The sequence below is a fragment of the Macrosteles quadrilineatus genome, unplaced genomic scaffold (assembly GCF_028750875.1).
Source record: "Macrosteles quadrilineatus isolate MER2022 unplaced genomic scaffold, UCM_ALF_1.0 Scaffold_8__2_contigs__length_117827958, whole genome shotgun sequence".
NCBI classification, from domain to species: Eukaryota; Metazoa; Arthropoda; class Insecta; order Hemiptera; family Cicadellidae; genus Macrosteles; species Macrosteles quadrilineatus.
This window is the reverse complement of record NW_026542601.1, coordinates 92,829,771-93,083,004: the sequence shown is the minus strand read 5'-3', so window position 1 is coordinate 93,083,004 and position 253,234 is coordinate 92,829,771. Positions and strand designations below refer to the sequence as shown.

Genomic DNA, 253,234 nt, shown 5'->3' with positions numbered 1-253,234 from the left:
AATATTTTAAAGTCATCAGAAATTATGGATGTTATTCGTTTTAAAACTATTAGTACGCTTATTCTGCGCGTAACGGGATGAGTGAACATGAGCGCAATAATGAAAGAGTCCACCCACACCTAGCCTACTTACCGGTGTCACTGGTGAACACAATAATGTTATTTGTATGGACAAATCAACCAAATCTCAGTCAACAACAATCCTAACTTTCGTTATAAAATAACGCCTGTAATACTTAGCAATTGCTAGAATTCGAGCAACAGGGACACTAGTAAAGAATATAAAATAGTGGCACACATACCCTACTGTATGTGAAACGTATAATGAAATTAAGGAACATTTCATTGTACATTATATGCAGTAAGAATAAAATATCATGTAACTATTAGGTTATAATATTATTGACGTATTTAAATCCAAACAGTTATAGAAGATGGTTGTAGTATAAGTGAGATAACTAGGATATTTTCGTCATTTACTAAGATTATGGTAGTTAATTTTTCAAGCTCAATATTAAATTTGTCTTTAAATTAAAACACCTAGAGAATATAAGTACTTGGTTCCTTATTGGTGCATTTAAGCAATTTGTATTCTGTATATTTGTACTGTCTTATAATATTTGCAGCATAAAAAAGTCACAAAATTGTTGGTTGTTTGCAATAAACTCGTGAAAAATATTAACAATACAAAACCCGTACCACCCGATTCACACATGAAACGACACATAACAAGTGGTGTCCCTGCCCGAGGGAGCCACATAGCTATTTTATGCCCGATATGCCGCATAACACTGGACCCGCGTCGATATGAGCGTCGGGGACTCAGATTTTTATACCCCAGTTTCTGTTCCTTACGACTTGTTTTTCATTTTTTCACGCCGTCCCCAAGGACGGGGGTGTGCCAGTTTCAATACAACGTATAAATAGCCTATACATCAACGTGGTCTTGCCTCTGAGTTTGCATCAGAGTGGCTTTTAGAGTGTGTCAGTGTGTAAAAGATTCCTGTGAGGAAGTTTATAAGAGATATTTCATAGGGAGACTTGTGGTTTGAGGAGGGAAGAGATAAAATATCGGGAGGTGTTTATATACTTTAGCTCGATACTTCGGTTTTTATGTTTTAATGATGACGATATTTTTAATTATTTATACTAACAAATATTGTTATTCATTGTTATATCTTTTTAGACAACAAGGTACCACCTGAGAGTGTTTTTTAAGTTGAATATGATTTTAAGGTGAAGGCAGGCTTGAGTGAAAGGAAACGTGTAGCTTTGTTACTAGACGATTCAATGATTTTTTCTTCTTTTTTTCAGCAAAGCAATAGGCTATGTCATATTTCAAAACAAAATCAATGTTAAATAGTCCATATTTACTCACAAATACATGCTTGATAAATAGACTAGAGTATACTAAGATCATATGGTTCGTGATCATTTAGACCGACTTATCAAGAAGAGCTGAGACAGGTTTTAAACTGTCAAAAAGTTACTGGTATTTTCAGCATTGAACCAGCGACCTCTAGCGGTTACCAGACCAGTACCAACCACCCAGTTCTACCCATTAAAACCATCTTATATTGATCACAATCACCCTTGATGTATAAACACTTAGAAAAACTGCACCACACAATCGACACTTAAACACTTCACAGTTCAAAATAAAAGTCATAAAATCGATGGTCCCAGGCGAGAGGCCATTACAAAGATGAAGCCGCGACAAAAGGGCATTTGTCACGAATTCCGGCCACGGATGCGCTACCGCGGTTCAAAGGGCATCTCCTAAATAAAGGTTGGGGCTAGGTTAGACAATGCTGGATTTATTTCCGGGAGCGCCGCCGAGAATAGGCGCGTAATTGGAGGATAAGCTCTAGATTTGTACACAAAAGACGTCTTCTTTTGTCATTTCTGGCTCAAATGTGACCACCTTATTTAGCGTGGAATGCACCGCTGTCGATCATTTAATGAGCTTCTCGTGGTAAATGTCTTGGTTACGGAGCCTTTGAACTTTTAATTTTCTCCCTGTAAATGGTGTGAGACTTGTTCGGTTCACAAGAATTTATTGGTGTGAAAAGGGGTGAAATAAGTGAATGTCACTTTGGGTTAAAACTCTAAAAAAGATAGAAAAAGCCCTTATATTTGTTGTAGTTTCTTCAGAAGAGTTGAATAGTTGTGTATTTATGGTGATCGCCTGTTAATTATAAACTTGTTTTTATAAAATTTGAAACGAAATAATGAAACGAGGTGAAATATCTTGGGTTAATAAGCCAGATTTTATGGTTTGAGATCGGAATTACCAAAGCTACCTTTTTCAGATGACAACAGATCAGGAATCTATGGTTGCCACCGACGGAAAATTCTAAAAAATGTATTTATTTTAAAACCTTTATTTCAAAGATGATATAAAATATCATATTTGATCAAAACAACTTGAACTTAAAGTAATCTTTTCGTTACATTCCCATAAAGTACAAAGATAAGTATAAATCATTTAATTAGGATACCAGATACCAAATTTGTATAACCAACTCCAAAATTTTTTCCAAAGATAACTTACTTGAATGTGCTACTCACGCAGACTTTTAGCATTGAAATAGATTTCCTCTTATTTTATAGCTCTAATAGTTGGTGTATACATAAACTATTTTTTAATCTATAATTAGTTGCAATTGGGTTTAAAATTATTAAAACGTCAGCGTTCAAGAAAAAAGTATGACTAACATTAAAAAATTACAGAATCACATTCTACCAGCGATTCCTTTTTAGTTCGAAAACCAAACAAGATGTTTATTGCACATTAAATCAAAGGAATAACTGATTAACGTTACGCTTCAGTATTAAATCTACCCCATGACAGCCCATCCCTACAGAAATTGCGATATCAATAAAATCAACACGAAAGCAGAAAGTCAAACAAGGGCTTTAATTGCGTTAGAGTTGAATTTATCTTGGAAATGGGAGTGAAAAGTTGCCAAGTCTCATAACAGAGGATTATCGTATTCACTCTAATGATTCGCGTTCGCAATTAAGATGGATTCAACTCTCGCTTAACTCGAGAGTGATTTTCATATTAACCCTTTCCCTTGACTTCCGGCAGATTTAGTTGTCAGTTCGGCCTCAAACTCAGCCCTTAACCCTTGAATATCCCCCCAAATTATGGAGGGGGCACCCACCCCCCTGCTGTGCCGCGCGTGGCTAGGAGGGGATTATAATGCCTACGTAATTGGTCTTAATAACCGTGTAATATGGCTCGAATAGAACAACTGTTGCCGGGCGGGAAATCTGAATTATGTAATTACTGGATAAAAATCCAGCCCGGACAGATTAAGTGGTGATAATATTAGGGGTGTGACAGTGTGGTGTGTTGAGGGGTAGAGTGTTTAAAATATATATCTTGTAAAGGAGTTATCAAATGTGATATTTAATTTCTCTTGGGATAGTTTATAGTTTAAGGGTGCATCTAAAAAGTCAAACTAAATATACATTTGTTATAATTATAATAAGATCTTAAATCTTCCTGTAAATTGTTCTTAGTGGTTGGTTTTGTTTTCATACTTAAAAAGAATGTATTAATAGGAGGCATAAAAAAATATGAGATTTTATTATTCTAGGATATTTTTGTAGTTGAAGGGTGCATCCAAAAAGTATTTCAAGTTGATGATATGCATTTAATATAATAAGATTTTCCCATAGATTGTGTGTGGTTGGCGAAGGTGTTACTTTAATATGTTTATACATACTATAAAGGGTTCTCAAAGATCTAATATCAATAGTCAAATATTTAAAGTGCTTAATCTTTATTTAGGTGGTAGAAAGTTGATGCAAGAATTGAAGTTTGTGAATGGCAATGAAACACCCTATTCGCATGTGTGTACTAAATAGTGTGTATAATCTAACTATATAGTTTTATTAATTGAAGATTTTTTTAAGTGGTTGGAATTGAACTCTCTGCATATACAAAACATAAACATAGCTTAACATTGTCTACAACTATCAGGCGTAAAAATCTGTAAAGAATATACTATCGTCAAACTAAACCATTAAATTTTCAACTCTATTTATATTTATCATTTCACAACTATTATTTTTTGCCATACAGCACACACCAAGTAACAACTTCAATCTAATGAAGTAGAAAAGTAAAACAGTTATTGACGATCCAGTAAAATAAAAAAGGTTAACAACACAAGGGATGATTGCTATTGGAGAATTTCATCCAATCCCGTTACAGAATAGCTCATATGGGATGATTGTTATCGAATGAAACGCGTAGCAATCTCAGCAATAGAAGCCACAACTGTAACAATAACCTGTGTAACAATAGTCAAATCATGTTGCCAACCTTACAACAGAATATTTCCCCGCGCCCGGTCGATACATACTGTAATGAAATGTGGTGATTGGTTGATTCCGGGGTCGTGAATCGCATTAGATTTAGCTATTTGGCTTTATAAGTTTGATTATGTTGATTTTGTACTGAAAGGAGATTAATAAACATTTGAAATTTAAAACGAATTTTTACATGGACAATACATTAATTTTATGGTATTTAAATCTTTACAGACGGCACACTCGGTGGGTCAAATATTAAAATCCATGTGTATGAATTATTAGATTTTTATCAATACAGTAGAAAATATTGAATAGAACATATATTACAACAATACCGAAATACGAAATATCTATTTACTCAACAAAAATAGTTATTTAGAAGTTTTTTAAAGCTTAGTTATGTACAAACAACTATAACCCTGAAGCAATAGTGTACTTGGAGCCTATTTACACATTATGACCAAAACTATACAGGAACCGATTATTTTCGTATTGTGTTGTTTATACCAAATCCTGTCAAAACTATAAAATTGTTAAATATCTGGTACTAACGTGTGGTTCCTTTTGCTCTTCTACCAGAATCGGTTATGATTAATAATTCAAATTACAAATTGTGTATGTACAATTATAATTCGAACGAATTATATTTCGAATTATAACATTTATATGTTGTATTAAATTATTATTTACGATGTTATTTGTTGGTTAATGATATCTTTGGCTTGGAGTATACATCCTATCTCTACATGAAAAATGTAGCCATATAAAAAATGCTTGTATTGTATCAAACTCTACTTATACTAGACTTAACACTATTAAAAAGACTTGGTCAACTATGTGCTGTTTGAGTAAAAATCTAAATAGCTATATTTGGTCTATAGACATGTAATGTCTAATTCAGTATCAAAGTCAATAATTGAACTAACCCCTTTATTATGGAATTGTCAACCACTTTTCGACGACAGTCTATTTCACGGTAGTATTATACCCATAGTCATATTTATAAATTTCCATTTCATCTTCACACCACAGCTACCATATTTTCCATTCATGTATACACCAGACCCATAGACCGGTCAGGGCTCCCACACCCAGTAGCTAAGGAGGCGGTGGTGATTTGAATGAAAATGCGAATATCTCCAACACTCGCTAAGTCTTTATTAGAGAGACATTCCGGGTGAAGCGTTACTCAAAAACACTTTCTGCCAGTTTCTCGTTAAAATTCCCACCTTCTCGTGTCCGGCGAGATTTATAACCCGATGATTCTGCCAACGAATATACATTCAAATTTATATCGGAACGTCACCTGTGTTATCGCGATGTCTCCAAGGCCACCTGGCACACCTGGCAGTGGACACCCGGGCCACAATCACACGGTATATTGTAACATAGGTGGGTGACGTGGAAGTGAAAATGACGTCATGGGAGCGTGGGAGGTGTGAAATGTGGTATGATTGAGTGTAGTTTAATTTGAGATTTGTCAAAACATTTGTTTTCGTAGTTTTGCCAATCTAGTTTATTGATTTTAGGAGGAGAGTGTAAAGTAAAAAAAGTTAGAAAATATTTATTTTACTTTTTAATAGTTATTTGTATATCTATTATATTCCTCTATACGGAGATTCTTTAGATATTGCCGTTGAAAGTTTTATGTAATATTTCAAAAACATTTCGAAAATGTGTTTTTTTTCATATCACCCTATATACATACGTGTTAAAAAATAGAAATATGCTGCAAATGATGTTTGATGTAAACCCGAATTTCGGAATAAGAAAAAAACATATCCGCTATTGAAGTTAACTAAACTTAAATAGGAAAAAAAACTCGGAGCCAGTAACTGATACCTAGCCTTCATTAATCAATAATTAAATTAACACATTTCATCGTAGAAATAGAGATACAGCCACTCTTGTTAAGTCAGAATTTAAATACAATTTTCTGAAAATTCAAAACCTACTTCACTACCCTAAAATTAATGTACAACTTTGTAAAAGTCTACAACATTTTAGGATCATACAATGAATTTCTGATTTATTAAATAGTTTATATTAAAAATTAAAAACTGTGAAAATCGATTATGAGTTAGGATTACGCTTTTAAATTAAATACATTTTTATTTCAGTGGTGAGCGCAATTGGTCTTCAGTTTAGTGTAACGTATTCAATCGTTAACACCAGGGTTCAAATATCACCAATCTGGAACTATTGCTTCTGAGCTAATGCTAAAAAAGGGTCTATTCTGTAGGTATGGTTTAGGGACAAAAACAGAATGTCTCATGCATGAACTGTTTCCTCTCAAACCTTTACTAAAAGTCATACTGTAAAACTTCCCAAGTAGAACTCTTTCCTCAGCGGACGTCAAGCAACAGCAGACGACGCGGTTGTTTTCCCGCCAGTTTTTACCGCCTTTAGTGACACCGAAATTGAAATGTATGTGTGCGTTCCCGCGGGCCTCATTCATCTGCTCCGGTCACTGTTATTGGTCCAGGATATATCTCTATCTCACTCGGTGTCATCTGGAGTAAAATGTTTCCAACTCTCAAGTAAGACCATTTCAGCAATAATCTCTTGTGTTGTTGTAGTTTAGAAGTTGCCGTCATACTTTGTAGTAAATTTAAATATCTAGTTGAGTTATATTTGGATGTTTTTAAATATTTGTGGTGGTTGTGACCAATCAATTTAAATTTAATATAATTGATTTTATTTTTGTCAAACGTTTCTGACTTTTAGACCTCTCTGCTGGGTCATAGGATTTAAAATGTCACCACTATGATAAAAATCGGTTAAGTAAGACAGCTTGAAAAAGGATGTAACAAAGAAAATCCTTGTGGTATTGAGTATATACATACAAAATACATAAACACTGTTTACAAAACTAACAACACCGGTGCATTACACCACAAAGATCTGTTACAATACCAATACACTATTCCTACAATACACCACACTACGCCTAAAGCAGTATACACTGGTGTATTGGATTCACTGTAATTTTGAATAGTAGCAAATGGGTTCACAGGGTAATTCATGGGATACGTTCCATGCGGTATATAGCCTCTATTCTATCATTCATGTCACAATCACATGGTTAGATAGGAACCATGCAGCCCATGTATCATTGATGAGCTAATGTAGCATAGAACACTGATTTACACTTGGGCTTCATGTGATGAGTTTGGATTCAACTGTTATTGTTGAGTTCATTCACTTTTGTAAAAGATGCTACAGTGTCATGTTTTCATGAATTTGTATTGAGACACAAGACTAGCGATATTGGGTAACTTTTAGTGGTTATAGTGTTTGTCTTGTAATGAGTAGGTCGAAGGTTCGATCCTGAGTAAGTTGGTAGCTTTTCGATAGTTCTAAACTGGAGCTATTATTAATTATTGGGATTTTAGCATGGTTGTTCAATACAACTCATTGCATTGTTACACTATTTGTCCAAGCTTTGAGAAAATCATAAAGAATTGATCAAAATTGGGATATTCCAAGACTATAGATGGATTGCTAGAGAATAAGTTTTACTTTAAATAAAATGTCCTTGATACAGTACTAAATATTTAATTTAACAATTAATATATCTATATATTGATAGGCAAGCATGTTTCTTTAAAACCTTTTTTCTCAGCTCGTGTGCATCGCAGGGAAAATCTCCGCATATTCTTGGAAATATATTTTCCTGTAGATATGCAGAATGCCTTTACAAATTAAAATAGGCTCAAAAATAAACACAGAAAATGAATTCAAAATTTTGAAAAAATTAACATGGATGGTATGGGTTGCCATGCTGGTGACGAAATAACAACAAAATACAAACCGAAATTAAAAACAAACGGAAGAAACTCCAATCACATGTTTTATTCACAGTGTGGTGTGAAAATAGATAAGTCTGTACATTACATATTTTTGGTCGAGCTTCGACCACTGGACGACCTCTAGTTAATATAATAATTGTATTGCATAGTTTTTGTCAAGTCTTTAAACTTCATTCTTGTGTTTTATTTACTTATAGAAAATATTCAATGGATACATTACAAACTAAAATAAAGACATCAAATTCACTATGGAATAACGTACAAAATAGTATGTTAGTATTTCAATCATATTAAATCCAACAAATGAAAGTAAACGTTATATTTTTTACTCAAATAAAACCAATCTGGAAGCGATGCGAGGACGCGGAGAATACATCTGCCAACACGTAAATCAAATGAAAAATATACCGGGTGGTAAAAGGATCGGGAAATATTTTATCGAATCCGCCTCGTCGATTAATCGAATTTGTCATTTCATGTTTAAAAACCGTACGGGCTCGCGGGGATCCAAATTAAAACAGTCTCGTATTGTAAAGTGAATTCGGACTCGGAAATATTAAAGCTTTTCAATCGGAAATGAGGATGATTTGGAAAAGCGTGTCTATAGATTTCCCTTCGCTTCACAATATGGTCGCGTTTTGCCAAGCCCGTGTCATTGTTGGAGCAATCGAAGTGATATGTCCCTTCCCCTTCTCGTTTTGATTTATCGTACATTTTAGCACTCAAATTATTCAGTGGAACGCATCAATGACTGTGATTGCAGCGTTTGTTAGTTCCGAATCATTCGAGTTTTCACGACCGGGTTGCTCTGATTGGTTCATGTCCTCGGGTGGCTTTGACTTTAATTCTTGCATGTTACGAATATTGTGTAACGGATTTGTACTTAAATCGTGATTTGAATTGATTTTGCATGCAGTGACGTAGCCAGGATTTCAAAATAGGGGAGTTCAACCGACCGGGGGGTTACCAGGTAAAAGGGGGGTCAGGGAAAAAAATTAAAAATATAGGCCCTAAAACGGTCTTTTTTAGGTCTCTTGGCATTGAAAATAATCAACCCCAACGTCAATACAGTATGATTATATAATTTTACATTTAATTTAACAAACAAATATTATATTTAAGCCCGGAAAGGGGGGGGGAGTCCGGACTCCCAGGACCCCCCCTGGCTACGTCACTGTTGCATGAGTTAATAAAGAAATATTTGCGAATATTTTGTAAGATAATTTGGGTATTTAATCCATAGATGTATCCACAGGTTTTCAATGGTTTTGGAAATTTTGATTTTAATGGTAATTTTTCCATAAACTCATAAAATAATGGGAATAAGGTTCTACTTACCTAGTGACCTCAGTTTTCCACAAGATGTTTATTTTATTTTAAAGGTTACAATAATTTGACCTTTTACTTTGGCTTGAATAAAGTTGGTGAATACAAGAGAAAACAGTATATGAGAACTCCCTGTCGGGGCGCAATTCAACTAGTACATCTTAGTTCTAAAATCCGGTACACATTTGACTTGGCAATAAAATATCTAGCCATACAGATAGTAATTAGTTCAGTACTATCAACAGTTTATTTAACTAGGACCATTTATAAAAAAAAAAAAACAAAAAAAAAACAATAATTTAAATGCTAAGTCCAGTATCAAACAATCCAAAAAAAAGCAATTTAAAATACTTACATTCACTACTCAGCCATATTTATTCAAACAATATGTCACCTACCATTTCAACTCTTCACCCCCGTATAGCTTTTATAAACCGAATATCAATCGTAAATGGAAACTGAAAGCATCGAAATCGTCGTTGGCACACAATCCATCAAATCTCGACGTCACAGGTTGGATAGATTGAACTGAAGGTCTATAGCATTGTACACAGAGTATAGAGTATAGTACAGTGCATAGTGCATAGAGTAATACTGTATATTTTATAAACCGAATGTCAATCGTACATGGAAACTGAAAGCATCGAAATCGTCGACACACAATCCATCAAATCTCGACGTCACAGGTTGGATAGATTAAACTGAAGGTCTTTATAGCATTGTACACAGAGTATAGAGTACAGCACAGTGCATAGTGCATAGAGTAATACTGTATATTTTATAAACCGAATGTCAATCGTTCATGGAAACTGAAAGCATCGAAATCGTCGACACACAATCCATCAAATCTCGACGTCACAGGTTGGATAGATTGAACTGAAGGTCTTTATAGCATTGTACACAGAGTATAGAGTACAGCACAGTGCATAGTACATAGAGTAATACTGTTTATTTTATAAACCGAATATCAAACGTACATGGATACTGAAAGCATCGAAATCGTCGTTGACACACAATCCATCAAATCTCGACGTCACAGGTTGGATAGATTGAACTGAAGGTCTTTATAGCATTGTACACAGAGTATAGAGTACAGCACAGTGCATAGTACATAGAGTATACTGTATATTTTATAAACCGAATGTCAATCGTACATGGAAACTGAAAGCATCGAAATCGTCGACACACAATCCATCAAATCTCGACGTCACAGGTTGGATAGATTGAACTGAAGGTCTTTATAGCATTGTACGCAGAGTATAGAGTACAGCACAGTGCATAGTACATAGAGTAATACTGTATATTTTATAAACCGAATATCAAACGTACATGGATACTGAAAGCATCGAAATCGTCGTTGACACACAATCCATCAAATCTCGACGTCACAGGTTGGATAGATTGAACTGAAGGTCTTAATAGCATTGTACACAGAGTATAGAGTACAGCACAGTGCATAGTGCATAGAGTAATACTGTATATTTTATAAACCGAATATCAAACGTACATGGAATCTGAAAGCATCGAAATCGTCGACACACAATCCATCAAATCTCGACGTCACAGGTTGGATAGATTGAACTGAAGGTCTTTATAGCATTGTACACAGAGTATAGAGTATAGTACAGTGCATAGTGCATAGAGTAATACTGTATATTTTATAAACCGAATATCAAACGTACATGGAAACTGAAAGCATCGAAATCGTCGTTGGCACACAATCCATCAAATCTCGACATCACAGGTTGGATAGATTGAACTGAAGGTCTTTATAGCATTGTACACAGAGTATAGAGTGTAGTACAGTGCATAGTGCATAGAGTAATACTGTATATTTTATAAACCGAATATCAAACGGACATGGAAACTGAAAGCACCGAAATCGTCGTTGACACACAATCCATCAAATCTCGACGTCACAGGTTGGATAACAGATTGAACTGAAGGTCTTTATAGCATTGTACACAGAGTATAGAGTACAGTACAGTGCATAGTACATAGGGTAATACTGTATATTTTATAAACCGAATATCAAACGTACATGGATACTGAAAGCATCGAAATCGTCGTTGACAACACAATCCATCAAATCTCGACGTCACAGGTTGGATAGATTGAACTGAAGGTCTTTAGCATTGTACACAGAGTATAGAGTATAGTACAGTAGTGCATAGAGTAATACTGTATATTTTATAAACCGAATATCAAACGTACATGGAAACTGAAAGCATCGAAATCGTCGACACACAATCCATCAAATCTCGCCGTCACAGGTTGGATAGATTGAACTGAAGGTCTTTATAGCATTGTACACAGAGTATAGAGTATAGTACAGTGCATAGTGCATAGAGTAATACTGTATAGGCGTACGCAGATTGTCAACAGATCCTGACAAACAATGTTGCCATTTAATTTACTCAACTCCACTGTATTTATGCAGCGTTCATTATTTTATTGTCGCATTCATTACCTCTCTGTTTGTATTTGCAGTTTCGGTTTGAGCTCTCGTTAAAATAAATCTAGTTTGATGTTGTGATTCCGGTTTTTGATATGTGCAAAAAGTGTTTGCCGATTAAAGTGGTGAATTGTGTTTGTTGCAGATTTGGGGTTTAAACTGTTTAGTTTGTAGGATTGATCGTGTGAAGAAACATATTGAGTTTTATTGTCAGTGTAATTGTTTGTATGGTGAAAATAAGTTTGTTTAAATTTATCCGTTGAAACATTTGATTCCTGGGGAGCACACTGGTCTAGTTGTAGAGTGCGGTACTTCTGTCCCCGAGGTCCTAGGTTCAAATCTTACTAATCACTAATGGATTTAATCCTAGTGATAATTAGGCAATTCATAACACCAAATACGAAAAGATAAAAAAGGTTGCTGGAAACAGACTAGCGTACTATGATGGGAAGTTAATTAGAATCTTTTGGTAATAAACCTGCAACGAACAATAGTATGTTAATTACATCACGTTTTAAAGCTACTTAGCTTTTGGGACAATGTACTTTGTTACTTCAATAATTATTCTGATTGGACAAAATGGGCTGTTCAATGGAACAATTATGTAAGTAATGTTTTAAAAGAGGTCGATGACTTCTTTTTACCGTCCCACATGTTTTTATTATGTGCTTATACCTTTTTTATATCAATAGATGCAAGAGGTGAACTAGTTAAGTACAAGAATGAATGGTATGGATACATTAAAAGAGACATCGAACCTCGAACCCACGACGTCACGTCGCCGCCTAGTTGCACAGTCCTTGGCTACCGACTGAGACACCAACTCACGAATATGTAGTCATCTATACACACCAATCCTCATAGTAGGTAGCCGAATGGTAAAGCTCACATTCAAAGATTGAAGTTGTTGGTTAAATCATAAGCAGAATCGATGGGCCCAGATGCTATTTCTTAGCGGCCATTAATTAATAACTAGTGGTCGAAAACTCGACCAAAAACATGTAATGTAATGTGTCTTGTATTGACTATTGGATACTTAAGTAGACATCCCTTCTGTATGGACCAGCTGTCGCAAATTTTCTTTAAACACTAGTTGTGTGAGCCAGTCACCGAATGCGTGTCTTAAATTATATTTCCTACCTCATTTTTTGTTGCTGACAAAGTTGATGGGTCATAACAGTTGCTATAGCTCATAATAAGTTATTCTATAAGTTTGACTTGATAAAAAAAACACCGTGTATTCGACAGAAATAAGTCATTTAGATCAGCGGAATATGTTGGTGGCTCACATCAACTACGACGAATTCAATTTAAAAACTGGTGACAACTTTAACATGGGGATGGAATGTAAAGGTACATGCTTCTCAATTTTCACCCTACGCTGTAAATAAAACATGTGATTATAATTTCTTGCATTTGTTTTGATTTTCTGTTTATATTTTGTTGTTATTTCGTCGCCAACATGGCAACCCATAAAGCCCATGTTAATTTTTTTTAAATTTCAAATCCATTTTTTGTGCTTATCTTTGAGCCTATTTTAATTTTTAAAGGGATTCTGCACTTCTATAGAAAAATATCTTTACGCCACACTACATTATTTTGACGAACTTCCCACGCAAGGATTTAGTCCAGAAAACAGCTGTTTGCCGCCAGCTTATTCAAATGGGGTTTCATTGCGTACTACTGTACTGTAATGAGTTTTACCGGACACCAAGCAGCTGATTATACTGTATTTATGTGGCAATGAATGGTTATAAACAAAAACAAGAGAGGTTATGACTAGTGATTTTTAGTCCTTTAGTTGGTGGAAATATATAAGGATTTGTACAGATTTATTAGTATGGCGTAAACTATCGTACGTAACTCGTCCAAAATGTGTGTACCGGACTCGTATGGTAATCCCGTACTCGACTTCGTCTCGCACGGGAACGACCACACTCGTCCGGTAAACACTTATTTTCAGGACTAGTAACGTAATATACTATTCTATAGGTATGCGTAGATTTTCCCTGCGATGCACACGAGCTGAGAAAAAAGGTTTTAAAGAAACATGCTTGCCTGTTAATAGATAGATAGATAGATTGTACCTAACGAAGTTCATTAGATAGTACCAAAACAAGGCGTTCGTACTAAAACCTTACGAAAATGCCTGTACAAATTGTACAAAATGCCGATAAAGCAAACAAAAAATAAGAAATAGGTACGCTAAAGATGCGTTTTACATACCATGCTTGGTTTAGAAACGTAAATAATGAGCTATTAAGAATCGAAAAATTAGTTCAATAACATAATAGTAATCTGTACACCCAAAAATAAATCCCCTAGACACAATTAAAAATACAATCAATCCCAAATATTCTTCAACGTCCCACAGTCTGAATTCAATCCCCCTTAGATTTATGAGCGTTGACTCAGACCCAGTCTTTGTTTTGTTTTGTTAATAATCAAGTGCCACTTAATTAATCGAGGGATGTATAAGCCCATTATATCGCGGGGAGGGAGAGCGTGTTATTTTATATCAAGCATTAGGGTTATTAATTGCGTTTTCTATTTGTGCGAGTGGTTTAAATGGCTGACGAATGAAATTAGTTTGTCGATTTATCAAGCTGAGTTGGACTTAGTGACGATTGTTGTAAACGTTCTTCATGCTTGATACAATGGGAGGAAAATGTTCGTTAACTGAGCTGAGATGAAGAATTATTAAGTTGTTTTCATGGTCATGACAAACAATATTATCATAGATTAAAAATAATTACTTATATATCTATGTAGAAATGAGTATTTTTAGGTTAGTTCCGTTATCAGGGAAGGGGGTTGTTGATTATACTACTTTCTTGCTATTTAGCAATATAAATTATCTAAATAGCAGGGGAATTTAGTTACAAATGTCTAGATTTACTTAAGATACAGTTTGGATGAGTGCACTAAAATGGGATGAATATTTCTCTCTATTGTAAGGGTAGATTTACATTGTAAGCTTTTCTCTTTGGTTACAATACAAAAAAACAAGAAATATTAAGTTAAGTATTGATTGCTCTGTCTGGTCATAACTTTTATGTATCTAACTTATGCATTGAGTTTCAACTTCTGTAAGAAATTCAGTGTGTTTCAGTTTTCTGTGGTACATTTATGGAATCTCACTTTTCTTTTCTACATCTTCACACTTTGAGAAGCAAAAGATATCACACACATAAACAAATATCAACAGACTTTTAATCTAACTCTCGACCGATTTAAGTTCCGTAATTGATGACGTCAATGTAGATTCCCACAAGCGGCTAGATGACAGTAGTGAACGGATAGCGCAGCCGTTGTCACTGGGCGAACGCGCGGAAGCCGCTATGACAACAGCTGTTCATATTTATCATAACCAGATGTGATTCCTGGGAACACCCATGATGGATTGGAAACATCTTTCTGCTAATCGAGTAAATCAAATAGTTGGAGCTACTGATGTAAACACTAAATAACCTCGTGTGTCCATGAGCTACATGGGTACAATTCTACTTACTATAGCATACCTTACTTCTCTGTGACTATAGCTTCAGGCAAATAAATGCGCAGAATGGCAGTTACATGGATAAAAATAAATGCAGGCATATGTACAAAACTGTATCTCCAAAAAATTGATGTATATAATTGCAGCAAAATAAAAATATATGCTCAACTGCTGCTACGGGACAGTACACGTACAGAATCATAGCTCAGGACTGTATATACACAGAACTGCTTCTAGAGATCAATAGATCCTCAGGCATGCAGCTCTAGGACAATAAATGTACTTGACCGAAGCTACCTGACAATAGTTAAACAGAACTCTAACTTTATAGAGGTAATTTCTACACCGCTATAGATTGGCTATATATGCATAGAGCTATAAATCCACTGAGCAAAAGCTTTTTAATTCTACATAGACATTTCTTAAGTTATTTCCTTAGTCTATAGAGATTTGGGTCACGGGGTACAAACGCTATAAACGCTACGTTTTTACGCTATAAAAACATACAGCGGTGATCTGAAGAACTGCAGCTTTATGATGTAGCTCCTCTGAACTATACTTCCACACAACTGACCTCTAAAGAAAACGTAAAGTAATTCCTTACAAGTAAAATAAAAATGGTAAGCTTTCGCAAAATTAACTCTGAGCTGAAAAGAATCATGGGTTGAAGAAAGAGCAGAATCCTTAAGATCCAACGCGTTAGTGAACTATCGGTATACACCTACTACAGCCCATATTTTGGCGGGACGGCGCGGTGCGGGCACCACGTCACATATTATACAGTCCATTAGATCCAATCAATTGTTAATCAAGTGCAATGGATGCTGATGCTAATACACTTAAACAATGCCGTGCCCGATCCGTCATCTACGCATTAGGCACATTTGCATCATCACTTGTCACTTAACCCCCCACACCCTGCATGTAGCCATATGGCCGCTATATTTGCCATGTACACTATATGTCACACTGCCACTTGTATTGATTTGTCAATAAATCCGCTTTGACAGATGGTTCGGTTCTGATCCCTCTGTATTCATATGGAGGGAATTTCGGCTGTTCAGTTGTGCAGTCATATTTCTGTGATGTTTTGTGTGTAACTTGTATTTGTAGCTATAGGCGTATTATGAAGTATGAAAAATATAAGTGATTATCTAATAAAGACAAATTCATGTTACTGACGATAATGTTTGTCTGAATTGTAGGTAATAGTGTTGGACAATATAACCGTTAATTGGAAAATATGTATACCTTCAGTCCACCAAAACATAAGAAAATGTAGAAACTGGTCCACTAAGATAAATATGTTTCTGTTTTCTAGCATACTCTGACGTTTAATGATATGTAATAACTTATTCCGGTTATTATTCAAGTAACAATTTGAATTGGTATTATTTTGAAGAAAATGTAGAGATCAATCCCCTAAAAGACCGATCTGATATTTGTTTCATACAATTTCGTTATATTTTATTACTTGTTTCTGAGTAATTTGGAAATTAATGTAGAATTTATTTTGCTAAAAGACGTTTTTCTTCATAAATATATGTTGTTTTATATATATCAAACTATATCAACTCTCTCTTATGATGTTAATTGTATAAGCATTAATTTTGAAGAAAACTTAGACTTAAGTTAGCTAAATGACATGAATCTTTGGAATATACTGTCATATATTTTACACCAGCATTAGTATTAACTTTGAAGAAAATGTAGACTTTTTTCCACTCTCATAGGTTTTTTTCATATTATACTCTGATATATCAATTTTACTGGTTTAATATTAGGTCTAATAGGAAACCCCGTAGTTTATACATGAATACTTACTTAATTTAATACTTTTTTATGAAATGGTGACCACACGAATGAAGGTATTTTAAGCCAAGTATGAATGGAGATGAGTATAAATGCAGTGCTGAATATGCTGCTTAGTAGGATGTAATGTGTTTACTACATTGTTATGTCAACTACAATTTCATAAATATATACGTGGATAAAAATATTTATTCGAGTCCACTATACTATGATGACCGAAGCTTACAAACAACCCAACAAAACGTACAAAACTTCTCTTCCCTTATCCCGAAGCAGCGAGGGGTGAGGGGGGGGGGGTACTTTACGAGTGTCCATACAAAGAGCTGAGCAGACTTATGGCAGTTAGCCAACGAACATTTTTAATTGTCAATCGGCATCCAGCGACAAGCAGTAGCGCCGACACAATGCGATATAGGGCTAAATCAAGGGCGCCGGGACAGTTAATTATTTAATTGTCGTTTTAAATATACTCGGCGCGCAGAGGTTTATGGGACGGCCGCGCAGAACATCGCGCATGCGCAGTATTAATGAAGTAGCCGTGAGAACGACGCAGCGCAGCGTGCGGACGGCGCAGAAAACGCAGGGCTGGCGTCACTGGTTGAAATTATTGTTATCAACCCGTGTACATAATAGAGTACATGGTGAAGGCTGGTGCCCAACGAATATTACTGTCACCTAGGGTGATGTAAACATGAAATTACGAATTTGGAGTTGTAGCTCGAAAGTTGGTTTGCTCCAACGAAACTGAAACGTGGGCTTATGTTTTTTGCCAGTTCAACGATACCGTCATATCCTGAAGACCACTCACAACACGCTATTATTCTATTTCAAAGTATCATAGTAAATAATTGCACAAAATGATGTAGAAGACTATAATTTCTTTCTGCTTTAGGTGTTGTCTTGAGATACAAAAAGTGAAGCACAAATACGAGCAAATAATGCTATTATATGAGATTTTATGATGAAAAAGGTTCAAGAATCATGTGAGGAAAAATAGTGTAGGGGTTAGTTTAAAAATTAATTATTTGGAACTGCAAAGAAGCAAAGAAACAATATTTCTCAAACTTGGAAAAGCAAAATATTATGTTTTTGATCAGCTGCTCTGTTATCACTGTCTGTTGGTTAGTGTGCCTCAGGGCTCTGTCCAGCTGGCGGTCAGCTGATAGAATTATAGTATTAGAACCACCCCTAGGTGACTCACAGTTTGACCTTCCCTCAATATGCCAGAAACAGGCACTATTATTATTGTTAAAATGTTTACTATCTAACAAACATGTCAACGTTGAATATAGTTAGACGAGGGTTTGGACCGTCAACCTTCTAGATACACACAGATAATAAACGTATGAACTCATAATTTCATAATTTTATCTACAGTATAATATGGTTCTAAAAATTTTTTGTATCTGATTTAAAAAGTATTTTGAAAAATAAATTATCAAAACACTTTGAATGTAACATTTCGTTTTCTGGGGGGTTTTATTTGCCTCTTAACAGTCGAAACCTTGGTCTTGTTAAGTTAATATCCAACCTCGACGTGTTTATCATGATTAATTGAGAGCCAAATGCGAATTTGCAATCTGGGAATAGAATTGATCCTGCTTGGGATCGAATAAACAACCTCCAGATTTGAAGGCGGACACTAATACCACTAAGTTACCAAGACAACTATCTGATCTACTAAAACATCTATGCTACCTTTCGATCTCCTCGATTTTGGGATTATCCAAATTTACTAAATTATCCAATCTAAAATTATACAACACATATCTAATCAATATTCGAAACAATTTGAACTACACCTTTAAACCTTTTATCCATGAACTGTCCTCCCTTATCTTCCCAATATCCCCAAGACATAACCTTCTCTTCCACCTTTTCTCCCTCGCCCTGTCCACTATCGATCACTTCGCCGATATTTTCAATTCCCGTCCAGAGTGAATTATGATTTCAATGAGCCACGTCGCCGTGATGGATGTAGTCCTAAATAATCGATGCGAGTGGACACGACGCTCGCAAAAAAATAGGAAATCACGGACCTGCATGCTTACAGGGAGAGGCGACGTCCCTAGGGACAGGATGGTTAACAGTCCAGGGACCTCTTGGACATTAGTTAGGCTCGGACAGTCCATAACCTCCCCTCGCACTTGCGACGCTAGATAGCTTTATTGATGTGTTTGCTATGGGATGACGGTCCTGCTTTATTCATTGATTGCAGATTGAACCTTCTATTGACCCCTGGGGTGGACTATTTGCTACTTCCTATTATTTACTCGCTACTTCAGTTCTTATGTTGCATATTCTGACAACGTTTTTATGCTCACTCTGTGAATGTGTGAGATTTTGTATAGTAAAGTGTAGATTGTTGAGGGAGAAAATATTTCAACAGTATTTAAAACTATTGAAATTTTATTGAAGTAGTTTTAAGATACAATAGAGGGTGCAAAAGATTAACAAAGAAACGTTCGTTGTTAGTACACCTTTCCACTTGTTGTCCATAAGTTTTTGACTATCTAAGTGTACAGGTAAATATTTTTCACCACACTAGGGTGTTTTTAGCAGTTTTATAAACGTTAATTGGAGGCTGAAAGCTACGTTTTGCTGTCCAAGACAGCTGTCATCGTCATTTGGGGACCGGGCTGATTTTTACATCCCTAGGGCCGAAAATCAGCTGTACGCTTATATGCATTGCAATAGAATTGTTAAATTGTCACAGCTGTCTAGCAGCTATTTATTATTTTTGATGATTCCTATAAAGTATTTCTTCGCGTAACCTTTAAGTTGTAGTTGTGGGCATTTACTGTATATATTTTCTTAATTTTGTATTGTGTGGTGAAAGATAGCGTTCGTACCACGGACCAAAAGGGGTTTGCAACTCTTGACAGTTTTAAAGATCTCGACTTCGTCTCGAACTTTAAAAAAATGATCTCGAGCCGGCAAAACCTCATTTTCAGCCATAGGTACGAAATATTCTAATTCCTTACCTTTGTTTGGATTTGTTTTGCATCATAGATAGCTAACATGATCTCATTTCCTGTACGCTGTTTCGTCAGTCTTTTAACATAGTGTAACCTCTATCTTGACACACACTAACTTTCCTAGACCACGGCGTATAGGATTGGGCCCGATGATTGGATTGCCTGATCGAAATCGATCACCATTGTTCCGCCATATGTATTTTAATTATAATGTAAACTATCTTGACACCCATGAAATGCATTAGACTATCGTAAACCATCGCATAGTCACAGTGTAAAGCATCTTATAACCTACGAACTGTACTAAACCATAGTGTAAACTCCCTTTCTCCATAGTGTGAACCCTACAAGACCCCTCGACGTTTGTTCCAGAAATTACAGCCTCGTACCGACACCCGGCCCTGGTATACCTCTATGGTGCCTGATGGACGGCTGAGGGGATAATTGAGTGGAAGAAAGTGGCGATCCGTGTTTTGCGCCCAACCTCTAGACAGCGTTAATTAGAGTGATTACGTTTTGATATCTACAAAGGTTGGACAAGCCATTACCTTCCACGGCTGTCAATCACGGGGAACGGTACTCGAATGGGGAAACCTACTCTTGGGAAATACGAGTATACCTCAGCATGGCGTCTTTGTGTTACGTTACGTTGTGTAATAATTAATCTATATGTTACATTCTACACTTCTAAGTAGAAGCACTAGATAGCACTAGGTTATGAGTACTACAGGCACGAGCGTCCCACATATTCGGCCACGTCTAGACTGAAGCTGACCGGATAACGATTTGATCGGATAAACCCACGTGCTAAGGAAGATGCTGAAGGAATAAACAATATTCAAATCTTGAACAGCAAAACCATGTCCGTGGGAAGAGGTGAATATAAGTGTAAGTCATCGAATTTCATTCGGTCTAGAGAAAAATCCTCAGCTTACCTTTCCGGGATATAGCGTAATCTAATTTATTATCGACCCAAAGGTCTACGAAGGTAATGAGTTTCATCGGATATTTTTGAGCTGTCAAAAGCCATACACATTGTCATATATCGATTAGACTAAAATTAAATGATTAATAAACAACCAACAATAATAAGTTGATTTAATTAGCATACTAAAATGGGTAAATAACTCTACCCATGTAACATTCTAAATAATCAGACTTCTTTCCAGTCAAATATTATATTTGATACATATATTGACAAGCTACTAATCAAAGAAGTATAAACTAAGAAGAACAAAATCAAACTGAAATACAGGTGGCACTGGAGAGAAGAATAAATATCATGATTTTCATTATTCACTCAGTTTGTTAGTCAGTGGCACCGTCTAGCTGGTCACCCTGTACAGTTAAGTTTTATCAATTTTTATTTAATTTAAACTATTTTATCAAAATGACAAATTTATATTATTGTTATTGTGACAGTTTTTTAAGAATCTATACATTGACGATGATGTGATTGCTTACAGAATGACCTGATGAATTTCTAAGGAACGAAACTAGTCGTCATACCAACAACTGTGGTTGAATAAGGTAATCATTTTATTTTATCAATAAGTTCGTACCCTACATCCGCAAAAAATACACAAATTTATATTTAAGGTGGTAACATTTGTTTCTAACCTAACCGCACATCCATGTGGTTTAACACTGTTGCTCCATATTTCCCCACCTGAGTGGCAAGCCTGTGTAGAAGTGGATGTTGCTGTTGAAGCCATGTTGAAGCATTGCACCATAATTCTGCTCTGTTTGTTGGTAGCCCTGACAAGTTGATGGTACAGGCCGACACAAACTTTGACCACTCCCCCTACAAATATTTGGCCTGGACACTATAGCGAAATACCCACCGAGCCAAACATGCCTCTTAATAACTGTTGTTTGTTTTACTAAAGTTCTTTGTTTTGTGTTGTTACATTAGCCAGGCAATAAAGTGGCTGTTAAGCGTTACATTTGTATTGAATTGGTTTTTGTTTTTTGGGGGGGGGGGAGGCGTGCAGTGCACGAATATTTTGTATCCTACATTTTATATATGTTTGCAGACTCTTTATAAATATATAAAAATCACCTGAATCAACTCTCAATTGATAATTGATAATTGATCATTGATCTATCTTGAATGCACATCCAGGTCTGCTTGATAACGTCATATACCATGTATATTTCTACATAGACAATTTACAACCTTTTTCTCTCTAGCTAAGTTCAATGCGTTTTGGCGTTAATTAACCCAAACCCTAGCTTTCAAAATACTCTGCTAATATGTACGTTAGTAACTTATAGGTTGGTTAGCAGAAGAGTTTTGAACTCTTTCTGAAATGATGGTTCGAACCCCTTTAATTTTATCAAGGAGATTGTTTTCGGGGATGAAATTTTTAAGTGATAAACTAAACAAGAGATTGTAAACTAAGCGTATTACACAAGTCTTATATTTTAATATTTCATTGTATTCCTCACGGCATTATATCCTTTACGGTGTTTTTGTCAAAAATAGTGAAAGTAAGGGTAACAATCTTTTTTAAAAACATTACATTACTTCACCCACGAAAAATCAAAATAATTATGTTAACCAAGCTACCTTAATTTCCGAGAAAGTGTTTGCGATATTTTGGACATTTTAATGTTTATAACGTATACAGTAAATTCTTTCTGACCATAGAATACACACAAAAGACAACGACTTGTTCTCTATTTTTCAACTTCACATACATTTGTCCAAATGCTATTCTGGTCGCAAACGCATTGTGTTATCGTGATTTGGTGGTGACAATGAATATTTTTGTTCACAAACAGTGATCGTCAAACAAAAACGGTCACTAGTACATGCATCACCCCATATACACCCCCCCCCCCCCCCCCCAAGTAATAACTCCCGAACACATAACCACAACCATAAGTTCCCACGTTGAGAACCATATCAGTCGTCGATCTTCTAATTCAACATCATCAAATATAATGAAACATAACACACAGCCGATTAAAGAGAAGAAACCCGTGTCGTGGCATTCCTTCCAACAGATGTCGCGGCCAGATGGACTCGGCTTGTTTTATTTTATTCCGCGCGTGTGAACCCGAAATATCATCAATCAGTACACCTCTGCCCACTGACGACCACTTTGAGATAAAATAGACCCGCGCGATCGAGAAAAATGCGCGCAACGGATATAATATTGTGGGAGCGCGCGGAGACATTCATACTACAGTGTCAACTGTACGACAGGCTCATTAAGTCTAGTTTGTATCAAGGACTGTATTAGTTGGCAGTGTGTGTACTTTGTAATGTATTTTGACTAGTATCAGCATTATCGTTTACGCTGTACGTTGCCAAAGGTTGATACGTTGTAAGTCGGGTGTGGGAATGTTGTTATGTAAGTTTGTTGTTGGGTGTGGGACAATTTGATTTTAGCAAGACTGTAGTCAGTTGGTTGGTTCTTTGAATTTGATCAAGAGCTTTTACTTATTATTAAATCAAACAGCCTCTGTTAAATGGGCACTTACTGAAACGAGTTTAGTTTAACTTTATAGACGAGCTCGGTAACTGAGTGTAGGTATAGTGTAGAGTTAGTAAAGCATTAGGTCGTTGGTTCAATACTAAAAAATACAGTCACCTTTTGATGATTCGAAACTGGTCCAGCTGTCCTTGGTCACCAGGCTCAAGAAACAGTCAATGGCCGAATATAGATATTATTTAGTTATAAAGCTAAAAATGGTATTTAAGTTCATTCTACACCCATCCTTCACTTGTATTCACGTAAGCATTCTTTTCGTGTCTCTCCTTCATGCTTGCATTTCTATACTAGACGAAATTAAACAGTAGAGTTAAAGACTGAAAGACTGAAAGGTGTACCCAAGTTTCAGCATTGTGCTTTGTATTTATCACCATACCATCTGACATGAAATTGCAATTTAACTTTAAATAGTATATTATTCCTGTGCAAATATCAGAAACCTTACCAAAACAGTTGTAGGTAGTACATTTCGCCCTGAATTTCGTTGTCCTTCCAGAGTCTTACAGTCCCATCAGGATCGTTTACCGTCAGTTCGCCCACCTGGCGGACGTGTCAAATTATTCAAGTCAGCCCCGCCTCCAGTCAACACAGATTATTGTTGATGATGAGTGGCAACTATTTGTCGTACTGCCAGTGTTATAAACTTTTATCAGCTGTTTTCTCTACAAAGTTTAGGGCAAGCTAAAGTTTACATTACTAGGCTTGTCGCCCTTTCTGCACACTGTTATGAGAATGATCAATGCAAGTGAACAATTAACAAGTTATCTACGGGTGCTTGAAGTATTTTACAGCTGTGGATTACATTGATCAAACTACATAAAAAATAATCTATATTCAAGTTCATACTATACTCTTTCTACAAAAATCTTTTGATTGACTACAGGTAAGGTGATTGAGATGTAGACAATTATATAGAAGCAGGGAAGTCTAATTGGGCTCTTAAAACTATATTGTTTCGGGGGAAATAATAGCTTGACCAGCTCAAATAAAACTTTTTTGTCATCTAAGGAATACTAGGAAATTGGTTTTGCGTTTTCTTCTTTTCTCATTTCCACTTGAGTTCAATATTTCAGCAATGATGTATCTTAGGACTTATTTTTAGGTTTTAATTTTGCAATGTATACCTTCTCTGTAAAGTTGGTATAATTCAACATAACATAAAACTACTGTATTCACTTCTTAATTAAGATTGGTTCTCAGTTGTTTCATTAAAACCTCGCACTCAAGGTTTCTTGACCAGAAACACGATGCATTCTACCAAAAAATTCCTACCGTCACTGATAATTCACTCGTCAAAGTAACCCAAAAAGATTCACTGAAAACCTCGCATTCAAACACATTAGAACCTTGCAACCAACAAATTAACAATAGCAACCTTTGCTGTTGGAACATCAACCTAGCCATTTGCCAATAAAATCTTCAACTCCTCAACATACGAACCTTCCACTAAACAAGTCACGAAACACAATGTTTTACCAAATGAGGCATCAACGAGGGCGATCACATAATTGATGACAACATTCGCAGATGTGGAACCATCAATAAAATAATTGACTAAAGTGATTTCAATTTGTCAAAATAATAATGTGAGCGCGGGTCCGGCGCGTGGCGGGGGAGTAGTGAAGTGTTGAGTGGTGATGACGGGCCCCGGGGCCTGGCAGCTGCTACACCCCCAAATTTTGTGTTAATGTGTAAAAACACTATTTGGACAACTCCCCATTCAAGTACTCGACCTTATGTTACGTGGAGACTATTTATGTGTGTGTAATTGTATGCACTCATTGTTAGTAAATATTTTATACTTTATTGATTGGCTAATATTTTTTATAGTCCTACTAATATTATAAATGAGAAAGTTTGGATATATGTATGTTTGTGACAAGTAAACGTGAAAAATACTGGTCGGATTGGGCTAAAAATTTGGCATGATGATAGCTCATATTCCCGATTAACATATAGGCATATTCTTATTTCAAAAATCCTTTCGGGCATTCCTTTGGGGACTCCAGTGGCTCTGCAGTTCCCCATGTTAACCTTATGAGTATTCATATTTAAAGGGAATTAAAGAATTTAGCCAGCTGTTTCAACTAAAAGAGTTGGTTCTATCATAGATAAAACATACTCCCTTAGTAGATTTCTCATCCTTATGGAACAGCTGAAGATAATTTTATTGTTAGTTCATGTACGGTTTATGTAGAGGTCATGTTTTGTTTACAATTTGTTTCCCGTTATTACAGCCATTTAAAACCTCGTTTAACCAAATAATACGATCTAATCATAAACAATAACTTGTCCCCTAGTTATATAACCAAACAGTAAAGCACAAATCAAGAAACTAACCCTAAAATAACGGAAACAAAGTTTCATCGACACTAGCGCCTTTGTGTCACTTACATGAACTAGACACGAAAAACATGCTTCAAAATTTACAATGGGATGAGAAGTCTACTTGTGTTGGTTAGTCTATGGTTCTATGATGCATAAGCATTAAAAAGTTATAAGATTTACCAACAGGGTGCAGCATTATTATTTTTTTTCATTATTTATTAACTTTAAAAGTAGGATTCTTTACAGTTATGTTTATTTTTTAATTCACGAATAAATTGTTATATTTTGTGAATTTTTTATAATCTCTTTCTCTATTGTGTAGGTGAAGTGGTAGAACATTATGGCTATGGTAGATGTGTAATACTATAGCATACCGTAAATTCGAGGAAGCAAATTTTCTCAAACCGTGTCTTCTCACATTGCAAGCGCAAAGATCGAGTATAACTGCAATAAGCATTTTATACTTATATGCCAACCCCGTACGAAGGACGGGTACTCTGCTAGTCTTAAATAATTTTAAAGATAGTAGAGGCACAGACAATTAAATAGAAACGCCTTTTCCATAAATCAACCAGCCTTATAAATTGCCTAGTATTTCTTTTATTTATTTTAAATAAAAAGTGATAGCACAATACAACTTTTATAATTGTTTCCATAAAAGAGGTACTAGATAAAATAAGGGCTTTATAAACATTTTTGTAATTGTTAAGTCACTTGTGTATACATTTTCCCCAAAATATGCTATAATTATTGTCTACTTTGCACATTTTTTTTGCACTTCACTTACTTTTTGACGGCCTTCTTCAGACTGTTTCGGTCAGCCCACCATTGATTATGCACCACTATTAAAAATGTAGCTTAACCTTTTCTTAATAAATGATGTCCACTTTAGGTTATTACAACTATGTTGCATTTTTAATCATGAAGTCTATATATTTAAATAAAAACAGTAGGGTTAGTTCCTTAACAGGAAATAAAACTAGGAAAAATTAAACGTATTTATTGCTAAAAAGTAAAGTTTACATATATGATATTAAATGTTCTGCAAAAGTGGTTGTTATTGAATTGTAAATATCAAACAGATATTGGTTTTATGTGAATATTCTTTTATTTTGACATTTCAAATGTTCAACATTTAAAACTAAAACATTTTCAAGCTCTGATTGTTACATGAACAAACGCAAATTGGGATTTTCATATCAAAACCACATTAAACCTAATCAGCCTCTGGTTCATCAACTCTCGCAATAGTCCAGTAGCTCCCGCTGCACTCCAGGAGACGACTCCCCGCAGCGCCGTGGCCGAGGGTCTTCCACCGCTTGACTCCTGGAGGGTCCTCGGGTGATCATCACACGATGACGTCCGCGGTTAACCTCGAGGGCACTGGAAGATCCATCCGCCACCTGGAACATAATAGAGTGTGATTGGTTTAGCTACAGTCGGATGGTTCTACAGTCAACTGGAGACTAGTTTGATCAAGTGGTTGGGGTGAATCATGCTAGAGCAGAAAAAGTAAATATTTTCAGCCAGTACCCTACACCATTTTGCCTTTATAAAATAATTTGTGATATTAGATATGTGAAGTGTATTATCAATGTTTTTACATCACAAAATTCATACTCGGTTACCCAATGTGATTGCCTTAATGCTGAAATGAGACATCACCACCAAACTCAGCATTAGCTTTGCTTCTGGAATTCACTATTTACCAAAAATCATGACTTTTCAACTACAAGTTCTAATTTTCGATTCCAAAATTCACTATGTTAAGGTATCATTATCAATATTTTAATCAAAAACATCTATACTAAGTTGCCAGAATGACTAAGGGAGACCAGAATATGTTAGGATAAGTCCTTCCGCATTGTCTTTGATTCTAGCCTATGTCACTATGTCGAAGGCATCAACAACATCTTTTTCATCCAAACTCTTTTACTCTGCAAACCAAAAATCCAAAAAATTTCCGTCGTAAAATTTCATTATTTCAAAGTATTTTCATCAATATTTTCATCACAAACAGCTATACTTCGTTGCCCAAGTGCTCTAGATTGACCCAGATGCTAGGATAAGCCATCATTCTGCATTGTCTTTGATTCTAGAGATTCTAGTCACTATGTTGGAGGCATCTACATCTCTGTTTTCACAGCATCCTATATCAGCAACCTAACGCTCTCGATGACCCAGATAGTCCCATGTGACGATGGATGGACGACCTCGCTGCTAGATGAGGCAACCTCAGCACAATACACAGATTGGCGACCCGCCCGGTACATACTGATACACCGGATATCCCCGTATAACCGGAATTCCTGGGCGATCCGCATTATAATTTCAACGAGGCAATCACACGAAGGTTACCTGTAATAACGATATTCATGTTACACGGTCGACCGCCCCGCCCGGACACGGAAGCGGGACAATGCTGCCAACTTAACACTTCAATACGAAATTAAAGTGTACAATTTGTATGACGTTGACCGCGCCTCGCTTTGTGGAGTTTGCTGCGTCATCGTGGGTCTGGGAAACTCGTGCGTGTTAATCTGTGTTGCTGTACATCTTGTGCGCGATATACTATACGAATATGGGAGTTGGAAAAAATACTCCTTGGAAGATTGTAAAGATGAAGTCTACAGGAGAAATACTGACTTGAAACATCCTAAGGCTTTTCATGATTTTAGTGGAACTCAATCAATCAATCATTGAGATGGGGACGCCACCTAGGTGTGTGTATCTTAACCCAAATATGATTGAAGGATAAGTGTAGAATGGTGTGAGACGATCTGTTTAGCTTTGTTACTGACTAAGATGAGTTGTTTCATTAGCCAGGATCATTTATTTAAAGCCAAATGATCATGAACAGCATGGTCCAGTTTCGAACCGTCAATAAGCTACTGGCTGTTCTCAGGATCGAACCGGCGACCTTTTGATTGTTAAGTGAGCAATTTAACCACTCGGCTACCCAGCCAGTCAGTGGGGTGTTAGTGAAGGAGTGGAAGACTTTTGGGTTGAGTTTTTGACCTTGTTTGAGAAGTAGGATATATAAATGGTTGGTTAACTGTATTGTGAAGGGTACTCGGTATGAAATAAATTTTTTCTTGAATTAGAGGGATGTTTTAAGTATGGTGGGACGATATAGTTTGGAAAACTTTAGGCTGGATTAGAATTTCGAAAAGGAAATGTTTTTATAATAACGTGGGATAAAATAGAAGAATTTAGCATAGGGTGGAATTTTGTAGTATGACTTATCAATAGCTTCGGGTGATTGTGAGGTACATGTATATAAAGTGTAATGATGTGGCATAGAGGAAGAGAATAGAGGAATGATGGACTGGGTGTGATTTATTTTTTTCAGCTATTAATGATTTTTACAACAGTGTGGGATGAAAAGTGTTTTTTATAATATTAGCAAATTTGAGTAGAGCAACGTTTTTTAAATGAATGAAATCCCTTGTATACCATTTAACAATTCAGGAAACTCCTAGTGGCCTGGCATCCAATAATCCAACATAGCCACTAATGCGGAAATATATTGTGTGTGGAAATATATTCTTCAATATAAGAAATTTATTGTGTACACTAAACAAGCCTTTAGACTTGGTTTGACAGTTTTTGGACAATCTCGGGAAAATTACCTTATAGGCCTATGTATGTATTAACAACCTGCTTGACGCTATATAACAGCGGATACTTACACTATTCGTCAAATGAGGACTTTTTATACAGTACTAGCTGTAACCCGCGGGCTTTGCCCCGTTTAACTTCTTAATTTTCAAGATGATCTCGTTCGCATGGCTCAATCACGTCCTGGTTGAAGTTCGTTCGCTACGCTCACTCACCTTTTGGTTGCAAATTAGCTGTTGTCATAAATGTAAAAGAAATAATAGTGCTGCACCCTGTTGGTAATCCTTGTAACTTTAATGCTATTGAACATCATAGAACAGAACCAACTTGTTTAATTGAAACAGCTGTTAAGATTCATTAATTCCATTTCTCATAAGGTTAACATGGGAAACTCCAGAGCCACTGGGGCGGAGCCGATTGGACGGATCACGAAATTGATGGTGTATAAACCTATTCAATGATACAAACATCCTCTTTTATACTTATAGATTATCTGTGATTCGGCACGGTTTAATTCTTGAAAGTGACTGATTACGAGGACTCAATGTACGATACCATTCGATAAATGCAGTATCAAATTTTATACTAAGGATAACCCAGACTTTTCCAAATATTTGAATCGCGAATCCTGTTTAAGTTGAACCTGCGCAGTGCAGTTTGCAGCGTAGCTCACCGACATCAGATACGCATGTGGGACGTATGAACGTATGTACGCGTATGACGGATGTATCCGCTGATCATATCTCCGTTGACAGGCCGCTTCAATACGTCACAAGTCAGATCTCATCTCATATTACAATACAATGCGAGTTATGTCAGCTACGAACCATTAACATGCGTCTCGAAGGTCTAGGCTAATGCTGCGTATGGTGGGAACACCGCTACTACAACTTTACACGCTCTGATGTTGTGGATATATCCAGATATATATACAGTATATATACAGATAGAATGTAGTGAGGATAGAGGGTATAGTTGGAATGGTAAAAAATTGATTTACAGCTGAATTTAAGTATGAAATATTGTAAATTTTTTATGGGTAATTGTTGAGAGATTTCATCACGATTAGTAGAAAACAAATTTTCACAAAGTTTTTGGATCTGGAGTCATATCCCGTGCTTAGGCCAGAAATCCTACAAATAACAAAGTCATTCAAAAACCCAATAAAACCTAAAAAAAAAAAAAAACTACGATAGATATACGGCATAGAGAACTGTATGGTAGGAAAAATTAAAAATGAAGCAAGTAAAAGAATAACATTTTACCGAACTAATACACATTCAACGGTCTTTTTTAGAATAGTAGTACAAAACATATTATTAGGCAACGAAAGAGCAAATTCTTTTGCAATACCTCACTATTTTTAAACTTGTAAACAATATTTTATACTGGGTAGGTAAATGGTTAAGGTTCTCGTCTAATAATCTTAAAATAGTCAGTTCCATCTTCAGAAATGTTCGTAGCTTTCTGGATCAAGGTCTTCTTGCATACTGGGCTTTTAAAAAGTTGTCCTGTTTATTGAAATAGCTGAACTCGCTAACAATGGTACAGCAGATCCAACATTCATTTTCAACAATAAATACAATTAATATGTCCCTGTATTAATAAAGCTATTAAGTTATAGGTTGTACTGTAATAATCAAATAACCATGGTTCTACTATATTTGTATAAACATATAATGCTACAAACGTAGTATATACAAACACAAAAAAGACAGATTTTCCACATATTTTAAATTCATAAATTACAGCGGGGCATTTCAAATTGTTGAATCATAAACTAAAGAAACGTTAACGCAGACATTTTTTCCATATGAAACCCTACAAATGGAAAAGTGAAGTGAGCTCGATGGACCACTTACTCCACCACTATCTATGGCCACACTAGTACCACAGTTCACCACAGTACACCACAGGATACCACAGTTCACCACGGTTGAAGCATCGCTGTGGTTTCGGTTCAGCGGTTTTTGCGTTGACGTTTCTCCCGCCACTGTTTAGTTTTCCTATCAAACATTCACAGTTTTTCTTCTATTAGTGGAACTTTTTCACCGTTTGCATTTTTCACTATGTAAGTGACATGGACAGTTTTTCGGTTTTTGCAGGTTGGAAACTACGTAAAAAACTAAAAGCCTATGATTGAATATTTAGGGTTGCCTACTTTGGTTCATATTGATGGTTTTTTTTTATTTAAACGGATGGTGGTTGATGGTTTTTTATATGTTTTTGAAATGGTGGTAGAATAACTGTAAGGCAGTGAAATATTCTTTCAGTAATTGTGTACATGTTCAATCAATGTTTAGCTCTTATTTGATTGTTATAATTTTCCTATAGTTTTTAGACAAATGCAACCCAAACACAATACATTATGATTAATTTTGAAGTAGTACCATAGACAAAAAGAATTAAATATAGACATTCAGCCGTGCTGCGATTATCATTGGTTCTGTCGTCCACTGCTGGGAGCGCCGTGTAGCTACAGCGTACGCCGTATACGGCGTTCCCATCGGTGGACGTCAGAACCTATGCTAATCGCAGCACAACCGCAATCTATGTTTAATTATTTTTTCCTACAGTCACCCGACAAAGTTGGCTTCCCTGTACTGTTTATAGTACAGAAAGCTGATAATTGCTGCATATTTATACTTTGCCGTACGGTTTATACTTTGCCGCACGGTTTATACTTTGCCGCACATCAGGATTCCAACCAAACAACACAAAACAGCGTGGTTTTATTATGCACGTAATCCGTGTACGCTTGGAAATAGGTTGGCAACACTTAAAGATAATAATACTATGAACAGCTGATTGACTATTATAACTACGATTTAACCTGTCATTTCGTGTTTATAGTTTTGGTATTTCTGAACTTTCTGGACTTTTCTTTTAAACGTTTTTAAAACATTCCTACGGTCTTAATAAACAAGAAAATACCTTTAAAGCATTTTTTTTAGGCGCGGAAACCACTTCAAATTACAAAAACATACGGAACTATATTCTCAAAAGACGGAGCACATTTCTTGCCGAGGAAAAATAGCGGAGTGATACGGACCACGGGTACTACTTTCTTCAGGGCACCATTTGTGTAATTGTGTTGCTAGCTGAACCTAAAAACGTGTTGTATAGTGTTTGAAAGACTAATTATTTATGTTTTATAGTGACTGTAGGAAAAATATAATGTGTAACACGAGTGAAAAAGGCCTTTGCTGCACTCGAGATCATTCCGCACTCGCCTGCGGCTCGTGCGTAAACATTGCTCTCGTGTGCAGCAAAGTGCCACTTTCACCACTAGTTACACAAATAACTATTGTCTATGGTAGTACTAAAGGAAGAAAGAAAAACTGACAATAGGTCTACTATCAAAAACAGGTGATTGTGGCCAATGTACACCAATAATCAGTAAAGTTGAAGTTATAATAATTACTTTTTGCAACATACAAATAACACACCTTTGCAAAATTGACAATCTACGTTATAAACAACTTTTCGTCAATCCAACATAACCTATTTTATTAAATAATGTAAATAAGACATGTTTATACAAAGTTATTTTTGTGACTCAATTTCCTTAACTAATTTAAGATTTTCGTAGAACTAAATCCACTCAGGACTTAAGATATTATTATATCTAGCAGTGATTGATACAACATAATAATAAATAACATCAAAGTACAAATATGGAAAAATAGGCTACTTCAATTAAATTAACAGAGGTATGAGTGATATGGTTCTTAATATATTAATTGCATTTATATCGCTTAACTCATAAATATATTGAATAGAAATCTGTATAAATTGTTAGTTTACCTTTTTAATAATTCAAATAATTTAAAGTCAATAAAGGCATATCGATAATAATAATAAAGGAACAAGTTTAATACAAGGTGCATCCCCTTTATCCTCCAAGTTCCTAACTTCATAACTTTTATTTATATAATATTTCAACCCATAAAAACAATCCAACTCTATAATTGTCCGTTAACTCACCACACTAAAACATTTTTGCCATTAATCACTTAAACATTTTCACCCCAAAGTAAATCACTCCATTCTAAATGTTCATTCAATTTATTACCCACTCCCCCATAAAAGTGAAGCGTGTTTTGTTTTATTCATAGAGGCGACCGAAGTTTATCCCGGCTGTAAAATCCATAAAGGTTAATAAACGAGGCAGTTTAATTTGGCGAAGCGTTTAATGGCAGTAATGAAATAATGCCAGTAGATATTATAATTAGGGAGGGTGGCTGGGGTTGGGGGTTGAATCACGGTTTGGCATGTTGTTGGAGGGATGTGTGGATTTGTCGCGCATATGGCGATTTTTGCCTTCCGCTACACCAACGCTATCCCTCGACCATCCAGGGAACTACGAGAGCTCGAGTTTTTATTGAGAGATACAGGATAGTGTTGTTTTCACTTTTTTGAAAGTTTGTCAAATAGGAAAATATGCTAGATAACTTTATTTACAATAATAAATTACTTGAAAGTACAAAACACACGTCAAATAACACTTAATATTAAATGTATAAGTTGTTGTTCCGATGGGAGGCTTATGGCGTTCTAATAAATGATTATTTCCTAATGAAAGTTTATTTAATGGGGAAAAAAATTATCACATTTGCTTAGGAAATTTATAAAAGTTTCACCAAACTTTTGTATTTAACATTACCTTTTGGAAATTTTCCTATCAATCTAATCATATTTACTTAGAGAAATTAATTTAAAATGTTTACATTAGAGGTGAATATTGCGTATTGAACATTTTCTTTTGAATGTATTCCCAATGTTAAAGGGATGCTAGTAGTCGATACATAAGATGAAATGATTTTTTTTTGTAAACTATGTTCTAAACATTTTCTGTTGACAGTTTTAACAATAAAATCAATAAATACTAGAACATAAAAAATAAACAATAAATTCTAGTCTTATTAAGTATCTTAGAGTAATCAGACATACTTGAGAGGGGTAAAATATATACAAAACATTATATTTTGCAATTTTTTCCTAGGAAGAAACATTGCCATACTAATCTTCATCTAATTAATAAAATATATATGGAGAAGTTATGTGTTAATTGAATTACAACTATAAATTGTTTATTATCTCCTTTAAACACACTGAGAACATAAAGTCTAGTATTTTTTCATGTTGGTCCTTTTTGTGAACAATACTCTTTTGGCTGATTCTACTATAAGGTTATTGAGTAAGGTGTACTGTCTATATGGCTACATGGGAAGTAAAATTGGCGTGAAGTAAATACAATAAATAAACTTTTGTATATTTCTTCTTTGGATTATGCGCATTTCGATCTAGGGTCATGGATACAGTCAATTACTCGTAAAATATTATGATTTCATATTCCAGTTTAAAATACATCTATGAAATCAAATATTACAACCCAGTTTACATTTAAAGGAGCTCGTGGCCTTGTGACCACGTTACCATTTTGAGCTCGTGTAAAGTGAAATTCCAAGGTGTCAAAAGCAAAAAGGCGGTTTGTTCAAAGTGCGGCCGGGTGTTTCCAACTATTTGTAAACACAAGCGTTGTGGCCAAATAATATCCCGTGTTTTTAGGCGACATCATGTTAGTCAAATGCTGGACCCTGTGTCATTGTCAGCTGGGCGTTTTTTCATCCGCGCCCAAAATATTGACTGATACGAGACTTGGGCGCGCATTTGTAGTCTTGGAATCTCTCTGGAGACATCTTTATGGGTCGGTCTGTACTTTTGTCTCTTTAGGTGGCTCTCTTAAATATCGTCGAGCTGTCCAAATTCCATTAACCGCATCCACTCTCTCATTAGAAACGACTATATCGGCTCAAATTAATCGTGGTTGACCTTTCTTTATAACTTATCACTATTTGGTTGGGTTTAGCATTTGTGTAGCGCCCAGTTTACATTGAGTTTAATTTCCTTTGTTTCGTCTATGGACGCAGTGCATGCACATTTACTTACTAACAACTTACTCTAGTCTTATGTAAAATTATAACATCTACAGACTAAGCATATCCGGTTTAAAGTATTTACAGATAGAGTTTGATTCATAAAGGAAGGTAAATGCAATAAGGCTATATCAATGATTAAATGATGTCGTCGACGTCTACAATCATTAACCTTAAACCTTTGGTTAAGCAAACTTATTGTCTGTTTGGATGACTAAGTTGTGTGATGAATTCTTTTGTAGCCTTTAGCCTGTAAATCTGATAGCTATTGATTTAATCCCACGAAAGTTCAATTTTAACCCAATTGCCGTTCATTGGACGCGATATTTCGCAACTTCGCACCGACTTTTGTTCAATTAGAATGTTTTATCGCGGTTGCTACCAGACCAGGATAAGCGATGGTAGATTTTTATCTATGTTTTCATCCGTAAAAAGTTGGTGAATATGAATACTTCAAAGCAGTTTAGCTATCATCAAACTTATTCATAGGCTACATATTTCCTAAATTGGCTAGTTTAGTGAAATGTTTCAACATCACGAACAGCAAATATGTAACCGTCTAAATCACACACCGTAGTAACAACAATTGGATTAAACCCGTTTCCTAATGTACAAAACACTGGTCATATTTAAATTACTATTTTTTTCTCAAACTTTTCACTAAAAGATTCTCTCTCATCTCGTCTCTTCTTGGAAATGTACAGACCTAACACCCTTTCACTAAACCCACAAACACTTTAAATGTTTTGCGCAATAAAATTCCACGAAACAAACACATTTGACAAAGCGTACCCGAATAATTCAAATCGGACACGAGCCTTTTAGGTCGTTAATAAACAGAGGGTTTATGGGTATTTTTATCACCCCTATAAACGCGACAATGTGCCGTGAAGATGGGAGGTAGGCGGGTTGTATGAGGCAGGTGTAAATGAGGATCGGTTTATGAGATATGCTGTGAGGCCCTCATAAATAAAGACAACAAGGACCTGACCGACCATCAAAAAGACGTTCTTCCACATCTTCAGCTAAGGAGCATGTGGGTGCTTTGTGAGCAAATGTGTAGGTGATGGCATACATTAAACATACCTCATCCCTTATAGGCATTGAATGGTTGAAGTTGAATGGCCTGCTGGGTAACTGAGTGGTTATAGTGCTCGCCTTGGTAATCAAAAAGGTCACCGATTCAAAACTGAGAAAAGTCAGTAGCTTTTTGATTGTTCAAAACTGAACCCAGCTATCTCTGAACATTGGGCTTTACATAAATAATCCTGGCTAATGAAACAACTACTCTTAGTAACAAAGCTACAAAGATCATCACTCTATTCTACGCTTATCCACTCATATTTGGGTAAAATACGCACCTAGGTGTCGTCTCCATCTCAATTGATAAATAATAAATAAAAACAGATCACGAATATGTTCTTCGATATCTTCAACTAAGAAATGTGTGGGTGCTTTGGAAGAACATGAGAAGTCCTTTTCGGCTACCTTCGGCTCTCTTCAGGTCGTTCACCTAAGTGGTAGTTTTCTAAGTCCTTTTCGTGTCTCCCTTTCGGCTCTCTTCAGGTCCTTCACCTAAGTGGTAGTTTTCTAAGTCCTTTTCGTGTCTCCCTTTTGGCTCTCTTCAGGTCCTTCGCCTAAGTGGTAGTGTCCTAAGTCCTTTTCAGTTTTCGTGTCTCTTTTCGGCTCCCTTCAGGTCCTTCGCCTAAGTGGTAGTTTCCTAAGTCCTCTTCGTGTCTCCCTTTTGGCTCTCTTCACGTCCTTCACCTAAGTTGTAGTTTTCTAAGTCCTTTTCAGTTTTCGTGTCTCTTTTCGGCTCTCTTCAGGTCCTTCATCTAAGTGGTAGTTTTCTAAGTCCTTTTCGTGTCTCCCTTTCGGTTCTTTTCAGGTCCTTCACCTAAGTGGTAGTTTTCTATGTCCTTTTCGTGTCTCCCTTTTGGCTTTCTTCACGTCCTTCACCTAAGTGGTAGTGTTCTAAGTCCTTTTCGTGTCTCCCTTTCGGCTCTCTTCAGGTCCTTCACCTAAGTTGTAGTTTTCTAAGTCCTTTTCTCGTCTCCCTTTCGGCTTTCTTCAGGTCCTTCACCTAAGTGGTTGTTTTCTAAGTCATTTTCATGTCTCCCTTTCGGCTTTCTTCAGGTCCTTCACCTAAGTGGTATTTTTCTAAGTCCTCATCGTATCTCCCTTTCGGCTCTCTTCCGCTCCCCAACCTAAGTAGTATTTTTTCTAAGGCCTCTATTGCTTTCTTCGGGTCCCTCCTAAAGAGTTCACTGGAAGATTAAAACGTTACCAGTTCAATCGTTACAAAGGTCAGTAACGTTTAAAAAGTTTGCGAAATCGATTGCAACCATTCCCTGTTTTGGAAACAATAATAATATCTGAATACAACAAACATTCCATAAACCTACACCCTAAATAGGCCTAATAACAATCTGCAAACAAAAACTACACTCGTGTTGTGTTCCACTCGGACAGAACCACAAACAATTGTCAAAAGACGTCTCAAAATACCATCTCCGAAACGTAGACGGGTGGAGCCAAAAATGACAAATTAGTCTCCAGAGCGTCATGTTAAGGTACATGTGTGGACAGTTGAACAAAGAAGGTTCCTAATCCTCAAAGTTCCGCAGCTCGCTAGGTAGCACCGGCGTTAAGCTATGACAGGTGATAGCCCACAATATCTGTCCTTTGTTGGTAGAAGGCGCCACCACATAGTAGACGATCTGGGCTCACTTCGCAGGAGGAATTAGTGTGGGAAACCGTAGTTATGAGTTAGGTCCTTGTAAGATCCACAATCTCAGGTTGTAACTTCATTTTTAATGTTGACGTTTATTGGTGATTTAGAGTTTTGATTTTGTCACGCTCGCTCGTTATAGAGGGCTGCATTTCGGTTGTCAAAAATTTTATGGAATGGGTTCTCGTGGAATATGGACTGAGACGTGGTTATTTTTAAAACGCCGTTTTACTATGCAATTCATTGCAAAGATTGAATTCAATCTTCTGGGTTTGTTATATGATTTTAAAAGTACATAAATCAGACAAATATTTATAAATACTTGGCAAAACGTAAACATCTTCCAGTACGTTCAGTAAAGGGAAGACACACACATCCTTTTGTCATGGTTTGGTTGGATTAGGTTAGGTTAAGTTTCGTTATGCTGAATTAGGTTATGTTAGGATTAGGTAAAATACTACCTATAATATTACGGATAAAAGTCTGGCGTTCCTTTAAGCGATGGCATTTCTCAGAGTACCATGGAAATACTAAATGCGAAAAGTAGAAGACACGACATACCGTTTACCGCTTGTCCACTGATCGACGCTGACAGGCAATATAGCTAATTAACAAGACAGAGTAGTGTATGACCGACAACCCAGATCGCATCGCTGACGGACATGCAAAGATTGCATCTCCACTCACCGCTTATGATTTCAATTAATTGGACACTATAATTGCCGCAGACAATGGCCAGCCGACGCCGTTCGTCCGTGGACACGAAATAAATAAAATCATTTACATCCTATCGGACTGTCCGATTTTTTCGGTCTCCACTTATTCACCGGCGACAAGATCCCGTCCGACGGCAAGAATTTCGCAGCAAAAAGAGAAATGAAATTTTCAAGATGGGTCGAGATGGTCTCAAGGCCATTTTGTCAATTATTTCGACACTGCCATCTCGATCGGTGGCGCAACGGTGGAGCATATATCTGGTTAATTACTCCAGGCTACTGCAGAAAACTTTGTTTTGTTTTGGTGCGCTTTTCTCGGATTTGCCAACTGATTGGTAATTTATTATGCTCATTATGTATATTATAGCATTGTTGTTGTTGTGAAATGATATTATCTCTTTAAAGAAGGATTCTCAGTCAAAGTATACGTTGGTTTAAGGTCCCCAAGCACATACCGTATTGTTTAATTATGTACTGTTCAATCAAACTTTTATTACAAATGCAGACTTTTCACATAGGTTGATACGTCACACCAATCCATCCTTGGGACAAACTACTATTCAATCCAGAACGAATCGTCAAAAACGAAAACACTTGGCTGCAGTGCAACTCAAAAGCTGTCCAGTATGTTCCCAAAAACCAAGATGCGACGAAAATTCCTCTTTATTGTTGTGAATCCATGACGTCCTATCTTGTAGTTAACCTCCAAAAATAGGTGCAGATCGCACAATTTTTATTTCAATTGGAGTTCCGTCATATAGGGAGAATGGAGTCGTTTGATTGGCTGATTCAAGCGACCTCATGACTTTGGGTACAGTTTCTTAACTGGGCTACCCAAATACTTATTGAAAACTTCGAATCGATTGGTGAACCTTCATTCGATATTTTCATTATCAACAAGCTTGGTAAGTTATTATTTAATCTAGGTTCATTTTATAATTGATATTGTAAAAAATTTCGCATATATGCATCTGGCATCTGTCACTGTTGGATTTCGTTCAACGCTTGGTTTGAACATAACCTAAAATGTAGTATTTGAAGATGAATTACAAGTGGGCCTAACATGTTTAAAAATAATGAAATTAATGAACGTGGTTGTGAATATATGTGTAGACCAGAATAAATAGCAGAAACTGCAAAACATGTTTCATTAAACCTGTAACCTGAATAATCAAGGAAAAAGTATGAACGAGCATACGAACTGTTTTCCTCTTTGGTGCGTAAGTAAGAAAGTTACAATTTTCAGAATATTTTGTATTGGCATATTTTGCAGAAAAAACTACTTTTCTATTCCGTTTATACGTGGTTTATACTGATTATTACTGTTTATACGTGTACTCTTGAAAATAAGTAACACTTAAAGATACTACGACTACAATCAGCTGATGCAGCATTTCCAATTCCGCTCATCGCTTGGGTTTAACCTAACCTAAAAACGTGTAGTATAGTGTTTGAAAGACTAATTATTTATATGCTTTACAGTGACTGTAAGAAAAATATAATGTGTAACACGAGCGCAAATGGCCTTTGCTGCACTCGAAATAAGTTCCGCACGAGCCGCTCTCTCGTGTGCAGCAAAGTGCCAATTTGTTCACTAGTTACACAAATAACTATTTCCTAAATTGTGAAGACTTACAAAATTCTAATTTTACCTTACCCAACTTGTATTAAAAGGACTTTGAGAAACGAAAATAGATTCTAACCAAATCATTATATTCAAGAAAATAAAGTATTATAATTTTCTTTCTTATTCCTGAACAACTTTAAAATCCACTGCCACTCTCCTGACTTCAGCATGCGTTAGACTCTCGTTTATAAAAGAAAGCCCCTTTGGTAGTATTTATAATTTCACCATCACCTCCGTTTCTCAACCTCTCGCCATCTACATTGCCTCAAGTGTTTGACATTCAGTCTGCCGATGCAGTCTGTCGTTGATAACAAATCTTTGGACAGTTTCCACTGCTTTCGTTCGACTTGGTTTTAATATTCTCTCTTCTGTCACTTGGTAAAACCAAGCGCCGCTTGCCTACCAAATGATTCCGTTGCGCATTGGGTTTTCCCTAGTTTCTATTTTATTTTTAGTACTTCTACAATGTATTTAGTTTCTAGAAAAGTTACTGTGATCAAAGTAAAAATACCCACTAAGCATCAGTAATTTCATCGCGCGTGTCATTGTATTATCAGCGGAAATGAAATTATATGAAAAATCTACTCGTATTTTTGAATAAAGCAATGTTTGGGATAGGAATTTCTTCACACTTCTCTCCCTCATTTATTTACTATAGCATTTCAAAATATTTTTTTTTAATTTTTCATCGTTTACGTTTTTTGGTCTGATGAAAGTTTTATATCACTCCTATAGTTCCATCTCCAAACATCGTAATGTGTCCCAACTATCTTGCACTTCTTCATGATTTTCTTATCATAAAATTTGCAACAACAAATACATACAACGACACTATAAGTAGTTAACTTTGTTAAGAAACTCAAGGAGGAACTAATGATTTTCAATTTATATTAATTCCACTGTTGATGTATCTGGGCAATTTTGAGATAAAAATATAGCTATTTTAAACTAAACTTGATCAGATTTTTTAGGAAAGCAAACAATTTTGTTGTCCAAAAAGTTTTCAACACGGTTAAACGTCTTAACATTCTTCAACCGACCTTTCGTAACATCAAAGTTGAAATTAAGTAAATATAGCATAAATCCTTTTCTTTCTGTCCACCAGACAACTAGACTTTGCTAAATAGCCATCACGTAGGCAGAATCCCTCTGTAGTGGACAAGGATGAATAAGGACAGCAACCTGAGGTGCAGAGATAAATCCTGGTCCCGAAGGATCAGCTGATTTTTTATGCGGCGGCGTCACGATCACGTACAAATCGCCAGTCGCTGCCTCGCTACCGCCCTCCTTTTGTTTCGGCGGGACCAGGGGCGTGACGTCACTACCGCGTCGTATTGTGATTCTTGCTGAAACGTTAGTCAGCATTGCATATCTGCTGAATTACAGAATCATATTTCTTGCCGTGAAAAAATTACAAAATACGATAATGGGTTTTATTTGTTGTAATGTTCTATGCGAAGTCATTGGAGTGTATTACCATTTTCTTCATTTGCTCATTGAAATATGGATGCTGCGTATTTTAACTTGAATATGAGTAAAGTTTAGTGTAGAATTGATCTATTGGATAAGTGTGGAATAGATACTTAAGAGGAGCTTCATTCATACAGGACCAGCTGTATTTTTCATCCAGAATCATTCACCAAAAGTCTAAAGATGAAGGGAAGCTACGTCCAGTTTCCAGCTTAGACTACTACTGAGTTTTATCAGGATTGAACCGACAACCCTCTTCTCCACTGTTGTAAACACTCATTTGTCCATATTTCACAAACCACCTACAAGACTTTCGGAAAAAACATAAACGTTCATGTCAATTTTCAACCTTAGCCTTACATGATCCGGGCAGTTTTGTGATATCTCGTATTTAGATTACTTGTACAGTACTCTTCTACTACTAGATCAATAACGTTACAACTCAAGGATGTCCAGTAAAAAGGATTCTTTGCATGCATGTAGTTTTTTTCATCAAAGAATAAGAATTACATTGTGCATTTAACCTAGCAATGTATTTTTGTCCTACTCCGATCTTGAAAATGTGACAGAAATAATTAAACCCATTGAGTAATTTAATAATATTCATAAAAACATGTAATCGAACTTTTAACTAGAAAGAAAACAAAATGTTGAACAAAGGGTTGAAAATGTGACAAAATAATTTCGTTATACTCTCGATGACAAACTTAGACAGAAACAATCGCCGCAAGAGCAGGTTAGAGGTTGAATGAGTCGCAGGTAGGTGGAGTTGGGGGTTGGGTGCAGATAGCTATCTCATCATAGTAACCTCATCTCAATGGGAACCCCGACTTTATTCACTCAGTCCTCTTTTAAAACCCAATAAATAAACCCACCGCGATGACAGTTATACCCCTAACCTCTCCGGAACTTTTAATGTGTTTTCGATGCGACATCTTGATTATAGTGAAGGATAACCCTCGTTTCCCACTCCCTTCATCCTTCGCGCCTTCTTTTTCCTTTTGGCCGGACATCGAAACTCTGTTCGACGCTTGTACGTCGCACCGTATAAATTTATACTTTTTTCGTCACATTCACACGAGGAGGGGCTGGTTTATGGATGGCTTTGTCGATTTATTTCGCGCCTGGCGAGCTACGAAGACGGGTTTTTCAGTATGGAACTGCTAATTTAGCCGCTCAGATTGTTGTTTCCGAGGAAAAGAGACGGTGTGAGTGTTGAAGGAGAATAAAATAAGCATTTTGATGAAAATTGGATTTAGTGTTTTTTATAAATTTGCAATACGATGGGTTACAGAAAACCATTAAGCTGTCTTGAAAGCGTTACATTTATTAGGTGTTTACTATATCGATATTCAACCTATAAGAATGGTCTTTTAACTTGCATTTGTCTATGTATATATTATTTTGATAGGATGTCCGGTGTCAAAATCTTTGAATTTGTTATAGAGAATACTTGTTATTTGTTTGAGTGCCTCCTGTCCTAATTAACAAAGGCTATTTTGTTTTTGTTCGACATACACATCAAGAATGTCTATTTGTCTAGACCAGTAATAGTTGTTTTGACAAATCTGGACAATTTTTCTAAAGACAGGTATAAAATTGCACCTTAAAAATAAAATGTGTAATATGATAAAAACAATTATTCGTCTTCACAGTAAATTTAATAAGATAACTAATTGTGATCTAATGGTAGTTTCAAATGGATGTAGGTGTTTTTAGACGAAAATACAGCCCTCATAATCAACATAATCAAAGAGTTCTGGTTCGTTTTCTTAACCTACCACCCTTACATTAATTTCTAAGTTCTCAGTCCCTTAAATCTGGGAATACTTTGATTAGCAGCTTAATGATAAAAATCCCCTTCAAATACGTTTGAATAGAAGAGAGCTTATGCTTCATGTGCAAACTCAATGTTCTACAATTTAGAGCGATATCTAAATACTAAATAAGTTAAAGATTTTTACCTTGAACAGTTGAGGCCTTTTAACGCCGTCTAGGTAATCTGTATCCGCATTATTTTGCAGTCACGTTGGTCCTTCTTAGGGATCAGTAAGCTACACCCTTTAATCCCTGCAAAAGAATTTCATGTTAGAGAACGGCAGCAAAAACCTCCTATTGGGGCTGTTCAAGGACTTAAGAGTTGTAATTGTTACACATGTTCGCTCAATGGGAGGCCCTTTCAAAATCCAAGATCATTGATATGGGGATATGACGAAAAACATTAGGAACGTAACCGTAACTTTTCACTGATAAACATACTGGAGCTATTCTACGACTTTTCCTCTTCAGCCAAACGCATTTTTGTACAACTGTAAGTTCCATGGGAGTTTCTCCAAGGTCAGTGATGCGATGATATGACGATGTATTGTGAGGTCTGGTATGTTGCCAGTTGGACACCTGTAGGCATCTACCATAACAGTACCAGGTCCACGTTCACATGGGTTCGGTCAGTTGGCATGTTGGCGACGTCCGCGGGAAGGTTGAGGTCGAGGACGTTGCTGGCCATCGGCACACTTCCTGAGACTACTTGCAAATCTAATATAAACCAACAGTGACGTGATCTCTGGGCAAAATGTATTACCTACACAAATAGCTCATGGAATACACTGTACTTGCTTATCATTTAGCAAAACTGGAAGATTCTAATTATATTTTCAAAACTAATCATACCACACCCGATAGAATAAATATATTTCTTTCGATGGATGAAGACTAGACACAAAAAGGATTTGGGTGAATAGGCATTAAGCAGAACTACGCAAGCAAACACCTTATCAGTAAAACTTCGAAAAAAGCAAGAACGGTTCTATATAGTAAACTACCGGTACAGGAAAGAGCGGATTAAAAACTAGATACTACTGTAGATTGACAATCATGGAAGGGTAGACGTGTCTGAAGAAGATTATGTATACAGGAAGAGAAACATGCTACAGTACAGAAAAACACGAACGCCAAAAAAGAAAAAGACAGGAAAGAAGTGGACAGAAGAGATGTTGAAACACAGTGGATAAAAGAGATGAAAGAAGAAAATTATGAACGAGATAAAAAATTTGGGTTGGTTGAGTTTTAGCAATCTGCAACGATAGTAAACGGTCCCGGGGCTAGGTCTCACCATATGACATACGGTAAAAGCTTTTCATTATATGGAACATTTACTAAAACTGGCAAATTACAGACGGAAGTTGTTTATTACCGATTTACACAGAAACATTACAGTGTAAAAGTAATCATTGAATTCGAGATTATATTAACAGTGTTATACTAAGTAGAAGACCACATAGCATTCGAAAGCAATATCGATTTCTGAGCAGTCTCATATATATGTTTTGGGAATTATATACATTTGGATTTCCCTTTCCTAACATCAGCAGACGTTGACAAATTTATCGATCCAATAACAGAAATGGGCTGACGTGGTAACAATAGTAAACAGGGCCTTCTGGTTTGTGTCCTTCTGATCATCTGGCTTTTAACAAATACGTGAAAGCCACCAATGAGAAGCCAGGATGGCATCATAGACGGTACCATGTTGGTTATCGATGGTAATCCATTACTCAATTTTTACATTTTAATTTTTCAGATAGAATTTGAATTAGCTTATAACTTACATATGAAACGCTAAAACCCTAAAACAAACTAAGATGATAAAACGTGGATTCAAACAATAAAACTTCCAAGAGTAATTTTAAGCAATAAAAATATCTATAATCCCACACTCGTCCGGCCCAAAACTGAGGTATTTACAGTTCGGTTTGTGCGAGCGGGCCCCGCTAAGAGCCCATAAAAGGCCAGATTTAACAGCCGTTATAAAGGCATTTTGTTTATGGCCAGATATGCGTATCTGTATGCAGCCCAACAGCTATTATTTATTGAGGTTGTCTTTGGAGTTATGACGGCCGAGTTTGAGTTTTTGTCCCGCAGTTTTTGTGCCGGCCACTAATGGTCCTGGGCTGCAGGATTTGTCGAAAAGACACTTTTTAATCTTCACCGGTGGATACTTCTGGTATATTTGGAGAAATATTTATTTTACTAAGTTATAAAGATTGTATTTTTTTGACTTATGCACGAAACAGCTAAGATAAGTTTCGGTTTTGTGTAAATCAAAATTGAAATGAGGCTGAACAAATCTCATAAGCATATACTGAAATGGTTGCAGGGTGAAACATCTTCTGAGTGGTTTATTTTACAATACTTTTTTGCCCTCGGAGGACAAATATTCATTCAAATGAGATATTAAAATTATATGTAACTTTGGCATAGCACATTGTAAAAACGTTATCTGTGGTTTTGTAAGCTTCAAATACAGTGGAAACATTTTACTTTATTGTATAGAGTAGATTGATTAATAGTTTTTTTTGCTATAAAGGACATAATCACAAATAGGCAGTTTGGTACTAAACAAACGATAAACAAAATGGTTGTTACAAAGAGGTTTAGTTTTAAAATATCGTGATTCGTTGAATTTAGATAACGCGTTCATAGGACGACGATGCACCAGGGTTAAGATTAGTGAATGATGAGTGTTTAAATAATGAATGAGACTAAGATCAGCTGGTTCTTTAGTCAAGACGATAAATTTAAAAACAGATCAAGGTCACTTTGGTCCAGTTTCGAAACATCGAAAAAAATTTCAGACCACTACAAGAAAGGTTACTATGTTTTCATCTACCCAGCAAGTTTGTTGTAAGCCTAACTGAAACCACAGAGAAATCGCCTTCTCTACGTAGTAACAATTTCGCGAATCGTTTCAAAATTATTAAAGAAAAACTGATCCCTAACGACCAATTAGCCTCATATTTACGGTCCGAAGTAAGCACCGCCATTACGCCATATCGAAGAAATGTGGTAAATGATACATGTGCGAGCGACCAAGTAAAACATCGGCTCGAGCATTCCCGGACTGGGTCTATTAAAAATTATTGTGCGGCCGGAGAAATTAATACTGGACGGGAAATATCATTATTGTCGCAACTCGGGAAAAAAGAGGCCGAACGGATTCCGAGAGATCCGGATGAAAATACCGCCGCATTTCCGACGTATGTATTAGAGAACCACCCACCGTGATCGTATTAATGAGATATATCGACCGCCTTAGATATCGATTTGTAATCGATAATCGCTCGCAGTATAACGCCGGTCATACAAGTTGCTCGGTTTAAGTCTAATGTTTTTGCACTCGGCTAGAACAAAGTATCGACTCTGCTGGCGGTCCTGCTTAGCTTTCGGTTGTAAATAAGTTTCTTTTAGATTTACACTAACTTTATTCAATTTAGTAACTTTTTCTAAGATGCAATGTCTGCTTGTGCCCGTACACGAGTATGGACTAGGATTTACATTATGATGCCATAGTGAGGGACAGCTGCAGAAGGTATAAGAAAGCAATAGAGTTCCTTGCCGAGAGATGTCAGTACGACATCGACAGTTCGTTAGATGGGTAGTCAGTTATCAACAATATAGAGTTAACTTGGTCTAGGTCCAATTGTCGATGAAAATCAGCAAAGAAGTATTTCTTTTTGTTCTCCTGACTAGTTTCTTTTCTGGATTCCCAGTTTTTCTATTACTCTGGAAAGAGACCAAAGAGGTACAGACACAGGTAAAATAATAAAAATATCTAAAATTACCTGTTCTTCAACAACGGATAAAACAATGGACACCTTCTGTTAAACAATGGATAAAAAGTAAAATATGTTTTTGTATAATTAAAATAAGATCAATATGATATGGGCACGGATATGCTTGATTGTTGTTAGCTAACGTTCATGCTTGCTCGAAGTAATGCCCGCTAAAAAAGCCTAACTTTATTCTTTACAGGAAGGGCCAATTATTAATTTAAAATTAATATACAGTAGTCAAACAGGTTTAAATGTAATGTAATCAGTGACAAGTATTCTTACTGGATAAGGCCAGTTGTCTAATATATTATATTAAACATATTATATTTAAAGCCGTAAGATCAAGGGGCAGCTAGGGTTAAGAAATTATTCTATCAAAAACCTACTGACTTTTCTCAGGATCCAACCGGCAACCCTCAAACGGTCCGGTTACCCAGCTATGATTCGCTCTTTACAGATCAGTAGACAACATTTCCCACAACATCGGCATGTCCTGTCTATCCTGTGTGGTCCTTGGTCCTGTATGACTGATCCTCGGAGCCACTGACGCCATCAGAGGCATAACTTCTCCCAAGGCTCCGGTTTTTGCCGTCATATCGCTTACAAATTCAAAGAACCGCAGATTCATTTTGGCCCGGTTTCCAGAAATCGATTCACTCTAAATATTAATTTTGCTCAAAAACCCGTCCGGACAATTCTCAGTAATGTGTTCTTGTTAATAAAACAAAGTATGTACATTGTTACTTGTAAAGTAAGTTATGTGAACAGGGGAATAAGTAGGAGGACTAGATGAAGAAATAAGTAGCTGTTGTTTTTATGGGTTTTGAATATGCATGTAACAGTTGAAATTCAGTATGAATGAAAAGTTCAAACTAAAGTATTGGTTCAGGAGCGGATGAAACAACTTCCAATGAACTTATTGTGAAATAGAGGCTGAAATAACCCCGTGGCTACAGTTCTCGAAAGCACGAAGTTCGCTAGTTCAATCCTTGGAACTACGTAGCTCTTTGATTTTTGGTTGCCACTGATAATTATAAATAATTCTGAAATTATTATTGATAAATAATACTGACTAAATGAGCAGTTGATTTTAGTAGTAATAACGAAGAATTAGGTTAACTTAACATCATTCATTAATTTCTCGAAGCATTTGTTGTCCACTGAAGGATGATTGTCCAATACGGACATCAATACGTAGACAAAAGCCATTGATGTCTTAAACGGTTAGGAAATCACCATTAAATACTTCAATAAACACTACCAACCTAATATATTTACCTAATTTTAACAACGAACTGGTATGATCAGGTTTATGCTTGGGGACAATACATCGCTGCACCTTGGATCACTCGTCCAGGTTGGTAAGAAAGTGGGAACAAGTGTCTCAATTTGATTTGCCCATAAACGTGTGTTGTTGAAAGATTTTGTTGGTATGGTAATCCAATTCAATCAATTATTACATTTGAAAAACAATTTCATTGTTTCACCTCTTGGTAAAAAGCTCAACACATTTTGAATTCGTAAGAAAAACACGCAACTACAACTTCAGCCATTCAATCCACTGGCATCCCATGCGACTCTTCAGCGAGCGCTAATTGAAAATGAAGACACCTCCTCGGATAGGCGGATAGGCTCGCTCGTATCCTTGTTCCCATTGCGATACACATCTTCACGGTACTCGCATTTATCTTGTGATGGAATAGTAACCAGCTGATAACTAAACTTCCGTCGTGGCGCCGCGCCGTGGCGGGAAAGCACGCTATCGAGACACGCGCAAACACTGAGATGACCGGATAAACTATCCGACTACTGTGCAACCGTAGGCATTGTTTGATTGGATTATGTTGGAACTACTTTTGTGGTTTTACTCAATCTAGGCTCAATTCAATGATGGTGAGAACATCAGGCGGGCCTTTTTATTATCAATCGATATAGGACGCCACCACCTATCTGCGTATTTAAATCCAAATGTGAGTGAAGGATGATTGTAGCATAGAATGTGGTGTTTTGTGTAGCATTGTTACCGACTAAGACCAGTCAACCAGTTAGTTGTTGACCAGGCAGTCGTTATTGACCAGGATCATTTATTAAAATCCCAATGATCAAGGACAGCTGGGTCTAGTCTCGAACCCTCAAAAAGCTACTGACTTTTCTCAGGATAGAATGGTCGACCTTTTGATTTCCAGGCGAGCACTGTAAGATAATTTACTATGGAGCTGAATAGCTTAAGTTGAGGAGATGAAGTGTGTTGACTATCGAGGAGTTCCCGGTTCGATCCTGAGAAAAGTCTGTAGCTTTTCGATGATTTTAAATTGACTCCAGACGTCCTTGATCATTGGGAATTATTAAACGGTCCTGGCTAAAGAAACAGATGATCTTGTACAGCAACAAGGCTTCACAATATAACTATTTTCTACACTCACCCTTGAGGTGTATTCAGATAAAAATACGCTCCAAGTCAAAGTTTTTAAGTCCTAAAGACCGATCTCTACCTCAGTTATCATTATCCATCAAACACAATCTGCGACTTACATAACATGCCACAGCATTCTCAGCACAATATTAATCAAACAAAGGTATACAAGTGCTCATTCTCGTCGCAAATCTGCAAATACAAAACAACGATCTAGATGCAACATTACTTCAAGGCCGAGTGTTTTTGCAACACAAGTTTGTGTAAGCGCCAGTTCCATCATTTATGCACCACGACCACTCGGCGCACGCCTGTCGTTTGAATTCCGAAACGTCTGGAGGCAATGGTAAAAAATAAGTAGTAAGAACTTTCAGTTTATTCGTAAAAATAATCATCGTAGCCAATAATCGTTGAAATTCCGACTAACTGTTCATGGAAAAGACTTTCTAAATCGATCTTCGTGGAAATAGTAGTGGCCTTGGCTGTATAAGGGGCGGATTGGTTTTCATCTTCGAGTTTTGCTATTTAGATTGATCGGAATCTTAATGAAGAAGTTGATAGGAGTTGTTAAATCAATCATTGTGTTATAGCAATGGAGTTTATTGATCTGTAAGAATCAGTAGGTTCTTACTTCTTTATTTGATAGGAATAAAAAATTTTAAAATGTGGAAAAATTAAAATTTGTTTATGGATTTTCAGGTAATTGTCAAATTTGATCATACTTGATTTGTTTAGTACAGACTAAACGACAAAATATATTTGTCTTTATTTGGTTAGCGTTTCATAATCATTTTGAAAAGCAACTTTATGTCTCTGTGGATATCAAGAGATAAGCTAGAAATTAAGCTATTATTTCAAAAGAGTCAAACTTATTGGATATGTGTCTACAAAATATAAATGCCTACTTTTTCAGGTTTATTTCCTATTTTACATATTTTTTATATTATCATGTTTGTAAGTAAATAAATAGGTCTCAACTATAAACAAGAACTCAGGCAACTATTAGTTCAAATATTGATTATTATTATTCATCAAACTGAGTCAACACATAATATTAATCAGTTCGTACAGTATTTACAATCTTGTTACTTTCTTGTAGAATTTCAAGGCGCAATAGTAAGGACCATTCTGACTTTTGGAATAATTTTTGCAAAAGATTTATTTATTGGTTTCTACTTTCAGAATTTAATTAGACCTCATAAAATATTAAATTTAGCACACAAAATTGAACTATAAAACGGTTTTACTATTATTTGTCATAAACTGATTGCTTTTCTTAAGTAGTATATACATTATTCATCCAATTTAAATCTATACTACCTTGATATTATAATGAACAAAATATATAAAAACGATTATAAATTGTTGACCACTCACAAATAAAAAATTGTATACATTTTAATACGTTATTCCACTATTTCAATACTTGACTACCAATGTTCGTGCTGTATTGTGCTCTGCGAATGATTGATGTATTTGGTCCAGTTTTTGCCCCCCCCCCTCATCACCCACTCGGAATTTGGAATTAGATGAGCATTCTTGGAGCCGCAGTAATTAAAACATTTCTTCATCGGTTTTTACGCAGCTTTTAATAAATCTCGAAGAGTTCTGATCATTCGACATTAGTCCTGAATCTAAATTCAAATATTCAGACTAATGGGTCAATAAGGATCTGTTTTTGGGCAATTAAGAACACAACGATCTGTTTTTGTTCCGATATTGCGGCGAGTTTGGCATTCTTCAAAGTCATTACACAAATTAAAGTGGCTTCTTAAAATAGTTTATTTACAACATCATCAAAGACGATCGTTGCCTGTTGTGTTTGGTTAGGTTATTGTCATAATTATGATTATTTTATTACTTGCATTGAATTCAAATATATGCGATTGATAATGGAGTTGTATTGATTAATTTCTTTTCTCAATAATTTCATACTCTTCCAATTTTGACCTAAAACAATCTTAATTCATTTTTAAGAGAAAAACGTAAGCTGTCCTCAACCCCTTTAATAAATGTTGGGTTAGATAGATGAATTACATAATTTTAACACCAATATAACTTGTTTTGCACTTTACGCTACTCGCTAAGCTGTTTGGGGCAACTAACGAAGTTTGGCTGTTTTTAAATTTATGTTTGTATTCTAAATATTCACTTGAATATTCTTAAAATTATCGCACGGTGGTAAATTAATTGCAAATTGCACCATCAGTTAAATCATCTAACATACAACGTAACTATACAAAAATCTATTATATTATTAAAGTGATGCAGTCAAATGTGTGGCAATCATTTAAAGGCCTTTACCAAATAAAAATATAGGCATGTGTGCGAACCAAAAGGAAGCTTTAGAGTGTTTAGATTTGCCGAAAACTATTGGTATGAACGACTTCCCGAAGGGCTCTACTCCACAGGCAGAGTTCTAAAGGCCTACGTCTAACATGCTCAAGTAAAATCATTGACTATTGGAGAATTTATTAAATTAATTGGTTAAATTAGTCAGCTGTTCGATGCTATTAAATACTATTAAATGCTATTAAATGTAAATCATCACAAACATATTTTCCAAGTAAACAATCAAACACCCATTAACTGCTATTTTCTTATAATTTACTTGAAAAAATATGTATGTGGATCTTTACTTTTTACTAAATAATCTACTTAAATATAAAGAAATACATTTTACTTCCCTAGGGGGTAAAATTAAGTTTTCATTCTAAAATGAATGGTAGACGTGTGACTATTTTATACAGCAGATCTAAATACCAGCATTATTCTTTTCCACGTTCTTTTCCCATGCAAAAAACTTTATATTAATGGATGATTTTAAACGACATAAACCTGAATTAATCGAGGGCAACGCCCTCACTTGTAAATGTTACGAAACAATGAAGCGGTCGGTTTTGAAACGTCAAATTTATTAAAGCCGCAATATCAGTAAACCATAAGTGAAATATTCGGCAGAAAAACATACAACAAGCCGTCCCTGCGCAGGAGAGAAAAACTGCCATAAACAACGATGGAAAAAATCGTGCTCAATAAACTGTGGACGTTGGTTTTAATTGGATCCGGACCCTGACAGACAGTGTCGCGGACAAGAAAAAGACAGCTGACATAAAAATTGGACATGTTACTTCAATGACGTCTGGGTAAAGAATTAATAAGACAATTGATTGTCATGAACTAGCTAACTAGTTGATTGCATGTTTTCGCGATTGTGCATGCAGTGATATTTAAAGCACACGCCAACGCTTCAATATCTATATTAATAGGTAAACATGTTTCTTGAAATTTTTTTTCTCAGCTCGTGTGCATGGCAGGGAAAATCTACGCGTACTGTCAGAAAGATATTTTCCTTAAGTTGTGCAGAATCCCTTTATAAATAAAAAATAGGCTCAAAAATAAACAGAAAAATGAATTTTAAATTAAAACAAAATTATCGCAGGCCTTATAGGCTACCTGTTGACGAAATAACAACGAAGTATAGCCTAAACGGAAAATTATAACAAATGGGAGAAATTTCAATATCGTGTTTTATTTACAGCTTGGGGTGAAAATAGAGAGGTCTAGTTTTCGACCAATGGACTCAATTATTGATTTATGCTTTACAAAATAGTATGGAAGTATTATTGCGAAATGATATGTTTTCTGGGTCAAAAATGGGAAATCCAAATTTTACTCTATAAATCCCGTAGTTTTACGCTTGTGTTCCGAATATCTTCCAAATAGTTTGATTTTCGCTGGATTTAGTTATATCTCCATAACAGAGTCAATTCTTTTCTTATATTTTTACTCGAAATAATTCCCCACATCTTTGGAGGTTCTCGAATCATTTGTCACATTATTATCACATGGATTAAACACGTTAGTGAATTGAGGAATTTGAATTGGGCTCAGGTTCGTTTCCAGGACAAACCTGGACATGGTAGAAGTTAGTAGTCATTTTGACCAAATAACATTCTGATTTATTTGATTTTAATCAATACAATTTTGTTTAACATTATATACCTAGCTCTTGAAACAAGGAAATCCTAATTATAAAGAAATCTTTCAAACGTGACTGTTACTTATTACGCGGTATTTCATTAAAATACACCCATTTGATCCTAACTCAATCACCATTTTATTAATTTATTCACAACTTAAACTCAACACTCTACAACGCATTTCTACAGATGAACTCACATTTCGGACCACCACACACGGTCGACATTCTCACGTCCAGCGCGCCATTTAGATGAAATCTCATTCACAGAAGAATTTTCTATTAAAGAGTTAGTAGTTACGTGAAACAATAACCTCAATCGATAACTTTCCTAACAAGTACAGCTGTGAAACGCTTCACATAACTTCCCATGACCTACCGCTAGTTATGGTGTTTCTGTGAACGATGCCATAGCGTCTAGCGTCCCATCCTGGGCCGGACGTCCTTACCACAGGAAAGTTGAAGATCCATTTATGCTTCAATTGCTCTCTGGTATTCCAGCTATCGACGTACTATGTTGTGAACGTCTTGTTATGCATGGTAGTTTCTGCCGAGATAAAATATAGAAGGTCTTCTCGTGAATGAAAATATTGTACGGAATAGCTCCTGCCGCCCTGCTAATATTAAATAATCGATTGGGCAGAATAGATAGTAATCGTTTGATATTTCAATTTACTAATGTTTTAAGACTGTTCACAGTATGTTACATCAACGTAGCCTTTGAATAAAAAGTGCCAAAAGTGGTGTAAAAAATTATTAAACCGTGAAAATAATTAATAGATTTAGTTGGATGTATACTGAAATGATTAATTGTGCATTCTCTTAACCCTACCTCACCTCGGTTTTGAACTCATGTCGAAAAGAATCACTCTAAGCCCTACACCGTAGACGAAATGTAATGTTTTTTATCATTACACTAAAAATTTTATTTGGCTATGGTGAACTAGATTTTGCTGAATAAAATTAAAACCATTAAACAATTAATTATAAATCTAAAAGGTTTTCTTTCACATCATAAAACACCGTCTACAGGGTGTCCCGGGACTCTCTACCAATATTTTAGGGCATTGCTCCTGGGTAAGAAACATACCTAAATATCATATTTAAATTGTCCGGAAGTCCTTAGTTACTCACACAGCCGCCATTTTGTTTTTTTTTTCAGTTATAAATTTTTTTCTAAAGAATGGTTAAACATACGAAATGGAAACTTTGCACAAACATTTATGACGTCTAGACAAAGCTACAAAAAAATTATGAAGATTTTTCAAACTCATAAAACAAAATGGCGACCATTTAAAATTTTGTTTCTTAAATAACTCAAAAACCGTTGATTTTATAAAAAATTTTAATGGCCGCCATTTTGTTAAATGAGTTTGAAAAATCGTCATAATTTTTTGGTAGCTTTGTCTAGTTTTCATAAAGGTTTGTGCAAAGTTTCCATTTAGTATATTTAACCATTCTTTAGAAAAAATTAATAACTGAAAAAAAATAAATGGTGGCTGTGTGAGTAACTAAGGACTTCCGGACAATTTAAATATGATATTTAGGCATGTTTCTTACCCAGGAGCAATGCCCTAAAATATTGGTAGAGAGTTCCGGGACACCCTGTATAAAGGTTAACTCTTTAACAATATGGTGAAAACTAATTAAAACCAAAAAGGAATATTTCCATTGTTGTCTTTGCCGTCAAAGACTGCTAAAGAGAATTTTATTGGACGGACTCAAAGGCGTTCGGAGTGAGCTGGCCACTGCGGTCGGGGTTGTATGACAAGAGATGGCACATACACGCATTCTTTGCTTCTTTGCAAACCAAAATCACAAACATCCAATTAATTACAAAGAGTGGTCACCTGGTATTCTAATATCCGTGAAACTCTAGTCTTATTGCGAGTCTTCATAGTGGTTTGTATTTGAAACCCGGCGCCGCGCCGTGGCACCTCCCCACACTAATTATTTACTTCTTTGATGCATTTTTCAAACGCGATATTACGTTTCGAAATCTGTAATGAGTTCTTTTATTCCTTTCCGAGCTTTGTTGAGGATTACACAACGTTTGAAAAGAGATTTTTGTGGGAAGGTTTACGTTTTGGATATTTGTTTGGGGAATGGTTGATTTGGAATGAATGAAATGAGGATTAAATAGGGGACATTCTTTTAGGTGGTGAAATCGAAAATGTTTGAAACAATTATTTAATGAACGAATGCTTTATACAAATTTCAAAGTTTTTCAAAAGCAATAAAAGCTTATTTCTATCATTGGATTTCGTTAACGTTTACGTACTGAACATTTTTCGTATTGCGCTGTATTTTTTAAACCCATGGCATTCGTATGCCCAAAGTAATTTTTAATAACTAAACTTTTTTTACTAGGACACTAGGCACGAGCCTGGGATTGTTTTTCACATTACTTCAGGCTAGTCCTAGGGGTTGCGGCATTATCACTTAGATAAAATCCATTGGTGACTTGGCGGGGATCGAACCTGGGACCTCAGGGACTGAAGTCCCGCACTCTTGCCACTACGCCAGCTCGCTCCCCCTAAACTAATGACATGATATATCCTTCCCAACGAGTCACTACCAGAGGTTGTAACTTTCATGCTGCAGTTTTTATTTATTTGAAAAATCACACTGTTAAAAACTGTATAAAGTATAAATACATTCTAGCGTAGTTAATGAATTGGTGACTCACCGATGGCTTGACTTCGCTTTATGGTGCCTTAACTTTTAATTTATGAATACAGTCATGGATATTCTAGTAAAAGGCCGCGGCGGAACAAAATCGGCAACACCGCAGCTCCGGCATATCTAAAACGCCGTTGCATTAATGTGTAATGGAGTTTCTGCTCAACGTGTATGTTTGGTTTACACGTGTGTTATTACCAGGCTTATTCTGTGTTCGCTTGTGGCGATAGGCAGGCCGGTGCGACGTTGCCAATCACCAACCGCGGTCTTGTAGAGGAGGCTATGGTACAAAGTGGCCTACTGTACCGCTGACCTCTTAGCCTGATAGGTACTACAGATAGGTTATGGTCGGGGAAATACAAGGCCAAGAAATGCTGTCAACCTCTTAAAATCTATGATAAATTACCTTTAGAAAACCTCCAACATTATATCCAACTTTTTTACACTTGAACTTTCCTCCAATTTCGGAAAATATTTTAAGAAATTTAAAATTTTTTACATCCACGTCTATGTAATCCACGTTAACATGTAAGCTCTTCATGGAAAAACAAGTTGTAACGAAATCTAATAATACAGTAAAATGAATGCAAAAGGTTTGTACATACTGTATAAATTACTTATAATAAAGGCAGACTAAGATGACTTGAAGCTTGAGTGACAAGATTCAATTTACCCCCCGGCTCCGGCTTACATGCACTAATCACAGCAACACATTTATTTCCATTTTCACTTGTCTCCAGTAATCATGGCGAATTGACGTCCCCTAATTTGTTTTCAATTATTTGTTGTCTCTGGCAGCTTCTCCTCTGAAGAATAACCTCCCTTCGATCCTCGTTCGTTTAACTGTTTTCGTTAGTTGATTTTGAATATCAATTTGTCTCCCAAATTGTTTCAGGCGTTTCAAAGTTGAAACGCTTTGGCAGCTTACGAGTTTCAACTTGGAAACTGCGATATTAGATTGTGATTGTCAGTAGGTTAACGATTTTTTAACTGGACTCGTTTTGTTTTGTTTTATAAAGTGTATTTGAAGAAAAACATATGTATTTTTATTTGTCACACAAAACTAGTGAATCATTTTATGACTGATGCTAATTTTACTGTTTACTCTCAATAGTGCAACACTACCAGGACTAAAAGTTCATTGAATTACCATCAAATGTTAAAAATTAATTTATATACAAAAAAATTACATGAAATGTCCTAAGGTATAATTTTGGAACATTCATGGTTCGAGTTATATAAGGACCACAAAATACCATAAAATAAGTGCAGTGTGTTAATAGAAAATCATCACAAATTTCAAAATACGCTGGACATAGACTAGATTGTTGCACAGTGTCGGATTAGCGACTGAAGAGTTATGAAGAGTCAGATAATCGAGTGTCAAATGCAGATTTACAAACCAAAACTACTGATTAAGAAGAGTAATTAATTTTTTTATCTAAATATTACATGAACACATAACAAACAAGTACTGTTTATTAAGAGAATTAATTTTCTTATCATACGAACTACTTTTGTTCTTGTTTTGGCCTTCCGGGCTTTACTTAAAAACATCAACTGATTAACAGCTGTATCACATGAAAAATCTATTTGGACTTAAATTTAAACCCCTAATCTTTTCTCTCCAACCACATCACCTTAAGCCGGGTTTTCCTAGGCGCGGAGTCGGCGAGCGAAGAGAGGAACGCGGAGAGCGGACTCCACTTGTCTTAGGCAATTTAATGTTACTGTTTTCCTAGAAGCGGAGCGGAACGCCATGTTAATTTCAATTCCTCTCTCCGCTCTCCGCTTCCGCACCTAGGAAAACCCAGCTTTACGTAATTTGAAGACGTCGAGTCGCTAACAAATACAGTAAATGTCGACGCGCTTCCTCCTGCAGTTCGACTAAGCAGCTTGTTAGATCGCCTATTCTCCGCCTAGAAGGACAAGGAGGGCAATAAGTGAGAAAGTCAGTGGACAGCAATATCACGTGGGACATAGATCCATCATGGCCTGAAGCAACAACATACTAAACAATCCACGGACATTGATAGGAACACATACAAAACAGCTGATTGTCAACACGCCCATTTAAATACGTCACCGGGTGTCGTACAAAAAAGGATATATTTAAATAGCATTCCTCCAGCGGATTCTATTCGCCGCGGCTTTTTGCGGACGACTTTTGCACGATTATTTCAATATTTTTTCTCCTTCGCACCTAAAACGGCACGCCCTATTAGAGGAGCTAGTGACAGGTGGATTTATGCGTTGAATTCACAAAGCTCGGGTCCGTCACCTCGCCTTCACACCTTCCCAATTCGCGCTTATCCAGAATCGCGTCGACACACGCCGTGAGTTACAGTTGGAGGATGGTAATTAGCAACTAGTTGTGTGAGCTGATGTCGATCAGTCGCTGATGGAACGTTTACAGGGACAGTATGTAGCTGTGGACACTCATAGGTGCCGAACTGTGTATGAAGTGAGTCATTAATACACATATAAACCACAGTATCAATATTTTATTTTATTGCTTCTCCACAACATTTTCAATGTTTACTTCCCCTACTGGAATGGTCTCAACCCAAACTAAAATGGTCTTAAGTAATTCAATTTTGAACTTTTACCTTTTTTTATAACATCATTAATTGGTAGCCCATTCTAAAGATTTGAAGTCGAGGATTGCGTTTTACACTTCAAATATCGTCTCGCCGTATATTGTGGGTTATCGACCTAAAAATCCTCCTATAACATAAATATCGTCTACAGCTGATTTATAACGATTAAAACTCACTGAGTGTTTTCTTCCAAATTTTGTTTTACCTTTTATTTCTGGCCAAAACCCTAAAAGATTGTCTTTACCTGATGCGCAAAGGTGATAAATACAATTTGTGTACAATCCACTACGTAATAAGGGAGTATGTTTTATCTATGGTAATGACCTCATTTCGTCAGCAATATACACGTCATTCGCGCAGTTCATATATCTCCAAGTGTCAAGTCCGATGTATTACAAGTAGCCCCAGGTGGAGGGGAGGCAGCTGGCTGTTATGATTTAATAACCATGTCAGCTTATGCAAATGACACAAGTCAATTTGACTGCAGCTGCGCCTTCCTCATACTTCCTCTGCATTCATTCCTCAGCTTTTTATCTGATGATGTGCATCGTCTGCAGCTTCCGCTCTCTAATACTGAGTTGTGGCTCGATTTCGACACAAACATCGATTTCGGTAAAATGCAGTTTTGGGTTTAGCAAAAGTGCGATAAACTGATGGAGTACAGGTGCATCGTTTGTTTACGCAAGTTTGGAAGTGATAGAGTTGGTTTTACAGGGATTATCATAATTTTACGATATTCCAACGGTTTAGGAAAGCTGCAAGAAAATGCAAATTGTTGCAACGGAACATTAAATATCGTGGGTTCTAAACAACATATTTACGTTCAGGTGTACATTTTTATGTTGACAAACCGAACTCCAGAGGTTAGCGTTAATACTATGATAGTAGTGGTGTATGTAGTGTATGTAGTAGTGGTGCATTCATGAAAATAATGCTAATAGATTACGATTTATCTTCTAACAAATAACCTTTACCTTTACCTACTCAGCATCAACTAATGTTATTGAATTAAAATTCATGATGTAGCCCCTGAACTGTTTAATTAGACTAATATGAGGTACATACCTTTACGTCAACAGTTCAATTGTGGTAAGTAGAACTCACAACATGTTTCGCCTATTCAGGCAAGGCCCCACTAGACAAAACAGGCCATGCTAGGAACCATGACGTCACACTAGTGGATAGATTTCATTGATAAATTCCTAGTGGGGCCTTGATTTGGTGGGGCATCGTCAGGTGATATCCTAATTTTATTGTCTGGTTAAATAATTCGTTCCACTTCATACGTTTATTTTATCAAGTCTTAAAACATGTAATCTAACATCTTTCAACCATGCCTAAGAGATAATATTCCTGCTTCAACTATGTCAATTCCAAAGTAACTATGATGGCTGAAACTAGAGCCACCCCAGCTAGCCCTCTCCGTATTCCCCAAATTTCCACTCAACACCTTTTGTCATAATATCTATTCATTCTTCTCCCAATTATATCCATGAACCTACCATAACCTCCACCAACCATTTTTCTAATACGCAATTTTTCTTATTTTTGTCATGTCTCCATTCTAAAACAAAATTGGGAGTGAGACTTCAGATCTGGTTTGCAAACTGTGCGGAGTTCCTCGAGTTATTTGTTTAGGCCCCGTGCTTTCAATTTATGTACGTTTGACCCAGAAGTGTATATTTTTATACAGCAAACTTATACACTGATGACTGCCAACTACACTTGGCATGGCATCAGCAGCAATTGGGCTTATCAATGCTGATTTCCAAATTTGTCAATGACTAGTCATGAATCGCCTTGGATTGAATGTTGACAAGTGAGTTGCCATGCATACATTCTATGAGAGGTGAGGGATTCTATGAGGAGGTGAGAAGAATTATTATATTGAAAGAATTACGCAAATCTGCTATATAAGCCAGCCTTGATGGCAAGGCGTTGCCTGTTTGCAATAATGTCAACACCCTTTGTGTTTTACTTGACAAAGTTCTCTCATTTTCTGACCACATCATTTCTGCAGTTAGAAGCTCATTGGGTAGACTGAGAGGACTTTAAATATCTGCCTCTAGAACATGGCAAAACACAGCTCATGCGGTCCTTGGTCCTACCAGCCTTTACATACTGCTTTCCTGCATATGGGGAAAACATCTCTATAGATATCATGGCAAGAATTCAAAGAGTTCAAAATTCTGCAGTAAGGTTAAGCCGTAAACGCTTTGACCACGTATCATCCTTTCGAGATGCTGCAAAGCTTATCCAAATTATTGATAAGTTATTTAGGAATCTTAGCTGATGTCTGGTCTACAAATTATTCAAGCTCAGAGATCAGTGCTTTATCTTGGAGAGGCCTGGGAGACTTGGGGTTGGAAGAAAGAACTATTCTTATTACGGAATGCAGTTGTATAGTTACCTTTAAAGGCCTTTTTTAGTTATTTATTCCTCCTCAAACCAAATCTTCGCCCACCCACTAGCCACCACTACCAAGGCCATGCGTCTTCTTACGAGAGATTATCTTTGTCATAACCTCTATCCCTCCCTCAACCATATACTATGACCTCCCCTCCACCACAACCATGATCGTGCATCCACTTACCATCTTTACTATAATTTCTATCCCTCATTAAACATAACTACGCTTCGCTCCAAAACAACCAAATCATACCTTCCCCTATTATCTTTGTCATAAACTCTATCCCTCCCAAATCTATGAGCCCCCACCACAACCACGGCCATACCCAGTCAACCACGGTGGTTGTAACCAGAGCTGCTCCGACCCACTGACTCGACCTCCTCTTCCATTCATTACCTTTTTATTCGCTTCACAACTCTGCGAAGTCGCAGAGACAAAAACGCTTCAGTAAATAACATTCCATGAAGCGTTGACGAATTCAAAATTGATTTCACCGCCACGACAAAAAGGACATCAGCCTGCTTCTTCGCTGTCATAGTGGGGAAACTGTTTCCCTTTTGTTTTTTAATTTCACCCACAGGAAACTGTAATGATCGTGATTAGGAGATCCGTCGATAGATAACTGTGACGGCGCAGCTCCGTCACGGGGAGTGGACCACTTTAAATGGGTGACTCGCGAGGTTCATGATTTGCGAAACTGTTTCAAAATTGCGTTTATCGTGTAGGATAACCTTTAAAATGTTCACCTAAGTAAATAACCTAAGTCAGCTACATACGTGCTCTATGTAGATAGTAAACATTATTAATGCACGGTGAGTATTTAGAGTGGGTGATCGGTGTGGCTTTGTTACTAAGTAAGATCAGCTGTTTCTCTAGACAGGAACTTTATTAAATTGCCAATGATGCCTGTTCAGTTATATTCAGTATAATTAACTTTGTTATAATAATGCTTTCTATCAACTAAAAATAAATACAGGTGGCATTGGTTTTTAATTTGTTTTAATGTTTAAAACAACATATGTGATTTAACAATGAAATAATTTATTAGTAATTTTGTTAGATGAAAACAAACACATCAAGACTCAAGATCCCTCTTTCTCTTTTGTAATCTCTCTTTAAAGTTCTGTAAAATCATTGAAAGTTTATTTGTTAATATTAAAACTATTTGTTAATTGTATCTCAGTGTTCTAATTTGAAGAATCAAACTCCGCTTAACTTATAAATACAGTCCACTCCACACGCTACCGAAATTCTACATGGTCCTTCGGCCGCAGATCATCTGAAACTCAGCTCTTTTGGTAACTATAAGTCACAATTAGTTCTACTCCAACTCCAACTTGCAACCTTAAAAATGAACTACTCACTCCTTTCTCATCAGTAAGAAGTAAGAAGACTATCAAGACTACTGTAGATCTAAAAGGTCAATATCTAAAGGACTTTGATTCCTCTATTTTATGCATATTGTTTTTGTTGTAATTTATTAATTGACATTTCAATTTGTATCAAACTGTACAATTTGGTAATTTGTAATGCTCAGAGCCACCATTAATAGCGCTAATGTAACAATGCCATCTGTCATCTGTGTCTCGTATTGCAGATAATGACAATCTCTAATCTCTCTCTCTCATTCTAGTTCCCAAACACTTAAACAATGAAATTCGTCACCCTCTCTAGGCAATTAAACTCAATTGCGAATCGTTTAGCCAAAATCCAAACTAACATCCAAGCGTTGGATTTATTACCTGATTTGTCCCCAGAACAAATAAATAAGATAAAACTTTTAGATTCAGAAACACTTAGAAAATACTCAGAATTTGAAACCTCCGTTGCGAAACTATTCAATAGTGACACGCTTCCCGATGATTATGAAGAAGATACACTCTTTCAATTACAAGATACTATATCTTACTTATATGTAGGAATTCAAACTCTCACGAAGAAACACCTTTCTCAAGATCCTACAAGTCATATGCCTGTTCTAAACACTGACTCAATAACAAATACTCAATCAAGTAGCCTACCCCATAGGCCTAGTAGCTCTTCCTCAAACCAAGATAGCCACTCTCTAAAACTCCCTCCTCTATCTCTCAAAACTTTCAATGGTTCACCGGAACAATGGTTATCTTATGTTAGCCTGTTTCAAGTATCTGTTCATGATAATGAAAACATATCCAAAGTTGAGCGATTTCAATATCTGCTTTCTACTCTACAGGGAGAACCTTTCAATCTTATAAAGAATTTACCAATCACAGCTGAAAACTATGATGTAGCATGGGATCTTCTTCAAAAACGGTATCAAAACAGTAGGAAAATCATAAGCATACACCTCAACAACATAATAGACTTACCTAACCTAAGTGACTCCTCCCTCAAGAACATTCGCTCGTTCATTTCTCAATATAACGAAAATGCCCAAGCACTCATTGCACTCAATCATGACATAGCCAAGGATAATATCTTGCTCTCAGCCATGTTACTAAGGAAATTACACGCAGACATTCGCAAAAAGTTTGAAAGCTTACGTCTAAATTCTCAAGACCTTCCAACCGTAGGTGAAGTAATAACATTTTTAGAAAATGAATGTGCTTACTTAGAAGCTGCTAACCTCTCTAACTCTCAGTTTCCTAGAACTACTTCAAGCAATAGCATAAATGTAGGTTTCCCTCAAAATAGTAAGAGGTCCAGCCCTCACTCCTCTCAGATAGGCCTACATAAGTCTACACCGAACCGCACTACTTTACTAGCTTTCAGAGACTCAAACGCCACATGCACATTTTGTAGTAAAAGTGATCACAATATTTACCAATGCTCAGAGTTTAAAGATTTGTCCGTACAGGAAAGATACAATTTTGTGAGGAAAAACCACCTCTGTTTGAACTGCTTAGGTACCGCTCATTCTGTCAAAGACTGTAAGTCAAATAAAACATGTTTTCACTGTAAACTGAAACATCACTCCCTCTTACATCAAACTAATAATAGGCCTAATGATAAGCTTACCGGTAATCAAAAGCCTAAAGATAATGCTCCGATGCCCAAGGAAATGAATAAAACATTTGATCACCCTGAACCTCCCTTTGTAGCTGTCTCCTCCAACCCTAATACCACTATATTGCTAGCCACTGCATTGGTACACTTGAAAGCTAATAACGGTAACACAGTTGTAGCCCGAGCCGTTATTGACTCCGCATCTATGGTAAGCTGCGTAACAGAAAATATTGCTAACCTGCTTATGCTTAAACGGACATTTTCCAGTAATTCCAAGATAGATGGCCTATCATCAGTAGAAGTTAAATCTAAAGGTGTGTCAAAAGTTAACATATCGTCTCTTAGCGGAGAAATGATTGCTGATAACAACCCAGTCCTTATTCTAGACAGAATAACCTCAAACCTCCCACACTCAGAAGTTCCAGTTAATGTTAAAGAATACTTCAAACATTTGGTCCTGGCTGATCCAACTTTTCATCTGCCTAGTAAGATAGATATGCTCATAGGTGCTGATCTATTCGCTAAAGTGATCACTGGTGAACGCATCATCATTAACAAGGATCTTCCTGCTGCCATGAATTCTGTATTTGGATATCTTATCATAGGATCTGCCCCAACTCTTCCTGCTGTAGTCCCTCACAAAACAGCCCCTCAATGCAAGGGTAATGTTTCTTCTTTATTAAGTACTCAAGATATTGATTTGCACAATTCTCTGCAGAAATTTTGGACTCTAGAAGAACCTCCCATCAAACTTCATGTAACATCTGAACAAGAAATTTGTGAACATCACTTTCTAAACACGGTTTCTAGGGATTCAGATGGACGCTACTTTGTTAGGCTACCCATAAAAGAAAATCATCCCCCTCTTGGTGACTCATCATTTTGCGCTCGCAATAGATTCCTATCACTTGAAAGAAAATTAGAAAGTCAGCATGAAGTTAAAGCAGAGTATAGTAAAGCCATACATGATTTATTGTCATCTAGTCACATGGAACCTGTTAACCCTCCTCCAAACAGTGATAATAAACAATTTTACTTACCTCACCATGCTATTGTCAAAGTAGATTCCTCAACCACCAAGCTTCGTGTAGTATACGATGCAAGCGCACGCAGCTCCTCAGGTGTCAGCCTTAACGATATTCTACATACCGGGCCAAAACTACATAATGATCTTAATGATATTCTGTTAAAGTTTAGACTTTCCCCTATTGTCTTCTCATGTGACATCAAACAAATGTTTCGTCAAATAATGATCCACCCAGATGATAGAAACTATCAAATGTTGTATTGGAGAGATGACAAAGATGACCCCCTTTCAGTTTACCGTTTAACTACGGTTGTGTTTGGATTCAACTGTTCGCCCTACTTGGCAATAAGGACACTTCACCAACTTATCACCGATGAAGGTGCAAACTTCCCTCTGGCAGCTGAGGCTTTAAAGAAACAAGTATATGTAGATGATTTAATTTTAGGTGCCAACAGCATAGAACAAGCTTTGGTACTAAGAAATGAGGTGGAACAACTTCTCTTAAAAGGATGGTTCGAACTGAGGAAATGGACTAGCAACTGCCCTCAAATCATGGAAACTCTTCCCGACTCTTACAAAGAAACTCCTCTATATTTCAACTCCTCAGATCAACCTTATTTTAAGGTACTAGGTATAAAATGGTCACCTAACTCAGACACTTTCTCTTATCAGTTGAATATCCCAGATACACCTCCCACTAAACGAGGTATACTTGGAACAGTTAGCAGAATATTTGATCCAAACGGTTGGTTGACTCCAGTCACTCTTTGGGTAAAAGCGTTGATACAAGTTTTATGGGCACTAGGTTTATCATGGGATGCGCCTGTACCTCCGGATCTAACTGAAAAATGGTCTAAGTTCCTCCAACAACTTCCTTTCTTAAGCGAACTTAGCTTACCTCGATATGTTTCCGTAGCTGATGCTGTTCATATCAGTTTACATGGATTTTGTGATGGGTCTGAAACAGGTTACGGAGCTTGTGTCTACTTGCGATGTGTAAGTTCTTCCGGAGAAATCAACGTACATCTGTTAATTGCCAAAGCTCGAGTAGCTCCTCTTAAGAAGATCTCCATCCCTAGACTAGAATTGTGTGGTGCCCATCTTTTGTCCAAACTCCTGAACTATTGCAACTGTCTACTCTCTCAAGATTATCTTGTCAACGAATTACATGCTTGGTGTGATTCATCTGTAGTCTTGTCATGGATAAAAACTGTACCCTGCCGCTTAAAAGTTTATGTTGCAAATCGAGTCTCAGAAATTCAAGAACTTACTCCTTTTTACATATGGAAACATGTCTCAACTCATTGTAATCCAGCTGACATTGCCAGTAGAGGGACCCTTCCCATTTCTATGAAAGACAACAGTTTATGGTGGAACGGTCCCAATTGGTTATCTCTGGATCAGGAATCATGGCCTATTCCTTGCTTCACCCCTCTCCAAGACGAACAATTGCCAGAACGTAAGACCGAACCTTTACCAATAATGGTTACAACTCAAAAACCAGACTTATTCAATAGGTTTTCATCTTGGTCAACCCTCCAGCAAGTCATCGCTTACATTCTACGCTTCAAAAATAACCTAAAAAACCAGGTTAAAGAATCAGGGGTTTTAAAGCTTGAAGAGCTTGATAAAGCAACAATCACTATCTGTAAAATGATTCAACAAACAGTTTTTTCTGAAGATATTTCTAGATTGAAAGCTGGAAAACCTTGTTCCTCCCGTCTTGCGTCTGTCTCCCCCTTCTTAGATGAAAATGGATTGATTCGTGTTGGAGGCCGCCTTAAGCACGCTCATGTATCCTACGCTGCAAAGCACCCTATTGTCTTGCCCAAAACTAACCATGTCACCAATCTCATCGTTGATCATTACCATTTGAAACACTTGCATGCTGGACCTCAGTTTTTACAAGCCGTTATATCTCAGAAGTTTTGGATCCTATCTGCTCGAAGTGTTATTCGAGGAAGAGTTTACAAGTGCATCCGATGCTTCAAATGCAATCCTAAGACAACAACTCAGAAAATGGGAGATCTTCCTCCCCAACGAGTCCTACCTTCAAGAGTGTTCAACAACTGCGGGACGGACTTTTTAGGTCCATTCTCAGTTAAACCTTCCAAATTAAGGAAGTCCTGTCCAATCAAAGTATACGTTTGTATCTTCATTTGTTTTTCTGTCAAGGCTGTACATTTAGAGGTTGTTACAGATCTCAGTTCCGAAGCTTACCTAGCAGTATTGACAAGATTTGTCTCTCGACGAGGGTTGTGTAGCAACATCTACTCGGACTGCGGAACAAATTATGTAGGTGCCGCTAATGAAGTTCAAAAGATTGTTAAGAATTTTTTCGTCCAGAAAGAAACTCAAGAAGCTCTTAGTAAGTTTTCCATGGAAAACAACATTAAATTTCATTTCTTACCTCCCGCAGCTCCGCACCAAGGTGGCCTTTGGGAGAGAACTGTCCGCAGTGTCAAACACCATCTTCGGAGAGTCATAGGGGAACAGATTCTTACTCTTGAAGAGTTCATCACACTAACAACTCGCATCGAAGCAATTCTAAATTCACGGCCCTTAACCCCACTTTCATCTGACCCCAGCGAAATTAATTGTTTAACTCCAGGTCATTTTCTGATTGGAGGACCTCTTTTATCTCTTCCCGAAGCTGACTGGAATGATGTCTCAACAAACAGATTGTCAAGGTGGAAGTTTGTTCAAGCATTAACCCAAAGTTTTTGGAAAAGATGGCAAAAGGAATACCTCTACACGTTGCAACAACGAGGGAAATGGAGAAGTCCTCAACCTAACATCAAAATTGGAGATCTTGTCCTATTGCATGAACCAAACCAATCTCCCCTTTCATGGAAAATGGGACGTATCATTTCAACCTCCCCAGGGCAAGATGGTCTTGTACGAGTTGTAAGATTAAAAACTTCAACAGGAACACTCTCCAGATCTATAACTAAAGTCTCACCCCTCCCAATCAATGAGTAATAAAAGAAGTTAAGACTGTTAACCAAGAGTTTATTGTAAATAATATGTTCATTTCTAAATACATTTTTTTTCTTCTCAATACTTGATTATTAGGTGAACCCCACTAAGTGGTTCACGGGCGGGGGTATGTTCAGTTATATTCAGTATAATTAACTTTGTTATAATAATGCTTTCTATCAACTAAAAATAAATACAGGTGGCATTGGTTTTTAATTTGTTTTAATGTTTAAAACAACATATGTGATTTAACAATGAAATAATTTATTAGTAATTTTGTTAGATGAAAACAAACACATCAAGACTCAAGATCCCTCTCTCTCTTTTGTAATGTAAATGTAAAGCTCTGTGAAATTGTTGAAAGTTTATTTGTTAATATTAAAACTATTTGTTAATTGTATCTCAGTGTTCTAATTTGAAGAATCAAACTCCGCTTAACTTATAAATACAGTCCACTCCACACGCTACCGAAATTCTACAATGCCAATGAAGGACTGTCGAGTTTAGTTTTGGACCATAAAGTTAAGTTATGGCTTTACTCAGGATCGAACTGTCAACATTCTGATTGAGAGGTAAGCGCTAACCACTCTGGGTTCTAACCTTGAAATGTAAAGGCAATCTTTAGGTTTCATAAAAGATAGTTTTTAACATTGACTTTAAATAATAGTGACAGTAGTTTTCTTACACTATTGTAAAATGCCTGTTTGGAAGTGTATTTCGTAACGTTTGAGAACATAGATGGCAATCAAGTCTTCTTTTCGAGCGGAGCGAGCGAAGCGAGCGAAGCTCTTATACGCCGACTCTTATGCATTTCGTAATACGCAAACTCCTCCTAGACGGCTGAATCAATCGTTTTCAAATTTTGCATGGTGATAAAGACCATATCGGTGAGTGCTAACATCTATATGGCGTTAAAAAAGTCTCTCAGGAATCCGCCCCACTGGGTCTCAAAGTTTCAATGTAATCCTTATGGAAGCAGTAATTGACACATAAACAAAGACATATGATCAGCTGTTGACTTTTGAATGCAGTAGATAAAGAAATAGCTGATAGCATTATTCCACAGATATTAGAACAGAAACGGTATGGATCATAAATATAATCAAATGACGACACTAGCTTGAGGTCCGTGACGTAGAAAGTGGTGAATCTGTTAATGACGATTAGATTTAGGTATCTGCATTCCTAAAACTCTATGGGAAGGGAGGAAATCAGGTCCGCGACGTAGGAAGTGGTGAAGGAAGTAGTCAAGACGAGCAGTCCGGACTGTAGGAACTGTTTGTGACGATTAGATTAAGGTACCATACCTGCAATCCTAAAATGGTATTGGAAGGGAAGGAAACAGGACCGCGACGTAGGAAGTGGTGAAGGAAGTAGTCAAGGCGAGCTGTCCGGAGTGTGGGAACTGTTTGTGACGATTAGATTAAGGTACCTGCAATCCTAAAATGGTATTGGAAGGGAAGGAAACAGGTCCGCGACGTAGGAAGTGGTGAAGGAAGTAGTCAAGGCGAGCTGTCCGGAGTGTGGGAACTGTTTATGACGATTAGATTAAGGTACCTGCAATGCTAAAATGGCATTGGAAGGGAGGGAAACAGGTCCGTGATGTAGGAAGTGGTGAAGGAAGTAGTAAAGGCAAGTTGTTCTGATTGTGGGATCTGTTTATGACCAATAGTTTAAGGTATTTGCAATCCAATAATGCTAAGGGAAGGGAGGTAAACAGGTCCTTGACGTAGGAAATGGTGAAGGAAGTAGTAAATGCGAGCAGTCCGGAGTGTGGGAACTGTTTATGACGATTAGATTAAGGCATCTGTAATCCTAAAATGCTATGGGAAGGGAGGGAAACAGGTCTGAGACGTAGGAAGTTGTGAACAAGTAGTCAAGGCGAGCTGTCCGGAGTGTGGGACTTGTTTATGACGATTAGATTAAGCTAACTACAATCTTAAAATTCTATGGGAAGAGAGGTAAACAGGTCTGTGACGTAAGAAGAGGTGAAGGAAATGGTAAGGTGAGCAGTGTAGAGTGTGGTAACTGGAAACCGTTTGTAGCAGTTAGATTAATGTATCTGCAATGCTGAAATGCTATGAGAAGGGATGGAAACATGCCCACGACATAGAAAATGGCGAATGAAGTAGTAAAGGCTAGCAGTGCGGAGTGTGGGAAATGTTTGTGGCAATTAGATTTACGTATCTAAAATACTAAAATGCTATGGAAAGTGATGAAAACAGGTCCACGATGTAGGAAGTGGCTTAGGAAGTAGTAAAATATGAGCATAGTCACAGAAAACAAACTACGTGGCATAGTGTGAGAATTGTCTGTGGCAGTTACAGTGGCAGTGGACGACTGTTTCACGACAGTTTGTCGTAGTCGTGAGATTATCGTACAGTGGGCGAGCTCTCATAAGATCTAATGGTTCACTGTTGAAATGTTGTCGTTCCGACACAGTGTCGTACGACCGAAATCGTATAGTGGGCGAGGGGCTTTAGATTGATGTATCTTCAATCCTTAAACGCTATGAGCAGGGAATGAAACAGGCCCCACGACGACGTAGGAAGTGGTGAAGGAAGTAGTAAAGGCTGGCAGTGCAGAGTGTGGGAACCGTTTGGGCAGTTAGAAAAATGTATCTAATACTTAAATGCTATGAGAAGGGAAGGAAACAGGTCCACGACGTAGGGGGTGGTGAAGGAAGTAGTAAAGGTGAGCAGTGTTGAGTGTGGGAATGGATTAATGTATCTGCAATGCTAAAATGCTATGGGAAGAGACTGAAGACTGTATGTTAAAATTATTACGAAGCACGAATCGACACATATTTTCGATACATGCAATCGTTTACAATAGAAATTTACAACTGAGTTGACAACAGCAGATTTTCACTCTATAGAGGCTAAAAATAATATTAACTCCCTAAAGAGTAAAAATGCTACTTTAGACCCGCAACGCATGCATTAAAAACGACTGTTTTTACTGCAGTATGACAAAAACAATATGATATGAACCCTTGATGACTCCGCTCAATTTTGTGGATGCATCTGCGAATGCCACCTAGTAGTGTAACTTTTGCAACTATACAAGTGAAAAAGGGTTAATAAAATGAGTATTTATAGCTTACATCAACAATTAATAATTCTAAAATCCAATCGGTTTTAATGGAATAATTGATTATGCAAACATTTTTCACAGAGTCCACACTTATAACCCGTTGGCCAGGACGTGATATGTTCTATAACCCTCAGCTTACACTCATATATGCCACAGCACGCCTCGCCAGGTGTGATAAGGCCCTTAGCACTTAGCCTACTTTATGACATCGTTTGCGCTACTTACTGCCATATTTAAAGGGCTCATCTACTGTATTTGACGGGTCGGCCGTTTGAAAACTGAAACCGTTAAAATTGTTATTCGCTTAGTATTTGAGTGTTAATTCGCTGTCCTCGTGTTAGAGTTGGACACGAATTATACTGAGTTGGTTATTAACCAAGATTACATACTGTGATTTGTTAAAATTTTAAATTTTCGGTATTTTGTTTCCAATACATCCATTCAAAGACAGTTAAAATAACCTATTGAAAAACTATATCGAGGATGTAATCACAAAGTTTCATAATTCTACGTTCAACCAAGGTAGGGTATTAAGAAGTTTTCAAGAATTTTGAATACTGTGTATAATTAATGGTACAAATAATACTACAGCAGTACTGTAACTTGAAATTCCATGAAGATGGACATTTACAATAAGGCCAAAATGTCAGTCTAACATATTAGTGATGGGACACGGATCAAGCTTGAGGTTAAGTTAGTTTTCAGGTTTATCTGATATCATTGACTATTGGCTGATAGTCTATGCTAAAGTCAGAATGTGGAATTGTACAATTATTAGCTACACAAATATCAAATATGCTATCGATATAAAATCTTCCAACAAAAAAAATTCAACCCGTTCTATCAAATAACATAAAATGTAATCAACTGTAAAATGTAATTTTTCATTAAATATGATCACCTTAAAATGTCTCTGAAAACTATAAATATTTTTAGACAATAGATGAAATACAATTTATTTTCATGTTTCACGAAAAAAGGATTTGTAAAATTATTCCTTACAACCCCTAATACCTTACAATAATTATTTTGTCCTATCCTAATGGCAACCCTCCTCTTTGCCCAGTTTGGCTTAAGGCAATCCTCCCTTGTTATTAAAAAACTCGCGCCATATAATCGGATTCGAGTTCGGCGTTAATGCGGAAGCGTAACAAAAAATAATCCTTGTCGTTTGAAAGCGCGTTAAATTAAAAATATAAGACCCACCTATTGGAGGAAGAATTAATGAAAGCTGCAAATGAGGGTGAGAGACTTTTCCTGTCGCTAGTGTTTTGCTACTGTGCTTTTGTGATCAAATGTATTACTTTGCGAATGTTAAAAACAATAGTAATATATTTTTAGAAAGTTCGATAATTTCTCCAATACGAGGACAGTTTTCATAGTCTAAAAGATATGTATTTTGGTTGATATGCAGATTATGGATGGCTTTAAACCATCGTTACAATAAGCTATTATCACTTATCTAAATGACGTCGTTGGAGGGATTTGAACCCGTGTCTTGTAGATAGAAGTACCGAGCTGTAACTATAAGACCAGGTGCACCCCATCCAGACAAATACCTCATGCAACAACCATCATATGCCCTATACAACACGATCCTAAGAGTTTGTCCAACCTCAGGTTTTTGAATGGGTCAAAACGTCATAGCCAACACAAGCTGTCAAATCTTTCCTCAAACAAAAGAGACAAATTTAGTTAAATTTAGTGCACTTAAACGGAACATGCATGCCCTGTTGTATTATAAAACAGTAAAGCATAAACTGTAACATTTACCCCCAATAAAGAAACATATAGTAACCGTCAGCACACTTAAACGTAGGCTTAACCAATTTGAAACAGAACAATAGCAATCCGATTTAAAAAATATCAATGTAAGTCTGCTTGTAAAATTAAACATCAATGGTTCTTTTCTATAGAACAAAACTAAGTTAACACGGCTTACTAAAAACCACGATTACTAGAAAAATACCGGTATGGATCATAAACATAAACAAATGACGTTTTTGGCCCGAAAATAAACATGATTTGACATTGCTTAAATGGAACTGCCAAAACATATGTTCAATGCTATTAGTATAGCTAAAAACTTAACAAATTACACCCAAAGTAATTTCATCCAATCGCTATATATCACATCCCCTTCAAAGGGGTGTAAATCAGTGAATAGTTGGCAAGTTTAAAGTGACTTTGTGGCTCCCCTTCACAACGGCCAAAACCCCAAATCATGGAGGCTACCTCCTACAAACTGTAACATGTTCAATTTGGCAACCAGTGTCAAAGCCCGAAACTGTCCACAGGATGAATATTGGATTCAAGAGCTCAATAACATTGTCCACGCCGGCCCAGGGATGCATAAAATATACCCGGTCAATCAAAAGGGGCGCCAAGTCAATTTTTTAGTGGAAACGCGCCACGGGACCATATGCTCCCCCTCTGATTCACTTAGCCAATAACATACAATATGGTCATTCGGAATGGATCTTCAGTCAATTTATTATTGCATATTGCGTATTGTGTATTACTTCAGCCGAGGGTGCATTAAATCCATGGATTAGGCCGATTGGGTTAGTCAGGCTTGAAATTTTGTTAAGGAGGGTTGCTGGAACGAGAATTGTGATGTAATGTTTCCATTGACTTAAAGTTTGTTAAAGTACAACAATATTGTTACGTTACAAAACAGTACAGTACATTTGTTGAACAAGGACTAGTCTTGTCCAGTTTATGGAACGATAAATTTTCATGAACTTCATTATTTACTATTTCTTTCTTGTTATTTTATTTAACCACCTCTTAAACTAGTTTACTAAATATTGCCATGTATATGTGAACTATAGACTGTCCTCTGGCATTATAACCTAAAAGTAAAGCAAAAGTCCCCAAACATCCCCTTACAACAAGATAGGAACATCTTTTCAACATCAGCGCACCCAAACCTCGCCCATAAGAAACACACATGAAAAAGGCTACATTAGGATGCCTTGACTTAAAGTTAGTGATCAGAGTGTATAGTTAACAACTATACAACTATGCAACTATGTGTTATATGGCTGTACATAGTTTATTACTTGAAAAGGACATAGTGGCATTAGCCTTTTTTAATAAGTGTGCTACTATTTAAGGCCAATCACTTCAATTTTCTCCTCTAGTTTTGGTTTTTACACTATGGTATTGAGGAGAACCTAGTAATTTCGTTGTTTACGAGACGTATGCCTATACGTTTGGCATGACTTAACTGTTAATTTTTAAGAAACTAAACGGTATTGTATAGTACCATAGACTAACCAAGACTACTCATCCTATTGTACATTTTGAAGTTTTATTTCGTGACTACAGTAGTTCATGTCTAGGTGACACTGATCGCTAGTGTTGAGGAAATTTTGTTCCTATTATTATAGGGTTATTTTAATGATTTGCACTCGTACTTTCCTGTTTGGTTATATAACTAACTAAGGGACGAGTTATTGTTTATGATTAGATCGTTTTATTTGGTTAAACGAGATTTTAAATAGCTTAAGAAACACAAACTCTACAGTGCATCGGACAAAACTAACAATAAAATTGTCTTCAGCTGATCCATAAGGACGAGGAATACTAAGGTAGTATGTTTAATCTATGATAGTACCGCGACGCGAACTTATAACGTCGGAGTCTTGATTTTATAGTCTCTCACTCTTAAAACCGACGTCTTTTATGCATTCTAACAGTGTTTTCATTTTGTCCTTTAACAATTTTAGGTTATAGATCTATAACAATATTTTTGTTTCTAAACTCTAAAAACATAATTATAATCAGTCGACTATCCGGGTTGACAGAGTAATAATTGTTTAAATTTCGCCAATATCGATATTTTTCTCAGGAAAATTCCTAGAAACACTACTCCCCAAGATTATACTATATACATATCCAGTTGGCATTTTATCACTGGACTAGCAAAAGGTTGACGTTAAATATCAAACCCAAAATTTCAAAGTTTTTAATTGCTTCTAATCTCTGCTCCAAAATAAAAAAATTGTAAAACCCACCCTCATTCAAAACACCGTAAAACAAACAACAAACACACAATAGAGTCCAAAGACACTTAAAGCGTCCCAGAGCGGAAGTAACTCAAAAATACTAAACGAAAGGATCAAAGGGCGAGAATTGTAAGGCGAAACAATAAAAGTATCTTTGCGAACAGTATTGCAATATTTGCATTGTTGGGGTGCAAAGGTCCTTTGGGAACTGACACATGTCCCCTCATGGCCATATTTCATTACAGCATCGGCGAAGTGGCGGATAATCGTGCCAAAAAATGGAGATTGAATCAGCCGGGTGCATTATGTACTTAGGGGCGCGACCCTTTCATATTAAAACTGCCCGGGGCGTAATCTGTGTGACGGGGACGTGTTAACAGACTAGAGCAACAAGAGGGGGGATGGGGGGGTCATGGTTCATATTTCGACAAGTGTTTGAGTTGACACTCTGTAAGAGCTGACATATGTCCCCCAGTAGGTTTATTTGATCATTTCGCAAGGATTGTTTTTCACTTGTCTCGAGATGTTTTTACTGTTGAATTTATCTTATTGAGTGTCATAATTTTATTTTGCCAGGCAAGAAGTGCTGGGCATTATTTTTTTATTTCTATGAAACAAATTGGGGTAATGTGATGAAAGTGTATTGGAAGAAAATTTATTTGATCTTAGTTACCGACTATACTGCTTTATCCTGGAAGTTCATTGTTGGTATATGTATTATCTTCACGGTAAATATTATTATAAAGGTTATATAAAATATATTTTATATTTTTGTACATAAAATATTTGACAAACAATTTAGAAGATGTTTATGTATCGTATTTTTAGGGTTTACAAACATAGTTGGGGATAGATAATGAAGTACACAATGACTGTATATTAAACCCCAAAAATTTCATTCAAAGAATTTATTTGAGGATTTATGATCAAGATTTTATAAAGTAGGAGTCATTAGTGAATTGGGATTTTTAGGAAATGAAGATATGCTCAAAAAATACCTTTCAAAAGTTGTAAGATTGTTATGTTTAATAAATATTTAATTAATTCAATGTATTTTAATAACCGTAATATTACATGAAAAAATTGCATTTTGTTAAGAAAAGTAAGTGAAAATAACCCCCGTTCTAAAAAATATCTCAAAGCAATAACATCCACTATAACACACAATATTCCCAACTACATCATCCTCAAGTCATATTTCACGACGATAAATGAACAGACGCTTATACAGTTGTCAACCCTTCCCAAGAGACGGGCTTACCCGCCAAATTCATGTACTTATCGCATAGCGTGAAATAAGGGAGGGAATTATTAAACGTAGAGACAGACTAGGGGAGAAGGGTCGTCTCACACCATGATTAAACCTGGGCGCCTCTATTAATAACAGCGTCACAGTATTGACAACTCCCCCCCCCATTTCCCTCCGTATTTCAACCCCCCCCCCCCTTGGCTGTGTGAGGTTGAGCAAACAAAATCTTAATATTTGATTGCGACTCGGCCAACTGCGCAAATAACGGAATAATTCCACCCTAACCCTTTACTTCCCTTCTCGCCTCACCTCTCAACCGCTCCACCAATGGTGGTTTTGTAAGTTGTAACACAGGGATGACTGGGTTCAGGGGGTTTTTGGGGGTATTTTTGTGTTGTGTATTTTTTTTTAATACAGGGTGTCCCGTAACTCTCTGGACACATGTATAGAGCGTTATTCCTTAGGTCAAGACAAACACATTTCACCATAGGAACATGGATCTGTGGTGCCTAGTTTTCTGTCTGTCTTTATTGATGTGTTTTTTTTAATAACTCCTAAACGGTTTGAGATACAGTGTTGATATTTTGCAAAAACGTTAATCTTATTAAAACCTATTATCTTTAAAAATTATACTAAAAAATCATTAACCGTTTTAAAATGGCAGCCATTTAAAATATTTGATACAAAATTTAAAATTGTTAGATACAAAAAAGTTAGTAAATTTTATGTAATTTTTAATGATACCTTATTTGTTAAAAATGGATAAATAATAACAGACAAACGAGTTATTTTCGTAATTTATGACCACTTTTCTCCATTTAAACAATGTAAAAGGAGTATTAGCTCTGTATATTGTGTGGTTAGGTATTATTGTTGGCTGTGGATAGTTCATTGTTCATGTTGGGGCTGCCTGTTGGAGCAAAAACGATTGCTTTAAACGAAACGATTTTTTCTTAAAAAAATCGAATGCTAATTCTTAGAACGATATGGTTATGTCACAATAAGTTTGGTAAGATGATAGTAATGCAGTTTGGATCTGTGATAAGCTACTTGGCTATTTTGAAGTGTTAGTGGGTTAAACAAGAACATTTTCAACTCACCTATTCTCATTTTTCATAAAAAAATATATTACTCGCATTGTTTTTCTCTTTATTTTGTCAAACATCACAATAAATTATTACTTGATTTAAATTGTCGTGTAGGTAATTAGTCAGTTAACCTTAGACATTGGTTGGTTTTGTACTGGTATATACAATTTATAACAGTTGTATACTGCTATAAAATTTAACAGTACAACACTATCAATACCTGTGCCTGGTTAACTGGCTATGTATATTGAACCATAATTTAAGTAATAATTTACTGTGCGATTAATATTTTTTAGATGACAAATAAGACAATTATAGGCAATTAAATTTCTTTCTTATTCATTTTTGTTATTTAATAATAACCTGTTTTTGTTAGAGGATTTAAAATGTATTGTATCCTAATTTCAATTCATTACAAACACTCATTTCAAACATTCAAAAACGCAAATTGTATGTACTCTAAACCCTAAATGGAATTAGGAAACATAAAGAAATATTTGGATTGTTTTGAATATGCTATTTGAATCACCCAAACCCGGTACAAAAAGTATTTTAATATATCTAGTCTTTTGCGATAGTTAAATTATATTTCAATGTTTAATGTATCAAGGAGTCTTTGTAGGCTATAGCTAGATGTTTCTATTTAACCACAGAGTGTGGATTTTTAGCTTTACTGCTTGTTTAAAGAAACAAAAAGAGGACTGTATTTAAATACTTCACATAAACTACGACACATCTCTATTATTTATTAAAGTACAATTTTTTGTCTTGTAGGATTGAAACCATTGCCAGAGAAACGAAAATGATATTTCAAGACCTTTTCCAAGGGAGAAAAACAAAGTTCGAATGTTCGAATATGAAGTGTTGCCCGGTATCGGTTTCACCAACAAAACGTTGATTATGCACCTTTGTGTGTAAGGTCGTCCCTTCAGCGGGAATATAATGTAAATTCATGCGATATCGTCCCTTATAAGCCCGACGCGATTGTCCATTTGGTTTCTCATTAGCTATACATGAAGTGTGAGATGCGCTCGTCCGACATCAAGCGGGGATTAATAAAGACCGAGTTCTGTTTGTATTTTGCATTTAGATGAGGGCGATATGCCTTCTCTTTGGGTATTTAATCTTTTCCTCCCTCATTTCGCTGCTATGTTTCAATACTGTTTAGATTGGGGCTATGGGCATACGCAGCAAAACAAAGGAAAATATACCCCCGCCGCAGCAAACCTGCCGACTAAGCAAATTTCCATTTGGCTGAATTGATTTTCAATTAAACTATTTAAATAACATTAGGTTTAACGAGTACCTAGGTTTGCTGCTACAAGGAAACTAATAAAGTGTGTGTTTTAAGTAAAATAATTATTGCTTAGTATAAAATTAATATATTTGCCAAGTTTGATCAAAAGATATCCATAAACAAGCAAATTACAACATTTTACAATATTCTCAACAGTAGATTAATAAAGTATCCTTTCAAATACAGTATATCCACTATTTACTAATTTCTATGTAATCCGTAACATATTCACAGAACCTATTCAACCATTCAACCCCCAATCGACCACTACGGCCAGATTGCACACTTGAAGACAATATACCCTAGTAATTACAAGCCTAGCTTACGTCGGACTTTACGATGACAAGCAAAGCCTGTCTTATCACCGGTCTTATCACGAGTATTAATATCACCTTATCTCCCACTCCGCCATATTCCTATGCTAATCACATGTCGTCATTTACATACCCCGTCTGAGGGGGTGAACGTTTATCTGCGCAATATTGTTAAGAGCCTTTCAGAATAATATCACCTCCCCTTCGCACCCTCTGTTTATATTAGAGCTGCCGTTTAAGGTGATAAATATCTTAGACCGGTTTATCGTCGGTATGATAGGTTGAGAAAGATCGTTCCGATTTTAGTAGGTGGATGTGAGGGCATTTGTCGGATTAGATTTGTAAATACAGTAGAATCATGTTTATGTGTTACATTCACCTGCGTGATGTAAAAACGCTCTTACTACACTTGTAATGTAAATAGCTATTACGTCATTATTATTTAACAACTTCACTCAGACAGTGGCGTACTTTTGGGTGCGTGTTATGCTATGTCAGATTAATGTATAATGTAGAAGGACCGGGAGAATTTAAAGGCCAACAAGGACAGCCGAGTCCAGTATTGTACTATAAAAATGTGCAAATTTTCTCGAGATCGAATAAAAGACTATGTATACACAAGACAGAAACCTTTCTAAGCTTATCGCGCTAATTTTCCTAACAAGACCTGGCATATACATTATCCCAGGCATATTGTAGTATTTCCCAACGATTAGATGAATCATTTTTGCAATGCATTAAGTACAGTACGTAGATACCAAACAAAAAGCAACTGCCTTGCGTTTATTTTCCTTAAACGTATACTTTTACCATTTTTTCCAAGCCTTCCTTCCTTAAAAAATATTTTATCCCTATTGAAGGTTAAATATCTACTGGTGTTAACGAAAAGGTGCAGTATTGATGTTTAGTTTCAATTTGTTTTACTTACAGGTCAAACATGTTATTAAATACTATCTATATAGACTACTAAATACAATAAGTATTTTCCAACTTGTATTGGTCCCTAAATTGCGACATTAGAGCACGGGCCCCCTCGTACGCACTGCAGAGTATATAACTGTAAGATCATTGTTTCCTACTTTTGCCAACCATTCGTTTCTTAAGACGTTGGTTATAAGCATCCATAACTCAAAGATAAATTGATAAAAAAACAGTCAGTTGTTTGCACCGGCACCACACATACATCTAGCCCCATCCACCAGATAATAAAAGCCATAAATAAAACTGTTGATAGTTGGGAGTTGGGCAAGGGCAGCTGAGTGGAATGGGGCCCACCTGCGCACATATGGCACCCACAAATCACCCATTAATATTTTTAAACATTTACAGAAATGTTCTACTTTTATTTACTCGTTGTTTAACTGCCGGAAACACTGTCGCCGGCGGGTGTCGAGAAGCGCGGGAAATTTGATACCGTGTTCTGATAAGAAGTCATACACCGGAAATGACCTTTCAGTGGTCGTTATGGTTTGTAATATATGTGTGTGGTTTTAATGAGGTGGGCACCCTAGTGCCAAGAGTATGCATTTGATGTTCTGTGAAAGCAAACACTTATTTTGTTTATTTTGATGATTTTTGCATTTGCGATTGGCCTGATTTGAGCCTGAAGCCTCCAGAACAGAAATTCTGCTCAAACACTCCTAAAGCAGCTGTAAAAAAACTCGCAGTTGTAACAAGGGGGCAGGGCTAGTTGTATAGTAGAACCTTGATAACAAGACTCTCATAGGGATTATAAAATAAGACTTGTTATCAAGCTTGACTTCTTATAGTTCAAGCAAATAAGTCAAAATTAGGAAAAATAGAGGAACAAATCTATGTATTCCCAATTTTTTCAAAAAATGTATTGGGGAGGGTCCCCTAATGAATATATGATAGGTGAGAATAAAATCACCCTGCCGCTCTCTGGTGGTGGGAGGTGTAAATGCCCCAATTTGCGGTTTTTTGCTTATAACTTGAAAACGGCGTGTCGTAGCTTAAATTGTTCAGTGTAAAAGTTAAAGCTTATTAAATTTGCTACAACTTTGATCATATACATTATTAGTGAAAGACGCGGAGTTTCTGAGATATCCGCGCTAAAAAAAATATAATGTTCGAAAAAGATTTTCACCTCAAATTTTTTTTTAAAATCTTATTTTTTCTCCTTCCTTGTTATTTTTCAGAAATATTGACGGAAAGAAGGTTGTAGAGAATTAAATTTACTTCAATAATATATACAAATATGTAAATAGATAAGATGTAGGTAAGTTATAAAGTTACAGCGTTTTTAAGATTGAAAGAGAAAATCATGAATTACACAAATAGTCGCCAAGTTTTGATTTTTTTTATTGCACGATTTGTATGGTTTCTGATAATTTTTTAGATCAAATATAAGTATATTTAAAGTAAAAATTGGTAATGGTTATGTAAATAACAATTTGAGAAAATAAAAAGGTTATCTATTTATTACGATGATCCAAGCTAAAACAATTAAAACATACAAAATAAATTCATATTTAATTATTGAATTAATGTTGACTGAGCCTTTGTTCTTGCAAGAACAAAGTCTAAGGTAATATTAGTTCTATAATTGAATATTCTAGTTCTTGCCACTGAGAAATACATCACAAATTCATGTTATGATAAAGATTGATCTCTGTTTCATAGAACAGTATTAACATCCTTTTTCATTGTCTTCTTCCTCATCATCTTCACATAATATAGTCAATGATTGTACAGAGTAGTCTTGTTTTTCTTGTCGGAAAGAAAGTTCTCTTGCTTTATACAACTGCCCCACGGAAAATTTCGTACTTTTTTGCAAATGTACTAAAGATTAGCAGATAGTTAGTCTAACCAAAAATTTGGTGATGGAGATGTCCTCGATAGTGATTATCAGTTCCAGATGACACTAGGTTCAGGGACAGAAGTTGGACCCTCTCGTCCAAAAGGAGCCAGACCATGGACATTATAGTATTAAATCTTTGTTTCGGTAACTGTTGGTATAAATAAAACTGTTGTGATTTGAATTTTGGTTCTAGTTTACAGAATCATTTTCATTATCTGCATTTTCCCTCCTCCCCTTTTAAACAGTAATCAGGTTACAAACCATATTTTTAGGTAACTATTAGACTAATTTTGATTCCCCTAACAGGAGAGGATTACATTTCTTATTGTACCATTTTATATCTTAAATATACTTATGTTTGGCCTAAATAATTATAAGAAACCATACAAATCATGCAATGAAAAAAAAAAAACAAGACTTACAAGTTAACAAGTTAATTATTTATGTAAATCACGATTTACTTTTAAATCTTAAACACGCTGTAACTTTTTCTTTCTATTTACATAGTTGTATATATTATTGAAGTAAATTTAATTCTCTACAACCTTCTTTCCGTCAATATTTCTAAAAAATAACAAGTAAGGAGAAAAAAATAAGATTTTAACGAAAAATGTGAGGTGAAAATCTTTTTTCGAGCATTATATTTTTTTGAGCGTGGATATCTCAGAAACTATGCGACTTTCACTAATAATGTATATGATCAAAGTTGTAGCAAATTTAATAAGCTTCAACCTTTACATTGAACAATGTAAGCTACGACACGCCGTTTTCAAGTTATAAGCAAAAAAACCGCAAATTGGGGCATTTACACCTCCCACCACCAGAGAGCGGCAGGGTGATTTTATTCTCACCTATCATATATTCATTAGGGGACCCTCCCCAACACATTTTTGAAAAAATTGGGAATACATGGATTTGTTCCTATATTTTTCCTAATACTTATCAAGGTTTGCAATAACATGTGATTAGGGGTAAAATAATTTCAAGGGTATTTGAAAATGACCCTCGTTTTCAAGGGAGACTTGTAATCGAGGGTCTTGTTATCAAGGTTCTACTTTATCTGCATCCCACGTCCCTACATTTATGACTGCACTAAAAACTTGTATACATGTATCAGATCAAAGCTTTATTTTCCAATAGACATTACAAATGCATGTGGAATGGTCAATGAAAGTATTATGTTGGTAAACATTTGTCAAGGAAGAGTACAATAGACGTAGAGTACAAAGTAAAATCAAAAGATACATAGAGAACATAAAATGCATGCAGATGATATCTATATATATATATCATCTGCTAACATGTATTAATCCAATTCTCGTTATAAACACCAACTTGTTAATAAAAATCTGGATCCACAACCCTAATATAAACACATTACACACAAAGAGGCCCCCCCGCTTCATTTATCAAGATGTACAAATCCTAACAAAATAACGAGCGCCGGGAGCGAGCGGCGAGTGGCGTGCGGACATCCGAACATCATAACAGAGGGAGGATGTCACTCTAGATAACAGCCAGGATGACACATGTTTAGGGTATTATGGTCCTTATGATTGTCATGATAATCGCCGGCGTGTGTCGAGTGTTAGTTCTGCGCTACGCTTATGATCCTAATGTTGGGGGATCTTCCCTCGCTGTTCAACATATTTTGGACAATTCCGCTGCGTTGTCATTTAGTAATAAAGTAGTTTATGTTTCCTGCTATGTAAGTAATGTTTTAGCATGGATTATACATACTCACTAGTCCCTATATTTATCCATATGGGTTAGCAGCACTGCCTTTAAAAACTGTTTGTAGACTATGTCATTGACAAATGTGATGATACATCTGTAAGCTGGTGGTACGGGTAGTTTGAATGTTAACTAAATATGTTTCGGGGGGTATATTTTACTAGGCATTCTTTTATTTTTGGTTATATTGCCAAAGGAAGAGCTATATAATAAGAAATATTTTCAGTTTTATATTACAGTAGGTTCATACAACACCGACAAACCATGGCGCGTTTTTGACAAAATGAGCGAAAGATGAATGATAAATGTATGATAATAGTTTTGTTAGTTACTAAGATCAGCTGTTTTTTCCATGATCGTTCTTAAAACCCCAATGATCAAGGAGGGCGGTGTCCTGTACCAAACAGTCAAAAAGCTAGACTTTCTCAGGATAACTTATAACCACCTGATTAGTAGGCGACCCCAATATCCACTCAGTTTCCAGCTGATTCAAATTAAAGATTTTCATAAACAGGAACGGTTTTATGATGATTTTAATATGCGCTTTACATGTATACAACAATACAAAAAAATCTACATTTTAAACTGATTGAACCGTTAATAAATACTATTGAAACACATGTTAACATTAGTTACTCAAAGATTGATGGAATGAGGACATCTAGGCCGTAGTTGTTGGTAGATATTTGTTATTCTAATGCAGACTTGTTGCCAGGAGTGTCGGACAAGTAACAACCCTATTGAGTTAGTCCTTGCAAATGTCAACCTGTGACTACTACTTAATGAGTCTGTTAAACAACATGAATAAATTAAAGATTTTATAAACATATTAATTTAATAAACAACTCTGTAGTTGGTTACGGAAACAATTCGTTAAAAATAAACCCCGTTCTAAAGGAAATGGAGAGTCGTGGAAGTGTTTACACTTGTTTACACTATTGTGTGTTTATACACTTTGCTAAACATGATATGTGAAAATGATATGATGAAAAGATAATTCAATACCATGCGAAATGTCAATAATTATTTTCGCAAAACGAAACGGATCAAAGACGCATAATTTAAAACCCAACGAGGTTAATCTCTTTACAACAATAGTGAATGTATGGATATCCTGCTTATCTTAATAATTAGGACAAAGAATATGGCAAATTCTCTAAGACTGGCCACATCGTTAAAAGGACGACTCGTCAAAATTAAGATGCAGAAAAAGTAAGTCATATAGTAATGGAAACTGAAGAAAATGCCTGTTGGAATATTATTATTTTGTTACCTAGTATTTTGTATATAAAAAAAATAAATAGCATGAATACAGCACTAATGACCCTAATGATTCATTAGCTCTTAGTAAATTAGAGTCTTCAGTAGTAATAAACCACAGGTATTCTTTTAGAGGCAAAAATGGTTTGCCATACTTTAAGTTTGGGAAGCAAGGTTTGGCTGGAAGCAAAATTGATCAGGTTGATTACAAGGCTTCGGTCCCCAAGTCCCGGGTTCAAATCCCGCCTAACATCAATAGTTTAATTAAGCTACGTAAAAATGCTACGACCCTCTAGGCCTTGTTTAGGGCAATGTGTAATTCGGTTCCGGAATAGGCCTAGCGTCCGAAGATGTATAAGAAGGACATCAAAAGACATAGATTAACGATTTACTGTCATATACGAGATGGCATGGGGTAGAGAAGGGGAAGATGGTGGTCAGACCGATTATAAATCACCAAGAATGAGTCATACTTTATGTTTACAGTCATATAATGATTCAAATGATTCAAATGATTTATTTTTGGCCATTCAGTACAAACAGACAATAGGCTACGTCAAACAATACAATAGAGCTGAAATAAACACATGCAGGATCTCATTTAATATAAAACATGCAAAGCAATGCATGCAACTAAAAGTGAAAAAAAATAAAAACTACATGCTGCAAGCCATGCAAGGCAGAGAAAATTAATTTACAATTTCGTAATACAGTACCTCTACTGGACTACTGTGGGTTCAACCCAATATACAAAGTGACCAACAACCTGACAGTGTATAGTGTTAGAGAAGGGTAAGATTGTGGTCAGACAAATGAGAAAACACCAAGACTGCGTCATATTTTATGTTTACGTCATGTACAAAGTGACCAACAACCTGACAGTGTGTAGTGGTAGAGAAGGGGAAGATGGTGGTCTTACCAATTAGACATCACCAAGAATGAGTCATACTTTAAGTTTAGAGTCATATACAAAGTGACCAACAACCTGACAGTGTGTAGTGGTAGAGAAGGGGAAGATGGTGGTCAGACAAATGAGAAAACACCAAGACTGCGTCATATTTTATGTTTACGTCATGTACAAAGTGACCAACAACCTGACAGTGTGTAGTGGTAGAGAAGGGGAAGATGGTGGTCTTACCAATTAGACATCACCAAGAATGAGTCATACTTTAAGTTTAGAGTCATATACAAAGTGACCAACAACCTGACAGTGTGTAGTGGTAGAGAAGAGGAAGATGGTTGGCAGACCAATTAGAAATCACCAAGACTGCGTCATATTTTAGGTTTATAGTCATATACAAAGTGACCAACAACCTGACAGTGTGTAGTGGTAGAGAAGGGGAAGATGGTGGTCAGACCAATTAGAAATCACCAAGACTGCGTCATATTTTATGTTTACGTCATATACAAAGTGACCAACAACCTGACAGTGTGTAGTGGTAGTGAAGAGGAAGATGGTTGGCAGACCAATTAGAAATCACCAAGACTGCGTCATACTTTATGTTTACGTCATATACAAAGTGACCAACAACCTGACAGTGTGTAGTGGTAGATAAGGGAAAGATGGTTGGCAGACCAATTAGAAATCACCAAGACTGCGTCATATTTTATGTTTACAGTCATATACAAAGTGACCAACAACCTGACAGTGTATAGTGGTAGAGAAGGGTAAGATTGTGGTCAGACAAATAAGAAAACACCAAGACTGCGTCATATTTTATGTTTACAGTCATATACAAAGGTGACCAACAACCTGACAGTGTGTAGTGGTAGAGAAGGGGAAGATGGTGGTCAGGCCAATTAGAAATCACCAAGACTGCGTCATACTCTGACGGACAGTTTCCTCCGGCCCTATTGTTTCCAACATGCAAACACCGCAATTACGACATTACCGCCGTCCATGGTGAAAGCTTCGCTCTCACAACCTTCTGAACTCTGCAGATTATAACAATTCCAGCACTCTTCTAGTTTACCCAACTGCTATACGTTTAATTCCTCGGTATTTTTGACCTTATATGCCCTTTTTTGTTCGCCGGTTATGTAGTGCTCATTGGTTAGACTATGCTTATAGGATTTCTTTTAACGTTGCCCAACCTAAGTTACGTTAGTAACCTATTCACCTTGGTTAAGGAAGTAATTGCACTTGTTACTGGAAAGAAGGTTATTAAGGATTGTAGATGAATAAGGATATAAAAGTATTGTTTTCCTACTATATCTGCAGCTAACCATAGAAGGCCTATAAATCTAACTTTCTACTATTTCTCTGTCAAATTTGATTGCTGGAACGGTTTAGGTTTGTATTATGTTAGTCTGCATCATAATCCTAGAAGGTGCTCAATGAATTAAATTCGTTATTAATTATCAACTTCAGTGGATCCAAACAACAATTTCCAAAATTATTTTTTTTTACGAGATTTATAAATATTAAACCAAAGAATTGCAGAACCATGGGGTAGGATTTATTGATTTTTTTAGTGATAATATTTATTTATTCGAATTTATGAAATACAATTTTGACTGCAATAGTTTACATAATATACGGAATTAAGTTTTAAATAAATATTTTGAATGGTATAAGCTATGGTATAAAAAATATACCGATGCTAACACTACATCTATTATAATGTATTAGATTCAGCCAGAAAAAGGGTACTTTACGTTGTAAGGCAAGAACTAAACAGACAAAATATACTAAGCAAGGTTTTAAAATGGCAGAATGGAACCACCAGTGAAAATTATTTAGAACAAATTGAAACATCTTGAAATATGTGTTACAGGAATTTTCTGTTTTCGGAAAGAATAATTTTATAGAGTCAACATATGTTTCAAAAACATCAATTTACAAATACAAACTCCGCTACATCTTTTTCAAGTACAAAGGTCAACAAACAAATCTTTTAACCGATACATCCATAAACATAACACGTTTAAAGCGTGGAGACAAAATTAGTACTTTCCGAAGAGGGTGATAAATTGTAAAAGAACAACGTACTTATCACCTCATACGGTTTTAAATCTATTTTAGAATCCATTAAAGACATTGGAAAGCTAGAGAAGTGTTTTGGAGGGAGGCACAGATGTATAGGAATTTTCGAGTCCGGGACGTGTATAAAACTCCTTTGACATTAATGTGGACCTCTTCAAAACCAATTTATTATCAACACCAGTTGTTGTTACATAGTCTATCGGTTTATGCTTAAATGAGGGAGATGTGAGTGTTAACATTACGTTTTTGAAAGGGATCTAATTATGTTGTGAATACACCAATATTTACCTTGCTTTATCACTAATGATTAACAAATAAGGCTTATGATTTTTCAATAAAAAATTTATACATAACTATTTATTATGTTTTGCATTATGTGCCCTAAAGCACTAAAAAACTAGTTTCAAACATTCCAGTTATGTATCAAGTTGCACTAACTATATTAAGTAACGTAACTATACTTAAGTACTAAGTTACTATACTTAAGGTAACCATACTTAAGTACTTAGTTACTATACTTAAGGTAAACATACTTAAGTACTTAGTTACTATACTTAAGGTAACTATACTTAAGTACTTAGTTACTATTCTTAAGGTAACTATACTTAAGTACTTAGTTACTATACTTAAGGTAACCATAATTAAGTACTTAGTTACTATACTTAAGGTAACTAACTATACTTAAGTACTTAGTTACTATACTTAAGTAAGGTACAATATTAAGTAGGGTAGTTGCTTTAAAAACGTTTAATTTCAAGCTTTTTCTTAAGTAGCTTTAAGAAAGCTTTAAGATTATTAAGTAAGGGAATTTCACTCAATGTTAGTTTAAACATTCTTACTTTGCCTATGCTCTATAAAGGAAACGTTTTTGCACTAATCTTTTGTTTAGATTTGTGTAAAAACTATTAGTTTTATCGGTAGGAAAGTTGTGTTTTCATAAACAGCTTGGTCACGTTTACTCATAAATTCCAAATAAAATTGCAATCGATGGCAAACATTCAAGAGTAGTAAAAAACAAATAAACTCTCTCAACTCATTTACATCCAACTTATTTTAAAGAAACCCCATTTACCACGAAATTTAATTAAAACCCATACGAATGTAACACACCTTCCAGAAACCAACCGATAAAAAGCCTCATTTCCAATTGTTAGAAGCATGTACAACATCGATGTAAATGTCCCAAAACCAGTCTGTAGCTAGACGACCTCGTTACGAAAAACTCGGTTCTTCGGTAATCATTTGTTCGATTCGCAGTCCCTGCACGAATCGCAAAGATAATATTAGAGTTGGGAGAGGGACATTAAAATAAAGGCAGATAGCAGATAGAGGTGGAATGCTCCCTTATTAGCAGGGCAGAACGTGTTCAACACCTTATATGTATGACGTTGCCATCCAACTGAACTCTAACGTTAACATCTTCGATTATTGTTATTTGTTAATATAAGCTTACTTGCTTACGTAAACTTGACATTCAGTACACGGATTGTTTATTTACAATATAGGTTTATTGATGTGTATGTAATGTGTAAACTTATTTTATTGACCACAAGTAGTTTTACTTGGAAAATATTTTAAATTGTAGAGGTAAAATGAACGATTTTAATGTCACTAGTGTTTCTTATAGTTATACAATACCCTAAATAAACTGCATTATAGTATTAGGTATGCGGAAACTAAATGGAAGTAGAACCACGCATGTGTTAAATCTTTCCCATCCCTAATATCTAAACTATGTCTAAAACTGAATGAAAAATAATTTCAATGGGAAAGCACCCCTAAGATAATTCCAAACAAAATAACAACTCATCTACTTAAGTAATATTACGAAATATACTTTCAATTCTTCGGTTATTGAAAAAAAAATACCTTGTGGTGTGTGTTTTAGGAAAAAACGTGTTTTAACAATTTCTGTATTCATAAAAGAAAATTAATAATAAAGGTCTTTACTTTAGGTTTGATTGTCTTAACTAAAGTTGTCTTACGCAGTTTTGTTTTTTCTAATTTTGTCATTCTGGGGACGTGACTTGTAGAGGTTAAAAGTGAGGTATTCTTTTTGAAAACCCGGGTTCATAGCTAGCCAATCACGATAACCAACCAGGATGTATATCGCTTGCTGTCTATCGGAGAACGTACCCTTAAACTCATATGATGACTTTTGTTTACTATTACTAACGACTGGCATATACTAAATAATATTTTACCCTCAAAATTGACGGGTTTAAGTGGTAAACTAAAAATATTTGTATGCATATTGAGGTTAATGATGTAAAATTGGATTGATTAAGTCTTAGGGGGCTTTGTGATGAATTAAACCAAAGGGGTTAAATTCTAACTTCAACCTTCCTTTGGTGAAAATGCTGTTGGTGTATGTAGAATATATTTGTGTAGTGTTAAGTCGTTTTATTTTCTGTGCCATAATATACACCTTAACTTAACAACAATTCCAAAGAGAAAAATTATTATCCTATACAGAATTGATTCTTAACTCAATTTTCGCTCACATGTTAGTTACATTTGTCAAAGAGTTTCAAATAGGTTGAGAATTGTACATCGTTTGAGAGGGATACTATCTGAAAATGCCAAGCTAGAAACGATCAAATCAACAGTCTTCCCTATTATTCACTATGCACTTCCATCTTTTGGTGAATGTCTTACTCTTGACAGTAGAGTTCTTCTTACGAGGTTGCAAAACCGAGCCCTAAGGTGTGTCTTCAATCTGAGGAAGTTTGATCATACAGGGTGGGGCAGGGAAGTATCCCTAATTTTGAAGGTACATTTAAAGACAACCAAAAATGTTAGAACCAAACTTTTTATTGAGATTAAAAGGTCACGTCTGGGAGTTTATTTTAATATAACTTAACTTGGTTTTAAATAGCATATCCTGCAAGAGGTGTCCCTAATCTTAAATGCATTGCTGCATTCTGGTTCTGGAGTTCATAATAACTTTGTGAAGCATTTGTTGTGGAATGCGGCAAAATTCAAGGTGAATTGCATCCTTTAAGGCATCGAGGGTCTTCCCTTGAACTACCCTAGACTCAGCATCACTCCAATAGAGCACATTATGCTTATTTACCGCTCCAGAAATATGGAAGTGTGCCTCGTCACTAAACAAAACCCGAGCAGCATGAGGTAGTCCCGCACTTAAGATTTCACATGCCTGCATTCATTGTTGCCAGTCCCGTTGTGTGAGTTCATGAGCAACTACCCTCTTGTATAGATGGAGGTGTAGGTCCCCATGGAGAATAGGAGGCACAGTATGACTAGAAAACGCCAGCGCGGATGCATGCTTACAAGCAGAACTTTGAGGTGACTGCTAAATCGATCTTCTGACAAGGTCAATGTTTTCAGGACCCCGGACGGTTCTTTGAGCTCCAAATATCCTTCGCAATACACCACCAAAAACACGAAAGTAATTCACCCACACCAAATTGTAACAGCTTTGCGACAGGCCACCCGATAACAAGTTTGCAGCCAACGGTAGCTGCACAGCAACAATAGACAGATTTTTGAAAAAATACATCTCGAGTGCAAAAGCACATTGCTCACTCAAACAAGCCAAGTCTACTACTGAAAGTGATATTCTTAGAAATTCCCAAAACAAAAGCTTCATTTGAGCCTAACCCCATTCCTCCAGCACACCCCCACTACTCACAGTGCGATCTTAAAAGTAGGGATAATTCCCTGCCCCACCCTGTATATCTGCCTATCGCAAACAGGCTAAGGTACTCTCTTTGGAAAAACAATGTTTTCTACAAACTGTTTTAATTGTTCACAAGACACTGTCTTCTAATTTGCCTCCCTATTTGAAAAAAGAAACTTATGCCTCGAACATCAGTTAGGGAACGCTGTACTAGGCAGGACGGCTTGCTTGAAATGCCGAGAGTGCGGCGTGAGATTCTTTTTTTATATATATATAAAAAGGGGTTCTCATACTTTGGACCCCAGGCATACAATACCCTCCCAAGAAATATGAAAATCATGTCATGTAATTCATTCAAGGCCAATTTATAGTTTAGTTTCACCTACTGTTTGTAATTATTGTGTTCTTGTAAACTGTGGCTGAAAACCGCTTTAAATAAAGGCATTTTATTATTATTATTATTACAACTTTACCTAAAACCATCCCAAAACCAAAAATTACCACATCGTCACTAAACCACCTAAGCTTCACACCTTCGCGATGCATAATTCAATTCATTTCACGGTCGGCTCACCATGCCTCTAGTGATGACAGATTTGAAAAGGAAACCCGCTCCACGCGATGATAAATAGCAGCAGTTGAAGAAACATATGTAAGATATGAATCTAGCAGGTGAGGGCGCAATTACATAGAAGGGTAACTTCAGTCAACCACCCACACTGGTAATGATAGGATATCCGCCGAGTATTTAATTATTCCCGTAGATTCCTCAGACGATTTGCCTGGGCTTGCGTGCCTTGCGTGTGGATGACGGGGTAAGAGTAGGAATTAACAGTGTGGATATTATAGTCGCTAGAGGCCGTGAGAGTGTAAGCCTCGTTGTGATATGGGTTTGACAATCGCAGGTTATGTGGTTATCTTGTCATTTTACCTGTGATCGACTGATTACAGCCTGAGCTATCACGCGATCTGCGGGAAGGGTTTGGATTGTAATATTCACACATGTACCATGGATTGAGGAAAGGTGCGGTGGAACTATTGTAACTAGAAGTCCAATGGTCGAAAACTTGACCAAAAATATGTAATGTACATCTTTATTTCCACCCCACACTGTAAATAAGACATGTGATTAAAATTTCCATTTGTTTTGGTTTTCTGTATGTTGCGTTGTAATTTCGTCACCAGCATAGCAACCCATAAGGTCCATGTTAACTTTAAATTAATCTTTTGTGCTTATTTTTTAGCCTACTTTAATTTACGAAGGAATTCTGCACATCTACAGGAAAATATCTTTCCAACAGTATGCGTAGATTTTCCCTGCGATACACACGAGCTGAGAAAAAGGGTTTTAAAGAAACATGCTTGCCTATTAATATATAGATATACTCACCATTGGCTTCTCACGCTTTTTAAACGACATGGTTAATAAACATAACAAGCTGTGTCAATTGCACGAAAGTAAACATGATTTTATTAAAATTCAGCCATTTTCTATTTTCAACCTTTAATAAGATCGGAAACTTTCTGCTGCTTTAATAGTTTTGATTGATCTATTTTTTATAATACCCTGAAAAAAGAAGGATTTTCGTTTCAATTGCAAACAAAAATAATTATGGCTATTTTACCTATTACAACTAGAACATTTAATTAAACGCTATATCTCCAATATACTTCCATAGTGATATTTCAAGAATAACCTACTTAATGTGGTCCATCGTTCAAGACGATGTATACACAGATCAACTCACACCAACCTACAATCATTCTTACTCATATTTGGGTTAAAATACACATAAGGCGGCGTCCTGCATCTCAATTGATAATGATGATAATGTGTAGATATAAGGATGGTAGACTTTGACTGAAAAAAAATTAATTTCGTGAGTTCTGGAGTCTAGTACTAAAACGTAAAGATCATTAAATTAAAGTATAAATATTTGCAATGCAACCTTAACCCACATCCCACAAAAAAAACTTAACAATAACCTAAAAATAATACAACACACGACAGCTATATCGCGCCAGTGGCTATGCCATATTTTTTATTTTGTTGTTGTCCACGTCACTACGTCAGTGTCATTTTTAGAGGAGGAGAGAGAGTGTTATCCAAACGCTTTTTGGGAAAATGCATATAATTTGTGAATGTACCGGAAATTGAACCCGTCCCGAAGTCCGAGACGCTAACAGCCAGCAACACTCCCCTGTTCAATAACATATTCCTAGTCACCATCAATACTATCCACTAGTTGCATTAAAATGCATTTACGTATCTCCATACTCACAACTAGTGCTCATAGAACGACAGCGCGGTCGCAAATACGCAATACAGCGGTCGTAAGTTGTCGTAAGTGGGCCAAGTAGCTATTGGAGAGTTACGACAGTTATCGTATAGTACATGGAAGCGGCTCCATGCCTTTATGATTATGGCTCCAATATGGCTGCCGCACTATATACGACTACTACACTACACTCACGATTGTTCACAATAGAGGAAACGTTCTTGAGTTGGCAATATTAATAAACACCAGTGTATAATTTATTCAATACCCGCAGGGTAGGAAACTAATGTAAGAAATGGTAAAATGGTTTTCAATATGGTTTTTTATTGGTTATTTAGTCATAGTGGTATTGAACAATAATTGTCTAAGTATCCGAGTGGTTATAGTGGTCACCTTCAGATCCAAAGGTCTCTGGTTCGTTTCCGAGTGAGATCGTAATTGTACCCAGATGACATTTTTGTCATTGGGCGATCAATTAATGATGTTACATAATGAAAGGTCGATGTTGGATAGTAACAAGAAATGGGTTTGGACCGTTATCTAACAAAAACCACAAAAAAGGCAACATGTGTCGATTATACACAAAATAAGTAATTATTAAATAATTTAAGATAGTCATATGAAGTAGTAGACCCAACAAGCAGAAATGTTTAAATGGATGTAGGATTACTAGAAAAGAGTGGAATTGTGTATTTGATATTATATTCTTTGTAGCTAAGGGCGGGCATTAATTGCGCCCACTGACCTGAGTCAGGCAGTTGGGTATTCCTGAATTGCGCCCACTACTCCAAGGAGCCACTTAATCGTTCATTAACTGCACCAATTACAGTCCAAAGACACCAAAGGTATTACTCTATGGGTAAAATAGGCATTATTTGAAGCGTCAAGCGTTAAACGAAATTCTGATGGTTGATGTTTTTTAGCATCAACTAGTCCATAAACGTTCATAATATGAGTAAAGGCTTTAATAATTTAAAAACAGTATTTTTTATTAAAGTTTTACTTGATCAACATTGATTAAATTCCTTTTTCAAAAATATTTTACCAACACTCAGAAGGGTTTTTTTTACGATAAGTCCCATAAAAATGTAAACATATATAGGAGTAATAATTTTACAACTTTTTTTATGATCATGGTTGTATGAAAAAAATCAAAAAATAAAAACGGTCTCACAGACCGAAGACAAAAGACACCACTCTAGGGTTAAAGGATCAAGCCGGCGGCCTTCAGATTGTTAGGCGAGCTCTAGACTACTCCAGTTTTACATCTTGGAACAAGTAGCTCTTTTTATTGTAAGTACTTCAGGAAACAGCGAAAAGAGAAACCCGCCAGAAGCATATACGGAATAGGCAGTGAAACTGTTTCTGTGAAGGAGTCGTTAGTCTAAACCCGAGCAGTCGTTGACAACTCGCAGTAGTCATAATGGCTACTTCATTCGATCAGTGTTCAAACAACTGGCTCTATTGAGAAAAACTATTATAAAAAATAACCTTGTTTATAATTGTTATGTAACTTCAAACTATTGAATTTTATCCAGATAATCCATTAGCATAAATCCGCCAGTAGCCAGTTTTTGAGATATGGGAATGAGTTACCATGAGTAACTTGATAGTAAGACCGATTTAACCATTATAGTAACAAGGAGCACCAAAGATGATAAATTAATGATTATTTATCCCTCTAGTTTGATATGATCACAGAATTATAGTAAAACTTGTAGTATAGTGTATCATTATTTCTTCCGAGGCATCATTAATTTAGTGAATAAGACAAGAGAAGGGTTGAGAAGAATAAGATAACATTGTCTTATACCAACGCGAACAGCTTCACAATGAATACGAATCGGAATATTTCAAAAATTCATATAATTTAGCATGAACTGCCAATAACACTTACTTCCCTCAGTACCAAATACCAATTACCAATTAGCTTGAGAGGTTGCTAGGAGCACTATTTATTTATTTATTGATTCCCAACGGCAAATAGATACAAGAAATTACAAGAAGTGCATGCAATGTTAAATGAAACCAACAGTATGAAGTTAAATTAACAACAAGTGATAACAATGCGTTGTAGGGTTAAACAAATGCAGCGTTAACAAAACAAGGTACAAGTAACTGTTCTGTTCAAAAATACACAATTTAAAACCGGTGAAAGATCAAGGAAATTTCTTAAAAATACTTGGTTCTCAAGTAGTGTGTAATCTAAATATAGGTACTACACTATTGACATTTTAGATTACCTCACTTATGGATTGGTGGTTAAAATATATCGTACCAAACACTTTGAGTCAATTTTTATATCGATGCGAGGTAAAAATCGACAAAGTAAGACAACGAAGTTCCAGAACACCTCTACATTATTGATAGATATTACAGAAGATTCAACACTGATAAAAATAATCCCGAATAACTATAAAATAAAATTTAAATTACAACTTCCCGATATTTTCCTCATAAACGGGATTCAATAAAACCATTTCGGAAAGATATCGGTTAAATAAACATTAAGAGCTGCGATCGCTGGGCGACTTAAGTTCCTGATTATTATTCAATGGCCCAAGCGCCGTTATGGAGCGTTACATAAATTTCAAAATGGCGGAGTCCTGTGCAATGGGATCACGTAAAAATTAGTTCTGAAGGAAGGCGGGGATGCAGTTTATCACCCCATTCCTCTCTTCGTTTATTGCTTTTCATTTCTTTTTATATTGGAAACATAAAGTCGCACCTTCCCCGCCGATATATATGCAAATATCCTCCCCGAGATGAACTGAGTGTACGTGAGGTGTGTTTTCTTATGTATATAAATTGTTTCCAGTGCAAATTTTACATTTTTCCCGCCGGTTTTATAGCATTCGACGGCGCTGCTGCGAATGGATCGTTTACATTTCCGATCAAGCGAACGTGTTCGTTGATCTACTGTAGTAAATTAAAGAAGGGGATGTTGAAGTATTAATATACTCTGAGAGGGATAGTTTGTTTTATTTAAATTTCATGTTAGTCATTTTTGGAATTGAAACAATAGTTCGTGTTGAACATATGTTTAGTGTACCGAGTCTTTATTGACCGCCCCTCGTATTTTGAATGAAAGTTAAATACATGAGTATTGGTCAAAGCCCGTTAAAAATAGCTACCGTTAAATTACCTAACCCGTTATTAGCTACCCCTAATTCCTTAAAATGCAATTTGTGGCATTTTATTTTTTAGGTAAGTTTAGCAAAGTTATTTTATTTTTATCTGTACGGAATCATAATATGATTCCGTAAAGATAAAAATAGTAGTACCTACGGATAAAAATAGTAGCATATTACTATTTTTATCCGTAGGTACTACGTCCAAAAAAGTTTTTATCCAAACCTAACCTACTCTGACCCAAGTTGTATTTAAATTGGTTGGACAACTAACAGATTTTAGTCTAAGTGTTCTATTTTATTTTATCTAATAATTATAACTCAACAATAAATGTGCCCTTTTCTAAAGTAAACTTTAATAACTTTAATATTGTCCTGATAAAATATAATGTCCCTCCATCATTTACCCCACAAAATTCTATTTCTCCTCACGTCTGAATTATTACCCACCATTTACCCCCCTTTCTCTAGTTTCCCCCGTATAATGTCGACACGGACAATTTCTCCCCCAACGGGCAAAATTTATTCGCCTTTTCGGATAAGAAATACCAGGATATTAGGTGGACGCTGGGCGAAGGGGGTGGGATAAGCCCATTGGTGGACAAGGAAGGGATAATGACATCATTGCCGTCCACTCCCGACTGAATAATTCAATCCCCATAACAAGATACCATTGTTTCCGCATATGGGGATGGAACGGTAGCGCCAACCCTTGTGGATCTCTTCAATATTTGAGTGGACCGATGTAGAAATGCTTCAATTACTCCTACTGTGCAGTTTAATTTGAGTTTTCGTAAAAGATAAGGGTACAATGGTACAATGATAGATAATGGTAATGTAGTACAACATATTTTTTGTCTGGAGGGATGGGATAGTGGATTAACATAAAATCTATTATATTATTAAAGTGATACAATCAAATTTTATGTAAACGGTTAAGGCCATTTCCCAACTAAAACTATAGGCATATGGCACATCAAAATCAAGCTTAAAGTGTGTAGATTTGTCGAAAAGTATTGATACGGACGAATTTCCTAAGGGTTCTGCCCCACAGGCTGATTTCCAAAGGGCTACGCCTGGCATGCTTCCAATGTTTACATGATTTAATTTAATTTAGTTAATGAAACAGCTGGTCAGTACAATGAACTGGTGTTGTAAGGCTTGAATAAAATTGAAGAAAATGGTAAAACACGACATTCATAAAGCATCAATATGAAGCAATAATTGATGCTATTGCTACACTAAGGTATGTCATATTTTAGGGATCTATTAACATCAAAAGTAGGGGTTTGAAAGTAAGTAGGTTTACGCTTTAAAATCCGTTTATATTTTCAAACTAAATCGAGTTGCTGTATTTTAAACACACACATCAGCACCACTTTTATAGCTCTCTAGGTCACATTTTCTTCCCGTTGCAAAGCACGGGTATAGCAGCTTGTATATTGTTAATATGATTAGGTTTGATATTACACATAGGAAGATGTGTAAAATTAGTTAACATTCACTGACAAAATTGTGATGGTGTTGGTTATTGATTAACATTTAATAGTTTACAAAATTTTCTTACTGGTAAAGTTTTACGTACAATTTATGTGAAAAGGTAATTATTTCGAGCCAACTACAACTTAATACATACTATTTCCCACCTCTGTATCATAAAAAAATGTTATAGTAAATTAATTTATTACGAGAGAAAAGAGTTAGAAATTAAAATTCCATGACCTTATGTAATCTTGTAATGGGGATCTAAAATACAGAGATTGATGTAAATTTAATCGTTAACACTTTTTTTATTTGAGAAAGATACAGATGTAATAGCCACACAGAGAATATACAACTGTAAAAATTAAATTTTCCCACAGAGTTCCTTTTGTTCAGCAACTCATGTGAAATAAAAGAAAATATATTTGGTTATATGTTGTAATTTTTGGCTCGTATAGTAAGTCGTTTTTAGGACAGAAATGAGGGATAGGCAGAACACTGTAAGTGCTAATTAAAATACCTTACTGTTCCGTGATAAAACTTGCTACAGCTTACACACAGGAATGGGATGTATACTATTTTTATAGTCTTAGTCATAAAATCAATTCGTAAGTTTATTTGAAGTTTAAAAACAGAATCACGTCCTTAAACGATGAGCCAGCGCTCGTACACAAAACTAAAACACTTTGATAATACTGATGGAATCATTCCTGATCAAACCTAGTCTTGTTATCAATATTCCAACTGATCAAAGACTCGAGGCAGGTGTAACCTATCACCACTATATAAAGCTCTATATACAGGGTGGAGATAAACATGCAGCCACCCTGGTAACCTTACAATGTTTAGTTTAGAACATTTGCTGCATCCTGGTACAGCTTTATGAGGGAATAAAATGAACAAGGGTCACAATTGTCATTAATAAACGTACAAACTGTTTATATTTAGAGTTTGGACTTTTTACTGGTGGAGGTTGAGACTAAACACTGTGGACGTGACATTGTAGGCCTACAAGAAAATGTCAAGAACAAAAAATATATATAATTTCTGAAGATATTTAATGAAGTTTCATGTATTGTTTCTTTTTACGATTATTCTTTTGCCCTCTTCAGTAAGAAACTTATTACTAAATGTGAACAGAAAATGATTGTAGAATGGAGTGAGTTGATCTATGTAACTTTGTTTCCGGCTAAGGTTGTCTGTTTCTTTCTCAGTCAGGACAATCTATCAAAAACTTAAATAAGGACAGCTGGGCCAATTTTTGAACAATCAAATATTTCTATTTCTCATCATCTTCTTGGCAACCTTATGATCTTCAGCTGAGAACGTGACCCTCAGCTACCCAATTATAGGCTCTTGCTATTATTCTCAGTTTAATGTACTACTATTGATGGAACAACAAAGATGATAACAGAGGGTGAGTATAATCTGGGAACGGAGGAATGGGCCAAACATTGTCTGATTAAAACATAACACGTCTCATGATGCGCTGCCGGGTGTAGCACTCAGTCTCATGACAGCTCATCAACAATGCATGCTCATGAGTGACAGCTCATTGATTATTAATGTTAATCGGAAACAGTACCATTATTTTCACAAGATACATAAATACATAACATTATCTAACAACTCTTACACTTTATAACGTTTATTATAAGAAAGTAAAGAAACTATCGTAATTCTAGTTACAAACAAAAATGAAGATTGATTTAGAGCTCAACAATTATTATTTTTTATTTCTATCCGTAAACCTATCTAAGCCTTAAACTTGGGTTTCAGGGAGAGAAATTAATGAATGCTTAACTCACAAATTCAAAGACTATCTTCCTTCTCAACGTTCAATATTTTTCAATATATATCAGTATATTTTTCCGAGAAAGTCAATTTGTTCAAATCAAATGTAACTTCCAAACTTTGCAAACCACCTTTTTCGTGAACCTTCAACTTGATACTGGTTGGTGTGGTTTTATTTTACGTTGTGCAATTAAAACGCCAACTGCAAACTTCTCAATCATATTCTTTTCAGCCTTTAACATCTCGCCTTTTCATGCTGTACCTCCCTCTTCAACATTCAACCTTGTGACTTTCCTTGCTGTAACTTCCTCTTCAACATTCAACCTCGGGACTTTTCGTGCTGTACCTTCCTCTTCAACCTTCAACCTCGGGACTTTTCGTGCTGTACCTTCCTCTTCAACATTCAACCTCGGGACTTTTCGTGCTGTACCTTCCTCTTCAACATTCAACCTTGTGACTTTACTTGCTGTAACTTCCTCTTCAACATTCAACCTCGGGACTTTTCGTGCTGTACCTTCCTCTTCAACATTCAACCTCGGGACCTTTCGTGCTGTACCTTCCTCTTCAACATTCAACCTCGGGACTTTTCGTGCTGTACCTTCCTCTTCAACATTCAACCTTGTGACTTTACTTGCTGTAACTTCCTCTTCAACATTCAACCTCGGGACTTTTCGTGCTGTACCTTCCTCTTCAACATTTAACCTCGGGACTTTTCGTGCTGTACCTTCCTCTTCAACATTCAACCTTGTGACTTTACTTGCTGTAACTTCCTCTTCAACATTCAACCTCGGGACTTTTCGTGCTGTACCTTCCTCTTCAACATTCAACCTTGTGACTTTACTTGCTGTAACTTCCTCTTCAACATTCAACCTCGGGACTTTTCGTGCTGTACCTTCCTCTTCAACATTCAACCTTGTGACTTTCCTTGCTGTACCTTACTCTTTAACATTCAACCTTGTGACTTTCCTTGCTGTAACTTCCTCTTCAACATTCAACCTCGGGACTTTTCGTGCTGTACCTTCCTCTTCAACATTCAACCTCGGGACTTTTTGTGCTGTACCTTCCTCTTCAACATTCAACCTTGTGACTTTCCTTGCTGTAACTTTCTCTTCAACATTCATCCTCGGGACTTTACATACTGTACCCTTCTCTTCAACATACAGCCTTGAGACTTTTCATGCTGCAACTTCCTCTTCAACATTCAAACCTCGGGACTTAACATACTGTACCCTTCTCTTCAACATACAGCCTTGTGACTTTTCATGCTGCACCTTCCTCTTCAACATTTAACTTCGTGGTTTTCCATTTTCATGATGTACCTTCCTCTTTAACATTCAACCTCGAAACTTATCACAAATAAAACATTATCTCCAAGCGTCTTTAGCAATCTTCTTATTCATCCATAAATTTTTAGACTTTATTTAATGTTGTAATGTACAACTCATAAACTATCTCCAAACCTCCAAACCATCTTTCTCTTCAACCATCATCCTCGTCATGTTAGAATGTGATTGCACTAATACAACACTATCTGAAAAATTCTCAAACCACCACCAAACAAACCTTCCTTCACAAACTATTTCCTTCAACCTTCAGCCTCTCATCTCCTGTGTGAGAATGTGGAGGATTTCTGTTTGGACCTGGACCTCCCAAGCGTCAAGTGAAACAAACATAGTTACTCTCCAATTACATGCTTACCCTGTGACCCGTTACTGTTCTGCTTTAGCCTGGTGAGAACTTATAAATTGGCTTCCACAACGGAGTACACGCTAATTAAAAATGTTGCTGCAGTATTGTTTAACTGTTGACTATTTCACCCAGACTCAGATGGGAGTGTGGAATAAGTTGCGTGGTTCATTGCGACTGGGTAAAAAAATATTAATACAAGGATTAACTTTTACTCTATCAACAAATGACTGATTTATTCAAGCAAACTTTATTTTTTGTTCACGGATGTTATCTATAAAACACACCAGATTCATGATTGATTATTTTAACTGAATTAAATCACATTCAATGAAGTTTGACATATAATATGGACTATCTTCGTTATGATGAAAATATTAAACGCTTGGAATTCTGTTAGGATATTTTAGTTCTAGTTTGGATGATCACTGGTTTCGAACTTAAAGAATTATTTTCACGTTTGTGAAGAGGTTGTGTACAATTATAGTGGTTGTCGACCCTTAGGTTAACAACCAGTAGTTGTTTAACGAAAAAGGATCACTTGCCAGGTTTCAAAGTATTTGAACCTTTTATCAATATTAAATTGTTTTAAAATATCACCATGTATTTCAAAATATACTCCATAGTCTCGGTGATAATTTATGCTACTTTTTATATCACTAAATGAAATACCACACCATAAAGTAGCAAAATATAAATAGTATGGACAGATTAAAGAATAATTTCAAACATCGGGTGATTTGATGCTAAACACAAATATACCTAAAATAACTTCTAAAGAACAATGTATGAAGAGGCCGTAATACTGAGAAATAAGCGGTATAAAAATTTACATAATATTTTCAGTGAAAATGCAAATATTTGTTGTTGAAAATCCTAAAGTTCTATGTATTCTTTGTAAGTAAACATAGTCTATGTTAAATACCTTAAATTATTTAATTCATCAATCATTTTAGCCTCTGGATTGCTTATATATTAATAGATATTATAAGGCCTTACCTTAGCAATCCTGTTTTATTTCGGATCAAAAAACATGATTGCTAAGGTAAGGCCTTATAATATCAATTATTTAATTCACTTCCAAATTACCAATAGATAATCCGTTTCTGAAATGACTACATCCTATGATAAAATACTTCAATACAGTGTTAATGCAAATACCTATTTTCCTTTTTCACAATACAGTTTCCCTATTCAAAAACAAACGGGGAAAAATCTAAAGAAACGAGAAAATTCCGACTTTATTAGGAAACTCGCTTAAATTAACAATGGCCAATTAGTCTAGATGGACAGGGGTTCAAGCCATTGTCTTAGGAAATATTGATCCTTGCTCAAAACTCCATTACCTCCCCCAGCCTATATGTGTATAAGAGGCCATTAGTGTTGTGATTGGATGAATCGCTGTAATTATTTGGAACTGCCTTGTAGACCGGCAAGATGTATTTTAATGAGTCGAGTCATTCTCATTGTATCCTACTAGAGGATTCTCACTTCGTTGCCTTGGCTACGGGTTTGAATTGATGTTTTTACAGTTTTTTTTATGAAAATGTATTTGATAAAAGGAGTTTTCGTAAGAGTAATTTTTATGCCAATTGTATTTTTATAAGGGAAGGGTCGCAACCCAGGTCATTTTACTGTAATTCATGACCAATCGGTAGCCCAATAAGAGTGGATTCTGGTCCAAAATTGTCTTAGTTTTGGATCCAACCATTTATCGTCAGATTTGAAGACGAACGGTATAACCACTTGGGTACTCAGACAAATGTCTTTATACGGATCGATGCCGTTAGTAATAATATTTATGAGAAGGGCAAAACTTCAATATAGAAATAGAACAATTTTATTTATACCTGGAATAATGTGGCAGTACTCACACAATTAGAGAACTCTCCAAAGGCAAAGGTTTATTGAATAGAGTTGGATGACCAAGTGTCTTATAATGTACAGTTCAACAGTACGCTAAACGTTGTTGTATAATCGATATAATTAGATCGCACGAGTAGTTGAATAATCAAACCAACAAATATGTAACATTTATTGTAATAGCTGTCCCAACGACGCGACGCTCTGCTCTCGTTAATATATATATAAAATCGTTAGGTCCCAAAAACAAAATATACAAATATTCTAAAATTGTAAATTAATTGAAAAAACTAAATAAATCTTTACCAAAAGATGCAGGGCTACTTAACAGTTTGGAGTTGAGAAGGAACTTTCACTTTGGATGTTGAAGTTAGGCCACTTTGTGGATATTTGCACCGTAATAAAAGGAGTAAACCAGAAGATCCTTTTGGGCAGTTTAAACCAACATTCTTCTTAGTCTTTTTCCAGTATCTAAAGTCTCCGGTACAACTTACACAAGGCTATTTATCCAGAGAAAGTCTTCAGTGTTTTCTGCAAGTCACCGAGGCAGCGGCGCCTATCTTGACAACCGTGACTAAACCCTCACTTCTCTATCATCTCCTCATATGAAATACTAAATTATTACGGTCATTGTGCCTAGGAGAGTGGTTATATTGATAATCGCACGGTGACCGCGCGGTATCTCTACACCTTCCAACTACCCAACTTCACGGCTGATTCCGTCTATAGCAGGTTACGTGAAGGAGATTGTCTTGCGAAAGAGTTGTTGATGTGTCACTCCAATCTGCAAGAGATGGTCAAAGGATTCAGGGAGGAGGCCAAACTATTCCGATCCATACATCGATGTTCCGATCAAGGCAGGAAAATATGTATAGGAGTTGAGTTATAACAAAATTGTTGAGAAAAAAAACCCCGTTAATTAATTGTTTTGCTGAATCATTATCATTTTTAAGTGACAAACATGTTAATAGTAAGTAATCAATTTTAAATCAAATTCCACCAAATATATGAGAAACACGTTTCAAAAACCTAACATCCAATATACCTCGACATTAACTCCTTGTATAATTGTCTTAGTTCAGTTCCAAACATTTGACTAAGGTTAGAGGTGTCGACTTTAACGGTGTATTGATTTATGCTAAATGCCTATTAACAGCTTTGATCTATTAACAGTAGAAGTTTTTTCTCTCATTCCCACGTCCATAGTAGTTAAGAGTAAAGGTAGTTGGGTGGACGTAGTGTTCGCTTGGTAATCAATCAGTATGTTGTCGGTCCAATCATGGGTAAAGCCAAAGGCATGTGGGTAAGGTTTTCGGCAGTTTGTAGACCTAGCTGTCAACTTATATCGATTTATTGTAGATCATTGTGCTTAAAAGAGTACTGGCTAAGAAATCAGCTGATTTCGTAACAACGCGACACAAGTAACTCATGATTTCTCATTGGGTCTCTGCCTCTATGTTATGATAATGATCGTAATTGGAGGGATTTTTCCTCACTCCAAAACTAAATTGCTAGTTTAAATAACCACATTCTTCCAATTGAAATTAGAATTTCGTCTCCAGAACCACTAACGGACAAGATATTCCAGGAATCACAGACTCCGGATCTATATTCCCTCCGCGTGGTTCTCCGCAGGTGTGCATCCTCATCCTCCATACATCCTCTATCCAGCATCCTCTTCGCGCGTCATATACCAGCAGCTACATATACGGTTAGGCGCACTTGTTAAGGGCATCTATGACAGGTGTTTTTGCTTCGAGAATCGCCTTTTCGGGCGAGTGGTCGGGCAAAACGACAGTTCCGTCCTTACAAATAGACCGGTGGTCTAAACAATTAATACCAGTAGTACCAACCGTGGTTTACAATTGGCAACACTGTAGCGATGGCGAATAGGACTGTAAAAATTGTGTGACTCGGCTGCAATGTCTATACGGTGCTAGAGATGTTTTCTAGCCGTAGTTTGTTGGAGGATTGGATATTGTAATAGTTAGTTGATTTTTGTTTTAAACTTTTGACGTATTCTATTGTTAGTTTTCTGAAGTTTATCATTTTAAATAATCTGTGGATTTAATGACAGCATTTTTTACAGAAGCAATAATTCTAACCATATACACCAGTTGCAGCTAATTTTTAAAGACAGCTATTAAAACAAATATATATTCATACTTTTGATTAAATTGTTATGAATGTTTAGATTGTCTTGCTATTGTAGCGTGTGTTGTACTTTGTGGGATAGGGACGCATTCGATTCTGGCATATTACACGAATTAGAAGGCTTTGGATAGTTTTACACATAATCACACAACATTATAAATGGACTGTACGTTAATTGTTGTAATGTACATTGTGTCAAACGGTATCTTCAGGGAATAGGGAAATAGACTAAATAAAAAAGATTCTGAACAAACAGAAACAGAAAATTATTTTACCGTTTCACAAGCTCTAAACCTAAACAAATAGAGCAATTTTACTGTTTTGCTATGTTTTATCACATACAAATTCACAAAAAATACCAGTATCAGAATGAATCATCACAACACCCGGGAACCGGCAACTGATGCATAATAACGATCAATTCGCTCCGAAGAATTCCATTTGCGCGACACAGAAATCAACTCGCCCTATGACACAAGTCTATTATTCAAATCACCGACAACACGGTTCGTAATGCGAGCCGAATGTACGTCATACAGAGCGATTTGTCAATTCAATTGTGAATTACCTCGACTCGGCTATGTGTATGTCACCCGTGAGTTATTGTTGGTGGGGGGGGGAGTTGGAGGGGTGGCTTGGAACAATGTCACCGACAATACCCCTCTAAAACGTAATTAGCTTTACTTTCTACCAATAACACGACTTTCTCATATGTTTGAATTATGGTGTTGAATTGTGGGGTTTAAATTTTAAATGTCTCTTTGGTTCCAAGTTTTGTGTGATAGGAAAAATTAAGCAAGACTTTCTGATGTTTATTGGATTGTTTGAAATGTTGTGTGCTTTAAATTTTTAATGCTATTTTTGTTTTCCGCTGTGATTACCAATATTTAACAGGACTTTCTTATATGCTTGAATCATTGGGTTTCTTTTTTTAATGTAGTATTTAAATGTTAATTGCTCCCACTGTGTTAGGTTTGCTTCGTAATTAAAATTGAACATAGATTTTCATATTATTAAATTATAGCTCATATTTTTTTTAAAGATTTGTTTACTTTAAATTAGATTACTTCCTGACACATAGTGTCCTATGGAACCGCAGAAAGTTTTATTTACGTACGTTAATGTATTTTCTGCATTTATAGGTTTTTATATTAATTTTAAAATTATTGCGACCGAACTGTCTGTTTTACTCTATTACTATAACCAAAGTAAAGCACACATTATATTGATTGTTGTAAGGGTATTGGTTTTATTAATTATATTATGTCTTTCAGTTTATGCTAGTTGAGTGGATTATACTTTTAAATATTAAGGAAAAATCCAGATATGAACATTTTTGTGTTTGATGAAGAATGGTTAATTTACTGGCGTGATCCTGGGTGGTTAGATTAAATCTTATTTTAAGGTACTGTAGCAGTTAATTAAATCATTAAGCGATTTTTGAAAAGTTAATTACAATTACTTAATTACTATAACTATCTAATTACAAATGCCTAAAATTATTAATTGCGAAACTTTGCATATGCGTCAATCACGTCATAAATTAACACAAACCCCAATCAAAACCACAAACTGTTAAATTCTCCAAAGAAAAAGAAAGTAAGAGGGAGAAATTGTTTAAGGAAGCAAACCAGCCGAACAGGTGGTGGGTTAAAGAAGTGCTCCTCTTATTTCAAAGTTTAACTAAAGGCATGTAAATGTTGGGGTGAGATTTGCCACTGGGAGAAAGTGAGGGAAAGACAGGGGGAGGTGGCGTCAAAGGGAAATATCAATTGTGATGGCGGCCCAACCCCCCTCCCTCTGACCATGGTCCACCACCACTTCGATCCGGGTTACCATGGTAACAGTCATTAAGCTATCGTCTTATCATAACCAGCCATCTTTGAATTGTCCTTCGCATCTTCCGGTTGTCTGACGTCACGACCACGTGTCTGAGGTATTGCGTCGTCTGCTGGGGGTTGGAGTAGTCCAGTTGGCATTTCGTTACGTTTAAGCATAGATTAAACATCATAGAACAGTTTTTTATGCGTATGGATTAGGTGACGATAGTTTTAAAGTGTACCTTTGAACTTACAGTATATGAAGGTATTTGGGTGTTTTACTGTTTAGTTACTTAGCCTATCGTAATTTTGTTTAACTTAATTAAACGAAAATGTGTAATCGATCTATTGTCTTTTTTGAAATCATTTAGTAGTTTGTTTCAGTTGGTACTAAAAATAGCTAAATAAATCAAATAAAATAAATAGTGGCCATTATTAAATTTATGTAACGGACGCACCAATATTTCGTTACGCACATAAAAGTCTTGAGTTGTGTGTGCATATTTCAATACCAATCAAGTAATCAATGAATGAAGTTCATCATTCATTTAATATGATGATTCGTATTCGGGAGCGTATTTTAATCTGTAAATAAATACATGATGAGTGTGGAATTAAATAAGATTATTAATTTTTCATTTTAAAATTAAAACTTGTATTGTCATTTGAGCACTATAATTACTTACCTAACCTATATCAGAGTCATCGTACGCTTGAATTTGCAGTAGATCCTCGATAACAAGCCTCTCAAAGGGGTTATCAAATAAGATTTGTTATCAAGGTGGAGTTCTTATCGATTTTTGCAGTTACGTTTGAATACAGATACAATGTAATTCCACATAATTAAAAAAGAAACTGATCAAGAATGACATTGACGGTCTTGTTATTGAGGTTCCACTGTACACTTTTTCATAACTAACACCTCCAGCTACCGAAGACAAATCACTCAACGTGTCTACTTAATAAGTTAATTAATCGAGTCATTTGTCATTTATGAAACGGGAACAACACCGTTGCCGCCCATTAGTCAAAGCCACAATAAATCAGTTAGTTGCTCAGTCCGCCGCCGCGCGACTCGGCGCTAGTGTAGCCAGGTGTCGTACGGACGATTTGTCGTGTTACAAAAATACTCACATTGTTTATGGCGTCGCCTTCGTTAATGGCTGGTTGTAATTAATATCGGAGACAATAGAGGTGGCGACGCCTGCAGGTGTATTTGTGTACGGTACTGTCAATGGGCCTCCGCTGTCTAGCAGCGTCGGGGCGCAGGTGCAGGTGCTACAACAACAATGAATAGTCTGCTCGCTGTTAGGCTTACAACAATGTTTACAGTCAAATTAGTTATTAACACTTTTTCCCAAACGGTAAGATTTTCTGTAACATTAGAAACTTGTACGTTATACAGGGTGTCCCGGAACTCTCTACCAATATTTTAGGGCTTTGATCCTGGGTAAGAAACGTACCTAAATATCATATTTAAATTGTCCGAAAGTCCTTTGTTACTCAAAAACCGACGGCCATTTACAATTTTCTTTCTTAAATAACTCAAAAACCATTGATTTTACAAAAATGGCCGCCATTTTGTTTTTATGAATTTAAATAATCGTGATAATTTTTGATAGCTTTGTCTAGTTGTCATAAATGCTTGTTAAGTTGTTATTTGCTTGCAAAGTTTCCATTTCGTATGTTTAACCATTCTTTAGAAAAGAAATAATAACTGAAAAAACAAAATGGTGGCTGTGTGAGTAACTAAGGACTTCCGGTCAGTTTAAATATGATATTTAGTTATGTTTCTTACCCAGGAGCAATGCCCTAAAATATTGGTAGAGAGTTCCGGGACACCCTGTATAATGCTGTTAGTGTTTGAGTTTGGTTAACTATTCAAATAGTTGGTAATTTATATGTCATATTAATATAGGTAGGTAGCTGAGAAAATACAGGGCTCCCCTGGTAATAATAAGGGAACCATTTCGATCCTGAGAAAAGTCATAATCCTTTTTGATGATTTAAAACTGGACCCGGCTGTCCTTGATCATTGGATTTCCAAATAAACGGTCCTGACTAAAGCAGAAACTGATTATGGTTATTAGCAAAGCTGTCATTTTATCCATTCTTGGTTTATCAACGGGGAATTCAACATAATCTGCTTTACACAAGATTTATGATAGATTGTATTCTAGTCTTGACAACCACTGTTCATCCAATGCAATGGATATATAGTCTACAACCACGTATTCATTATGTAAGCTTGTTTACAGTACAATGACGACGAACCTTCAAAACTAAAATTACTAAAGTAAATTGCATTAGATTTTGGATTCCATGTCACAGAAAAGTAAATGGTTCGATCAAATATGATCTAAAATGTGATGAAATACTATGGAATTTGGCAGCATGGTACCTTCTTAGGAAAAAGGTAAAAGTATTTGAAAAGTGATATTACATAATTTTGTAAGCTGTCCTAACATGTGACTAAAGAACCTGGGACAACAAACACAGACCAATTCAATTTCCAAACAATATCGCAATTATATTGGAGTGGTAAACTTAACAATTATACTTTATTATTTTAACACTTAGAAATAGTTTCCATATATTACCTTTCAACGTAAACAACCAGCGTATCTTTACGCCAGAGAGTGAGTTGAGAGCGGGAGGTTTACCACCCCTCCAAGACGGAAGAGGAATTAAGCTTCGCGCATCCAATTATAACTTTAGAAACGAAATTTCTCATTTCAGAACAATTAAGCGGCATATTATAGTTACTGAGCCGAACACTTATACACAATACCGGCGCCGTCTTTACAAATTGTACTTCAGGGGACATTAATTATGTGGGGTTGTCTTGGAGGTAAACTTCTGTCTTAAATTAATTCCTCCCTCCCTTTTGTCCCTAATCCTCAATATGATTAATGCCCCCATTGATTGCATTATCGGCCTAACCCCCCCCCCCCCTGATAACTAGCTTGCTGGCGACATTTTTACAGATTTTTGGCACTTAGAAGTTGGATACTCTTAATTATTTAGGGTGCTTTCGTGATTGAAAAATAATTGTCATTCCCCTCCTAAAATTACGTTATACTTTTTCAAACTGGAAAGCTTGAAACATGGTAATTATAGCTATTAACCGTTAATATAATGTTTATATTTTATTGTAGTACTAGGTGTACCCACGGGCTTTGCCCCGTTTAACATCTTTAGTATTCGCATGGCTCAATCACGTCCTGGTTGAAGTTCGTTCGCTACGCTCACTCAACTTTAGGTTGGAGCTCGTTCGCTGCGCTCACTTGCCTTCAGGTTAGCTCGTTCGCTACGCTAACTCACCTCCAGGTTTAAGTTCGTTCGCTTCGCTCACTCACCTTTTGGTTGCAAATTAGCTGTTGTCATAAATAAAAAAAATAATAGTGCTGCACCCTGTTGGTAATCCTTGTAACTTTAATGCTATTGAACATCATAGAACAGAACCAACTTGTTTAATTGAAACAGCTGTTAAGAAATTCCTTTTAAATATGAAAAATCATAAGATTAACATGGGAAACTCCAGAGCCACTGGGGCGGAGCCCGAAAGCCCGATCAGAATAAAAACTACTTAGTTTTCCTATTTAATGCCAAAAGAATCGGTGTAGGTACCGAATTTCAGCCTCCTAGGTAAATGGGAAGTGGGAGAATTAGTGATGAGTGAGTGAGTGAGTCAGTCAGTCAGTGAGGGCTTTGCCTTTTATATATTTAGATACTATTAGTCGATACACATAGGTTTAATATTCTGATTATTCGATCAAATCGTAGCGATATTGTTAAACAAAAGCTGAAATAATTTGCATATTTAAACCCACAATATTAAAAATCATCCAGAGGAGAAAGGAGGTTTACATTTTTTTCTCCTTAGATTACTGGACATTCATTCTTACGATACTAAAACACAAAGAAACCTTACAAAATCACTAAACGAGTATTCAGCAAACAAAATGTGCTGATCTTTATTTTTATCTGCAAACAAGATGAATGAAGACGCATGGTCAGGGAGTTTGGTATCAGGTTGTAATTTAGAGTTGTGGAGTTTCAGATATTGCTATGTGGAGTGTTGATTATAAATAATACTGAATCTGACCCTAGGATCAAAGAAGCCGAGTTCTTCATCATCTAAACAATCCTGCATTCTGTTAGGCTGCTTGTTTGCGTTTGATTTATACGTTTCAGAACTTCATACGTTCCTTGATTGGTGTTGATAAGTTGCTACTGGTTGAGTGTTGAAAGATTTGTGTAGAAATACATAAAAAACACATCGATTGGATGATAGAAAAAGCTAAATAACATTTATAGCCTCAATGATTGGAAACCGATGGAAAATACATACTGTATATTTATTCTAGTTATTGGTTTCTTTTCATAATACCTTAGCAGTCAGTATGAAGTTATGAACTGTGCGGCTTCCAATGTCAATGGAGAAACGTTACTGTAGACATCTCATTTACAGGTTTTAAGGTGCAGTATATTTAAGAACAAAAATTAACATAGTTGAAGTGAACCACGGAGATGGTTCTATAAATGACAGATTTTTTTGACGAATTTGATGGAAAAAACTAGGTAAAAGTGCAGATAATTGTAGACTATATCACATTTTATCTTTCAACCATCATGGCAACGTAGAAAGTAGAATGTCAACAGTTGTACTCTATTTAAGAGACCTACTAAACCATGTTATATTTCAGTTTAAAATATTGGATTCAGCTGATCCATATAGATAAGATGTATCGAGATACATTTGTTCAATAGATACTGTGTACAAAATGTGTGCATAGTTTTATATTTTATATTTGTTACGGAAGAATGAACACGTGTAAAAACAACAAAAGAGTCAACTATAAACTCCCTTGCAGGAGTTTATGAGAGCAAACAATGTCAAACAACCCTTGTCCAACAAACTTTCACAAGTTGTTTTATTATTCATATTTCAAACTAACATAATAGAACCGTTGTACAAGATGTAGTACAGAGAAAATGTGTAATCTTTTCTTTTGATCGCGTGGCACGTTTCAATATTAACTGACGCCAAAAGAATTCCAACTACTTGTTATAACGATGCTCGTTTTTTGCAAACAATACTTAATGAATCCGATTTTGGCACCGAGGCTCGAGTCAACGCTCTTCGGCTATTAATATACACAAAACATTTGTACGACAATCTTTTCAACTGTTCGACTCGAACTGAGGTGTTCAGCACACATTCAGAATGTCATCGTTCGTTTCTTGCATATTTAATTCTTTCGTGGCAAAGAACTTAGTTGTATTTGTAAGTATGAAGTTACTGTATTAATTTTTTTCACAAAGGTAACGATTATTGAATACCAATATTATAACAAATATCATTGTCTTCGAGGTTAATATTTACTTTGTAGTTTTAAAATCGAAGGAGATATGTCGTTTTAGAAAAGATTGCTCATTCGCTGACGGGAAATGTTGACAGATTATATGGCAACGCTAACCAATAAATATAACTATTTTGATTTTAACATATCGACGATTATACCATAAATCAACCTTACTCCACACATTGCAAAGGATAATTGTAGTTTTATCTTTTTATCCTTCGTTTGAGACCAACGTTTTGCAATGTGAAATTAGAAATGTAATGCATTTAAAATTGAATATGAACTCTAACCTGCCTTTGAGACCAAATTGTTAAGGCGTAAAATTAAACAAAAACTTCTACCAAGACTTGGACATTTCTAGCATTAATCAGTTACCTACTACACAGGTTAACAATTATAATAGGAGATTCTTCATACCATTGAAAAGTAAAACTCAAGGTTCTGTCCACAATTACATATTGACAATTTTCGCACAAAACAGTTACTCCACACAATTTCAGTTCAATAGATCTTTTATCCCGCCTTTCAGACCGGCTTGTCGCGGGCCGATAATTTTTCTCGTAACAGGCTTACACGACATTCTTGGGTCGCAAACATCGCCATATTTTGACACCGACAGATCAACGTGCTATTCTCCGGGTCGCCAAATAACGAAATGATTGTGCCACAATGCGCGGTGGTTTCCGGGCCAATGCTCTTCTGAAGACACCGCCTCCACCTGCACCCTCCTGCCCTCAACCTCCCCCAGAGCCACAGAGGTGCCCAGGAGGTAACGGAGAGGTGCCCGAACTAGCGGCTCAGCCGTCAAAGAGTTGCGGCCTGTCACCATCATTTTCGCTTCGCCGGACACAATATTTGAACGTAAGCCGCGATTTCGGGTGTTCTGTTACATCTACCTTTGTCATTTCTTGCCACAATATCCCCAAGGATCGTGTTTCTACTGAAATATATTCGGGTGTTGGAGTTGGACAACATGTGTGTTTGAATTTTGAATCAGCAGGCGAATTGGTAGACTACTGAATATGATTGTATGAACTGAGGGGAGCAAAATTACAATTACTATAAAGCAGTTGAGTAGGTACTTAGTTTGCTTATTTCTTGCATACATAAGAAAAGTGTCACACACGTCTGGAGGGTAAACATATTTTAGTTTGTTGTTATTTTATCGAGTTTTTTTATAGAGTTGTCTCAACAATTGGCAATTTCAAAGCTAATCTTAAATCAACTTGATTGCCCAGCTATCACAGTAAACAAAACACATTTCTCTGCCTATGAGAACCTTTTGTGTTTTGAGAACTCCCTTCACTAGAAGCTACACGATAATTCAATCATAAATCTCCCACCTTTTGCTGGTATTTAATATTGATTTATTTCACTTTTACCAGGACGTAAAGGGTGTTACGTACTCTCCTATAGTTCGTTACGTGAGTATTTTTTATTAGTTTTGTACCAACATATTTTGTGTTAATTTTAGGAGACAGGAATGCCAACAAAACCACACACAGTTTCAAGAAAACTATAATCGTAACTCGAACTGCTTTTGAGAAAATCACAATCACTAAATTTTCGACAAATCATTCCTGTTACGAGTTAGGGGATGAGACGGATAACTAGAAATCACATTTGGAGGAGTCAGCTGAGATATTCCCCCGGTGTGACATTTAGGCCAGTTCCCAGCGAGAGATGTGTAATTACTGACAGATCACTGGGGGGTCGTATCTCGCACTGGTCAAGGAACAAGGCAAGACCGTCATCTCATATTGCGTACGGAGGCCAGTGTAATTTTATCATGTTTGTTTTAATATACTTAGCCTATCTATATAATTAATACGCTACATGAAACTTTGTCGGTTGAACTCCTCCGCCATTTTTTTACCGATTTTATCCATTGACGTCTCACTGGAAAGAGCGTGTCGCGTAAATTTTTAAACTGGCCTTACATTTTTTAAATAGTCCCTTGGGCTCTGCCCCAGTGGCTTAGAAAGTTCGCATGTTATCCTTATGGATAACATAATTGTTAACATTTTGATCAGCTGTATAATTTAATTGTTGTTATTTTTAAATTCAATGAAACGCATTGAGTAAATTTATTTATTATTTGAGTTTGTGTAAACATAACCCCCAAGAAGGATCGTGTTAGTATGGTTGTATTTAAAATGTGTGTATTTATCGTTGTTTTGTGTCGCTATGACGGATCGTGTTAGCATGATTGTAACTTAAATTTGTGTATTTATCGTTGTTTTGTGTCACTATGACGGATCGTGTTAGCATGATTGTAACTTAAATTTGTGCATTTATCGTTGTTTTGTGTCGCTATAATTTGTTTATTTGCTGTTACAAATGCGTCCTAACACTGTCCCAAAATGACTTTTCGTTCTCAATTGGCCCTCTAATGACCTGTGTTGCCTGTACAGCGAGGCATTTTGAGGAGAAAACCTGCCGGAATGCTTTAGGTTTATCAATAACGAAGATAAACATGGTCTGAGTTACACACCAGTAATCTTTGAGTTGACTCTTTTAAACTCATTGTAAATATGACTGTTATTCGTTTTGAAATAACTCCTGTAATTCTTGCTCGAATTTGAGCAACATGTACACTAGTTTAGGTTATTGTAAGAGAACTGCCGAATTCACTTGTCTTGTTATCATAACGTATTATAGATCTTTGTTAGTAATATAAACATTGTTTTCATTGTGTGTATATCTACGCCCTTGGAATTTTTATTTGATAAGGGAACTGTTCTAGCCCTGGTCTTGTTACCATCTAACGTCAACCTTTTATTAGATATTAATGAATGATGGACAAATGATAATTTTATCTGAGACAAGAATCGATTTTGCTTGGGATCTAACCAGCAGCCTTTTGATTTGAAGGCGAGCACTTTAACTGCTCGGCTTACTTAAAAAAATTATGGGAACAAACTTTGAAATAAATTGAATATCCGAAAATAAATATTAACAATTCAAGAACATATTTAAATTAACAAGAATTTCTAAATATATGAGTTGCTATATTGTAAAATAATTTTTGTGTACGAGTGAGGTGTCTTATGTACTGTACCTTAAAAACTCACTTAAGGTCAACTATTTTACTACCCAGGATCAATAATCAAATGCTCATAACCAAGGACAGGTGGATTTTGTTCAAACTTCAAAAAGCTTTTAACTTAGGATCAATTATCAATTATCAATCATTGAGATGGGGACGCCACCCAGATGCGTATTTTAACCCAAATATGAGTGAAGGATGAGTGTAGAATGGTGTGAGATGATCTGTGTAGCTTTGTTACTGACTAAGATCAGCTGTTTCATTAGGGTAATTTATTTAAGGCCTAATGATCAGGGACAGCTGGGTCCAGTTTCGAACCATCAAAGAGCTACTGGGTTTTCTCAGGATCGAACCAGCTATCCTCTAATCTTTTAGCGAACCTCTAAGATACTCAAGCACTCCAGTAGTGTCCGCACTATACGCTCTCGGCAGTTCCTACGTTGCCGCGACTTCCGCGGTGGCCGCTGTTGGAAGTCGTGCCAATCCGTCTCCGTGAGCTACGATAATGACGACCACAATGGCGGGTGGGTCGGTAATTAATTCCGTCGGTGATTGGAGCTGAATATGAGACCGGTGGAAGCGTGCGTTGCAGCGGAATTGACTCAGAATCAGGAGCTATTGGATTGTCTCTAGCACTCCAGCGTCCACTGTTGGCTTTCAGTTTACTATTAAGACTATACTGGTGAGCACTACTGAAATGTTCATAATTAGTAAAATCCAAAGAGTTGTTAACGTTTCAGAATATAAAATCTAATCTCTTGGGCAAAATATGCCTTTCACCAAACAAAACGAGTAGGTACACAAACACAGTTAAATGTGCAAAACCACAGGATGAAGCCCATACAGAGAAACGTATCGTAGTCAAAACTAGATAAAAACACATTAGGAAGACAACATTGTAACGTTTTATTAAATTTCTCGCCCGAAGATATGGGATGAAATTAAAGATCACAAATAATTACAATAATCCCATAAATGACACAAGCTTACAATGTAAAAAAAACTTTAAACAAAGCTACAAAAGAACATTGAACATTGTTGTTAAATAATCGTATAATATCATCATCGTTAGTTCTGATATCGACTTTGAAAGGAAGCTTTTCATCGTTTTGTAAAATCTAAAGCCCATATTTTCATGCCATGGTATCTAATAAAGTACCTAATAGCATTTTAACTTTGAATACTGCAAGTAGTCTTTATCAACCCCAAATGCCAAATAGTTAGGTTTAATAATATAAAATTATTGTATGTGTTAGTGATGTTAAATTGTACTAATGTCAATTAAATTCTTCTAAATTCTTCTAAAGTCTTCTATTTTAGAGAATATTTTACGATTTTGGTTTTACACTTTGGTAGTATTACCGGAAGGCAAGCGTTTGCAAATGGATTATGTTAAATTCTCTTATAGTATCCCAAGAATATTTCATCCTTCCAAAGTGCAAAATCCAATAAATTATATCATTGTGAGTATCATGTGGTAAGTCAATGTTTACTACTAAGACTATAGCAGTAAAATTAAACTAAAAATCAAAGGTGTACAGATTGCTGGATACTATATACAAACCCAACCCGTCCAAGCATTACTATTTCTATTATACTTTTTTTGATATTTCTGTTTGAGCAACAATAACATTGCTTTCACCATCACCACCCACAATACACAGTTTTACAATTCAGATATGAAACTTAATTTCTTAAAACCCCGGTGTCGCTTTGATCAAGAAAATCACGTCTTGAAGGACGCAAGGACGCGATCTTGACAAAGACGGGGACACGGGGACGATTATAGCACAAAGACTGGCTATCGACATGTCGGGGGGGGGGGGGGGGGCGCACAAAGGGGGGATTTGACTGACAAAATATGCCGTCGCAGGGGCTGGATCGCAATACCATAGAGCGGAGAGTGGCCAATTCATTTCATAATAGAGGGTCAAGATAGCAAAGATAAGGCGCGTTGCACTCTGGGTAATAGGTCCCACAATGCAACAGTAACATGTGTTGCGTTCGGTCATTTGGTGATTGGATGACTCGAGTGCAGTATCAGATGTTGATGTACCGATGATTATTGATGACTGTTGGGGGAAATATAATAGAGTGTTGGCGTATCAAATGATTCAACGGCGATGAATAAACGTAAAATGGTACACTGATTAAATTAGATTAACACATTTTTATCATTGAAAACTATAAGTTAGTCAATTTCATCATTGCGGTTTTTAGAGACCCCAGTAAATACTCTTAAAATTCAACAAAGTTTAACATGACAGAAGAACAACTTTATATGACCGTCGTGTTGAAGTTTGATTCGTGTTGAGCATAAGACGCCTTTCATGGATTGTTTTAATGGGAATGCAACATAAACTGTAATGTTTAGATTTGCTTTGGTTGTGTTTCTTTCTATCAATCCAACTTTTTAGACGTGTGATTTTAACTCTGCTAAAATTAAGTACCGTAAATGTACGTATCTCCTAGTGATACAAAATGGTTTTGGAATGAAACTACTTCATGCGCTGAAACTGGCGATACTGCTATTTCTAATCAAAAAAAGGCTATAGCTTAAAAGGACTAACGTGTTATTTTCAATGGACACACTTGTTGCAAAGCACAAAGTAAAGTCATTTAAACTATAAGCACAATACAATTAATACAGTCACATATTAAACTATCAATTATCGATTATGGAGACGCCACCTAACTGCGTATTTTAATGCAAATATGAGTAAAGGATGATTGTAGAATGAAGTCATATGATCTGTGTTGTGTAGCGTTGTTACTGCCTAAGATCAGCTGTTTCAATAGCCAATATCATTTTATTTCAACCCAACGATAATGTACAGCTGGGTCCAGATTCTAACCATCAAAAAGCTACTGACCTGTCTCAGGTTCGATCCGGCAACCTTTTGAGGCGAGCACTATAACCACTCAGTTAACCCAGCCAGGATATCCACATTTTTATTCTATTCAAAACAAATTAAACTATAAAGTTCCATAGATAAGCAAAAGCACATTATGTCCTTTGCGATCTCCAAAGATTACCAGAACAGATGTTTACAATCCTCATATTCACCGAATGTCCTTGTTTACTCATTCTCGTGACATGTCTAAAGATTCCACTGTCGCCAGGGGGAGGTAGAGGCATAGGTAGATGTAGAAGTAGAGGTAGAGAAGTATCGATGACATCCATTGTGCCACAAGTGGGTGACAAAGACTCGCCGCAGGCTTTTCGGGTTTCCGTCCTCATGCTGGGCCTAGGGCCGCCCTCGGTTTCCTGTGCAGGATTAGTTGATCGAAGAAGAATTAGGTTTTGTCAATTGTCGCGAGGAGCGGTGGTTTTGTTGTATCAACCCTACATTTTAAGTCTGGTCGGCTTAAAATCTCACAAGAGCGTTACGATTGTTTCATCAGCTGAACATTTTCCCTATAGTCAGTTCAAGAGTACTTTAAGAAGATTCAAGACGAATTAGATTGAATGAATTTTACAAAGGAACAGTGTTTTTTTGTTAGATCTACATATCTGACTGCTTTAGATCAAATCTGACAAGGAACATTTTATGCCCCAAGATTGTTCCATCAAATGAGCTTTTCTCTGGTCAGTTCAAGATGAAAGGCAGGATGAGCTCATTGAAGAAGAATTGCAGAAGAATTGAAGACAGTGAACTGTCGCAGAGTAATTGTGGTTTGTTGTATATAATCTATATTTAACTTTCACTTCTATAAAAAATACACTATATATTTATTAGATCACGTCAAACTAACTTGTTCATACGTGTTGTTGTTTCAGTAAAAGTTCGTGCATCAAAGAAGAATGGTGTTTAGAGAATTTTCGCATGAAGAATCGTTTTATAGTGTTGTAGGTCTACACTTTATGGTAAAATGTATTTTGTTCATTCAAACTGCAAAGTATTCTAAAGGATCTAAGTATAGATAGCATTTAGTAAGAATTTAAACTGACATTAGCATGAAATTATTAGTATTCGATATAGTGGTTTACAAATACAATATATTTTTTATTCTCTCTCAATAGTTTTAAAGTTGTTTGGATAACCAAATATGAAGTAAAAAACGTATAGCACACACCAGAACTCTAAAATCTTCTTCAGATTCACAAGGATGATACATTAAAATAGGATGTTTAATCTAGGCAACCGTTCACTTTAACAACGTACAGACCCATGTTAAAACAGCAACGGACCTAGAACACCTCCTTGTAGCACGCCTTGTTCAACGTCTTGGATAGAGCATTTTGTGTCCGAGCTGCGATTTCTCCCTCGAAATGTAATTGCGCTCAAGTAAGGGATGGATACTAAATGTTTCACCTTGGGACCAATCTAGTGCGCTGACCCTTCCTTAATGTCGTTATAAGAACAGACAATGCTACACTCGCAAGTTTTTATGGTCGCAGGCATTTCTACAGCAATCAACCTTTACGGCGGTCCCAGTTCGGATTTATTGACAATGTTGTACTGTTGATTTATTATTACTTCGGACTCAATGTAGATTTCAAGATACGGTGTTTTATTTTGTGGGCTTGTTGATTTGCTTGAAAGGTTAATGTTTTTGTGAACGATGGGAATGAATATCTTTCGGAGTTTGTTGCACGATTTCGGAATGTGTAAAATGTAATAATTTAGTCACTTAGACATACTACGTATTGGACCTCAGTTTAAGAGGTGTGTGTAAAATGTTGTGAAATTATCTGTGCAATTTTTTAACTATCGAAGATTCGGATTTCAGGTCTGTATTTAAATGCCTAGTGATAAAGAACATATGGGCTCAGTCCAAGATAAAACATTGAAATCTATAGTAGGCCTACTTACCAAGGTTGACATTACCAAGTTGATATAACTGTAGCTAAATTTACCGGTGTACACTCAACTCCTTGATAACAAAGTAGTACAGCATTGGATTCTTAATTAATTTGCTATGTATTTTTTTTTACACAATTGCAACAGAAACCCTTGACCTGCGCAAGTGCGCATTCCCCTGTTTATAATTGGGTACATCTGTTTAAAATGGCAAACCTATATTATATTACTAATAACAACGTACCACTTATTTTTGGTTTTATCTTCTTTGATGATCTTCCCCTAACATTTAGGATTTGATCAAATCCTCAATTATTCCAACGGTTTAAAAACATTAAAAGTATAATACACGGATACTGTTGAAACAACTTGATATTCATTAGTTAGCTCGTTTTCCCTCTTAACACTACACAATTTCAACATATAATATAATATGTTTACCATAACCTATATACATTACCCTCAATACATTCCGTATGACTTCACAATTATTCACTTTGACCAGTCACGTGATCACTGCTCCCCTCACAGCTGTTCCAGGCTGGTTTTTTTGGCGGGATATGATCGGACAACTGGCTAAACACTGTCACAAGGCTGATCCTCATTATTTACAGCAGAGTGGATATATCCGCCGCCATTTTGTAATACATATCATACACCCTAGAACAACAAGCTACCTGGCAGCGACCGTTGGAGGGGAGCGAGGCCTATCTGGCATCTAGACACTCTGTTTGTTTGGGGATGATATTTCATTGTTGGAATTAGGGGAAGATTTAGATATAATGATGACGATAAGTTACGATGATTGTGTATTTGTGTACTTGATTTTAAATTAAGAAAAACTTAAATCGTAATTTTAAATGGTTTTCGAGAATGTTTTTGAAGATGGTAAGATGCAAACATGTTCCATCACAATAAATAAAAATATTTTTACAATGTTTCGAGATCTAGGATCTAATCCCATCATTACATGATGAAATGCCTCAACCTTAATCATACGTCAATTAACAAAACATAAACACGTATTTAAACAAAGCGGTTCTTGTTATTTCATGCTTTTGTTCACCTGAGGACGGGATTAGATACTAGACTCCGAAACGTCGTGAAAAACTTTGTTATTTACTAATCATGATGGAAAATGTTCGAATAACAGTTTGTAAGGGCTTTGTTACCACTTACTTGTAATTGTAGCTTCTTAAAATAGCTCGATTGACAACTAGTAGTGGTTTGATTTAGCTTCAGATGTACCTGTGTTAAACATTTATCCAATTGTGTGGTTATAATTTGATGTTCAACTTAATTGTGCATGCTATATAATACCAAAACAGAGTCAGCAGCTAAGGTTTATTCGAGTTTAGCCTTAAACATAGGCTCACATGATTAAAATTCCTCGTTAAAGTGATGTATTTATATTTAAAACTTTAAACATATTTTATCTAACGATTTCTTTTGCAGAAAACAAAGTATTAGAAATATAATATATTTCTATAATATATATTATAATAATATTAATATTATATAATAATTATAATATTATATATTAACGATTTAAAACATTACTAAGGATGATTTTATTGGAAAAACATTAGTCACCAATATGACAACTAAACAATTTAATTGACTCTACAAATAATAAAGCACATTTCAAATACAAAACAGTGTCACAGACAACCAACAACAAACTAACTCTAAACACAATACTTTACCACTGATGAACAAATAAATATCCACCGATAAACCGAACGTCAAGTCGTTTAAAATCGCTGTAAACTATCGGTCACTTTTATATTCGTGCAAATCGCGACCGTAAAATGTGGATAAACAAATCCACATTACAGCGTTTGTTTACAACCCGAGTTGATTAATGAAAACAATCGGAGTGAAATAACAAAATGATGACTTGGCCAAATGTAAATCGCTACTTTGTGCTCTTTCATTAAACGGGTGCGCTTGTACATTAACATAAACGGGTGGAATTTCACACCCTCCATGCAATATTTGATATGGCAAATCAGTCCATGAGGCTGATAATGAAACTAAGGGTACCAAACCCTCCTCCCTCACTCCACCACTACAATCGGCGTTCGAAATACTCCATCAAAGTCGCGACTTTAAAAATCGCCAATCCCGTTAGGTAAAGTCCAAAGGCCTAATCAGCGGGCGGTTTTGAGCTCTGATTTGCGATAGTTTTCGCTGAAGCTATTCAAATAGCGTAATTAGATTCCGTTTGCTGTTTAGCGTCAACTATTTGTACGGGAAACTAGTAGTTAGGCGATGTTTTCTTTGGAAATCACTGTGTTGTGTGGATATTCGCTGTTTAGATTTTGAAGAGATTTTTTTTATTGGGAAATCTTATATCATAAATAAGTAGTATTCTTTAATATTATATTTAGCTCTAATACGTTACTTACGATTACGGTAGAAATAACAAATAAATGGTTTACAATAGTTTGTCTCACCTCGTGATCCTGTATAGAGTGGATAGTTTTTGATCAAAAAGACCTTTTGAACATTTATTTTGTTTAAGTTTAACGACAATATTTAATCAATGTAAGTTCAACTTTGTTGTGAAATCTCTAACAAAACCTTTTACAATATAAACCCGCATTTTTACTAGCCAATAGTAAAAAAGCCAAACAAACAATAATTTTAACACTTATGGTTTTAATCCTCCGTTTCCACGAATCCTATCCTGCATTGACTTTCTTGCTCTGAAATATTATTTACATCTTGGTTTCATGAAATATTTGAAATTTGACGGACATTGATATGTAACAAAGTAGAGTTTATGAAGTTTTCATCGAATGCTTTCCATGAAAACACTATATCGCAGGAGAGCCCTCGAAGTAGCCATCAGCGACAAAGAAAACACCTCCAAAGACGAACAAACAGAGGAAGGGGATTAGGGGAGGTTTTGTGAGAGATTATTGACCAAGGAGAGAGGTAGTTTGTTGTTTGAGGCATTTTAGTTTTGTTGAAAGACGGATTATTGGCTGGAAATGGATAAAAGGGTTTAGGTATAGAGGTAATAACAGAAAGGCTTAAACAACGAGTTTTAAACTTTATATCACTTATGAAGTGATATTAGTCGATAGATATTTTCAAAACAAACTTATAATAATGCAAATATTAGAAGAATAGTGTTTCCAACAATTTTTATATTTAACCAATTACATGAATTAAATATTTGTTTCATCCTTAACATTACTTAAATACGGATATTTTTGAAATGTTTTTATTTCAATAATCTGCAACAATGTATTTTAAGCTGTTTCTTTGTAGAAACAACGTTATTGTATGGAATAAATAATCACATTTGGTGTTTATTCATTCTATGGTTGTGGTAGTACACCTTTTGACGAACACTATGCAACCCTATACATTAATATTTAGCATTAGCACATTGTTTATAACATAGCTCACCTGCATCTTTGCAAAGATTAAAATAAATGTTGTTCCTCATTGTGTCCTCATATTCCGAATGTATGTGTTTATGATAAATGATTTTTTTATTAAAATGATTAGTTCTACGAGGTTTTAACTGTCAATTTAAAATAGCAAACGAAATACAATAAAATGTAAACTGTAAACAACTTTAAACTTTTATTTAGGCTACACGGTTGCTGACATGTTAAATTTAGAATAGAGTCGATTATTTTATTATTTCCTTAAAAGTTATCCTTTTGTGGAATTTTCTAACAACAAAATAATAAAATAACAAAATAATGTTGTATCAAAATAATAATATATTGATTTGGTATCCACCCACTTAATTTTTACAATCATTATTTTGTTACATCAATACATTACCTTTTTTAGAAAAGTGATTTCGCCAATATTTATATAAGTCATCTAAGCGTGTGTTTATAACATTTGAGCTATTTTCTAAACAAATTCAAACTAACCTATGCACAACTGGACGCCACAGTGCCACTAACACCATCTAGCGGTGAACGCCACAACTACTTGTCTCTTATCCAACCGTTGGTATCTACGATAAACGCTTACTTTACTACCTACGTTTATATCGTTTAGTTTACAACTCCTAGTATTGTTTCGTTTATAGTTTAGGTTTTAGTTTTACTAGGGTCATGTACAATGTAGACACACAGATGTGTTATTGTTAGGTGATAAAGAGTTGCCTTTGTTGCAGATGAGTACAAAGTTTTATTTTATGACATGAAGTTGTCATGAAAGTTCATATGTGTGTGTTTATACAACTAGTAGTAGTTTTAATTGGGATGAATATATTCCTATGAGTGAACGATCCGCATACAGGGTGAATAAATAATTTCGAAACCACTTTTGATATGTCATTGGGGAATACACGCTGAACGATGAAACTCAAGAGTTCGTAGTTAATGTTATTTATATTTTTGGAAATTTTAGTTGTTTTAGTTTGAATGTTTTGATGTTTGGAAATGTCCTATTATTGAGGAAGTATCAACAGTTTTTAATGTAACACTTTAAAGTCTTTCCTAGAGGGAAAGTTTTCCGCAATCCCTATAATTGGTAATGCAACATCTCGAAGTCTAAGTTGTCGAAATTAAGAATCAGAAGTAGGCCTAAGTACTCAATCTTATGAAAAATGAACTCAAGTGAAGGTCGTGAGGAGGGTTACGTCTCCCGTAGACAATAAGCATAATAATCCAGTAATGTTGGTTCTATGAATATCTCCAAAAAAAGACGTCTACAAGGCTAATGTGGGATGAGTACTTTACTCCCCAATGATACTTAACTACTATGACTGTGACTATCAATCTGTGTTACATTGTCCAATTATAACATCATCTTTACCAAGCTTTACCCAAGCTATCCATGACTTTCACTATGGCTATGGAGAATATTCAAGAAGAACCGGTTCTCTTCTACTGTGTGCTGTAGACTTAGGGTATTGTTACTTTACTTGTTGAAAGCTGTGATCTTGTTTTTATTCATCCAGAGCCAAATTAGCATTCAATAACAATTTAATCATTTTTCCAAGCGTGTAGAAAAATGAAAATGTTGTAAATGTTACCTTGATTGTCAGAACTAAACTAAGCTAAACAAATACAAAATCAATTAGGTTCCCAACCAAACATCTGCGGTGAACGCAAAATAGAAAATAGTTCCCTCTTCTTGAAAATGTTACTAATTGAGATGAGGACGCCACCTAGGTGTGTATTTTAACCTAAAGATTAAGGATGACTGTAGAATCAAGGGAGATGTCATATACCTTTGTTGCTAAAACCACCAGTTTCATTCGATTTGGTAATTTATTAAATTCAAATGCTCAAGGAACAAAATGTATCACATTTCACCCAGATATTACCGTCACCAATCCTCACCCCGGATATCTATGACATGACACCACCACGTCCGTAAACACCAGATGTCCCTGTTTGCGCGTTTTACACTCGTGTGCGTCCGAAAGCCACCCTTCCGCCCGGCGCGGGCGTTTATTTCATTTTAAATTAGTTTTGTTTCAGATGTAAATTTATTATACCCTCCGTTCTTGTATTTGCTTTGCATCCTGTGATCATGAAAGGGGAGACGACGGTTGGTAAGGATAATGCCGAGTTGAGGTTTTTGAGGCGACGGTTATGTTGGTGTGCTGTATGAAGTGTTTGGCAGTTTCTTTGGTGAATACATTCATCCCAAATAAGAGATGGAGATGAGTGTGGAATAAAGTGTGATCTATTTGGCTTCCCCACATTTACATCATAGGATGTGATGCTCTGGTCCGGAACCGTGGAGTATCACATAACGCTATCGGTGATAGAAGAGTTGAACCTCGGGGACCGAACACTGATGAAGGACAGCCGTTTAAGGAATCATTTTTTAAAATCCCATCTATTAAGGATAACGGAGTACTCATTCCTTAGTATTAATTCCACCTATTCAGGTGGAAACGCAAAATGACGTATTTCTACCCAAATATAAATCAATGTATAATTAGCCAATATGTCTAAAATCAGCTGCTTCTTCAACCAGAAAAAGTCCAATGATCAAGTAAGGCTGAAATTTTCGAACCATTCAAACTACTATTATTTATGGATCCAACCAATGAACCTTTTGATCTCATGTGATCATTACCCATCTAAGAGAAATATTACTGTAAAAATTTGACCTGGCAGTAAGAAGTGAATTATGAATAATGTAAGGAGATAATTGTATAATACCTTAAAAGTGTAAACGTCTTACCTAAGATGTATCACAGGAAAAAAATTAGGTGTTAATTTGAAAGTGATATTTATTTTTGCTCTGTAATACGAGTACTGAGTGAACAAACATATTTGTGCTACAATAAATGCTGGGACTACTTTAGGCGGGAAGAAAGTCCCGCCAAATCGCATCAAAACCCGCGCCACGTCCTGTGGAAGCAAGTGTCGTGATTATGGATCTGAAAACAAATCGCCGTCGAGTAAACACCACCGGTTTGCGTTTCTTATTAAGCAAAACTCCCTCCGATTCTTTATTTTGGCGGGCCGCGGCGGCCTGGCTGTTTGTCTTGGGGGGATCGATTGCTGACGGCTTTTATTCGGGGGGAGGGGGGCACACGTACCCCCTCTCGGTTTTATTTGTTTCTCAGTGTGTTATATTACACCACCTTAATGAATCATTCCTTCTGCGTCCCCCACTTCCCTTACTCTTTGACGAGTTTTCCGCGGGTTCTCGAGGCTATATTTTGGCACGTGTGGTAATGGGTATGTGGCTTATTTAATTTGGATGTATGGAAACAAATTTCATATATATATAAAGAAGTAAGAGTTTATGCAAGCAAAACATTAATGGTTTGGCATTTTCTTGTTTAGGTATTTAAAGCAACGCCTTCAGGTTGATTTTACGTAAGGAGCACGTAGATGTAGTGGTATAGCAGAAACAGGTTTGCAGGCGCAGAAAGTTACTTTAAAAATACCGGCATCAGTTTGTTGAATATCGTGTATAAGCTAAAGCTACCTGCCGAAATCTGTTACTGTTTCAACGATCAATCGTACCTTAAAAATAAATAGCTTAATTGTTTTGTATATTGAATTTGTTCTTATACGAAATTTGTTGTATACGAAATTTTTCTCAAATGGGAATGTCGGCTCGTATTGATGGTATATGATTACTATTCTTAAAGTTATGAAGGGGAAAGCATGTAATTCTCCTCACTACTACACTAAAATAAAATTTGTTAGTGCAATTCAATCATGAAATTATAAGCAAAAACTCATCACTAAGAAATGAAAAATAAAAAATAAAAAAAACTCATAGAGGGACCAAATATATATATACCGCTCTTCAATTCCCGTGTAGTCAATAAAAGATGGAGAGGCAGCTCGGCCCACGCACTGGAACTCATCTCTACATTGTTTTCCGGTTTATTTGTGATGTTGGCAATCAAAGTCAATGGAAATTCATATGTTGGCAGCCCTGCGTCACAGCACATTGGACTTTGGCATCGCTCCGTTCTAATTATTGTCGGGGATTTATAAAACAAAGGAAGTTGTTTATTTTATGAATATCGCCCGTTTGTTCGAGCAGGTGGATTGCCGATTGTTCCTGACTTATCTGCTGCGATCGAAACGACGTGCTCGGCTGAACGTTCGATTTCGAGCGACAGAGAACTCTTTGAGAGATATTTGTGGACCAATCAATACCGGGGTTATTTTGTACTGTTCTTAAATAGGTTGTGTAGTGTAACTAACGAATCATGCTTGAAATTAGAGCAGCTGACTCACTCAAACACAGTAGTTGACTATACATTTGATATCGTTAAATTAACTGGTGAGACTATTAAAGTTAACAACAAATGTTATCGTTATTGTATTTTAATTTTTTTTTCAATCAGTTTTGTAAGAGTTTTTTACATAATGACATGATAATTTGTCAGGGCACATGGCACAAAAGTATCGAATAACAAATACTAAATAAGGCTAATAGGAAACACATAGTTGGTAACAAATAACTGGCAATAAGTAACAACTAATAGATAACAAATAAGATGAAAAAACAGGTAACAGGCAAAGGAAACTTATAAAAAATAAACTGCATGTATAATAAATAACAATTACTACACATAGTATTTCTATGGTTGTTGATTGCATGTAACATTTTATAAATGGTCCTGGATAACAAATAATGAAAACAGATACCAAGTAACATGGTACACAAGTATACTACGGAAGAAGATTTACGAGACGCAGAAGTATAAAGGTACTTGTAACAGGCGACATAAAGTAAACCAGGTAGGTAAACTGGTTACATAAGAAAATGTCCAGTGATTAATAGTCATTTTTCAACGTCTTTTTGAGCTGTAATGTAAAAGAATTTCAACATCTCGTCTTAACAGCTTAGGCTGCATTGTTTTAGAATAAAATAGAAACATTGCAATCAGATTCAAGAAACTTGAAACGGAATATTAAGATATAATTCATCTCTATTCAAGAACAGTGTCCAGCAAGAAACCATAATCCAATACAAGTTCCGATAGGCTTAAACTGAGCCTAACTCCAGTGACCGCAGCAGAAAACTGTAGGATTTGCACAGGAGTTAGTCCATGTCGGACATCACAGTACTAACATCACAACAAGGCACTGATAGAGTTAACTTGTTCTGCCGTATATTTGGAGGGAATGTTCCCGGGATTACATGTTACCACCTGGTCAACAATCGGAGCAGATTGTGGTGTACATAGAGTAAACCGAGCTCAGACATCGCACACAGAGTAGCGTACATTGTAGTTGACAACACTAATTGCCTCGTGCTTAACAAGACCAGGTGGATACGTGTAAAAGTTTGTCTAGTGGGAATTGTGGGGAGGTTTAGCAACGAATTGGTGAATTATTTGTGACTTCAGTATAGGAATAGAACATTTTTCAGCTGATTCTGATAGGTCTTAACTATTAATAAATTAAGTACGTTTGAAAATTTAGTTTTCAAAGTGATTTGATATGATTTTCAGAAATAAAAGATTGTGAATGTTTAAAAATCCGTCAAACTTTGAAGTTTGTGGAAATATTTTCACTATGGAAATGGTGGTGGTACCAACTCGGGGGGTTCTAGGAAATCACATTGCCACTTATTACTATTGAAAATATCAATGCTAATGCTTACCTTTTCTTGCCTTGATAATTAATTCACCCGAGTAAATTACATTTAATTTTAATTTCACATCATAATGTTAGACGTAGTTGTTTCAATGGTGAAAATGTTGAAATAATAGATTCAAGAGAAATCCGAGATTCACACACTCCTTTGAGCACTTTATGGCGAAATGAGTGAAGGGTGAATGTTGAATGGATATGATAGCATTGTTACCAACTGACATCAGCTGATTCTTTAGCCCGACGAATAAGGAGAGCTGAGTCCAGTCTTTCAAACCGACAAAAGCTTCTGACGTTCCTCAGAATCGAATTGGCGAACCTTCTGATTACTAAGCAAGACTTATCCAGCTCAGCTACCCAACTATTTTATTTAAACCAAACCCATTTTAAATTAATAATTCAAATCAATGTACACGATGGTATCGAAACCAAAGGTTAAATAAATATATCTCTAAAACGAGGTGGTAAAGTATTTCGTAGAAACGACGGGTTTATTCCCAATGTATATCTAAAATTGAACAACAATCGTCACTTTAAATTAATTTTGAAACACCCCTCACTCCTTAGTAGTTCATTTGCGTATGTGAAATCTGTCAATAATATTCTATTCCTCAGTTTAATTTTAAGAACCATATCGCTTATCACCGAGTGTTTCTAACTCATTACATATTTCGTTCAACAATTTCCCATTCAAATAGTAAGTATGTCCAAGCACCTTGGTGTATCACATTCATCATGTAGCGATTTCAATCATCACTAAGCTTGGCTAAGTGTAAATTTACGAAACACAACTTTAACACGACAAACTAGCTACACGAAAGCAACCAGTCGCTTTAAAACATACTGAACCCTCGCCAAAACTCAATGTTACTGATGAACAATATGACAAGCAAACCCAAACAGCTGGTCTTGCCAACGTTGCAAGTAATCGTGACATACACTTCTGTTGCATCGCGGTATTTTGACCGCCCTGTTTATTTTTGGCGGGAGACGCTCCCGATATAACCGAGCAGCAGACGAATCTATCAGTCTCGATAGTTGGTCGCATACCTTGTGTAAAAACCGACTATTTATGCTACGGAATGAAAAGAGAAAGAGGACGGTAAAGATGTGCTAGAAAACTTGCGTTGTCCGAGTGGTTGGATGGAATTAAAAATACAAATAGTGCATTAGTATTTAGTGTTGCAATGTTGTATTCGGGATTTAGATTATATGTTAATTGTATACAATCCTGACACAACATTATGTATTTTGAGGCAAAGATGAGTGAATAAGGGTGGTGAATGAATTAGATTACTGTACAGCTTTGTTACAAAATAAGGATCAGCTCAGCCACGACCACATGTTCAAAGCCCTATGGTCTATATAGTCTGTATGATGGAACCTGACTCTTTAAGCGTCATCTACCTGGGACATTCCCGGGCCTTAGACTATTGGCTAGGTACATTTAGTGTGACCTTGGTTTAGGATTCAGGTTCCATCATACAGACTATAGGACATCCATGTCTACTAACAGGACAAGGTTCTTTTGTGCACAAGAATGTTAACTTGGTATTGTAATGCATCATACTCGGAAGTCATGCTAGATATATAAGTATAGTGATACGTCTATATTTTTTTAGAACGATTTATACACTTTTATTACTTTGATGATTAATAACACGTTTTAAATAACAAAAAGAACAACTAATTAACGAAAGTCGAAAAAGAATGTGCCATGTATCATAAAAAATTCAGTGATGAATTTTTATCCACGAAAAAGTAATGGGCTCTATTAAATTGATGAATACTACGTAAATTTTTGTTACGTACGAAAAACCCAGGTGAAATGATAAAACCCTGTGATTTTTAAGTATTGCGCTGTTTTACAAAACGAGATGAAAACATAATAGAGTTTTTTTTATTTCAGTAGCCTCCCAAATTCAATTGTTAAAGGGTAAGTTTTAAACCGCAACTGGTTGAAATTCTTAAGGTATGAAAATAGTTTTAAAACAAAATCAACCCGGAAGCCAAAGTATTTGACAAAACGTTGTGACTTAGCAAGATAGTTGAATATTGATGAGCTCGCCAACTTTTGCAGCAGTCGGTCTCGTCATTTTGCATACATCATTTCACTCGTTTGCATACTGATCTCTGGGGTGAATAAATAGTTTAGACTATAATTGGAATTACAATTATGAGTATTGTTATAGAGTTTAGTTAAATATAAACGTATACTTTAATTTCAGAAAAATACTGTACTATAACAATGGAATTATTTATCATATGAATATTTTTTAATAATTTATACCTAAAATATTTGAGTATTAACTTTATCTTCAAGCAAACTCGCGTGTAAATGTTAAGATTTATATAAAAAAAAAAAACAATTTAAATTTAATAATATGTTGTATAGGTATTTACAAACCTGTTCTACATGAACTTGATCAAGCATATTCGTAGACAATAGACACATAAAAATAAACTAATATTTTGTTGTTGTTAAAATTACGCGTGAACCGCCTGTTTTCTACTCAACAGCAAAACATCGCTCTGGTCGACTCAAATTATAATAGTATATGGATTAGATATATTCGGTCAAAGCAACTAAATAACGTAAAGTCCGATCGTATTTTGTGATGGGCGGGTGCTTGTCCAATGTACCTGGTTAGTTTAAATCAGCTGGAACATAACTTGTCTGTCGATTCCACCATCAGTTTCGTGGGTTTCCTTCCTCCCAATCGCATATTAAAATCATTCAGATGTTCCTCTGACTATTTTAATATAATTTACTAAAACTTAGTTTTGAATTCTGCACCTTCTAAATGGACACCGATGACAGAGTATTAAGAAAACAATATTTTTAACTATTTTCCATTGATAATTTTCCACATGCTGAAACAATGCTTATTCTTGTATTTTTGTCAGTTTGTGAGTATTAGCATAGATAAAACATACTCCCCCAAGTTGTGTTGTTTAGTCTATGGTATTAGCAAAGTTGAAATTTTTAGTTCTAATAGAAAACTGTCCAAAAACTGGTCTTGTTAAACATTTGTTGTGAAAAACTCAAACTATCTTGCACACTCACAATGCACTTTGCACATAACATCTTTGGAGGATAATATTGTTATTGTTTACAATAATCGTTCTGTGGAAGAATAAGATGCTGGAAACATACAAGTTGCTAAACCCTTAATGCCACACATTAGGAAAAACTAATACAAACTTCGTAGACATTAAATATTTTCGAGAAAAATATTTGTGAGTAATATTTTTCACTAAAAAACTAATTGCTAATAACCAAATTAATTTAGAAGTTTTTTAATGAAATATTATTTTATTATTTCAGCGTGACACACCTCTGGAGTGACTAAATTCCAACAACCCCCTTTGAACCCTTGGAGTGATATCACCCTTGAACCTTGGATACTACCACTGAACCTTGAATACCACCACTGATCCTTGGATACTACTACTACTGAACCTTGCCTCTACTTGGACACGACCACTGAACCTTGGATACCACCACTGATCCTTGGATACTACTACTACTGAACCTTTCATGCCTCTACTTGGACACGACCACTGAACCTTGGATACCACCACTGATCCTTGGATACTACTAATACTGAACCTTTCATGCCTCTACTTGGACACGACCACTGAACCTTGGATACTACTACCACTAAACCTTGCCTCTACTTGGACACGACCACTGAACCTTGGATACCACCACTGATCCTTGGATACTACTACTACTGAACCTTTCATGCCTCTACTTGGACACGACCACTGATCCTTGGATACTACTACCACTAAACCTTGCCTCTACTTGGACACGACCTCTGAACCTTGGATACCACCACTGATCCTTGGATACTACTACTACTGAACCTTTCATGCCTCTACTTGGACACGACCACTGAACCTTGGATACCACCACTGATCCTTGGATACTACTACTGAACCTTTCATGCCTCTACTTGGACACGACCACTGAACCTTGGATACCACTGATCCTTGGATACTACTACTACTACTGAACCTTTCATGCCTCTACTTGGACACGACCACTGAACCTTGGATACCACCACTGATCCTTGGATACTACTACTGAACCTTTCATGCCTCTACTTGGACACGACCACTGAACCTTGGATACCACCACTGATCCTTGGATACTACTACTACTGAACCTTTCATGCCTCTACTTGGACACGACCACTGAACCTTGGATACCACCACTGATCCTTGGATACTATTACTGAACCTTTCATGCCTCTACTTGGACACGACCACTGAACCTTGGATACCACCACTGATCCTTGGATACTACTACTGAACCTTTCATGCCTCTACTTGGACACGACCACTGAACCTTGGATACCACCACTGATCCTTGGATACTACTACTGAACCTTTCATGCCTCTACTTGGACACGACCACTGAACCTTGGATACCACCACTGATCCTTGGATACTACTACTGAACCTTTCATGCCTATACTTGGACACGACCACTGAACCTTGGATACCACCACTGATCCTTGGATACTACTACTACTGAACCTTTCATGCCTCTACTTGGACACGACCACTGAACCTTGGATACCACCACTGATCCTTGGATACTACTACTGAACCTTTCATGCCTCTACTTGGACACGACCACTGAACCTTGGATACCACCACTGATCTTTGGATACTACTACTTCTACTACTACTTACTTACTTACTACTACTGATTCTACTTGGATACGACCACTGAACCATGGATACACCACTGATCCTTGAATACTATTACTGAACCTTTCATGCCTCTACTTGGACACGATCACATAATCTTGGATACCACCACTGATCCTTGGATACTACTACTGAACCTTTCATGCCTCTACTTGGACACGACCACTGAACCTTGGATACCGCCACTGATCCTTGGATACTATTACTGAACCTTTCATGTCTCTACTTGGACACGACCACAGAATCTTGGATACCACCACTGAAATCTGTGACCTTTAAAGACGGTAAGTTTTGGATATAAATTACGATATACCTCCTAAAACTTGTGATACACATTTTAGTAAGCGTACCTTACTTATGTAAATTGATTAACTTTATAAACTTTGAAATATCTAGTAACATTTTTATCCAAAATGAGCTATTTACTTGTCAAACCAATCATGTTTACATGTTGGTTGTGTTTATATTAAAGATAACACTGAATACTTAAAACTAGATATAAACTTGCAATTGCAAGAATTCAACAGACAAGTAGATATCGAAATCGAGGTCGGTTTGGAACAAATTGAAAGCAAAATGAGTCCGTAGCATGATCAGCTTGGCACCAGGAACAGTTTCAATCATAAGTAATGATCTACCGTGAGCTGTGATTGGCTGAAGGCACGCAGATCGCGATATTAGCACCAATCACGACTTGTTATTGATAGCGCGGCATAATACGTGGTAACTGCCGGCGATCACACCACTGTGTTGAATTGAATTGTAAATTGCTTTATTTACCGGTGAAGTTAGATGTTATCTAAATCGTTGAACATTCTAGTAAATGCTAAATGTTTAAGGTCGATGGAACGAATGGAAAACGTTTCTAAAGGGTATGATAAGGGGTGGTATTGTTTGGATGTACATTGAAATATGTGAATTCGTGTACAGTAAATGGTTTATGTGTTATGCACCTAGGTGGCGTCAGCGTCTCAATAACTGATGGGGAGATATTTTTTTAGGCACCGCTGAGCCTTCTTTAAATCAGGAAAAAGGTTTAGTATAAAAAATGTGTATCTTTCCTATTTATTGAGGTGAACTTAGGACCTCGTGGTCCTTTCTTACACTAAAGAACTAATAATATCATTATCAAAAGAGAAAATCGAGTGTGTTATGTAACCAATAGGTCTAGTAACATGACATTAACGTACTAGTATGATATAACGATGGATTAACTTTACTAACCAGACTCTCGGTTTAGGATATCAAGAGGCATTAGAAAGCGGAAAATCATTACATGTTTTCTTTAAATATAGTCATAGTTATTAATTACAGTACTAAACTGAAGTTATTCATTTAAAGAAAACATTATAATGTCAAAACCACAAAGATGAAATACCATTTTAAAGTTTCAAAAGTTAAGTAAGCAGCGGTAAAACAAACAGAAAATAAGTCGATCTGAACAAACTTAAGCTTTCAATCAGCTAACACATTTCCAAATGTTAGGTTGGATCTGATCGCGTTTTTTGACAACATAATATGCTGCGAAGTCTTATTAGTAAAACCTTTTAATTGTTTAGATGAAAGGAATAATCTTAATTTCAACAACAATATTGTTAAGATTGTTAACTTGCTGTATCCCTGCCTGTAAAAACTGCATCTCTGGAAGACATGAACCAAATACAGAAACTTCAGAATTATGCGATTACTTTAAAAATTTGATGGCACCTGTATTGCACTGTTTGCATGATCATGGTGTACATAGGCTCTTCTCCCGAAGGAGGTCGTTCAGAGGAGTACCCGCCATGGAAATCTCTTGCTTCACTTTCAAAAAGTGAGGCTTGAATTGGGAAGCAGAAACTTCTCGTACTTTCCATCAAAGCTGTGGAAGACCTCCTCTCTGTCTAAAAAATATGCTACATAATCTTTAATAAAATCAAAGTATTGTACTCTAATGGATACATTTGTGTTATTGTTTTTATTTAGGCGAAAGTTGTTTTGAAAAAAAACGATAGTGCTGAGAAACACTGGATCAATAAAGGCAATTTTATTTTTTTACTAGCTGTAACCCGCGGTCTTTGCCCCGTTTAACTTCTTAATTTTCAAGATGATCTCGTTCGCATGCCTCAATCACGTCCTGGTTGAAGTTCGTTCGCTACGCTCACTCACCTTCAGGTTGGAGCTCGTTCGCTGGGCTCACTTGCCTTCAGGTTAGCTCGTTCGCTACGCTCACTTGCCTTCAGGTTAGCTCGTTCACTACGCTAACTCGCCTCCAGGTTGAAGTTCGTTCGCTATGCTCACTCACCTTTTGGTTGCAAATTAGCTGTTGTCATAAATGTAAAAGAAATAATAGTGCTGCACCCTGTTGGTAATCCTTGTAACTTTAATGCTATTGAACATCATACAGAACCAACTTGTTTAATTGAAACAGCTGTTAAGATTCATTAATTCCATTTCTCATAAGGTTAACATGGGAAACTCCAGAGCCACTGGGGCGGAGCCGATTGGACGGATCACGAAATTGATGGTGTATAAACCTATTCCATGAAATTCTACACGTATGTACCAAGTTTCGTGGCAATCGGTTCAGCGGTGTCTGAGTTTATCACTGCCAAATATATATACAAACATCCTCTTTTATACTTATAGATTCATGAAATGATTGTACAGTACATAAAATCTGTTTTGATATGTACAGCTCCTCACAGTCAGACATGCAGTGATACCTACTAGTCGAGCGTTGTGCATATTAATGAAGACATTTACCTGAGTTCATCGCCTGTCATGAGTCACTCATTTGCATTCCGTTGTTCAACCCTCCTACTCAATCCAACTTCGCCACAATGTCTCTCTATGGTATGAGGAATAGAGATTAGCACATATATTGCTGGTGGAGTCAACGTTTACCTTTACATTGAGGCTTTATGTATCCAATTTAGAGGGGTTTTTGTATTGTACTTTTTAGCCAATTAGGATTTTAAATTTTTGTAGATTCTCCTATATGAAAACGATCAGCATTCTTCAGTTTAATTCCACGTTTATGTTTTTAAGTGGTGCTAATTAAATAGGTAATATTATTTCCATCGGTAGAGGAGCGAGCTGGTATTGTGGTAGAGCGCGGGACTTCGGTCCCTAAGGTCTCTGGTTCACATCCCACCAATCACCAACGGATTTGATTGCAACTCCGTAGGCCTTGTCTCTTACTTTGTAAAACTGTTCCAGGCTATAGCCTACATCCTAGGATGAAAAGTGGCACTTAAAATAATATACTTTTACCCAATGATCTAAATATTTCAATAGTTTACTACAATTATAATTTGAGTTTCAATTAAATAGTGACGAAACTATTATTCACCCCAGAGATCAGTATGCAAACGAGTGAAATGATGTATGCAAAATGACGAGACCGACTGCTGCAAAAGTTGGCGAGCTCATCAATATTCAACTATCTTGCTAAGTCACAACGTTTTGTCAAATGCTTTGGCTTCCGGGTTGATTTTGTTTTAAAACTATTTTAATGGGTTCATAGGAATTGCACTCGAATGTGGTTTAAATTCACAAACACAGAAACAATCTTCCGTTAAGATAGTGGTTTTGTACCACAATCGTCCATGGTAGAACTCACTACTCGCCGTATACATTAGCATAAAATGAAACATACTTCGACAGGCTGTCAAAAAGAAATCTAATTTTTCCGCCAGGACTTTTGTATTGGACTTTTCTGAAAACAACTATGTGTGGGTGTGTATGTCTGGATGTGTACAGACCACACATGCAGTTCAATTTTGATGAACTTTGGTATGGACTAATTCTTGGTATAATCAGACCGTTTTTTCTTTTCTTTTTGGAATTTTGATTTGTGATGAGTTTTCCATGAAACCACATCAAATAATGAGAAATATGTTTTCATCACTCCTCACCGAAAGTAACTATTTTCGATAACAGCTGACATCAATGAAAGTAGCCGTTTCCCAAGCTCTAATTTAGGGCGAGGGAAAATCCATCAGCTGATTTTCCCTCGCTCTAAATTTACTTTCCCTCGCTCTCAATTAGTTTTCCATTTATTCACTACGCGCGCTAGTGTTTTGTTACGGTTTAATTTAGTGATTCAAATCAGCTGTATGTATTGTTCAAAGTAGTAATCTTTTATTTTGATGTTTGAAGTATTGAGAAATATACGAAGGTTTCCTTTAGAATATTTTATTTTATTTTATGTTTTAAAAATCAAACAAAAATTAACATAGGTTTACTTTTAGAAGATTTTATTTTATTTTTATGTTTAAACAAATTGTTTGATAGATAATTATTGTAATATTACTGATGAGGTCTGCTATTCTGTGTTTGTGTATTTTTGCGTCGTGATGAAAAGTATCGTTCATAACTCGTACCGAAAGTTATTATCCGGCACTTGCTCCATTATTCCCGTCCTCGGCTTCGCCTCGTACGTGAAAATAGCTCTCACGTACTCGGCTTCGCCTCGCACGTGAAATTAGTGTTCCCTGTGTTCGGCTTCGCCTCACACAAAAACTTGAGCGCGCGCCGGAAAATGCCACTTTCGGTCCTAGTAATGAAATATACTATATCAACATTGCTCAGGCGATTTTCAAGAAATAGTATATTTCATTACTAGGACCGAAAGTGGCATTTTCCGGCGCGCGCTCAAGTTTTTGTGTGAGGCGAAGCCGAACACAGGGAACACTAATTTCACGTGCGAGGCGAAGCCGAGTACGTGAGAGCTATTTTCACGTACGAGGCGAAGCCGAGGACGGGAATAATGGAGCAAGTGCCGGATAATAACTTTCGGTACGAGTTATGAATGATACTTTTCATCACGACGCAAAAATACACAAACACAGAATAGCAGACCTCATCAGTAATATTACAATAATTATCTATCAAACAATTTGTTTAAACATAAAAAAAAAAATAAAATCTTCTAAAAGTAAACCTATGTTAATTTTTGTTTGATTTTTAAAACATAAAATAAAATAAAATATTCTAAAGGAAACCTTCGTATATTTCTCAATACTTCAAACATCAAAATAAAAGATTACTACTTTGAACAATACATACAGCTGATTTGAATCATTAAATTAAACCGTAACAAAACACTAGCGCGCGTAGTGAATAAATGGAAAACTAATTGAGAGCGAGGGAAAGTAAATTTAGAGCGAGGGAAAATCAGCTGATGGATTTTCCCTCGCCCTAAATTAGAGCTTGGGAAACGGCTACTTTCATTGATGTCAGTTGTTATCGAAAATAGTTACTTTCGGTGAGGAGTGATGAAAAATATTTTGTATGCTATAGTCTTTTAAAATCTGAACAAAATTGTAGAACTACTATTGTTATATATATTACGGTTCAAAAGTTATTGTAACTTATGTTATTTTTCAATAAAAATTCCCATAAAATAACTGATAAAAAAAGCTTGTGTTGAATTAAAATGGGACCTTAATATTCTAAACAAGATCGTACAACCTCCCATATCTGTACGGTTCAAAAGTTATTGCATCCTTTGCGATTTTCCTTATCATAGTTACTTAATTAAAGTTGTTGACAATCTAATGGGAGAAAGTATGTGTTAGATTGCTAGTACTATATATTTACATTTACATTTGTCTAAATTTAAATTAAGTGGTATTTACCAAAGGGAAATAGACACAATGATAAAAAAATAATAAAGATCCAAACAATAATATCTATCCAATATCTATCCAAACGGAACTATTCTTCGGTAAAATCAGCGAACAAATATTTATGTCAGATTTTTTTCTCTTATCGATAAAACAAACTTTCCTACCACATATTAAAAGCATCCGTTTTTGCCTCAGTATGACGAAACGATTTTCCAACCAGAGTAATAAACAACGAGTAAACTCTGGGAAACTGATGAAGAAACGATCCAGGATAAGGTAACGTCGTTATTTGCGAGGAGCGGATTAAAATGGTTCCTCACCTTATCAAAGCAATATTTCGCCGGCGGGCCACATGCATATTCAGCAGCTGATTGCCAGTTTAATATAAGCGCTAACTGGTGCTGATGAAACTCCCCTGCCATCAGCGCCCCACCTCAGCACCCGCTCCACGGAGTTCTTCATTACAATGTGTGTCTTGGGATAGCTCATTGCTCATTCGACTCAACCCAGGTGTATGGTTGTTTAGATGGTTACTATAATGGATATTGCCAAATCTTACGTGAGTTGCTGACTCATTATTACAGTACTGTCATTATAATTATCACAGAATTGGAGCGTGAGAATGAGCTGGTCTAGTGGTAGAGAGTGGGGCTTTGGTCCCCGAGTTCTCGGTTTCAAATCCCGCCAATCACCGGTGGATTTTATCCATGTGATAATGCCACAACCCTCTAGAAGTAATGTGTAAAACGGCTCCAGACTAGAGACTAGCTTCCTAGGATATGAAGCTGGGACATGAAAAATCGTTATATTGGGACAGGAACAAATTACTTGAGTGAAATATAATACATGTTAATGATGAGTCTATAATGGAAATAGATGAGAAAGGCTGTTTTTTTATCAAATACTAACTATTAAAAGCCAAATGATCCTGGATTCAATAGCTAACATAAACAAGAAGCTAACTAGGTTCCCTATCCTACGTTTGGTGTATGGAAAAATATTCATACAAACGTTAAACAATCAATAATGATCATTTTGACATTTTGAAATCTTTCAATAAGAGCGGTAAGTTTTGAAATATTTCGTCTAAACCTCAGATGTATCTAAACCCGAATTTCCACATCAGATTTACAAAAACAAAATGGTATTTCATATTTATGGTTTGGACATTATAATGGTAGGATAATTTACAGCGGAGTACATGGCTCCCAATAATAATAATATATCGCATAATATAAATACATAGATTTCCAAAACATGCATTACTTTACATTATAACATGACATTTATTAATGTCTTTATTAATTTTCTCCTAAAAAAAAGAAGAAAACACGGTAGAAAAATTACGGCATTGGCTTTTACAGAAGCGTTCATGTGTTAAAAAAAGATAGATAACAATATAGTAAAGTAATTATGTACGCTTACGTCACAATAAAACATTTAATGTATTTGTCTATCCACTCATAAAACACCTAGAACTATAACTGCAGTAGATGATAAAAAATATGCATACAGTGACTTTCTAAACACGGATCAACGATCCAACTCTAACACAATAATTGCGTTATAGATAAAAAAACTCACATTGTATTTTATTAGTGGGGAAAAGGTACAAAATTACATAAAACAAGAACATCTATTTATTAATAGTACTTATTTAATACGCAAGCAGGTTTTTTGTGACAATTACTTCTCCAAAACTACTGAACCGATTGACATGTTGCTTTTGGTGTCATCGGAAAGAGCGTAACGTGAAGTTGTGCAGGAAACTTTCTTTTTAGGGAAATAATTAGAGAGTGAGGCCCTGGGGCCCTTTAAAGTTTCGTATTTCTACATAAGATTAACATGGGAAACAAACATTGTTATGAAACTCCAGCCGTTGTCAGAAATTAAAAGTAAGAAGAAGAACATATGTTAATTGTAAACAGTCAATGAGTTTGCTATTTTAACTGTTTGCTACAAATAATAAAATAGTTACTATTTTAATTTGGGTTGGCATAAATATTACAATGGAAAAAAGCGAGAGAGCCTGGATAAATTGGTATACGAAAAAGAAAACTATGGAACATAGGAAAGTCATAGATCACCATCAAGGAGACGAAATAGAAATAATGTGTTTTTTTTTTTAGAATTTATAATAGTTCTTATGGACAACCTAATGCGGCTATGATGAGTATGGCTATTTGTATAAAACACTAAAAAACAAGATCAGCTTTTGAAAAATAATATGTTGATTATATCGATGTGTTATGTACATCTTGAGTATTTCCATAATCTTTGAGTTAAAGTCATCAGAAATTATGACTGTTATTCGTTTTAAATTACCACCTGTAATACTTAGCAACTGCTCGAATTCGAGCAACCGGTACACTAGTTGTACTTAAATGGATGTAGTGGATCTTAAGACGTCCTTCTTTTATAATGGAAAGACACAGAACAGTAACCAAACCAAACATTATTACGTTATGGTATAAACTGACTAGGAAATCTTTTCATTCGTCTTTCCTCAAGACGGAAAGACATTACTACACCTTACCTACATTACACACTGTAGAGACATTTCACCAGACTTAGTTGCAGCTGGAGCTATTAATAGTCTTCTAAATGAAACACTTGCTATTATGTGCTGACTCCTATATCACTGCACTTCTACATTCTTTCCACATTGTCAGACGGCTAAGATACCCTCCGGTTCAATGGGAATTTCTCTTTGTTCTTGCGATATATTTCTTGACAAATTGAACTTGCAGTTGTACCTTTAAGTGCTCAATGCTTACACCATTCTATTGTAACACATAAAGCCTGTTCTGATATGTTTTCCAGGTTGGTAACGTGTGAGTAACTGAATGTCTTTCATTTTTGTGGATTTTTATGTTCGTGCTTTAGTCTTTTGTGAAATAGCCTAGGCACAGTACAAGAAAAACAGTATGTTAAATTTCATTAAAATAGTTTTAACGATGATTAAATCAAACACAGGCTACGTTAAATTAGTCTTCGGTTGATACATAAAGGTAATAGATACTAGGAGGAGGGTATTGGATGTTTTTAACCTTATAACCCTTAAGCTCATAATGTATAAGAATAATATACTGAAAAGGATTTAAATTGAAATAAGTTGAAATGTTGAACCGAATAAAACTACTGGTAAATAACAATACATATTTTATGGATACCGGTATATACATTTTTCAGTCTTGACATTGAAAAATTCATTAAAGTACCTTCTATTAAAAATTAATTTTCCGCCTGTTAAAATGTTGATATCATTAGTTCGTCTGCTGAAGACTAGAACGTTTTGAAACTAAGGACCTCAAAAAACGTTAATTTAACCTGAATTAACGTTGAGTGGGGGTGAATTACCACACAACTAACATTACATTTTTCCGACATTTGAATCTGACATGACCAGCTAAAAGCTGAGACAAACAATATCTAATAAAGCATTCGTTCCAAATCGATATATCGAAAAGTCTATATATCGATTTTTATCATTCGGATGAGTGTAGGCAAGACGTTATGTAAAGAATAAAAAACGATATCATAAGAGTTGTACATGGTACTCATATTCTTTAGATTCAACCAAAATAAGATAAATGACTACCACTAGATTTTGGACACCTCCACTTAAATTTTTAAAATACAATAAAAGTGAAATTTTGCATAGGTAAAATTTGTTATTATATATATCCACAGAATCTTACAGCTTCATTTGTATAACCAGATTTCTGTCATCTATCTATCTATATATTAATAGGCAAGCATGTTTCTTTAAAACCTTTTTTCTCAGCTCGTGTGCACCATAGGGAAAATCCACGCATACCGTTAGAAAGCTATTTTCCTGTAGGTGTGCAGGATCCCTTTATAAATTAAAATAGGCTCAAAGATAAGCACAAAAATTAAATTTGAAATTGACAAAAAATTAACATGGGCTTTATAGGTTGCCATGCTGGTGACAAAATAACAACGAAATATAAACAGAAAATCAAAATAAATGGAAGAAACCCCAACCACATGTTTTATTTACAGTGTAGGGTAAAAATAGAGGACCTGTGTACATTTTATCCCCATGTTAAAGTTGTCACCAGTTTTTTTTTAATTTGTCGTAGTCGATGTGAGCTACCAACAGATTGCGCTGATCTAAATGACTTATTTCTGACGAATACTCGATTTTTTTACCAATTCAAACTTATGGAATAACATATTATGAGCTAAAGCAACTGGTATGACCATTAACTTTGTCAGCAACAAAAAGTAAGGTAGAAAATAGAATTTAAGACACGCATTCGATAACTGGCTCACACAACTACAGTATCCAATAGTCAATACGTGTACATTACATGTTTCTGGTCGAGTTTTCGACCGCTGGACGACCACTAGTACTTATTTAATACGCAAGCAGGTTTGTTGTAACAATTACTCCTCCGAAACTACTGAACCGATTTACATGTTCTTGGTGTCATTGGAAAGAGCGTAACGTGAAGTTGTGCAGGAAACTTTCTTTTTAAAGAAATAATCAGAGGGTGAGGCCCTGGGGCCCTTTGAAGTTTCGTATTTCTCCATAAGATTAACATGGGAAACAAATATTGTTATGAAACTCCAGCAGTTGTCAGAAATTAAAAGTGAGAAGAAGAGCATATGTTAATTGTAAACAGTCTAATTTTGTCTGTTTGCTAATTTAACAGTTAGTTTGCTACAGACATTTACTTACTTGGTTGAAATGAAATATTTACTATTTGAATTTGGGTTGGCGTAAATATTGCAATGGAAACGAAACTAGAGATCCTGGATAAATCGATATACTAAAAAGAACTGAACTACACTGTGCTGCATTTTTTTGTAATCATTGAAAGAGCCGATTTGCAAACTATGGAAACATAGGAAAGTCATAGAACACCACAAGGAGAAGAAATAGAAATAATGTGTATTTTTGGCGAATTTCCCTATAGGGAAGTAGCTATTACCGTAGGTGGCACGGTAAGACCTAGACCCGGGACCGATTTACTTTTTCATTTTGATGTCCCCAGAGGCCAAAAACACCATTCGTTCAAATTTTTATATATGTATATATATATAGACTTATATATATATATACGTCCGTGAACGCGATAACTTGAGTAATGTTTGTCCGATTTTGATGAAATTTGGTTTAAAGGTGTAAAGCGGGATAAACTTGAATGAGTTCGCGAACCAGCACGATCGGACCATGGGAACGGGGCTTTACGGGGGGTTTTATGGGGTAAAAATTGGTTTTTCTCACTTTTGACCCTCAAAACACAAAATTTCCCGATTTCTCTTTAGACCTTTTTAAAGAGCTTAAAAAAACAAATAATTTAGTATGTAAAAGTATTTTTGTTCGATTATTAGTAACGGAGAAAATTAAAAAAAATTGTAAATTTAAAATTCCCATGTTATTCTTATGGAGAATATTGTCAAATGTTGTAGTTTGCTTGTTTATGGATATATTTTGATCAAACTTGGCAAATTTATTTATTTTGTACTAAGCTATCAATATTTTACTCAAAAACACACTTCATTAGTTTCCTTGTAGCAGCAAACCTAGGTACTCGTTAAACCTAATGTTATAAAATATATTTAACTGAAAATCAATTCAGACAAATGGAAATTCGCTTAGTCGGCAGGTTTGCTGCGGCGGGGGTATTTTTAATTTATAATCGTTATTACGGACAACCTAATGCGGCTATGAGTAAGGCTATTGGTAGAAAACACTAAAAAACAAAAGATTAGCTTTTGACAAATGATAAGATATTTACAAGAAATGTTGATTATATCGATCTGTTATGTACATCTTGAGTATTCCATAATCTTTGAGTCAAATCTGTTAAAGTCATCAAAAATTATGACTGTTATTCGTTTTAAAATAACGCCTGTGATACTTAGCAATTGCTCGATTTCGAGCAACAGGGACACTAGTTTTTATAATTTGACAATTATTATTTGCAATTTTTTACTCAGCCATAAAATCGGAATGCCTTTTTTATTATTTTATACTACACAATTATAACAGTAATTATGGAAACATGTTTTTAAATCATTAACGAAGCCAATGCAAGGGTCAGGCGGATTATTGAAAATATTTGCACAACATTAGTTTCTTATCCCTTTAACTCAAAATGCAAGTAATTTAGAGTTTTTACATGAGTTAGCGATGTCTTAGACAAAATATCAGATTAATGGTACAAAGTCATCTCCACATTGATGGACCACTGCTCTACTGTAAACAACTTAGTCATTTCCATACCACAACTTCAACTTAGGCGACAGTTTGGCAAATTTACATCCAGCTTCAATATGGCGGCTCATTTAAATGCAAGTTTAGTCTTAATTACTCTACATTGATCATGAATATAAATGACTTTTACTTGGTTTACTTGAATAGAAATTTATTGGCTTTCTTGGCTTTATGTTTTCTCTTTTTCTTTTGTATTTTACATTTGCATTTATAATCATTTTATGACATTACGCAAAGACTTGAAACTTGGCAAGGTTTTTTAGTGTTGGGCTGAAACCGCTGGAAATATTCTAAAAAGTTGTATTTTCTAATTTTAACCTTCTCTCCATGAAAAATTGGCTTTTTCTTTAGGTATACTTCCTTGATATATTATTTCTTAGCACGGACTTTTGTTGATTTCTTTGTAAGATTGACATAAAAAAAAATATCGTTTATGACGATATAAAAATTTGTATTAGCATTTTTTACCCAATCTTTAATCTTTCGATAATTTTAACAACTTTTTAGCCAACGTGAATTTGATTAATAAATTATGGTTAGCTTTTACATATTGGCCTAACATGTGTAGCTTTTTGCTATGAGTAGGTTTTTAAAAACTTGTATAGCTCGGGCTTAACCTTTGCTACAATATTAAGCTTTTCATGGTGAAAAATGTTATATTTTAGTTTGCAGCTGTTTGCTATTGAAAAAAACTATGCGAAATTGAAAGGCCTGGTGATAACATGAATTATTTTAGAAAGTTATCCATTCTGACAAGAGATGATTATTACTCCAGGTCCTTATACATGTAGTTAAATATAATAATTGAGAAAAAGCAATTAAGTAGTTTAGATAGTTAATTACCATGCAATGGCAAATAAAATGTATTTAGTGTTTATCCTAGCAGAGCATTGCTGTATAATTTTGTACGTATAATCATAGATAAAACATACTTATGTTTTATCTATGGCATAACCTTGCTCATATATTGCATTTACTCCGATCTTAACCTAGAGACCTTAGGGTTTGATAAATAGTTTCTTCAAATGTTATTTTTTATATATTTTTGTTGTAAGCATATGAACATTTATGATAAGAATGTTAATGATTCTTTGACCCATAGTTAATAATATCAGTGAAATGGTTAATAATTTGTTCTCTTAATTTAGAGTTGCATCGATCACGCCTTTAAAATAAGTTCCAACTTATTTAAAAGATCATAACAATGATCATTATTGATCACTATTATCCTCTTGTGTTATGATCAATATGATCACAGTGGTATGATCCGCCCGCACAGCTGGTCCTGTTTTATTCAGCAGGGAAGCTGGCTGAATATCAAGATGAGTCTCGCAGAAACTTTGCTCATTTCGCAACTTACAGCGGTGGCTTTGGTATGGAAATGACGCATATCTTGTGCGGGGACTGGAGAATCACCGCAAAGTCTATAACAATCACCGCGAATCTGTCTTATAGTCATACAATCACCGTAATTGTTTAGTCAATTTGTTAATTAGTTTGGAAATATTGTGGTCTTAATTCATTCAGAAACCCTTTATAACTGTTTTGAGAAGCATGTCCGCAAACTGGATTTTTGCTGCAACCGAAAAAAGAATCTTGAATGCACCAGCAGCAAACGGGTGTGAAATAGTTTTCAGTATAACAAAGATGTTTTTGGCTCGAATTACATAACACTTTTTTTTAAGTTGTCTCTTGAAACACCATGAAAAATCAATAGGCCTACACTTTCTGACGGTTTGTATAAAAATGAGGAAAAAGTTATGTTCGGGTTTTTGCTTGTATATTAAACGTTACATCCTATTCTATTTCTCGATCATCATCTCCAATTTGAGTCAGTTGATATTCGCCATGACTGGTCAAAGTCTTTACAGTCCACATGTTTCCAGTATAAATGTATGTATATTGAAAAGCGTTGAAGAGGTTTTTTTTTCCTTTTAAACTATACTCATCTAATGGCGAATATACAAGTGGACAACTTTATGCGGCTATGGGTAACTTGGCAAACGTTTGTAAAAAATACTAAAAAACAAAGTCAACTTCTGATTAAAAAATATAAGAAGTATTAATTTTAACGAGCCGACATTAACTGCCTAAGTTTTTCCATTAGTTACATAAAGGTTTATTTGAGTCTTAACGAAACTCTTCGAAAATTATTATGACTGTTATTAGTTAATTAGTTAAAATAACTGCTGTGATACCAGATTTTTTATAACGGATTGGTTTCAAGCAACAGGTACACTAGTTTGATTAAAAACTGGAACAAAATTAAAAGGAAAATTTTAACAACACGAAATATATGTTACACATTTAAATCAGAGGGTGCTCTGTTTTTGTTAATCGTTAGTTGCCCAATTTTTATATAGGTACCCATTTTTTACATCCATATCATCTAAAAACTGTAAGCCCGAATACGCAATCTTTTTTTGAAAATCGTAGGCCTGCGTCGTTGTGTAGCAGCATACCGTTTCGTACAGTCCCTTCACATAAATGTGCAACTCATAGGATTTTATCTTGTGCTCCAATCTGTTTCTGCCTCCCCCGTGCCATACCGCTTTGACATTGTTACTTTATGTTTGGCATTTATCGTGGAGACAAACTTTGGCCTATCTCTGGCAATATTCCTTCTCTCCTGGAAATACGATTGCTGCACATTTCTACAAATTCTCTCAAACTTCCGCGATCTCTTCTGACAAAGGGTGGTGTTCACTCATGCGAAGTTTGTGTGTTTATTCACTCAGTGAATATGTTTGTCATGTAGATCCATTATATAAATTTAAGCACATTTATTGAAAAAAATAAAGTTTGACTCGTAAAGGACAGGACACTAATATGCCATACATTACATAAAAATACTCAGACAATTATACTCTTTGAAACAGATATAGCATGCACAAACCTAGGTATATATTTAAATACAGCCCGACTAAATACTATTATTTCATTCGGCTGGACTCTAAAGCTGGTGCATTAGGAATTTCAACATATTTCAAAATGTTATTCAATTAAAGGACTTGAGGACTTTTAATTGCCTCCACAAAAATGAATCTTGAACATGATCAGTTTCTTTAACTCCAATGGAGGAACGAGTGTCAACGGTTCGATCCTGAGAAAAGTCAATAGCATGTTTATGATTAGAACAAACGGTCATGACTAAACACATGGCTGATCTTAGTAAAACAAATTCTATACAGGTATTTCCTTTCAGTTCTAAACTCTTCCTGCAACTTAAAATACGTAACTAAGTATACATCGCTGTCCTGAAAGTTCCGAAGTTAATATAATTAATTACATGTTCACTAAAATCTTAGTACATAGCCCACTACGATGAAACGATATTAGATTTTATTGATCGACAATATGAAATACAGTGTGATATGTGTTCTATGGAAAACATGTTGGTTGAGCAAGATAAGCTTGGAGAATTGATTATTCTGCTATACTAAATAATATGAAAAATTGAGTCATATCTAGGACCTATAATTATGTAGTACATGATTCATAATGCTAAACATCAATTAAATCGCCCATTGCTACTCAGAGCACCTCAGCATGCACAGACACACAGATAGACTGATGCTGATGTACGTTTAATGCTGATCGCTTCCAGATCGCTGACTCTGAATATTCCTCAGCAAGCATCGCTCTTCAACTTCCAATATATTGTGTTTTGAAACATCCGAGGCTCCAGGGTTTGTCTCTCTTTTGGTTGTATTTTTGGAGTACATTTACTTTGAGGGTAGCTTATAGTGGTTGCTTTAATCATATTTTGCAACGGGGCAAAGATGCTGAATAAAATAATGTGGTTTCTTTCCGCTTGGACATCATTGGAATGTTTTAGGTTAGAACACTGTACAATCCTTGGTCTTTAAATATCTAGTGTTCATATTTCATTCGATGTATTCTTGGATACTTCAATGATAAATGACATTGAGATCGAACTCAACCTTCAGATGTAATGGAGATCACTATAACCACTAGGCTAACCGGCATTTTCAACCAGTTGTTCTTGGATACATACTGTATATCAATTATGTTACATTTTCTGGATACCTGAGTCGTTTAGCGGTTTCCTTCAAATCTGAAGGTCGCTGATTTGATTCCACGCGGGATCATATCTGAACCCAGATTTCATTTGTCATTGGGCAAACAATTAATGAAGTTATCTAAAAAGGTCCCCGTTGACACAATACCAGGGTTTAGCCCGTTCCTTCATAAAAAAAATTAAATGCCAAAAACACCACGAAAGCAAAACAGATTACTTATAGCCTAACGTAGTCACAACCATTATTATACACTTTTAAAAATCTAGCCTTTTCCCAATCATTACCCAAAAAGAGTTTTAACATAGTGTGAATTTTCTGTAAAGATTGATTACTCGTATTTATTAATGACTAGCTGTAACCCGCGGGCTTTGCCCCGTTTAACTTCTTAATTTTCAAGATTATCTCGTTCGCATGGCTAAATCACGTCCTGGCTGAAGTTTGTTCGCCACGCTCACTCACCTTTAGGTTGGAGCTCGTTCGCTGCGCTCACTTGCCTTCAGGATAGCTCGTTCACTACGCTAACTCGCCTCCAGGTTGAAGTTCGTTCGCTACGCTCACTCACCTTTTGATTGCAAATTAGCTGTTGTCATAAATGTAAAAGAAATAATAGTGCTGCACCCGGTTGGTAATCCTTGTAACTTTAATGCTATTGAACATCATAGAACAGAACCAACTTGTTTAATTGAAATAGCTGTTAAGATTCAATAATTCCATTTCTCATAAGGTTAACATGGGAAACTCCAGAGCCACTGGGGCCGAGACCGAAAGGATTTTTTAAATAAGAATATGCCTATATGTTAATCGGGAATGTGAGCTATCATCATGCCAAATTTCAGCCCAATCCGACCAGTATTTTTCGTGTTCACTCGTCACAAACATACATCCATACATAAAACTTTCTCATTTATAATATTAGTAGGACTAGCTGTACCCGCGGGCTTTGTCCCGTTTAACTTCATAAGTATTCCCTTACTCAATCACGTCCTGGTTGAAGTTCGTTCGCTATGCTCACTCACCTTTAGGTTGGAGCTTGTTCGCTGCGCTCACTTGCCTTCAGGTTAGCACGTTCGCTTCGCTAACTCGCCTCCAGGTTGAAGTTCGTTCGCTACGTTCATTCGCCTTTTGGTTGCAAATTAGCTGTTGTCATAAATAAAAAAATAATAATAATAATGCTGCACCCTGTAGGTAATCCTTGTAACTTTAATGCTATTGAACATCATAGAACAGAACCAACTTGTTTAATTGAAACAGCTGTTAAGATTCATTCCTTTTAAATATGAAAAATCATAAGGTTAACATGGGAAACTCCAGAACCACTGGGGTGGAGCCCGAAAGCCCGATCAAAATAAAAACTACTTAGTTTTCCTATTTAATGCCCAAAGAATCGGTGTGCCGAATTTCAGCCTCCTAGGTAAATGGGAAGCGGGAGAATTAGTGATGAGTGAGTGAGTGAGTGAGTGAGTCAGTGAGGGCTTTGCCTTTTATATATTTAGATACCCAAACATTTCTCCACAATCAGGTATTATTTTACTAACCGACTTCCCCACTACCAACAAAAGGAGGAGGTTCTCAATTTGTTTGTGGCGATGTTTTTTTTTTATGTATGTTCACCAATTTCTCTGTGATTCTTTTACCGATCAGTGTGGTTCCACCACCAAAATAACCAGGAGAGTTTCTATTTGGTACCTTATATATTATGTTTAAGTATAATATTTGTTTCGGTGAAAAATTCTGAAAACCTTAAATATTCAACATTTATTTTGTTTACATTTGTGCAGATTGTTTACATTTGTGCAGAGAAGGCAATAAATAATAATAATATTCCTACAGCTGTTAGTTGAAACCATTTAAATGAAGCTACAGACAAAACAGTTGCTTCATATTGATCAATAAACTATTTCTTGCCATGGAGCCTAAATGAATTACATTGAGAAAAATGTTTTGGTTACTATAAAAAATGTATTTTAACGTTTGACCTGATTTGTGTATACAGTAATTCTGTTTTTATTAGTATTGAATATTCTGACTTACAAAAACATATATGTTTCAGTGAATAGCTGTCTGATATTGACAAATAAAGGTGTATTGTGAAAACTAAAGCATTCGTAAATCAGGTCTAAATATAAATTAAATGCAATTATTCCTTACACGACCTAAGAAGTGTGACAGTGCATAATCGTCAATAGTCTTAAAAGTGTTAAATATTTTAATTACTAAACATGCATTTGCAGATATGGAATGTTTATTGATATTCTCTACCCAGTTACTATATCATATCAATACTATTATGCCTGCTTCGGAAAGTCCTAGAGGAAAATGATTTGCAATTTCGACTAGGCTATATCTTGAGCAAACAAAACCCCCTACATGGCTTGCACCACTTTAAGCTGAACCAATCTTTCATATAATATTTTCCAAAGGTACTATACGTGTTAACGACCAATTTTCCACTTTTGAGAGATTTTTTAGTGCTGGTGGCTGAGGAATAACTTTCATATTGTTCCAAAAGGCTTGAGATGTTACTGTATTTCTTTTTATAATGTAGAAGTACACCGACTGCAGGAAACGATGATGTCTGACATTTCAATGTATCTAGAAAAGACAATTAGTTTTTCATTAGGCCTAATGTAATGGACAACTCTTTCTTTCTTAAGGAATATCTAAAAATGTTTATTTTCATACCCATTGATTATGTAACCTGAACAGGTGACTCAAGCAGTTTTAAAATAATGATTGTTCTGTTGTACTTTTGATTGTTTCAAACAGTTTTGCTTATCAAAAAACCTCAAGTAATTAATACATAAAAAATAATACGGTCACTAAAAATCACGAAATAATTTATTTTTGTAAAAAAAATACAACCGACTTCAAACGCTCTAAAAAGAATGAAATAATTTCAATAAAGTAAACTTTTGTATTAGGCAAGCTCACGTATTTCAAGTCGGCGCGGCTCAAACTGCAAATATGATTGTAATTAAATATTGTGTGTGTATTTTGAAAATCAATAAATTGTAGCTGGATAACATAAATATATAAAACACATACTGAACTCTTTTGTTTATATATTAAAAGAAATATTTTCTTGTATTTTATGTTTACTTCAGAATAAATGCATTATGAAAATAACACACACAAGTGTTCTATATGAATAGGAAAATAATTTAGTTTGATATTATGATAGGGAAAAGAAGCTAGTTTAGTATTAAAACGTTAATTTTTCAAGTTAGAAACATTTAAATGCGTTATAATCTTTTCAAAGATACTCGTTAATACCACTATAATGCCGATCTCTGATTACGGTAATAAAATAACACTTAACGCATAACTATGAAAAAGACATGCAGATCAACACCTTTAGTTATAGATAGTCACCTGCAATATGGACACCCTCTTTCAATTTTGTATCAAAAATCATCATAGAGCCGCGCCGACTTAAAATACGTGAGCTAGCCTAATACAAAAGTTTACTTCATTTAAATTATTTCATTCTTTTTAGAGCGTTTGAAGTCGGTTGTATTTTTTTACAAAAATAAATTATGCAACTTACGCTCTACACACGAGATTATGCGTTTCAACAAGCATAAAAGAATAGAAATAACATGAAGCTTTACACATACGGCGTAATGTGTTAATGGCCCTGGGTACAAAAGAGCGAATGATCATTAAGCTTAGATGAGTCTTAGAGAGCGGATGGGCGAGGGGTGGGGAGACAAAGCATACGAGAAGACTAAGATAATATTGCTAAGCCGATGCTTGTTTAAGCTGGCTTGATATTATGCAGATGTAACGTCAGCGTGTATTCTGTCGCGATATGTGCTTTTCCCTCCATAAAGCCCCCTTCTCCCGCCTTTACTGTCATCCGCGTTAAACGTCTTTCTCATTTTACTGTTCGCTGTTTATGATCCGAAACGGTTCGACACGTTTCAGTAAAATACTCGCAAGTGTAATAGAACTTTGATATTTTTCGTTAGTTATTGTGTGAATCCTATTTTGGTTTATAAAACTAGTAGTTGAACTTGTCCTTTGCAATGGGGCGAGGACGTAGAATATAATGTGATTATTTGAATTTACAGCAGAAAACAGTTACACACATGTCATTGAATGAAACAAATTTAATGTGACAGTTTAGTTTTAAGAAATTCTCTTTGGATTCATACAGTCGTCGTAAAGCAGGATAAGTTTGTTGACTTCTATTTTCGGACCTCGGGTCCAAATCCCACCAATCACCATGGCTTTTAGCTATTCGCAGTGGTAGGGAGGCCAATTCGCCTAAATTATAAAAAAAAAGATAGATATCATACCCTCTCCACATTAGAGAACTATCTCTAAAAACGATTTGATAACTTTATTTTAAACAAAAATTGACAAAGAAATCCATAACAACGTTTCTAGGTTATATTTTACGTCTACATTATCCCTATAATATTATTTAGTTAAATACTTGTGAACCTTTATATTTAACGTATAATAGTTAAATATTCTATGAACTAGATAAATAGATCAATAGATGATCAAAGTAGACTTGACAATCTTGCTCTTCATCAGATGACAGTGTCAACATGTGACAATACTGTCCAACACATATATAGGCTACTGACAGAAGTTCGGCCGCTTAGAAAACGACCTGCGCGCTAATGCTAAACCAATGCTGGAGGAGGTCGCTTTCTAAGCGGCCGAACATCAGTATTTTCTCCTGATTAGCGTCAACGTTATTCCCTAAATACCGAGGTACCCTGGAACCGTCCTAAGTTTACTGTTATCGGGTTGTTTGTGTTTATGAAAAAAATGTTGCTTTTATTTAATTGCATATCGATTCAGATTCAAATATTTTGTACATGCTTTGAACTCCTCTTAAACGTTTACTTCGTTTTGATGAGCCTTTCTCGCCTGACAGTTTGTAAGATCGTAGTGAATACGACAGAAGCAGATGTCTTGACGTGATGTGTCAAACTTGAAAACTATGAAAGGTTGACTATGGAAGGACCTTTTAGAGAGTTGTGAATATGGCCCTAAAATTTCAGTTGATGGCCCCTAGTATTTTTTACCAGCAAACAGCAAAGAATGGCTTGTCGTGATTACAGAGGAAACTATTGCAGCAGGATCCGGTTGGCGTAAAAAAACCCGCCTTGAAGGTTGGCTTCGTTACTTTCCACATTAAAATTACAAACACAACCTCCTTAGTACTTAAATGCAAGATATTTAAAGTAAATATACAAGATATTTAAAAGTATAGAAAACATAACTTCTTCAAAGTTATTTAACCACACAAGTGTGATCTGCAACACCGATACAACAGCAGTTGCTTTTCTCACAAGATCCGCGTGTTCCATTCATCCATCAGACAGACGCACGAACAGCTTTTTGCTGCCAATTATTTGTATGTTGCCGTATCTCACAGATAACGTTATAAATGATCTGAACACGACTTGGATCTGACGGAGATCTTCGCGTCGCTAATGTGAAATGGCGGTGAAATCCCGGTGTTCATTTGTTGTGATTTTTAGAATCGAGAGAGATTCTACGCCCCACATCAAGATGTTCAATCCTCGTTCACGCCTGGGTGTAGATGTCAATCACTTGGGAAGATTCGGAAAATTTAGTTGGGAAATTCAGTGTTTTACGAGGAATTTTTAACAATTTTAAAAGGCAGCTGTTTGAACAATATTTCTTGTAATAGAATAATGCATATTAGATAAAAATAATACATTATGAGAAATTAATTCCCAGCAAGCTGGAAAACGTTTTAATACCTTCATTTGGTCCCAAATAAGTGTAATCTCAGTTTGCACCATCCCAGGAGTTGGGCTCATACTATGGCAGCCTAAAATAAATTAAATGTTAACAATCTTTTTCAATTTTTTGCTTGTACCTCAAAAATAGTACACCAAAAAACAACCTCTTAATAATATCAAAAAGGATTAAATTCTGTGTAGAATGAGTATATATATATATATTCAAATTTGGTACAGTAGCATAGCCAATATCTTTGTTAGGAAATGGATCATTTTTCATCTTATAGCAAACTTACATTGTGTGACTTTCCAGAACCACATTTAGCACTCTAAAGTCGACACCCCATCTTACCACTGACCCCCATAAGAAAACAATCTATAGAATGAAAGTAGTAGAGTGTAATATAACATGTTATAAAGGCATTTCAATTGAAATTTTACTCATTTTGAAAGACTTCATTTTGCTTAAACTCAAAATCGGGTTCCATGAACTGTCCTCATGGCTGCACATCCTCCGGGTGGATTGTCGAAGAGACTGTCCTCACCTGTTTCTGCTTCTACGGTGTTCGGTATGTGGGACACATCCTCATCTTCAAACTGCTGAATTTGAGCATGACTGACCATGGCAGCAAAGGCAAATTGTTCAGCATTTCATGACTACTTTACTGTAGCTTTACTTTCCTGTACACCCCTTTGTACATCTACATGACACAATATTGAGGATTTAAGTTGAAGCTGGATTCTTTGTGTTTATAGTTGGGAGTAAACCATGTTCCGTCATCATCCAACCCCAGTTGAGAGGATCCACTGGTCTATCATACCATTACTGTATTCGGTGGTAGACTCGTAGAATGTGTTGGGCGGCGGCTTCATTTTTTGGTGGTAGAGAAGCTATATACTGAAAGTTAACTTTGAAATGGATTTTGAGATTATCTCATAACGGATTTTGTCCAATGAGGCTTTAGATTAATAGGGTTGTCAGAAACGTGATCTGCTCAAATTAGGCACTCAGGATGAGCAACTGCATGGTGGAAAACCTTGACAGCCTTCTGCAACGTGTTCTTCTCGAGGAGTTTTATAAACTTCAACTTCCCTTGGCGATAGAATGCAGAAGTTATATTTCACCCACGGATTGCATATAGGAACAGAAGGTTCTCTTTGACAGGAGAAGTGAAGTTGAAATGCCTGGGAGAGTAGAATATGTCCTGAGAGGTCCCCTTTCAGATTTTCCGAGGTGAAGGTTTGAGGAATTTGGTGCTTTGGTGGTTAATAGGACCAATAGATCTGTGTCCTATCCAATTATTATGACTTCCGCAAAGTTCTCAGCCATTTGAATGGCAATGGGGGTATCAGCATCCCCAAGAACTTGTCTGACTTCAAACCCCTGCTGCACTAATTTCTCACTCAGCTTGGAGATACTGTATAAGCATTTACAATAAATGTTTAGATTTTAAATAATTAAAACATAAAGAGTGATTTTCCTACCTCAAGTAGGCAACAGTTTGTGGTGACGTTTTAAGTACTGTACAAAATGTCAGCTGACATTCTGAATGTTTTAGTTAGATTTGTTTATTTATTCTGTTTGATTGTTATATTCCGTTTTGCTTAATAAAACCTTTTATTTTTTATTATTAAAACGTTTTTATTAGGTCGCTTTCTTGTCCGCTACAAATTTTGCAACCGATTTTATACTAACTTCCCGATGAGCTAGGGACTTGAAATTTGAAACATATCTCACAAATGGAAGACAATGCAATATTATACAATTTAATTTTCATAGTTCCCTTGGGCTACGCCCCATGGGCTTGTTTTTATTAAATCGATTTCTTGCAAATTTTGATACTTCCCGATGAGCTAGAGACTTGAAATTTGAAACATAGCTCACAAATGGATGACATTGCAATATTATATCATTTAATTTTCATATTTCCTTTCGGGCTACGCCCCATGGGCTTGTTTTTATTATTTCGCTTTCCTACAAATTTTGATATCAATTTTAAACGATGTTCCCGATAAGCTAGAGACTTTAAACTTGAAACATAGCTCACAAATGGATGACAATGCAATATTATATAATTTAATTTTCATATTTCCCATGGGCTACGCCCATTTGGCTTCCAAATTTTCCATGTTTACATTTTAAAAGAATGTAGACATATAAATTAATTTAAGTCAGCTGTAAATACTTAAATTTGACAGTTCGAAGAGCAGAGGTTAAGAGATACAGGTTCTGCTTCCGAGATATTCTAAAAATATAAAACAATCATTTCAAAGTAAAGATAAAACATCTGATTACAAATAATAAGGTTTTGGGTTTTGGTTATGCATTAAGAGGGTATATAAAATAGATTTAACATATTTACACATTAAAGACTAAAAAATAGATAATAATTTATAAATAAAAAACCTTTAAACAAAACGTTTTTAAACGCGCTAAAAAGTAAAAAATAATTTACAAATAATTTATAAATATGTTGAGAGAGTATAAATACTTGTACGATTTAAAACGAAAAACGTGGGGTGCATGCAATAGATAGTTTACCTTCACCTACTGAACTAATGTATTATTATCAATTAATTGCACGCACCCAACGTTTTTCGTTTTAAATCGTACAAGTATTTATACTCTCTCAACATATTTATAAATTATTTGTAAATTATTTTCTACTTTTTAGCGCGTTTAAAAACGTTTTGTTTAAAGGTTTTTTATTTATAAATTATTTAAGATTTATTACAATTTACTAAGCAATATTATCATGATTAGTCTGGGAATTCTATCCATATGCTTACTATAAATCATTCTATTCAATCACATAACACTAGGTGCTATGTCGTCATGATCTAGTTTGGGGTTTTTATATTGGTTCCTGTACTCCATGAGCCCGGGTATTGGTTAAAAGAACTAAGTATTAATGTAAAAGGTGCTAGAATGATGTATTGTCGATCTGTTCATCAGATTTCAGCAAATTATAATATTTCTAAAATCCTATTACACGTCAGAAACAATACCACTCAAAAAATACACTACGGGTTTGTCATAGACCAGGATCAGTTGATAACTGAAATTAGTTTTGATAAACAAACATAATCTATTCCATTTAATGGTATTCTACTGAATTCATTTTGCCTCGGAAAAAATGTTGGGCCTTATAAAACTGTCCAATTCGCGCATGAGTCCCCTTACAATAGAATATTGAACAACTACAACTCTTTCAACGACTATTTACACACTTCACAAAACAAACCCCATAACATCCCATTGCGTTCCCACGGCGATTCGACCCGCCTTAATCGGACTTAATTTCGAATATAATTCTGCGTTAAACGCCAGGTCGAAGAACGAGTTCTAATAGAAAATTGAAATAAAAGCATCGTAAAGTTCACGGATGCGCGAACCCATTACACACTTGATCATGAAGCCTAGCATTGCTTGCCTCATCAGTACATTGGCCACGCTGTATAACACTTACCGCTGCCGGGCACTGCTTTATGGTTTTACAGATTATGTCTAAACGTTTTTGTGCAAATTGAAAATATGAGGGAAATGTTAAAGCCTCCTTTAAAGAGAGGATAACGAAGACTATAATCAGAAGTCGATTTATTTACTGTCTTCATGGCTTAGCAACAAGCTGAAATTGAGTGTGGTGTGTGGGTATAGGGACAAATCCATTTGTGCCTGTAATCTTGATTTTGTCCTATGTTTACGTGTACGGTATTTCGTTATGTGCTGAGGGTATAGCAGAGCTTACAGGAGTACATGAGAGTATTTTTCATCTTCTAAAGTAAGTTTTCCTTCAATATCAGTCATACCTGTCGCGATGACAGGTGGAAGTATAAGCGGCTGCCGGGCTTGGCTACTGTGCCGCGGGTACAATACGAGGAACCCGATTCTATTTATTAGCTAAAATCAGGGTGTCCCGCAACAAATATGCGCGATCTCCGACCGAGATATTCGAGACTCCTCCACTCAGAGCACTCACCCTACACTTTCAATGTCAGTCATGTACTTTTGACATACGGAATTGTTATTAAAAACACACAAAACAATATATCGTAGATAAACGTGGAAATGACGTTCTAGAAAAAGAAAAAGTAAAGTTAAAATTGCTATAAAATATAATTGAATATAAAGCTTGTTTACGTAGAGCTTAAAGTTCAAAGTTGCAACAAGCTACAGGGGTAATGTTATAGCCTAACAGTTAACGACCCAAACATAGATGCAAGGATTTAGTTGCTAAAATTAATGAATATTTTAAATAAAAAAGTAATTTTTAAACACATTGGGGAAATATATTGATGACCACATCGAAACAGTATTGGATATTTTTTCGTTATGAAATTCATATATTTGGATAAATAATAATAAAATGTAGATGTGTAACTGGTCTCGTGGTTAGAGCGCAAGATTTTAGTCATGAAGTCTTAGAATAAAGCTCTCAAATCACGTGTGGACAGAGTGGTTCGGTGCCCATCAAAGACCAGATAGGACAGGTGTCAGAAGACCGCATTTTCTGTACTGGAGAACTGTATTCACAGAAATACACATGATAACAGAAAGATCCATGGTATAACCTAGAAAATTACAATGGGAATATATTGAACGTAATCCATGACATTAAAACCAATAGATAGCAAACAGAGATTTGGACTACCCCCTTTCAAAAATAATTAAAACTAGTGTCCCTGTTGCTTGAATTCGAGCAATTGCTAAATATTACAGGCGTTATTCATAAACTAATAACAGTCATAATGTCTGATGACTTTAAAAGATTCGACTCAAAGATTATGGAATTCCTTAAGATTTATATAACAGATCGATATAATCAACATTTCTTGTAAATCTTATGATTATTCAAAAGCTGATCATTTTTGTGTTTTGTACAAATAGCCTTACTCATAGCCGCATTATATCGTCCATAATACTTCTCCTTGGTCGTGTTTTAAGACTTTCCTGTTTCCATAGTTTGCAAATCGGCTCTTTCAATGATTACTAAGAAATGCAGCACAGTAATAATTCAGTTTTCTTTTTTAATGTACAATCACGTTCTGGTTGAAGTTCGTTCGCTACGCTCACTCACCTTTCGGTTGCAAATTAGCAAATTAGCGGTTGCAAATTGTTTCGTTGAACCACCTGTTAAGATTCAATTCCATTTAAATATGAGTACTCATTAGGTTAACATGGGAAACTCCAGAGCCACTGGAGAGGAGCCCTTTTGACGGATCTGCACCAAACTTCACACAAACCATCCTTGAATAATGTTTGATAATGTCTGAAAGTTTCATTACAATCTGTGGAGTGGTTTTGGAGTCCATAGAGGACAAACAGACAAACATACATTGGATTTTATATTTATAGATAAAAATAAAAATTGGCACATGTTCTCATAAATATACACATAATATTTCGGTAGTACATAAGCAATTGAATAGACTAGATGGGGGAAAAGTGGTCCAGATTCAATCTATTTGAAAATTCAAGCTTTGTGCGCGCATTTCGATGTGTGCGATGAAGGAAAACTCACAACTTTTTTTAATTCTCCCAAACTCAATTCTTACTTAAAGTAGTCATCTTACTAATATTATAAATGTGAAAGTTTGTGTGTTTGTTTGTTTATTTGTTTGTTTGTTTGTTTGAAGTTCATTGTTGTTGATTTGGCTGAAATTTGGTATGATGATAGCTCACATTCCCGATTAACATATACACATATTCTTATCTCAAAAATCCTTTCGGGCTCCGCCCCAGTGGCTCTGGAGTTTCCAATGTTAACCTTATGAGTATTCATATTTAAAAGGGATTAAAGGATTTTGTCAGCTGTTTCAATTACACAATTTGTTCTATGATATTCAATATTATTGAAAGTTATAAGGTTCACCGACAGGGTGCAGCACTATTATTTGATTTTTCATTCATGACAACATAGCTAATTTGAACCAAACCGCAACAAAAGGCTATGATGCACAATAAGAACTGTTAAAGTAGGATTGTTTAAAATTAAGTTTATGTTTTTAATATATAAATAATGTTTTCGATATTGTGTGAATATTCAAAAATGTACTTTTTTATTGTTTAGGTGTAGTTGTAGAACATTATTGCTATGGTATATGTGTTATACTATAGCTTCCGTAAATTAAAAGAATCAAATTTTCTCAAACCTTGTCCTCTTCCAATGCAAACAGAAAGTATGAGTATAACTGCAATAAGCATTTAATACTACGCAAACCCCGTACGAAGGACGGGTATTCTGCTTAATTGTTGACGTTAATTTTAACCACGATATTAGTATGGAAACATATTTTGCCATAGGAAGAAACCAAAAACCTATGCTCCTCCACCATACCCCCCCCCCCCAACCCACGCCTTCAACCACATTTACACAGCACAGTAGTTTAAACAGCAACAATGACAGCGTGATTTGATCCTCAGCACAGGTTCCAAATTCGACACCACCGCCGCGTGCCCCAAACATAATCCGGGGCCCAATTTGAGCCCCAATTTGTCAGCTTAAGAGCTTATTGTGGCGCGATATTAGGTCCAGTTATCTGGATCGGGTTTCAAATTAACCCTGGGTCGTCAGTCATCTACAGTCGTAGTATCATTTCCATGACAATACGGGGTTCATCCCGGTTATTTATGCTCTTTTTGCACCCCAGCCTCCCCCCACCCCCTCCGGAGCTTTGGTGGCTGAATTGCCGTTTACATTCACACAACATATTTTAATTTCACCCCGGGAGAGACGATATTTTACAAGGGTACATGAATTACTGGTTTATTTACATGCTGAAGTGATTGGACTAGTGATTTTATATTCTGCAATGCTATTGTAGTCACAATTGATTTAATTGTCTTCAATCAAAAATGATTGAAAAAATGTATAAATACACTACTGACAATTTAGTTTTATAATAGTTGTTTGTGCAACTAGTGAGCAAAGGGCAAATTGACTCACTCGAGAGAAATACTTACTCACGAGCCGTAAGCGAGTGAGGAATGGTTTCTTGAGTGAGGCAATTGCACTTTTCACTCGAGTTGCACATTATATTTTTCCTACAGTTACCATAAAACAAATAAATTGGTAAAGAAACGTGACATATTTTTACACAGATGTGAACTTTTAATCCTATCCTATACTCTAATACGAGCAAAGTTTGCTTGTATGTATGTATGTATGTATGTATGTATGCTTGCACCAAGATCTCGAAAACGGCTCCGACGATTTTCTTCAAATGTTGTATATAGTTTATTTCTGGCCTAAAAACGAGTTTACTGCCGTTAGAACTGCCAACAAAAATCTAATTACGTAGAAAAATGAAACTGAAAATCACATTTTTTTAACATTAGTCTTATGGGTTGCTAGGTAACCATGTTGGCTGAATTAAATAACAAGGAGAAAGTAAACAAAAGACTTGTAATTTGTCTATCCACAGTATACTAGCAAAACAAAATACAGTACAAAAGGAAAAACATCAGTTGTTACTATTGAGCAAAGATTATACTGAAGATTACTCGATTCTATAGTCAAGGGTAGCAGTGTGGAGTGTGGGATCTGTTTATGACGATTAGATTACGGTATCTGCAATCCTTAAATGCTATGGAAAGGGAGGAAAACAGGTCCACGACATAGGAAGTGGTGAAGGAAGTAGTAAAGGCGAGCAGTCTGGAGTGTGGGAACTGTTTATGACGATTAAATTAAGGTATCTGCAATCCTTAAATGTAATAGGAAGGGAGGAAAACAGGTCCATGACGTAGGAAATGGGGAAGGAATTTGTAAGGATAGCAGTGTAGAGTGTGGGAATCGTCTGTGGCATTTATGTAACTGCAATTCTAAAATAGTATAAGGAAGGAGGGCAAACAGGTCTACGACATAGGGAGTGGTGAAGGAAGTAGTAAGGGTGAGCAGTCCGGAGTGAGGGAATTGTTAATAACGATTAGATCAAGTTATCTAACAATCCTAAAATTCTATGGGAAGGGAGGGAATCAGGTCCGCAACGTAGGAAGTAGTGAAGGAAGTAGTAAAGGCGATCAGTCTGGAGTGTGAAAACTGTTTATGACGATTAGATTAAGGAATCTACAATCCTAAAATGCTATGGGAATGGAGGGAAACAGGTCCGCGACGTAGGAAGTGGTGAAAGAAGTAGTAAAGGCGAGCAGTCCGGAGTGTGGAAACTGTTTATGACGATTAGATTAAGGCATCTGCAATCCTAAAATCCTATGGGAAGGGATGGAAACAGGTTCACGACGTAGGAAGTGGTGAAGGAAGTAGTAAAGGTGAGCAGTCCGGAGTGTGGGAACTGTTAATAACGATTAGATCAAGTTATCTACAATCCTAAAATGCTATGGGAACGGAGGGAATCAGGTCCGCGACGTAGGAAGTGGTTAAGGAAGTAGTAAAGGCGAGCAGTCTGGAGTGTGGAAACTGTTTATGACGATTAGATTAAGGAATCTACAATCCTAAAATCCTATGGGAAGTGATGGAAAGAGGTCGGCGACATAGGAAGTGGTGAAGGAAGTAGTAAAGGTGAGCAGTCCGGAGTGCGGGAAATGTTTATGAAGATTAGATTAAGGTATCTACAATCAAAAAATGCTATGGGAATGGAGGTAAACAGGTCTGCGACGTAGGAAGAGGTGAATGAAGTAGTAGAGGCAAGCAGCCCGGAGTGTTGGAACTGTTAATGACGATTAGATTAGGGTATCTGCAATCCTAAAATGCCGTTGGAGGGGAGAGAAACAGGTCCGCGACGTAGGAAGTGGTAAAGGAAGTAGTAAAGGTGAGCAGTCTGGAGTCTGGGAACTGTTTATGGGAATTACATTAAGGTATCTACAATCCTAAAATGGTACGAGAAGGGAGGAAAACAGGTCCATGACGTAGGGAGTGGTGAAGTAAGTAGTGAAGGTGAGCAGTGTGGAGATTGGGAGTGGATTAATGTCTCTGCAATACTTTTCAGAGTAAACTAATAGTTTTCTCCGAGCAAAGCTTGGTCCCCAGGTACTATGACATTAAATGATACAACAATACAACAGCTGACCAGCTGATTTACAGCCAGTACATACGACCTTGTCTGCATGTTACGCGCTCACTATTTCGTGCCTTCACGTTGCAAATCTGGAGTGAGTCAAAGTAATTAGAGTGAGACAATGTTAACAATGTCTCACTGATGAGCGAATTGGCCACTTTGCTTTCTCAAATCAGTGAGAGAACATGTACATTGTTAGGTAACTGTAGGAAAAATATTTAACTGGCAAAGCAAAACAGAGTTTCGTATTGGAATCATTGAAATACCTCAAATCAAATTCATGCAGTCATATTAGTATATTTACAAAAGTCAAAGACGAATATGGCATTTCAAGAAATAAATATCGATTTAAAAGATATATGTAATTTTTTTTTTTTTCTTTGGCCTTCTTTTAAATTAGATGCCCAACTAGAAAATCCCAAGGACTCCAAAGCCTTCAGCTAAAATAAATAAGGTATAACCTAATGTTTATTTCGTTAATTATTCCAGAACTGAATTCACAAAAGGTCAGATTGGCTGTACAACATAGCTTCCCAACAGTATTTTACTTCTGAAGCTTTAATCACTGTTAAAGTGATAATGGGTAGATAAGTAGTTATGTTCCCTACTGTTTTAGTGATCGCTATGCTGCGTATACTTTACTATTTAATTAGACTACGTCAGTGAATAAATTGTCTAAAGCATCTTCAGTTCATCCATGATTATATTTTAGTAAGCTATGATATACTAAATCTATGACCAATCACAATTAAACATTTAAAATCGATAGTTTCACCTACTGTACAAAAATTAAATCCAACGTACTGGTGGACTCAAAATAATATTGCAAGGACAGCCAAAATGTGCAAATGTATTGAATCCCATGAATCACTGCGTGAGGGGCTCATAAATTAGTGTTTGTGTGTGTGTGTGTCGTGGGGAGGTGATATATGTCACTATTGTGACAGTGATATTCAGTGTCCGTAGCTCTGCTTCGCACAAGCCGGATATACGCATCATCAGACACGTAAATATACGGGAATACGTCACATATACGTCATACGTCGTGCCGTGGTCGTGTACAGGGGGAAATCTATGTTCATACTGAGTTGGTTTAGTTTACTGCTTTTATTTATAAATTCAATGTGAATTACACACAGGAACTAACGCATCAGACCTGTGTAGTCATCGACCACATGGAGTTTTCTACCATTTACTCAAGTTTATCGTGTTAATTTATATAAGGTACATAATGAAATCATTAGATTTGAACGAAGGAATCTACGATTATGCAGCCTTATTGCAGTCCTCTGATACTAAGGCTAGCATTATACCCACTCAGCTCTCTAGGTATAGACTTTAACTCTTGCAAATAATACATTAAAATCGAGATGTTTGCTCAAGACGAATTTAAATACGGTACACCGTTATTTCATTAGCTCTCCAGATTAAAATACTCTAAAAAGAATTTAGACTTTTTTCAAATATTTGTAGTATTGCTTTGTAGAACAATATCACTACGCTGAAAAAATCAAATTAACGATTCACATTTATGTACATGCATATACAGACATATACAATACATTTATTGTTTAATGCGTTGCATATGCCAAAAACCCTATTACATTTAATGTATACTTGATAAATTTTTAATAATATATTTATATATTATCAACTATAAGACAAACTGGGACAAACTCTACAGTAAAACTTAATGGTATTTATAAACCTGTTGACACAAATTTAGAAAATATGCATAACGTTTCTCCTTGGTATTTTCAGTATAACTAACTCAAAATTATTAAAATTTTAAATTGGGTTTACAAGTAGTACTTTTACTTTATAAAATTAAAATCCTACTAGGATGCAACACATCTAGTTTTGACCAACCTAAAAAGAAACTTCCTTAAATATAATATATTTTAAATTCTAACTTCCTTCACCAACAATCACCAACAAACTCACACAACACGAAAACAGGAAGGCGGCTTTTGCACGAGACTGTACCACTATAACATGTTATTGGGCCTGACTGTACTCTGGTATATAACGTCGTTATTGTGTTTTATCGTGGTTGTTTCAATTTCCAAATAACTTGTGGCTTTAATAAGATCCCAACGGCAAATGACAAGTCTTGGCGTGACACAAACATTGACATTTGTCTCTCAGAGTAATGAACAAATCCTTATCAACTTTTATTTATTTTAAGCTAGAAAAACTATTAAACTATTAACTTTTTAACAACATTTAGTTTTAAAAAAACTTTTGAAAAAACCTATCTAATTGTATTTAAAAACAAAATGCATTTGAAGTCACTCCGCTTAGGTTTAGAAAGTGGGTTTTTTCTATGACAACTAGCTGATGTCTATGAAGGTGATCGTTTCTCTGGATCCAAATTTAAATTGAGGAAAACAATAATCAGACTTTCTAATAAGTTTCAAAATTGGTTAAACACCAACAAACAATATTACAGTATTAGTAAAAAAGAAAATAGTATATTATTTCATTACAAGTACTGAAGGTGGAACTTTCCAATGCTCGTTCAATTTTCATGTGAGGTAGAGCCACGAATACCGGGAAATAACAGATCTTAGTCAAATTAAAATTACTATAAGAGGTTTACAGTATTTCCATATCTCTGGGGCTTTTATCCTCAAATTTTCAGGAATGTTAGACATATTTGAAGGAGTTTTAAGCAAGCTTATACTAAAAACAGCAAAAACTAGTTTATGCCTATTTCTGTTTATGTTTAGATTGTAAAACAGTAAAATAGCTGATTCAATTTGTTTATGTATTTAACACTATTGCGCGTAGTATAACTGAATGAAAACTAAGAAAAGTAAATTTTGAGCAAAGGAAAATCAGATTAGCGTTAAGAACTTAAGAATCGATTATTTTCTTTTATGTCAACTGTCATAAAAAAGCTACTTTCTGTACCGAGTAATGCAAAATCTGTTTCTTTATACATTTAGTTGTCGACTGTGCTATATATATATATATATTATACATAACTAACTATACTCATCAATGGTTATACGTTTCATTGTCAAATTACTCAGCGTACTTCTGTGACAATACTATGTATAAAATTCAAATTAAAATATATTTATTTAAGATATAACAACAACTTGGCCTCGACAAGTGTTCAATACTTGTAGGCGATATCCATACTAGAAAGTAACAAAAAACTTAACAGTTTTTCTCCTTTCTTTAATACAAAAATTATCTTTAAAAAAATGCTGGTTCTGAGGCGGTTTTTGGCTAGCCCTTAACTTGAAATATACTATTTGGCAGCAGAACTACAAAACTTTAAATGTAATGTATGCAACTCTATGCAATTTTATACAATCAATTTGATTATATTTGCAATTTATTCCACTAATATATAATAATGAATGCAACCATAAACCATCCAGTGCTTTGAAATTGTTCATCGATTCAACCCATTATGTACGTAGTTTTCCTAATATCTTATTCGTAGAAATATTTAAATGCTTTCACAACAGGGTGTTGGTTCACAAAGTAAAGGTATGAATAGAATATCAAAATATCACAATACCAAGGGATTAATAGGTATAATTTTGAAACGATGATGAACTTATCATGATCAATGTGAATCCGACTCTAAATTGAACCTTTGAGTATAATGGGATTTTCATTGATATATTCATGCCTATCCTTTATGTTTGTGCCCATCATCTTAGGGACAATTCAATCAAATTTTTCCAAAGACGTTTTTGACTACCCCAAACATAGTACGGTTGAATGCTACGTAAAATAATAAAATAAAACTTGGTATCAATGTGTGGGATCAGAAGCGTTGATAAACTTATTAGTACGTTGTGTACAGGGCCATATATGGCAAAAAGCTGCACTTTTTGATTGAGATATGGCACTTTCAGTGGTCATAGCTGATACCAAAAGGGAACTTTTCAGATAGGGAGCCACTTCAAATTCCATGTAGGACACCAAAATGGCGGCCATTAAAGATGGCCGCCATATGCCCTCGTACTGTTGCACAATATTTGTTGTATCTCAGCTTCTAATGGTCTGATTTCAATAATTATTTTTTTATATTAAAGCTGTTTTGTAGATGAAACTTTTTTATATTTGACATTTAACTGTAAAACCTAATCGTTCTGCAGAATCTTTATAAAAACTAAAAGAATAATATTTTATGAAAGTTTTGGTCAGTAACATTATAGTTGTGCTAAAAATAATCAGATTTTTATGAAATTTGGTATAAACACGTATACCTACATTTATTCTAAGCAAGTTTTCGAACCAGCATGACCGGACCATAAGAACGGCGAATTATGGGGGTTTTATGGGGTAAAAATCGGTTTTTACCATTGTCGAACCTAAACACATAAAATTTTGCAATTTCTTTCCAAACCATTATTTTGTAGAGCTTAAAAAAAGAAATAATTGAGTATACTGAAGCACTGTTGTATGCCTAACGGTTACAGAGAAAATTAAAACAAGCGTAAATTTAAAAAATCCCATGTTATTCTTATGGAGTAAATTTACACTGTTGTAGTTTACTTGTTTATGCTGATTAAATTGGTAAAATTTAAAACCAATTGATTTGGTAGCATATTTCCTTATGTCACTTGCTGACGAATACCAACGCCTCTCTTATTTTGAACACCTTTCTTGGGACAGGCTTTTGAGTAAGTATGCCATGAAATATGTATTCTATTTACATGGAACCTCTCAGCATAATTGAAAATTATGTTTTTGAATTCCGAACTGCAGTATTCTCCAAAGGTGCGTGATGTTTTTGGTGGAATAGCATGTACTAGTGCTGCTCCATCGAAAATATTTGTATCCCCAAATCCTTCAAATTGTGGTTGGTCAACGGTTTCTTCAAGGATTTTCAATAGCTGAGATTTTTGACATGATCTAAGAACGTCATTTGAAGAAAGCGATGATGGTGCACTGGTATTTTTCGTGTTGAAAAAGTTTTCCAAATCCAACCTTCTGTTATGGCTTACAATAAAAGCCCTAGGAAATTGTTCAACATAATTTTTTATGTCAGTAATATTGGAGTGAGAACTGTTTTTGGTTCAAAATTGGTCCAATTTTTTAATAGGAGCAAATACACTTACATTTGTCAGTTGACTGTTAGAGACACGAAAAAAGCGAAACGCCACAATAATCATAGTTTAAGCAATTTAACTATTGACATTTCTAACAGAATGAAACAAATGGTATGAAATAGAAACACCCCCCTGCAGAAAAACTGCAGAATAAGTGAATTTCAACTTGTCTGATTACATTTTCACTCAAATTTTCCATAAATAAGACATATTTATTCCCAATTTAAAAATAACATTAGATTTAACGAGTGCTTAGGTTTGCTGCTACGGGGAAGGTAAATAGTGTTTTTTGACCAAACTTTAGTAGCATAGGATTAAATAAATAAATTTTACCAATTTAATCAGCATAAACAAGTAAACTACAACAGTGTAAATTTACTCCATAAGAATAACATGGGATTTTTTAAATTTACGCTTGTTTTAATTTTCTCTGTAACCGTTAGGCATACAACAGTGCTTCAGTATACTCAATTATTTCTTTTTTTAAGCTCTACAAAATAATGGTTTGGAAAGAAATTGCAAAATTTTATGTGTTTAGGTTCGACAATGGTAAAAACCGATTTTTACCCCATAAAACCCCCATAATTCGCCGTTCTTATGGTCCGGTCATGCTGGTTCGAAAACTTGCTTAGAATAAATGTAGGTATACGTGTTTATACCAAATTTCATAAAAATCTGATTATTTTTAGCACAACTATAATGTTACTGACCAAAACTTTCATAAAATATTATTCTTTTAGTTTTTATAAAGATTCTGCAGAACGATTAGGTTTTACAGTTAAATGTCAAATATAAAAAAGTTTCATCTACAAAACAGCTTTAGTATAAAAAAATAATTATTGAAATCAGACCATTAGAAGCTGAGATACAACAAATATTGTGCAACAGTACGAGGGCATATGGCGGCCATCTTTAATGGCCGCCATTTTGGTGTCCTACACGGAATTTGAAGTGGCTCCCTATCTGAAAAGTTCCCTTTTGGTATCAGCTATGACCACTGAAAGTGCCATATCTCAATCAAAAAGTGCAGCTTTTTTTTGTGTACACACCGTACTATATCCTGAACAATGCATTCTACCCTGAATGACGTATGCATGTACAATTTCAAGTACATCTTTTTTCCTGCATTTCTGTCTGCATTTGTGCATTTTAGACTGGGGCGGGTGGCGTCGTCCTGTAATCCAACTACTAGGAGGTCACGAATTGTGGATAATTATAGGGATGCACTGTGGATGCGATGCCCCCTGGTGTGGATTAACGTCCGCACTAGTGAGTACTACGACTATCCGCAGTACAATCCTAATAATTAGACCAATTCGTTAATTACGAGGAAAAAATGTGGTTCGGATTCCACATTAAAACTGTAGGTCCCTTAGTTGCCATTAGCTGTATGGGCTATAAATTAGCAGCTGTGTCTAAGGAACATGTCGGCCTTAGTCACTAACAAGACTACAAGATCGCGCCACTCATCCTACACTCATCCTTCACTCATATTTGGGTTAAAACACGAAAATTGATAATTGATAATTGATTGATAAAATTGTTTTGTTGACTTAATTTTTCCACAACATCCCCGATGATGGATGGATGAACCGGATGTGCCGAGGCGATGAAGCGTTCCCAATCAGCGAATGGAAGAGAACCTGATTTTGAGCAATTACCGGAGTGCTAATCCCGGCCGAGTGGCGCACTGCACCACATAACACGGCTCCTTTCTTCCCGAGCCACATTAATCTTATTTATGTGGCAACAAACCGGCGAAATGGCGGCCGGAGGCTACTTCAACTTCACCCCTCTCTCACCCTCGCTGACCGTTCCGCAGTTCCACAGTTTCACGTTCCGTCGTTCCCCTCATTATCATCTATCGATTGCTCGATTGTCTTCCTCTGTCCGGCAATGACTAATGTCTCATCGATCCTGGAGCTGGCCACATGGTCAGATTTACACGCTCCCCTCACGTCCGTCACGCTGTCCGTTTTTGATTCCGTTTCCACCGTTTCATTACACCCCCTCCGCGTTCCGTTCAGTGACCACAGATCAATCACACCACTTCCTCGTTGGATAGTTTTACGGTTGAAGCACATTGGAATAAAAGAATGAATTTATAAAATATGTCAGAAATTTCAGTATAGTTGTAGCTACTTGAGCTTATCAAAACTTAGTACAGTGATGTCCTCTGAATTCTTAGAGCAAATGGTATCACATGAATTATATTTTTTAACGAGTAAGTCTGATGTGAATTATTCGTATTGAACTTTAATTGGGAACAGTTATTGAAATTTTATTCGTTGAACGATTCCACCAATGTTGTCTTTACATGTAACCCCATTTTTATATATTTTATAATCCATAATCTTAAACACTCAGAGAGACACTGACTGAGTAAGAGACTTCAGCAAAGTGGCGAGGTATCAGTAACTAAAGGCTTTACTTAAGTTCCGTTTCAAAAAGATAAGCCAGAGAGCCTTCCAATTGGTCCAGTGATGTACAATGGTCTCTCCAGATACCTGGGTTGGAAAAATTGTCGAAGTTTTAGGTTGGCGGGAATGTTTTAGTTAAATTGATTATACATTGATTGACAGGTAGTAATATGAATGTAACATTGTACGTTTGGTTGTTTATAAGATTATTGCAAAAAATCCCCATTACCTATGAGAAAAACCTTGATAAACTTCTGTTTTAATGAATGGTGATGACAAATGGTCACAATAATCGTCTAAACAACTCTAAAATAACCATTCCCAATGATAACCTTGTATTGTCTGAAAAAAATGTTAAATCGTGATAACACTATTGTAAATAAAGTCTTTGCAATTTAGCTAAACATATAATTCTAAAATGGCCCTTATCGTACATATTGGATACCACATAAAAGCACTTGCCACTAAAAAGGGTCGCAATTGTAGAGGGGAATCGAATCAGGGTCCCTGTGCGTTATAAAGTGTCCCAGCTTCTTACACGATTCTATTCCAATTAGGATTCCTAAATCATTAAATTCCATGCAGGGGTGACCGGGCAAATCAAATCACTGTCTCATGTGCCACCGGTGATGTGTGTGTGTGTGTGTGTGGCTGTGTGTCGTGTACGTGAGGGGGTGGGAGGGGGGGGGGGTAACATCGCGTTAGTCGTGTCTGACCCTCGTTACGTTTACTAAATTGTTTAAAACACCTGAGCAGCCGTCGGGGCTAATAAAGTAACTACCCTCTTGTGCCCAACAGGATAAGGAGTTTACCCTGGTTGGAAGTCTCCTAGAGCTTTATTGGTTTGAAATTTTAATTGTTTACGAAGTACACCTCCTTGACCTTCTGAAGATTCTTATAGGGTGCCTTGTTTTACTGGTTAGCATCATAATCAAATGAAGTCGAATGAAATAAAAGGATGTGTAAGGGGTTGGTGTTGGTGGCTTTGGTTAACCTTGAATTGACTTGTTTACATGGGTTTCAAGACTGTGTGAACCGCATGAACCTGAGGGTGGGCCACTCAGCGCCAGCACAGAACATGGAACTGTACTGAGTACCTGGTGTCGAAGTTGGTAGTTTTACCAACCAAGCCACCGACCTCCAAATTACTTTTATGAAGACAAAAATGGATATTTTTGACATCATAAGATGTGGAATTGCCCCTGAACTGGTTTATAACTAATATAATGGTTTAATTACCTTCAGTCTCCAGTTCAAAGTAAGCCGATTGCGACCTAGGTTTCAGCACGACGTTGTGCTATCATCAGGATTCCAGTCGAAAATGTTCAGTCCATTGGACGTCGTTTAGTAAAAACTATACACAGTTCACAAGACACAAACACATACACATTTACCGATCGGTATTTACAAGGGGAGAACGAGTACATTTTTGTCAAATCACCGTGTCATTATTTTCAACAAAATAATCGAGACCCAAGTGACACTGACGCATCCTATTAGCCAAGGATCAAGACAATACAAAGGACAAAGGTCAGGTAGACCACAAGAGTTATCTAACTAGCATCTAAATATGGCAATTCCTATTGTTTTAAACTCAATCTTGCGAACCGTTGATTTTACCGAAAATTTTATATTATTACAGAATTTTATATTAAGAAGAATAAATTTGTGGCTTGGATGTCACTCGTCGCGGCCGGTGATTTGACAAAAATGTACTCGTTCTCCCCTTGTAAATACCGATCGGTAAATGTGTATGTGTTTGTGTCTTGTGAACTGTATATAGTTTTTACTAAACGACGTCCAATGGACTGAACATTTTCGACTGGAAGCCTGATGATAGCACAACGTCGTGCTGAAACCTAGGTCGCAATAGACTTACTTTGAACTGGAGACTGAAGGTAATTAAACCATTATATTAGTTACAAAAATGGACCTTTTACACAAACTGCATAGCAAAAATAGAGTAAACATTATTTTCGTCAATACTGTCGAGTTTGAGTTTTGGGTCGAAATTTGCTTGTTGCTCCCCCTGGATCCAAATGAGTTGTATTCGTAGAAAGCCCTGTGTATGTAGATGAGGTTAGATCTCAAGACTGCACTTGCGGTTCGATTTCGATTTTGTATATTGCTATTATTAATCCAAAGTATCTCCAAAAGATTTTAAAATCTTGAAATTTTTTATTTTTGTGTGTTGATTTCCCAATATAAGTCCTTAATGACAAATAATGGCTAAACGTACCTCGTCAGACAATCCTTGACATGTAGTATCAAACGTTCTACATAATATGTTTCGGAGGTTATTTAAATAGCTACACGACCGTCAGGCTAACTAAAGAATCCACTTGATGGGTCGTCAGAATAAATAAGTAAAACACATTGACACAAAACATAAAAATGATAATGATATACCTATCAATTACACGCATTACTTATTTGTTCTGACGACACTTCAAGTGGATCCTTTTGTTGGCCTGATGATGTCGGAGCTATTTAAATAACAACCGAAACATTTAGCAACTGCGATACTACACATCAAGGATTGTCTGACGAGGTACGTTTAGCCATTTTTTGTTATTTTAAACGCAATCCTGGGGCTATGAAAATAAATTTTAATAAATCCATAAAGAAACATAAAATCCGATTTTCAGAAAACTAAACCCCAACTAATATTGGCGTACGATAAATTTTATTTATAATATACATTTTAAATATAATCACCCCTACATAATAGATATTTATCCATCCCCCAATCAACCTCCACCATTTTCTTACCCTAGTTGTTAATACACAGAGGGGTGTAAAATAATAATTATTATTATACAATAATTTTTACATAAATGTATGTTAAAACATAAGCTACCTTTTTATTGCATCTATTTAATTTTGTTGTTTGTTGCTATCACGCGTGCTAATTTTTATTGTTTATATTACAAAATAAAACCCCGAGTTTCTAATAAATATTACGTTCGTATGTGCCTAATTGCTTAATCTTCTGTATAACTTTAATATACTGGAATAAAACGGCTATATCTTTACCAATCTAGTATCCGAACGTAATAGAATTGTTTAAATATCACACGTAGAATTCGATCTCTCAGTAAGTTCGTTATATGCGTTATATGGGATAACCAGGTTAGGGAAAACACTGGATGGTCAGATGGAGTAAAAATCGGATTAGAATCGGTGGTCTTTGAGTCAAACCCTTTAGAGGGAATGTTCGATTATGAGAACACCTGTGTCCAGAGAAATGACCGCCATCTTGGCTGTCTGGGAGAAATGTGGAGGGAATCTTGCTGCTGAAGGGGTGATATGTCTTGGAAGTACTAGACAAAGAGGACACATAGGGTGCGATGGAGCAGATCAAGAGAAACACATATTTAATACTTAATTGTTGCATGATAAGGAGGCGGTTTTTAAAGCAGTTTCTAAAGGGTTTTGACGACTAAAGAAGATGAATGATGAATGGCGAGGCAAACCTAAGGTACAAAAAATTTAGTTCACAAATTAGTCTCTTTCTTCGGGTAAAAATTAAGTTTCAACTCTATGTAACCCAAAATATAAAAAGTAAATTAAACTAACCTTTCCCATTGTTTTTTCCACTTCTGTTTTATTTCTCCCCCCTCTTTTACTATAATACTGTTAGTTCGACTTCAGTTCCATGGTTAGTCAAAGTTATCTATACTTACTTATTTAATGCGCAAGCAGATGTTTTGTGACAATTACTCCTCCGAAACTACTGAACCGATTGTCATGTTTTTGGTGTCATTGGAAAGAGCGTAACGTGACGTTGTGCAGGAAACTTTTTTTTGAGAGAAATAATGAGAGAGTGAGGCCCTGGAGCCCTTTAAAGTTTCGTATTTCTCCATAAGATTAACATTGGAAACAAAAATTTTATGAAACTCCAGCTGTTGTCAGAAATCAAAAGTGAGAAGAAGAGCATATGTTAATTCATTATGAGCATATGTTAATTGCATAGTGAGTCGGTGGCTCAGTCGGTAGCGTCGCGGACTTCGGGCCCAAGGCAGCGATGTCGTGGGATCGGATCCTGGTCACTGCCGATAAAATTTTATCAGTACAGTTCACCTTTGTACTGTACCGGCTCACTCCTTGCTTTGCTGTAAACGATCCACGCACGGGCGCTTAGTCTATGTGGACGGGCAAATTCAAGGTTAAAAGAGGCCGCCAACCTCTTAAAAAAAAAAATTGTAAACAGTCAATAAGTTTGCTAATTTAACAGTTGTTTGCTACAAACATTTGCTGACTTGGTTGAAATTCAAATAACGCCTGTAATACTTAGCAATTGCTCGAATTCGAGCAACGGTACTAGTATATAATACTACTACTATAATACTGTATATAATAATGTGTTAGTTCAGGTTATAAACATGGACTAGAATTATTGGTGATCTTATATATTGGCGATTTACAATATATTTTTGAGGTACCGAATAAACGTATTGGAAAAAATACACATGGTCTGAAACAAATCAACAAAATGCTCATACGACCAAATGGCTGTTCACTGAAACAGATTCTGCAGTTAGTTTTTACATCGGCAACAAACATTTCCATCCGAAACACAAAACGATACCGTGTGTAACTTGTAACATAGCCAATGGAGAAGGAAAGGGCAGGAATCTAGTTTCAATAAAATGCTGCTATCGAGGATCGGTCGAGCTCGCAAATTCGGGCGGAAACACGGCTATTTTTTGTTGCGCCGTTTTTATCGAGGCAATATAGAAATGTAGCGATACGGCTCTGTAATCTTCGATGCGAGAAGCCGAACCGATGAACCGTGAGCACCGACATTGTTGATACATGAGCTGGTTGATTGGATAACCCCACACATACACACACATACTTACACGCATACACACACGCATGCATACATACATACTTTCTAACTTGCACAGACATTTTGGTGTGCCATAAGGTTCTGTTTTTTGACCCGTTTTATTTCTTGTCATTGTAAATTAACTGCCGTTTGGTATTCAGTTATAAATAGCTTTTCCTATATCCTATACGGGAAATTTGATGGCGACACAAAAATTTTTTACTGTAAAATAAAGATTTATTTGCAAACTGTAAATAGAATAGTTTGTGAAATTCTGAATCAGGCTGTCACATGGTTTAGAGTCAATTGTTTAGTAAATAAAGAATCAAACACAAAATTCTGTACAACCCATGAAAAAAGCTGGCATATACAAAACATTCACTTAAAATTACTAGGCGTGAATAAAATACTGTAGTTAAAATTTCCAGGTGGCGCTTTATTGATTGAAACTTCACTTGGAAAAACCAACTAGATTAAATGGTCTGTAGTAAATTGACAAATGTATTTTATTCAAAAGTTTGTTAAATACAAAAAGATAATTTATTAATTTAACAAACAATTCCGTGGATAAAACAATAAAAGTCTGTTGGTTGATGCGTACTACCAAATAAAATTTCCCTCCACTTTTACAGCCAAGACGCAAAGGTGTAAATGAGTGCAAGTTTTGCGAGGGAAGGTTAGCTGTTGGGAAGGAGAGGGGTAGATTCTCAACACAAAACAAATCTATAAAGTAGCCCAACTCAGGGGCAATGGATTGCACCATTAGAAAATTAAACAGTTGCTTGATAACTCGATTATTCCAACAAACTTTCTATTTGTCCGATGAATAGAACTTATTTACTAATTGAGGCAAACTTTATAATATAGAGTTGGCCGCGGTGCGAACGCTGTTTTCACTTAATTCGCAATTAAAGGGTTGTGTTTCCAGCGGTAAACGTATTAATCAACTGTTTTCAGGTTGTTTATGGGTTTAGCTTTAAAATAAATACTTGGTTGTTTCAAATATGAATAGTTTTAATTGTTTAGTAAATGGGTGTATAATTAGTTTATTTAAAAACTTATGTAAATTTTATTTTTTTAACTAAGGAGGGGGATAGTTGGTCTTTTGAGGCCTATTTTAGTTTGTACTACGATATTAAATAATGTCTACAATAATAGATAATCTTCTTATCTACAGTTGAGTTTAGCTTACATTATCATTTAAACACGACTTTTTAATGATACTTATACAATATGTTAAATATTTTCAAAGATTCTTCATTGCCAAACAGTTGGCCAAACAATTACTATTCTTATATTCAGGATTAGTGTACATTATTTATGATAAAAAACGAGAAAACGTAACAGTGAAAATTAAATAATAACCCTAACCTACCAAACCAGACACAACTAACATTTTTAAAGGAGTTTAAGGCGGTTAACGTCAGTTTCACTAAAACATAAGCATTATCTAAATAACTGAGAACACTGCTGAAGATAGTTAGACTAATTTGTAATCATATGCACGATCCTCAAAAGAAAATTGCAAATTAACATTCTTTGAATTCCTGTAGGAAAACTTGCATTATCACTAAGATATAGTGTTTTAAAATTAGAAAAATATCCTTTACAATTGCGTCATTCTTTGTTAATTCACCACAGGCCCATACCTATAACCAACTTAGCGTTGATAAAGTTTTAGTGATTAAGTAAGGGAAAAGGACAATTTACAAATTATTTCCTCTACAAATTAGTAACGTATCTATAATTACAGTTTTGATACATCGTTGATTAAGAACCAATTAATTGTGGGAAAACCGATTTAAATTTTACTTACTTGGGCTTTTTGTTTTTCCAAAATCTCAATCGATACAATTTGTTATCGTCTATGGTTTTTTAACCTATTATATCCCAGCCCTAAGCTAACCCAACTAATGCCGTACATCAACACTGTAGTAAAAGGTTTTGTTATTATTAAATCCATCTTCTATATAAAATCCAATAAATGTTTTTTTGTTTGTTTGTCCTTTATGGACTCCGAAACTGCTCGACAGATTGTAATGAAACTTTCAGGCATTATCCTATCCTATACTCTAATATGAGCAAGGTTTACTTGTATAACTGTCAACAAAAATCTGATAAAATATCTGGTTTTACAATACCTTTAAAAGTAACTTTCGTCAACGTGTGTTACATGTTTCGGCGAGCTGCCATTGTCAAACACTTCAATACAGGAAGATGTAGATCCGCTTGAATAGCTTCGTTACAACACATTACACGTCATACAACATGTATACACGACACGTACGACATAAAAATAAATACATGTAGTTCGATAGGCCTATCATGAATATGTAACATTGCCGGTACACGAGCGGGAACAGACTGTCGGTGGAGGGTTCAAGTCAGCGCTATCTGCAAAAATCCCATTACGTAAAAAGATTAAACTGAAAGTCAAATTTTTTTAACATTAGTCTTATGGGTTGCTAAGTAACCAAGTTGGTTGAATTAAATAAGAAGGAAAAAGTAAACAAATTACTTGAAGTTGTAGCATGTGTTCATAATACGCCATCAACCCACAGTATACTAGCAAATTACAAAATACAGTACAAAAGGAAAAACATCACTTGATACTATTGAGCAAAGATAATACTGAAGATTACTCGATACATTGTAGGCCTAGTAAAGTCTAGCAGTGTGGGATCTGTTTATGACGATTATATTAAGGTATATGCAATCCTAAAATGCTATGGGAAGGGAAGGAAACAGGTCCGCGACGTAGGAAGTGGTGAAGGACGTAGTCAAGGCGAGCTGTCTGGAGTGTGGGAACTGTTTATTACGATTAGATTAAGGTATCTACAATCTTTAAATGCAATGGGAAGGGAGAGAAACAGGTTTGCAACGTAGGAAGTGGTGAAGGAAGTAGTAAAGGCGAGCAGTGTGGAGTTTGGGAATGGATTTATGTATCTGCAATACTAAGACTGCTTTCAGAGTAAACTAATTTTTGCAAAGCTCGGTCCCCAGGTACTTAAGCATTATTCAAGGATGATATGTGTGACGTTTAGTGCAGATTCGTCAAAAGAGCTCCGCCCCAGTGGCTTTGGAGTTTCCCATGTTAACCTTATGAGTACTCATATTTAAATGGAATAACAAAATCTTAACAGCTGGTTCAACTAAACAATTTGATTCTGTGATGTTAAATAGCATTAAAAAACAAAAAGTCAATAGATTTACCAACAGGGTGCAGCACTATTATTTTTTTAAATTGATGACAACAGCGAATTTGCAACCAAAATGTGAGTGAGCGTAGCGAACGAACTTTAACCTGGAGGCGAGTTAGCGTAGCGAACGAGCTAAACTTGAAGGCAAGTGCGAACGAACGAATGAACGAACTTGAATAACTTGACGCGAACGAACTTCAACCAGGACGTGATTGAGCCATGCGAACGAGCTCATCTTGAAAATGGACGAGCATTTGACATAAAACCACATTAGGACAGGACGAGGTCTGTCGGGCCAGCTAGTAATAAAATAATACAAAAATACTACAACTCTCACTTACAAATTATTATTTCACGTATAATATCAAATTTCAACTTCAAAACCAAAAAATCTTACAACCAAGCCAAGATTTCAAGGCGTGAACAAATTGTCCACTTATTAGAACTTTGTTTCCCTCACCTTCCCGGAGCAATTCTCTTTTTAGAGCCAAAATGGCGGCCGTTATTGGATATTTAGTGTGCAGCGAGCGCGCCCGCCCGGTCATATATCGAGCCGGCTTCAACATCATATAAATTCCACAAGATAGAGTAGAGCGGAGAGCGTCAATAGAGAGTGGACACGGGTAAGCGCGTGCGCACCCCGCACCCCTACACTGACCACCCACATATCATCCCTTTCTTTCTTTCTCTTAAACTTTTCTCCCCTTCCTTCGCAAAACTCATAACACGTAAGAGCGGCCTATAACCCAGGCACGTCTGCTGACCAGGCTGTGGTTCTCCCCCACATAAATTATGGCCGCTATAACCATGTCTAATTATTAAGACTAATGCACCTCCTCGGACCATCCTTCCTGTTCTCATTAACGGGATTAGTTACATAAACTCACCTTAACACACGCTATTGCTTTCCGCAACTATTTCACCTGATTAATTTTCCAGTTTTGTGGTTTCTATTGTTTTGGGTGGTTTGGGTTGGAAATGATGAATGTTTTTTTGTTATTTCTTGGGAGTTTAATTATTTAAGTGAAGCAGTTTTTTTTATTTGAAACATAACATCGCAGTAAAACATATTTTCAAAGTAGTATAATACGTTTGGAAAATTATTTAGTGGTAATTGGTTTAGCATTTTTGTGTTGGACTTTTTATTGACTTTTTTTTTATTCGTATCTGTTTATTCTACAAAGAATTTTAAAAATTACTGTTGTACAACGGAATCATACAAACTACCAAACATTTGAATATGATGTATCTTCCGTAATTTCAACCCTAACCACACTTGGTATAAACTAAAATAAACTAACCTAAAAATAGTTAACCTAATAGTAACCAAACGCAACTGGATTTAAGTGGACGTAATTTATAAACACAAGTATCGTAAAAGAGATCGAAAATAATACGTTATCGTTGATTGATCATTGAGTTACAAAAGAAAAGAAAACTGGATATTGTCATACTGTTCATAATATTTGTTATTGATACAAACAAATCTAATTGGCCTATAGTTTAGTCTTTGGTCGCCAGCTGCTATATAAATTAACTTGGAGTGACAAATGCCAAAGTGCGTCAGTTATGCCAATCCTACAGAGAAATTAACACCCGGTAAAAGTAAAAGTCTCCCTTAAACTTGCGTAGCCTCGTGGGCCTTGGGCTTTTAGCATATATCGTGTCCAGCAAGTAGCTTAGGATTCAATACAAAACCAGAACTTAACGGTCCTGACATATCTCTCGTATTTTAAGATCAGGAACGGAACCCAAGACATCTTGGTTACTCAGTAAGTTGCCTTACAGAATAAGCCAGATTCAGACTTCGGTCTTGTTGGAAAAATTCCCATTGCATGAACCTGTAACTCCGAAGGCTTTGTGGATGTTTTAAATACAAATCTTGAATCTTGCATCTTGACTCCCCAAAATAAAGCCTTCACGCAAAAGGGTTATAAGTGTGCCTGGTTTAGGTTCTGCAAACCAGCCTATCCTCCTGAGAAAGCTGTAAGACAACCATCATGGTGATAATTTTGTTGTATCTGCTTTAATGCAACAAACTGGTCTGAATCTGGTTGCCTGCTTCAAACATGACTGACGCTCTGAGCCTGAAGAAGGTTTATAAGACTATCTGAGAATCTCACCCCTTGTTTTTAAACTCAAAAAATAACATTCTTTTGGAATGTGACGCGTCTGCCTGGTTTAGGTTCTGCAAACCAGTCTATCATCCTGAGAAAGCTGTAAGACAGCCCTCATGGTGATCATTTTGTTGTATCTGCTCTAATGCAACAGCTTTGCAACCGAATTCTAGTCTAAATCTGGTTACCTGCTTCAAATGTGACTGACGCTCTGAGCCAGAAGAGCGTTTATAAGATCTGAGAATCTCACCCCTTGTTTTTAAGCTCAAATTCTAAATTCTTTCGGAATGTGACGCAAACACTTGATTGCAATACGGCTTAAAAGTGTCATATGTTTATTACTAAACCTATACGGTAATGTTATTTTTAGGCTCAAAAGGGATCACCTAGAGAATATAACTGATAAGTAACCTTTACTAAGAACTTGAACGCTGTTGCGTTCAAGTTGTAATACATTTTAACAATACAAAAACCAAGGAATTTTCGAGTGTACATAATTATTAGTAGCTACAAAATCCAAACAATTTTAGCGAATTTCCCTATAGGGAAGTAGCTATTACCGTAGGTGGCACGGTAAGACCTAGACCCGGGACCGATTTACTTTTTCATTTTGATGTCCCCAGAGGCCAAAAACACCATTCGTTCAAATTTTTATATATGTATATATATATATATATATATATATATAGACATATATATATATATATATACGTCCGTGAACGCGATAACTTGAGTAATTTTTGTCCGATTTTGATGAAATTTGGTTTAAAGGTGTAAAGCGGGATAAACTTGAATGAGTTCGCGAACCAGCACGATCGGACCATGGGAACGGGGCTTTACGGGGGGTTTTATGGGGTAAAAATTGGTTTTTCTCACTTTTGACCCTCAAAACACAAAATTTCCCGATTTCTCTTTAGATCTTTTTAAAGAGCTTAAAAAAACAAATAATTTAGTATATAAAAGTATTTTTGTTCGATTATTAGCAACGGAGAAAATTAAAAAAATTGTAAATTTAAAATTCCCATGTTATTCTTATGGAGAATATTGTCAAATGTTGTAGTTTGCTTGTTTATGGATATATTTTGATCAAACTTGGCAAATTTATTTATTTTGTACTAAGCTATCAATATTTTACTCAAAAACACACTTTATTAGTTTCCTTGTAGCAGCAAACCTAGGTACTCTTTAAACCTAATGTTATAAAATATTTAACTGAAAATCAATTCAGACAAATGGAAATTCGCTTAGTCGGCAGGTTTGCTGCGGCGGGGGTATTTGATTATATACCATTATATTGATTATAACAATATAATATGTTATTAATTATATTGTTATATTAATATATCATATTCATTATTATAACATTGACAAATATCAAAAAAAGTTTTGAAAAAAGAATTTAGTACATTTAAGGAAAAGTAAAAATTCACGCAGTGTCGCAGGGGGAAGCTGCAATTAACTAGATTAATACGGAAATGCAAATACATTTAACGACGTTCCAAAACTCATTTATAAAAGTTGGAATAAAACTGAAGCGAGCTCGGGGGAGCTGTTATGTCACCATTATTAAGATTTCCTCTCCATTCAACATCTGCATAATTCTTCCTCAAAATCTGCATAGCTCTCCCTCAAAAAGAAATAATACAATCTGTATAACAGTTTCTTTCTCTTTGAATATTTTTAGTAGCTGCATAATTCTTTTACATATTCTTTGCCAAAATAAAAATAAACAATCTGCGTAACTCTACATTAAAAAGGAAAAGATTTGTATCACTGTACCTCTTCTGACCGGATTTCAACGTGTGCATAATATTCTTCCTCGTAAAGAAAAAGAAACAATCAGTATAACCTCTGACTATTGATACAGCTCCAGTATCCAATAGTCAATGGTGTAAGTCTGTCTCAGGAAGAAAAATAAACTGTCTGTTTTATGGTTTAATTCTCTTTGGCCAATTGTAAGCATCTGTGCAATTACTCAAACAAATATGCATAACTGTCCTTTCAAAAGAAAATCGCAATATGCATAACACTATTCCTTTCTCCCGCGGTTTTTCAGCATCTGCATTATTCCTCTAAAGTCTGCATAGTTCTGCATAGGCCAAGTTTCTGGTTTTATACATCGCCATAAACTGTTTAATAACATAAAGGGAGAAGATACTCCTGTCTCGGTTTTACCAGCAATGACATTTTCCCTTCCCCTCCATCTTGCTTCCATAACGAACGGACGTTATTATTTCCCGATCAATGGCGGCCGCTTTTCCCGCTGTAAAATGTTTATTACGGCCCGTTTACTGCCCCTGGACCACTGCATTGATCGCGAGTAAAGTTTCGAATTCGAGCGAATCGTCGGAGGGAGGTAAACAGGCGTTGCGTCTTGAAAGGTTCTATACGATTAAGGCAGAAAGTGACATAATTAAGGAAGAATAGTTCTCCTCAAAAATGTTTTTAACAAAAGGTACTACTGTTTTGACTAAAAATTCTACAAAAGGGTAGAAGATGATACACTACAGGATGCCATTACACTACTTTATATTCTATATATGAAAAACAGAACACACTGAGAAAAATTCGAGAACTAATGAAGACGCTTTTTACTTTCATTACTGATCCAATAATTAAAATTTTCGTCAATAATTCTGTCATCAAATTATATAAATCATCAAATTATGTTATCATCAAATCATCAGGTTAATCATCAAATTACCATTAAACTATAAACATTTCTTTCTATAACAACCTTCTTTGGTAACCACGTGGTTTTAACTTGATAAAACTCTAGTTATAAACATATATTAGTATGTAACTGTATCATAAATTGATGAAATGAGACTCCAAAGATGATTCCAGCATGATTATCGCCGTTGACCTTTTTTCAAATAAACTTTTACATCAGGTATCACTCGCACGTAATTTTAAAACATTTTAACTTGTAACTAATTAATTTTAAAACTGTTGATCATGTATATTCCCAAATAATTCCGATTATACGTGTGATGCAAACACACTGTTTAAACTGTTTTATTGAACCCCCCCCCCCCCCAGACGAACTTCTTATGGATTTTACGCAGAAATATCCCCTTTACCCCAAAATTCAAATATACAACTCTTTACATAAACACATGTAAGACGCAGAGTACGTTTATGAGATCCGTAACACGTGCGTTACCCAGAATGCTAAGCAGGTAAAGATGGCGGCAGAATTAATGAAGTCATAAACCGGCGCGGAAACTCCGGCTCTTAATTTAATATTCAATTTCATCGGGAGAGGCAGCGCGTTATAGTAGGGAATATTCCGACAGCGGAGCCCGTTACTTCACCCTTAGTGGTCGTAAAACTGAACTGCCGAGTCAGGGGATGCGAGCAGACTCGCTTACATATTATAACAGCATACTGCGCCAACCACCCTGAGAGAGACATTTGCATGAGTGTTGGCGACAGTGGTGAGATAACATGTTACGTTAGACTTAAGTGTGGGAGTTCGATTCCTGGTACATCCAAAAATATGTGTGTGGTTGAGACCAAAGGTTGCAGGTTCTATCCTAAGAAATGTCGCCTTTTTGATGGTTCGAAACTGGACCCAGCTGTCCCTGATTGGACTCTGACTGATAAAACAGCTGATCTTAGTCAGTAAAAAGCTACACAAATCATCACACACCATTCTACACTCATCCTTCACTCATATTTGGGTTGGAATACGAACCTTGGTTGTATCCCCGTCTTAAATAATAAATAATTGGTGTGTGGGATGTATCCTCTACCTTAATGTCGTTTGTGAAATTTTCAACACGAATTCATTGGGGTATACACTATACACTACGAAAAAAAAGAAATTCCTCAAGATAGTAAAAAGTTTTCTTAATAAAGCAACCCAAAACTTTGTTTTTAACGAATCGGCATTTTCAACTAAATAGCAGTTGGTTTAGTAATTGATTCCGATCACATCTTTTCCTATATATTGTTTAAGTAACCTTGCTTTACATTTTTTAATTGCAAACTATCCGTGTAGTTGGATCGCAGGTTGGAGCAGCACTAAGGGCCCCCGGAGAGTCGTCAGCAGCGAGCTTGAGCAGACTGTGACGCGTTATAATTAGATAGAGACCTCAGCCCGCGTTACGGCCGCACATTTTGTTACAGCTCCAGAAGTAATTCCAGTTGCGATTCCCCAGAAATTGCCAACTATCGTGCTTCCTCCCCTCCACTACTGCAGCAATAACTTTTCTCATGACTCCCTCAAGTTTTGTTAGAAAAACATTCGTGTTACTCTTGAAACTACATTTTTTAGCGATGCGATTTCTCGGATTACGACTTTTTCCACTACCATAATGGATAATGAAGTGGACACCCATCTAGTGAGTGCACCAGTGAAGCCGGTCCATAGGCCTAACTGAAAAGAATGTATAGAGTTTTAATAAAGGGTTCGATTTATTTGACGTTTATAGTGGAGAATGCTTACTTATGTGATATTGAGACCCTAAGACATCACAGTACACGTATTTTAGTTTCCGTGGTTGCAACTGAAAAATCGTGGTCATAAAGTACAACGAACATGTGTTAATTTCCGTTGTTATAGCTGTGATATTAGGATCCTAAAATATAACCAACTTATGTTAGTTTCCATGGTTACAACTGTGGCATCGGACCACTATATATACTAATTAAAAGTTAGTATTTATGGCTACAACTGTGACGTTGAGAATCTAAAATATAACAATGAAATGTTAATATAAGTTGTAATTAACATGACAACTCTAAAACATAACAAACGCATGTTATTTTTTATAGCCATATTAGAGATATTGTGAAAGCTAAGCTAAAATTTATTGTGATCCAGGAGACTTTAAACAAAACAACTCCTCATTTTCTCTCCTTATTCAGAGATTTTTTGTCCTAGGACGCTAGGCACGAGCCTGGGATTGTTTTTCACATTACTTCAGGCTATACCTAAGGGTTGCGGCATTATCACTTAGATAAAATCCTTTAGTTGCGGCATTATCACTTAAATAAAATCCATTGGTGACTTGGCGGGGATCGAACCCGGGACCTAACGGACTGAAGTACCACGCTCTAACCACTACGCCAGCTCGCTCCCCCTCATTCAGAGATTAGAACTCTACAAACAAACACAAGTATTTAAGTTACAATAATTGTTGTATCACAAGTAAACATAACAAACACAAGTCAATGAAACACACATGTGTTCATATTCAAAATTGTGACATCACAAGTCAACTTAACAAACACTAGCGTTCATTAAAAAAAATTGTGACATCACAAGTCAACACAACAAACACTAGCTTTCATTAAAAAAATTGTGATATCACAAGTCAACACAAACACGTGTTCATTTAAAAAAATGTGATATCACAAGTCAACACAACAAACACGTGTGTTCATATTCAAAATTGTGATATCACAAGTCAACACAACAAACACGTGTGTTCATATTCAAAATTGTGACATCACAAGTCAACACAACAAACACGTGTGTTCATATTCAAAATTGTGACATCACAAGTCAAGATAACAAACACGTGTGTTCATATTCAAAATTGTTATATCACAAGTCAACACAACAAACACGTGTGTTCATATTCAAAATTGTGACATCACAAGTCAACACAACAAACACGTGTGTTCATATTCAAAATTGTGACATCACAAGTCAAGATAACAAACAAAAGTGTACATATTCAAACTTGTACAATCAAAAGTCAACACAGTAAGCATGCATATTCAAACTTGTGAAATAGAAGTCATCATAAGAAACATAAGTGTTCATATTATTCAAAATTGTGATATCACGAGCAAGAAACATTCCAGTGAGGGAAGTCTCTGAACTCGCTTTAATCCAAGTTTTGCTTCTCAGGTTAAGCAATCTCAGTTTAATTAAGACAGTGGGATGAGTTGACGAAGCCAAAGTGCCTAAACGCGAATCACGACCGCATATGCGTTCTCTCTCGCTCCCTCCCCTAACAATCTTTGTCTCTTCAATTTCTCTATCTAAAACACGTGGTTTGGGGTATACAAGTGCGGCTTTTTGAACCTTCCCTTAAATTATCTAAAATTGCTAAGATGTATATTTAAATCACCTCTTGCAACAAGACTGGAAAATATAAATAAATGGATAGTATGGCTATAAAACGAGGATTTGTAGTTTGTCACGTTGGCCCAAGATGAAAAGATTAAAATAAAATCAATCTGTATTGTTGTTTTAGGACGTTAGTTAATAACAATAACATCAAACAACGTTATCGATTTGAAGGCGGCTATTTGACTTTTTACACGCAGTCATGTACATTGTCAAATTTATGTCAAAAGGAAATATATAACTACAAACTTCAACAGTAAAACTCTTGTTTCAAACCTCTACTAAGTAAATTAATACCTAACCTACAGTATTTTCTTTCGATTCCATTTACATGAAAGACATTAAGATCCTTAAATAAATAGTGTTTGATAAAAAAATATACCAACTTACAATCGAATAAAATAAGTTTCAAGTTTGCAACGTAAATAAAATAAAACACTTATATTTTGTGTGAATACTGCAAAACTATTCACAACTAAGTCCAAAGCATCTCTTAGATTTGTACATAATTCGTTAATGGTGTTTTACCTAACTTCATAAAATTTTGGTAGTGTATAACAGATAGACACGTGCTTGTTACTTTCAAAAGAGAAATTAATTTTTAAGGAGTTTTCTGAATCAAAATAATTTCTAGATATTGGAATTTCAAATTAAAACCCACTGAATGGTAAGCACTGAAGAAGGGGAAGTTGAAATTGGCAACACTTTTAAAAATGTCGCAGATTAATTCTGCAGTGGAAATGAATCAAAGTAACTTAGAATTCAAACGAACCGCAGAATCTACATGAAAAGTTCTTTTTATTTGAAAGAATATTGAGAGCTCCTTTCAGAATTGCGCAAGTTTTTACAAGACCGTCACTCCGATTTGACTTTTAAATAGGCTGGTGTTTCATTTTCAGCGGTTTTATATCTTCTTACTAAGACGACGGGTTTTATAAACAGTTCTAGTGGTTTTGAGTTATATTCCGTACTTAAATTGCGATACTGTTGAAATTTGTATAAGGTATTCCATAATTCGAGAATTAATGCACCGAATTGGATGTTTCCTTTTTGTTGTGTTCCTTAGTGCCAGTGGCAGGTTTTATGTAAGGAAATTTATAATCCATCCAACAGTTATTTGATTTTTAATATTTAAAACAATTGCCTTTACATTAGCTAACTCATGTCAACCTGGAGGCGAGTGAGCATAGCGAACGAGCTCTAACCAAAAGGTGAGTGAGCGTAGCGAACGAGCTCTAACCAAAAGGTGAGTGAGCATAGCGAACCAACTTCAACCAGGACGTGATTGAGCGATGCGAACGAGCTCATCTTGAAAATGAACGTGCATTTGACATACAACCACATGAGGAAAGGACGACGTATGACGGGCCAGCTAGTTTCAAATCAAAATAAAACAAATTTCAATGAATTCAACCTCGATTTTCTAACAAATAAAAAAATGATAAAACACTTATTTTATCAACAATGAAAATCGATCAAGATACACATTAGGAAATTTGAGCTAATTTAAAGTGAAAATTGTATGACAATGCAAATATATGTAAATACCCCCGTCACAGCAAACCTGCAGACTTAGCGAATTTCCATTTGCCTGATTGGATTTACACTAAAATGTCTCCTTATAAATATCACATTTGTTCCCTATTTAAACAGAATTAGTTTAACGAGTACTTAGGTTTGCTGCAACAGGGAGGGTAAACAAGTTTTTTAAAATGTAAAATGTTAAAAGGTACTGTAGTTTAGTAAGAAATTAATGTATTTTCCAAATTTTATCAAAATATGTTCATAAACAATCAAACTACTTGACTTATTCTCCATAAGAATAACATGGGAATTTTAAAATTAAAATTTTTTTGAATTTTATCCGTAACAATTAGGCGCATAATAAAGCTTCAATATACTAATTTTTTTTGTTATCTCTACAAAATGGTTTAGAAAGAAATTGTGAAATTTTGTGTTTTTAGGGTCAACAATGGGAAAACCCTATATTTACCCCATAAAACCCCATAAACCCCCGTTCCCATAGTCCGATCATGCTGGTTCGCGAACTCATTCAAGTTTATCCCGCCTTACACCTTAAAACCAAATTTTATCAAAATCGGACAAAGATTACTCAAGTTATCGTGCGGATGGACACATATATATATATTTGAACGAATGGTGTTTTTGGCCTCTGGGGACATCAAAATGAAAAAGTAAATCGGTCCCGGGCCTAAGTCTTACCGTGAGACCTACGGTAATAACTACTTCCCTATAGGGAAATTCGCTAATAGACTTGGCATAAATGAATACAAAATGAAAGCTTTGATCATGTTACTGTAAGCCACGTATTTGCATTTCCGCTCTCACAATGTACTGCGGCAACATGAAATATGCAAACCTGTCTACAGCTTTGTTAAACTACACGAATGCTAATGAAATTCTCGCCCGACATAAATGTCATATTTTGTTACGTTTGTCTCTGAAGCGGCACAGATATTGTAACAGAGTGTCATATTGTATATGTGAATATCGTGTTTCATGATGAATACTTGAATATTGTTAGAGTATTAAATGAGTGTGATGTTTGTTGAACATATTTTCTTTTGTTGCTTATGTTTTAACGCTATTAGAATATTTTAAAAGTGTTTTAGTATGCGTTTTTCATTTATTTAACTACTAGCAGAGTACCCGTCCTTCGTACGGGGTTAGAATAAAAGTATAAAATGCTTATTGCAGTTATACTCAAGCTTTGCGTTTGCAATAAGGGAGGACACAGTTTGATAAAATTTGCTTTTTTAATTTTACAGTATTCTATATATTACACATCTACCATAGCCATAATGTTCTACCACTTCACCTAAACAATAGAGAAAAATAAATTATCAACAATTCGCAAAATATCACAAATTATTCATGAAATTAAAAACATAAACATAACTGTAAACAATCCTACTTTGACAGTTCTCATTGCGAATCACAGTTTTTTGTTGCTGCTTAAGCGGCCCACACACTGGGGCGCTTGTGCGCGCACATGTGACGCGCGAACAGCTCTACGCACATGCGCCTCAATGTGTGGGTAAATGTGCCCATGCTCGCGACGCGCATGCGAGGTGCCTGGTGCCTGCCGCCGGACCTTCGAGCATCGTCACAAGTGCGCGAGCTTGTTATGATGCGCGCCAGTCTGTGGGAAACAAAGGCACATGTTCGCAAGCTAGCAGTACTAACCATAGCTGGATATACTGTAAATCGAGAAATACAAGGTCTGCGCCTGAGTGGCACAGTGTAACATTAACTGCCCCACGTGTTGTATTTTATTTGTCCTTGTTTTTAGGTTATAAACTTCTTTGTTTTGCGGTTAAGATGTCCTGTAATGACATAAGAAAGTTTTGGTCTAAGTTTATAGAGCTGTATAGATCACAAACGTGTTATTAGGACGTGAAATGTGTAAACTTTTAGAAACAAAAATGAGAAAAGAAATTAAGAAATTATTAATAACAAAATGCAAGGGGGTGTTTCCTGACAGTGGCGATAAGTTTGTGGAGACTGAAATAAACTCTTTGAGAGCTTCATATCGATGTGAACCAATCAATTAGAACTAATTAAACGAATTAAATCTAAGTCTATAACCCTAACACTCTAAATACGACCCTTATACCCTTATATTAAATAATACAACCCTCATATTCTTTAATACCTTATTTCTCACTCTTTTAGGCCCATAAGCTTATTGTAAACACAAAAACCATAATACAGTACATACAACTAATAACTCGCCCTATCAATTGAAGTATAATCACGTCTGATGTATTTTTTAGGGAAATTTGATTCTTTAGTGACTTTGCTTGCAACTTTAAAAAATTTCCTTTGTTAAAAAAAACCCCAAAATGAAAAACAAATAGTAGGTAATAATTACAAGGGGGCGATGCAAAGGAGTTTATTAGAATGATTTCAATATAACATATAATATATGTTGAATTTGCTGTTATAGCCCCCTATTTGAATCGTCAAAGACGGTGGTTTGCGCGCATGTGTCTTTAGTGTGTGGTTACCAATTGAATCGCACATGTGCCACGAGCCGCTCGCAGTCACCTCACCACGAAGCCACGCAAGGCACATGCGCGCTAGTGTGTGGGCCGCTTTAGTTCAGACTAGTGTACACGTTGCTCGAATTCGAGCAATTGCAAAGTATTACAGGAGTTATTTCAAAACGAATAACAGTTATTTTTACAATGAGTTTAAAAGAGGCAACTCAAAGATTACCGGTGTGTAACTCAGACCATGTGTATCTTCGTTATTGATAAACCTAAAGCATTCCGGCCGGTTTTCTTATTCTCAAAATGCCTCGCTGTACAGGCAACACAGGTCATTGATTGAGGGCCAATTGAGCACGAAAAGTCGTTTTGGAGTTTTAGGGCGCATGTAACCTAATAGTTGAGATTGTCCAGGGTCAGGTGCTGACTGTGATCAGTTAAGCCTATGACTTTACAACAACACAAAACAGAGCAAACAGAGGCAGTTCCAACTACTGGTAGGGGTTGGATATATTATATTTGTTTCTTTTTTCTATTACGTGCCACTGTTCTGTAGCTGCGGTCGTTATCACGATTACGCCTCCTAACTATGTTTCGTTGTCGTCACGTCGGAGGCATTTAAAAGAAAAAAACAACAAATAAACAAATATAAGTACACAAAATAACGATAAATGCACAATTTTAAGTTACAATCATGCTAACACGATCCGTCATAGCGGCACAAAACAACGATAAATACACAAATTTAAGATACAACCACGATCCGTCTTGGGGGTTATGTTTACACAAACTCAAATAGTAAATATCAATGCGTTCCATTGAATTGAAAAATAAATAGAAGCAATTAAATTATACAGCTGATCAAACTGTACAGCTAAACAATTATGTCCTCCTAAGGATAACATGGGAACTTTCAAAGCCACTGGGACAGAGCCCAAGGGACTTTTTCAAAAATGTAAGGCCAGTTTGCAAATCTACGCGACACGCTCTTTCCAATGAGACGTCAATGGATAAAATCGGTTAAGAAATGGCGGAGGAGTTCAACCGACAAAGTTTCATGTAGCGTATTAATTATATAGATTAGCTGTTTTCATAAAATGCAAAAAAAATATAGTGCTGCACCCTGTTGGTAAATCTTATACATTTTTAATGCTTTTCCATATCATAGAACAAACTTTTTTAGTTGAAACAGCTGACTAAGTTCTTCAATTCCCTTTAAATATGAATACTCATAAGGTTAACATGGGGAATTACAGAACCACTGGGGCGGAGCCCGAAAGGATTTTTGAGATAAGAATATGCCTATATGTTAATCGGGAATGTAAGCTATCATCATGCCAAATTTCAGCCCAATCCGTCCAGTGGTTTGTGCGTGATTGAACTTCGAACTCACAAACAAATAAACAAACAAACACACAAACTTTCACATTTATAATATTAGTAAGATTACGTATGTAAATATTTTTGTATGTTTTGTACTGCTGTGGTAAAATTTGAGTCAATTTCGAGGATGAAAGTATATTGTACTTTTTTAGTTTTTATGTTGATGGTAAATATTCTGTAATTTACATGTACTTACGAATTTTTAGGGTAAGATACAAATCCTAGTGTGACCGTTTTGTTAGATAAAAATAATCTAATTGATATTCCAATGAAAATTTTAACTGGACCCAGAATCGTTCCCGCTCGTAAAACTGTTGAAGAATATGAGGACAAATTCAAACTTACGGTCGTAGAAAAAATCGTATTCTTGCCTTGGAAATAAAATAAACTCGTCGCGTACGCCATTGATACAATTAGTATTTAAAGTACAATATTTTTAACATAACACACTAAATTCATTACATATCTCTATCGAATGTAATGTACACGTCAAAAAGTACTCATTCAAGCATGTTAAAAGAGTAAAATATGTTGCAATTACAAAAAATCTTTACATGTTCAATCCGCTGTGAAATGAAATCCGAAACGAATCGGAAGCGAATCTACGTGAAAGGTTTCATTTTTGCAACGTTTTATGTAAAAAAGTATATTGAGAGTGGTTTAAAAGCGGCGAAGTTTTTACAAGCGCAGTTTGGATTTGACTTTTAAATCAACCCGAGGCTTCTCATGTTTCATTTGCACTTCGAATTTTCCTATAATTTCCCCTTTTTAAGCAGCTCTTTGTCTTTTTTGAGTTGAACAATTCATCGTAAAAATAAATTATGTAAAACATGTACAGTAATATTCTTAATTTTTACTATGTGAATCCACAACTAACCATTGTAATTTTGACTTTGAAAATTAATAAAAATATTACAATCAAACCTGTCTTGACAGTTCAAACATTTCGAAATGGTGTTAAAAAATAATTACAGTACGTACATAATTATAAAATTGTATCGTAAATAATACACATAATTTTAATAAAATAGTTTTGTATGATTACTGTTTGTTCCTAACACGGAAAACCTATCTATAACCAAATAGATTGTATTGCATGTACTGCGATTTTGTAACTAAGAGTTTGGAAATATTAACTAGCTTTCACGATTATTAAATCAACCATCAACCATAACATCGTGGGCAAAAACCTCCTTTACCAAAGACACCTCTTCAACTTACCTTACAACTGCTATTCATCCTTAATAAACCATAAAGCCACAATTTTTGCACAAACACGAGGGAAATACTAAAGCAATATTTTGAGATCCGTGAGACTAATATTGCTGGTAAATGAAGCGATGTATTTACTCTACCCCTCCTCTGCTGTTGACAAATGTCAACGAAGTGCCAGGCGATATTAATATGACAGCGGCGACGTGTCAAAATATTATGCCACGGTGATGTCTCATAACAGCTGACTAATGTAGCAGTCAGCTGATTGCATTGTTGTCTGTCACCCAGCGTTGGACCACCCTGAGTTTGTTGTATTGTTTATTGTGTCGATGTCTTGTCCAATTACACGTGTTTTTAGTCTGCAGAATGTTTTACTTCGTCTATGGTTGGAATTCGTAATTTACAAGGTTTTGTTTTAACTTTCTGTTGATGTTTGTTTTGTTGTAAGTGACTTAATTCCTGTAGATAGAAATATTTTCAATAAAATTTGTAAGCGTGATTAATACTACTAAAACCTTTAATTTTCCACCCTCCAAAGAGAAAACAAAACAAATACGAATCAATATGTTTGATATAATTGTGATTCCATGATTTCTTGATGTTAAAAATAAAAGAAAATTTCACATTAAGTATTAGTGTTTTTTCCTTCTTTGTATATCTCTGTTACATTTTTGATTGTTTAAAAAAGTAACAACTAATTATAAGGCTAGTTTGAAATTTATTATCAATCATTTATCAAATATACTCGTGTCAGTTACTAAATGGTTAATTTAGAGTAATGTCATACAAGATCCTAAGTTATCATCTTAATAAGGCCAAACTATTTCAGATAATAATGTATCACTTTACTAACTCATTATTTAAAAGAATATTTGTGATACTTGATAGTGATTTGATCAATTTATTCAATTTTTTCTGAACTCACTGTTAGTCCGGGGATCTCAAATAACATTATTTATGAAACAATTCCCTTAATCTTTAAAAAAATCTTCCTTTTGTAGCCATATTTGTTTTCTCATAACAGTAACTCACCAGTGAAAAGAAATATCATTATTCATACCTTTACGATGACGGTTTCACTGTTTAAATTATAGCAGGGTTTGAAATTGTAAACATGGTTAAGAAGAATGCTTGATTAAGTAAGGCTACCTAATACATTCGAGTTTTACTTATAATATCTATCTAAACACCATGTACGACTGATAGGTTTTGCCTTTGAGGTTTAAATAAATAACATTTGTTTAGTTAGTAATTAAAATTTCGACGATTTTATCCTGACAACAAGATCTTAAAATTTATGAAAAAACATTCGCTGACCGAAAACATAAAATAATCGTATATAAATTTTACTTTTTAGGACAAATTTCCGAATGACTGCGACTAGTTTTTTTTTCTACCATTATTACAAAAAAAATTATTACTCGAATAACTATTATTACATTATAACTAACTCAAATGTCAACCTGTATTTTCCTTACCTAATATAACCCTACACGATAGGTCTCACTCTTATATGCTAAATCATATTACCAACACAAACAGTCAAAACTACTCTCCGCCCACTTTTCATAAAACATAACACAAAACTGCTTCTCACAAATCACCGATGATGATAACACATTCACAACATTCTACAGATCCAATTAGCCAAGGCTGTTTATAACGTGATATTCGCGGCGTCGTTCCATTTTTCAAAACCGCTTGTATGTGTCACATAAATTCCTCCAGAATATGTTTTATTGCCGTTTATTTCCGTTTAATTATGCGGCCGATTTGTCCGTCTGATGTCGTCCTCATTATGCTGGCCGTGTGTCATAGTTGTGTGTCATAGCAGCCAGTTTGTCACAAACGTGTGTCATAGTTCTGTCACAAGCAAAGCCAGTCTGTTTTTGAAACTGTACCATCAGTTCAAATTCCAAATTTAGAAGAATAGTGCTTTAATTTATATATTTCATGTAGTAGTCTCTTTACGGGTTCTTCGCAACGGCATGAGAACGTAGAAGAGAATAACCTGACCAATTGTAATTATAGAACTAGAGTAAACACCTTCTAAATTAGGAGTCTCATCCAAAATCCCTACTAGTTGGGGGTCCAAACTATCCGGATTACTGAAAGTATAAATTGAAGTGGCCAAAGTTATTTGAAGATCTATAGTGATATTTCTGGGTGTTTCCACAGAAATAAAACCTTCAATAGATTATTTTCAAAACAGTATAAAACTAGGCCTACGTAATTTACAGTGGGGAATTTCAACCTTACTTGTCCAATTTGGAACTGATGTTAAAAAACTGACCGGATTAAGGAAACCCCGAATTGATGGGTGTTCAAATTAGTGAGGTTTACGCCTTCATTTTTTTCTATTTATGTACAGTACTAAGTAGTACTAGTAGTTGCTTTATCCAAAGTTCAGAAGAGAACAACTCTGTTGTACTTTAAACTAGCAGTTATTGTACTTGAGAGAAAAGTTACACACCTGCCATTTATCAAAGAAACGAAACTAAATTTGAACATAAAAGTATTCTTTATAAAATGATCATTAGAGTAGAATCAATAGCTTTGTAGGTATGTAAACTTAGTGACTTTCCGAAAGGGGGCTAAGCTCATAAACAGGCCTAAATGTTTGGCGGGTTTAAAAAGCTGTATGACAAATTTCAGCCCATGTGAATTAGTGCTTGCTGTACTCGACCAGAACAATGCACAAATCCTTATCTACTTTACGACTAGATGATAAAGATAAATGTTAAGGGTAGGTCTAGTAGTTCAAATAGAAAGTATGTTAAAGCTACTGTGGAAAGCAGCTTTTGTCATTGATTAGTTACATATTTTCTATAATCAATGGCTTTACTAGTGCTGCGATTTTCCTCATCATCTCCATGGGTTTTCTTTAGTTTTCTATTTTACTCCGTGTATTCACTAGTTAGCTTGAATGGATTAATAACACAATTATGAGCATTTTTTGTTTTAAAAACACTGTACAGATATGATAAAAATGTTTAAAGTTTTTAGCACATAGTTATTACATCGTATTAGAAGCTAGACTTGAAGCGTTTTCATGGGGTCAAAAGTCGGCTGTAAAAGTAGTAAACCAAAGTAGTAAAAGTTACAAGCACTCATGTCTTTGTAGCTCTAGACTCTTTCACATAATAGTTCAGTTACGACAAAAGTTCCGTAACAGTTGTAGCTTTAAACAGACCCGTTGCAACCGGTGAAAAGCTAAACCGTTGTCTGTGTAGTAAGAAATAATGTAAATTCTGCTACATTTTTTTATTAGTACAATGCATATTTGAAATATACTAATACGACTCTTGTAAGGTATGCAATGAAATGTGAAAATAATATATGCACAATTTTTGTATCTAAGAACAATTGTTAAAAAATATATAAATAAGGAAACAAATACGCATGGAAAAAATAAGCTCCTTAGATTTTGATGAACATTTGCTGCACGATATAGTTGAATACGGTTCATTTGACTTTGGGAACTAACGTAGGCATTCCATATTTATATAGGAAGTTCATAGAAATAAAGAACGTCCTTGCAAACACTGATTTGGTATTTCATCTAATGATACGAACAATCAAAATTTACTTCGAACTACCTTACACGCAGTTTTCTCCCCACACGCAGATGTACAGTCTTTGTGGGGATTTTTTCCTTTCTACGTTGCTTTACAGCCACGATTGTAATTTTGTAATTTGTAATTTTGGAATTAAATATATTCTTATTCTTATTCTTACCCTCGTGAAAACTACAGCCTTCAACGAGTCATAGCTCAAGGAAATACAAGGACATAAGTAAATATGTTAACTGGGATAATGGATGTGTAAAACAACAGCCTAGTTGATTCAGTCGCTGTTCAAATTTTTAAGTTAACGAATTGCACATGAAAAATAAGTCGTCGAGTGCTAAAATTGAGTAATCGAAATTCCCCAAGGCGTTCAAAAATACCCAGGATGAGTAATGGGCTATGACCAGCTTGTATAAATAAAATGAATGGCCGAGGTGTCTTCTACATGATTTAACGACCAACGCTAAGTCTGTCATCTTGTCTTCACTCATATGACATACGCATTCGCGTCTGAAAACTTCATTTTACCTGGCCACTAAACTGTTTTTGTAACATTTTTAGCTTTTCTAAAACATTCACGACGGATAGGATAATTTGTCATTTTGAATTTTAACGTAGCTGCTATCTTTATAATTTAAAGAGGTTTCGCTAAACTTAAAAATAGTTTGGGAAACAATTTATTGTTTATGGAACAAAAAATGTATAGTAAATAGTCGTAGCGTCGGTTATGTGTTACATAATTTACAGTGTTCTAAACTATAAATATGTTATTATTTTCTAGAAACCATTAGGATAAAAATTGGATTTTCCCGTATTGTCTAATGGTAGTCAAACCTTAATGAGGCACAAACAAATTATTTATTGCATTTATTAGTTTTAAATGCACATTATTTCCCAATCGTTGTGATTTTAGCGAATTTCCCATATAGGGAATAAGTTATTACCGTAGGTGTCATGTAAGACCAGGGACAGATTATTTTTTCGTTTTGAGGTCCCCATAGGCCAAAATCACCCTCCGTTCAAATTCATATACAAACGTTCATGTACAAACATGTAAACCTACTTTTATTCAAACGAGTTCGCACCAGCATGATTGGACTATAGGAACGGGAGTTTATGGGGGTAAAAATTGGTTTTCCCATTTTTGACAATAAAAACACAAAATTTCACAATTTCTTTTCAAATCATTTTGAAGAGCTAAACAAAAATAATTTTGTATATTGAAGCGTTGTTGTATGCCTAACAGCTACGGAGATAATTAAAAAACAATTGTAAATAATATTATAAATCGCCATGTTATTCTTATGGAGGATAAGAAAACCTGTTGTAGTTTGCTTGTTTATGGACATATTTTAATTAAATTTGGAATTTTTTAAATTTCATTCTAAGCTTTCAACATTTCAATAAAAAAAACACACACATCAATACTTTCCCTGTAGCAGCAAACCTAAGTACTCATTAAAATTAATCTTATTTAAATTGGAAATAAATCTGACAATTTTAGGAGAATATTTTAGTATAAAAGCCCGGTAAATGGAAATTCTCTTAGTCTGCAGGTTTGCTGCGGCTGGGCTATTTAAATATATGATGCCCAGAAGCAAATCTGAACTTAAACGGCTTGGGTGGCTGAGTGGTTATAGTGCTCATCTAGTCAAGGTCACCAGTTCGACCCTGAGTGGAGGCAGTCGCAAAGGCCATGTCACACCGACATCCGCCGCTCCCGCCGCGGGAGTACCGCGCGCGGACGTTTTTCCTCGAGCCATGTCACACAAAAAGTTCGCGTCCGCGGCGGGAGTTTTGAGATTATTTCATTACAATACGTTTTACATAAGAAACACATCTTACCTGTTTTACCTGTTTGGTATGACATGTAAGTTTTCTGGTTTTTTAAGTGTTTAAGAAGCATTGAATGCATTTATTTTTTCGTTAGCGTACATTACAAAGTGATCTGTAATTATTTTTTAAATTTAATTAGAACCTTATGTTGGAAGTTCAACCATTGAGGATAAATTATCTACTTTCAGTGTTTTGAGCGTTATTTTTCGCTACACTACAAAGACTATTTACTTTTTATTTAAAAACAGACGACCATTTTAAAACTAATGTAATTTGTTTGCTAAAACCTTATATTTAAAAATCAAGTTTACGTTGATTGTATAGTTTTGGTTGTTGCAAGTTGAAACAGTTGATGAAACAATAAAAAAATGTTTGTTTACGTCGACAATATTAAAAAATTGATAGGAAACAATAAATTTTTACTGAAAACAATATTTTTGTATGGTAAACAAAAATTATTTTTTCTGGTGATTAACATACTACGAAGATAATACAAAACAACATACATCATCAAACAAAAGAAACATCTAAAAAGTTTTAAGTTACCTGGCTTCGTCACTTGACGAAGCCAGGTAACTTAAAACTTTTTAGCTTAAATTTAGTGATCCAGAGGCTACCTCACCATGAAAAAAAGAAACATGTTAAATTTACTTTCAAACTGTATTAATCTGTATTACTTTTAAACTTTATAGCTTGCCCATTCGAGATGACCCTTTGCGCATGCGCCAGACAAACTCCCGCTGCGGTAGTCTAAAAAAATTCGATTACCCGCAGGCGCGCGGTAGTGCGGTGTGACCTGGCACATTTGATAACATGGTGAGCGATTTTTCTAAATCCGCTCCCGCCGCGGGAGCGAGCTCGGTGTGACTTGGCCTTTAGAGGTTCAAAACCAGATCATTGGTCTGGACTCAATAAATAGATTATCTTAATCAGATAAAAAGCCAAAAGCGTGATCTCACAACATTCTACACTCGCCATGCATTTATATACAACATGATGTACGCACTTAAGAGTTTCGCTATAAAGAATTGATTAGTTGAATGACTAGCGTCATGAATGGAGATGCTATTTTGGTTTACCTTAGATATTTTTAACACATAATTTACATCATTACATTGTACAAAAGGATTCTACAGCCTCAATTATATTTGGAGGCTTGATGGAGAACTCATACTGTATAAATATATTACAATGGCAGATTAAAATTTCATGATTTACAGAAAACAGTTTTCATCTGATGAGGACGTGCACCTAGCTTTCATGACTCCCCCTCCCTTGCTATACCACTGAAGGCAGTTCTCAACCGGCAAGCAGCATTCAGAGCATAACGAAGACAAGAGGAAAGTAGTTTGGCTTGGGTCGTTCCTCCGGATAAATATCGCGGATAAATTCCCCTTTACTTAAGTTAACCGAGAGCGCGAAATCTAATAAACATAAACTCAGCCCGCCTCGCACTGAATCTTTCTTTATATTTCGCTATTTCCTTTCTTCAGAAATCTTTTTATCTCGGGGCTTTAAATTAGAGGTAACGCCCCGTTTGTTTCATAGGGGGATATTTTGGAGGGTAAATTAAGGTGTTTTGGAGGGGGGTGTATCGCACTGTCCGCGGCAGCGACCTGAGGATTTGTCTAAGAACCCTCCCAAGAACCCTAAGGTTCTTGATTACCGTCAGAAAATTTATAACCGAGACATAAATGGAGCTATTAAAAGTGACCTCTCCCCTCTGGCGCTGGCATTGCTGATTGAAAGTCCCTAACGAGAGGGTGGGGTAAGGGGGGGGGGGTGAAGTATGATGCTGTCTTGGTCAGAACCCCCCCCCCCTCCACCAGCCGCTGCAATAACATCATTAAGGACTTGGCTAATCTGTCGATTCGACTAATCGAGCTGTAGGTTGTTCACTGGATCGATAATCCATTTGTAACTGGTACAACGTCTTGGTACAGTAACTTCTAAAATCCATATATCTGTATTAGCATAGCATACAAATAATATTTTGTAGTTGTGTAAGGCTCCTTAAACGTTTCAAAATAAAAATGAATGATACTTATATTTTACTTAGCTTATCTATTTTTATATAGAATAACGTAATCTATTCAATTTCCCCTTTTCATGTAAATCAACGCTTACCGAAATATCGTGCTCAAAACATTGTGTTATAACTTTGTAAAACACAGATCATTTGTGACGTTGATGAGCTACACTGTATTTTATAAGTATGTGCTTACCACTCCATCAACTTCTAGAGTGTACTCATTGTTGTGGTTTGCCCCTGAGCTGGTAAAGATCAATATTCTAGAGTGTGTATAAAACTTACATTATTTACGCTACACTATTATGTTGGTGGCTCTGATTGTCTGTGCTACGGATCTCCAGCAGTAATGACAGTTGACGTATGAATGATCTCAATGAATATTTCAGTAAAGAGTTTGTCTTTTGTGATGATAGCATGGGTTTGCGTTCTGGTAACACCACTAAAATTTAGTACAGTTTCATTATTTTGTTCTCCCATTCCCCCCATATTTTGCTTGATGCGTTCCAAATTTCCTTGGCTGTCGTTTCACGTATAGGAACCCATGTGGACAAGCAAATTCGAGGTTAAGAGGGTGCAATAAAATAAGAAATACATCAGTAATTTTTATGTATCACACACAACCCTACCAATTCACCTAAACATCCCCCTTTGGTTCGATTCCCCACCATAATCTGCTCTAGATATTAATTTCCCGCGGTTCTGTCGCTCCGCTCGACCTCTGTCAAGGTCGTAGGTCTCCACTTGTCTCCAGAACGCTTCATGCAGTATTCATGTGATTATTGCCACCAACTGTCACTAGACCGCCCGATTGCCAATCTAGACCATGTTCTCTATTATGTAGTTACGGACACGCGATTAATAAAACTCCCCCCCCCTACAACCCCCCCCCCCACAACGACCCCCAGACCCAAATTGTCCGACAGCACGCGACGTCAACTTGTATTACGCCAATTTTCAATAATTCCTTTGCCCTGTCGGGCCTTTAATCTTTCCTTGTGGCTATTTCTGGACCTTTATTGAAGCCAGGGAGAAAACACGATCGGTTAAATTGTTGGAATTTAATCAGGTCTTTCGGACAAGGGTTGGATCAAATTCCGAACCGTGTAAAACTTGTTGCTGTGTTTTGTAGTTACTTACAGGTTATATAATTTAGATATATTTTCATATAAATATTATATTCATATATAATGAGTCATCATTTTCAAGACAATGTAAAGGATAGTATAACCTCTCCGAGTATTTAATGTTATATTAGTAATTAACTTTTGCAATACATTAACAGTAAATAACAAACCTGCTACAATAATATTGCATGTTAATTATTGAAAACTATTTTTTCTTTTATCTTTTTTTCATCCAGTGGCACTTAGTAAACTAGAACCCCAACGCTTTTAATTCAGAGAAGTCGGAACCCTCCATTTATTGGGAACATGCCAGGGACTGAACCTGTCACCCTCACACTGAAGACTAGCAGCACACAAATGCTTATCACTCAAATAGTGAATTTTTTTCGCCTCATAAAATATACATTGCAAATAGATGGACATTCATACATAAAAAAATCACAAGATCAAAATTAAAAACGCTGCTATGCTATAAAGCTATGTTTTTAATAAAAATAATTTGTAAAAGTAATAACATTTCAAATGTCAAGTTGAAAGTTTCAACACAATTTGACACAATACCCATTCTTAAATATCTATAAACCCGATTGTGTAACACTTTCAATTCATTTGCCAAACGCAGTTTAAATAAAACGTAAATTCCTAATCCGAAAGGGAAAAAGACACTAAATAAGAAGAGCTGGAGCGATTCTTTAAAGAAGGGAATCTGGACTAAATATGCATGAAAATGTCAAATCAGGGGATGGGTTGTACGCGAGGGGTAGCGATCCATTCCGCCATATCTGGCGCACATAAACATAAATTGCGCCGCGCAACCTGATATTCTGGCGCAATAAAACCCGGTAATCTCTTCGTATCGTCATCGCAGACCTGAGCGCGAACGCCTTAATGGCCGGCAGGAAATTGTGCCGACGATATATCTCGGGAAACAGATTTATGAAAGTGCTTTCTTCTCCAAACTCGGGAAAGCGAGGTATAATATAAAGGGAATGTATACACCCCTCCCTCCCTCGCCGCAATGTTCACCAAACGGCTCTTTTCATTGGTATTTCGCCGGATTTATCAACGTTGTTTCATAAGCAGCCCTCTTGTATTCTGAAGGTGTTCCACCCTCTACAATTGATGAGGACTCAGGTCGCCACTCGGCGTCGAATATATCACGGCAAAAACACAAGTCTTGTCGCCGGACGCTGGACAGTACATTGTACAACGGTGTGACATAAATAAGTGTTGTAAGGCAAGCTGACGTCGCCCTTATCATTCCTGTACAATGGAGTTCGATACATATCGGTAGTGATAGTAACTTCATTATCACAAAGTCGAGTGCCAAAAGAAACTATAGCTTTTGTCAACGTATTTTTTGTGACGCAAAGTGATGAATGATCCATTTGTAAAATAGCAGTGCAGCTATAAAGTATCAAATATGGGTTTACTATGTATTTTAACGAAGTTGGTATTTTTATTTTTTAGGTAACCTCCGTGCAAAACCTGGTCTTTCTCTTATCTTACGTCGGCCTTTTGTGAAACAGCATAATTAATTTAATAGCTCGATGACAATAATGGAATCTGGGCCGAAAATCTACCTTGCTTGGGATAGTACCAAAATGAGTCTAATCAATTAAAGCTACAACAGTGGCAAAATGTATTATCTTTCTTAAATTCATAAAATAAAAAACCAATTAATAGTTTAATTGGATGCAGCAATTAAATTAATTTACATAGAGTACAACGCAAGTGTTAATGTTAGAGAACAGCTTTAGTTTATAATCCACTAATTACCAATTATTGATTTTAGTGATTTGATATTGACGTGAATCAGGTTTGTACCCACACTAAGCCATATTTTCTCATTTATGGAAAAAATAATGCAGTTTCTCCACAAATACAGGGTTCCTCCATCGGATGAGGATAGCTTTCACAGTACTAGAGATCCCCCCCCCCCCTTTAAATGTATTCGATAAAGAACACTCTATATAAGTTAATGACACAGAGCAAGTGTCTTATACACAGTCCTTAAACTTGAGTTGTTATACTTTAATCCGTACCCAACACAGCTCAAAAACTCCCCTGCCCCTGAAACATCTCCTTTTCCATCGTCAAAAAGCTCCATTCGACACACTCCCCACAAGGAACCGGATAAAACAAAACTATTGTACAGCTCAATCACTTTTCGGACAAAACATTTCATCAACGGAGACTCGTGGAGAAAAACGAAGGGATTGTCCAGGATCAATAAGGGAAGGTCTATATAAAGGAGGTGTCCACAATACAATAAGGTTTGATGGCCACGATGTTGACTGTGTTGTAATTGCCATCGATATTGCGACGATTCCTGCTGGTCAGTGGTCGGTGTATTATTGGTTCCTGATCCTTGCTGTGCTGTAACACTATTATTGGTTCCTGATCCTTGCCGTAACACTATTATTTGTTACTGATTCCTTAGCATTGGTTCCTGATCTTCGTTGTGCTGTAACCCTATCATTGGTTCCTGAGCATTACTGTGTTGTAACATTATTATTGTTCCTGATCATTGGTGTGCTGCAACACTATTATTGGTTCCTGATCATTGTTGTTTCGTAACACTATTATTGGTTCCTGATCTATAGTGTGCTGTAACACTATTATTGGTTCCTGATCATTGTTGTTTCGTAACACTATTATTGGTTCCTGATCTATAGTGTGCTGTAACACTATTATTGGTTCCTGATCATTGTTGTTTCGTAACACTATTATTGGTTCCTGATCTATGATGTGCTGTAACACTATTATTGTTTCCTGATCATTGGTGTGCTGCAACACTATTATTCGTTCCTGATTATAGAAGTCCTGTAACATGATGCTGTTCAACATTATGTTACAGCCCCCGACATAATGTTAACATTATGTTATGGTCCCCGATCATCGTTGTGCTGTAACTCTATTATTTGTTCCTGATCATTGCTGTGCTGTGACACTAGTATTGGTTCCTGATTCTTGCTGTGCTGTAACATTATTATGGTTCCTGATCTTTGGTGTGCTGTAACTAACACTATTATTTGTTCCTGATCATTGCTGTGCTGTAACACTATTATTGGTTCCTGATCATTGCTGTGCTGTAACACTACTATTGGTTCCTGATTCTTGCTGTGCTGTAACATTATTATTGGTTCCTGATCTTTGGTGTGTTGTAGGTTGTACCTAACACTATTATTGGTACCTGATAATTGCTGTGCTGTAACACTATTATTGGTTCCTGATCCTTTCTTTGCTGTAATACTATAATCATTTTGTTAATGATCATTGCTGTTTGGTGACACACTCTTGCTTGATCCTGGTTCATGATGTGCTGTAACACTACTCCTGATTCTTGCTGTGCTTTACCACTCTTATTTGTTATTGATCCTTGTTATAATATAGTACTCTTGATGGTTGCTGATACCTTCTGGGCTGAAACACTACTCCTGGTCCATGTGGTTTTAACTAATGTAACGAATCCTTTTGGGGCGATTCAGTATTTTAAGATAGTGATCTTCCAGAGATTTGCGATGTAATCATGTAAAGTATAAGTGTGGTAAAAAGGAGATTATTAAGCAATTTTGTATTTAGTTTATAATGTAATCGTGGGTTTTTGTTTGGTAGATAAAATGTATATAACATTTTATACATTTCAAACATTCCTTTAAAAATGTTAACTATATTGTCTTGGGAAGCAAACACGGGTTAATTACTTTTTGTCGTGAAGTGGCTACTTTTTTTACGGCCAACAAGAAGACTTTAATCGTTAGGATTCTCGTGGTCAAGGAAAATCGGAGATATTGTTAGATCCTTTTAGTCTTGAAAATTGTAATCATCAAACAAGCATATGGTATGAAGTGTTTATGGTGAAGTGTTATGCGATTCATAAGAGTCATAGTTACGATACAATATATGTATTTTCTAAAATTAGTGAAGTATTTTAATTTTTCAAACTGCATCCTTCCACAGATGAGTTTGTGAATGAGAACGGAAATCTCTTATCACCATTAGTGAATTGTAAGAAGCTGTTTCATGTTATATGACGATTCGTAGCAGTGATTACATTTTAGCCTCTTTTTAGCTAATCCTTTCAAGAATGCAATCTAGTATTTTTCCTTAAGGGAAATATTTTTCGTTAGTAAAACATAAATACAATCACACCAGTCCAAAATACCTACCAATCCCTCGTAACCGGGGACATATCCGCGGCCTTTAATAATAAAATACTCGGGCAGCGAAACGCAATTTGTAAAACGTGACAAGTAAAACAAACGACACGGAAGTTTTGAGGGGGAGGGAGGGCGGTCAATATCTACGTAACGCATGACGTATTCATGTAGACATAAACAAGAGGAATCGCTCGACGTCGGTGAATACACTGCAAATCAGGCCGGACTGAAATATTCACCGAGCTGGTCTGTATTTGTCCAGGTTTGAGCCCCCCCCCCCCCCCTCTGCTAGGACCCAGGGGGCTCCACTTCCTTAATGCACTTTGTCGATACTTGTATTGGTTTATTCAATCGTCTCGCTGTCGGGTATATGTCATCCGGGATCATTCTTTACAAGCTCCTTCTTATTGTAACGCCGGTCACTTTGTGCTTTTCTTCCGAGTTTGTAAAGAATCATGGACGTGCGCGATTTTCAGATTTTGTTGATTCTGTCAAAATGTTTTGTGAGATGTCGGGTGTTTCTTGGTGAACTTTGCACCAACAAAAGTACCTGACTACACAAAAATCCCTACAGTTTTCCTATTTTTATTTTATAGAATGATTAATTTGTAATTAATTATAATGTATGGTTATTGATATATACTACAGTTTAATTAATTGTTGTTTTCAAACGTCGTTATTTATTATGTGTTTGTATTGTTGTTTCAATATAAGGTTTTGGTTGTTAGGAAATACGCTTGATTTCCTTTATTCATATTGAGTAGTGGATTTAGCTACATATTTATTTTGGTCTATACTGATTATGAAACTACCTTTAACACTTATCCAATAAAGCTGGTATTACTTTGGTGTGCATTTGTTTTTACTTCGTGTATTTTTTTGCCAGAATCACTTTTACGTATTTTATCATACAAAAATCCAAATCAACGTTAACCTGTTGATAAAGTTGTCTTAACAAGTCCTATTACACATTTCAACTGGGTTCAATCACAGTGTTTTAGGTAACTCCAGCTCTCTTCGGGCATAATAGCGAGCTCTATAATAATTCGGCAACCAAGTCAGGTGAATGTGAAAATCAAATATTTATTTTTCATTTATTTATTATTACTAAAATTTTAACTCTTAACTCTTTAACTTTAAAATTTTAACTCTTTAACAAAACCAATCATTGAAGACAAAGATCACTTATTGTACACCCTTATTACGTATGACTTGTGGGATAGGAATAATGCTTTGCGGTACAGCACTAACCAAAGGCGAGTAACATAAATATGTGACCCTTACGAATCAGCTACCTATTTAGCTTTATTTTAAATTACTTAGAGAGATTACTTAGAGAGATTACTTAGACAGCAACGCACACCTAGGTGCAATTTTAAGTTTCATATGAATGCAGATGGGTATTGAATGGAGCGATTATGATCTGTGTAGCTTTGATTGACTAATGTCAGATGTTTCTTAAGTCGCAGTCAATTATTAAAGGCCCAATCATAAAAGACCAATTAAATAGCTACTTTATTGACTTTTGTCTTTATTGAACCAGCGACCTTTTGCCTGTCAGGTGAGTACTATAGCTACTTAGCTAACCATGTATCTTTATAAACAACGTAGGTAATTTTCCCTCAATTTGTGTGATCGTCGGGGGAGTAGAGACTATATCCAATTAACCTTTAAATTTTCCATGTAATATTCCATTTACCATAATGTATTCCATATTCCTAAACTTACATTTTCATCTAATTATAAGTTTTTCTAGTAAAAAGTCCATGTATACACGTGAACTCAATCATTGTCTGTCTCTCATCTTATAAACCGTAACCATTGCTTACGACAGCACATATCGTCCGTGTGCGTGCGTGCGACGACCGCGGATATCTCCGATGTGCGTGCGTGTGACGACCGCGGATATCTCCGGTGTGCGTGCGTGTGACGACCGCGGATATCTCCGGTGTGCGTGCGTGCGACTACCGCGGATATCTCCGATGTGCGTGCGTGTGACGGCCGCAGATATCTCCGGTGTGCGTGCGTGTGACGACCGCGGATATCTCCGGTGTGCGTGCGTGCGACTACCGCGGATATCTCCGATGTGCGTGCGTGTGACGGCCGCAGATATCTCCGGTGTGCGTGCGTGTGACGACCGCACATATCTCCGGTGTGCGTGAGTGTGTCGGCTCGCGCGTGCGTCACTTATTATCACCAGACGGTCAGATAGGTCCATCTCTTATTCTGTATATTGATCTGCAGGGGTGGGCGGGGAAGGGGCAAGACAACTGACCGCTCGGGGCAAACAAAGGCTTACTCTCCACTTATTTGTTATTTCATGTTATTTGAAGAAATCCTGCAGCGGGTATTGAGGGACGGACTTTGCGAATTACAAGTCACTCTCGTGTCCTCCGGGGCTCCCCCCCCTTACACCCCCTCATGTCTCCCGGGGTGGCGAGACACCGACAACTTACGTTTTATACTCTTTCCAACAATCGAAACTCTCAAAAACTGTTTCCCTCCATTTCTTCCCGGCAAACAAAACGCACCTCTCGAGCCTGCGGCGATCTTCGGACACTTCCCCTTCACCCCTACTTCGCTTCCCCTCGCACTGAGTCCTGAAATTATACGTTTCATTTTGGAACTTATATCGTCGGAGTTTGTGGTTTGTTGAAAGTTATGAATTTACTTTGTAAGGGAATAAACATTATTTACTGACATAGACCAATCGATACAAGTATGTTTTATCTATGTCACTATGTTGTCAAGATTAAAATAGGAAATTGCGTATTTTTGAATTGGAATTATTATAATTTAAAATTTCCAACACTTCCACTGTAGCCTATTAATAGTTACGTGTGGCCATTAATTAGACAGAATATCGCTACTAACTGTATGATGATAAATTGTTGTTAGAGCAGAGAGGTAAAAAGTAAGAACTTTCTTGGTTTTACGAGCTTTAACTTGTGTTTTGAAAAAAATATTGATTATTCAAGCATTTATAGACAATTCTCTAAATACGTTGATTGTTTGTTAATAGACTACATTAGTTGTAGCTATTTAATGTTATTTGGTTTCGTTGCTAAGTCATCATTGGTGCTTCAGCCCTAAAATGATATTGATGTTATTGTTATTTAAATTTATTAATGTTGATTTTGATGTTAATTGATTTAGTTATTTATGCCCATACTTACTTAGCATCTGGGTCAAACAGTAGTATATTTAATTGTGAATATATTTCTTAATCGATTCACTGACAAAGTGCGTTGATTTAAATTAATCACTGTTCTGATTTCTGTCGAATATTTTATTTTAAACTATTTACCACCGGTTCACAAAATTTAGTCAGTTTGAGGGAATGTTCCCCCACTACTGTTTTTCTCAAAATATATATGGCATAGCTAATTGATGTTTTGTTAAACCTCAGCTGTAATTAATAGGCAAGCATAGTTCTTTAAAACCTTTTTTCTCAGCTGGTGTGCATCGTAGTGAAAACCTACTCATACTGTTAGAAAGATATTTTTCTGTAGGTGTGTAAAATCCCTTTATAAATTAAAATAGGCTCAAAATGATCACAAAAATGAACTTAAAATTTGAAAAAATTAACATGGGCCTTATGGGTTGCCATGCTGGTGACGAATTAAAACTAAATATAATAACAGAAAATCAAAACAAATGGAAGAAATTCTAGAGAAAACATGGAATTTAAAAATTCTAATCACATGTTTTATTTACAGCGTGGGGTGAAAATAGAGAAGTCTTTACACTGGATGACCTCTAGTATTATTCAAATGGGAGGTTTAAAAGGGATAGATTTCTTCCCCTAAAGCCGCCTATATTCTATGAAGCCCAACATATGTTACATCACATGTACTATCATCATTATCAGCAAGTAATGGACATAATAGAGTTTTATGCATTCTATAATAGACTAACCAACACAAGTGGGTATGCGGATTGTTCTATGATTATCTATGATTATATTCTTTGAATGGTCCATTCTACTGTGGCTTATGATAATCCGTATGGAAATTGAATAGCAACTCTACTATGTACTAATTTATTTGGTCATTCCGGGGAGCGAGCTGGTCTAGTAGTTAGAGCGCTTAGAGACTTCGGTCCAAGAGGTCCTGGGTTCAAATCCTGTTAAATCACCAATGGATTTTATCTAAGTGATAATGTCGCAAACCCTAGATGTGTGCCCTGAAGTAATGTGAAGAACAATCCCAGGCGCCTAGCGTTCTAGGACAAAAAAAATACTCTAAATTTAAATTCGCAACCTTATAAACTTATAGTTACCTAATCCTGTATTCAACTTGTTCACCGTCCTCACGAATAAGTCAATCTAAATCTCCATCGTCCACAGAGTGGTAATTATAACGTAATTTCCGTATTGATCGAACCCCAAGATCGCCAGTGTGAGGCGAGTCCCAAGGGAAAGGCGTGATTCAGAACCTCTGTTTGCGCTGACCACTCAGGCCGGACCTTTGATACAAAATTGGAGAAAGAGAATCGCCAATGGACTCGGCACGTGAGAAGAAGAAAAATCTCTAAGTATTTTCCTGACGCGAATGCAAGTGGAGGGTTCCAGATTCTTTCGGAAACCCCGTGGGAAATGTTCACCCCGGGGGCTACAGTCGTTTATACACTGTATGGTTCGGTCATACATGGTAAATCTTTCCCTTTGTGATATGAATCTAAGCTGATCGTCACAATACAATAATGATATGTTCTTTGATTCTATGAAAGTGAAGCATAAGAACCGATGTTTTAAGAATTGAGTTTTGTATAATAGAGTTTACGTCTCATCTCCAAAACCCAACTGTAGCCATTTTTTTTTATTTTTTTTTATTACAACGCCAGTGACATTTTATTTGTGAAATTTAAACGCTTTTGATGTCCTTGTGATATGTCGGGATCCGACCCTCACTCGCCGAAGTTCGGGACATTAACTATTAATTTAGAAACACGCCCTGACTCACATTCAAATAGAAGATAGTTGATAGTTGAACTGTTACTGAGTGTCTTCTATCTAAATCCTTTAATGTGTTGATATATACAGGGTTAGTAAAAAGTGTGGAGACCCCCTGTTATTTTTTTAACGGCCCATTCTAGAAAAACTAAACTCGGCACACCATTATGGCATGTTATTAAGTACTTTTTGGGCACAACCGCCACTTGGTGTTCATCCCCAAAATGGGAAATTTTGGGGTAAACTAAAAAATGTCAAATACAAAGACCCATCGAGTGACCCCTCATTTTGAAGGTCCTGGTAAAAGAAAACCAACATCGCAAACTAGAGGTCTCTATCTCAGCTCAGTACAAAATGGCAGCCAATTGAAATTCTCATAAGTTCCCAAACCCAAAATGGGGGATTTTGGGGGAAACTCAAAAATTTTTAATGATAAGCCCCATCGAGTGACCCCTCATTTTGAAGGCCATAATAAAAGAAAACTAACAACGCAAACTATAGGTCTATATCTTAACACAGTAAAATATGGCAGCCAATTGAATATAAAATTGCAAGTTATTTCCAATTTCTAAAGATTTCAATCAGCTTCAATTTTTTACTGGATTGAGATAGAAACCTCTAGTTTGCGTTGTAAGTTTTCTTTTACCAGGACCTTCAAAATGAGGGATCACTTGATGGGGCTTATCATTTAAAACTTTTGAGTTTCCCCCAAAATCCCCCATTTTGGGTTTGGTAAGCAAGTGGCTATTATGCTTAAAAAGTACTTCATAACATGCCAAAAAGGTGTGTAGAGTTCAGTTTTCCTAGTGTGAGCCGCTACAAAATTTACAGGGGGTCTCCAGACTTGGAAAGCTGCAAGTTAAATTCAATTTCTGAGAATTTCAATTGGCTGCCATTTTTTACTGGATTGAGATAAATACCTCTAGTTTGCGTTTTTGGTTTTCTTTTACCAGGACCTTCAAAATGAGGGGTCACTCGGTAGGTCTTTGTATTTGAAATTTTTGAGTTTCCCCCAAAATCCCCCATTTTGGGGATGTACACCAAGTGACGGTTATGCCCAAAAAGTACTTCATAACATGCCATAAAGGTGTGCCAAGTTTAGTTTTTCTAGTATGGGCCGTTAAAAAAATAACAGGGGGTCTCCACACTTTTTACTAATCCTGTATATCTAATGTGCAGCTGATGATTTATAAAAGGTTGTATAGCTTACAGTAAGCTGCTCTTTCAGATTAGGTTGGTTAAAAAGTGTATGCGAAAGAAATCAGTAAATGACAAATATCACTCTGTCGGTGGCTCACGTCCATTTTCACACTACATCTGCTACAACTTTGGGATGTCTACTCTCGTACTTAATCGGATGAAGAATTTTCAAACATAAGCAAATGATGACTACAGTCATAAGATAAATTAGTAAATTAGTAGTGTATTGGAAATGCAGACTGAAGGCTTCGAACCAGCGACTTCTGGTTTGTAAGCTTAAGTTACCACTGAGCTAGATAGTTCGAAAATTTGATGAGTATTGAGATATTGTACGAAATGGTAATACTTTTTTACAACTGGTATGTTTCATAATGTCGTCTTTATAAGATCTGAATGTTCCGAAAGTCAGGTGATATTCGCGGGGTTTGAACTATAACCATTAAGATTGCTTATAAGGAGATCATTGGCTCTAAAGATTGGAAGTATTTTCTCAAGCAAATGGTTTTCTATTGACAGGAATATATTTACTGAAAAAAAACATCGTTGTAAATATATGAAAGGATGCGTGTGTGTTTTTTAATAAACGAATTGATTTATAACATAGACGTTTTTCGTTTTTATCATAGTATTGGGACCATCCACATTTGTTGTATGGTCAACAATGATGTTTAAACTTCGTTTGTTGTCATTGAGAAGAAATGGTAAAGTTAAAAGATTAGGTTTAAATTAAACACAATTAATTAAGTATTTTTGTTGTTTTCTAAATTTTACAGCTCACTCAAATTTAAGACAGTTTTTAGGCTAGACGGGATAAATAATATTACTTGTACGCTAAGAATGTCGATTTAAACTTGCACATTACTCATTATTGTAGGAAGAATATATAATTTTTATTTTAAAACTGGAACTCATATCGGTCTCAATTTCGGAGATAAATAGGTTTAAGTTTGTTTGATATTTTTAAAGCTAAAACTAAACCGTGGTTTCACAGAGAGAGTAAATGATTTACTTCCCTCAGTGTCCGCTGGAGGCAGCACTGCTCGGCGGATCAATCTCCCGCCATAATGAACCACCTGATTGGCAAACTTTGTCGCTTAATTGGCGGGAATGTGATTTCACAAGGCGCCATTTTGAATAAGAAGAACAATATCGCATTAAATGGAAATAGTTGGGAAGCTCATTCAACATACAGTTCCGCAAGTTAGTTAAGTATATTATTTAAAATGAAGGTTTCATACTAAACATAATAATGATTACCTACTATATTGTTATGAGCAAGTTTAACTTAAGGAATAGCAATAGTGAGTTTCAAGTGTTTTGTCAAATCTGTATTTTTTTCATTCGTTAAGGCCTCTGTCAGATTGGCTTACATACAATGTTTCAAAACATAAACAATCCACTAGCCTATCAAACGATGGCTAAAATTGTATATTTTATTGATATGTAGTATTAACACAACAGCGTTTGGCATTATTTGTTTAGCTCAGTAATAATTCAACGATTTTTGTATTAAATAAGACTGCGTGTATACTCAACTAGTCATGCATTTCCTTCTATGAACTTTACTAAATATATTGCATAGCTTATACAAATTTACACTTGAACATGAAATAAAAATTATAACATACTGTATATCTCTAAATGCAAATTATTTTCAAATTCCGATCGACAATAAAATAAATAATAACGTAAAAGGGTTGAAACGAGAATATCCTAAGAAACTTAAATCGTAAAATACCCATACATAAAAAGGTTTATTTTCAAAAAAATCTAAATTAATCTCACCACACTTCACCATACACCCATTATCAAAGCCAAAGCGGCCCTCAAACAAAGGACAAACGAAATGGATTATGGGGGAACAATCCAGCAATCCTGGGCTTGTCACTTTAATTGGCAAAGTTGAGCTGGGCTGATTGACTCGGGGGATGAAATGTTTTTATTCTGGAGGGTTTGTTTCTTTATTTTTCCGTCTTGGGCAGGTAGACCTTTCGTTCAATCTAGAGATGCTTTGTTGACCCCCCCCCCCCCCTTACCACGATTACTTCGACAAATCAACCCCTCAAATTGGCGACCTTTGAAGTCCGGTTCTTGATTTCTTTAACGTTTCTTTAAAACTTAAGCATCCATTCTGGAAACCAATCGTTCTGTGGTCCGAGTAAATTTGATCAACTTCTCTTCAGTCTGTCACGGATTGGATTCTTTGGTCCAGTAAAGCCTCGCTCGGAGCGATACAAAAGACTTTCGGACAGTTTAACGTTCCGAGAAAAATCGGGTTTATCACATGTTGACTTTATATAGTTGACTAAATATTACGATATGGAAAATAAACTAACCAAGTAAGGAAAAAAGATGAAAATATATTGTATTTTTTGGGGGTCACTGCTCCGAGGCAAATAGAATATTTCTGTTGCAAAAAAGGATAATAAGAACTATAAACAAAGAACACTTCATAGCCCACTGCAGGCCTATCTTTCAGCAACTGAACATTCTAACATTTGCTTCAGCCTTGGTTTTGGAATCAGCAGTCCTACTAAGAAGAAAAACAGAATGTTTTATAAGTAACCAACAAATGCATGGATACAACACCAGACAGAAAAAAGATAGCACAACAAAGATTTATAATAAAGTACCAGAAGACATAAAAGGTATTCAAGACTTAAACAGATTCAAGCAACAATTAAAGAAGCATCTGATGGGAAAGAAATATTACAACTTGAAAGAGCATCTGGAAGAATAAGGAGATGTAAACAAAACTATGACAACGGTGGTGCGACTGCACTTCCAACGGGCTTACTTCAAGTATCAAGTAAGTAAGTATAAACCTTTTGTCATCTGTTAAAATTCTTGTTCAGGAAAGCTTTTCAGTAACATTAGACTATAGCAGGTTAAATTTAGCTGTTTCCAACTCACTAGTTAGAGCGCCATATATGTATTAAACTTTAAACTTAAATGAAACATAATTTCTTACTTGCAGTAAACTAATATTTCACAACCCTGCTTTTGACTTTGGACTACAATGAGTATATTTGATTTTTTTTTAGTTTAAAAAGGTTGTGTAATAAAAGAGTGAGTGGAAGTGAATGTTAAATTATGTCGTATTTCGGCTTCCTTTGAAACTAAATTAGCTCATTGACAAAAAAGTATTTTCAACGTAAAAAGTATACCTAAATTCAACAACACATTTTCAGTTTAAATGAACTTGATAAAAATCCAGTTTAGCAGCTCAAAGCGTTCGGATCAATTTCAGGTTGATACGCCTTGGGGATAAACATAACTCACTTTACCGTATAGAGGACTCTTTGATAATGCAGATTTCCCATCTCTGACGGTGACGTCACCCCTGGGGACCGATGACGTAGAGACAGAGATAAACAGCTGGGGACCGATGACGTCACAGAGACAGAGATAAACAGCTTTTGCGATGATTCCGACCAAGAGACTTCCGGTTTTGACAAGCGAATAATTCGATTCCGAGTATACCTGACGGGACTTGCTGGAGGGTTCAGCCTCCTGAAAAACGCTGAAAGTGAAGTGTAGATTCAATTTTAGTTTCTGGCTTTCAATTATATATATGAGAAGGAAATGTTATTTACTTCTTAATTTGAAAAACCTGTCGTTGATTTTGTGTCTTAAGCTCGTATTTATATATTTGAACTGTTTTCTTCTTTTTATAGAGTTCAAAAATTTATTCAGTACTAAAATGTTCAGGCTAAAATAACTATGTGAAGGGTTAAAATATACCATTTAACCAACAGAAGTAAAATAAGTTCAAGTAATTCGAAACATGTTATATTTCTTTTAACACCAATTTTAAAGTCAGGGATTGTTTTCGAAGTAAATGAGTGGTTTAACATACTAGAAAACCATCTACATCTTTTAATTAAAATCGTGTTAAAAAACTTAAGTAATATTTTCCACCCTCCTACGGAAGGGTTTAAATGAATGTGTTATTGTTTAGACGAAAAGTCATTTGCGTATTGGGTCTTGTCAAAATCAATCACCATTTACCACCTTGTGTGGACAGTAACATTTTCAATATGTTTATTAAGTCTTATAAGACTACTTATGTCTGTTTATACTCCGAATAAAAATATGAAAATTAAATAAATGTGACATTTACATTTTATGGTAGCTTGGAGGAAATTAAACAAAAAAAATGACATATCAAGGACCATTAACCATATATTAAATAATATTATCTCTTATTTGGTAGTAGAAATGGAGTTTGTCCATTGATCATCTGCATCGAGTACGCCTTCAGAATAGTGTACGCAAAATGAGTGCTTCGTTCGTTTTGCATACCCTGACGCCTTTATTTGGTCTCATTCTTTAAACATTCATGATTCTCGCTCTTTTCCTTTTTTTGGCTAAAGTAAAGGCAAAATGTGTTCAGTCTTCTCTTTTGTGTTGCACGTAAATTACCTTTTATTAACGTCTGTTTGAATGTATTTATTTACTGATTAGATATTGCACGGTTCAATCCATACACCATCTTATGACATGTAGTTTAATGTTTTCAGGTCAACATGGGACAAACCTATTTATACCACATAACACCCCCATGAAAACCAGTTTCCATGGCTCGATCATGCCGGTTCAAAAACTCGTTCGAATAAGTAGGTTTACAAGTTTTGTACCAATCCAAAAATATCTGGTTTATTCTTTACCATGAGACCTATGGCAATTACTCATTCCCATAGTGGAAAATTCGCTAAACATGTAGTAATTAGTGAATTGTGCAAACCCTATTTTATGTGCATATGTAAATTTATTTCTTATTCAAGCCAAATTATATTGTGTGCATTTATGTAGGGCCTCTCTCTAAAAATACTTGTAAGGTTTTTGTGCAATGTGTATTAATCTTTACTAAAATTATATCATTTTCTTTATTTTAATGAACTATCAATATATTAAACGACACTAAGTGTATTTTCCACAGCATTTGCTTTTGTGCTCTAAGTAAATTTAGCACTTAAAACCTTTTTCAGATGTCTGTGTTTCTTTGTTTTTTGGTAACAAAAAATAAATTTTAATTTAATAAAAATACACAATACTTTACAGTAGTGTACAACTTAATTAAATTTCACCCGAAGAAATTACAGGTGAAAGTGTTTGGGGAAAATGAAACTTTATAATGCAATATGGAGCTTACCCGACCGGGATCGGGAATACGAAAGAACAGCGGGATATTTTCATTAAGTTGTCACTGGGATTATCGCAAGACGGGCGCGAGGCACCTCGGAATGGAAAATGTTGATTTATTTCAAATTAGCCGCGCCTGATATTCCCGCGCCGGGGAGGGGTTGTATATTACCTCATAGGTGCGACGGTGGATCTTCTCAGCCAATGGGGTAGCTTCGTTTTATTAGATCCATAAATTCATCATATCAGAGGGGAGGAGGGTCAAGATGCGATGCCATTGGCGCAGTGCGGCGTCTTGCTCCCACCCTTCTGGATATTAATATCGAATTTTTTGGCGGGAGTTGCGTGAGGGTGTGCGCGCTCGGCGGTCACTCATCCGGCGGAACTGTCATTGCGGAGGACTTTGGTCAATACATCCGCACACGCACGCACACACACACACAGCGGCATCTTCCCCTCAATCAATACGGCACCCCTGGAATTGTTTTCGCATCGGCAATAGAGATTGCATACTTGTGAATATTTCATAAGGGTGACACCCTCCGTGTCGCTCGCCCTACAATAATACATCGGATACATGATCCCTTCACATAAATATCTGGATATTAAAGCTGACTGCGCTCGCTTGCCGCGTAAATGGTTGGGTAAGAAAGACAGCGCGTCAGATAGGGGTTTGTAGATGAATTTATACTTTTGTAAAACCTTACAGTTTGAAATATAAATCCCGTATTAATTTTTATCTAGTTTCATTACTGAACTCATTGAGCGTCCAATAAACAAATAGCTCCGAGTCTAAGTTTAATATGGCCATCGTTTAAATATATGACCATTGGGATTTCCTTCCTCTAGGAGTTCATCTAGGTCCTATACCCCGGAATTGTTTTCCACATTACTTCAGGCTACGTCTAGATTCACTTGGATAAAATACATTGGTGATTTGAATGATTTGAACCCGAGACCTCGGTGAATGAAGACCGTCCTTTGGGAAACAATTATGAGATATGTTTCTGGCCAGTTTATGAAGAGGATTGTCTTGTTATTTATTAAACTGATACAACTCAAATAATTCCCAAAACCAAAAGCGAAGCACAAATTGTGAGCTCTACTCCAGAACAAGAGAGGAACATTCGAATTCAAAATGCTCAAATGTCAGCAACATGAAACTGAGAACAAACTCGAAGTCTTCTATCACTATTCAAAATCAATGTCATAGTTTTTTACTCAATCTTTTGTGTTTTTTTTTTCATCGATATACACAACACAGCCTGAAGTTCAAGTTTCAAACATTTGAATAGAAATGAGCCACCCTGATATTTAAATTAGATTAGGATGTACCAGATGTGGTTATAATTAGTATATCAATCTGAAGGTTGTTGATTCGATCCTGCAAAGCCAGTAGACCTTTTTCTTATTTAGCTGTCCTTGAAGATCCGCCTTTTGATAAAAGGTCATGTCTTTAGAAACATCTGATATTTATCAGTTACAACGCTTCAAGTCACATTACACGTCTAAAACGTTTCTTCTATCCCAGCTTATAATAATGATGGTGATATTGATGTGGTAGAGTCTTAACACTCTTGTTCATCTAAATATGTTTCTATGTGATAAATATACGGTATTTTACCTGATGATCCCGGTCCATAACAATGATTGTCTTGTGTCTTTCAAATACGCTTAGAATTTACTTATGCAACAAGCAAATCACAATCCATTTCAACTTCCAAACCACCCCAGCAAAACATACAAACCTCACTACAGCATAAACTTTCTGCAACTTTTATTGGTTTCCATTCTGAACTGAAATAAATCAGAACACAAAGAAGCAATGGAAGGGGCTTGGATCGATGTTGATAAAATATATAAATTCAATAATGTGGCGTTTAGATGTATAGCGGTAGGGGTGGTAAAAGAGAGAGAGATAGAGCGAGAGGGAGGGGGGGTTATGTACACTGATGTGGTGCATATCAACCCGTGGAGATATTGCCAATAATTTCCACCCCCCGTTCCCCCCCCATTTCCATTCCCAGTACCGCCCTAACATTTGGCTTTCATAATGGCAAACGATGGAACGCCGATACATGCTCCCATTTGGAAACCTGATCCCACACAGATAAATCGTCCGGATCGCTCCGGGAATCACCCACTTGTGATTTCGCTTCGGGGATATTTCGAGCCGCTATGTTGGCAGTGACAGCAATGGCAGGCTGAAATTCCACATGGAGCTTTATGGTTCCAGTATTGACGGTTGGATAGAATTTGACGTTGGGGTTCGGGTGAGATTTTGCAGTGGTAGTTTGGATTCGGGTTAGGGGGTATAACTTGTATTTGGGTTGGTTTAGTTCGGATATAGATCGAATAGAACTAGTATCGTAATCCATATAACAGGAGTCTATTTTATCGCATATGTTGTATAAAAGTATTGTATTAGTTTAAATGTATCAAGGCTTGTTCTATGCAAAAATAAAATACGTTGAATGTGCAGTATACATAGTTGAGTAGCTGAGTGTTCTCCTAAGAAGAGCGCCGATTAAACTTTGAGAAAAGTAAGAAGAACTTTGATCCTTTATATGTACCCAGCGCTCATTAAAAAGAAGTTGTCGGTCTCTTGAAGCCCATGACCTACGACTTGTACTTCGAACGAATCAAGCAAAGCAAAGTCAGAGTCAGTAACAACAATGAACATTGCTGTTAAATATTTTGTGATGTCGCTGGAAAGCAAACCCATGACTTTTTTGCCCATATATTTAAGTTTGTGTAGGTATGCTTGCCTATTTTTCCATTTACACTATTAAGTTGCATTAACGTTAGACTATTATTTCACAGAAATTGTTATAAACGCTACAGATGATAAATCATTTCAAGGGGTTTCTATTACATTAAACCTGGGTTTATGTGGTTAGGTGTGGGTGAGTATGACGTAGGATATAGTTAGTTGTAAAAAGTAGTTAGTTACCTACGTAAAAATTATAACACGTCGAACTTCAATTTTTTTTTATTAGTTTAGTTTCGAAATAAATTAAGTCCTTCTAAAACACCAAATAAATTAATTAACTTTACGATATTTATATTTGTTAGTCAATGCCAAAATACTACAAAAAGCTTCTATAGAATCGCATCATGAGTGAATTATGCTTAAACGTCCAGTTTTATTTTTCGTCAATGCAGCTCTTTTTAACTGATGACCCTGAATAGTGTGATGGTTATGCATTTGAGATATGTACGTAACACACGCGTTTTTATAAGCCTACAAAATAAAAATTCTGATTGTACTTTAACATAAAGCTTATTAGGCCTAGGATTCCATGAAATGAAACCAATGCAATGTAATATATTGTTAAAATTTTCAAAACAATATATCTGGAAACATAATAGTTTAATGATTAAACAATATGCCTACCACAATGAGTGAATGTAAATAGATATAAATTATAACCATCATATAGTAACTGCATTGACTATCATTCAAATTGACTTATTAAGCTGACCTTGTAATCGTTAATACATATTAACTACATATTCTGGCGTTTCATGTAAATACTCTAGCGTTGTATGTTAAAACGTTTAATATCATTTCTAAAGTTAATTAATTCTTAGTTTATTGGAATTTAAACTATGCACGCGTTTTAATTAATAGGGAAAGGTTGAGCTTGATATCGAACAAAATACAGAGAATCTTTATTGTAATTGTGTATTTTTAACTGTATCTCCCTAGTTTTATATTTTTCGTGTAAGATTCCAGACAATGTTATTGTAATAATTATATATAAAGTATTTTATTCAACTTTCTATTGATTTCCCTAAGAATAAGAAGAGTCGTTCTAAAACTATGATTTGAGGTTATGGTATTATGTAATGTACAAAAAACTTTGAATTTATGTATTGTCCACTCCACAAATATAACATAACTTATACTGGTAACGTGTATATTATTCACATTCAATGCTAAATTAGTGTATTATATGAGTAAACTCCATTCCCTTGTCCCTACATTTAACATTCTTGCAAAGAGGTTAGTTTTGAAAATTCCTTCATCTACCAACAAACTACATCTACCTAGAAATATCACCTTAACAAAATCCAAAACGTCAAAATCTCCGTGAAATTCACCACTTTACCAACCAGCGTGGATAAAATAGCGAAACGGGAATAGTTAAGAATTAAAAATGCTGAATGCAAAACTACGCCCTGAGCACTAGCGCTACTGGTGTGAAAATCGTCAACTGCCACCGAGCGAGAACGAATGTTAATTTGAAAGGGTGAATTTTATCTAGGTCAGTAGGTTTTTAATGTAGCTCTTAATGTTTGTGTACTATCAAATACTAAATAATTTAAGGAACTATTCTATACATTTTGTGTTGTGTTGTGGGGTGGGCCTATATAAAATAATGTTTGACTTGACTGATTACTAAATAATTATTTCGTGTCTCCGATCATATCAGAGTACAGTACTTGTAAGTTGTAACAGCCGAACACATTGTTTACCAGATGATCTATCCGACCTACATCTTCAACCCCTAACCCAGGGGTGGGAAGACTTGCGTAAGCCCCACCAACCGGGGAACGGTTATAATTTTCATATCATAACAGGCTTTTGATTGGTGCGCGATGAAAATATGAATCGGGGAGGGGAGGGGACCAATAGCGAGAGGGAGATACATAACGGGCCTTGCGTTATTGGTCGGTGTTTTTTACCCGGGGTGGCCACCAATCAATAACACTAGTTCCCGTCATGGCCGCAGGTGCGCTACTGTTCCGGTTATAGAAATATGTATCGCACTTACCTCTGTTATGCCCCTGCTAGGTCCGCTCGCAGGCTGCTTAGCATATCGGTCGATATCCTTACCCCTCTCTCCGCAACCCTGCCTCCTCTCCGCTCACCCCTTCCATTCACTCTTTGTTTCTCTGCGAGTTGCGCTTTGGATTTTTCTTATGGGTGGTTAGTTATGCGAGTTTTCCGGTTGTGAAATAGAAACTGGAAAAGGAATTTTTGATGGGGTAAAAGTTTTTCTATCATAAACAATCAGTTATGAAATTTCTGGTGTAAGGTTGTGAGTTAGGTGATGGATTTTTTGTTTAAAACTTCTAGCTTATTAACTAATCCATGTAGTGATGATAGTGACGGGACCAAGGTTTGGACAGTTAGCTAAAAAAATTTAATTTTAGGGGAAAAATCACATAATCCTATAATTGAATGATTTAGCAACAACATGTATGCACAATATTTTCTAAGATATTTAATTGATTACCGGGATTTGTCTATGCACTGTACTTAACAAGAGTTGTAGTGTAAACCAGAGTATACTTTGATAATAGTTTGCTCTACGAGTTTGCTCATAATACTGCATAACAATTTCACGTAATAGCAGATTGCAAGAATTTTACACTTGTTTGGAATAAAAGAGCTAAAAGAAGTTTCGTTAACTAAGAAATCTCACGCCTTCACAAATCTGAACGCAATATTAGTGCTGCACTCCTTTTGCCTACTTCGCCTTCCTTAGACGACCCTTATAGAGTTGTAGACTATTCCACAGGATAACAGAACATGACTCTTATTAGTACGTTTTAATTTAAAATGACGAAAATAAAAACACTATTTTTAATAATTTGAAAAGTCAAAATCACAATGAAAACTACCACATAAAATATATTCCTCAGATAATCAAATCCTTATAGTTTAAAACTACCAATTTAATCTAGATTCAAATTGGAAAATATCAATTTGTTTCTCTTTCAAGATCACACCCCTCCATTCGTTCGTAGACAAAATGTTATCAAATACATTTAGATAACGGCTAGAAGGCCTTGGTCCTTGTTCTAAAGCATATCTCTTATGTTACCTCTTTCAGAAATCATTATCAATTATTTAGCTATCGATTTCTTAATCTTACCTTGCCTTTAAAGCCCTCATGCTGCTCCTATACAAAATACTCTACTACTTGTAAAATCTCACCCCTTTGTTCCTTCCCATATCCATCGTAGCTCATTCACATAATATGACCAATCAAATTTAGTTAACATCTTGTTAAGTCTTACTTCAACTTTGCTTCAAGAGCACACTCTTTTTCTACTTCTTTTAATTAACTCAGTGCAAGGACTAGTTAAACCTTGCCTTGGATTTCCTTTAAGAGCACACCTCCTAGGTTGCCCCCTTTCAAAGTTGTATATATCAAATTTTGATAACTACTAGAATTTAATTTTTTTCTCCCTCCTTCATAAAGTATATCTACTGTAAATGTAATCCACGCAACGAATACGTTGCGAACCTTACCTTGTTTCTCTAATCAAAAACAACCTCATTTCTCCTTACATCTAGCAAAGAACAGATTAAATCTTACCTTGATATTTCAGCCAGACTCCATGCTGCTCCTGGAACCTCCACTGCCCAACTGTTGCTGCCCAAGGGTCGCTTAGTCACCTAGCTCCCCTGTTGACCAACGGTCACTAATTTCATAACTACGATCCATATCTGGAGGGTCTCTAGAGAGTATATCTCATAGTGGCCATTGTCATTTGGACATTTCAATAATAATGGCACGTGCTGTTATTGTTACTGTTCAGCGTTCCAAATATATGTTGCCGTTCGAGTGGGAATCGATAAAGGTTGGGGCTCGGTTCATGGTTTAAATGTACATGGGATCTTTAATGATCTTATTTGAAAATTTCTTCTTTTTGGAAACACAAGATGAGAATTCCATACAGAAAATGGAAAAGTGTAGACAAAATTACTTCATTTTTAGAAAATGAAACGCATGATGTGTGCTGCATGCGTTTTGTATAATTTATTTCTAGGGTGCCTACTAAAAACTTTTCAAACATTACGATTATTAGCGCGAATTCTTGAATTAAATCCAGTAATTTGTCTATTATAAAATAATATTTAAAATCAAGATATTGGAAGGTTAAGGATTATTGCTCCAACACCTATGTTAAATGTACCCTGGTAACCACAATATTTTAAACACATCCAAAAAAATGTTTTGAACATATAACTTAAATTGTCAATATCAACGAGCTGTTATACTAATGCTTTGCAACGGGAAGAATGTGACAGCCATACAGTGTATAAGTGGTGCTGATGTGTGCTTAAAAGTACATCATCTCTATGGTTTAATTTGAAAAGATTAACTGATTTAAAAGTGTAAACCAACTTACTTTCAAACCCTACTTTTGATCTCAAAAGATCCAAAATAAATGACAACATACCTTAGTGTAGCATAACATCAATTTTAATTGATATTGATACTTCATGCTTAAGATGTTTAACTATAATTCTTCAATTTTAGTCAAGCCTCTTTAAATGTAGTTTACTATAAATTAAAAATTAAAAGCAATACCAAAAAAACTTGTACAACCTTTCTTTTCTCTAACCAAACATAACCCTGTTTTATTTCCTCAATCTATTAAACCATCACAAACAAACACCAGTTATTTGCATTGACCAGCTGTTTCATTAAATAAATTAAATCATTTAATCTTTGGAAACATGTCAGACGTAGCCCGTTGGAAATTGGCCTGTAGGGCCCCTAAGTTTGTCCATACCAATAATTTTCAGATAATCTACACACTTAATTTAGATGATCCAACATTATTGTAATGTATAGGTTTTTCCGGTTATGTATCGTATGTAATTTCTAACATACTTTACAATAACAGGATAGAGATAATGAAGATTACCCCAGAAACCACGTTCTAAAATTCCTCTCCGTCGCTCAATATTTTAAACATTCATTGAAAGTTCTTGTAGCTGTATTGATTCACTAGTTCACCTAATTGACATGTTATATCCGGTACAATACCATTCAATTTCAAACACATTAATCTGTTTATGATCATGAACCAGTATAGATTAGCTGTGTGAAACGAAACACACCTAAATAGTGGTCGGGTGTGCATTTGTTTCTGTTCAAGCAACTCACCAATTACCAATTAACCAAAGGCATTCAAACCGTACCCACAGTAAAAAGTACAGGATTTTCGAGAGCCTAACTTTTCTACTCCCCCCTACACACACACACACACACTGTCTATTGTTATTGTCCAGCAGCGCAGATGTATCCGCACCTGATGCCAGTTTGTGAGTTCCCCGCCGAGGAAATGGTCAGTTAGACTAACGAACGACACAGGGGAGGATGGGTAGGGGGTGGGGGGTGGGGTGGCTGATGTTATTATAGGAAATATCGTTCCTGCTGGTCATCAATCCACGCACCCTCACTGACCACTGGCCAATGTCCAGAACTGCAATTATATCCGATTCAGCTCAGTTGAAGCGTGAGTCAGACTTGACTGACAACGCCGCAGATCAACCAACACGGTCAGCTGGCGTTACTGTTCACTTGTTGTTTGTAAACTTTACATAGGGTCGTTTAATAATCGGATTTTGTTCATCAACAATGTCATCAATATGCTTAAAAATTAACATCGTGTATACTTTGCAGTAGATTCTAAACTCAAGTTACTAAAAAATTAGTAAGTTATAACAAATTGTGTTATTCACAGAATTCCGTGCTCTATTAAAAATGCATTTAACCTGCAATGTACAGTATTGTAAAATCCTATTAAACCTTAAAACGTATAGTGGGGTGGAAAGCAGCAACGATAGGTAGTAAAAACCTCTACCTTATATAGTAGATTTAATATCAACAACAGTAGTATCAAAATCGCAAATGTATACAAAGAGTAGTGAAGTACAACGTTTAACGTGGAATGAGAACTAGCAAAATAAACAGTTTATCTGACTTATTATCAAAGCTACACAGATCATCCCACTCCATTCCTAAAACATGCATATTCAGATTAAAATATTCGCCTAGGTTAACTGCAGTAATATTTAAATCAGCAATATATAGAAGAATTTTCAGAAATTTTAAGATTTTTATCCAGTCAATGGACCATTTTTACATTATTAGTATTACGTTATTCACGTATTCTGATAACCGTGTTTATAGAATTGTGAATGTACGAAAAGAGCAATGAATATTCATAAAAGTGACATTTATGGTTTTACACTGCAAATTGAGTGTATACTTAATTTTGAATACGGTAATAGTACATTGTTGAATTTTGGTTTACATAATAGTGGAAACTCAGTTTTGATTAGATTCTGCGAGTTAGAAATGTATATAGTAGCTTTTACGTTTTTAGTAACCTTGCAAAATTACAAGTTTGTGGCTAGGCTGGGTTTTAATGTCCTAACAATTTGGTAAGTGAAACACACAGAATCATATTTGGTCCATATTTTTTAAATTGTGTTTTCTTGCTAAGGAACAGATCTCCAAAAGAGGATCAGGGTGAAGGGGAAGTCTGTATAATTAACTAATTAGAGGGTATTTCTGTTGTCAAAATATGTGTTTTTTAATTGATTTTCACGTTTACGTATTGAAAGATTTTGTAGACGTTGTTTTAAAACCTTGAAAATCGCATTTTTGTATTACAAAATCGTATTTTAATACAATATTCCGATATACAAAAGTACCATTAAGTTCGGAAACACCATTTACAACACCATTCAACTTAAAAAACCCACATACAACCAGAATGTTCTAGTTGGGGGTTTGTACCCGTTATAACCAAGGGAAGAACTCATTTTAACCGTGTTGAGTCTTTTCTCTAATTCAATCCGGAAAGTTTCCCGAATCATTCTCAGTTCCGAGGTGTGATAACGTGTGTATCGGCGTCCAAGTTTGTGAACCGGGGAAGTTGTACGTCCCTCACAATGTCTGGGGATGAAATAAGATAAGAAAGGTGCTACAGTGTCCGGCCACGTATAGATCCAATTGTCCAATGTCCATCATCCCCTCTAATCCTATAGCGACCTTCGCCCCTCAAACTCCCCTTGTACTTTTAAATACTTCAAAATCTGAGTTCTCTCCCCTTTACAAGAACCTTTCATCAACTTTATCGCCTTTGTAAAAATGTAGAGGGTGCTCAAGAAGGGATTGTTTGGGTAATGTTTGTGTAAAGTGAATCAGTTTAATGGAGTGTGTGTAAAATAAAATCTTGTTTGAAGTAATATATCCCTCCAAGCTGAAGTTAGTTGAGTAACATTGTCTTCTTAAAACTACGTGAAATTATCTCTAAGATGTTATCCATACGGAGATTTAACCTTTGACTATTAATACTACTTCAGTAGCCAATAGTCAATGATTTAACCAATCCATGTGTCAACTGCTTTTAATTCTCCTTAGTCAATGGTTTTAAGAACGTCGTTATCTGTTAATGTATTAAAAGATCTACTGTAGATGTCGTAATTTACTATCAGTTCCTTGTCAATAGTTTGAGTTACCATATTCACTAAGATACCGTGTGAATCGTAAATATCTTCAAGTTAGTTCAAAACTCTAATCACACTACATCACATTTTCACAAAAACATCCGTCGTCCTCTCGCGCCGAGTCAAAGGAACAGGTGACTCTTTGTAATCAAATTAGCTGACGTCTAAGCGTTTGTGAACGCATCCAGGCATAGCCTCGCGCAGGGCCCGCGGTCACCTAAGATCCAATTACATTTCGCCTTTCACGCTCTACAACACCTTGAGTCGAGGCTAATCTCATCGCAGAGGCTACACAAATATTAGTCGAGGGTCAAAGCAGTGATTGCGCACAGCCTAATATGTTCCATGTTTATGTTAAGACGTTTGAGTTGTCTGTGTATTTGTGTATGGTAAATGTTATTGTTTTGTTAGAAGCTGCTTGAGGTGAGTGTGAAATGTATTTAATTTACTTGATTTACGATTCATATTCACTAAAATGTCCATAATGCTTTAAAGTATGAATAATTGAATAAAATATGAATGAATAAACAAAATTTTCAGGTGTACGTGATAAATATAATCTGATGGAAAACACCCATTAATACATAAGTATAGTTAATTATCTTACTAATCTTACTTAGTATTAACATATTATTAACATTGATTAACATATATGCATATTCTTATCTTAAAAATCCTTTCGGGCTCTGCCCCAGTGGCTCTTTTGTTCCCCATGTTAACCTTATGAGTATTCATATTTAAAGGGAATTAAAGAATTAAGTCAGCTGTTTCAACAAAAAAAGTTGGTTCTATGATATGCAAAAGCATTAAAAGTTATAAGATTTACCAGCAGGGTGCAGCACTATATATTTTTTGCATTTATGAAAACAGCTAATTTTAACTCAGCAGCAACAAAAAAAATGTGACATGCAATGAGAACTGTCAAAGTAGGATTGTTTACAGTTATTTTTATGTTTTTAATTTCATGAATAATTGTATATATTTTGTAAATTTTTATAATTTATTTTTCTCTAATGTTTAGGTGAAGTGGTGGAACATTGCTATGGTGGTATGGCTATGGTAGATGTGTAATATACTATAGTAGTGTAATATACTAATACTATAGTATACCGTAAATTTAAAGAAACAAATTTTATCAAAATGTGTCCTCCCCCATTGCAAACGCAAAGCTTTAGTTTGGTATAACTGCAATAAGCATTTTATACTTATATGCCAACCCGGTACGAAGGACGGGTACTCTGCTAGTATTTACAATAAAATTGATGAAATTCAAAGCAAGCTTTACCACAATTACAACTCAAAGAAATTATTAAGAAATTATTTGAATAACATGTGCAGCAAAAAAACTTAACCATCTCCTTATTTCCATACACAATATTTACAAAAAACCCAAACTAAAGAGTATTTTAACACACACACACTCTTGAACTCGTTTCCCCTACTGCTCAGCAGTGTCAAATTCTCTTAGGGCTTAACCATTGAAGTGATTTTGAAAGTGACTTAAACGCTTTATGATCATCAACTCATGTGCATAATTGAAGGCGATATAAGTAGATTCACACGCACACAGACACTCGCACGCATATACGCACACATACGCAAATCCCCCGGGATGGGGGCGCATATGAGCAGATTATAATCTGAAACACATTTCATGTAAACAACTGAGGAGGGGAGGGGATTAAATGAGGCGTTTTATTTCGACCCCTTTTTAAGCCTGATAAATCTAAAGATATAATTATTTTGAAACCATTCAGGATTTCCAGCCTGAGTAAAGAGGATTGACCTGATAGCGATGATTGAAGTTGAAATTAAATTTTATTTTATTATGTTTTTTTTTACATAATATGGTATGTTAATAGTATCCGAAAGTGTGAGTTCAAAAACACAAACACTCTAAAACAGCGTGAATGTAACTAAACTGGTTACGGTTCTCGCCTTGTAATTGAGGGTTACTAGTTTTAGGTTTAAAACAAAACGTCATGAGGTCATTTAAAGTCCCTAAAGTCACGTTCTGTATTGTATATTATATAAAAAGGGCATAAGGAATGATATGCAGTAGTTCATTTCACAAAAAAAAGTTAAGTTCTGGATAATCATTACGTATATAAAATAGGTCAAAGAGGATTGCAGCATGTGGCAATCTTCGGTTGTTGTAGTGGCAACTAACTTCGGCTCCTAAAGAACATCAATCTTCAGGCCATACAAGTAATATTTATTATGGTTTAGAAATGAACGAATTCGTTTTTGGAATATTAACTAGGTGGCGTTCGCAGAGGCATCCACAAAATTGAGCGGAGTCATCAAGGGTTTATATTATATTGTTTTGGTCATACTGCAGTAATACCAGTCGTTTTAATGCATGCGTTGCGCGTCTAAAGTAGCAATTTTACTCTTTATTAAGTAAAAAAAGTTTTTATCCTCTATGGAGTAAAAATAGTTTTTATTCTCTATGGAGTAAAAATCAGCTGGTGTCAACTCAGTTGTAAATTTATATTAAAAACGATTGCATGTATCGAATAATGTATCGATTCGTGCTTCGAAATAATTTTAACCTACAGTCTACAGTCTCTTCCCATAGCGTTTTAGCATTGCAGATACATTAATCCATTCCCACACTCAACACGCTCACCTTTACTACTTCCTTCACCACCCCCTACGTTGTGGACCTACTTCCCTCTCTTCCCATAACATTTTAGGATTGCAGATATATTAATGTAATTGCCAAAGACAGTTCCCACACTCTGCACTGCAAGCCTTCCCACTTCCTTCACCATTTCCTACGTCATAGACTTGTTTCCTTCCCTTCTCATAGCATTTTTAGAATTAAAGATACATCAATCTAACTGCCACAGACGGTTTTCACACTATGCTCATACTTTACTACTTTCTAAGCCTTTTTCTACATCGTGGACCTGTTTTCATCACTCTCCATAGCAATTTAGTATTTTAGATACGTTAATCTAATTGCCACAAACATTCCCCACACTCCGTACTGCTAGCCTTTACTACTTCTTTCACCATTTTCTATGTCGTGGGGATGCTTCCATCCCTACTCATAACATTTCAGCATTGCAGATACATTAATTTAACTGCTACAAACGGTTTCCAGTTCCCACACTCCACACTGCACACCTTACTAATTCCTTCACAACTTCATACGTCTTGGACCTTTTCTCACCCTTCCCATAGCATTTTATGATTGCAGATACCTTAATATAATTGCCATAAAGAGTTCCTATAGTCCGGACAGCTTGCCTTGCCTACTTCCTTCATCACTTCGTACGTCGCGGACCCGTTATCGTCATGAACAGTTCCTACACGCCGGACTGCTCGCCTTTACTACTTCCTTCACCACTTCCTACGTGACGGACCTGTTTCCCTCCCTTCCCATAGCATCATAGGATTGCAGATACCTTAATCTAATCGTCATAAACAGTTCCCACACTCCGGACAGCTTGCCTTGACTACCTCCTTCACCACTTCCTACATCATGGACCTGTTTTCCTCCCTTCCCACAGCATTTTATGATTGCAGATACCTTAATCTAATTGCCATAATCAGTTCCTATAGTCCGGACAGCTTGCCTTGACTACTTCCTTCATCACTTCGTACGTCGCGGACCCGTTATCCTCCCTTCCCACAGCATTTTATGATTGCAGATACCTTAATCTAATCGTCAAAAACAGTTCCCACACTCCGGACTGCTAGCCTTTACTACTTCCTTCGCCTCTTCCTACGCCAGGGACCTGTTTCTCTCCCTTTCCATAGCATTTTATGATTGCAGATACCTTAATAAAATGGTCATAAACAGTTCCAACACTCCGGACTGCTTGCCTTTACTACTTCCTTCGCCACTTCCTACGCCACGGAACTGTTTCCCTCCCGTTCCATAGAATTTTATGATTGCAGATACCTTAATCTAATTGTCATAAACAGTTCCTACACTCCGGACAGCTTGCCTTGACTACTTCCTTCATCACTTCCTACGTCGTGGACCCGTTATCCTCCCTTCCCATAGCATTTTATGATTGCAGATATCTTCATCTAATCGTCATAAACAGTTCCCACACTCCGGACTGCTCGCCTTTACTACTTTCTTCACCACTTCCTACGTGACGGACATGTTTCCCTCCCTTCCCATAGCATCATAGGATTGCAAATACCTTAATATAATGGTCATAAGCAGTTCCCACACTCCGGACAGCTTGCCTTGACTACTTCCTTCATCACTTCCTACGTCGCGGACCCATTATAAGCCATGTCGCGGACCCGTTTTGCTCCCTTCCCATAGCATTTTATGATTGCAGATACCTTAATCTAATCGTCATAAACAGTTCCAACACTCCGGACTGCTCACCTTACTACTTCCTTCACCACGGACCTGTTTCTCTCCCTTCCATAGCATTTTATGATTGCAGATACCTTAATATAATGGTCATAAGCAGTTCCCACACTCCGGACAGCTTGCCTTGACTACTTCCTTCATCACTTCCTACGTCGCGGACCTTAAGCTTGTGTCGTCATTTGATTATTTTATGATCCATACCACCGTTTATGTTCTAACTAGTTAACCGCCCGTGCTCCGCCACGGGAATATTGTCAGCAATAAAAGAAATAATAATTAACAAATACTGTTTAACTTTGTAATTTATTTAGGGGTTGTTTAATTTTTTACATGAAATAGAACTGATAGTTTGCCTGTATAAACTATTTTATGTTAATCAAACCGATATATTATTTTAACCAAATGAATGTTTTATATTAATTCGAGTTTCATTTGAAAAATAAATAGTATACGAACTGGGCAATGCTGATAACCTAATAAGCAGCTATTTATGATATTTAGATAATTTGTTCAAAGTATATTCCTATATTAAATTAACAAATACTGTTTATCTTTGTATTTTATTTAGGGGTTGTTTAATTTTTTACATGAAATAGAACTGATAGTTTGCCTGTATAAACTATTTTATGTTAATCAAACCGATATATTATTTTAACCAAATGAATGTTTTATATTAATTCGAGTTTCATTTGAAAAATAAATAGTATACGAACTGGGCAATGCTGATAACCTAATAAGCAGCTATTTATGACATTTAGATAATTTGTTAAAGTATATTCCTATATTCGTCGTTTTTTCTTTCATTACATTTGTTTTATGGAATAAAGATAGTCACTTAGCCTACATGTAAATCACGCATCAGCAGTTGGTCGCATTACACGAATCGTTGACCCATACTGTGAGTAAAAGCTGTGTTTACGTCGTATATATAAATTTGGTCATACTTTGTTCAATGTTAGAGGGTATTAACGGCCCAATTTGATGGAAAAGGAGTCGTGGATTTTAAAACTATGTAGACTACCACTACCAGAGTTGATTCAAGTGAGACTTAGAACTGGCCATTTCAAATGCAGATTTGTATTATATTTTACTCAAATAGTTTTTTGTCTCTTTTGACCCTTAATACTTTTTTTGTAGTCGCTGTTTGATAAGATTTTCCATAAACTCAAAATGTTGATAGGAGTTCATTTTACCTTCCCCTTGTGACAACATAAGGAAAAAATATTTGTGTCCCAGTTTGTCTGTTCTGACTAAAAATTCATATATTTGCAGTACTGACAAATCCAATGTAACGACCCCAATTAAAAAAAAATTGGTACTTTTTAGAAGGGACTTCCAGAGCACATTTAACACCATCACTGCTCTTAACCTTTTTAGTTCGATGGTTCTCTACATGTTTTTTTTCGTTCTGGATGTCTCTTTACGCCCGGTTAATGATTACCTTTTCTTTTTCTTTTTGTACTTTTCACACCCTGGGGTTAATGATAAAGTTTTATAACGCTATAATGACCCGAGTCAACATTGCCATTAAACATCAAGTCAGATACTTCTTCGCCAGAACCGAAATAGTAAGTCACAGTTTCTCAAGCAACTTCCCTGTGTAGGCCTACTCGAAAAAATATAGTTCACTGATAAATTGTACTTCCAAATATCCCAGCGTACTCGCCATCTCGAGAAGGTAAAATTCGGACGTCGAACACCGATCTTGAGTAAAATTAATCACTTACGATAAAATGTTTGTATGTTTGCCAATCATTAGCAATTATCTGTACAACTTGCAAGCGGATTTCCCTATGATTGTTCTGGTGGCTATAGAGAATAAATTATATTGATCAAAACCAGTTTCCGTCCCCTAATATGGGTATTATTTCACATTCCATACTCAAACTTAAACTCAATTACCACTTTCCTTCAGTTCACTTTGCAGGAAAACTAAAACATGTTTATGTCCCAGTTAGTCTGTTCTGACTCGAAATTCATAGATTTGAAGTAGTGACAAATCCAATCTAACGACCCCAATTCAAAAGAGTTGGTATTTTTTTGTAGGGACTTCCAGAGCACATTTAACACCATCACTGCTCTTTACCTTTTTAGTTCGATGGTTCTCTACATTTTTTTCGTTCGGTATGTCTCTTTACGCCCGGTTAATGATTACCTTTTCTTTTTCTTTTTGTACTTTTCACACCCTGGGGTTAATGATATCGTTTTATAACGCTATAATGACCCGAGTCAACATTGCCATTAAACATCAAGTCACATTCTTCTTCGCCAGAACCGAATGGGAAGTCACAGTTTCTCAAGCAACTTCCCTGTGTACTTGAAAAAAATTCACTGATATATTGTAGTTCCACGTATCCCAGTGTACTCGCCATCTTGAGAAGGTAAAGTTTGGTACCACTGAACGTCTAACACTGATCTTGAGTAAGATTCGTCACCTACTATAAAATGTTTGTATGTTTCCCACTCATTAGCAATTATATGTACAACTTGCAAGTGGATTTCCCCATTATTATTCTGGTGGCCGTAGAGAATAAATTATATTGATCAAAACAATAAGTTTCCGTTTCCTACTATGGGTATTATTTCACATTCCATACTCAAACTTAAACTCAATTACCACTTTCCTTCAGATCACTTTGCAGGAAAACTAAAACATTTCAAAACACAACACATTTCAACACACATAACATTTCAAATACACTTTCCTTGAACAAAATCGTGTGTTTATAAACAGAAACTCCAAGTTTAATAATTGCATACTGAAAGTGAGGTTATAAAAATAATAAAAAATGTCTGACAAACATTAAACAGCTGACAAATAATTTATAAACTGTGTATTATATTTTTCAATAAGAATTGTGTTGACTTGACCTTTAAAGGGCTGTAGGCCGTAGCCCTTAGAAAAAACGTAAATTCTAAGGAAGTTCGGCAAATCTACACACTATCCCCTTTAATTTGAGACATAAATCTTGTAGATCGGTCCAGTAATTACTGAGAAAACAGTGTTACAACTGTGTATTAAATATATAGATATCTGTTGAATAATGCTATCAGCTATTTATTTATCTACTGCATTCAAAAGTCAACAGCTGATCATATGTCTTTGTTTATGTGTCAAATACTGCTTCCATAAGGATTACATTGAAACTTTGAGACCCAGTGGGGCGGATTCCTGAGAGTTATTTTTAACGCCATATAGATGTTGGCACTCACCGATATGGTCTTTATCACCACCCAAAATTTGAAAACGATTAATTCAGCCGTCTAGGAGGAGTTTGCGTATTACGAAATGCATAAAAGTCGACGTATAAGAGCTTCGCTCGCTCCGCTCAATAATTTGCTTACACAGTTATTAAGGTATTGATCGATTCACTTTCCAAAACCACCCCAAATACAAAATGTTATATTTTTGTACACAACGCATTTGCATTAATTTTATTATTTTTAATTACAACACATTGTTGTAAATTAGATCCAAGTGAAGAACATTGAGACAACGCTTGGAAATTCTCGACGCAGTCTTGAAACCCTAATGAAGTATGCAAAGTGTGTTAATTATCAGATGTTTAGTATGCATATAAGAGCGCTCAGGGCTGCTTTAATAAGGCGTAATTCGATTGGCGGAGGAGAATTCTCGACACGAACGTGGTACCTTACAGCAGATATTGTCACTTCCAGAGGTGTAAAACTTGATTACAACATTGGGTTGGATTGGTGAAGATATTGTTAGAGTGGATGGCTGCGAGGTTAGTGCTCGCCTCATGATAATAGGTCGCCGGTTGATCTTGAGGTAAGTCAGTGGCTTTTGAATGCTCAAAACTGGTTGGATGTCTTTTATAAATAACAAGCTGTTATACCCGTGCTTTGCAACGGGAAGAAAATGTGACCTAGAGATGTGCTATTCAAGTGGTGCTGATGTGTGTTTTAAAATACAGCAACTCTATGATTTAACTTAGTTTGAAAATATAAACTGATTTAAAAGCGTAATCCTACTTTCAAACCCCTACTTTTGATGTTAATAGATCCAAAAGAACATACCTCCATACGGACACATACCTTAGCATCAATTTCTTCATATTGCTGCTTCATGAATGACATGTTTTACCATAGTTCTTCAATTTTAGTCAAGCCTCTTTCCATGTATCTTACTATATAAATTACAAAATGAAAACTTTGAGCAATACTTAAACAAAACTTATACAACCTTTCTTTAAAACCAAACATAACCCTCCTCAATCTTCATTTTTCTAGTAAATAAACAAACACCAATTCATTGCACTGACCAGCTGTTTCATGAACTAAATTGAACTATATCATTTGAACTTTGGAAATATGCCAGGGGTAGCCCTTTGGAAATCAGCCTGTGGGGCAGAGCCCTTAGGAAATTCGTCCATAATATCAATACCAATACTTTTCGGCAAATCTACACACTCTAAGCTTCATATTGATGTGCCATATGCCTATATTTTTATTTGGTAAATGACCTTAAACGTTTACATAAAATTTGATTGTATCACTTTAATAATGTAATAGATCATAGCTAAAGAAACAGCTCATCTTACTCCATTCTGCACTCACTTCTTTTAATATACGCTCCTAAGTGTGCGTTCCTGTTTTAAAGGATTGATGATTCAAAATGTAGCTATGCTTACAATCATTTATATATGGATTTATGAAGAGTATTGTACAGCTAGGAAAGTGTGCAAAATATTCCAGTAATTGAAGTTTACTTTAAGATTTTCTTGTGCCTTTCTGCCTAAAAAAATCTGGTGCAAAATGTTTTAACAGTTAAAACAAATGTTATCAGGTCTTTTTATGCATAGCCTCTATAATGAGTACTTGTTATCAATTGATTATGGTGAATCACGAAATCATAATATCTTCATCCGGTAATTCTGAATCTACTAAACTATACCTATCTGAAAAAGGGCTTCAATAATTAAAACCACAATCTTCCACAAGTAATTCCTTACATCAATTAATTCCTTTTATCTTCATCAGTATTTTGAGCAGTTCGAATCTCACACACCGATCCAGCTACTAGGAGGTCACGAATTGTGGATATTTATAGGCATGCACTGTGGATGTGATACTCTGGTGTGGATTAACGTCCGCACGAGTGAACTACGACTATCCGCAGTACTACCCTGATAATTAGACCAATTCGTATTTGCCAAGGAAAAATTGTGGTTCGGATTCCACTATAAACTGTAGGTCCCTTAGTTGCCATTAGCTGTATGGGCTATTAATTAACAGCTGTGTCTAAGGAATATGTCGGCCTTAGTCACTAACAAGACTACAAGATCGCGCCACTCATCCTACACTCATCTCCATTCATACTTGGCTTAATATACCTACTTTGTATGGTCGCCATATCATCAAAAAGTATTAAAAGATCCAATACATGCCCAAGACCTTCGTATTGCTATATGCGACACAATATTACCACAGAGGTCATACCTTCCACGCACAAGAAAACGCCCCACCCTACCTGTTGTCCGTTATTACAATCACTAGCAAATTGGCGCGAGCGCAGCAGTTATTCACTAGTTGGACAAATGCCGCTAGTCTTTGTATTTCATGCGGCATGCGGCGGCATGTTTCATATTATTGCTTGTTATCAGTCGACCTATAGGAGTTGTTCATCTATAATGCATGATGGCGCGCGCCTCCCCCTCCCTCCAATTATATGGTTTGGCGGGAGTTTAACCTGCATGATGACCGAGGAATACATGATGACCGGAAGTCCGATGCTGATTGTAAGTGGTCAGTGGATGCGGGGAATCGCTATGAACTGCAGCAACTGACTTTTTGTACTGAGTTTGACATCTACATGGACCAGCTGTAGACCATACCCATGTATAAATCCCTAAGTACCCATTAACTTTTGAGAAAACTACAAGTCACACCCCCATAAACCATATACTTAAAATTTCGTTCTGACGAGAAACCTTGCGCAAAGTTATCCACTGTTTCATAAAATTTCCCTTTAAGGACGTCATTCTTTTTTTTAAGGGAACCTTCCATATACCTGATGTTAAAAATACCCCAGCTGTACTTATTTTTTTATCTTTATTCTTTAAATTTATTGCCTTTTTTTAATCAGGTGTCATTTTTTGTTGGTATTAATGCATTCTGTTTTGTTTATTTCAGCTTAACTTAACCAATTATAACGTTTTATTAATACTTATGAAGCCAAACGGGGTGAAGCCCGTGAGTAACAGCTAGTTTTCTTTTTTTAAGCATATCAGTATGAGCCACTCCCATATTGCGTTACAACCTAAAAGTTTTCACCCTTAGTTTGTGTATTGATACCACTTAAGTCAGTAATCAGCCAAAATCAACCCACTGTGTCAGTGGGTCAGTTCAATTACGTTCATTTTTATTCCAAAATTGGTTATAGATTTAACATGGAAATGTAAAGTCTGGTTCCATCCATTGACAAAGCTTGAGCATGAAAAAGCTTAGGGTTTAGTAGTGTGAAAAAGACCAAAATAATGTTTTAAAGCTATATTTGATTAAAGTGTTTTAGCTTTTTACTTGGAGTTTTTCTTTTTTGTATATTTGTAACTTCAGGTCATCGGTTACACCATGAAAATTAAAGGTTGCCTGTATAGGTTTTCAAGTTTCAAAACTGGACTCCCTTGGTCTTTAGATACTGATTTTTCCAGAATAAAATAAGCAAACTTTTAATTGTTTCAAACACTATAACTACTCAGCTTCTCAGCTACATAAACAAACATACATTATAATGATTGACGTCAATATAAGAAGGACAAGCTTATAAGGAAGATTCTTGATATTTTGAGATTTTTGTACCTAAATTTCATTTGTACTCCTGAAAATCACCATTAATTTACCTACCATCAAAACTGCTTTGGCCGTTGTCAACATTATGACAATTAAACCGACATCCCTGTGGTGACGCAATCTATCGCCAACCAGAGGCGGTAATTACCACACACAAACACAATCAGCTGCTATTGTCATTTTATGCAGATTCCCGCCAATATTGTGTCAGCTGATGGCAATATCTCAATGTTCTCCCGCGCAATCCCAACACACCTAAACGTCCTCATATTTCCAAACGTCAGCGTTTGATCCTTTGATGAGAGTGTTATTGTGTTTGCCAACCAGTTTACGCTTTAGTGTGGTTAATTTGAGTTTGTGGACTGATCGAAAATATAGAGAATTTGTGACAGTTGAGTATTAACAAGTTTGGGATTTGTTTATAAGTAACTAGCAGAATACCCGTCCTTCGTACGGGGTTTTTGGCATATCTATACTTATTTAATACGCAAGCAGGATTTTTGTGACAATTACTCCTCCGAAACTACTGAACCGATTGACATGTTTTTGGTCTCATCGGAAAGATCGTAACGTGAAGTTGTGCATGAAACTTTCTTTTTAGGGAAATAATTAGAGAGTGAGGCCCTGGGCCCCTTTAAAGTTTCGTATTTCTCCATAAGATTAACATGGGAAACAAAAATTGTTATGAAACTCCAGCTGTTGTCAGAAATTAAAAGTGAGAAGAAGAACATATGTTGTAAACCGTTAATAAGTTTGCTACAAACATTTACTGACTTGGTTGAAATGAAATGTTTACTATTTGAATTTGGGTTAGCGTAAATATTACAATGGAAAAAAGTGAGAGAGCCTGGATGAATTGATATCTTAAAAAGAAAACTGAATTAACACTGTGCTGCATTTCTTATTAATCATTGAAAGAGCCCATTTGCAAACTATGGAACCATAGGAAAGTCATAGAACACCACCAAGGAGAAGAAATAGAAATGTTTTTTTTTTAATTTATAATGTTATTATGGGTAACCTAATGCGGCTACGAGTAAGGCTATTTGTAGAAAACGCTAAAAAACAAGATCAGCTTTAAAAAAAATGATAGCCTAAGATATTTACAAGAAATTGTGATTATATCAATCTGTTATCATACCTACATCATGAGTAGCCTATTTCCAAAATCTTTGAGTTGAATCTTATAAAGTCATCAGAAATTATGACTGTTATTCGTTTTAAAATAACGCCTTTAATACTTAGCAATTGCTCGAATTCGAGCAACAGGGACACTAGTAAGTATAAAATACTTATTGCAGTGATGGGAGAGGAGACGTTTTAAGAAAATTTGGTCTTTTAATTTATATGGTATCCTATAGTGAAGCACACATCTACCATAGCCCTAATGCTCTACCACTGCACCTAAACCTTTGAAAAAAGTATAAAGTTTTCATTGTGTACCACCATTTTTTGTTGCTAGTTGGTTCAAATTAGGTGTTGTCATAAATGCAAAAAACATAATAGTGCTGCACCCTGTTGGTAAGCCTTATACAGTTTTGATGCTATGTAATATCATAGAACCAACTTGTGCAGTTGAAATGGCTGACAAAATTATTTAATTCCTTTAAATATGAATACTATTAAGGCTAACATGAGAAACTCCAGAGCCACTGGGCAGAGCCCGAAAGGATTTTTGAGGTAAGAATATGTCTAGGGCCTATAATCGGGAATATGTCAGCTATCATCATACCAAATTTCAACCTAGTTGGTTTAGTATTTTTTTGCGTTTACTTGTCACAAATATCCATCCATCCATCCATTCATCCATACATCCAAACTTTCTTACTTATGACATTAGTAGGATAAGTAAACTGTTGTAATATTGCTTGTTTATGGATATATTTTTATCAAATTTGGCAAATTTATTTATTTTAAACTAAGCTAATAATATCTTCTAAAAATATCACACTTCGTTAACCTCCCTGTAGCAGCAAACCTAGGTACTCGTTTAATCTAATGTTATTGAATTAGATTTAATTGAAAATGAAGTCACACAAATGTAAATTTGCTTAGGCTGCAGGTTTGCTGTGGTGAGGGTATTATGTAATTGGTTTAGAAAGAAGACTTTGTGGTAATACGTGATTAACTCTAATTTACATAAGATACTAAATAAATCAATCCCGTTGGTCACAATTAGTAGCGACGGTCGCTTGTTATTTGACTGGCGCTACTGCAACCAGCACTACTATTCATATTTGCTAGCAGTTATACCCGTGCCTTGCAACAGGGTTGGTATGCAAAAGAGACATGTTGGTTCTTTAAAATGCCAAACAGTTTCACTCCTACCGTTTAATTTAGAAACAAAATTTAACTCTATTACTTAACTTTATAATATTACGTTTTTGTGAATAGTTATTTAGGCTATCAAGGATACAAAACTAATGATAGATTTTAAGGTATGATAAACAAATGTGTTTAATGGTTTGCACTGTAAAGGAAAAGCTATCACAATAGTTCCAAACCTGTCAATAGGGTAATTTTCTAACATATTTTAGCAAATAGGAATTCGCTCAATCTATAGGTTTGCTGCGGCCATCTTAATTATTTCCTATATCCATGAATGATTTCTTTTGCAACGAATTGTTCCCTGTAAAATAGTATTACAGCATTTTACAAATATTAGAACAGACTCAGTAAAATAGATCATAAACATAAACAAATGAAGTAACTGAAAGAATCATATACTAACGAAATTACATTAACATATGGTTTGACAGCTCCATTTAAATAATGTTAAATAATGTTTACATTCGGGCTAGTGACATCATTATTTTAAACTTATAATCCTTACCCTCTCTGTTCTAATATCCGTGCAGTATTTAATATGTTTGAACCAGCTGTGTGGAATTATGAAATCAAAATTCATTTGACAGTTAGTTCTGCTTGTTTACATTTTTAAACTTTGTAGGTTTGTTCTTTGTTACCATGGATACCATCAATCAATATTTACTTTTAAATCTCTCACCTCAAATTTTTGAAAGCCCACGGGGCGGAGCCCTAGGACAATATCGAAGCGGGAATAGTTCTATATGTATCCTAGGAGCTGTAGCTTCATTTGTGTGCAATTTGAGCCCAGTCGGTTCAGTAGTTTTTGAGATTACCTCATACAAACACACACACACACACACAGACACCACCTCTTCTTTATAATAGTATAGAATAGAATAGAATATAGAATAGAATAGAATATAGATTTGCTATTGTCGAATCGTCGTTAACACACCTTCCACTATATTTCAGGTTGTTTGTCTGGGTCATTTAGTAATTTGGATTCTATTTTTTTATTCTTCTTCAGGTTAGAAAAGAAACATAGTTTCGAGTGGTTATAGTGCTCCCCTAACAATCAAAAGGTTGCCGGTTTGATTCTGAGAAATGTCAGTCAGTAGTTATTTAATTGTTCAAAACTGGACCCAGCTGTTCCTGGTCACTGAGCTTTAACTAAATGATCCTGACTAATGAAACAGCTGATCTTAGTAGGTAAAAAAGCTACACGTCACACGATGGTGTTTCAGTGACATGATAAAGTGTCTCAAAAACTAAAACATCTATATTTATTAGGATCTTAAACTTCAGTGAGAACACGCCGAAGTTAAAGATCAACCAAATTAATTAACACTATTCATAGAGATTCTATGACATAAACCTTAGAACATTCTGTCTTGTATGGTTGAAGAGGTGGTCTTACAAGAACGCATACTTTGACCTCCTTCACTACGTCTGGTTGGATGAACATCCTCAGATCTCGTACCTTAGAGCCCGCGGTTTCTCCTTCTGGTTTCTCCTCAGATCTTGTTAGCGATCTTCAAAGGCGACCAAGCTGACCGCACGCCGCTGGTTCAAGCTTGGATGACGCCGAAGCTTGTGGACTTGACCGCAGCTTCTCGCAAGCGTTTTAAGATCCTCAATTCACTTAGTTACTCGTCCGACTTTGTGCGAAGTGTTGAAATATATTTTGGTCATAGATCAAACTCGTTATCTCAATTTGTTCCCGATATGGAGTTTTAAGGAATGTTTTTCTCAGGTATATGCAAAGGGAGTGTTCATTTTTTTACATTTATTTTCTTTACTTTTACTAAAAAGCAAAGCTATTTAAACCGAATGAAATAAACAAGGCATCTCTTGCCATCTGATATTATAAACAGAAATACCGTAACACTTCACCTATAATGTCAAAAGACATTTAGTCTGCTCACTCAAATATAACCGGACATAAAACACATCAAAACAGAGTTCAGATTCTACAACAGAAGAAGCAGTATCAAACTTGGCAATCCAGTTTGAATATAATTACTAAAGGTGCACTTTATCTAAGCAACACGTTGACGTGCACTCCAAGCAGAACATCTATCCGATATCATATTTAAAAAATAATCCAATAACTTAACTTTAAACAGTTTTCAATTCAAAATATCTGTTCCAAGTTCTAAGCAGAAGGTGATACGACACAAACGACATAAAATAATCACCATAATAACCTCCCCTACATAATTGAACGGTCCATGAGTGCGACATATTCCCGTAGGACGAGGAGATTATAATCTAAAACACATTCTCTGTAAACAGGAGGGCTGACGGGACCAGCGCGGCGCGGCGTAGGACGAATGAATTATCCCATTAACGTCACAAACGCTAGGGAACTGTTATGATGGAATAATTGGAGGCGAGAACTAACTAGTCTGGCTCAGGATCTAATATTCCGTTCTTAGGTGATTGTATGTAATGTATGAGTTTGTAGAGGAGACTGTTTCATAATGCACTAGATTAATTTAAAATCGTTTTAATATACACCGTTGATGTTTACATTTGTTGAAACGGTACAAATGGTTTTGTTCTGGGTAACGTCGACTTTTTTTGTTAAATCATAATTTGAAAGATCACTAAATGGTATTTTGGTCCAGAATCGATCGTGTTACACGATGGGATTGAACTAGCAGCTTTTAAGCAAAACTTGTACCAGTCTGATACCCAGAAAATCGGTTATACCATTTACTTTAAATAGTTCAAAACATAAAATTGTATTGTTAATATTCAACGGTTTTTATATGCGTTTTTTATTAGCTGCGTTTGGACCCACTATATGGTGACAAAAATTATCTTTTATTGAGGATTTTATAATGTGTCCTATTTACTCATTGTTTGGAATACCACTTACCAGAAATGGAAGAGGAAAACTAATATATTGTAAATATATTATCGTTTCCAATGGTTGAAGATAGTTTTAAATGTTGTAGAACTTAGTAATATGAAATAAATAGTAAACAGCATAACACACACAGCAGAAACATAATTTAAATCGTCTCAACTTAATCCATAAAGGTAATAAATCATTAAATAAGTGAGCTTAATTTCATTTGTATAAAAGACAGTTGTACGACGGCGCTGCCTAGCAATTCACAGCCACGCGTGTACTGCGGGTATTGCGTCAGAAGAATACCACGGCGCGGCCGGGCAACATTTGAACCATTAGGGTAGTAACCATTTTAAACGCAGTTATGAAAATAGCAAAGAAAAAAATGCTTCTCCTCCGCAAAACATTAAAACTAAAAGTTTATCGTTTGATTTCAAATATGGTCATGTAATTTATAAAAATTATCCATTGAATCGGTAACGTTTCTATAAAAGGGAGGTATTATTATTAAAGTATTAAGTAATATAGCATTGGACTTAAAGGTGGGAGATATCTAGTATATTTTAGCTGTGGTAGTTTGAAGCATAAATTTAATCTACCAAATTATTCTTCAAACTTTGGAAAAAAATCTTAAAGTTGTTAAGTGTGAAAGTGTATATTTATGTATTACCCTACTAAATCTTCTGAATATTTTAATGACCCAGTGCAGGTTTATAAAGAATCATTCCAAACAAAAATTATTTTCAAATCTAATATTCAAATATCCTCACAAAAAACAAAAACACTCTGTTTCTATTCTTCCCCCATAACGTACCCTGTATGCTCGACAATGTAGTACATCGTGTCCAGGCCCCTCCACTGGCACAGAGTGGAAAATTGTTCACCCTCAACACTGATAATCAATTACATCAGATCTGCTTCTTATTATCCATCATCGGCCCCAGCTGGGATTATGCAGAGTGACTAAACGAACGAGGGGTGGCCGGATAATCGAGATTCAACTGTTCTAAGCGATACGAGGAAGAACGTTACATTTGACAGGTTGCATTTTCTTTATAGCATGACTAGCAGAGTACCCGTCCTTTGTACGGGGTTGCCATATAACTATAAAATGTTTATTGCAGTTATACTCAAGTTTTGCGTTTGCAATGGGGGAGGACACAGTTTGATAAAATTTGGTTCTTGAAGTTTATGGTGTGCTATATTATAACACATTTACCTTAGCCATAATGCTCTACTACTGCACATAAACAATAGAAAACAAATTATCAAACCTTTGCACAATCTGTAAACAATCCTACTTTGATAGTTCTCATTGCGTATCACAGCTTTTGTTGCTGCTTAGTTCAAATTAGCTATTGTCAAAAATTCAAACAAAAATGGCCTAATCGTGTTGTACCCTGTTGGTAAACCTTATAACGTTTTGCTATTGCATATCATAGAACCTCATAGAACCAACTTGTTTAGTTGAAACAGCTGACTAAATTCTTTAATCCTATACTCTAATACGAGCAATGTTTGCTTGTATGCTTGCTTGCTTGCTTGCTTGCTTGCTTGCAGAAAGATCTCGAAAACGGCTCCGACGATTTTCTTCAAATCTTGTAAATAGTTTATTTTTGGCCTAAAAACGAGTTTCATGCAGTTAGAACTGCCAACAAAAATCTAATTACGTAGAAAAATGAAACTGAAAATCACATTTTTTTAACATTAGTCTTATGGGTTGCTAGGTAACCATGTTGGATGAATTAAATAACAAGGATAAAGTAAACAAAAGACTTGAAGTTGTAGCATGTGTTCATAGTAAGCCAACTACCCACAGTATACTAGCAAATTACAAATACAGTAAAAAAGGAAAACGTCACTTAATAATTAGCATAATATTTAGCAAAGATTATACTGAAGATTACTCGATACATTGTAGGGAGTATGTTTTATAGTCTATGGTTTTATCTATGATTGTAGCATAGACTAACCAACACATGTAGACTTCTCATCCGATTGTAAATTTTGAAGCACGTTTTTCGTGTCTAGTTCATGTACGTGACACAAAGGCGCTAGTGTCGACGAAACTTTGTTTCTATTATTTTAGGGTTAATTTCTTGATTTGTGCTTTACTGTTTGGTTATATAACTAGGGGACAAGTTATTGTTTATGATTAGATCGTATTATTTGGTTAAACGAGGTTTTAAATGGCTGTAATAACAGGAAACAAATTGTAAACAAAACACGACCTCTACAGAAAACCGTACAGAACTAACAATAAAATTGGCTTCAGCTGTTCCATAAGGATGAGAAATCTACTAAGGGAGTATGTTTTATCTATGATTGTAGTCAAGGGCAGCAGTGCGAAGTCTGGGATCTGTTTATGACGATTAGATTAGATTAAGGTATCTGCAATCCTAAAATGCTATGGGAAGGGAAGGAAACAGGTCCGCGACATCAGAAGTGGTGAAGGAAGTAATAAAGGCAATCATAAAACGCTATGGGAATAGAGGGAAACAGGTCCGTGACGTAGGGAGTGATGAAGGAAGTAGTGAAGGCGAGCAGTCCGGAGTGTGGGGAATGTTTATGACGATAAGATTAGGGTATCTGCAATCCTAAAATGCTATGGGAAGGAAGGAAAACAGGTCCGCGACGTAGGAAGTGGTGAAGGAAGTAGTCAAGGCGAGTAGTCCGGATTGTGGGAACTGTTTATGACGATTAGATTAAGGTGTCCGCAATCTTAAAATGCTATGGAAAGGAAGGAAAACAGGTCCGCGACATAGGAAGTGGTGAAGGAAGTAGTCAAGGCGAGCTGTCCGGAGTGTGGGAACTGTTTATGACGATTAGATAAGGGTATGGGCAATCCTAAAATGCTACGGGAAGGGAGGGAAACAGGTCCGCGACGTAGGAAGTGGTGAAGGAAGTAGTCAAGGCGAGCTGTCCGGAATGTGGGAACTGTTTATGACGATTAGATAAGGATATGGGCAATCCTAAAATGCTATGGGAAGGGAGGGAAACAGGTCCGCGACGTAGGAAGTGGTGAAGGAAGTAGTCAAGGCGAGCTGTCCGGAGTGTGGGAACTGTTTATGACGATTAGATAAGGGTATGGGCAATCCTAAAATGCTATGGGAAGGGAGGGAAACAGATCCGCGACGTAGGATGTGGTGAAGGAAGTAACAAAGGCAATCATAAAATGCTATGGGAATAGAGGGAAACAGGTCCGTGACGTAGGAAGTGATGAAGGAAGTAGTGAAGGCGATCAGTCCGGAGTGTGGGGAATGTTTATGACGATAAGATTAGGGTATCTGCAATCCTAAAATGCTATGGGAAGGAAGGAAAACAGGTCCGCGACGTAGGAAGTGGTGAAGGAAGTAGTCAAGGCGAGTAGTCCGTAGTGTGGGAACTTTTTATGACGATTAGATTAAGGTGTCCGCAATCTTAAAATGCTATGGAAAGGAAGGAAAACAGGTCCGCGACATAGGAAATGGTGAAGGAAGTAGTCAAGACGAGCTGTCCTGGGTGTGGGAACTGTTTATGACGATTAGATAAGGGTATGGGCAATCCTAAAATGTTATGGGAAGGGAGGGAAACAGGTCCGCGACGTAGGAAGTGGTGAAGGAAGTAGTCAAGGCGAGCTGTCCGGAGTGTGAGAACTGTTTATGGCGATTAGATTAAGGTATTTGCAATCCTAAAATGCAATGGGAAGGGAGGGAAACAGGTCCGCGACGTAGGAAGTGGTGAAGGAAGTAGTCAAGGCGAGTAGTCCGGAGTGTGGGAATTGTTTATGATGATTAGATTAAAGTATTTGCAATCCTAAAATGCTATGGAAAGGGAGGGAAACAGGTCCGCGACGTAGGAAGTGGTGAAGGAAGTAGTCAAGGCGAGTAGTCCGGAGTGTGGGAACTGTTTATGACGATTAGATTAAGGTATTTGCAATCTTTAAATGCAATGGGAATGGAGGGAAACAGGTCCATGACGTAGGAAATGGTGGTGAAGGCGAGCCGTGTGGAGTTTGGGAATGGATTTATGCATCTCCAATACTAAGGTGCTTTCAGAGTGAACTAATGATTTTCCCCGAGCAAAGCTCGGTCCCCAGGTACTTCCTTTTAAATGTGAATACTCATAAGGTTAACAAAGGGAACCATAGAGCAACTGGGGCGGAGCCCGGAAGGATTTTTGAGATAAGAATAGGCTTATATGTTATTTGGGAATGTGAGCTATCATTATGTCAAATTTCAGCCCAATCCGTCCAGTAGTTAAAGCGTGATTGAACTTCAAACAAACAAACAATCAAATAAACACACAAACACACAAACTTTCACATTTATAATATTAGTATGAAGTATGATAGCCACAATTGGTTTCAATGCCGAATGTTTCGAAAGTGTTGCCTGTAGCTGAGTTTTGTTTCACTTTGCTTAAGCACCCCTTAAATAGTTTGTATGTAAAAACAGCAAATCCCTGGTATTGTCGCTGTTTATATCAATCATCAACTCTTAGCTCATCAACTTACGTACTAATTCTGTACTCCTTCTGCATTAAACTCATCCCTTGATCTATATATTCATAACCCAAGATACTGATAGGTATATGACAGATCCACAAAGCAGTCTAGAATATCCAGTAAACTATTGTAAAACTTGAATGCTATACTTAGACCTAATAGGTTTTTAGAGATTTTCTCTCTAATGGAAGAACGAGAAATAATTTAAACAATTAATAAATAAATGGCACTTACACACAATTTGTCATCTCTAGGATAATAGAACCTTCAATAATATTTCCTAATAAACAAATCATTTTCTGAGCCTGTGGTTCATTTTCCTTATAATGATCCCCTTGAACCTTCTTTGATTTACACTAGTAGAAAATATTCAAAGACTGGAAGTTCGTGGGCTGCTACACCATTCAAATCACTAAAGTGATTCCCATACGTAATTTCATCCAGTTTCAAAAATGATTGTCTTCTCACGGGTTTATCCACAATCGTAAAGACTAATTGTGAGACAACATCGTGAAAATAGACTTGTTCTTCTATAAGACTTTGTTGATCATCCATATTGGAATAATTAATTAGACAGGACCGTTTGCGATATTGGCGCGGAGGAGGGAGGAGGGAGAGGATGTCATGAAGATTACATTAGTCTGCAATATCCGCATCTCGGCTTACAGGTTATTGGCAGGCTTAGGTTAACAGGCTTTATTGTTTTTTAGATCCTCATTTCATAATATCGAGGTATATTGAGAAACAGTATATTTTAAGAGAGAACCCCCTTAGGATTTGGGCAAAACCAGGTTGATTTTGGGTGAATTGGGAAATAATATAACTTGTTTCATAAATAAAGTTTTAATTATAAATACTTAGTATAATTTATCAGTACAAAAGATTTAAGATATGTACAAAAGCTTATTTTTGTAGTGTTGTACGATGTAAGGTTACAAGCTTGGAGAGCTTTTGGATGTGCTTACAATATTTAGAATATATTTGATGCTTCTACAGGCTAGATTCGTAAATTTTGTTGATATAAATTTAACACATAAAATAATATCAGCTAAATATCAACAATGTACAAATCAGTTTTGTAAATACTATGGTAGTAATAATAGAGATCGATGATATTACGTGGGCTTCAAAAAATAGGAATCCATATGATTAAATGTCTATTGTACATAATTTGTCTTTATGCATCTGCATGCACAGATACACGTAATAAACAGACTTCTTAAAAAGAATTATATTTCTGATTTAAGTACTTGAAGTACAATATTAGTCCCCAGTATTTTATGTCATATGTACATTAGTGTATTTGATCTTGCAATCAAGTGTGGTGATTTCAACTTATAACTAAGAATTCCATTTTTTAAGCTAAAAAGGCTAACACTTATGTAAACAAAACAAAACCTAAAAAGATTGTTGATCTCAACACTTTCTTGGATTACGGTACCGAAGATAAGTAATTTACAAAAACTAGTTGTTAACAGTTACATTTTTAGTTTACTACGAATCTCACAAATTTCTAAAAAAAATGCTATCCAGTTACAGAATAATTGGGAAATGTTGAAT

At 35.8% G+C, this 253,234-nt stretch overlaps 1 long non-coding RNA gene across 1 annotated transcript; it reads right to left on the bottom strand.

Annotated features, from left to right (window-relative positions):
- Positions 1–27,106: 27,106 nt before the first annotated feature.
- Positions 27,107–225,426, bottom strand: LOC129001091 (uncharacterized). The gene is made up of 3 exons (XR_008491386.1): positions 225,372–225,426; positions 44,110–44,215; positions 27,107–27,444 (listed from the first exon to the last, which is right to left on the bottom strand). It is a non-coding gene; the product is annotated as an uncharacterized LOC129001091 (long non-coding RNA).
- Between the last annotated feature and the right edge of the window lie 27,808 nt (positions 225,427–253,234).